A 267,664-nucleotide genomic window follows, 5' to 3' on the forward strand; every position below is an offset into this window, starting at 1 on the left:
AAATTGTGATAAATGACTACTCATCTCCCTAGAGAACCCACTGCTTTAGAAAAAAAGAAATTGAGTCCCAGAGAGGTATGCTTTATCAAAAACCACAAAGCTAATGTAGAACTGGGAGTACCTACCCACATGTTCTGATTCCAAATTCAGAACTCTATAAATTTCCTTCATTCTTCTTGGAATATGATCAATCTGTTGTGAAATTTAGAGACAACATGCTATGATCCTTTGTATCTCTTCATTTCAGGGCCTAGCTGAACTCCTTATAGGTGGTATGAACTGACTAACTGTTAATTGAAACCACAGATATGAAGTTTCTTCAAATGTTAAGATTTTATATGCACAAATCATCAATGGCTTCCCTCAGTGGGATTTGTACAAGTATCTCATTTGACATATTATGAGAGGGTTACCTATGTACAAGTGGGTTTCTTAAAAACAGCATATAGTTGGATCTTCTTTTAAATGCAATCTGAAAACCTCTACCTTATAACTGGAATGATTAGACTATTTAAATTTTATGTAATAATCAATATGGTTGGGCTACCTATTTTGTGCTTCCTATTTTGTTTCTTTTTTCCTCTCTTCCTGCCTTTGTTGGGGAACAAGGAGATTAGTGAAGTAATTTACATGTAATTCTATTTTTCTCCACTCATTTTATTAGCTGTGTCTCTTTGTTATCATTGTTGTTATTGCTTTTTAGTGGTTACTCTAGGGCTTACAGTAGACATTGTTATTATTTTGCTTTAGGTATCAGTTATCTTTTAAAGCAAAATATTTAGTTAGAAAAAAGTATTTTCTTTTTACCCATATATTTTACAGTTCTAGTGCTTTTTATTCACTTATGTAGATTCAGACTTCCATCTGATATCATTTTTCTTCTACCTGAAGGACTTCCTGTAATATTGCTTATAGTATAGGCAATGGAGTGCTGAAGCTGACTCACATAAGCTTACAAGAGCCAATTATGTGCATGTCTTCCCCACTCTGTGTTCAGAGATGACTGGTTGATAGCTTGAAATTGGCCATAGTAGGATTATTTACATCATGGAAATCAGAAAACACAACACATCTTGTTTTCCTGGCAAGATATTTGTTAAATATTTGCAGTCATACACTTTAGTGCAGGCCTAGTTTGCAATAAACTCTCCCAGCTTTTATATGTCTGAAAATGTCTTTATTTCCTCTTAATTTTTTGCAAGAAGCTCATAACCCCAAAAAGGATAAATATAAATAAAATAACATTACAGTATATCATATCCAAGTTACTAAAAACTAGTGATAAGAGAAAATCTTAAGGACTCCCAAAGAAAATAAGACGCATGTACAGAGGAGCAAATGTAAGAATGACAGCAGACTTCTCATCAGAAACGTTGCAAGCCAGAAGAAAATGGGGTGACATCTTTAAATTACTGAAAGAAATAAACTATCAATCTAGAGTTCTATACCTAGAAAATTTCTTTCAGACAATGAAGTGAAATTAAGACGTTTCAGATTTAAAGCTGAAAAAACATGTTAGTACAGATTTATCCAGCAGTAAAATTCAGTGACAGTGGGTGCAGGGACAGTACCAGTGTAAGTACAGTGATTGTACAGTACTTAGGTTTTGCACAGGGTCCAGTGCCCATGGGATTCATATCTGAGGCCAGTGATGAAGACACACACCTGGCTTCAATTGAAAACTGAAAAGTATGTTTTCCTAAAAGTTAAATGAGATTTTTGGCAGTAATCAACACTGTTGGCACTCTTTTAAAAGAATATAGCACCAGAAATGTTGAGAGATATTTTGTCCAGATTCACCCCCATTTGGTAATGGTTTAGATTTTTTTATGAGCATGGATGAGACCCATCTGGAAGTCCCACAAAATATTAAAAGTGTCTTTGCTGGGGCTGAAATCCTGCATTAGCTGAGGGGAAAGAGCAGGTAAAAACATTTTATTTGTTATGAACTTTTGTCATGGATGTGACCTGTATCTTTTAAATTTTCTTTCTATTATTTGAGTATTTTCCTTATTGTGTCCCATGTCCCTAGGGTAGAAGTCAGAAACTCTTTCCTAGTGTTTTTTTTTTTTTTTTTTGCATATTTAGTTCCTTTTTTACTACTGAGATAAAATTCACATAACATGAAAATCACCATTTTAACTATTTTAAAGTGTACAATTCAGTGGCATTTAGTACACCAAAATGTTGTGCAACTACTGACTCCATGTGGTTCCAGACATTTTCATCACTTCCTTTCATAAAGGAAGCTCTGTACCCAGTTAGGCAGTCACGCCTCACTCTCCCTCTCCACCCCTGGCAACCATTATCATTTGTTTCCTGTGTGTACAAATTTTCCTTTTCTGGGTTTTTCGTATACAATGAATCATACAGTGTGGCCTTTTGAGACTGGCTTCTTTCACTTACCATCTTGTTTCCAAGGTTCCTCCATGTTGTAGCCTGTATAACTACTTCATTCCTTTTTATGGCTAAATAACATCTCATTGTACAGACAGACTGCAATTTGTTTATCCATTCATCAGTTGATGGACATCTGGGTTGTTTCCAGCTTTTGGCTCTTTTGTATTGTGCAGTTATCAACATTTATGTACATGTTTTTATTTGAATACCTGTTTTCAATTCTTTTAGGTATATAAGTAGATGTGGAATTTCTGGGTCATGTGGTAGTTCTGTGTTTAACTTTTTGAGGAACAGCCAAACTGTTTTCCACAGTGGCTGCATCATTTTACATTCCCACTAGCAAGTGTTTAAGCATTCAAATTTCTCCACGTCCTTAACAACACTTGTTATTTTCAGTTTATTATTATTACTATTAATATGCTAGTTGATGTGAAGTCATATTGTGGTTTTGATTTACATTTTCTAATGACTAATAATACTGAACATCTTTACGTGTGTTTTGGGCCTTGGTATATCCGACTTCGAGAAATGTCTATTCAAGTCCTTTGCTCATTTTTTAATTGAGTTTTTTTTGTTATTGAGTTAGAAGTGTTCTTTATGTATTCTGGATTTATCATGTATATGATTTGCAAATAGTTTTCTCCCATTCTGTGAGTTGTTTTTTCTTTTTTTTTTTGAATTTTATTATTTTTTTTAATACAGCAGGTTCTTATTAGTTATCTATTTTATACATATTAGTATATATATGTCAATCCCAACCTCCCAATTCATCCCACCACCACCACCACTCCTCATCCTGCATTCCCCCCTTGGTGTCCATATGTTTGTCCTCTACATCTGTGTCTCTATTTCTGCCTTGCAAACCAGTTCATCTGTACCATTTTTCTAGGTTCCACATATATGTGTTAATATATGATATTTGTTTTTCTCTTTCTGACTTCACTCTGTATGACAGTCTCTAGGTCCATCCACATCTCTACAAATGACCCAATTTCTTTCCTTTTTATGGCTGAGTAATATTCCACTGTATATATGTACCACATCTTCTTTATCCATTTGTCTGTCGATGGGCATTTAGGTTGCTTCCATGACCTGGTTATTGTAAATAGTGCTGCAATGAACATTGTGGTACATGACTCTTTTTGGATTATGGTTTTCTCAAGGTATATGCCCAGTAGTGGGATTGCTGGGTCATATGGTAGTTCTATTTTTAGTTTTTTAAGGAACCTCCATAGTGTTCACCATAGTGGCTGTATCAATTTACATTCCCACCAACAATGCAAGAGGGTTCCCTTTTCTCCACACCCTCTCCAGCATTTGTTGTTTGTAGATTTTTTGATGATGGCCATTCTGACTGCTGTGAGGTGATACCTCATTGTAGTTTTGATTTGCATTTCTCTGATAATTAGTGATGTTGAGCAGCTTTTCATGTGCCTCTTGGCCATCTGTATGTCTTCTTTGAAGAAATGTCTATTTAGGTCTTCTGCCCATTTTTGGATTGGGTTTTTTTTTTTGTTAACGTGGAGCTTCATGAGCTGTTTATATATTTTGGAGATTAATTCTTTGTCCGTTGATTCATTTGCAAATACTTTCTCCCATTCTGAGGGTTGTCTTTTCGTCTTATTTATAGTTTCCTTTGCTGTGCAAAAGCTCTTAAGCTTCATTAGGTCCCATTTGTTTATTTTTGTTTTTATTTCCATTTCTCTAGGAGGTGGGTCAAAAAAGATCTTGCTGTGATTTATGTCAAAGAGTGTTCTTCCTATATTTTCCTCTAAGAGTTTTATCGTGTCTGGCCTTACATTTAGGTCTTTAATCCATTTTGAGTTTATTTTTGTGTATGGTGTTAGGAAGTGTTCTAATTTCATTCTTTTACGTGTAGCTGTCCAGTTTTCCCAGCACCACTTATTGAAGAGACTGTCTTTTCTCCATTGTATATCCTTGCCTCCTTTGTCATAGCTTAGTTGTCCATAGGTGCGTGAGTTTATTTCTGGGCTTTCTATCCTGTTCCATTCATCTATATTTCTGTTTTTGTGCCAGTACCCCATTGTCTTGATTACTGTAGCTTTGTGGTATAGTCTGAAGTCAGGGAGTCTCATTCCTCCAGCTCTGTTTTTCATTCTCAGGATTGCTTTGGCTATTTGGGGTCTCTTGTGTCTTCATACAAATTTTAAGACTTTTTGTTCTAGTTCTGTAAAAATTCCTTTTGCGAGTTTGATAGGGATTGCATTGAATCTGTAGATTGCTTTGGGTAGTATAGTCATTTTCACAATATTGATTCTTCCAATCCAAGAACATGGTATGTCTCTTCATCTATTTGTGTCATCTTTGATTTCTTTCATAAGTGTCTTATAGTTTTCTGCATACAGGTCTTTTGTCTCCCTAGGTAGGTTTATTCCTAGGTATTTTATTCTTTTTGTTGCAAGGGTGAATGGGATTGTTTCCTTAATTTCACTTTCAGATTTTTCATCATTAGTGCATAGGAATGCAAGAGACTTCTGTGCATTAATTTTGTATCCTGCTACTTTACCAAATTCATTGATTAGCTCCAGTAGTTTATTGGTGGCATCTTTAGGATTATCTATGTATAGTATCATGTCATCTGCAAACAGTGACAGTTTTACTTCTTCTTTTCCAATTTGTATTCCTTTTATTTCTTTTTTCCTTCTCTGATTGCCATAGCTAGGACTTCCAAATCTATGTTCAATAATAGTGGTGAGAGTGGACATCCTTGTCTTGTTCCTGATCTTAGAGGAAATGCTTTCAGTTTTTCACCGTTGAGAATGCTGTTTGCTGTGGGTTTGTCATATGTGGCCTTTATTATGTTGAGGTAGGTTCCCTCTATGCCCACTTTCTGGAGAGTTTTTATCATAAATGGGTGTTAAATTTTGTCAGAAGCTTTTTCTGCATCTATTGAGATGAGCATATGGTTTTTCTCCTTCAATTTGTTAATATGGTGTATCACATTGATTGATTTGCGTATATTGAAGAATCCTTGCATCCCTGGGATAAATCCCACTTGATCATGGTGTGTGATCCTTTTAGTGTGTTGTTGGATTCTGTTTGCTAGTATTTTGTTGAGGATTTTTGCGTCTATATTCATCAGTGATATTGGTCTGTAATATTCTTTTTTTGTAGTATCTTTGTCTTATTTTGGTATCAGGGTGATGGTGGCCTCATAGAATGAGTTTGGGAGTGTTCCTCCCTCCGCAATTTTTTGCAAGAGTTTGAGAAAGGTGGGTGTTAGCTCTTCTCTAAATGTTTGATAGAATTTGCCTGTGAAGCCATCTGGTCCTGGGCTTTTGTTTGTTGGAAGATTTTTAATCACAGTTTCAATTTCATTACTGGTGATTGGTCTGTTCGTATTTTCTGCTTCTTCCTGGTTCAGTCTTGGAAGGTTATACCTTTCTAAGAATTTGTCCATTTCTCCCAGGTTGTCCATTTTATTGGCATAGAGTTGCTTGTAGTAGTCTCTTAGGATGCTTTGTATTTCTGCAGTGTCTGTTGTAACTTCTCCTTTTTCATTTCTAACTTAATGATTTGAGTCCTCTCCCTCTTTTTCTTGATGAGTCTGGCTAATGGTTAATCAATTTTGTTTATCTTCTCAAAGAACCAGCTTTTCTTTTTATTGATCTTTGCTATTGTTTTCTTTGTTTCTATTTCATTTATTTCTGCTCTGATCTTTATGATTTCTTTCCTTCTGCTAACTTTGGGTTTTGTTTGTTCTTCTTTCTCTAGTTCCTTCAGGTGTAAGGTTAGATTGTTTATTTGAGATTTTTCTTGTTTCTTGAGGTAGGCTTGTATAGCTATAAACTTCCCTCTTAGAACTGCTTTTGCTGAATCCCATAGGTTTTGGATCATTGTGTTTTCCTTGTCATTTGTCTCTAGGTATTTTTTGATTTCCTCTTTGATTTCTTCAGTGATCTCTTGGTTATTTAGTAACGTATTGTTTAGCCTCCATGTGTTTGTGTTTTTTACGTTTTTTTCCTTGTAATTGGTTTCTAATCTCATAGCGTTGTGGTCAGAAAAGATGCTTGATATGATTTCAATTTTTTTAAATTTACTGAGACTTGATTTGTGACCCAAGATGTGATCTCTCCTGGGGAATGTTCCTTGTGCACTTGAGAAGAAAGTGTAATCTGCTGTTTTTGGATGGACTGTCCTATAAATATCAATTAAATCTATCTGTTCGGTTGTGTCATTTTAAAGCTTCTGTCTGTTTATTTTCATTTTGGATGATCTGTCCATTGGCATAAGTGAGGTGTTATAGTCCCCCACTATTACTGTGTTACTGTCGATTTCCTCTTTTATAGCTGTTAGCAGTTGCCTTATGTATTGAGGTGCTCCTATGTTGGGTGCATATATATTTATAATTGTTATATCTTCTTCTTGGATTGATCCCCTGATCATTAGGTAGTGTCCTTCCTTGTCTCTTGTAACATTCTTTATTTTAAAGTCTATTTTATCTGATATGAGTATAGCTACTCCAGCTTTCTTTTGATTTCCATTTGCATGGAATATCTTTTTCCATCCCCTCTCTTTCAATCTGAATGTGTCCCTAGGTCTGAAGTGGGTCTCTTGTAGACAGCATATATATGGGTCTTGTTTTTGTATCCATTCAGCAAGCCTGTGTCTTTTGGTTGGAGCATTTAATCCATTCACGTTTAAGGTAATTACCAATATGTATGTTCCTATTACCATTTTCTTAATTGTTTTGGGGTTTTTTGGTAGGTCCTTTTCTTCTCTTGTGTTTCCCATTTAGAGAAGTTCCTTTAGCATTTGTTGCAGAGCTGGTTTGGTGGTGCTGAATTCTCTTAGCTTTTGCTTGTCTGTAAAGCTTTTGATTTCTCCATGGAATCTGAATGAGATCCTTGCCTGGTAGAGTAATCTTGGTTGTAGGTTCTTCCCTTTTATCAGTTTAAGTATATCATGCCACTCCCTTCTGGCTTGTAGAGTTTCTGCTGAGAAATCAGCTGTTAACCTTATGGGAGTTCCCTTGTATGTTATTTGTCGTTTTTCCCTTGCTGCTTTTAATAATTTTTCTTTTTCTTTGATGTTTGCCAATTTGATTACTATGTGTCTCGGCCTGTTTCTCCTTGGGTTTATCCTGTATGGGACTCGCTGTGCTTCCTGGACTCGGGTGGCTATTTCCTTTCCCATGTTAGGGAAGTTTTCGACTATAATCTCTTCAAATATTTTTTCTGGTCGTTTCTCTCTCTCTTTTCCTTCTGGGACCCCTATAAAGCGAATGTTGTTGCATTTAATGTTGTCCCAGAGGTCTCTTAGGCTGTCTTCATTTCTTTTCATTCTTTTTTCTTTATTCTGTTTCGTAGCAGTGAATTCCACCATTCTGTCTTCCAGGTCACTTATCCGTTCTTCTGCCTCAGTTATTCTGCTATTGATTCCTTCTAGTGTAGTTTTCATTTCAGTTATTGTATCGTTCATCTCTGTTTGTTTGTTCTTTATTTCTTCTAGGTCTTTGTTAAAGATTTCTTCCATCTTGTCCATCTTTGCCTCCATTCTTTTTCCGAGGTCTTGGATCATCTTCACTATCATTATTCTGAATTCTTCTTCTGGAAGGTTGCCTATCTCCATTTCATTTAGTTGTTTTTCTGGGGTTTTATCTTGTTCCTTCATCTGGTACATATTCCTCTGCCTTTTCATCTTGTCTGTCTTTCTGTGAATGTGGTTTTTGTTCCACAGGCTGCAGGATTGTAATTCTTGCTTCTGTTGTCTGCCCTCTGGTGGATGAGGCTATCTAAGAGGATTATGCAAGTTTCCTGATAGGAGAGACTGGTGGTAGGTAGAGCTGACTGTTGCTCTGGTGGGTGGAGCTCAGTAAAACTTTAATCTGCTTGACTACTGATGGGTGGGGCTGGGTTCCCTCCCAGTTGGTTGTTTGGCCTGAGGCAACCCAACACTGGAGCCTACCTGGGCTCTTTGGTGGGGCTAATGGTGGACTCTGGGAGGGTTCACGCCAAGGAGTACTTCCCAGAACTTCCACTGCCAGTGTCCTTGTCCCCACGGTGAGCCACAGCCACCTCCGCCTCTGCAGGAGACCCTCCAACACAGACAGGTAGGTCTGGTTCAGTGTCTCCTGGGGTCACTGTTCCTTCCCCTGGGTCTCGATGCGCACAGTACTTTGTGTGTGCCCTCCAGGCGTGGAGTCTCTGTTTCTCCCAGTTCTGTCGAAGTCCTGCAATCAAATCCCAGTAGCCTTCAAAGTCTGATTCTCTAGGAATTCCTCCTCCCATTGCTGGACCCCCAGGTTGGGAAGACTGACGTGGGGCTCAGAACCTTCACTCCAGTGGGTGGACTTCTGTGGTATTAGTGTTCTCCAGTCTGTGAGTCACCCACCCAGCAGTTATGGAATTTGATTTTACTGTGATTGTGCCCCTCCTACCATCTCATTGTGGCTTCTCCTTTGTCTTTGGATGTGGGGTATCTTTTTTGGTGTGTTCCAGTGTCTTCCTGTCGATGATTGTCTAGCAGCTAATTGTGATTCTAGTGTTCTTGCAAGAGGGAGTGAGAGCACGCCCTGCTACTCCACCATCTTGGTTCCAAATCTCCTCCTTCATAAGCATTCTAGTAGCTCTCATCGGTCAGTGGAACACTCAGTGGTCAAGATGGCTCACCAAAAAGCTCAGGAGCATGGCCTTTTCACCCATCCTGACTCTGGATTTGGAATAACAATTATTTACATTTGTTACATTATCTGATAGTTTATAAACAATTGCATTTCCAGCAGTTTTGGGAGGATAGCAGGAGAGGAAGTATTCCTACTTTGTAGGTGGGTCTCAGAGTTAATAGACTTACCCAGGTTACACAACTAGGAACTCTGGAGAAGGGACTCGAACTGATTATAAATCTAGCATTCTTTCTGCCACACCCCTCTCTCTGTCATGCATCTCCTCTGGAGGGGACACACACACATACACGTGCACGCACACACACACACACACACACACACACACACACTATAAGAGGTTGATAAATACTGACTGAACTAGCCTTTGTACAAAGAATATGTTTATAAGGAGCCACAGAAGCGTCAGGATGTGTTAGTAAGGCAACAAAACTTTCACTAGGTAGGGAAGGATCCAACCCTTCATCCCACAAATATGTGTTGCATAACTACTGTGTGCTAGGCACTGGACTGGGGGCTGGGATACAACAGTGCATAAGGTTGATAGGGTCCTAGCCCTCCTGGAGCTAATCTAACCATTGAGAGAATGAGAACAGTTAAGCATTTTAGCAGCTAAGGTTTAAGCTCATGGTTGATTATGACTGGAGCTGACTGCTTCATCCATCACATTCTGCCTTATGCTGTAATTTTCTTATTAAAAGTCTCTTCTGTTGCTGACTGTAAATCCTAGAGGGCAAAGATCACACATTTTTATAACCACCATGTCACAACTCAAGGGAGGACAAGGCAGGACATTGTGTGAAAAATTCCAGAGAGAGCTCTCTGTAAAAGGAGTCAATGGCCATCTGCTGCATTCGTTAGTTTTGACCCCCTAAATCACTCCACTAGGTCCCACTGGGATCATGTTTTCTTTATATAAAAAGATCTACCCACAGAAATTTTGGGAAGGTTGTACATTCAAAATGTGTTTGGGTCCATCACAATTGCGTGGAAATGTTTTTATGTTTGAGTTACTCATTCTGTGTAGGCAGAGACACAGTACCTGGCAACTACTACCTCAAGATACCTGTATGCTGTCCTGTGGCCATGCATGGTGTAAACAACTGCATGTGCATTGCAGCTTTTATTTCTCTGAAAGCAGGAAAGAGCAAACAGCCTCCAGATGCACAATGTGAGGAAGGGCTAGCTGGCCTTCTGCATCTTTCTTTCTACCCTGTTTCCAGCATCTGTCATATCCATATCCTATAATGAAACAGGAAATAATTTGATAGGAGTATTTTACACTTCAGTATTTAAATTCAGCAAACATTTATGCATATCTACTATGTACCAGCAGCCATAATACTGACTGTGTTTCATAAAGAGCTTCTAATCTATAAGAGAGGTATGAGACCTACACAGAAAGGTATAGTTTATAAGTTACTAACAAAGTGGCATAGAGGCACATAGGAAATGGATAAAAAGGATGTTAGAGGCAGGTAAATCAAGTAATTCATAGATAATTAATTTATTTGTTATCCAATATATATTTAATCCCACATTTTAGTACTTTGGTAGTTGCTGGAGATACAGAAGAAAATAAAACAGGTTAAGTCCTTGCCCTGATGAAATGTAAATTCTAGTGGGAGAAATAGGCAATAAAGAAATTAATTAGGGCTTCCCTGGTGGCGCAGTGGTTGAGGGTCTGCCTGCTAATGCAGGGGACACGGGTTCGAGCCCTGGTCTGGGAGGATCCTGCATGCCGCGGAGCAGCTGGGCCCGTGAGCCACAACTGCTGGGCCTGCGCGTCTGGAGCCTGTGCTCCGCAACAAGAGAGCCCGCGATAGTGAGAGGCCCGCGCACCGCGATGAAGAGTGGCCCCCGCTCGCCACAACTAGAGAAAGCCCTCACACAGAAACGAAGACCCAACACAGCCAAAAGTGAATAAATAAATTTTTTTAAAAAAAGGTATAAAATTTTTTTAAAAGAAATTAATTAATTAATTAATTAATTAATTGAAAAATATCTTATTTCCCAGCCACCCTTCACATGTTTTCTATGTTGCATCCTTCCTGAACTACCAGCTATTCTATATCTGAGCCATTTTCATTCATATCTCTCAGATGTTTTTAACTTGCTTACAAAAATTTCCTCCACTTTCTGGTCTGATTTATAAGATTCCCTCCCATCCTTCAAGGCTCAGCTTAAAAACTTGCTCCCCCTCCAAGCTTTTCCTGCTAATCCCAGGAAATGTTAACACTGTCCCCTCTGGGTTGCCATAACACTCTATACACGGGCCTCGTTTTCTGTAGGTATAACCATGAAGTGCAATTAAATGTTTATCTGGTTTTTCACCCGTTAGATAAGGAATTTCTCAAGAGAAGACACCATGGCTGATCTATTCCTTTCATGCCCTGTGCCTAGGAGACATGGAGCTATAATAATATTATCAACCCCAGTGATAACAGTGACACAAGTTAATAGTACCAACAATGCTCCAGGTACTCGGCTAAGTGAGTTAATTCCAAATAATCCTTTAACTTACATATTTTATTATTATTTCCATTTTAAAAATGAAAAAAACTGAGACCCATAGCATTTACATGATTTACTCAAAGTCGGAAATCTAGTAAGGGATAAATATCTGATGAATAAATAAATACACTGATTTTTATTTTATTATAACAAAGAACTCTGTGCACAGAGACTCATCCTTAAAAATTAGATATTCATAAGGCGTAAGCATCTGCTCAGACTTTTTTGAAAATTGAGAAATATTGATCATTATCATCATCATAAGTCATAGCAGCAAAATCTGGTTACATATCAAGTTTCATGGTCCTGAATGCTGTACTGTATATGATTTTTAAAGTAAAGAATAAATGATCTGCATGAAGGAACTCTGTTGCATACAATTCCCAGAGGAACATTTGAAAGCCTTGGCCTTTATTTTCTCTTGGACACATATTGTCTCCAATTTTAAAGACAGCTGTTAGAAGGAAATGAGGCAAGGGATTTAGGGGCAGTCATGAGACTTAAAAATAGAAATGGCATTTTGTTTCCATCATGTAATATCTCTTTTCCTTCCATAGCACAGTTCACCACGCCTGTGACCACATAGCTGATACCCATCAGCTCTTGGAAAATCATCATGGACACAGTAGCTCACTTCCATAGTTAAGACAGAAAAGTTGGATCAAAAATATTCACCTTTGGATGACTTAACCAATTTGTCTATATTACGAAATCTCAGGATTCCCCAGCTTATCGTGCACTCTTTTGCTTATTGAGCTTGAATGGGGAAAAGCAAAATCTGAACATGTTAATTCCTATTGTCTGCAATACTATGATACTAAATTTATCTGTAAAAATCTTTGAGTCTCATGTAGTGAAGATGTCACCAAAAGGTAGAACACTGCTGCATTTCTGTTTAACAAAGTCTTCCTGGTATCCATTTTTTTTTTGCAATAAAATTATCTTTCTTGATATAGAAGGAGGAAATAAAGCAGATTTTGCCCATTCTATCTAAGGTCATTTTAATCAGCCTACTGCCTTAGCATTCATGATACCAACGGTATTCATTTTGAAAAGTTCCTTTCAGTCATTCTAAATAAATGAACCATTAGAAATCTAATCAATGACGATGAGCTTGGGTATTATAAACAGTCATGCTTTGAATCTTGATATTTTTTAAAATATTCATATTATCAGACTAGAAAAAAAATGTTACTAGCAACATTACGGTGGCTATAATTTAAAATCCATATAACTTTGCCTGTCAGCTAAAGACATGAGAAATAGGTACTCAGGCATCTCTCAGCGTAGAAGGGGGCTGGCCAGGAATTCACTACCTCTGGTCAACCTTAAAATTAGTAAGAAAGCCTTTAGAGAAAAAAAGATTAATCGAAGGGGTGTTTAGTGAACCCCTTCTTCAAGTAAATTAAAGCCCTGAAGAATCCTATTTCTTGTTTGAGAAGGATCTAAGAACTCTGAGTCAAGGACCATGACTGTTAAGATTTTGCAACCCTCTGAAATGTTTGTAAAATCTCTATGTTGGTTACATTTGTTATCCTCTGTTTGTTTTTTGTTCTGAATTGTAGTAAAACCCTTAAAACTAGGTGGGAGGCATAAAGGAAAGTGGAGGGTTATAGAAAAGCCTCAAAGAGAGAGCAAGTGGTGGCAGCTACTATGATGGTGAGGAGGGAACATAAACCAAACTCCATAAGGCAGGCTATTAAGAAGCGCTGACTGAAAACTCTTAAGCAGGGGCTGATGCTGCTTCCACAGGCAGGATTTCTTCTTCCTCAGGAAGCTTCAATTCTGCTCTTTTTTTTTTTTTTTAACATCTTTATTGGAGTATAATTGCTTTACAATGGTGTGTTAGTTTCTCCTGTACAACAAAGTGAATCAGCCATACATATACATATATCCCCATTTCTCCTCCCTCTTGCGTCTCCCTCCCACCCTCCCTATCCCACGCCTCTAGGTGGTCCAAAGCACTGAGCTGATTTCCCTGTGCTATGTGGCTTCTTCCCACAAGCTATCTATTTTACATTTGGTAGTGTATATATGTCCATGCCACTCTCTCACTTCGTCCCAGCTTACCCTTCCCCCTCCCCGTGGCCTAAAGTCCATTCTCTACGTCTGCATCTTTATTCCTGTCCTGCCCCTAGGTTCTTCAGAACCATTTTTTTTTTTTTTTTTTTTAGATTCCATATATATGTGTTAGCATACGGTATTTGTTTTTCTCTTTCTGACTTACTTCACTCTGTATGACAGACTCTAGGTCCATCCACCTCACTACAAATAACTCAATTTCGTTTCTTTTTATGGCTGAGTAATATTCCATTGTATATGTTTGCCACATCTTCTTTATCCGTTCATCTGTCGATGGACACTTAGGTTGCTTCCATGTCCTGGCTATTGTAAATAGAGCTGCAATGAACATTGTAGTACATGACTCTTTTTGAATTACAGTTTTCTCAGGGTATATGCCCAGTAGTGGGATTTCTGGGTCGTATGTTTTTTTTTTTTTGGTTGTTTTTTTGTTTTGTTTTGTTTTTAACATCTTTATTGGAGTATAATTGCTTTACAATGGTGTGTTAGTTTCTAGTTTATAACAAAGTGAATCAGTTATACATATACATATGTTCCCATACCTCTTCCCCCTTGCATCTACCTCCCTCCCACCCTCCCTATCCCACCCCTCTAGGTGGTCACAGAGCACAGAGCTGATCTCCCTGTACTATGCGGTTGCTTCCCACTAGCTATCTATTTTACATTTGGTAGTGTATATATGTCCATGCCACTCTCTCACTTCGTCCCAGCTTACCCTTCCCCCTCCCCATATCCTCAAGTGCATTCTCTAGTAGGTCTGTGTCTTTATTCCCGTCTTGGCACTAGGTTCTTCATGACCTTTTTTTATTTTCCCTTAGATTCCATATATATGTGTTAGCATACTGTATTTGTTTTTCTCTTTCTGACTTACTTCACTCTGTATGACAGACTCTAGGTCCATCCACCTCACTACAAATAACTCAATTTCGTTTCTTTTTATGGCTGAGTAATATTCCATTGTATATATGTGCCACATCTTCTTTATCCATTCATCTGTCGATGGACACTTAGGTTGCTTCCATGTCCTGGCTATTGTAAATAGAGCTGCAATGAACATCGTGGTACAAGACTCTTTTTGAATTACGGTTTTCTCAGGGTATATGCCCAGTAGTGGGATTGCTGGGTCGTATGTTTTTTAAGGAACCTCCATACTGTTGTCCATAGTGGCTGTATCAATTTACATACCCACCAACAGTGCAAGAGGGTTCCCTTTTCTCCACACCCTCTCCAGCATTTATTGTTTGTAGATTTTTTGATGATGGCCATTCTGACTGGTGTAAGGTGATACCTCATTGTGGTTGTGATTTGCATTTCTCTAATGATTAGTGATGTTGAGCATTCTTTCATGTGTTTGTTGGCCATCTGTATATCTTCTTTGGAGAAATGTCTATTTAGGTCTTCTGCCCATTTTTGGATTGGGTTGTTTGTTTTTTTGATATTGAGCTGCATGAGCTGCTTGTAAATTTTGGAGATTAATCCTGACAAAGTTGCTTCATTTGCAAATATTTTCTCCCATTCTGAGGGTTGTCTTTTGGTCTGTTTATGGTTTCCTTTGCTGTGCAAAAGCTTTGAAGTTTCATTAGGTCCCATTTGTTTATTTTTGTTTTTATTTCCATTTCTCTAGGAGGTGGGTCCAAAAGGATCTTGCTGTGATTGATGTCATAGTGTTCTGCCTATGTTTTCCTCTAAGAGTTTTACAGTGTCTGGCCTTACATTTAGGTCTTTAATCCATTTTGAGTTTATTTTTGTGTATGGTGTTAGAGAGTGTTCTAATTTCATTCTTGTACATGTAGCTGTACAGTTTTCCCAGTATCACTTATTGAAGAGGCTGTCTTTTCGCCATTGTATATTCTTGCCGCCTTTATCAAAAATAAGATGACCATATGTGTGTGGGTTTATCTCTGGGCTTTCTATCCTGTTCCATTGGTCTATGGATTAGATTACAGTAGCTTTGTAGTATAGTCTGAAGTCTGGGAGTCTGATTCCTCCAGCTCTGTTTTTCTTTCTCAAAATTGCTTTGGCTATTCAGGGTCTTTTGTGTTTCCATACAAATTGTGAAATTTTTTGTTTAGTTCTGTGAAAAATGCCATTGGCAGATTTTTTTTTTTTTGGCTGTGTTGGGTCTTTGTTGCTGTGTGTGGGCTTTCTCTAGTTGCAGCGTGTGGGGACTACTCTTTGTTGCGGTGTGCGGGCTTCTCATTGCAGTGGCTTCTCGTGTTGCAGAGCATGGGCTCTAGGCACATGGGCTTCAGTAGTTGTGGCACGCGGGCTCAGTAGTTGTGGCTCGTGAGCTCTAGAGCACAGGCTCAGTAGTTGTGGCTCACGAGCTCTAGAGCACAGGCTCAGTAGTTGTGGCGCATGGGCTTAGTTGCTCCGTGACATGTGGGATCTTCCTGGACCAGGGCTCGAACCCGTGTCCCCTGCATTGGCAGGCGGATTCTTAACCACTGCACCACCAGGGAAGCCCCCATTGGTAGTTTGATAGGGATTGCATTGAATCTTTAGATTGGTTTGGGTAGTAGAGTCATTTTCACAATGTTGATTCTTCCAACCCAAGAACATGGTATATCTCTCCATCTGTTTGTATCATCTTTAATTTCTTTCATCAGTGTCTTATAGTTTTCTGCCTACAGGTCTTTTGTCTCCTTAGGTAGGTTTATTCCTAGGTTTTTTATTCTTTTTGTTGCAATGGTAAATGGGAGTGTTTCCTTAATTTCTCTTTCCGATTTTTCATCATTAGTGTATAGGAATGCAGGAGATTTCTGTGCATTAATTTTGTATCCTGCTACTTTACCAAATTCATTGATTAGCTCTAGTAGTTTTCTGGTAACATCTTTAGGATTCTCTATGTATAATATCATGTCATCTGCAAACAGTGACAGCTTTACTTCTTTCAATTCTGCTCTTAAGGCAACTGATTGGATCAGGCCCACCTAAATTTTGGAGGATAACCTCCCTTATTTAAAGTCAGTTGATTGTACATGTTAATCACATCTACAGAAACCCACAAGGTTTTTGAAACCATTGTATAAGCAGAAGCATGGCCAGCTTGTAATGAAGGTGATGGAGACAGGATAAGATAAAAGTGGGCTCTTGGATTTCCACAATTCCACACTTAGGAAATGAGCTGATAGAGCTACTAAGGTGCAGGCATGTGCTACCATTCAAGAAAAAGGAGAAGTGACTCCAAGGATAGTAGCATGGGTGCAGAGGCAAAGGCAGAGGCCAGAGGCTCAGAGTCAGAGACAAGAGCTGTAGGCAGATGTGCACAGAGCTACAGTGGGCCCAGAGCTGCCTTGAGCCACAGAAACTCAATGGAATTTGCTCTGCTGGATTTTGAACTTGTTTGGGCTGGTTATTCTTTTATTCCTTTCCTTTTCTCCCTTTTGGAATGTGACTGTCTATCCTATGCCTATCCCATCACTGTCTTTTGGAAGCAGATAACTTGTGTTCTAGTCTCTTAGGTCTACAGATGGAGAGGCATTTTGTCTCAGGATCAGTAATATCCAGAGTCCCACACATAACTGATTGGGTTGATTATAGATTATAAGATGTGGAACTTTATGAGCTAATGATAATTAGATGAAAATTTTAACTTAGACTTGATGCTGTAATTGATTGAGGTATTGGTGGGTGTTGGGATGGGGTGAATGTATTTCACACATAGGACAGATGTGAATTTTGGGAAGCCAGGGAGTGGACTGCAGTGGATTGAATGGTGGCCCACCAAAAGATATGCTCAGATCCTAATACCTGGAACCTGTGAGTGTGACCTTATTTGGAAAAAGCATCTATGTAGATATAACTAAGGACTTCGAGATTAGATCATCCTGGATTATCCTAAATTCATTGACAAGCATCCTTATAAAATGCACACATAGGACAGACACACAGAAAAGAGAAGGGCATGTGAAGATGGAGACAGAGTGATACAGTCACAAGGCCAGGAATGCTAATAGCCACCAGAACCATGAAAAGGCAAGAAATGGAATTTTCCCTAGAGCCTCTAGAGGGATCACAGCCCTGCTGACGCTTTGATTTTAGAATTCTACAACTGTGAGAGAATAAATTGTTGTTGTCTTAAGCCTCCAAGTCTGTGGTAATTTGCTACAGCAGCCTTAGGAAATGAATACAGTCACCAAGCAGTACAAAATGTATATGGGGTTCCCTGATGCACTTTTTCAGTAATGTGCCAGAATGTGCACTTAAGAGTGATGTCCTCTTTGTAAAAGTCACCTTCGATCTCAAAAACATTATGCTAAGTAAAAGAATCCAGACTCACTCATGACAAACTATATAATTCCATTCATATAACATTATAATTTACCCTAGAGAAAGCTGGCAAAACTATAATGCCAGGAAACTGATGAGTGGTTGTCAGGGACTTGGAGTGGAGATAGAGGATTCTCTAATGGGGCACAGGGAACTATTGAGTGTGATGGATGTAATCAATATCTTGATTACTGTGGTAGTTACACAACTGTATAAGTTTCTCAAAACTTGACCTATACACCTAAAAAGGGTATATTTTACTGTATGTATATTATACCTCAATAACCTTGACTTCTGGTGCTATAGGTTTATATAACTCTGCTTTAAAATGTTTAGAGCAAGTATTTTGAAACGATGTGAAGATCAGTCTCACACTGATATTTATCTACAGCTGCAACTGACTTGGTTTTCCTTGAATTTTTATCTGTTTTCTGATATCAATTCATTCTCAAAGAACAATTATTTTCCACCACTGAAGATATACAAAACAAACAAACCACTACATGTTCTGCCTTTAGTTCCTAAAGAAGAGTTGAAAAAGTGTTTTGCTTATTGAAATAAATATATAATATCCAAAAGTGACTATTTAGCTTAGTTTTAACTTAATAAATATTTAGTATCTTATGTGGAAGACATATGCTAAGTGCATGGCTGGAACTAGGAGGGGTTACAGGGATAATTAAGAAACAATTCTTCTATAGTTAGAAGTATAAAATAGGAAGCAAGTAACTCTAATACAAAACAGATTCGAACCAAATTCTTTGGGGTCTTAGAAGAGGAAGCAGTTATACCCAAATGGGAGGACCTCTTTCAAGTACATGAGATGGAATTGAAAATAGAAAATGGACGATTGTGAATTTCAACAAAAGGAGGAATCCCAGGTGGAAGAAACTGCATGGGTGAAGGCACATGCTATGGACTAAATGTTTGTGTCCCTGCCCCACCTCCAATTCACATGTTGAGGCCGACTCCTCAATGTGATGATATTTGAAGAAGGGGCCTTTGGAAGGTAATTAGGTCATGAGAGTGGAACCCTCATGAGTGGGATTATTTCCCTTGTAAGAGAAGGAGACAGGAAATTTCCCTCTCTGCTCTCCACCATGTGAGACTACAATGAGAGGACCACTGTCTGCAAACCAGAAAGTTATCTTACCAGACAGCTGGCTCTACTTGTCCCTTGGTCTTGGACTTCCCAGCCTTCAAAACTGTGAGAAATAAATGTTTGTTGTGTAAGCCACCAGTCTTTGCTATAGCAGCCCAAACTGACTAAGACAGTACAGAAGTAGGAACAAATTCAGGGAACAGTCAGTAGTCTCTGACTAGTTAGAATATGTGCAGAGGAGTGGGAGAAAAACTAGAAAGGGGATTTAGGATAGTTTTCTGTATGTCTTAAATGCCAAGTTGGGGGATTTGTACTTAATTCAGTGGTCAGTGGGCAGCTGTTAATGTTGTGCTTGAGAATTTTGAGAATCTTGTGAAAGTTACAAATGCATTGCTCCAGAAAAGTGCACAAGTGTACAAAGTGCTATGTACCATCTCAGGACTTTCACAGACACCTAGAGCTCCTCCAGGGCCTTCCTTCCCTGGGAACCCCCGGATTAAAGAAGTTTTGAGAAAGAGCCTGACATCAAGGGAATTATCATTTCATGTCATTTTAGTTAATTCCTCCATACATGATCAGAATGAAGAATTACATTGATACAACTTATGAGCTAAAGTTGGTTTTCTTAAAGTGTGATCTATATTAGAATCACCTGCAGGGCTTATCACACATCCATGTTCCTAAATCCTACCCAGATATACTCAGGGTCTCTAATAGTGGGGCCAGCTGAGATACACTTTCTTAAAATTTTTATTGGAGTATAGTTGGTTTACAATGTTATGTTAGTTTCAGGTGTACAGCAAAGTGAATCAGTTATACATATACATATAGCTACTCATTTTTTAGATTCTTTTCCCATATAGGTCATTACAGAATATTGAGTAGAGGTTCCTGTGCTATTCAGTAGGTCCTTATTAGTTATCTATTTTATATATAGTAGTTTGTATATGTCATTCCCAATCTCCCAATTTATCCCTCCCCCCCTTTTTAACCAGCACCAAGCTGATGCTGTTGCCCACTTAGCTTAGAGAACAGCTTAACTAGTGATGAAGAGGGTACAGTCATTCCTCAGTCTCAGCGGTGGGAGAGGATTGGTTCCGGGCCCCCCCTCAGATACCAAAATATACAGATGCTCAAGTCCCTTGTATAAAATGATGCAGCAGAGTCGGCCCTCCATATCCACAGGTGCCACGTCCTTGGATGCAGAGAGCCGGAGAGCTGACAGTATCGTGGTAGACATTTCCTTTTGACTTCCCAGCAAAGCATGTAAGAGACAGAAAGAACTCAAGGGAAAAAATTATATAAAAGATTTTTTTTCAACTCCACCAATTCTCAAGACACTCTCTGCAGTCAGTACCAATTTAAACTAAGCATAGGAGCATCTTCAGCTACAGTGTGTTAGGACAGCATTTATCCTGGGGAAAACTGGCTCCTTTACATTAGCCAGAACATTTACGAGGAACATTAGCATCACATAGTCATACTGTTGGAAGCTACTGATGGGTCCCGTGGATGAAGATAAACAGTGATCATCCTTAACCTTAAAATGATTAACTGCCATAGCAGCTAGAGTAGTTTCTGTTCTGTCTTGACCTGAAGAGATCCAAGGTTTCACTATGTATCAGTCAATCTTTCCAAGAAGGATTTTGCAAAATGACAGTAATTGGCAAGGTTCTGGAATTGGTAGGATCTGTTGCTTATCAGAATTGTATGGTTTTCTGACATCTTTTTCTTTTTTTGTAAAACAATCACCAGGACTGTATTCTAAAAAAAAAAAAAATGCTGTTGATCCCAAATTTGTTTCTTGATTCAGACATTCCACACATTCATTCCTAGTTAGGGACACAACATTTTATGATTTAATATTAAACTACCAAATCAACGTATTTCACTTCCTGATTATTTTTTAATGAAGGAACAAAAAGGAGAGTGAATCATAGGTTGATTGAGGAGTTAGCTGTTAAATGAAGCTATTAATTTCATTTTCCTGACATCCCAAACATGTTTGTGGAATTTTTACATAGCAACCACACATACTACTATCTGTGCTCGTGTTCAGTTCATCCAAGAATAAAGACTCATAGTGGGACTTCCCTGGTGGTCCAGTGGTAAAGAATCTGCCTTCCAATGCAGGGGAGGCAGGTTTGATCCCTGGTCGGGGAACTGAGATCCCACATGCCGCGGGGCAACTAACACTGTGTGCCACAAACTACAGAGCCCACGTGCTCTGGACCCCATGCGCCACAACTACAGAGCCCACACGCCCTGGAGCCTGCACCCCACAACTAGAGAGAAGCCTGCATGCCACAACGAAGAGCCCATGCCGGAACAAAAGATCCTGCACGCCTCAACAAAGACCCTGCACGTCACAACTAAGACCCAACGCAGCCAAAAATAAAAATAAAAATAAAATAAATAAATAAATGCAATTTTTTAAAAAGCTGATGCTTGAAATTAAAAAAAAAAAGACTCATAGTACTTGCATAAATAGCCATTTTTATTCTTCCTTAGGTATGGTAGTATGTATCTAATTGTTTTTGACTTCCCAGCACTTCTTTTCCTCTTCTTCTGGTTACAGCAACCCCTCTTCTTTTGAACAGCTCTTCCTTCCCTGCTCTAGTCATGAGGTTTGCTTGGAAGCTGTCAATCAGAGTACTCCACTGCCATCCCAAGCTGGACCAATCACATTACCTCACCTCATCAAGGGGCCCCCTGATTGTCCTGGAAATGGGCACAGTCAGAGTTCTTTCCAAAGATTTTTTTGACCTACAGTTGGGGTAGTTAGGAGAATAGTAGTAGGGAAGTGAAAAGGAGTTCTCTCCTCTCTGATGATGAAGTTTTGAGTGCATGAAACCAGGGAGGCTGATAGCCATGTACCCTGGCACACTGAGAAACCAGATCAGAAGCAAACAGCAATGAAGCCATCATACCAAAGGAGAGATGGTTTTAAGCAATTCCTTGGACGCAAAGAGCCACCCTAATGTGCTTCAGTGCTATGCTATCTAATGTTGGTGGCCACTGACCACATGTGGCTATTGAGCACTGGAAACGTGGTTAGTCCAAATTGAATTGTTCCGTATGTTTAAAATAACACTGGATTTTGAAGACTTGGCATGGGTAAAAAAAGACTATAAAATATCTCAGTAATGATTTTTTATAATGAATACATGTGAAATTATAATATATTGAATATTTGTCTAAATAAATTAGATTTTTTAATTAATTTCATTTATTTCTTCTTATTTTTTTAATGTGGCTTCTAGAAATGTTTATATTACATATGAGCCTCAAGTTATGTTGCTATTGAAATAGAACTGCTCTCTAGTGAATCTGTGTTTTTGGTTTGTTTAGCTACTTAGGGCAGGGTTTGTACCATTGGCAACCTATGGAGCCCTAACTGATGCTGAAATCAGTAACTGGAACAGAGGCAGTGAGAGGGATAGATCCAAAATGTGGAACTGGCTACATTCAGGTGCAGAGCGGGCAGGGAGGTTTTCTCCATCCTGAGTTAGGAAACTCAGTAGCAAAGCCGTTAGTTAATTGTTACAAGTTATTTAGATGATGTGCCTATCCTCCCTGAGCTCCAGCTTTACAGGGAAAAAAATTGGAGATTTTGAAGGGTTGGTTACTTCTTGCAACCTTCAATAAGGTGCTGCAAGAGGGAAAAAAATGTGGTCTAAGCAGAGCCTTCTGCAAGTGGAGCAGGAGTAGCAACCTGGCACAGCTGCGTAAAGAGGCCATTCTGCCACTGGGCACGCTCTGGATTTCAAAAGGTCCCCACAGCACTGAAATCCAGCCAGTGTGCTGCCAGAATGAAGACGTCAGATCTCCTAAATGTCCACAAAGCACTGCTACCTGACTAAGGCAATTCCCCTGGCCCCAGGTTACAAAGGAGATTGGGAGCCCCTGGGACAGAAGGACATTTAGCCCTGTGCCATCACTGCAGCCCACCATACAGAGACAGAGACCAAAGTGAGACGCACTAAGATGAGGCCCAGAAGGATGGGCAGTGTCTGCTGAAGAGTCACCAAGAAGTGAAGCTGTGAAATGGGAGCGGATCCAGATTCAAATATCTTGACTGGCAAGATTACTGGCTTTAGTTACTAGCAAACAGAGTTCCTACCAGGCAGTCTCCTAGGGTTTAAGGAGGTTCTGTTGTCACCACCACCATTCCCAAACAAGAAAGAAAGAAAACACAAAAACAAGGAATCTACGACTGCCCACTGCCTGGGGCCATTCTTCATGCTCTGTGAGCAGGAAATGCATGGCTGAGGAGGTATAGCCCAACGGCAAAGATAACCCAGCTCTCCCCAAGATATTTTTTCCCCTTCATCAGGTACCCACCTAGATTCCCTTACAAGTGAGTTGTAGTTCTTTGACTAAATTATCTGTAATGGCATATGAGAGGAAGCGATGTCTCCCTCTTTCAGCCCTGGCTCATAAAAAATCCTCCTACATGTGCATCTCCCTGCTCTTTCCCCCTTCTACCAGACAGAGGTGGAGAAAACCACCAGGACAACTTTGGAAACCATGTGTTGAAGAAGGCAAAACTGGAGCTTTCCTGGACTATTACATAAGCAAGATATAAACTTCTAACTTGTTGAGCCTTTACATGTTTGGTTCTATTTGCTATCACAGCCTAACTGAATACATCTCCCAATAGAAAGATCTTCCCAAATGTCCCTGATAACCAAAACCACATAGAACACTGGGCAAATCAAATCTCTCTGGTACATAGCAGTCAGACCAGCCAAACTGACTAACTTGGTAGATTATCCATTGCCATAAAGGAAAGTCTCCCAACAGAAGTAACCTGCTTTCTAATACAACAAGGCAAGGATAGTGCCGTTGCGTGCTGCTTCCCCGCCCCCTGCTCCTATGCAATAATCTTTTTTAAATGGAAGCTTTTGTTAAGCAATATTTCTTCTGTTTGTATATTGGATGTGTTAGGGGTGGTTAAATTTCTCATTCGGAACATAGTAGCAGGGATTACAAGGAGCCATATCAAGACCTGATTGAGAAAAATGGACATTAGACGGACATCATGGACTCAGAGATGGCTGTAATAACTGGGAAGAAGTATGGCTTGTGTCCTACTGGAATATATGTGGAATTGTAGGTGTAATCATTGCAATAAGTTAGAAGAGGGAATTTAGAGAATTATTTATAATTGTAGAGGAGTGCATTTGTGTATTAGACACTAAGCTACAAGAGTCCAAGCTTAGTAGTAGCATTTGGGTCAAGACCTACATAAAAATTGCTAGGCATCATCAAGAAACTAGACTTAAAAACCATGAAAGAAATAATCAATATTGAAGATAAATATTTTAATCTAACATCCTTTTTTTAATGACTTGAGTATAACCTAATGATGCTATTTGTCTAGCTATATTACAATATGTCACAGCACGTGATAAGTTAGTACTAAGTAAAACAAAAGGAGCTGCACTGCCCCTCTCAAACTAGCCTCTTCAAGGTATCATGACATAGTTGGTGAATACAGTGAGGAAAATCATATTGTCATTAAATTGACGGGGGATCATTGTAGACATCAACCTTTATTTGTGTAATAACAGTATCTTTTGCTTGGGTATCGTATTGAATTTTTTTAAAAAGAGAAATGCATATTGTTTCAATTTTAAAACTTTGTTTTAGCAGAATTATCATCAGAGATAGTAAAAGAAAACATCCATCTTATGAAAAATTATTAGACCAAAGACTTCCAAATTATATTTGGAACTTGAGTTTCAACAAAAATAAGTCTTTCCTACTCTTGAAATAAAGCCAGCAGCTTTCCCTGATTGGTATTTTAGGATCAAAGGCAATTTCTGCAAATCTAATTCTACTTTTCTCAAGTTCTTAAAGTCTTGAATACAATTATCAAGACTGCTAAACTAATAAACTCCTCTTTTTGAGAGTAGCAGACTAAATTAAAAGGCTATACTTTTGTGGTCAAGCATCTCCAAGACACTTTACTGAATGAACGTTCAATTAGCAATAGAGCAAAGAAGCCAATGAAGATCTGTAAAATCAATGTTATGAAACTCCAATTGTTCCCCCATTGTCCAGCCCCCTCAACTTAACTTACCCAGATTCTGCTATAGGATGCAATTTCTTTCTGGCCTTCCTGGATGCAATATGGTAGAGAAGAAAGAGAACTGAATAATCATTTTAATTCTACCTCATACTTACTTTGGTCAAGTTAAGTAAACTTCTCTGAGCCCATTTATTCCTTTCTAATGTAGAGACAATAAGTTTTGCCCTGAATTCCTCATAAAGTTATTGGGTTGAACATGAAAGTTACTTATAAACTGCAGGTTGTTTTACAAATATGAAATATTTTTATTATATAAAGAAACTTCTAGAGATCTTTTACTACTTGACATGATAAACAGAAAACACATAAAAATAGGAAGCAGTATAACATGAAATAAAGAACATGAGCTCTATTTCTGGCAGTTTGACAGAATAGATACCCTGCACAGGCATCCCAACTCAAATAACTAAAATTTTTGATAAACTATAAATAAGAAACATCCTTTAAATGCATCTCTGAGCTGACACAAAAAGAAAAATTTTGAAGAGGACAAAACTGAATTGAAAGCAGTAATGCTGGGAGGGAAACAGGAACATAAATGCAAAAATTCTTAGCAAAAGATTAGTGTATCAAATCTAGCAATATGTATGTATAGATAGGTAGATAGATACGACATACATATTTTATATATTGATATATGTATATCAAGGATAATATATAATGGCCAATTGCTGTTTATTCTAGGAACATGAGGTTAGTTTAACATTCAGAAATCAATGAATGTGGCAAACTTCCAGTTCTAGTCAATAGGAGTAAGAACACTGCAGCTTATGTCTCCTATTGATTACATGTAAAAACTGAAAAATGTACAAAAAGAAACTACTTAGGACTTAGAATATTAAATAGTAGTTGGAATATTGGGAAGTCAGAACTTGAAAAACGACCAGTATGGTAGTAGTGAGTTTCTGAGATTTTTTTTCTCCCTCCTTTAGCTTTTCTTTTTGATCCAAGGGTGGATTGAATCAGGAAACTGCAAAATCAGCACAGTCAGCAAAAATTCAAAGAGGAGCCCATTTTTTAGCCATAGAGGGAGAACAAAAGACCTCTGCAAATTATAAAGTGAGGAAAGAAGCCTCTCTCTGTCCCTCCCTCTCTCTCCCTCTCCCTCTCACTCTCTCCCTCTCACTCTCTCCCTTTCCCTCTCTCCCTCTCTCTCTCTCTCTCTCTCCCTCTCCTTCTCCCTTCCTCCTCCCCAGCCCTCTGTATACACTACAGAAATTTACATTGTCATAGATTGAAAGTCTTACAGTTATAGATTCTGAGACCCACATCTCAATGAGAATGATTGCATTGGAAAAAATGAAAAATGAAGTTTCTGTTCACTGCAGCTTCTCTTTCTGATATTACTGTATGAAGAATTAACTTTTAGAACATTATTCACATAAGAATTCATTTATACAAAAACTGTTTAGATTGGTTGATGATGTAGAAGTGGGACCTCATTGCTCTCTGATAAGGGCAGATCTGTGTAGACTTTAGCTTCTTAGAACATGGTTTAGTCTCTGAAATAAAAATGACAGTAGACTCGATGGGGAGAAAGGTTTGAAACAATTAAATACAGCAAAATAATCTAGAAAGTGGGGCTATAGAATAAAATTCCAAATATTTTGCTTATATTAGGCCTCCTTCAAATTATTCCTAATACTAGTCAAGGACATAGCAGAAAACAGAATTTAATTCCAAATAGTTCAAATGAAGAGACTTTAAGGAAAGGGCTCCTTACAGAAATGCAAGCAAGACTAAAGGAACAAATATGATTTAGTGAAGCATCCAAAGCTGCCCTTCCCAGCCATCTGAGGAGAATGGGGAGGAAAAGGTGTTGCCTGACCTGAGCCGCATGAGAACGGGGGCCACGGTGAGGGGCTGCCTGCCAGAAGCTGCTGTCACAGAGGGGCGTGGCTCCAGCCACAGGCTCAGGGCCAAAGCAGGAAGGACTGCGGAATAAAATACCCCCGCTCTCTCCTCCCACCCTCCCATCTTCTGCTGGTGCCTCCCATTGACTGAACCCAAACTGAAAGTAGACAGCAAGAGGAAGGCAGAGATTGGAGTGGGATGGGGGTGGCAAATAGAAAATGACAGGTATACGCCCTACCGCATCACCCTGTTTCAGGACAGCTCTTTTTCAACCTGTAATTGCCTTATAGTTGTGTTTGTCTTTTGTGCATTAATCATCTCTCCTTCAATCCTATGGAATCTAGAGTTGGGATATAAGGGTTTGGAAACTTCTGCCTCCAGTCCTAGGACAGAGATAAAGTAAACAAGATGTGCACAGGTTTCTGCTATATATTGGTATTTCCCTGTCCTGAAATATCAGTAAAGGGGGCAAACAGGAGGAAATTTTAGCTTGATTCTCCCCATCCCTGCTTCTGCATTATATATATTACCGAGAGGAAGCACAATTGCCCTCTCCCTCTTTCTCTGTCTCTGTCTCTCTCTCTCTCTCTGTCTCTGCCCCCCCCCCACACACATGAATACAAATACACTGAAGGTCAACATGTGTCCTTTAAAGACAGTATTAGATGCGTGCCACAGGTTTACGTACAAATTATTTTTTAATGATACCAAAAAGCCATAAGAAGAGAGTTTCATTTTCTTTTATATCACTGAAAACTTGGGGACAAAGACTAACTGGTAATGAATGATTGTAAAGATGAGGAAGCTATTTGTAGACTATGGGATCAATTATTTGGAATAGCCACAAGCCTTTCACCTCAGTATTGGAGCCAATTATTAGAATTCAACATCTAGATTCAGTTTTCCTTTTTATTTCTAGTAAAACAGAGATCCACACCTTGAGGCAGAAGACATCAGGGAGAAGAGACACATCATCGTTTTTGCAAACATTTCTTGAGTAGTTAGCAAGTGCCAGGTCTGTGCTATGTATGTACTTTATGTGCAGGCTTAGAAAGGTTTAAGAACCGTGCACACAGCTAGGAAGTGGCAGAGTGCGCTACCAACTCAAACACTCTGTGGCTGTAGATTTCTCTACCATTCCATATCCATCTGAAAGCAGCAATAACAACTACCTTAAAACAGGCTTGCCATTTTTTAAAATAAAGCAGAACTTTAATAAAGAGCCATGAAATTGAAATTTGTGTGTAGGGCTCTGATTTTCCTTGTTTCTAATGTTTTTAGAGAAAAAAAATCACAATTTATCAGTTTGGACAATAAAACTGTTGTGCGAAACTTTGCTTGTTGGTTTCAATGCAAAGATTTATAGCACCTTTTTTGCATTATCTATATTTGAGTCTGGATCTCAATCCTCCCAGCTAAGATTGCAATTCCAAATTGTATGAACACAGTTCCATAGCTGCCAAAAGTTTTTCTGAGCCTTCACAGTTTGATGCCACAAATTGCCAGACAGCCTACTTCTAAAGTTTAAATAGATCACCTCCTTTTGAACTCTTATCACATCCAGTTAAACAGCGGGGCTATAGCTAGGTAGCACAAAAATAATCTTGATAGGACTAAAATGCTATCAGTCTCCATCATTTATCTACATTCTGCTAATCATCTAGGTATTTCCAAATATCTGGGTTGATAACATTTGTAAGGAATATATCTGGATACTTTAAAGCAGGTGTCAACTAACTACGGTCCATGGGCCAATTCTGGCCCACCACTTGCTTTTGTAAATAAAGTTTATTAAAACACAGTCACACCCATCCATTTACATCTTGCCCAGGGCTGCTTTCACATTATAACAGCAGAGTTAAATAGGACAGAGACCACAAAGCCAACATCCAAAATATTTACCATCTTATCCTTTAAAAAAACAGTTTGCCAGTGCTGCTTTACCTGAAATTTCTCCATTTTCTTGAGTTTGGTTTTGTTTTGCTATTTCTCAATAATATGATCAGGAAGTAAAAAAGTTCCTCCTTATTCCCTTTATTTTCTTTGGAGAATTTAACCACTCTGAGCCAGTTATTACATCTCACAAACCAGAATCAGTACCACTAGCTATAAACCTGCCTACTTTATAAAGTATGTGTAAAGGGTCATCTAATAATAATAGGATATGTGCAATTCTTGTTAAGCAGAGTGTGAGGTGGTTCAAAGGGAGATGGAATAATTTTCCATCTCACAAATTTCAACCATGCTTTGGATGAGGTGGGCCACAAAGTGTTATAAGCAAGGTTTTGGAATCACACCTGGGTTCAAGCCCTGGCTTTACCAATTATGAGCTGTGTGACTCCCCTGCCTATGTCAGTTTCCTCCTCTGTTACATGGAGATGATAATAGTAGTATCCATCTCACTGGGCTGTTAAGAGGATTATATTGGATTAAAATGACTGTGCTTGTCTAGTGCTGGCACATAGTAAATTCGCATACCCTGCCATTGGTGACTTAAGAAAGGAATTGAAAAGACAAAGAAGGGAATGAATGAAGAAGGAAAGAAAAAAGAATTAAAACCACCAAAAGAATGAGGGCGTTTTTCTGCTATTTTGCCTTACACTCCAATTTCTAGAGTTAAGAAATAGTTCTCTCTTTAGAGACAAGAGCAAATGCTTCAAATGTGATATGGCTTCATAACTCAAATTATTCAGAAACTTAAGGGTTTGCTTGTTAACTTGAACAAGCAGAATTTGTGAAACCTACAGATGTCGTGCTCACTCTCAGGGCTCATTTCAAACCTCATGGATCCTGAATGAGATGTGAATTCATCCTCAGTGCATGTGTACACATAAGCAATAGCTGATTTCATAAGCTTGAGAAGCATACTTACTTTCAGCAAGAAATGAGCTCTTGCTTGGAAAATTGGCCTAAAAACCCATTACTGCAGTGGATTCATTTTCATTTATTTCCCAACAGGTAATGGAGTTTATTTGGAGTATTGAGAGAGAGTGCTTCACTGAGGCTGGGTATTGTCTCATTTACATGCAAATATTTTTATCTTCATCTTAGATAGAAATATAATCATGCTCTATAAGGCTTGTCATGCACCCAGAGTTTAATTAATGACGTGTCTGCACAGAGTCAAGATAAAAAGTTGAAATGGGAAAAGTTTGGCATCACATAGCTTCAGAGTCCTTGGCTGTTTTTGTAATTTCACTCATTTATTCATTCAGTTATTAATTGATTTAACAAATATTTATTGGGCTCCTACTATGTGTTAGACACTTGTATGTGCAAATACGTAGATGGAAACACATAACCTTGCCTCCAGGAAGGTTACAATCTAAAAGGGAGACAGAGGCAAACAGAAAGGATCCTTCTGGTTATAATAAAATAAGGTCTAAGTACATTGGAAACATATGATTTCAAGGGGAAAAAAAAGATAGCTTTGCATAAAGGCAGTGTCTGACTGAGCCCTGAAAACTGGGCAGACAAATGTGCGGGGCATGCCAGGCAAGAAGCAGCATGCCTCAAGCGTTAGTGGAAACTAAAAGTGGCTCGTTACTTCCAGAATGTAAAGTGTTAAGAGAGAAGAGGGGCTGAAGGTGTGAGACAGGTAGGAGTGGAGGTTGGACAGGGTCCTAATCATGGAAGACTTTGTCAAGCAAAACTCCAGATTTTATCTGAAGGCAACCAGAAGCCACAGAAGAATTTTCAGCTGTAGAGGCAGGGATCCGATTTGCACACTAGAAATGTCACTTCAGTAGCTTTTGTGAAGGATAGTGAGGTAAGGCTGTAAGTGGGGCAATCAGAAAGTGACCTATAATGACAAATGGGCAAGGTCATGAACTATACAGGTGCCCATGGTGATAGAGATGGGAGCCTAAAATGAGAATTATTTAGGAGGCAGGATCAACAGAATATAGGGATTGACAAGATATGAGCTTTAAAGGAGAAATAGTGATGTGAGATGATACCCTGATCTCTGGCTTGGACAGCTAAGTTAAGAAAGTGTCATTTATAGGATAAATTCAGGAGAGGCATCATGGGGGTAAGGTGTAGGATCATTGTAGAAGATGATGGATTCTGTTTGGGATGCCATCGCTATGGCATTTCTAAGCAGAGATGCTTGATAGGCATATAGAAATGAAATTTGGGGACTCAAAAAAGAGGTCTGGAACAGACCTATAAATATGGGAGTCATGGACATTTAGGTGATATTTTATGTTGTGATCGTTAATTTTGTGTCAACTTAACTGGGCTAAGGGATCCCACCTAGCCTGTAAAACATTATTTCTGGGTGTGTCTGTGAGGGCGTCTCTGGAACAGATTAGCATTTGAATCCGTACTCTGAGTAAAGTAGGTCTGAGAAGAAAGATCACTCTCAACAAGGTGAATGGGCATCACTCAATCATGAGGGGCCTGGAGAGAATACAAAGGCAGAGGAAGGGTGAATTCCCTCACTCTGACTGAGCTGAGACATCCATTGCCTCCTCCTCTTAAACACTGGCACTCCTGGTTATGGGGCTTTTGGACTCAGACCGGGACTTACATCATTGCCAGACCCTCACCCCACCCGCCCACCAACCGGGTTCTCAGGACTTCAGACTCAGACTGAATTACACACCATCTTTCTTGCCCTCCAGCTTGCAAATGGCAGATCATGGGACTTCTTGGTCTCCATAACCATGTGAGCCAATTCCAATAATAAATCTCCTCAAAGGACTTCCCTGGTGGTGCAGTGGTTAGGAATCTGCCTGCCAATGCAGGGGACATGGGTTTGAGCCCTGGCCCGGGAAGATCCCACATGCTGCGGAGCAGCTAAGCCCGTGCGCCACAACTACCGAGCCTGCGCTCTAGAGCCCACGAGCCACAACTACTGAGCCCACGTGCCACAACTACTGAAGCCCACGTGCCACAACTACTGAAGCCCACACGCCTAGAGCCCGTGCTCTGCAACAAGAGAAGCCACCACAATGAGAAGCCCACGCACCACAAGGAAGAGAAGCCCCCGCTCACCGCAACTAGAGAAAGCCCGCGTGCAGCAACGAAGACCAACGCAGCCAAAAGTAAATAAATTAAAAAAAAAAAAAATCTCCTCATATTATCTATATGTATATATCCTGTTGGTTTTTTTCTCTAGAGAACCCTAATACAGATGTTGTGGGTATGAATGAAAACACACAAGAAAATGTAGTCTAAGGAGAGAAGAGGAACTAAAATGGAACCCTGAAATGCTTCAGGAAAAAAACAAATAAGGAGATTGAAAATTACCCAAAGGAGAGCATCTTGGAGACCATTGTTGACTTTCCAGATAAAGGTTTTAATGGAGGTAAGTCAGAAAGTGGGAGGTGGGGAGTGGTTGCAGGATGGAGTGGGGAGAGCAAGAAGCTTGACTAATGAGAAGATCAAAGGGGACAAAGAACGAGCAGAGGACTGTTTTGGAAGGGAGAGAAAAGGCCAGTGAAGAGGGAGAGGTCGAAAGATTAGAAAAAGTAAATAGCTGTTTATTAGGTCAAGAAGTATACATTTTATTTAATGTTTTAAAGAAACAGATAAGTCCAAGTTTAAAATGAACAATTTCATGGAAAAATGATTTCATGATTCCACTTGACATAATCATACTGAATATATTCTCACTTTTAACTGGAAGTTTTTCCTCATATAAGTAGGCTTTCAGTTTTTGTGTGATGAGAATGAGAGTTGGTTTGCCAAACACAAGGAGCATCTGAATGGTAGAGTCTCTCCGAGTTGAGACGGAAGCAGCTGTGTTCTTTCTGGAGCTCATAAACACTTTTTATGTAACACAAGATCCATCATAACCTTGTCAATGCATGAAGAACTTGCTTTTGAGTAATGAGTTGCCCTTTAATGAAGCCTGTTGTTCAGCATGTGGGGGATGTTCAGCCAACACTGGAGGCAAGGTCTTCAGTGAGCAGCGCTATAAGGCTCAGGACGAAGAGAAAAGATGCTCAGGGAGCCCAGTTTCTCAGATCCACTCCTGCTGCTGCTCTGACCAGCTCAGCACTGATCTCATTCCCCGAGCAGAGGTGCTGATAGTTCAGAGGCAGGACAGAGAGCCCTGGCCAGGGCCTCCCCAGTGGAGTTTTAAGTTCCTGAGGCAAGTGTAACCAGCACTGAATGGGCTCTGGTAGGTGCTAGAAGAAGAAGAGTGGGACAATAGAGAGAGGAAAAAAACTAGGATTCCTAGAGATCAGGAAGAGGATGGAGGCTGGAGCTGAAAGACAGGGGAAGATGAGAAAGCACACAGCGCCTGTGACAAGAATATGAAAAATCCTTAGATATTAAAGCTGGGTCCCAAGCAATACAAGAATCAAATTTATACTCCAGTTCTGTGTTTTTGGAGGGCAGATAGCATATATTATTTCAGGGCTAGAAATGCAGAAGCCAAAAAATTGGCAACTGAGGTTTCCTAGTCCTAGAATGTGAATTGTCCACCTATTTTTCTGAAAGCTGGCTCATGAAAAGAGAAAAAAATATAAAAGGTCTTTGCTATCTACTTCTGAATGTTCTGTGCTGCTGCAATAAATCATATCATTAAATCATTTTCTCTTATTTATACCCTGACAATTTGAGCATGTGGAGAAAATCACTCTAATTAATGAGAAAACTCAGAAAGTCACAATAATATTAAGGGTAAAGATGTAGGTTACATATGCTTCTGTCTTTTCACAGATTTATCTGACTGAGAAGACAAAATGAAAAATATTCAATTAGAGCTATGTGTAGCATTTTAATTCTCATCAAAGGTCACTCAACCAATTTATAATGTCAGCATGTCTTGTTTGCTAGATTACCTGTGTGTATTACTAGTATGTTCAACAGCTTTCCTGTTCAACTCAGAGTGTGTTGAATGGATAACTGCACTTGCCTCATTTTTTCTTGACGTGGATGTTTGCTCTTTTCCCAAACACACATGGATGCGTCCCTCCCTCTACAGCACATGGGCTAACAGTATATTCCAGGTCTAACATTAGAGAAGCTCCCTTATTGGAGATCAGGGTTCAAAAGCAAGGGATCCATCCAAAGTACATTAGTTCGAGCTGGTACACGGACTAAAGCACTTTATCTGATTGAATGTGACCAATTGTAAGTTTCTGTTGGTCTTGGAAAGAGAAAGAGCTGAATCAAAAAAAGGGAGAGAGGGGAAAATAGCAAGCAGAAAAAAAAAAATGGGAATAAGAGAACAAATAAATTAAGACAAGAGGAAGGTCATGCTCACAGAACAGCAATACCTAAAAATATTAAAAGTAAATTTGTAGCATGCATACCTGCAGGTATCATTACACAGCACAAAACATTTTGAATTAATGTGTTACTCATGCCATGCACCATATTTTGTGCTACATTTAAATAATGACTAGTGAAAAATTACATGGTTGCCTTAGTCTAAGAGAAATTAGCTTGCACATGAGGAAAATAGCCCTTTTATAGACAGAAATGCCTAACTCTGATTATGATAGGAAGACACCAGCTCAACTTCAACCAACCCTCCTCCTTGGTCAGCTGTCCAAAATAGTCCCATAGTTTTTAAACCTTGTAACTCTTTCAAGTAGGTACTTTTTTTTTTTTTCATTGTATATAATGCAAGTCTGCACTATTACATTATTACCAGTCAGTTAAAAATAATATTAACAAGTTGGTTTCTAATGACACCAATAATTGACAAGATATCTAAACCTCTTTTGCAAAGAGGTTACATTTAAACAGAACAAATAAATTGGAGGAGTGTAAGGCCAATGCACTGATTTTGTTTTTTCCCATTATTAGTATTGACAGATTACATTTTTGTAGCATTTCACAGCTTACAGAGTAATTCCCTATGAATGACCTCCCTTGTGCCTTACAGCAGGGGGTTCCCAGGCGGCAGACCCGGTACCTGTCCGAGGCCTGTTAAAGAGTCAGGCGGCACAGCAGGAGGTGAGCAGCGGACAAGCGAGCGAAGCTTCACGTGCCGCTCCCCATCGCTCTCATTACTGCCGGAACCAGACCCCCACCCCCCCATGGAAAAATGTCTTCCATGAAGCTGGTCCCTGGTGCCAAAAAGGTTGGGGACCTCTGCCTTTATGCCCATTTTCCTTATGCGGACACCGAGGTTCAGAAGGGCATGCAAGCTGCCCAAGTTCATGGAATTAGTAAGTGGAAAAACCTAAGCACGCATCTTTTGCTTCCCAATTTCATTCTCAGCCCCTCCTCCCTCCCGGCAGAGCCGGCTCCTCCGAAGGCTGAAGCCAGATAACGAGAAGAGGCTTGGGCATGGGCCACGTGAGTCCTTGAAGTCACAGGAGCATGCTCTACTTACTTCAGGGACCCTCAATGTCTTAACATTGAGGTATTGAAATTATAATAACCGTATCGTTGCATACCTTTAAATTGGAAAGTCTACACCTAGATATCTTTCCACTTTCCCAAAAGGCCATTTTCCTCTGGGTCCCTCATTGTGGTGTTTTCCTGCTCCATTGAGCCAGTTCACGATGGAGGCTGGAGGCAAAATTTCCCCCATGGGACACTTCTCAGACCTCCCTTGGACTTGTCCTGGTTGTTCAGGGCTGTTGTTCTTTGTGGGCAGCTCTGCAGCTCGGAAAACACTCAGCGGGGGCAGGATGGGGTAGGAGTAAAAGACACGTGAGACGTAGGACATCACGATGCAGTGATGTGGTCCTCCTTCTCCACAGAGCAACATGTGTAAAGCAATGGGGGCGGCGGGGGATGCACCGCAGGGTGGAGCAGGGAGCTGGGATATGCATCACATCAAGGGGGATGCTTTATGGTTTCTAACACTCTGTACCGTGTATTGTTCCTGCATGGTTGCATGAACAAAGTGAGTGCCTCCAGGATTCCTGACTCCCGACGTGATAACAAAAGCACCAACAGCCACTAGGGGGCCCATTTTTTCTTAATGTATATCATTTAACTTTTGAGTAGATGCCATAAAGGAATTCTCAAAAACGTGAGTGGGAGCTGTGAATGCTGGAAACTAAAGAGTCAGCTCGCACACTTAACAATTCTATTCTAAACAACCAAGAAGGTGTTTGGAAAGGAACACATAGCTCTGCTTTTAAATTGCCCAATTTTCTATAAACATACAATTTTATTAATAGTCCACATGGCTGTACTGTTCTAGCAACAATGCCAACCACACTGGTTCTGACTTTCTCCCCTAAATGCACTGCACTCACTGGTCACAGGACTCAGGGAAGAAGGGGAAAAAAAGACTTCGCTGTGACTAAGAAATCTCTAGAAATCTTTTATCCTTTCCAGGAGCCCCTTAGGGACACAACCTGCAAAATCATCCCAAGACTCCTCATCTTTTACCAGGGAGTATGGCAAAAACTCTGAGCTACAGGAAAAGAACTAATATATGCAATGCAAAATAAAAGCCCTTCTGGTAATCAGTGCCTTTCTAACAAAAGTTGTCAATCAAATATCAGAAAATTTATGCACGCACTCCTGTGTGTGTGGGTGTCCGCGTGCATGCACACGTGCACCAAAAGAACTTACTCTTATAGAGAAGCCGTAGATAATCTTTTGTTAATACAGCACAAAGTCCCATTTTTCTGTTTTGAAAACTCCTATCAGTCCAAATATCTCTCTTTTATTCTTCAATAGCAAAATACATTTGTGACTCTGTATTACCATTTTATAGATAGTAAACCTGAAGGACAAAAAGGTTACCTGCCTTAACTTTAGCTACATACTAGCAACCACAGATCTTAATTTTGTTGTCACACGAGGAATTGGTAGGAGCTATTTGGGCCTTGCTCCTGTGCTTTCGGTCCCACCAATATGACTTCTGAGTCACAATTGAAGTAGTGACTAAGAAGGACATGGATATTTTCTTCCCTTTGGTGGATCTTCTCTCTCCTATAAACCAGGACGGTCAGCTCCCCTTCCACGCTGGCCCTTCAAATTTCAGAACATGATGAGGCAGCTTCATAGAGGGGTCATGTGCGAACGCTCTGGAATCAAATAGTCCAGGATAAAAACTTGGCTGTAGCACTTGGAAGCTGTGTAACCTCGAGCTGTTTGTACTTTACTAAGCCTCGTTTCTTAAACTTAAAAATGAGACAAATAACAGCAGCTACTTTATCTGGTTGTTGTGAGGATCGAAGGAAGTTATCCATGTGGTCCTGATACGGCCCACCAGACCCTCCACACCTCACCCAGCCTGCTGCTACCCGTCTGATCTTTTTTTTTTTTTTTTTAATTTTATTTATTTATTTTTATTTATGGCTGTGTTGGGTCTTCGTTTCTGTGCGAGGGCTTTCTCTACTTGCAGCAAGTGGGGGCCACTCTTCATCGCGGCGCGCAGGCCTCTCACTATCGCGGCCTCTCTTGTTGCGGAGCACAGGCTCCAGACGCGCAGGCTCAGTAGTTGTGGCTCATGGGCCTAGTTGCTCCGCAGCATGTGGGATCTTCCCAGACCAGGGCTCGAACCCGTGTCCCCTGCATTGGCAGGCAGATTCTCAACCACTGCGCCACCAGGGAAGCCCTGATCTTTTCTCTTACCATGATTCCTCTCTCTCTCTCTGCTCAGGCACACTGGGCTCCTTCCCAGTCCTAAAGCAGGCCGCACCCACGCCCTCCACAGGGCCTTTGCATTGCTGCTCCCAGTGCCGGGAACCCTCATTTCCTGATATCTACAAGGCTCTCCTGCACCTTTTGGGGGGGTTGTTGCTTAAATGCCACCTTATCAGAGAATACTACGGTCATAGGGAGAATAACGCGCCCGCCCCACGCAAAGAGGTTGACTTCCTAATTCTTGGAACATGCGAATATGTTACCTTACATGGCCAAATAGACTACAGCTGTGATTAAGTTAAGGCTGTTGAGATGAGGCAATTATCCAAGGCAATCTGGGTGGGCCCAATAGAAACATGGGGTCCTCATAAGAAGGAGGGTGAGTGGAGGAAGGGGAGGAGATCTGAAGATGTTCTCCTGCTGGCTTTCAGTATGGAGGAGTGGACCATGAACTGAGGGATGCAGGCAGCCTCTAGAAGCTGAAAAAGGTAAGGAAATGGATTCCCCCCAGAGCATCTAGAAGGAATGAAGCCCTGCCAATCCATTTTAGACTTTTCACCTCCAGAGCTGTAAGGTAATAAATTTGTATTGATATACACTATTAAGTTTGTGGTAACTTGTTACAGCAGCAATAGGAAACTAATAGATATTCTCTCACTATTACATAAACTTGCCCCCATCTCTGCATCCACACCATCACTTTCTCTTCTGCTTAACCCGCTGGATTTACTTTCCTAGCACTTGATTAGCACCTGACATAGGTTTATTTGTCTGCTTTTGGTCTCACTTACTAGAATGTAACCTTCATGAGAGAGAGGTCTTTGTTTTATTCCCTGTTTTGTTCCTTGATTTGAAAAGTGCCTGGCACACAGCAGGTGCTCAATAAATATTTCTTGGATAAATAAAAAGCCTAGCATGAAGTCATCCTTCCATGATCGTTGGTAATTGATAACACATCCGCAAGTACGGAACTTCTAAACGGTGAGCTTCAGCCTAATTGCTACTTAGCAGAAGAGTTCCAGGTGTGCCTAACATACTGCTGTCCTGGACCCTTGAGTGGGCAGGCGGAGCAACCATGTCTCTTTAACCAAGTGTGCCATGCAAATAATTATCACGTTCCGTGTGTGGCATAATGGAAAAGGATGTCGTAAGGCATATTTGAGGGCATCAACAATGACTACTCTGAAAAAAAATCAGGGCTTTTTTTTCGAGAGCCAAGAATTCCAGAATGCAGTTGTATAGTGAGCGTAAAGCAGGTTTTAGTTCGAAGGTGACATGAACAGATAGCCCTCTTTTCATGTGGAATCCTTTTTCAGGTTGGAAGTGACTTCCTATGGTAGAAGGCTTACTACTGAATAGTAAACATGAACTCAAGTGACAGGAGTTCCTCTATGGCTTCCATTGGGCTTTTCGGGCTCACTTTAAACGGTTAGACTGGGCTCCCATACCTCTGCTATCTCCTCACTGGACACCCACTTTTCTTGGCTTGCAGGGCCCTCTGTTTGATCTATACTGACCAACTATTTCAAACAGATTCCCTATCACTGATATATGGATTTTTCTTCTTTGACTTTTTTCTTATTACCTGAAGTGTTGCAGGGTTATTGCTCATTAGCCGTTTCATTTGTTCTAGTCTTACTACTGTCACAGGAAGAGCTGACTGCTCTAATAATCAGGGCTGTTCAGTCCTGGAGTTTACTGATCCAAATGTCTATGCTGATGGTGAGCATACTACTGGAGAAACAGAGCTCATGAGATTAAAGCCATTTAGTTCTGGCCTCCTATATTGATTCACTTATTCATTCATTGATCTATTAATTCAATAGTTATTAAGCATCTACTACATGTTAGTCCCAGGGGATAATTAGAAAAGATAGACACTCTCCCTGCTGTAATAAACATTACAGCCCAGAAAGAAGTTAGATGTTGACAACTAATGACAAGCATGTTGAGTGTACAAAGAAGAAAGCCAAGGTTCTAGATGAACACATAACCTATTCACTATTCAACAGATGTTTAATAAGTGACTACTATGCATGAAGGATATTTATTAAGGATACTTATTAAGTGCTGCAGTGAATAAGACTGGCAAAATCTCTGGCCTGGTGGAATTTACAATCTAGTAGGGGAAAAAGAAAGAACAAACAGAAATAATATAATGTCAGGGAATGATATATCCTGTGAAAAAAAGGTAAGAAAGAAGGCTAAAGGAAATGGTGAGTGGATAGTTGTAGAAAGCCATTCTGAGATTATATCTGAGTCGGTCTCTTTCTTCTAGAACCAGCATCATCTTATCAGGCTTCCTGGGAAGCAGCCTTAGGAGCAGGAGGAACATTCGGAGATGTCCCCAAATCTTCAGGTTGGTTTGCAGTGCCAGTGCCATCATCATGTAAAGGTAGGTCTTTTGCACAACCTGGAAATGCTATTCATGTTCCCATTAATGCTCTGTAGAAGCTTGTTGCATCTTTTATGCACACACAGTACCCACACAGTAATCCCATAGTAATTCAACTTCTAAGAAGAGCTTTGGAATATCTTTTTTTTTTTTTTTTTTTAAATCAGCACCTGTCAGAAAAGGCTAGGAAAGTTAATTCTGAGGAAAAAGAATCGGAGTGAGAGGTGCTTAAATGAGGTGCAAAATGTTACTCTATTGGCAAACCTCTAGTGTAGGCAAAATTTTCTCATGCTCATTTGGGGATAATACTGAGTGTGTGAAATCATTGGCAAGAGAGCTTTATGGTGAATGTGCTGTGGACTTAAGGTTGACCAAAGAATAGATATTTATTGAGCATCTACTATGTGCATGGCTATAAGCTTGGCAACTAGAAACTGAAACCAGGAGGATTTTTCTCCTGTTGATTTTCTCTACCTGGAATGAACTTTTAAACCTTATACTCCTGGTTATCCAAGATGGATAACATCTCTCACATATGCCCTTCTCTGGGCAATGCCTCCCCTACTAAAAAAGATTTGTTACTCCCACCTGTACACTCCATTCCAGGCATCTACACACTTGTAAGTTTGTTCTTGCCACCATGAATTATAACAATTTGCTTACATGTCTCCTTGGGGGCAGAGGCTGTGTCTTGTTTCTCTCTGTATCCCTATGCCTAACCCAGTTTTTCCCAAAGTTCCCTGATGATAAGGCTTAGCTGGGAGCACTTGTTAAATTATCTGGATTGTCTAGCCTCTCCCTGGAAATTCTGATTGAGTAGTTCTGGGTTAGGGCCTAGGAATCTGTTGTTCTAACAAGCATTCCAGGTGATCCCTATCATCAGGCGAGATTGGGAAATACTGGCCCAGCCTGTAGTAACACTAAGAAAATGTAACTGAGTGGATTAAAAACTACAGATAAGCAGAACTTTCTTTTGTCTTTTTAGATTAGATAATCATCAAATAAATATAGTATTCTAAAAATACTTGTAAGGTTTGGCTCCTAATTTTGATGAACTTGGGAAAAGGCAAATATGATGAATTGTTCCACCTCCCTGAACATGAGTAAATTTAAATTAATAAATTAACATATAAATTGACAGTTGCTGCTGATAATATAGCTATTTATCAGTAATCCATTCACAACTTTGTACATTAAGCAGTGCTTCTCACCCAGGTGATCCTACCTCCCAGGGAATACTCGGCCATGTCCGGAGACATTTAGTTGTCACAACTGGAGAGGTGCTACTAACATCTGGATGGTAGAGGCCGGAGGTGCTGCTAAACATCCTACAAAGCATAGGATGGCCCTCCTCACCAGAGAATAATCCTCAAATGTCAATAGTATTTAGGTTGAGAAATCCTGCATTAGACTCAACAGGAAGCTTTAAAAAATCCGTATGCCCAGGCCACTCCCTAGACTAGTTACCTCTGAATGTCTGAAGGTGGGACCCAGGCATCATCATTGAGCTCTTCCAGTAATTTCAATATACAACCAAGGCTGAGAACCATTGCATTAAGTCCAAAGTTTGCCATCTATCAGTGGGGAAATTAGGCACGGAACCTCCCAGTTTCTGTTTCTTCATCTGTAAAATAATAACACCTACATCAGAGGGTTCTTCTAAGGATTAAAGAGATAACACATGCGGCGGTGCCCTGTAACTAAATATACAAAAGTAAGGTATCATTACTGCTTCCTGTTTGGGCAGCAATCTAAGTGGCAGAACGGGGTAAGTTACTTGCTTAACACCATGAATATATTCTTGCATGCAAATCCATTCTTATATTTTTGCCTAAAATATGTTGTACACATGCCAAAGAATTTAGAAAATTCATATGCTTAGGTGAGTTTTTTATTGTTATGAAGTCTTCTCCCACTCTCTCTACTTGTTCTCTTTGATATGTTTGAATCTATATCAGGTTTTAATAAAGCAATCCCTCTGTTGTTTGAAGATAATACAATTGGACCTGCGGTCCACCAGCTACCTACCTACATTTAGCGACAGAGCACATCTGGGAAGGCCACCACTAATCTTGTTTAGCTAAGGTTGGGGCTAAGATCAGGAGAGGCTATAGAAATGCAGAGACCCCACATGATTAAGGAGAATGAAGGTTACATACTTTGGAGCATGGGTTAAGATTGATGAGTTAAGGCTAAGAGTCCGCTGGTACCATGTTACTTCATGATTGATGAGTTAAGGCTAAGAGTCCGCTGGTACCATGTTACTTCACGGTGTGGTCCATAGACCAGCAGCAGCCACACCAACTGGGTGATTGCTAGAAATGCAGCCTCTCAGGACCCATCCAGATGTAGTGAATCAACATAGGTAGTTTAATAAGCTCCCCAGGTGATATGTAGGCACATTAAGACTATAGAATCATTACTCTAGAAAATCCTACATGAGAAATTAGACAACTCAGTTCTCCCAAACAGCAAGCATGCAATAGTCTTCTGTGAATCCGTGTCTATTTTGGTTCCTTCCATGTCTCAAATGGATTCCGACTGCTGCTGACTGCATGCACAGGAATGTTCCAATTGGTGTACTCACATCCTTTGCCACCTCTGAGTTTTTAGCAGCCACTCCAGGTTATTAGGTAATGATCTTAGATCTTATTAGGTAATAAACTTAGCTTAGGTTTAGCTAGAAGATAATCACCATGTATTTTTGCCAGCCTATCACTTGAAACATGTTATTTCTTTGTTTTCATTATCCTGAAAAATAGTTTACCTGGCAATAGAAGGGTTAATTCAGGAGCTGCAGAACTGGTTTCTTTTGTGCGGAGAGAGCAAGCTGGCTCATCCTTCTTGCTGAGAGAGGCAGTTAATCAGTATATAAAGACCTGTGACTGATGTGGCATAACTTCCAAAGGTGCATGGTTTATTTCTCAGTGCAAAACCCTCCTACTCCCTGAGAAGCCAAGGGTCGGCCACATCCTCAAATCTCTTCCTATGGCCCGCCTACTTCTTTTAACATCACATCATCTGTACCCTATGGTCCTATGGCTTCTCCTACTTCAGATTCTCAGTATCCTCTTAAGAGCATGTTTGTGTTGAAGGGGACCTTATTCTAAAATGACATTGGTACCCAATACTTAGATTTAAATCAGTTATGAATTCCCTCCATTAATTCCTATTTCACCTCTTTTCAAAAGTGTTCATACATCTGCAGTCACGTCCGTTATTATTATAAACTTTATGCAGTCATTCAAATCTCTACCTGGGAAATTAAAACAGTTTCCAGGTTATCTGGTAGTTTGTTTGGAGAAAGAATGATTCCGATGTGAGGAAAAGACAAATATTTCACATGATAGAGCAAATCTAAAACCATTTAGTTCAGAAAGGAAAACACAAAGCCCTCAAGAAGAGTGGGGGGAAAAGACAAGATTTACGTTTTGAGGAATCAAGTGCTACAAAACAGGGTAGAGCTTTTTAAAAGTTGCTTAGGGGGCCAAGTAGAGAGTTTTTAAAAAAGTTCTAATCTCTTGAGTTACTTAAGAACCCAACCCCCCACTTAAATTCCTGCCTAATCCACATTTGTAGAAAGTATCAGTAAGCTCGACTCCTATGTGTTATACATGAATTAGAGTTCCTACTCACAGTTCAGTAAGCAAAGTAATCAGCCTCCAAATAGTCAAAAAATAATTTTAATGATGTAAAAATACATTGCATTTTAAAATTAGTATCTTTCTCATATTAACAATGTTAAATGTATCAATATGTGTAAGATGTAACCTTAAAGTCACACTTCTATTGATTTAAGGGCTCAGTCTCATTATTGTAAAGTCAATTCATGTCACAGTTTTTTTTTTGGGGGGGGGGTCATATGTCTAGAGATCAAAGGAGCATCCTCTGGCACCAGTGCTAAGCCCCTTGTAGGATTGCTTCTTTTTTTTTTTTTTTTTTTAACATCTTTATTGGAGTATAATTGCTTTATAATGCTGTGTTAGCTTCTGCTGTATAACAAAGTGAATCAGCTATACGTATACATATATCCCCATATCCCCTCCCTCTTGCGTCTCCCTCCCACCCTCCCTATCCCACCCCTCTAGGTGGTCACAAAGCACCGAGCTGATCTCCCTGTGCTATGTGGCTGCTTCCCACTAGCTACCTATTTTATGTTTGGTAGTGTATATATGTCCATGCCACTCTCTTACTTCGTCCCAGCTTACCCTTCCCCCTCCCCTGGTCCTCAAGTCCATTCTCTACATCTGCGTCTTTATTCCTGTCCTGCCCCTAGGTTCTTCAGAACCATTTTTTTTTCAATTTTGTTTTAAAAGACACATTCGTTGATTAATAAAACTGCAGGAGGAAAAAAGTGAAAATTTATATCTAAATGACACAGCAAGAACTTTATGGAGTGATAGAAAATAAGAATGTTTTGGAAGGGCTAGTTAGATTACACAGAGCAGAAGAGTCTATTTGGTACCATGGGCTTTCAGAAGCCATTGAATATTATCAAAGGGGAGAGAAAATACAAGAGCTACTTATTGGAAATCTTACCAATAAACAGATTACTCTGACAATGTGCAAGATAATTTGGAAGAAGAATTAAAAGCAACACAGCCATATATTGAAGATGAACCTCGTATATGGTAAAATTTAGACTACTTTTTACTCTTCTCATTCAGAATGTGAGATAACCAGACCAGGTGTTGTGATTTCCCATCCTATGCATGTGTCTTAGTTCAGGCTGCTATAACAAAGTACCATAGACTGGGTGACTTATAAAGAACAGAAGTGTATTTCTCACAGTTCTGGAGGCCCAGGATCAGGGAGTGAGCATGGTCAGGTTCTTGGTGAGTGCCCTCTTTCTGATTTATGGATGGCTATCTTCTCTCTGTGTTCTCCTACGGCAGAGAGTTAGCTAGCTCTCCAACCTCTTCTTGAAATTTTAGGAGCACTAATATCATTCACGAGGTTCCACTCATATGACTTAATCCCCTCCCAAAGGCCTCACCTCCAAATATCATATTGGGATAAGAATTTCAACATATGAATTTGAAGGTAACACAAACATTCAGTCCACTGGAGGTATAGGTTCTAAAGCCAGGGTTGAGATGAAAATTGCATGTAGTTAAAACTGCCATGGAGAATCCACTAGGATTCAAAGGACAAAATTTTTGTGTATGTTTTTGCATTTTTGCTGTGGTTTTCCTTTCCCTAGTGTACTGCTCAGTAAACTTTTTCTGTAAAGGGCCAGAGAGTAAAGATTTTAGGCTTTGCAGACCGTACAGTCTCCATTGCAACTACTCATTTCAGCTGCTATGAGCAAAAGCAGCCATAGACAGTACATAAATTAATGATTGTGGCTGTGTTCCACTAAAAGTTTATTTGTAAAAAGAGGCAGCAGGCTAGATTTAGGCTGCAAGTCATAATTTGATGACCCCTGACCTAGTGCATTGGAAACTAGTATTCGTTAAAGTGGAGAAAGGCCACGAAGTAAATTAAGAGTGGAGGCTATATAGTCTAATTTACATAATATAAATGTATATGAAACTCTACTGTTTACACTGTAAATGGTTTTATGTATTTTCTGTAATTTTTAGGGTCTTACTGATGAATAAAATTAATTTTATCTAGGATCAGTAACTTTTTAAATCAAAAGGACTTAAATCTTAACCCATTAAATTCAATCTCACCTTCTCAAAATTTATTGTTCATATAATTTTTTATGCAGTCTAAGAGGTCATTTGCCTCATTTACCTAGGGATAATGAACTATGTTATAAATGTCACAAAACTGTATTTCTTTTAAAATGTTTTCTAATTCAAACCTGTAATTGTATTTTATTTTTATATTTTTCCCAGTAACTTAAATATCAAATTCATTATATACTTTTTTTTTTTTTTCAATTTCCTTACTTGTCAAGATAGGCTAGGTGAAACTGGTAATAAATTCCTGCCCACACCTGAGTGGTGTAACACAGTGAGCATTTTTCTCAGTCCCAGCAGCTCTCATCCAAGTGGTGACTTGAGAACACACCTTGTAGCTATGTCAGGTGGAACTGTTGACTTCTGAATCCCTGAGTAAGAGAAAAGAGATCACAGCTGTTCTCTATACTTTGGCTTGGAAGTTATATGTGTCAATTCTGTTTATGGCTAAGTTACCAGAAATAGTCACTCTACCCCAATGGAACTACCTGTCAGGCTGAGAATGCCATCTTCCTGTGGGATCAAATGGGACTTAGAGAACACATAGCAGTGCCACATTCTGTTGTATAAAAGGCCATCCAAGAACCAATTCATAGTGATTTGGTTGAGGTTTGAAATTTATGGAGGCTAAATATCCAACATAACATATAACAGCACATGGAGACATAATGTAAACCCTGTAAAAAGTCAAAGGTTATTACCAGGTTTTAGTCCCCAGTTTAGATAGCTAAGTTATAATACTTCCATGAGTCATCAAAAGAATTAGTTAAGAATTAGGGAACCTGTACTGTAGAAGAAGAAATTCTATTCAGATGTCATGATACTTGACAACCACAAATGTTATATGTGGGGTATTGATATTTTATCCAGTTCCTTCCTTTTAAGGATTTAATGATCATTCTTAGCCAGGCATAGTTAAGAGAATACCCTTTGCTCTAGGCCATCGTTTTGTTTTACCCCTCAATTCCATTAATCCATTATTGTTTCCACTGATCTGCACTGTGGTGCAGTTATGAGAGCCCTTATTGCTATTTGTTGGGTATCTTAAGGCTTTGATTATGCACATACTCTGAGATCACTTTAAGCATCAAGTCTTTGTCAGTAGGGGTGCTAAGGATGCTTTACTTCCCTCTAATGAACTATGTAAAATTGGCTGCCTGCTTTGTGTATGATTCCAAAAGTAGCAGAATGTTACCATAATCTGATCTCTCAAATCTGAGCCTTCTCACTCTGTAAATTTACCCTGGATTTTCTGCCAGGGTTGGAGCTATATTCAGTTCCTTTAGGCACAGTGATTCTCACCAGGCAAGCATGGATTTCTGGGTTTGGAGATGGGAATTAGTATCTCTAGAGTTATGAGCAGTGTGTGTGGTAAGAAAAGGCTTATTTAGCAAAACAATGCAATTTCATATTTTGAAAAACAATTGTTTTTATGATTTAAACTCCTGAAACTAAAATTTAACCATCTTCCTGGCTGCTGGAAATACACAAATGTTGGTGACTTTCAGCTGTTGAGAGGATGCATTTCTGAATCAGCAGGGAATTGGATTTTTACATTTATTAAAAGGCACATTGGGTTTAAACATGAGGTTTTTTATGATGGAAAACTCAGAGTAGATACTTCACTGTGCAGAGAAAAGGAAAACCATGACATGATTGGAAGATCTGAGGGCAAGAGGTTCAAAAGGTAAGTATTCAGAGCAGTTGGTAAGGGAATAACAGGAGACTGAAAATACCTCTAGGAAATCCTTAGCAATGCAAAGGTGGAGGGCACAGGACATACCTGAGTTGTGTGGGATGAGAGCTCACTTTATTTCATTTGGATGTTAACAGAAGGCTGATAAAGTTGTGATCACTAGGAGTGCATATATGCTTGAAGCATAACCTGTAACCTCTTGTATGGCTAAAATCACAAGCCCATCTGGGCCTTGGTTTCGTCTACAAAGTGAGTGGGTGGATGACAGCCAAGGTCTCTTCCATTAAATGATTCTGTCATTTTCTGAGTCTACTCCCCTTCCCCCAACACACAAAATCAAACAGCCAACAGTCAATGAACAAACATTCATCAAGCCCACATAATGATCCAAACATTGTTGGCCAAAGTCCTACAGGTGTTGCAAAACAGGATATAGACTTTCCTGTCTGCAGGGAACTTATGATCCATTTGGGAAGACAAGGTAAAATTGTAAATAATGCAAAAAGTACATAATTTTCTATTAGAATGGGGTAAGCAAAATACAGCTTGCAGGACAACTCTGGCCCAATAGCTATAGCTGCTCTCACATTGCATACGGCAGAGATGAGTTGTTGCCACAATGTATGGCCCACGAGCCTAAAATATTTACTGCTTGGCAAAAAGTTTGCCAACACTTATATTAGAATAATCAAATAATGTCACAAGGCAAAATGAGAGAGATTCCAAGTGGTAACAGAGAGGACAGAGCTATTGGAGATGAGATAAGGCCCAGCCTGCGAAAGCGTCAAGGGGTCCCAGCAATCAGAGAGGAGAGAGCAAGGAACCTCCATTTTCTGTAGAAAAAAGGACATGGGGAGCAGGGATCTTTATAATTAGTAAGACAATGATGAATGTAACCATGTATTATATTTATTACATACTTTTCTAGTCGTTTTTACTATGCTGGCCCTCAAAATAATTTATTTGGAAAAATCTAAGCCTTTTAAATATCCTTCACAATGTTGCTCCAAAATCAACATTGATTAAAAATTCACCACCCCTCACCTGAGAAGCAGGAAATGTTGCTGCATTGATACTTCTAATAAATGAAAATTTGTGATTCACTCTAAAGATAATTAGAGGAATATACAAATGAATTTCAAGGGATATTAACATAGGAAAATCTGGAGTTTGAAATAATATCAGTATTTATTGTATTTTGATTGAGATATTTCTATTACTATCTGTCCTTAATTCATAGATGTATTTTATTAACCACCATAATTTTGACAAATGAAAATACATGAAGCTAAATGGTAACTACAGCAGATTCTGGGCCAAATTATTTTCCACCGTGTCAAACTTTGCTATCATGGTAAACAGTTGATTTTGATGCCTTTAAATATTTCTCAGTGCCCCTGAGCCCTTTAGATGCTATGGGGACACACACTGAAGCCCACTCACCCAGAGCTGCCCAACCCAGAAAATGTTCCATGTTCCAGAATTTTCCTTGCTCTTCTTTCCTGCCCCAATACAAATTTGTTTTCCTGAATTTACTTGGTATCTTGTATCTTGGGGGCCTTGCTAGCTACTTGAAGAGAATTAGATGAAACTGGTTAATACAGCTTTTAGTAAAAATCTATTATTATGAGTGTTATGAATCAGCCCTAGGATGTGGAGGAATTCATTCACTCCTGAAACTTCCCATGCTTGGTAGTATGCTAGGCCCAGGGGACACAAAGATGGATGTTAGCTTGCGAGTAGCTTCCTGTCTTCAGCAGTGTGCTCCAAAAGGTGGTCCCTGGGTGATCTCCACATGCATCTCCTGGTCTGCTGATTAAAATATGCAGCTGTTTAGCCTCAAAAAGGGGCTTATTTGGTGAGAATACCTGGGGAGGACATGCGGAATGCACATTTTTACCATTTACCATGCTTCTATTTTTCTGTATTTTTAGGCTAAGGGGAGATGATTCCTGGATTCAGGGCACTCATCAATCAGAACACTGGCAAACATGGCCAGATCTGATTTGCAGATGTGTTTTTAAAATTGGGAAATTTCACATAAACACTTGGTTTCTTCCTTCTCCTGAAAAATTAGAAGCTCTGACATCACTAGATTTGTGTTTCTTGACTGAATTCAAGGAATTTTTCCCCCGTTATAGGTGGACAGAGCCTCTGTGTTCCTGTTGGTTCAAATCCCTATCATTCTCTCCTGTGTTACACACCTGGCCACCCTTATTCAGATATCCTCCATCCCTGGCCCTTGTAATCATTTGATTGAATGACCTCTGACCTATTGATAGAGTCAAGTGGATAATTACAAATTAAAAATTTTTTTTTAAAACTCTGTTAAAGTTATCCCTGTTTATCTGTGTCTCAGGTAAGGCTGGGACTTAATTCTATGCAAAAACTTTGAAAGGCCTTAGGAAGTGGGAGTTCTAGGTTCTAGAGCAGAGAATGGTCAAAATATTTGGGGCAGGTGGTCACTTTCAGTCATCTGGCCAGCACGGATTTGGTTTAGACTGTTGAACACAGGTAGCAGGTAACAGAATTGAGATCACCTTATTTCTTTCTAAATCTAGCATTCCTATAGCAATTGTCACCATGGTATCTTGATGTGTTCTGACAGGGGAAATTTCGCTTATTAAAAAATGTGGTAATGAGGGAAAGAGAAACTCCTTCCATGCTTTAACCCTGGAGGCATTTCCTCAATGAAGAGCTCAGAAATGTGAGCATACATAGGATGGAAGTTCCACCATGATCTGACCCAACCAAGGGCTGGTGATGTTTTTTTTGTTTTTTTTGTTTTAAAAAATATTTATTTATTTATTTGGCTGCACCGGGTCTTTGTTTTGGCATGCGGGATCTTTAGTTGTGGCATGCGAACTCTTAGTGGCAGCATGTGGGATCTAGTTCCCTGACCAGGGATCGAACCCGGGCCCCCTGCATTGGGAGCGTGGGGTCTCAGCCACTGGACCACCAGGGAAGTCCCCTGGTGGTATTCCTTAATGATGAGGCTGCAGATATTCAGCTGAAAGAATCCTTGAACCTGAGGGCCGGCAGCTAACTCAAGGTTGTAATACTCCTTACGTGCCTCCTTTCAGCATTTGAGGCACTTGTGCGTGTTAATCTCATCTAATCCTTACAACCACCCCGTGAAGTAAGTGATGAAATGCTCATTCCCAGTTTATAGCGTCAAAAAGAGATTCACTGAAGATTAGTCACCTGCTTCAGGTCAAACAGCTCTTCTAATAACAACTCCCCTGAATTTTAAATTACAACCAGTGTTTTAAAATCTTATTCAGCGTTCACAGCTTCTGTGGAGCATGGGACTTCTATTTACATAGACCACCCAATGAGTGGAGCCCCTAGTTGTGTGGTGTGGGCAGTTCTGAGTCCTGGCACATTGATGGGAAAAGTTTGCATGTGGGTTGCACTGCAGGCATAAATAAGATGTGTGATAAGCTTTGTGCAGTTCTTAGTGGGCTAGCCAGACTCATGAAAGCATATTCAAAATAAAGTGAATGAGATGATATAGAAATGACCTTGAATCTGATATCATTTTCAGTACCAAAAAAAAAAAAAAGAAAAAAGGAAAAAAGCAAACTTTAGTACTGTGCCTATTGTTAGGGACGAATTGCTTGTGACAAACTTCAGGATTGCAGGTAACAAGCAACACTTGAACTGAGAAGCACTGATGCACCCCACACTGCCTCAAGTCTGTCCATATCTCCTTACTCTAGAGATGTGAGCTTACCCTAGAGGTGAGCTGGTTGATGTAAAAGTCACTTGTGGGAGAGCAGGGGAAGAATGAGTCCATTCAGAACAGATGCTAGATTAATTTGCTTAGACTGCCATAACAAAAGACCGCAGGCTAGGTGGCTTCAACAGAAATTTATTTTCTCACAATTTTGGAGGTTAGAATTCCAAGATCAAGGTGTCAGCAGGGTTGGTTTCTTCTGAAGCCTTTCCCCTTAGTTTGTAGATGGGCTCTCTCCTTGGTTTATGGATTGGTTTCTTCGGAGGCCTCTTCTCCTCTTCACTCTTCCCTCTGTGTCTGTAGCCTAATCTCTTCTTATAAGGACGCCAGTCATATTAGATTAGGGCCCACTCTACTGACTTCATTTTCCCTTAATTACCTCTGTAAAGACTATTTCTAAACATAGCCACATTCAAAGGTACTAGGGGTTAGGACTTCAACAAATGAATTTTGAGGAGGACATAATTCAGCCCATAACAGATGCTTATATTAACCTTTTTCAGAGGATTTATGAATTGTTAGCATGCTTTTTGATGGTGGATAGCAAGGTACTCACATCACCAGGTCTTAGAGATGTTTTTAAGTCCAGGTTTCCTCTACCACCTTTTTTACTGAAATAAATAAAATGCATAAAATCTTATTGGGATCACACAAACGAATACAATGTTTTGCCTTAAGGATCATGAAGTTAAAACTCTATCGAAAGCTAGTGGGAAGCAACTGCATAGCACAGGGAGATCAGCTCGGTGCTCTGTGACCACCTAGAGGGGTGGGATAGGGAGAGTGGGAGGGAGATGCAAGAGGGAGGGGATATGGTGATATATGTATATGTATAACTGATTCACTTTGTTATAAAGCAGAAACTAACACACCATTGTAAAGCAATTATACTCCAATAAAGATGTTAAAAAAACCCACAAAACTATCGAAGACAAGCAAGAAAGGAAGTAAAGTAAAATAAAACAGGTGGAGATTCTAGACAGCTGGCTGGTGAGCACATTCCTCAGGCTCAAAGGTACTCAGTGTGAGCCCAGTGATTTCAGATCTTCTGAGTCTTTGAGAGGTTGGAAAACTGCATTTTTATATAAAGTTCCCCAATTTTTAAATGCTGGCAATGTATTCCTTTTTCAAAAAAGAGAACATTGTATGAGTCAAACAAAACATGTCTGCTTACTGGATTTAACCCATTGCATTGGGTTAGGCTGGTTTGGCTCTAATGGCCTATACTAGATCAGAGTTTTTGACCCCAGCTCTACATGAACCCTAGGGATATTTTTGAACCATTACTATGTAGTATTTAATTAAAACATTTCCTCATTGGACAAAACAGTCCATGCTTTAAAAGGGAGGAGATATGGGGATATATGCATATGTATAGCTGATTCACCTTGTTATAAAGCAGAAACTAACACACCATTGTAAAGCAATTATATTCCAATAAAGATGTTAAAAAAAAAAAAAAATTCAAGGACCAAATTTAAAAAAAAAAGAGTCCATGCTTTAAATCTAGCAATAATCAATTTGGCCAGAACTGACGTATAGGACCCATCCCACATTTCTCTAATTATGACTTTTGCAAGCACTTATGGAGAGTTTTTACTATTTAATCTAAAATCTTAGAATACTTGGTTTAAAAATTTAAAACTTATACAAATAGCCTTGTTAGGACTATTGTGTAGTTACAGAATCATTTTATTAAATTCAATAAATTATTTCTTTCTGAAATTCCGTGTATATTAGGCTGACTATTCATTGTGTAATATTTATATGCAGAACATGAAAATAGTAATGACTTACTAGGAGTTTTCTGGGGGCCAGACACTGTTCTAAGTACTTTAAAAGAATTAATCCATTTAATCCTCTCAACAACCCTGTAGAGGTGAGATCCATTATGACTGCCACTTAACTGATGGATAACTGAGGGAAGCCCTTGCCCAAGGTCACAGAAAGAGTTTCTTAATCATGTAACCCTGCACTTAACTACTACTCTAGGGTATGTGACCCGAGTTGTTTTGCTTTGTTTTCGGGGGGGGGGCGCATTTGGGAGTCTTTAACTTCTCTCCTCAGAATACCCTATTCGTCCTATCATACCTAAATTTCAATCTTCCCCACCCCTCCCCCCAAAAGATCTCATTAAATGTCTCAAACTGGGCAGAAATTTCATTTTAAGAAGTATGCCTAATAGGTACAACGTGAGCTTCTTAAACCATAGTGTTTGTGGATAGAATCCCATAGGATGAACATAAAAATTAAAATTTAAAAATTGTGTTTTCATGTTCACCAACCTCTCACCGACAGTATTTACTTCAATTATGAATTTAGGCAAAAGACCACAACAGGCCTGGCCGTACCTGTGACTTTGTCACAATAGAAATTAGAGATAATTTAAAATCTCAATACATAAAACTGTTGTAGAATTTTCAAAATATTATTTACATTCATGGAAACTCCAAAATTACATTAATTATGGGTCTACCACTATATCATCTTATTTACTATGGAAGAAAGAAACACGTCTATTTCTGCATTACAAATTCGTTTTGTAGATGCAGAATTTTTATCATTGGACTTGAACATAACTGGTTTTCTTTATGATCCTATTTTGTTGCTGTTGTTTTTTGGCCTATGTTTTGTTTTATGCGTTAAAAAATTTTTTTCTGAGAAGGAATCAATAAGTTTTACTGCAATGCCAAAGGGACCAATCACGTGAAAGAGTAAGAAAGTTACATTTACTTCATCCATTTATTCATCTGTCTTTCCATCTATCCACCCATTGGTTCCATTGAATTAATTCGATTAAATATGACTGACTGCTCATCATGCGTTGGACTCAGTGATAGGTATTGCAGACTTAGAGTAATGTTCTTACATACCCACCACCAATCTTCATTTGATTTTGAAGTCTGGAAAATCTGCCGAAGGCTCCCAGAATGTACTGGAATCTTCACATTTGAAATACCTTTGTTTTTTGAAAGACATCCGATTTGCATCAGTCTCTTAGCTGAGGGAAACCCAAGGCCACCCCTCACTCTATTCTTCCTCTTCCCTTTCAATCTCTAATTTTTCTCTTATTTGCTGAAACCCACGCAGGCATGCTACTCACTAGAAATAAGAGGAACATTGATACATTTTAAAGACTGGTAATATAGTTTGTACATCATGATATTAGTTCTACTGCTGCAGTGTCATCCTTTATTGCCAACATAGTTTTTCATGTTTGACTATAGATGAGGTAGCAGATATCAGTACCTGGATTCTGTTTGTCAGTGGCAACTGGAGAGTGTAACCTCGTTTCACCCCAATCCCTAGGATGAGAAAACAAACAATACGGTCCTGGATCAAAACAGTTAGGCAAGGGAACATCAGAAAGTTTTGTTAATTATAAATAGTCTTTCTAAAAGTAAGCACATGTGGTTTTCAGTTCCAGTCCTGACAGGGTACCTAGTATTGGGCCAACCCTCCAACTGAAAATTAAACCAGTGAAACAGCATATATGAAACAACTGTTAGAAGGCATTGGCAAGTAGTGAATGCAGGCAGGACTTGAGGAGCAATGATTCTTGAGCGAAGGGCTAGGAATGGGGTAGAGGTCAGCTGGGGAATAAAGATGAGTTTTATTTGGGGATTGCCAAAGTGTCTGGGATTTGAAGGACAAAGCCCCAGAGGGGAAGAAGCTTAAGAGAAAGAGTCCAAAAGATCTGTATACAATTTCCTCTTAAATTTTAGGCTGAATTCTAAGCAGGGCATGTGCAGGATGAGACTTCAAGAAACCAACAGAAAACAGCATCTGGGAGGGGAAGGAGCTGAGCAAAGATTTAATAAACAGGACACAAAACGCTAATCATAAAGGCAAAAAATTGATAAATTAATTGCATTGAAAGTAAGGACTTAAGTTCTGATTTACAGTTTATGAAGCTATTTTCCTTTTAGAAGCTTTATTGCTTTACCTCTCCCATTTGAATTTATGATTATGTTTTTGTTTGGTTCTATGGCTCTAACAATGATTCTGTAGCGGAAACAGAACCATACAATGTGGTATTTGTAAATGGGGTGCCTTTACCCGCTGCTAACGCTCAGGGGTTTTGAGCAGATTCGGTTCAACTCCTCATATTTTAAATTTTGGGAACGGGGTTCCCCACCGCTATTCCAATGGGTATCTATGGCCACATTGGGTGAGGGTGGAGGCCTGATCAAAGCAGAAAATGTCAAGCAAACGTGTCTTGTGACCCAGATAGCATCATGCCTTTTGGATAGTCAATGGTCAGCAGTTGGAGGCTGAAAGCTGACAATGTGAGGTCCTTAACAGATACTGAAGGGAAGACAAGTAGTAGTAAAATACATCCCAACTGAATTGATTCTTAACAAAGAAGATGTTAATGCTGAAAGTAATAACTCATGAAAATTAAGTGATGATGTAATAATAAAGGGATGTTGACTCTGATAGTAATGGCCAGTAGATGGCTATTTCTGTTTTCCATAAGGAAAAAACTATTGTATTGCTAACATAAAACTGCCTCAGTGGTTAAGTGTTTCTTTAATTGTCAGAATAAAATTCCAGACTACTTAAACCTTAATGCTGGTTTTTCAGAAGTATTTCTCTTTATTACTCTACAGGTGACTTCACTTTCCCTAGGATGAAAATAGCAACACCAATGCTTTTTTTCTTTAAATTCTTGAATCATAAATGTAACTAAGCCTTCAAGTCTAGCTATGACATTGTTTTATTCATGTTATGAATTAAATTTTATTTTGTATTTGTTGGTTAATCGAATAACATCTGCTACTTATATTCAGAGTATGTCTTTTCAAATAATGACATCACATTTCCAGTCAATTTTAAATAAGTCCAACTGATTTGAAACAATCAAAAAATGTAGACCAAAAAACTATTGTCATCAAGTGAGATTTTAGACAGTATAAGGTAGAATTTATGTCTCAAAAATTCCAAAGGTATTTGAAACTCCATTAACTTGGTATATGGCTACAGATTATAATTGTCTGGGAAATGTTGATGTATCATTTATTTCACAACTTTACATTGACGAGCTATTCATTTATGGCTTTTCTCTTGCATTTTGTATCACAAGTAAATCATCACTAAGTCAATCATAAATGCCATCTACATATTTGTCAGAATTTAAGGTCATCATCTTTAGTTTCCTTATCAATTCTTCAAATGTTACATTTCCCTTTGAACTGAATAACACATAGCCCACAGTGAAAAGAAAATCTCAGCTCTGATTTTATAGCTAGTTCTACACTCCTCATCAGAGGAGAAAAGGGTCTGATCTCACAACCTATTTATATAGATTTTAAACTTTCTAAGAAAAATAAAGTTCTCTATAATTAATGCCTAGTGGTATAAACATCCCTGCTTTAGTGGTTGCCTGGTAACTACATACTGCAGGCTTGTGGGGTTGCTAAAGAGGCTGAATAAACGGAAATACTTAGAGTATTTCCAATTCAGGTGGATGAGGGGCAGCAGCGGCCTAGATTTCTTTGTTAAAATTGTTTTTCCGTGATGGTTTTGCACTAAAACATCCTTCTGCAGTAAAACTTACTCTTGTAAATGACTTCTGCAGATAAGAGTCCAATCAGCAAGTAATGGTTTAAGATTTTAAAAACATTAAATAGAACTGAACCAACACTGCTTCATTGTCCTGTATTAGCCCTAGTTTCTGTTCTTTGAGTGACCAAACTGGGGAATAATGTTCTTACTGAACCTTTAACTCTTCAAAAATATTTTATATTTGGACATTCCTTTAGCATTGAATGACCAAATGCAATTACCAGCTAGAGGTGGTGGTAAAAGGGGCTGGGAGTGATTATAGTAATATATTTATGTTTAGCTTTGGCTTGCTTCTACCTGGCAGATTTAATTTTCTAATTATGTTTTGCTTTCGTTTAGGTAAAATTAGCTTGCATTCCCTTGGCACACACCAACTGCAGTTGGTCCAGGAGGCCTTCCAAAACCATAGGCTGTTGACAAGAGTGGCTAACTAGATTAGGATTAAATTTACTGAGTGAAATCCACAAAGAGCCTAAGCACATGCAGATAATGACAAGTTGACTAAGAGGGAATGTAGTTAGGTCATATAAAAACTCATTTCTGGCAATGTCTTGGTTTCAAAAACATGTGATAGATACAGGGCACTCAAAGCTCATCTGTGCTCTTTTGTTAGAGTTCCTTATGTCAAGATTTGGGGCTTCCCAGGTTGGTCACTGCGGTGTAGACAGGGATAAGCATGGTCTGGAATATTTAAATTGTATAACTATAGCCTTGTGGATAGAGTCAGAAATGATTTGCTACTCAGTAATTTTGTCATTTGGCAATACTTAGGCATGATAACATATGGTTTGCTCTTTGGAGTTAACATAAATGTTGTCATTGACTGAAATAAAGAATTCTCTTATTCTACCAGGGAAACTGTTTTAGGATATGTGTAAGTTCCTTCATCTTTTCACATGGAAGGAAGCATCCCATTGCATCATTGTGTATAACTCTTTGGGTTTTTGGTTTAGCGGGTTGGAGGATGTGGCTAGTGAGGTCGAGGCCATGGTTTAATCAGAAAACCACTTGGCTCCCCAAGCTAAGTCTGCATTTCTAGCTGCAGAAACCCATTTCATTGGTCTTAAAAGAGAATCTCGAAGAGTGGGCTATGGCTCAGCACAAATACCTCTATTCCAGGATTCAGAAAATAATGAAACCAATAGTTTTCTCTGTTTGTAAAATATTCAGTATCTCTCCTTCCATTTTTTTTTTTTGGCCACACCGTGCAGCATGTGGGATCTTAGTTCCCCGACCAGGGATCGAACCCATTCCCCCTACAGTGGAAGCGCTGAGTCTTAACCACTGGATCACCAGGGAAAGCCGTCTCTCCTTCCATTTAAATGATGAAAGAAATTTACTGATTAACAATCATGATTCATTTTGTTATATATATTAGTTTCTTTTCTTCCTGTGTATACTTCCATCTCTCTTCTTTTCCCCACCTTCCAGAAATTTTCACTCTAACCCTGGGATGTCTTTTTTTTTTTTTTTTTTTTTTTTAGCTGTTTATGAAGCTTCAAAAGATTTAATTTCTAGAGCCATCAGTCACTACCCTTTCAGATCTATTTTGGTTTGATGCTAATAGAACCTGTCTTTGTGCAAAGGAAGTCTTTCAGAAAGAGTTAATTTGCAATCTCAACAGAGGCTAATTCTCAGGAGAGTAAAAAAAAAACCAAAAAACCCAGCAAGTGTCCTCCAGGTGGAGAAGCAGCCTGGGCCAGGCAGCTGGTGAGGGAGTTAACTCCTCGTGTTCTACTTCTGTGCAGTAGGGTGGGATATTCCTTCAGCCCTCAGCAGTGGGCAGTGGCAGCTTTAAGGTAGAGACAAAATGCTGTTTGTTTTCCTTCCCAGGTCCTAGATTTTGGCAGTTAGAAAATGTGCTGTACTGTTTTTTCCTCCTTTTTTTTTTTTTTAACCTGTTTATTTTTCATTAAAAAAAAAAAAAAAGGTGAGAGGGAAGAAACCACTCAGGGATTGATTCCTTTGTGATGTGATTCTGCTTTAATTTTATTTAGACTAATAGAAGCTATTTCTTCCCAATGGCCATTTTTTAAAATTGAGCTGCATGTATAAATTGAATGGGATTTGCTTCCCAGAAATACTGTCATGTCATATTCCCAGTTCTTAACTCCCAAGTGAAGTTTATTCTTTTATTCTTTTTTATTTCTCCCCCCCTAGAAGTGGGCTGGTTAATTTCTTGGGTAGTAATGCAACATCAGTATCAAGTATCAGTATCAAGAAAATGTATTACCTTGTGATGTGAAAATGCATTTTGAAAAGAACAAGGAATGCTTTAGGTTTCAACTTAAAATTTTTACTATCAGTTCAGCACCTAAGTTTTACTCTCAAATGCTTTTCTTTCATCTTATAAGGAATCTAGTTAGTCTAATATTGAGCAATTTCAGAGAGAATATTTGATAAAAGAAAGTGGTACAATGAACAGGGATGGAAAACATAGGGCTAAGAGAGGGAGTAGCTATCAGAGTGAAGTCAAAGAAAAATAAATGAGCACCTCTGGTTATACGATACCCTGGAGGTGATTTCTAAACCTTTGACCCTTAACCCCCGGGTTCCAGGTGAAACTTCTTTCTTGATGTAGACCTTTTCTGGAAGGGAACTTTTTACAATGTATTGATCCCCCTCCCCCCCTTCAGGGCCTTTGCAGAAAAGATTTTTCTCTGCCCCGTTTTGTGTCATATTTAGATCCAATTTGGAAAGTGAAGCAATTAAAGTGCCGAGACCTTTCATTAGGAGTCTGCCATTTTAAAGAATGAACTCTGATCTGTAACCCTCAGACTAAACATTCATCTTCCAGAAATTCAAGTCCAGGATTTGGTTATGGTTTGCTTTTACTTCTTTGAGACACAGCTTGAATGCCTCCATTTGATTTTGTGCTTTCAACACATTTTTGGGATCTGGTGATTTGGGAAGGCATGTACCATACGGTCTTGATAAGGTGATAGATTTTCACATCCTAGGAATTGGCAGGAAAGGGTAGGAACTGAATCCGATGTGGGAAGGGAAAATTAAGAGCTTGAGCCTAACTCACTCATCTCATGAAATACCTTCTGAGACCTATAATTCCCATAAAATCAATTTTTAGGCAAGTTTTTGTTTTCTTTTTGTTTTTTGGTGTGTGTGTCCCCACCACATGGGAGTAATTCTTTTAAATTCTCTTAAAAGTAGAGAGCTTTCTTTTACAAGCGATGACACTTAACACTTCTCGGTTAGCCCTTCAGAAAATCACTCAGCTTTGCGGTAAAGAACAAAAAAGTGCCTTGCTTCACCTTTCTTGAAAAGAGATTGTATAGAAAGGTAGGGCTGAGGGGCCGGGTGTAACGTAATAAAGGGTAGCAGCACGCATTTTGATCTGAAAGTTGATGGTTTTGGGAGAAGGAGAATCAAACAAAGGCAGGCATATACACCAAATGGGTAAAAACGCCCTGGCGGCAGTGTTGGATGTAAAAAAAAAAATGTTTTTGTTTTTTTTTTTTTAAAAGCAAAGGGTGCCTTCTGTGTTTTCTAGAGGTGGGCTAGAGAGGGGGCTGAAGTGAAGGACTTTCCTGGCTCTAACAGAGAATTCGGATTCGGGAGGCCGGACATTTAATCGGTCCGTCGTTGCACCGCCGGCCCGGTGGGGCCGTGTCAGGCGAATCAGCTCTTAGGCGCCTTCTTTCCTTCGCCTCGCCCTGGAGCTTTGATTCTCGCCTCTGCGCTCCGGGCCTTAACCCGGCCTGGGCACGTGCCCAGTTCTCTCACCTCAAGGAGCCGGCTGATGGCTGGCAGCCCGGGGCGGGGACCAGGCGGCGGCTGGCGGCGCACCGGCGCGCAGCGGGTTAAGGCGGCGGGGGTGGCGGCGAGGGGGCGGAGGGAGCGCGGCGGCGGCGGCGGCGGCGGCCCGGCTGCGAGCGGCCGCGTCCCCGGACCGCCGCGGGTTAAGCGCCGCCCGCCGCCGGGAGGGCTGAACCCGGAGTTACCGCTCCGAGCTCGCATTCGGATCCGCTAGAGCAGGAAGATGGCGACGGACGGCGCGAGCTGCGAGCCCGACTTCTCCCGCGCCGCAGAGGAGGCGGCGAGGGCCCCGGCGGAGGCGGCGGTAACCGAGGTCCCAGGGTGGGCGCGGGGTTCCGGGGTGGGAGCCCCCGGGGCGCTCTGCCAGACCGGGCTCTTCCGGGTGCGCTCTCCTCGGGGTGCCCCCTCCTCGGGGTGCCTCATCCCCCGAGGCCGGGACGAGGCGGCCGCCTGGGTTGGGGATCCCGCCTGTCCTTTCCGAGCCTCGCGGGAAGCAGCCCCGGTCCGCCCGGTTCTCGGGGCTCCCCGCGTGTGGCCTCTGCACCCACCCCCTCCGCTTCGGTCGGGTTTGGCCAGGGGTGAGGGCTGGGGTGTGTTTCCTGCCGAACTGGACCCCCCCCCCCATTGTTCGCCTCTCGCTGCGCGCGTGGCTGTGGGTGCGTGTCTCGGGGGTGCCTGGCACCTCTCAGCGGACCCAGAGAGCAGCGAGGGGGAGGCGGGTTGGCGCCGAGCAGGTGTGGGGATGCCCATTGTGTGTGTGAGTGTATTCATTCGTGTGCCCGAGACCCCTTGGGAGAGGCCCCATGCCCAACTGTAGGCGCTGCTGCCGCTGAGCGCCGGCGCTTTGGGTCCCAGCTGCCTGCTACCCCATCTCTTGGTGATGGGGATTGGGGTTGGGGCGGGGGAGGTGTCCTCGTTCTTCCCGAGACGATGCCCGTGCGAGGTGGAGGTTCAACACCTGGTATCAACACAGTGTGTTTCTTCCCTGGGGTCTAGAAGCCAAATGAGCCTCCATCCATCGCTGGTCCCTACTTTCACCCCCAGAATCTCCCCGTGCACACAGGCTCAACGGTTGGTTTCCAGCCCGTACTTTAGGGGAAGGCTGGTCCCACATTTCCTGCGTGGAAATGTTTTTGGGGTTTGGGAAGCAGCTTGGCAGGAGCTGCAAGAATCTGCAAAGAAAGGCAGCTCTGGGAGCGCCTCCCACCCTTGGCGCGATTCTGCTGCTCCCCCAGGAGATTCCGGGTAGGATGGAGTGAGCCGAGCGTGGACGCCCCTCCGTTTTTCCCACTCATGACCTGACCGGCGTCGGTGAAGGAGCAGCTGAGGGCAGGGCCAGGTGTGAATAGCCAGGGCTGCTTGAACTTCCTCCCCTTCCGTTTGGAGGTAGGGCTTTCTGGAGAGGTAGAGGAGAGATGTGGAGGAAAGCTACTTGGGCATGAGAGGAGCTGAGCCTGGGAAGGAAAGAGAGAAACAGGGAGAGAAGGAAACACGGAGGCGGAGGGCTGCTGATTTCCACTTGTGAAACTGACAAGTTTTGATTTGAAACTTTTAGGAAAATAGATTTTTCATTCTTTACGTAGAAAATGTGATCTTAAGATTTCGTATGAAACCTGTCTACTTGTGATGCAGGAAATCAGTTCACCTATGTGAAGTAAAATAAAGAAGCTAGCTATTAAGACAACAAACCTCTCCGAGAAGTTGAAGTGATTGGGTACCTTCATCCCCAAGAGATGGTAAGGGGAGGGGAGTGAGAGAAAAAAGAAAGAGGGGTGTGTTTCTTGTTTCCCAGGAAGGTTGAATTTGTTTGCTTAATTGACTTAAAATGGGTTTTTCTATTACCCTCAGTATTTTAATCACCTGACAGTTAAACCAAACAAAAACAGCTGAGTTATGCTCTGTAGCTGACCTATAGTTTTATTTGGTTAGATTATAAACAGAGCCTTAGACACTAGGCAGATTTTTGTGTTAACAAGTTCAGTGTTCCCTTTCTGCTGTTTAAAATTTGCAGGAGCCTGATTTTTAACTGCTTATAGGTAGAAGTTTGATCATTTCACCCTGGTTGATTTGAATAGCCATGAAAAAACTGTGAAAGTGAAACCCCTTTTCTATTTCCATAAAATCCTATAGGGTCCTGAGGAGATGCAATAAGAATTCTTAATCTAGTATTTAAAAAATGTTTGGTACTTTAGTGAAATTTTAATGATGGCTTCTTATGCAGTAAACTGGACATTTAACTTTTCACTTAATAAAGTACGGTCCGCCTATGTCAGCCACTTGACCTATAGACTGATTTTTTAATGAAAGAAAAGCTAGGTTGAAGAATATTTGTCATTATAACTGCCTCTTATCTAATGATTAAAATTTAAAGGCATGTTGACGCATTTGAGTTTATGGCAGCTGAGGACTTAATTTTTTAGTGGATAATTCTTTTTTGAATTTTAGAAATCTATTTCATTTCAAGTTGGTTTACTTATTATGCATTTTATATGTGTATTTGGTAGTAATGAGTCAATGGAGACCCAAAGCAGTAGACTATTTTTGAAAGTGAATGTTTTCACTAAGTTTTGACTATTTAGATTGTTGCTTAGAGACAAGTTTAATTTATAGTTTTCAGCTTAATATGATTTTCAGTGTAGTGTTTTAAATTTAGTTTGTGGTCCTTGTTCTTAGCTGCTTAAATCCTGAAAGCATCCCAAGTATAAGGCTAAGGTAACAGCTACATTATTCAGTAGGGTCATATTAATAGTCTTTGCTGTGAACCATGCTGGAGACCTGGGTTATTTTCAGCACCTTAGCCAAATGTGATGACTCTTAGACTATATTGCTATTTCTACTCTGAAAATAACTCCTAATGGACAAGGCACTATGGAAAACAGAAATCTTCCAGCTTTTTATTGTCACCAAAGAATTTAAGAGTGAAAGGAAAATGTAGATCTTTTTAGAACTATGTTTGGGAAGCTGACCAACATTCTTGTCATTCTGGGCTTTTCTGGAGCAACTAATATATAAAAAGTAGATATAAATTTTGTGGTCATGGTGATAGTGACAAGAAAAAACTTGGACAATTTTTTTGTTAAAAATGCACAATAGTGATGTTAAACAAATTAGCAGCTGGCACCTTGAAAATTGTGTTTCCAGGTGACAGTACTCAACGTAAATGCAAAAAAAAAGAAACGTTTTAGCCAATTTTGCTAAGCTTTCTTTAAAAAATTAAATTACAGTTATGTGGCAGCTCTAGAGTATTGAAAGTTTCACAGTATGATTTAGGTAAGAAATATTGTAGATTTAACACACATTACCAAATACATACTGAAGTGGAGACATTGTAACATCTTTGCTGTCCTAAAGTAAAACATTTCAGTGCTAGAACCTCACATGCACCAAGGAATCAAATCAAAGACCATGGTGTCATGAGAGGCACAAAAAATTTGCATTAGTAATCTGGAGAAGAAGAGTCACAGGCAGGATTCCTAGTGGAAAGATCTGGAAACATTCCACAGAAGGATGGAGGACTTGGGCAGGGAGACTGCAGGTAGCTGTGTACAAGTGCGGCGGGTTTCTAGGGTTCCCTGAGAGGGGGCCTGGGGCAAAGATGAGCATAGAAGTTTCAGTCTCAAGTATGTGCTTTAGAAAAACTGCTTAACCATTGAAGAAATACACAAAAATATTCCCCAAAGATCAGAATATAACTGAGTTTATCATGATGCTTCTTACTTTGTTTATTCTTAAATAGGTTATATATTTCTGTTTGCATCTGTTTTTTGGACTGTGTTATTGTTGCTATCACTGTTATATTTCCCACAGGAGCAATTTTGTTTAGAGAAAAATATTTGTCCTCTTCTATGATTGAATACATGCCTAGGCTAGACTGCCAGTTGGTTTTATCCTCTTGTGTTTCACATAACTTTATGAGGTGAGAAAATGGTTCACAGACTTAGTACTTAGCCATTTACAAATATCTGCTGTTGATCATATGCACAGCAAGGCCCTGGCTGGGACAGAGCAGCCTCTTCTTTCAAGAAGAGCAGTGTGGGTTTCATTTGTAAAAGCTAAGGTTTCTTAGCACAGTTCCAGGCACACTGTAGATGTTCCACCAATATTTATTGAATGAAGAAAATGAACACTCACCGAGAGGCTGTGTCATAATTCTTAATGTTGATTGGCTAACTAGAAATTTTACTTCACGTGTTACTAGGTTGTGATGAAACTGTTGGCCTGCCGTTTGTAGTAATTAACATTATAGATGTTAGAGGGCTCTTCTTGTTTGAGAACAATGACCCTGATTCTTATGGTTTTGGGTTTTCATTTTTATATTGTCCCCTTCTAAGCTGCTTTTCTCAATGATATTTCAGATACTTCACAGATTTTTTTTTTTTTTTAATTTAATTTCCAACATGGTTAGTTTTCCCTTTAAATTTTCCCACTTCAAAACAATGGTTGAGGCTGGGGATGCTTGGTGGAGGGATGGAAATTGCACCTCTCCCATCCCGAATTCTTCTAACAATAGAGTCAAGGCCAAATCACCCACTAGGGTGTGGAGGAGGGGATGGTTGAGAGGGGATCAAGAGGGAGATGCAGGGAAGTTTGGAAACAGGAAAAGGAAGTAGAAGGAAAGATTGGGCAGGGAGGAGGTTTGCAATAGTCTGCACATGTCTAGAAATGTGGGACTAGAATTCAGCTTTGAAGGTGCCCAGGAAGGATGGACAGTTTCTCTCCCTTCTGCGCCTGCATACTTTACCACCTAAGCACCGTCTAAGTATTGCTTTAGAAGGAGACTTTATTTGAATGCACTTGATTGTATTCTTCTCTGTTGGAGCTCCTTTGCGGGACTAATATAACATGGAAAAGGAAACTTGTCTTTGATGGTTAGGTAAAGAAATGGAGAACAGTTACAAGAGAGATGATGATAATGATGACATTGAAAGCAGAGGATTTTAAAAATTTTACTTTAATTTGTTAAAATAACTTGCACAAAATAATAAGACCATATTATTAATGCTGCGCACAGTGTGGTGCCATCCATGTAGAAATCCTGGTTTTAGAAAAAAAAATTGCTGTCTTGGAATAAATTGTTAGTAAATAACCAAATAGGTTGAACATGGATTTAAAATGTTATTATAGTAAGTGTAGTAGAGCCAACATTGTTATGTGGAATGGACACTTGTTTGCAAATGATTTGGTTTTGACATTTTTATATTTCATTGAAAAGGCAACAAGGTAATGCCAAAGGCCTGAGTTCTGCTACAGAAGGGCCTTGTAACTGTAAGAAGATCATTTAGTCACTCATGTCTCAGGTCTTCACTTGAAAATCAGCGTGCTGACCTTTGCCACCTGCAGATAATTGAAGTGATAGTCTTTAATGCATTCTAAGCTCCTTAAAGGACAATTACTGGATCTGGGTGCCAGCTCACACGTGAAAATGATCCATGTCCCACATAGGGGTGTTGTTAACATTGAAAAACTGAGTTAGATGGAAATAGACATTTGCTTTATCTGAGATGTGGTCCTTTTCTTTTTCCAAAGGAAAATTGGAGGCTGAGAGGAGATCTAAAGGGAGGAAAAGGGAGGTAGCTGCACTTAATTACCAGAGGCTGCCGCCCCTAACTGAGCCACGTTTGTGCTTTTCATTCCCATTTTCTCAAACTTGAAATTAATTACATCCATTACCAGGTTTCCTTCCTGACAGTCTGTTTACTTGTTGGTTTTACTTCCTTCTAATACACTGAGTTGCTTGTCTTGCATGACAGACCCCGGGTGGCATGGCTGATTTGAGGTGCATGGCCATGGAGAGTTGATCCCGAGTTCTCAGCATGTGGCTTTAAAGGCACACGCCAAGTTGCCCTACTTTAGGTTACTGTAAATGGTTTTTGAAAAATGAATGAAAATGATTGATCAGTTACTTAGTTGCCCCTAGAGTGGGCCATAACATTGTATCTTAGTAAGACTAGTATATCCGTTTACACATCATATACATGGTTTGTGTTATACTGAGAGAAAGAGGCATTTTCACACCAAAAGCGGGAGGCATATATGTTAGGTAAAACCATGTAAAGATGTAATACTCTTGCTGTCCTGACACTTCTAGTAGAGGTGAGAAAATAGAGTAAATATGGATAAGTAAGTTTAATATAGTGAGGAAAGACACAAAGCAGGGCATGATTAATTGTAAATAAACGAATAGAACCGACTCTAAGACTGAATTGAGAAAATGAGAGATTTATGTGTCTGGAAAGACATAAGGAAGTGGGATTCGAGCTGTGTCCTGAAGAAAATGGGATTCAGATGAATTAGAGGAGAAAGGAGGATTAGGAAGAACGAAATTAGAGGTGTGCAGCCCTGGTCAGGAAAACTCTTACCTCCCTGTGGAGAGAAATCAGGAGGAATAATCTCAAAGCAAGACATAACTGCAGAGATTTGAAATAGTTTTAGACCATGGAAACACATGCTTTTCATCGTGAAAATCCTTATAACTGGCCAAATTCACATCTTAAAAATACTGTAAGTGTTCTTTTTAATTTTTTCATGTTAATGATAGTGTTCAAATTTTGCTTTTTCTGCTTAATCTCAAGATGAGTTTCATTGCTTTTCCCTTCCCTACAGCCTTTTTTATTCATTCCCAAAGCGTAAACCTTGCTTACACAGAAAGTTCTAAATGCATTATTAATTATTAGTACCCACTATTAAACTGGGAGGAAAATACATTTCTGTTACTTCTGAGTAAAGAGGCAAAATCAATTTTCTTCAAATATTTCTCAAAGGCTTCAACGCATGACCTAAATTTCCTCAGTCCAGTAATCCAGTTACTCTGATGGTATGTGAAATCAGGACATTTGGTGTCTGGAAGAGATTTTAAAGATCACTTAGTACAGCGTTCTCATTTTACCGCTGAGAAACCTGAGATCCAAAGAGATGAAATAAGGTTCTTTCAGTCCATCTGCTTTCTTAGGTACCCCTCCTCCCTCCCTTGTAAATTCATTGATCAAATGTAGGCACAACCCACTAGATTTGAAACTGGAGGAGATGCTCTTGGTGTCTGTGGGAGAAGCCAGAGCACATGTTTGGCTTTGTGTCTGGTCACTAGATTTTCACCATAGCTGATGTGTTTGGGTAAAGATCTGAGGGACACTTCTGCCACTGTGACTCATAATAACTCCTGAAGGCTTTTATGGTACCCATCAATGTGCTCACCCCATTAATTCCTAAAGGATACAGGTAAGGGTCTTCTGGCCCTTTTTGGCTGTGACTGTTGAATTCCCTACATAAACCAAGTATTTTAGATTTGTTTCTTTCAGGAAGAGGTCGGGGGAGAGTGATAGTGGAGGAAACTTGGTATTGGCCTATGTTCAGTTCTGGCAATTTAAGATGACAGTTCAGCCAGGTTCTATTTTGTCATCTTACTCCCTTTCCCTCCCTCTCTCCGAGCCTATAGGAGAATATCCAGAAGAATGCCATCCCCACACCTGCCCCACATAATTCAGAGCTGTTGCAAACCGCTGTGTTGAACAGGAAGAGTTTGAGGTTGTGTCTCCTCTTTCATGTATATATGCCCCAAAGAAGTTTTTCTATCTGATGGCCAGACTCTGGATTAGTTTAAGCTGCCTGTGCCAGATTTTTAAAACTAGGTGTTAAGAAGTGCTTTTCCTAGAGTACTTTTCCTGGCAGACATCAAACATGACAGGCAGGGGAGTGGCCTGTGGAGCTGAAATCTACCAGTTTCTTTTTTTCCCTTTACTTTCTGAGTGCCTTGCCATCACTAAAAAATGAGATTTGGATTTTTCTCTGTTAATTAGGAAAAGCTGTTGCAGTAGTAATAAAGCTTAGTCTCTGTACATGTTTGCTTTGTTTTTTTGGGGGGTGGGGGGCATGGGTATCATGTTTGCTTAGGTGCCTTTATGGAGATCCTAATTTTTTATGTGAGTGTGGCATTTAGATCTATCCAGTCTTGTCTCTTCTTTTGAAAATTAGGTTTTCTAGTTAGTCTTTTAAAATATTACATGATTTATCACAAAAATGAGAGGATGAGAGGAAACTTTTGTAGGTGATGGATTAGTTTATGGCATAGATTGTGGTGAAGCTTTCCTGATTATATACTTATCTTCAAACTCATCAAATTGTATACATTAAATATGTACAGCATTTTTATATCAATTTTACCTCGAAGTGGTTTAAAAATTATACAAGTTAGAATAATTATTTTGCTCTTAAACCAAGAAACTTTAGTAATTGCTTTTTCTATATCTAAGTACTTTTGTACTATAAGGCTGTCAGGTCAGATAAATGACACTTAATATGAAACAATAATAGAGTTTTTTTAATGGGATTTTTGCTTCTGAGCTTCTTTATTTTTCTAAAAATACCAAAATGCTTTGAATTTATTTGTAAAATACTGAGAGTCCTAAGACCTGTAACATAATTCATGTACTTTCTTTTATCCTGTTTTGCCAGAATAGGGGATGAAAACATCAAGTATTGGAGAATGACCCTTTGAAAATATTCTTATAATATTTTTATGATTGAAGGCCAGGATTAGAAGTGTATTTAGTGAGGAAGTGGGGGTGAGACGTAGGGGAGAGAGAAGCAGGCAGACAGATGCACTCTATGTTTAAAATAATACATCACTTAATATATTTTGATGGGAGACAGATTTTTTTTTTAACATTCTCTGTAACATAATTTATGGTTTAGCAAGAATCCTTGTAACAGTGTTTCTTTAATGAATTTTCCTTTTTATTGACGATGATATATTAAAAAATAGAAGTGTTGGTTGCAGGTCACATGTTGTGATGTTGATGATGGAACCAGGGCAAGCTCTCCTGACTCTAATGTGAATCAGAATCTTGGCAATGTCTTTCATAATTTATTAGTTTTTAAAGTGAAGTGCTTTGCTTATGAAGCTTCAGGGAAACAAGGACAATAAAATGTACAATTAATTAAAATCTTTAGAACCACCAGCAGCAGCATTAATAAAACGTTACCATCTAAAGCACATAAGAATTGCGGCTAACTCTCCCATCTCAGTGGGAAAAACCAGGATAAAAGAGTCTTTCATCATAGTCAATAAACTGAGTTTATTGGACTTGGGCTGATAGATTTTCAAAGAAATAGGCTCATAGCCAATAGCCCTCCTCCCTACATAAAACATCTGGGTGCTGTCAGCTTTAATAATAACAGTCACCTGCCTTTATTTAGCACTTCATTGACATGTTCTTTTTTTTTAATCGAAGTATAGTTGATTTACAGTGTTATGTTAATTTCTACTATACAACAAAGTGATTCAAAGTGAATGTATATGTATATACATTCTTTTTTTATATTCTTTTCCATTATGGTTTTTCATAAGATACTGAATATAGTTCTCTGAGCTATACATATACAGTAGGATCTTGTTGTTTATTCATTCTATATATAATAGCTTACATCTGCTAATCCCAAAATCCCACTCCATCCCTCCCCCGACCCCCTCGCCCTTGGCAACCTCAAGTCTGTTCTCTGTGTCCCTGAGTCTGTTTCTGTTTCGTAGATAGGTTCATTTGTGTCATATTTTAGATTCCACATATAAGTGATATCATATTGCCTTTCCCTTTCTGATTTACTTCACTTAGTATGATGATCTCTAGTTGCATCCATGTTGCTGCAGATGGCATTATTTCATTCTTTTTTATGGCTGAGTAGCTGTCCATTGTATATATGTACCACATCTTTATCCATTCATCTGTCGATGGACATTTAGGTTGTTTCCATGTCTTGGCTATTGTGAATAGTGCTGCTGTGAACATGGAGGTGCATGTCATTGATAAGTTCTTGTTTAATCCTCACAAGAACTTTGTGGGATAGATGTTGGGGTTTCTTTTATATAGATGAGAAAACAGACTCAGATACGTTACAGAATGCTTCTCCAAGTATCGTCTTTGGACCAGAACCACCAACAGCAGCAGGAACACACAGAAAGGCAGATTCACAGCCCCACCTCAGAATCAAACTTCAAGGAGGGAGCCCAGCAATCTGTGTTAACAGATTGTTAATCTCCAGCTGATTCTTATGCCTGAATTTGAAAAGAACTGGGTTATAAGACTTAGGTGAAACAACTATGAATGGGAGCAGAATTTAAGCCCTAGTATATTGGACTTTACTATTCACAGGAACATCCATAAGTTAACCTTCCAAACAGGGGTCTCCCAGAACTATCCATCCTGTAGGCTTGCTATAGGTTTTTTTCTTTTTTTCCATCCTTAGCCCCTGCCTTTACAAACAACTGCTCTGTTGAATGTATGTGCAAAAAGAAACAGTTTTAAGAGGAAGATCCTTTTAAAATCTTTCTTCAGAGAGCCAGCTAGCTCTGGTCTCTTTCCCCTTTATACCACCATCTTCTTCCAGAAGGTTCTTTGGAAACTGAGAAGTGACCAGTTCTGGCCACACCTGTTTGGAAGTCCCTGGAATCATTTATAGGCTTTGTTATGTTTACTTCTGTGTCATCACAATGATAGTACGTTGTCAGATACATAGGTGCTGAACTAGTTCTCACTGGATCATTGATAGAATAGCACTGTTTTCATCTCTAGAATGTTGTTGGCACCATGCTGACAAAGTGTGCAGACAAATCACAGTACTTGGTTGCAGTTTTGCCATTGCCTGGTTGTGTGACCTGCGTGCATTATCCGACTCCTGAGTTGTGGTTTCCTAATCCGAAAAATAGAGGGGATGGTATCTATCTTATTAGATTAGATTTGGTTCTTTGAGAGTTCTTTGGAAACCACTGGGTGCTAGGCAGATGCGAAGGCATGTTCGGAAACGTCCTGAAGACTGGCTTCTGAGGTCGGGTGTCCTGAGACGTTTGGGGATGAACCTGTGTTCCCCTCCCTCTGATGGTGACTGGGTTTGTCAAATGAGTCTCCGCGGAAGGGAGAAGTGGGCTGTGTGCTGTAGGGGAAGCTGGGGCTGGGGACTCACCCAGGCCCGGCTGTGAGCACGCTAACGCGTCATCTCTCAGCTCCATCTATGAGATGGCTATCAGGAGACCTGCTTGTAGAAGTTGTTGTGAGGAAAGAGGGCAGAGTTGGAGACAAGAGAGTTGGGAACCAGACTTGCCTGACCACAGGCCCAGATGACTACATGTGGGTGGCAGGCCAGGTCTCTTACAAGCACACTACATGTGCGTGTGTGTGTTCGGTTGCGGGTAGCACAGAGCGTGCTTCTTCTAAAGGGGCAGCAGCTACTTGGCTCTACGGATTATTACCCTGTGGGAATGTGAATCTGGGGTTACCCGGTCATCTGAGTTTTGAGGGGAAGCCAGCGATCTGGATTTTTGGGTGACATCTTTAGATTTTCTTAGCACTGACTGAATAAAACAAAACACTTTGTGGCCCAAGTAACACACATCTGTGGGCCAGATTTGGCTGTAGGCTGCTAGCTGCTGGCCTCTGCTGCAGAGTGTTCTATAAACATGACCCGTTATTATTGGAAGTCCTGGAATTTATAATAACCTCACAGGAGCCTTTATGTTGGGGCCCTTCGAGCAATACGTTCGTGCTCTCTTTGCTACCCTCGCAACTTCTCCCCAACACACACTGGGCCTGTTTTGATACAAACTCCAGGGACTTTAAATTTATATTGCACAGTATAATTTGAAGAGATCCTGAAGCCAGGTGGGTAGGCAGGCTGGGAAAATAGATCTCCTTAGTGGAGAGATTTGGGATATTGGCACTGTGGTTTTTACCTCTCCTCCTAGAAGGTCAGACCGTGGATTGCTGCCCAACGGGGCCCCTCGAGTTTGCTGAGCCACTGGGATAAAAATGGTCCATTGCATACCTTTAGGAAGTTTTTTCATTTTTTAAAATTTGTGTTACAGAAGAAAGACTTTGATGTGGACAACCTCAGTAAATCAGAGCTTCGGATGCTCTTCAGCGTGATGGAAGGGGAGCTGGAGGCCAGAGACCTCGTCATCGAGGCCCTGCGGGTAAGAACCTTCTAGGGCCGAGTCCCATTTCTGTATCATTTTCTTTTCTCAAATGGCCAGTGGCAAAGCTGCTGCTTCTTAATTTTTGAGTCATATAGATTTTAAATGTTACATCAGGTTAAAATGCGCCCCTTACCCCAAATACCAACCCATAACCTTGATAAGCCCAAACACACACTGAGGTCAGATGGTCATTGAAAGGAGGGGGAATGATTCTAAACCGTTTAATTTGGGGAACTCGAGAATTAAGCTGTATGGCTTCTGAAATCCTTTTATGTTTCCCATATGTATTTGGTTAAAGACATAAGTTCTCAGAAAATTGGTAGCTTGGTATCCTAAACATATGTGAGGCCAGTGAGGAAAAACTAAGAGAATCATTTATAAAAGAAATTGCTGATAATAGAGGTTTTTTCCTTCCTGTATAAATTATGATTTCTTATTTTCAGAGACTCTTGAGTTAAAAACTAAACATTTATATGTACATATGTATCTTCGAATAGTTTTATTACTTTTTTCATCTGATCTTACAGTAATTTTTAACTTTCCATAATTTGCAAAGAATTATCTTCCAGTAAATTAGAATATCTCAGTAGAGTTTTGTTTCCTTAAAAATTATGTTAGAAAATCCTACATCAAGAAAGCTTAACTGGTCACTCCCAAGATTGCGCTTGTTTTGGTACGTGAGCCAAACTTAAGGTTTTATTTTTCTCTTTTATATTTAATACTTTGTATGTAATCAGGTGTTTCCTGGCTCTTGGTCATTTGACCGAGAGGGATATATTTATTACGCAGGAAGTACGGATTTATTTTTTTCACCAGGGAATATTTCCTCAAACTTTGTCTTAGGGAGTTTATTTTAACAAGTGAAACTCTGAGGAATGGATCGATAAAAACAAGGTTACCCCCATGGGTGCTAATATGGTGGGGAAAGAGATAACAGCGGTGGACGGTCAGACATAATGGAGATGGTGGACATGCTGAGAATCCAGTGGGGCAAGGGGCAACGGTTCCTGAAATAATGAGTTAAGTACATTTTCACAACCTGGAAATTGGTATAGTGGGGATAATAATTATTCTTCAATCTGTTGACAGAGAATGATGGCCTCAGAAAAAGTGGAGTGTGGTTATACCACCTCCACGCCAGTGATGAATTGAGGGTGTTGCTTTTTGAAGGACAAGAATTGCTAAGTAGACTTGTGCACGGTTTGATAGTGAGAGGTATTCTTCCTGTTCCACTTTCGAGACATTTGCACTGTTTGCCAGTGTGTATTTTCTTGAATGAACTTTGGGGGAGACAGGCTAAGGCAGTGCATCACTCAGATCTGTGACCCTCAGCCCAAGGAGAGAACAAGGCAACAGTCACCTGTGAGGCCAGTAGTGTAGCTTCTTGAGACCAAAGAGATGTGAGGGCTTCAGTTCTCCCTTAGGTATTTCTCTGTCCCTCTCTATTCACCTGTAAAAGGCATCAGCACTGTGGCATTTCCCTCTGCTCACACAAATGTTGGAGCATTTAGCAGAGTCTGTGTTTTTATGTAGCACCTTAGCAACCACATGTATTTCTCATTTTTACTTAATTGCGATACTTTCAAACTTGAGCAGAGGTAAAGGCTTGCTAATGATCAGGGCTTGCCGAACTGAAAGTTTTTCATAGAATCAAAGCATGTTGGAGCTGCCAGGAGCCTTAGGTGATATTCTAGGTCAGGATTTGCATATCTATCAGACCTAGTTTTTCATTTTCATAAAATACTTTGTATTACCCTTTTACTATGCTGAAATGAAATGTATGGAAAATTGCATATGTAAGTAGGCTATGTTAAAAATAACCAATACATTGCCCTAATTGTGATACAAAGTAACAGGAGAGTAATTTATAATAAAATATTAGGTGTTTCAGGCATGAAACTGCCTGAATAACTGCTCAGCAGTATAACTGCTCAGGCATGACTATAGTGGAAGACATGATAAAATAGATGGCTGTTCCCACCTATTCTTATAACATTGACATGAGTGCAATCATTGCAAAAGAATCCTGATCCACACATGCCATGTCATTGACTTAGGTACAGGGAGCAGATTTACTATTGGTGAGGTGATTTTTCTGAAATGGTGAATGACACTTGGTAAAGTTCCCAACAAAAGCAGACATTTACATGAGAGTTGAATGGCTGAAAAATTTAGTGTTCGTTAGAACTGAATTAAAACAACTTGTTTATGTGTGAAAAGAAGTTACTCTTTAGGCTCAGATAGTCATACTGAAGGTTCTAATGAAAGGAATGAGCAGACGGACATTTGAAAATTCTGGGGACTTCGGACAGTTCCTGACTGTGTAGCAAACCCCTAGCCCTGCTCCCTAAGTGCCAATCACTGTGAAAACTAATTGTTCTTGCTTATTTCCAAGACATCTAGGGTACTGCCCCTGTGGAGGACCACTGGCTGATACCAGTCTCTTTTATTTATAGACTGAAATCAAACAAACAATAAGGAAGCCCAAAGAGATTGAGACTTCTCAGGTTGAAAATGTGGCATTCCAGAACTTGGCATGTTTGGAGATTCTTAAAGCCTTTCGTCCCTTTTTAAAATTGAGAATTGTGATTGATTTGTTTAGATCATTGCATTTTTAGGAGTGGGTAATAATGTCATTTTCATATACCTGTCGTAGCTGTGGTAGACTCACTGTGGTGATTTACTGATTGACTATTCCCTTGGGGGCATTAGTTGGAACTGGTGAAACTAGTGAAATATTTACTTGGGTCCAGATGTGTCCTTTAGTTACCTTTTCCTTTAACAGTAGAATATAATTTAGTGACTGGCTAGTGCCCCAGAAAGAAATTGGGAAGGAGAGAGAATGTGAAACTTTTATTTTTACTTCATATTATAAGATAAACTTATTCCTAAATTAAAAGTCAAAATCTAAATTAGTAAACAGTATTCAGTTGGGAGAAATACATTTTGTTTAAAGAAAAAGTCAAAAGTACTTTCTCAGTATAGTAAAGATTTTTGAATTTAATATGTAAATTGTGATTTTTTTTTTTTGAGATACAAGATGCCTAATTTGTGCCCTGAATTTTATTAAAATTTAGAAATGATTTCTGTTGTGAGGCATTCAAATTCTTTAGAATTTTAGAAACTTTAGAAAGGTATTTGAGACCAAGCTATTTTACTTTTTTAATCATGTTATCCTGATGCTCTTGATTGTCAGCTTACCATGAAAAGTTGCATAGATCCTTGGATTAATGGCCATAGACTTGTCAGGGCAATCTATAAATATGATTTTGGGGGAAGGGTGTTAGGAAATTACAATATATATTTTGGTATTTTTACTGTTTTCAGATGTTTAAGGTAAAAATATTTCTCAGTATGCTTATGACTTTATAACAGATATAATATTCAAGACATTAATTTTTATTGGGAAATTATATTTTAAAAAGAGCAATTTAGTGGAAAATCTGAATTGCATAAAGCTGCTTAAATGTAATATGTTTTAATTTTATCGCATAAGAAATATTTTGTTTCTCAATGATTTCCCCCTCATTCACATAAAGTAGGAATAAATTGTTGAATGAATATATTCTATATCAAATAAAATCTAGAAAATACTTTGGAGTTTAATAAAGAATGTGTGCAACAAGAAGCAGCTGTATTTTCTGAAAACCAAGATAGACACACAGCCTTTTTTTTTTTTTTTTAACTTTTTGGGTTTATTTATTTATTTATGACTGTGTTGGGTCTTTGTTTCTGTGCGAGGGCTTTCTCCAGTTGCGGCAAGCGGGGGCCACTCTTCATCGCGGTGCGCGGGCCTCTCACTATCGCGGCCTCTCTTGTTGCGGAGCACAGGCTCCAGACGCGCAGGCTCAGTAGTTGTGGCTCATGGGCCTAGTTGCTCCGCGGCATGTGGGATCTTCCCAGACCAGGGCTCGAACCCGTGTCCCCTGCATTGGCAGGCGGATTCTCAACCACTGCGCCACCAGGGAAGCCCCAGACACACAGCCTTTTGAATCAAATGTAATTGAATGTTCAAGGTATGAATATCCAACTTAATCCAGAAATCATTATTTCAATGCTCAGTGTTTAGTTTGTGGAATCCTCTGGCCCTCACTCCCTTTTCCCTCTTGCTACTAGTATTTTTACCAGCATCTTACTCAAAGGGGAGACAAAGGCAGGAAGATGAAAATGCTGTAATTATAAAATTTTAAGAGTTAAAATTGTTTTAGCCTCCATTTTTACAGGGTCTAGCTTTCTATCCTTAGCATGAGTTTATGTAAATATTATATCATTGAAACAATGAATTCCTTGGGCAGGTAGCTCCAGATTTGCCTTCTTTTTCCATTTGGATTAGATAAATGAGAATTAACACTATTAACAGACATGGCAGTTCTTCATCCTAACCAATAGTCACTATAGAGTGACCGTATAATCCAGATTTTCAAGTCTTATTCGCACTGAAACTTTAAGAAGTTAGCCAGTTTCACATTTCCTCAGATAGAAAGCATTTGTAGCCCTTGTATCATAGGGGATATCAGATTATAGAATTGACTTGTGCAAGCAGCTGCAACAAAGAGACCCAAAGTATAAAAGATTAAATAAGTAGTTCATTTCTCACATACCATTCTGGAGGTGATTGATCTCTGCTGGAGGGGCAGCTCTGTGCCAAGTGGTCGTTCAGCTACTCAGGTGGCTTATTGCTCTCCATAGGGAATTAGCGTCCTCTGTACGGTTGAAACTTGGTCAATGCCACCTCCACATCCCAACCTACGGTGAAGGGTGGGGGCAAGGGAGGAAATGAAGGAGAAGCAACTTCCTGTAAGCAGCGCACACATGTGCATTGGTGAGAACTTTTGTGGACACTCCTAGCTGCATAGGAAACTGGGGAATGTCACCCTCTGGCTGGCTACATGCTAGTGCTGTGGGGGAAGGGAGGAGCTTAGAGGACCCCTAACAACCTAATACAGCCCATTATCTTGGTGTAATGTTACCGTATACAGTGTCCTGGGATATGGCACAAGAAGATCCTTCTTCCTCCTTCCCTCAGTAAATATTTGTTAAGTGCCTACTTTGTACCAGGCACAGAAAGTTTGAATGTCAGTGGAGCTTTATTACAATGCCAAGATCGTTCCCATTTAGAAAATTCTTCTATCTTGACTTTATATATTTAAAATTAATTGTTCTGAGTAGTGTCATTTGGGCCGAAGTTATACTTTCTCAGGCGGTGACTCAGTATGTATTTTGCCTAGAATATGTTCCTTTTTGAAAACCTGACCTTTCCATTGGGTTCAAAACTCAATTAAAAAAATTTTTTTTAAAGGTTTTGTTTTAAAGCAGGGTTTCTCGCCCTCAGCACGATTGACACTTGGGGCCAGGTGTTTGCTGCTGCTGCTGTTGCAGGGAAGGGGCTGTCTTCTGCACTGCAGGACGCGTTGTAGCCTCCCTGGCCTCTGTTTGCTCACTGGATGCCAGCAGCACCTCCCTAGTTGTGACAGCCAAAAAGGTCTCCAAATCACCCCCATTTGGGAAACACTGCTGTAAAGTAATACTGGTTAAGGAAATGCTACTTTCAAAACTATATTTGCTGAAATAAATGTAAGAACTTTAATGATTCAAATATATTTTATGATCCAGTGATTTTCCTGTGAAATATTTTTTCTCAGAGCTAAAAATTAATCTGAAAATGCCCATTTTAACAAATTTCATGACTGTTTCAAAACACGCCACAGATTTAAAATTGCATTACAGTTTCTTAGGCAGAACTTAAATGTTTTATTTTTAAAATTCAAAAACCTTTATGGCTGTATGGCTCAGTGCTGGAAACTTTACATAGAACAAAGTCAATCTTTTTAAATAAAATGGAAGCATTAAATAGAATAATGTTTCCACTCGTTTTGAAAGCAGCTGCGAGTATACTACAGAGTACTGTGAGGGTTTTCCTCATATGACTTGTCTGCTAAATAATGATAAAAGAATAACATTCTGGTTTCAGCTAAGTAAAACAGGCAGCCTTTTGTATTTCAAAATTCTCCTATGATTGCAGGCAATTGATTGACCAAAACGTACCCTTTTTTGTGCTGTTTATTTTAATTAACGAATGAATTTGCTGAGCAGAGCTGAATTCGTGAAACATAAATTGTTTTCTTCCCCGTCTGCTGAGATAACGCCTTTGTTCTATGTCTAGAAAAAGGAAGAGAGTTGACCAGACGTTGTGTTTTTTCTGCAAGCAAATGAGTTTTTCATAATATACAATAGCTGATGATTTTTAAATAGCATTGTATTTGGTCTAGTAGGGCAAACAGGAAATATTAATTTTGATTTTTCGGAGAGACTTTATTTGCCCTGTTGAACATTTGCTATTAGTGAAGGAAAAAAATAGAAGACTATCAGGCAAAATACTGCTTTCTTTTTAATATTAGGGATAGGGGATGAAGAGATACAAACTATTAGGTATAAAATAAGCTACAAGGATACATTGTACAACACAACAGGGGATATAGTCAATATTTTGTAATAACTATAAATGGAGTATAACCTTTAAAAATTGTGAATCACTGTATCGTACTTATAGAATATTGTACAGCAATGGTACTTCAATAAAAAAAATATATAAATGGAATCATATGGTAAAAAAAAATGAAGGTAATGATGCCACGAAAGCGAAGTGTTTATCACTACCATTTAATACGCAACTGATGTCACTCAAGTAACATTTTCTTCCTGATTATTAATAAATTAGCGGGATATCTGTGAGAACAAACTAAAGATGAAGCTTTCCCAGCTCAGTGATGTACCATTTGATCCACACTGGGTGCAGGATAGGTTCAGGGTTACAAATGGTATGAAACCAGGAATGTACTTTTGTACACTTTGAAGATTATCATAATTTGTGGGACTGTCAGTTCAATTAACTGTTACTTTAGAATTAGTTCCTTGTGATCTGAAAATAAAAGGTGTTCGTTCCTTTGATGCATTCTGATAATATTTCAGCCATCTCATCTTAACCCTCAGTGGCTAAGCTACGAGTCATGGGTTCTTGTGGGAATTTCCTTTGCCACGTATATGACTAATTCTATCTTGATTATAAGAAGAAACAAGGGTCTAAAGCAGTACCCAAAGTTCTACCCTCCTTCTCTTTGGTTGTGGTTACTTTGGGAAGAAAAGAGGTTTCAGGTTCTGCTTTTCAGTTTTCTGAGTCAAAATATAAATAGTTGTTGAACAAATAAGAAAGGAAAGGCTATATCCCATATTTCAAATGTAGTTGGACAAGGTGGGGAAAGGTGAGGGGATCCAGCATCCGTTTCTTCAGCAGATGTTTATTGTCTTCAGGCATGTCCTGGGCTTCGAGGGTCGTGACCAAGGGGTATGCTTTCTTTCTCATGGATCTTAGAGTCTAGTAGGAGAGATTGACATTAAACCAATAAACACAATATCTAAGTACAAATTATGATTATGAAAGAAAAGGAAAGAATGTTAACGAGATTAAGGGTAGCTTATATTGGGTCAGAAAAGACTTCCTTGTGGAAGTGATGTTCCCTGAGACTTGAAGGAGGGATATCCTGAGCCCAGTTGGAAGAAGGGTGTTCAGGCAAAGGGAGTGGCACATTCAAAGGCCCTTGGAGAGGAAGGAGCTTGATACTTGATAGGAACTGCAGGAAATCAGAGAGCAAGCAAGAGTGGCACAAGATCAGATGCAGATGGCGGCTGGGGCCAGACCATGCTGGAGGGCGAAGGCCGTGGAAAGGCTGGATTTCATCCTACCTGAGGTGGTCAGCTGTTGATGTGTTTAAGCTGGAGAATCCCAGTGATTTGATGTGCTGTTAAAGTCATCTTTTAAGAAAATGCAAAATTATAGTGTATTCTATTTTTTTGTATCAGAAGTTTAATTTATTAAATGTAAATATTTTTAGCTTATCACCACTTTCAAGGGAAAGATGACAAAGAACACCCTAACTGTTGGGCAGACAAAAGTTTGTAGGAGAGCCATAGTAAAGAGGTAGAATGTCATAATGGTTGTCTTAGAAATGTGAATATCTCAGATGCTTCCAAATATTGCCCTTGAAGAGGGCATGGAAAATGTGCTTCCTCGTTACTTTTGTCTCTTAGCAATGAACAGTGTTTTCCTTCAAACAGTTAAGATGAGCTGATTATGGTTTTTAGTTAAGGTCTTGTGCACCTGAGATAAGATTGATAAGGTAAATCCTCCACATGAAATTTTTTAAAAGGCAAAATTCTATCTTCAGTTGTATTTTTTTTCCCCCAATCCAGTTCTCCTCAGTTCAGCTTAGATTTTTAAATTAAATGAGTTTTTTGGTTAAAAGACCTCTTCTTTCATAACTTAAGATTACTGTAAATATCTAAAGACCTATCTGTTATAAAATCAAATTCCTTTTCAGCTTTTTCACAGAGGGTTGGGAAAAGTAGCAGAAGATTGCTTCACATAGTGCTAAAGATGACCTGGCAAGAATGTAAAATACATTTCAACGCGGTCGGAATTTGTTCTCCTCCAGGACATCTATGTTGGCCTATTTTAAGTGGACCATTACAGGGCTTATGCTCACATAGTTACCCCTTACAAAAATAAAATGCTAAAGCCGACAAGCTCTCCAGCAGCCCCGACCCCTTCTCATGACATTCTTCCATGGAAAACAGACCGTGGACAGAGTCTTCTCTTGGTGTCAGGCACTGCACTAGGCACCTTACCTGTATTAAAGTGGAGTTGCATCTCCTATGGGCATTAGGTTTTAATGGTTAAAATAATGCAGATAGTAAGCCCTTGGGAAGCTCTTAACTTACCAGTAAAGTACATGAGACATAGTTTTGTATATACAAGCCTGAGTAGTAATTTTTATGCACAGCATAGGTTGATTCTCACCAAGTTAGAAGGAAAGGACCATCTGTGTGCTGGTGTCTGGGCATTGCAGCTCTTCTGCCTTTAAGGAAGACTTTAAATCCCTAGGTAAATGGGGCTGGGTGGGTGCTTTCGTAGCACATCTCTCTGGCCTTAATGCAAAGTCATAGGTTTGTCTGAATTCTAAGGATTAAACAAGGTAATATGCTACAGCACCTAGCAAAGGATCTGGCACATAATAGGTGCTTGAAAAAAGTATTTGCATTTGAATCTCAGTCTGTGTTGGTAGAAAATATTTCCCCCTGCACTTTCTCCTCCTCCTCACACTTTGAAAGTTATAGGACAGACCTTGGTCACCTGCTTCCTATCTAATAAAGTGGGCATTGCTTCTTATTTCTTAGGGTAGAACTCTCACTCCTCAAGTCAGAATTGGCCAGATGGAAACTAAAGCTAATCTAGGCTACTAATTTATCCTTGCAGCCCCTAAGGCAGGCAGGAAAATAAGCAGTGGTAGGAAATCAGATGGAAATTTTGAACAATCAGACCACAGGCTGAAAAGAGGTAGAGTCAGCAGCATTTCTGGGGGCTCCTGGGGTGGCTGTACGGGTCCTGAGTGGAGAGAAATGACTTGTCAGGTATCGTCCAGACAACGTTTTCTAAAGTAAAATTATCCCCCGCCAAAAGAGGGCTTAGCAATTTTGGAAATTTCTAAAGTGTTTTGGGAATAGGATAATACGTACTGTTAATTATTTTTAAAAGTGACGTTTTAAGTGTATAGAAATGGTGGGATAACAGTTAGACCTATGAACCGTTATAAATACTTATCCTACAGCTTGTCAGTCTGTTTCCCACATCTTCATATTTAGGCAGCATACTCTTTTTTATGCTAAATCTTTGATTTTCGGTGGCATTGCTTTAAACTTGGCATGAATAATTCTGTTTACAGCCACCTTTGTTCCTGGCCATCTAAAAGTGAAGAGGAGGGAGGTGGTTCAATCCTTTCAAACTATCATATGATATCACTTATAGGTGGAATCTAAAAATGGATACAAATGAACTAATTTACAAAACAGAAACAGAATCACAGATTTAGAAAACAAATTTATGGCTACCAAAGGGGAAAGGTGGGAGGAGGTGAGGCATAAACCAGGAGGTGGAAATTTGCAGGCATACCCTTCCGTAGAGAAAATAGGTAATCGATAAGGAACAACTGTATAGCACATAGAACTCGACTCAACACACTGTAATCACCGGAAGAGAATACATAAGACTGGTAAGAGTCTGAAAAAGAATATGTAGACGTCTCTCTCTGTAAGTGAATCAAGGGAATGTACACCAGAAAGAAACACAGCATTGTAAATCAGCTATACTCCACTATAAAAATAAAGATAAATTACAGAAAAAAAAAATCCTTTCAAACTAAAACAATTTCTTTTCTACAACCTCCTTCCTTCACCCCATGATTGTGGTCTAGGCAGTAGGCAAACTGAAATCAAGAAAAGGGTCAGTTCCATTTGACTCATGCTTCCAAGGAATCCTGAGGTTTGCTGCAGTTTCCAGCAAGCAGAATTTGGAGCAGGACGTGGGGATGGAATGGGACTTAACATTACTGAGTTTTTATTATGTGCTGGGCACTTCACATACATTATCTCCTGTCATCTGTATGAAATCTCTTGATCAGTTATAGTTGCCCACTTTAGGAATAGAGAAACAGCCTCTGAGAATCAATAAGCCATTTTCTCTCTGACTCCTAACCTTGGCTCTCACCATGCCTCTGCTTCAAAGGAAACATTAATGACACTAATCATTTTCCTGGAGCTGGAAGCTGTCATTCATGGAATCTTTATCTTACTTTAAATGCTGTGAATTCCCAGAACATTTCCCACACACCTGTAGTCAATTGTAAATATCAAAAGCTGCACAGAAATTGAAACTACACAGAAATTGTTGTTGGAAAGTCTTCTGTTTAATCATGTGCTGTTCCCTCCCAATTGACTGCAGGTAATTATAAACAGAAGTAAATCCGGCAAGACTTCTAAGATCTTATTGAATGGCAATTATGAAAATATAGAAGAGCATCATTGATTTTTTTTTGAAATGTTTTCTTCTTCTCAATAATTATCACACCAAGTACAGAAAAGTTCTGTAATAAGGATATTCTCATCTTCTGGATGAGAACCTTCTGGAGCATGTGTGAATGCTGCATGACCCAAATTTCCATTAAGGAAATGGAGATTTCTGAAACAGACAAGGATGAGGTACCTAAGGAACTGCTAATTCTATCCTGATCATCTTCCCACGTTTCAGTCATTGTTAAATCTCTCTTGTAGTTACATTTCATTTTTTGATATTTTTTTCTCTATTTGATCAACTTGTTTTTCTTCTTTCATTTGCATCTGAAAAAAATGGCAGGAGGTAAATTGAGCCTTTAAATAGGAATTTAGTTTGGTTTCCATGAAAGGCTGTTGTACTGATTTCCTTGAGTTATATAATCCTTTGATTTTTTTTTCTTTTTTTCCAATTAATAGAAGTTGCAGGGAATTCATGAGAATGGATTATGCAGCCAGGTATTGATGATAGGTTCGCTACCAGTGAAGAGTGTAATATTCTTAATAACTAATATATTAAAATGCAGATGTATCATTGTCCTCATTAAAAAGTTTAGATTTCCTTTCACAAAGGCTAAATCAACAGAATCTAATAGTTTTAGATTTATTTTAAATAAACCTCTAAATAATCCCTAAAAATTAGAGTTGACAATGATTTTCTATTAATGTGTCTCTCTCCATGAGTGCCTGGGGGTAAATCTTTCATAGACATTCTGAAAAGTGCATTGGGCTTCCTTCTGTAGTGTCTTGACAAAATAGTGAGACCTTACCGGTGGAGTTCAGAAGAAACCTTCCATCATCTCTGCTTGGTTAGATCCATGCATTTTGTGCCTGTTTGGGGAATGGTAATATGATGGGAGTTTGGTTTGAAGGAATGGTGGGTCAGACAATTAATGGAAGAACTTCAGAAACCCTTAACGGGAATTGTTAATATGTTAACTTCTTAATAAGTTTAAATGTCAAACAGTTGCCTATTGAGATTAATTGTAGGCTCTGAGGTAGGAAAGGATATGATAAAAGCAGTGTTTAAGGGACATTATGTTAACCACTTTTGGAAGTAGATTGACAGAAAAAGGGAGAGACGTTATCTGAGGAAGCAATTACAATTGATATTTATTAAAGTATGGGTTCTGTAAAACTCTGAATTCTAGGTTATAGCTCTAAATGTAGCTGAAATGCTGTTGAGTATTAAAGGGACTCGAATAGATGGAGAAGAGATTGTGAATAAAAAGAACTCTTCCAGCATAATAGAGCATTCTCTAACTTGTGACAGCAACCAGTTATTTCTAAAACAATTTCAGTGTCAGGGTATAAACTTTTTTTTTTTTTTTTAATTTTAATAAGGATATTGTGTTTATGCCCCATGTGAATCATGCTTAAGTAATTCAGACATCAACTCCAGTTCTCCCAGTAGCCTTTTTAGTGCTAGTCTTTCAACATTCATCCAACAAATATTTATTGAGTGTATTCTATTATGCCTTGTGCTGGACACTGGAAAGAGTGTAAACTAGCCAGTTCCTGTACTCATGGAATTTATTGTCTAGGAAAGGAGAGTAACCGTGATTAACAAGTCCCGTTTGTGGTTAAGTATAGCAAAGGAGAGGTACTGGGCACTGATTATGTACCATAACTGTTATTTTTCTAAGACCCGTTATAGAAGGTCATGTAAAAATAGGGTCAGAGTAAGAGTACTAATAACTTAGCAAAATATTAACATCTGTAATATATTAAATAAAAGGAAAATAACCATGTTTCTCTGGTTTGGTCCCTATCTACTATGTGTCCCTAGACTTTGTGCAACTCCCCACGAAAAGTTGTTTCGCTTTGTGTGTCAGCTGCTATGCTCTGTCTCCTTCTCCTCTTTCCTTAGATGCAGATGGTGACCTCATGAATTTCTTGCTTTTCAAAGTGGATATTAGTCTCCCCTATATAGCATTCATTGGGTTACTTGAGATTACAAAGCAGTACTGCTACTTGTACCGCTGACTTTATAGAGGTGTTTTTTTTTTTTTAAAGCTCCTTTTATATTTATTGAAGCCTCAGTTCCTTAGGGTTCTGCCACAACTTTAGTGGGGGTTAGGGGAGATGAGGACTAAAGTTGTGTTTTTCTTAGGTTAAATTGAATTCTTTCCTGGGGGGTTCTGTGTTGACTCACAAAGAGAGGTCCCTTGGGAGGATTTTCCCTCTAGAAGTGTCTGAATCTTGTGATCAACACTCTAGAAGGTCCTAACCTATGATCCTCTCTGCTGGAGAGGAGAAAGGATGCAAAGATAATAACACGTTCCTGCTTTGTCATCTCTTGCTGTGTTACAAACCACCCGGAGACGTAATGGTTTTAAAGAACAACAGTCATTTATTTTGCTCACATGTCTGCAGTTGAGGCTGGGCTTTGTAGGGCCAGCTCACCATCTGCACCTCATGTGGCAATGGGAGTAGGGTAGGGGGGCGGTTGGAGGAGCTACTTCAAGATGCCTCCCTCATGTTCTCGCTGCCTGCTGGGAGATCAGTGGAGACTATGGGCTGGGGGCTTGGGTTCCTCTCCATGGGCTGCTTGGGCTTTCTCGTCACAAGGTGGCTAGGATCCATCAGTGAACATCCTAGGAGACAGGAAATAGAATCTTCTAGTGCCTTAAAGTTTGGGTCACAAAGTCACTTTCCATTATGTTCTGTCAAGCAGTCACAGGAATCAGATTCAAGGGGAAGAGACATAGAACTGACCACCTGGGAGGAGTGTCAAAGAATTTGGGGATAATGTTTCAGAAACTCCAGAAAAGTGATACTTACTGAGCCCTATGTGCCAGGATTACTATTTAGGACTTTATGGAGCTTATCTCATCTATCCTCAGCAGTCTCCCTTGAAGGAGATGTAGTGTTATCTCACTTGAAGGCTCGTGGTTAAGAAATGTGTTCTGTGTCACACAGCTGATAAGTGTGGAGCCAAAACTTGGACCCAGGCCTTTCTGACTCTAAGTGCATCTTCCTAACCACTCTCCTGTACAATGTAGTGGAAGAGAGCTGTGCAATGGCTACTAATTATAATGCAAGGCAGGCTTGTATATTGGAGTAAAGCATAAATGAAAGAGTTTTAATGAAGATGGATGGCTTCTGGGAAGAGGTGGCATTCCAGGAGTCCTTTGAAGAATGATTAATTTCTAGAGCAATTAATAATTAGAGCAATGAGAAGTGGGTATGAGTCAGAAAGACAGCATGAGCACAGGATGTGTGTGTGCTCTGGGCAGAGTGAGGAGGTAAGGGGGCCTGGAGCACAGGCTATGGACTGATGTAGTAGGAGCTGGGACAGGCTCTGTCAAGGAGGTTTTGAAGGCCAAGCTGAAACATCTGTGTGACTAATAGGATAGACAGGGCAGAGTCCCTAAAGATTTTTAAGCAGGGAAATGGACTGACCCTGAGGCATTGGTTTTCTTTTTTTTAAAAAATACATTTATTTATTTATTTTTGGCTGCGTTGGGTCTTTGTTGCTGCACGCAGGCTTTCTCTAGTTGTGGCGAGCGGGGGCTACTCTTCATTGTGGTGCGCGGGCTTCTCATTGTGGTGGCTTCTCTTGTTGTGGAGCACGGGCTCTAGGCACGCAGGCTTCAGTAGTTGTGACACGCGGGCTCAGTAGTTGTGGCTCACGGGCTCTAGAGTGCTGGCTCAGTAGTTGTGGCACACGGGCTTTGTTGCTCCGCGGCATGTGGGAATCTTCCCAGACCAGGGCTCGAACCCATGTCCCCTGCATTGGCAGGTGGATTCTTAACCACTGCACCACCAGGGAAGCCCCCAAGGCATTGGTTTTCAAAGTGTGGTTTCCAGGCCAGCAGCATCTGCATCACCTAGGAACTTGTTAGAAAAGTTACTGTGTTAATTGAAAAAGTCAGACAGAGAAAGACAAATACCAAATGATTTCACTCATATGTGGAATCTAAAACAAATGAGCAAACAAAAGAAAAACCTCATAGATACAGAGACCAGGTTGGTGGTTACCAGAGGGGAAGAGGAAGGGCATTGGTGGGTGGGCAAAATGGGTGAAGGGGGTCAACTATATGTTGGTGGGTAACAACTAGATTTGTGGTGGTGATCACACTGTAACGTAGACAGATGTTGAATTATAATGCTGTACACCTGAAGCTTATGTAAGAAAGACATGCAAATATTTAGCCCTGCACTATAGACCAACTGACTTAGAAACTTTGGGGGTGGAACAAGGTATATTCTCTGATCTCACAAGCTCTTCGGGTGATTGATTAGTGCTCAAGTTTTAGAACCACTGATCTAAGGGGTGGGTGGACACTCACTGTAAAGCAGGTATGTTTTATGTAACATAAAATCAGGGTGCACTTAAATCCCTGGTGCTGATTAATATCCCTGAAAGCTGGAAAGGCTTTCTGCTCAGTAAGCAGAATGGCCAGCAAATTGGTGGCTATTGCTGATTCTAGTTGTAAAGAGACTTTGATGAGAAAAAGACAGCCAATGGCTGGTCTCAGGACAGCTTCTCCAAAAGCCGCCATCAAGTGACTCAGCCCAGACATGTTTTCAAAGAAGCTGTGGGAATCATGCTAAAGGAGCTTTTGTGAATTGTTGGACTAAAGTAAAACACATTATCAAGACATTAAGAACTGTGTGTAAAAAATGGATATTCTGTTACAGTCAATGTGATTGTTTTATTTACTTCTTACACCCCTGATTGTTCCACAGATGATGTGAGGTGGCTTACAAGAATAAAAACAGCAAGATGGAAAAATATAAGTACGCAAAAATCAAGATTAGGAGTTAAAACAGGGGCACACAAGCCTTGTAGTTATAAGACCCTTTCCTCTAATGAAATCTTTCTTGGGGGCCCAGTACATAAAACAGAAGCTGAGCCGCTGAGTTGAAGCAGAAGTTGGGGTTCTGTGCTGCCTGATGGGAAAAATAAAACAGTAATGGGCAAGTTACATGATTTGTGTTGTTCATAAGGAAAACTGCCATGGCGGTCACTTCCTCAGGGAAGGCAGACTCTTGGTTACTGCGGTTGAAAATTTCTGTAGTGCCTCTTCAGATAGGAGGTGTTTTCAACAGTGTCCACATAAAATGTGATAGCTGGATGTAAATGACTGCTTTTGCCTACCATCCAGAGACGTAAGTGAGAGGCAGGATGCTTAGGTGAGGTAGCCAGGGTGGAAGTGAAGGGGGTTGGGTGGTGGGAGTGGGGCAGGGCAGCAGTGGGTTAATGCACAGCTTCCCTGGGGGTTTGCTGTGAAGGAGGCAGTCAGTAGACCCTCTAAATAAGCAGATGGGCTGTGTCACCTTCACACCATTTGCCAGTGTGATCTCATATCGTTTGCTGCTGTTCCTTGTTTAATCAGTTCGTGTACACGTTTTTCAGACTGAACAAGTCATTTATATTCAAATATGGTTAGGCAAAGCAGTAGCTCTAAAAATTTGAACATGGGACAAAAAAGTGTGAAAATGGTTTATATCGGTGTTTCCAAAAGAAAAGGAGAATTAATGTTAAATAATTATGGCTTATAACATTTTCTAAGAATGTCTGATGACTGCCTGTAACGAACATTTTTGTGTCACAAATTTATGAATGTCCTTTGTAGTTTAAGTACTGTTAGTTGACATTAAGCACTTGTATGTACCACATTATAGCACTGTAATAATTTCGCTAAATATTTCCTCTAATCAACTGACTTCAGTTTGGAAGTTCATAAGTTTGAAAGCTTATCAGTTTTCCACATGCTTGGTTTTGGACTTTGCAGTTCCCTTTATTGTACTTTTCATGCTTTGAAGACCAGTTTGTGCCACATTTTTTTCCGGCACACCTCAAATGGTTTAAAATGTTACAAGCACTTTGGTAACCCTGCAGTCTAGAATTTCGTTACTCATTTCTTTTCTTCCTGCCAGTGGATTGTGTATGGATTTTTATAGGGCCTTGTTGCTACTCTCTGCTGTGTCTCTAAATGGATAGTATGTTTTCAAATTGAACTAACCAGGTATAACTTGGTAAATATTCACTATCATTTTTGCTTCATAGCAAGTTAGGCTACATTACCTGAACTAAGCTAACTACTGTACCCTGACTAAAAATGAGAGTATTTTTAGTGAGACAAACAAGCTAGCTTTTAAATCTTGACATTTTTAACCAAAGAGTGAAGATTCCCCAATAGGAATAATAATGGAGAAGCTTTTAAACATTTTTATTAGTAAAAATTATTAGAATTGGAAGTTTATACCAGCTTTGTAAAATGTAACAATTTACAGGCTATTCAAATGTCTCTTCATTAATCATTGTCCTAACTGTATAGATAACATTATATGATATTTTAAAGCCACAGTTTTTGTTTTGTTTTTGTTTTGTTTTTGTTTTGTGTATGATCTATAGGACCCATATGGGATTAGTCTTTCTCTATGACAGTTTTCCTCACTAATAAGTGAGTTTTAATTCTTCATGTACTAGAAAGTTATACTACTTTTTCTTAATAGAAGCATATATCATTTGATAAATTCTGACTTTAAAATTCATCCATAATCTTATCCCCATAACATAGCTGTAACTAGGTTATTCAACACAGTTTTTTTTTTAACACAGTTTTATATTCTCCATTTTTATCAAACATTTTCAATATTTTTAGTGGGCCTAGTGCTTATCATTTATAGCCTTTTTAACTGTACTGTATTTCATAGGCTTGAAGAAGTAAAACCTAATTATTCCTCTATATTCTCTCATCTGCAGCTTTTCTTTTAGTGGTGGGCAGGGACGATTTTCAAAATGTTTAATAACACTACACAGGCACCAGTGAATCAAGAATGCCTAACTAATTAGGACACATGACAATCGTTACACCATCTTATGCATACTGGCTGGACAAGAGCCTTCTTGATGGGTGTCTTTTGGAAATGTTTTAGCTTGGAAAGGCTTCCACGGAGATGTGTAGTCCAATCAAATGCATTTGCTGTAAAACTCTGTCATCGTAATGCGTCTTGGTAACACCTGTTAATGATTTTAGGTTGACCTATTCGTATAAACTAAAACCTGTAATTTAATTAGGTGCACTTTTAAATGACGTAATTTACAAAGAATTTTAAGTTATGCTATTTAAAATAGCATGTATATTTTCCGAATAATTAAAGCAATACATGTTCTTTGTAGAATACCTTTAAAAGGCACAAAAAAGGAAACTTTATCATCATTCAGAAGTAACCAGTTTTCTCTGCATTAATGAGCCTACATAGTATATTTCTCTCAAAATGGGATCATGCTCTACATAATAATTTGTTTAACCTGTTTGTTTTCTCAGTATACTGTGAACATGTCACTAGATATTTATCAACATTGTGATTTTTAACCACGGTATATTTGATGAAACCTCAGTTGCTGGAAAGCTCCGTACCCATTTTAGATTACGGGAGGTATCATCGCAATTCCTCCTCTCCAGATCCCCCCAGTTCCCTCCTCTCAGTTTGCCCCATTCACTTGGCAAAAAAACCCCAATGCTTGCTAAGTTCAACTCTCTGCCTACCTCCTGTTCACACCCATAGGGTAGTACAGGCTGGAGAAAGACCATCCCACCTTGCTGACTTGACTCGCTTTAAATTCATGACCATATGTGCCTCTCGTTGGCCCTTGGTTCTGGTTGGCAGTGATAGCACATTTCTTAGTGCTTTACTCGCCTGTTCCCCTAGATTCTTTTACACTTTCTTCTCCTTCTGAGACCTTTCTTCAGCACCGCCTCCCTTTGCTTCATTCTCAGCTGCTTTCAATTTCACTGAGAGCGTAGAAGCAATCAGAAGGAACTTTCATCCTCTTTCACCGTCACATCGACCAACTCACAGGCATCTGTACCCACATACTCATTTTTCCTCCTCTCACTGTGGAAAGACTACCCATGTTCCTGGCTCAGGCTCAGCTGGCCCATGTGCACCCAGTTCTGTGCCTTCTCAAATATTCAGGGACACCTCTTCAGCAGTTATCCCCATCCTTCTGTGTCATCAGATCTTTCCTCAGATTGGCCCTGCCTCCCACTGTTGCTTCATTGCTTTCTGCCATGTTACAGCAAAACTCCTTGACGTAGTTGTGTACCAGCTGGTGACATTACTTTTCTTCTACTCTCCCTTGGACCTACTCTCATCAGGCTTTTCCTAGCGTTATCCCTTCCAAAAGTCAACCCCATTTTGTAGTTGTCGGGAAACAAAAAAAAGAAATCAAAACAAACCAAAAAACAACTTTGGAGTAAGACTTGGTTCCTCTTTTTCTTTCACACTTTCCGTATCCAGTCTTTGTAAATCTTGTTGGCACTAACTGTAAGATATACGTACAACCTAACTGTTTCTCCCATCTCCACCGACACTTCTCTGTATTAGTTTCCAAGCCAGAGTGCTCCTATTAAAACAGGAGTCAGATCATGTCACCCTTCAGTTCACATCCGTTTAGTGGCCACCTTCCCTCTGAGTCAAAGGCCAAGGCCTTTCAGTGGCCTCAAGACTGCGTGATGCGCAGCCCCCCGCCCCAATCTCATAGTCCCTTTTCCCCCCTCCTCTGCAGCTCTGCCGGCCCCCTTGCCTGTTCCGCCTTGGAGCTTCTGCATTTGTTTTCTCTGCCTAGAAAGCTCTTCTGAACGGACCTGTGGCCTCCTTCCCTTGCCTTTGAAGGTCTTTGCTGAAATGTCATCCATCCTGTTTATATTGCCACCCTGTCGACATCGCAAGTGGTCCCCTTCCTCCTCTCTTGCTTTATTTAGGTCCATTACACATATTACCATTTGAGATGCTATATATTTTTACATGTTTAAAATACTTACTTGTTTGTTTTCATTTTCCCACTAGAACACAAGCTCCTTGAGGGCAGGGATTTTGTTTTGTTTCACTGCTTTATGGCGCCTGGCTCGATAAATATTTGTTGAATGAATTGATTTAGATGGACTCCAAATTTCCCCTGTGAAATAAACATGTACTTTTATATCAGAGAGGTTAGATTAATGAATATTGTATAGAAATAGACGTATCCTGTTTTTACTTTTTTCATGTCATACCAGAAATACTCATTTTTGATTTTAGGTTTATACATTTTTTTGCTCTTTTCTTTTTCCATAGGTGATAGAGCCATTGGGGAGGACAGTTTTTTTGTATTGCTTTGTTCTGGGGTGTTACTTGAGTCTGCATTTCTCGGGAGCCTGGAGTACTTTCCTATATTTCATGGTGCCTTCTCCCCACCCCCTCTTCACTCTGTGGTATATAGAGATTAGTTAGTGGTTAGTGTGGTACCATGAAGCCTGCAAGAGCACTTGAGAAACTGTGCTCTGATCAGGTGTCCCTTTTCCCCTGTTCACCAAGCCAGGGGAGCTGTTGGTTCTTTTATTTATTCTCTGCATGTAGCATTCCTGCCATTTGCTGTTCTGGTTGTGATTCTAATGGCAGCTATTTCTAAATTGTTACTGTTGTGCTTTTTTCTCTTTTATGCCTTGATTTTCTATTCTTCTGTACTCCATCATTTTTCAACCATCATGCCGGAAAAAGTGATCTTTTATCTGACCACACCAGTTAGAATCTGTATGTGGCATATAATCTTGTATTCATCAAGCCTGTTTTTTGTTTTTTGTGTTCTTGAGCACGTCATTTCTGGTGGAAAGAAGGGGTTCCACAGAAAGTCTGTCTTCTTGTATTTGAGACTTAATTTATCCTTGGAGAGGTATGGGACAGACTATTCTAGGCTCCTGAGGCTACCACCACATTGCCATTTGATGTTTGGAAGTTGCTGTTCTCTCATTAATTTTCTGGCACAAGTGTCTATAGAGTGTTCTTCATTCTCTGTAGCTAAGCTGGTACAAGTCTGAAATGTTCCAAAGACTTAATGAAAGGGTGAGGATGAAAGGGAAATAAAGACAGAGTAGTAGAGTCTGAACGAGCAGCTCTCAAGGTGTGGTCTAGTTTCCCTAGAATCCACAAGACCCTTCTAAGTAGTTCAGGAGATAGCAACAATTTTCTTAATAATAGGAGACATTTTCTTTTTTTTTTTTTCACTCTCATCCTGTCATGAGTATACATTAAGAGTTTTCCAGAGGCTTTATGACATATGATTTTGTAACAGATCAAATGAAGAAGCAGATATGAAAATCGGGCTGTTTTCTATTAAGCCAGACATTAAAGAAATTTGCAGAAATATAAAACAATGCCATTTTTCTTTGTTTGATTTGGAAAATACAGTGATTTTTTTCCCGTAAAAATTTGTTTATGTTGACATTCAGTGGCTTTATTATTGTCTCAAAATAAATTAATGAATAGATGGTAATTTTGTGTCTTAATTTTTTTTAAGATAAATAGCAAAAGCTACAACCTGCATAAACAAAAGCTCTTTGGGTCTTTACTAATTTTTAAGAGTATACAGGAGTCCTGAGATCAAGACCTTATAAAACCACTGGTCAGATAATTTGGGCTCGTTCATGTTCAGCTGTGTCCTCCCTAGACCCATTCTTCCTGCGAAGCCCATGCTGAGAAGTCTCTCTTGATTACTTAGGGTTTGCCCTCACAACTGAAATTTCCTTCTGGAAAACTTAGCTTTGTCCAATGATACTAGAAATAATTGCCTACAGGAGAAACCCAGACTCCTTTCCAAAGAGAGCGAGCCATACTCTTTGCAGCTGCAGGAAGCTATAACTGTAGAAGATGCCGGTGCAGGATCCCTGGCATGTGCTTTTAAGTGATGCACCTGTGTGATGATAATTGACATGTGTGGGGAGGGCGTGGGAAGAGGGCAGGGGAAGAATTTTTTTTTTTTTGATCTTGTGATGTGCCTGACCTCAACTTGACACTTGGGATACTGACAGGAATCAGAAATATCTCCTCCCCTTGGGTCTTTGACAGAGGTTGGGTCTTGCCAAATGTTCCGCTTTTCACAAAAGAAAAAAATTTTCCCCTTCTAGCCTATTTCTGGAACTAGAAATGTTTCGAAAGCCTATGGGTTCAGTAAAGCTGTGATGCTTAGTTGTGGTTTTGTACTTTTCAGTCTTCAAAAACCTTTAAAATATGCCCTAAATATTTATGGAATGTATGAACAGGTGTTTTTGTGTGTATGTGTATATACTTGTCCGTATATATACATATGTGTATAAACATATGTGTTTATTAATTTTTATACTCCACATAAATTGGGAGGAGTGACTCAGTTGGGAGAATAATTTGAGTCATAACTTTAGAAGTTTAGACTAATCGGATTTGATTACTTGGTAATTTATTATTATTATTATATAGTAATTAATGGTCATAAAATATTTTATAGATAAAGCCTGTTTTTAAAACCATTTTAGGGTAATTTTGTAGAAGTAAAGATGGGGTACTCTGTGGAACACTGAGGTAATAGTGCTCTAGGTGATAAAGCTGAGGTGTAGGGAGATGCGGCCACGTGACCAGGGTCCTGCAGGGTTTGGCAGGACTGGTACCGAGCGTAGAACCAAGACCAGGCTCTAGGTTCTTGCCCATCTATCATGTGGCTCCTAAAGTCAGAGGTTTGATCTTACTTCTTTTTTAGATAGAAGTAGCATTTTTATTAAATTAACCATGTCGCTGACATGCTCACAAGAAGACATTAACAAGAGTCAAGTGCTTGGATCCCATTAAAGTGAGTACTTTAGTAGCATAATGAATATAATGATTTGTCATATTATGTGTGTTGAAGTTTTTCACTTACTGTGATACCTTTAGCTGTTACTAGAGGATTTTACTAAACTACAAGATGCATTATTAAGGCAGTTGCGGGGTATTAATGCAGACTTTGCCTTTATTAGCTGTGTGACTTTAGGAAATTTATTCCCATGCCTTCAGTCTCAGTTTACCACTCTGACAAATGGGGTATAAAATAGCTCTCTTAATGTGGTTGTCAGGATTTAATGAGGCTATGTATATAAACTCTAACAGTAATAGACCTTATGATGTGCCAGACAGGGAGATGGGGTGAGGGGAACAAACTGGGGGGAAAAATTACTAATTGTGACCAGATTTTGTATTAAGAGAATAATAGGCAGGTTCTTATTTTAGATAGGGTGGTTAGAAAAGGCCTGAAAATGAATTTTAATGTTTCTCTGGGAAATGACCATGACCTTGTGGAAATTGCATTTTGGAGGATTTTTTTTTTTAAACTCCCATTTGGAACATTAGTATACATTATATAACAAGAATGTGGAAAACACTTTAAAAAAATGAAGAGATTCTAAATAATAAAATGGTACAGTGGTTCCCAGATGCTTCTTAAATGCTTATTATTAAAAAGATTTATATAAACAAGCCTAGAGAAACTATAGTAAGTCCTGAAATCTTTATTCTAGTGCAGTTTCTTTCAATATTTTATATGCCACTGTTCTCATTAACATTTTGGTAAAAGCAGAATCAAAGGTGATATATAAAAGTTGAACCCCATAAATGAAATAGTAGATTTTGGAGAATCTCTGCATCACATCTTCCAAGCTGGATCACTTGTTAAGTACCTGGCCATTTGTTTAAAAAAAGTCTGAATTCGGGTATATAAATCCTTTTAGTAGCTAGGATAGTTTTCAAAGATTGGGCCTGTGATTAATGCAGAGTTAATACATGTTAATGAATTTTTAAAATTCTTCTTTCTATTCTTTTTGTAATGATTGAATCGTGTCTAAAGGGAACAATTGCCTGTAGTCTAAGTTGCACCCCCAAACAAGGTGTCAGATACAACATTAAGCTCTTTAATAATATTAGCATTAGAGACCATGCTCCTGTTTTGTGCTATGTATTCTTTATAACATTCCCACATACTAGATGGGAAACTGCAGCTCAGCGGGTCAACTGTCTGCTGATCGTAGTGGCAGATCTCTGATCTTTGGGCTCAGAGTCTACTTTTTGTACATTTCACCATGGTGGTAGCTCACACCAAAGGTGGACTCTGGTGCTTAAGAGGGTTCGTAGAAAGCAGTAAACTGCTGAGTGTTTGTAGAAAGCATTAAACTAAGAATCTTGTTACCTGGTGCTTACCTTTAGGTAGAGTCTATGTATCTCCCCTCAGGAGACTGTGTCCCTTAGACCCATATTACAGTTATCTCTTGCTACATAACACACTTTGCCAAAATTTTGTGATTTTAAACACTGATTGGTTCTTGTCATGATCTCTGTGGGTTGGCTGGGTTCAACTGGGCTAGTGTGAGGGATAGGGCAGTAAGAGGTGAGGCTGGGAAGGCAGACAGACGTCAGATGATGAGGGACACTGTGGGCCACAGATTCAGGTGGATGTCCCTTTCTAGGTCTTTTAGGCCATCCTTTTTATACAGGTAGTTGGCATTTCTATAACTGGGAGAGACTGGTTAGAGCCATTGACAGGAAGAGTATAAGAGCAAAGAAGGTAGCCAGGGTATACCAAGACAAGAGAAGTAGAAATCAGAAAGAATCTGGAAAAGATGCTGTCAGAGAGGATTCATGGTGATGAGAAAAGTTTGTGAGGCTAGCAGATATTAAAAAAGAACATTTTGTTGGTGGTAGCAGGGTGGGTGTTACCAAAGTGTGGAGTTCAGTGCCTTGTTAATGAGAAATTTTTTTGGTTGCAAGTGAGAGAAACCAAATAACTCCCAAGAAATAGATGGGCTCATGTAATTGAAGAATTACAGGAGTAAGTCTAGCTTGGCTAGACCCAAGGACTCAAATGATGTCAATCAGAATGCAGTCTCACTCTCTCCATTTCTCAACTATGATTTATTTCTTCAGGTTAACTCTACTCAGGAGAAGACTGGCTCTGGTTTCTCTGAAAACTACGACATTGGCTGAATTGGAGGATTAGGGTGTCTTCTACAAGAGTTACATTTATTAACCTTCCCAGCTGTGTTCTTAAAGATCATCCTCTTCAGTTTTAATACAAAGAGAAACATAAGGGGGAAAACACCCCATGAAATGATAAAAATTTAGCAGCATTACACACCTATTAGAATGGCCAAAATCCAAACACTGGCGATACCAAATGCTGGTGAGGATGTGGAACAACAGGAATTCTCATTTATTGGTAATAAGACTACAAAATGGTACAGTCGCTTTTGGTACTCCAGTTTGGAGGTTTCTTACAAAAATAAACATATGTGGACCATACAGTCCAGGAATTGTGCTCCTTGGTATTTACCCAAAGGAAAACTTATGTTCACACAGATATTTACAGAAGTTTTATTCATAATTTTGAAAACTTGGCAGCAACCAAGATGCCCTTCAATAGGTGAATGGATAAATAAACTGGGGGATATTTATGGAATATTATTCAGTACTGAAAAGAAATGAGCTGTCAGGCCATAAAAAGACATGGAGGAACCTTAAGTGCAGATTACTAAGCGAAAGAAGCCAATCTGATTCCAAGTACACGAGATTCTGGAAAAGGCAAAACAGAGGCAGTCAAAAGATCAGTGGTTGCGGCAGGGTTGAGGAGAGAGAGATGAACAGCTGGAGCACAGGGGAATTTTAGGGCAGCCAGCCTACTCTGTATGATGCTGTAATGGTGGGTTTATGCCGTACATTTGTCCAAACCCATAAAATGCGCAAGACCAAGAGTGACCCCTTGGGTAAACTGTGTACACTCCTTGAGGATGTGTCAATATAAGGTTATTAGTTGTACCAGATACACAACTATGGTGGGGTTTGTTGCTAATGGGGGAAGCTGTGCCTGTGTGGGGGGCAGAAGGTAGATGGGGAATCTCTGTACCTTCCTCTCCATTTTGCTGTGAATCTAAAACTGCTCTAAAAAAAGAGTCTTTTTCAAAAAAAAAAGTTAGCAGGTTTTAGCTTGCTAATGCAAGAACATGGCTTGTGTTTAAAACCTGAAGTAGCAGGAAGAAGTAGAAGCATCACCTTGGTAATGAAGCCTCCTGTGACCATCTCTCTGACCCAGACTTAGCCTGGGTAGTTTATAAGTGGTATATAAATTATCCTCTTTTACTAAGAGCTACAGAACTGCACACTTGTCATTGTGTCAGGCAACATGCTATGCACCACACATTAATTATCTCTTTAAACCTTACAACAGTCCTATGACTTAGGTATTATCTCCATTTAACACATGAGAAACTGAGGCTTAGCGTGGTTAGCAACTTGGGAGAAGTCACAGAACTAGGAAATTTTAGAGCCCAAATTCAAATCCAGGCAGCTGGAAACCAGAGCCTCTATCCTGGACTGAATTATGTGGCTTTGCCTCCCTAGAATCTTCAATTTCTTTCCAGATGCTCAGGCAGACCCTCTAGCTCTAAGCAAGGAGAGCCGTGTGAGTTACTGTGCCCATTTTCTTGAGGACAAGGTACCCTGATAACTCACTGTGGTGTCCCTGGGGCTCAGAGGGAGGTTCGCTCCTACAAGCACCATTCAAATGCAACTTCAGCCGTCCCTTGTGGGAGGCTGGACGATTAGGGCATCCATCCACGCATGGCAGCTGGCCCTCTTGGGTTCAGAATTCCACCTGAGGATGTGAGCATCGTAAGCTGTTTTTCCTTTTATTGATGCTGGCAATTACCTGAAGAGAGGAGGAAAATTGGAACACTGTTGTATAACTCTGAAGCATTCCCAGGAGGCAACTCTGAATAAGTAAAACCTGAACCTTTTGCTTGTGTAGCTTTTAAAGGGCCAGAATTATTTGGTTCTGAGAAGATAAGTAAACCCAACCTAATACCTTCCACGTGGACCAAAGAATTAACGCTTCTGTGTTGAAAAGAAAATAGAACAAATTATAAAATCTCATCACTTCTTGAAAGCGACAGACTTGAATGCTGTAAATGATTTTTCTCCAAATGTTAAGATGGAGAAATTTATGACCAACACTTTAGAAAGTAATGCTTGTTCATTTTAAATGTTAATTTTATACAGTACTTCTTTACTAAGTTGACATAAGTAAATATTCTTTCCCTTAAACTGTGTACTTACCTTACATTCTTACAACTTAGCATTGATACTTTAAATTGCTTCTCATGCGGAAGAAAAGAGAGATCAGCTTTATATCTTTTCCTAACTGGAGTGGATCATAAGAATCTTGGGTAGGGAGATAAAAAGGAAATTAGCATAAGTTCCTGTTAGTTCAGAATCAGATTGTCGTCTCTGTTTTTTGGAGGTATTGTATTTTGGATTCTTAAGTTATATCACATACTCTTAGCCAAGTATATGTACGAGATACATTCTAAAGACAATATATTTGATTGAGCCACCATTAAGATGTCATTTCCCTTCCTCCCTTCCTCCCTCCCTCTCTACCTCTTTGAATACTTTCAATGGCTGAGAGTAAGCTGTGTGCAAGGTTGTTACTGATTAGCTTTTTTTTTTCCAGTTGGAAATTCTTAATCAGAAAGCTTTATTTCAAAGTAGCAAAGCTAGTCATTAGCACTATTCAATACTAACACTATTGTTGTACATTTAAATTAATTCATAAAGAATTCATTGTTTATTGTGTACTAAGCTCAGTACTCATGATAACCAAGAGTAGGGCCCAGTCTCTACCTTGTAGTTTACAGCCTAGCCTAGGAGGAGAGAGAGGAGAGAAGGACTTTCAAGCAATCAACTGTGTTGTGTTGGAATCGCAAATGTTCAGCGAAGACCTATATACAAAATATGGTGGTGGCACAGAGAGAAAGGGTTCAGCATTGGAGGATCAGGAAAGGCTTTACAGAGAAAGACAAACTAGAACTCAGTCTCATTGGAAAAATACAGCTTACCAGCTCTACATACAGTGGCATGAAACAGCATGGTGAATTAAAGGCCTGTAAATAGTTTTGTAGTTGAAACTTGTTTTAAAATGTACCCAGGATTTGTTTTAATCAGATATGGTAAGACACAGACATGGCAATGACGGAAGAAGTTTTTATACTCAGATCCTGAGAAATAGAAGGCACGGCGTTGCCACACAGGGCCATGTGGGGAATCACCAGGGTCGGTCTGGAGGCAGAAGGAGCAAGGAGAAGGGATGGGCAGAAAGCCTTTTATTACGGTTTCTGTGGGAAGGGATGGGTAAGGTGACTAGTTTGAATAATTTCAAAAAGCTCCAGGAGGTAGGAACTGCCCCTTGTTGGCTGATGCCTGTCCCTGGAGTGATTAGGACAGGGGATAGTGGGTTTAATGAGGGAGAGTTTGATAAAGGAGGTGATAAAGGCAGGGGAGGGGTGGGGCATGGGCTTCAGGTTGGTTGGTTTGCATATGAAAGGCACATTTGCAGAAGAGTAATTTGCTATCTCTACAAATTGGCTAGCCCTGAAAGGGACTGTCTTCCCCTCGTCAGTGAGGCCTCAGATGCTAGAACAGCAAGAATACGGAAAATAAGAAAATATAGTTAATAAAAAGCTTAGGAGATGAAGAGGAGGAGGGTGGGTGGTAGTATGTAAAAAAAAACAAAAAACAAAAAGAAAACACGAGAGGAGAGACAATAAGGGGTCAGCTCATGGAAGACCTTGATGAGGGTTTGTGCTTCACTGTTACATAATAAAGAGCTCTTGACAGCTTTTGAGCAATGCAGTAATACCTTCGACCTGCATTTCGGGGTAGTTCTTCTGGTCAGCAAAGAGAGATTGATTGGAGAGGTATCAGGCCTGGAGATGCGGAAACCAAGCAGGATACTGTTGCAAGTGTTAGTGAGAAAGATGACAAGCAGCTAGAGTAAGGCAGTGGTGCCTGGGATGGAGAGGAGGTGATAAATGTGAACAGTATTTAGAATGTGGCAATGATAAGTCTCGACTGATACGCTGTGGGAACGAGAGTGGTGAAAGTGGCATCTGCCTACACTCAGGTTTCAGGCGAGTTGTGGTGATGCCACAACCAAGGCAGAGAGTGTGTGAGGTGAGAGGTGTTTGGTGGAGAAGATGAAGACTTGTTTGGTACCTACTGATTTTTCTGGGCTGGAAAGACCCAGGGTAAGTTATTTAGCGGCAGTTGAATTTAAGGGTCTGTAAGAAGTAGTTTTGATCACAGAGTACTGTTTGTGGCAGCTTAGAGATAAAAGGAATTAGAGAGGGAAAGCAAAGCATAGATAGAATACATAACCTTAGAGAGGGGCAAAGAAATGGTTTCCTTTGAAAAAGGTCATAAGGGAGGGAACAGAATTTTGAGAGTGCTGTGGGAAAAAATGATCACCAGCATGAAGAGGAAAGCAAGGCTTGAGTGCCATGAGGGGAATATGGATGGATTAGGAGCACAGAGAAGGTTTGGAATGTTCATCATGGAACCAGAGACACATGGTGAATAGGCCTCCTCCGAGCCAATATCATTCACTGAACCTGTAGTAGCCTTGGCTCCTTGGGCCAAGGTGAGTTTGGAGACTTCAAATGTGTATTGGCTTTAAAATAAGCTGTTGGGTGTTTCAGCACAGTTCAGTCTCCTGAGAGACACAGATGGCAGATTCTAGGTGGAACCAAGCTGATGGTACTGAGAAATAATGGCTTGAAAAAAAGAAGCATCTGGACAAACATGAACTCTACACTGCAAGGAGAGAAAAAGTGGTTGGGGAGTGGGAGGTGAGCTGAGGGAGAAGGAAGGCTCTGAGATCTTGGCATGGTTACAATGAAGTCCGAGGACATGAGGATGTCGAGGGAGGGTTCTGGTGAAGGCTGCTGGAGCCAAGGATATTAGGAAATTGTGAGCTCCCATCCTCCTGCTCATCCACACAATTCACGGCCTCCTGGATGATGGCAGAGTTCTCAGTGACCAGGGGGCACTAAAGTCGTAGAGAAACCATTTTATCTTTTATCTTTCTCTAAGTGTTGGAATTTAAAATGCAAGTGTCCTAACTGGCACATATTTCATCCACAGTTAGAATTATACCTTACCTTACCCTAAGGTTCATTACTTATAAAAAAAAAAACAAAAACTTACATGTGGAAACATCATTAGCCTTTTCCTAGCCAATAGGATTCTTGGACTATTTGGTAATCTAGGCTGTTCATTCCCAAAGAGTAGTTCAAATACAAGTTCCTATTATCTTGTTGTGAAAGAAAAACAATGATTACTTTTTCAATTCATTCAGACAGAGAGGTGTTTATTTCCTGGGAGGAGCAGGCAGCCTCCAGGCCATCGAGCCAGCAAAGAGTGGTGCTGATGCTGCCTGTGGGGCTTTGTGATGAAGGAAGAATGAGCCAGTACTGTTGGAAAACCATCAGCAGTTCAGTGACTTTTTTAAAAAATATTTATTTATTTATTTTTGGCTGAGTTGGGTCTTCGTTTCTGTGCGAGGGCTTTCTCTAGTTGCGGCAAGTGGGGGCCACTCTTCATCACGGTGCGAGGGCCTCTCACTATCGTGGCCTCTCTTGTTGCGGAGCACAGGCTCCAGACGCGCAGGCTCAGTAATTGTGGCTCACGGGCCTAGTTGCTCCGTGTCATGTGGGATCTTCCCAGACCAGGGCTCGAACCCGTGTGCCCTGCATTGGCAGGCAGATTCTCAACCACTGCGCCACCAGGGAAGCCCCAGTTCAGTGACCCTCCCTGGGCCCCTCTCCCTCTCCTTCCAAATAACGCATCAGCTCTGAGGACAGCATTCCTCCCAGTGGCTGTATGTTTTGAGTTCCAATTCTTTACTCTTATTTTCAGATCTGGTTCTTGACTCTTGAAGAAGAGGAATAACAGATGCAGAGTGTGTTTTGCTGTGTCTCTGTCCTTTCACTCAGACGTGGGCACACAGGTTTATTAATCCTAGGGTAGATTCTTAATGTGTCATAGTGCTGATGATTGACCTTAGAAGATATCCACCGAGCACTTGCTCGTGGCCTCCTAGTGTGACTTTGACTCAATAGAATCGTAGCAAAAGCACTGTAATGTAGATCACCTATAGAAGTGCATTTATTCCATTATTATCCTCCTGGACATAAAGAGAATTTGATTGCCTTTTGTACACTCCATATGTGTTGTGTGTGTGTTTAAAAATAATCTGTTGTCTGCTGGGGTCATTTTAGCATTGAGAAATAGTAATAAAATTAAGATGGTACTAAATCAACTTCAAAAAGAACTGTTTTGGAAATGGGCTATTAAGATTTTTCCTTGCATAAATTGATTTTTTGGTCATTTTGGTGGACTTTTCTGTTGATGCTGTTACTTATATGTAATGGAGTAGGAGTTGTTTCTGTGGATGCCAGGCTTGATCTCAAGTGCACGTTATCCTTTACTTCTCAAACACAGCTGTGAGTATCCATGTGCCTGGTACCAATATTTAAAAAGAGACTACACAGGCAAAGCCGTGTGTCCGTCCACTGGCAAGCATGATGTTGTTCTAGAGGCATCTCCTAAATGCACAGCTGTATCAAGTCAGCTCAGACAACTATCATGATGCCTCAGCTGGACTCTTGACAACTCCTCTTTTATAAGTTCTGGTGCGCAGTAAGGTCAGTCAGTTCGAGGGTGGGGCTACTGTGAACCAGGGCTGTGGATGTGATTCCTATTTGGGGCATTTACTCTGGAGGCAGTTAAAGTATACCCACATCCTTTCCTGCTGGCTAGCCAAATGGGGAGACAGCCGCTTGCAACAGTGGTTGAATGAGCGCGTGTGGATGCCCATTCCTCGTCCTATAGCTCCTAGGGATGTGTGTCTTCCAGGAGTTTGATAGCATCATCTGATCTTGTATTCATCATCAGATGAGAATGACTGTCTTTAGTATGAATGATAGTGTTGTCTACTCTGGCTGAGAGACTGTGACCACGGGCTTTAGTTCTACTTAAACAACACTCTGTCTAACCGACCAGAGTTTAAGAACTGACATGTTTTTGGCAGAGGGGGACAACCTTAGTCCCATCCTAACTTTGTTATTTTTGCTGTTCTTATGTTCTCCGGGAATACTAATGGGAGACTAAGGGTATTAAAGGACAGAAACAGATGCCTTCAGTAGCTGCTCCAGGATAGAGGGGGTGGGAATGGCAGGGTCCTGACCTCCTTCCTGCAGCAACCTCCAGCGAGCGCTGTCATGCACCACCTACACAGAAGAGTGGTGTCATCTAGTCTGAGCCCACAGAGGCTTTCAGACCCGTGCTCACTTTCACTAAGAAAGTGGGTGGCATAGCTTGGAGAAGAGAAAATGGATTTTTACAAGAATAGGCTTTAAAAATAGAGTTCAGGTTTACTCTTTTCAGAAATTGATCATAGCCAGTCATAAATCTTGTTGGAGACTCTGGAAATGATTATCATTCATCTTGGCCTAAACTCCTTTGGAGGAGATGCCACATTTTAACTGTTTCATAATGTGTAGCACATGCTTACAGTATTCTATAATTTATTCTGTATTACAGACTATTTAAGATACACTACCCCCTCCCCATCCTGCCCACAAAGCAGAATAAAGAAGACAAAGGCAGCTGATTGCTACAGAAAAATGGCCCATGCACAGACGTTGCCTGATGAATTCTCATTGAATAAATGATGTAAAGCAAAAAGAAAAGTCTAGCAGAAACATAAATAGTTGAGCATTTTCACCAATGTGAACCAACACAAACCTCTGATAAATGACCTAGTCGATTTTATATTAGTAATACCAAACAACCTATGCACCACAGTTAATCGTGTATAAAGTATTTTCACAGCTGTTGTTGCATCAAATGCAATGAAGGAAGACAAAATTGCATGGTCTGAAATGGATTCTTACCCTCTTCCTGCAAATGACACTTGTCCTGCTGAGATCTGCCACTCCCTTGAATAAGATCAGCTCTTCCCCCTCACCTTTTCCTTGCTAGGTCCCTGACTCTGACTTGAGAGGAGCTAGGAGTGTCCGACCTGAGGTTTGCACATCTGCCACTATCTGTGGGGCACACACACCGTCTTTTATTGCTGGCATGTGATGAAGTTACCCTCCAAGGACGCTGCTTTCTCCCAGGGCTGCCCAGTGATCTGTGTAGTGAGTGAGCCTTTTCTCGCAGCTGCGGTGGTTTTCTGGTTTGCTGCGAGGAGTACAGGAGGTACATTCTTTTAGGGACTGGGGAACATTTAATGGTGGTCAAATTACTGACGGGGTTTGAATAAAGACTGCTTTCAAACTGTCGACATTCCATTTCCCTTGATGGTTGTTGATACGGAGTGAGTCATCTTCAGCTGGTAGACGGTGAGAATGTTGAGATCTTTCTGTTTATGTTTTCCAGATGCTCAGCAGGCCTTGTGATTGGTGAGTTCCTCTCAATGACCAGGGCTAGTTCTGTAGGGAGGTGGGAGGGGATGCAGCACTGAGAGCAAATCGTCACCACCATTCTCTCTCTATGTCCTGGGGAATTTTATTTTTAACTGAGTCAACTTATGTTTCCTGCAGCTCTTAAGAGGGACCATATTTAAAATTTTTAATCACAACCTCTGCTCGCAGAAATTATCTATTATATTGTCCCCAGGAGACAACACTGCCTTTCTTTGTTTTTCACTTTTTAAATTTTTCACGTGGGGATGTTTATGTTAACACTGTTCCCACACCCACTACTGTTTCCACATTTCTTTGCTTGAGTCACAGATAAGTAAGCATTTCCGGAATTATCATATTGGTGAACTGCATTATTCCCAAAATACTGAAATCTTTCAAGGAAGCTACCTTGCTTTCTCTTGAGGTTCTCTTTGTTTGTTTGTTTGGATACCTACTTGTATGTTCATCTTAGACAAGGCTTTTAATGCTGGTTTTGTTTTTCTTGCTTTGAGTCAAAAGTTCTAGGTGATTAAAGCCAAATCAGAAAATGCTTCTGTGTAGCCATGATAATGTGAATAACATGCAAACGGGGGGAAAACCTGTTTGAGAATTTTCAGAACAGGAATTTGGTCCAGCAAACATGAAGAGTGTACCTGCCAAATCCCTGCCAGTGTGCTTGGTACGTGAATATTCAGTACCCAGAAGTGGTAATTGCTTCCCTGGATAGTATCAGACCACTCAACAGAAGCCTTATTTTTCAAACACTTGTTTTAAAATCAATGGTTGAGTAAAATTTTACTTTCTTTTTAATCATCAGAAGCATATCTTCTTTTTTTAAATTTTTATTGGAGTATAGTTGATTTACAATGTTGTTAGTTTGTGCTGTACAGAAAGTGAATCATTTATACATATACATATATCCACTCTTTTAGATTCTGTTCCCATATAGGTCATTAAAGAGTACTGATTAGAGTTCCCTGTGCTATACATTAGGTTCTTATTAGTTATCTGTTTTATATATAGTAGCGTGTATATGTCAATCCCAATCTCCCAGTTTATCCCTCTCCTCCCCTTCACCCTTGGTAACTATAAGTTTGTTTTCTACATCTGTGACTCTATTTCTGTTTTGTAAATAGGTTTGTTTGTACCATTTTCTTAGATTCCACATATAAGCGATATCATATGATATTTGTCTTTCTCTGTCTGACTTATGTCACTCAGTATGACAATCTTTAGGTCCATCCATGTCGCTGCAAATGGCATTATTTTGTTCTTTTTTATGGCTGAGTAGTATTCCATTGTACATATGTACCACATCTTCTTTATCCATTCTTCCATTGATGGACATTTAGGTTGCTTCTATGTCTTGGCTATTGTAAATAGTGCTGCAATGAACATTAGGGTATATGTATCTTTTCTCCAGATATATGCCCAGGAGTGGGATTGCTGGATAATATGATAGCTCTATTTTTAGTTTTTTAAGGAACCTCCATACTGTTCTCCATAGTGGCTGTATCGGTTTACATTCCCACCAATAGTGTAGGAGGATTCCCTTTTCTCCACACCCTCTCCAGCATTTATTGTTGTAGAGTTTTGGATGATGGCCATTCTGACCTCTGTGAGGTGATACCTCACTGTAATTTTGATTTGCATCAGAAGCATATTTTCTTACAGATGTTCTAAGTAGTCTGTTTACCAGAAGCTACTCTTTCGCTAGTTTACTATAATGCAACAAACTTTGATAGGTTTTTTGATGGTTATATATTTTGTTGGAAAAATTCTACCAATTTATTCAGTATCTAGAAATTTTAGAAAACAATATGATTTAGAGCTTCAGCAAATGAGTGGCTAGTGTACATTTGTTATTTTAAGGCTACAAATAGAATATTTACATGTTGACATCTGAATTTACCCTGAGAGCTGAAAAACACATCCATTAATAAGGCAAAGCTTATAAAGTTAATGGCACAACAGTATCTCCTTTCTGTAAATGTGCTGTTTGAGAACACATCATTGGACTTACGTTAGAACTGATTTCATGTATCAAAGAGTGGTATTGAAATAAGATTCTATTGTATTTTGTTCTAGGTCTTTGTATTTTGCTTTGTAATCCTTTAAAAAAATCTCTCAAAGGACTTTATATCTTCTCTATCCCTGGGCTGTCATATTCATGTGCATTTCTGTAAGTGTCGGATGATGAGTTCATTTCCATCCACGGGCATGTTGATTCTATTTTACTGCACATGTAGCATCTCATGAGCGCACCCTCAGTGCTTGACCTTCCACTGCACTGAGGGGTGTCTAGAATAATGGACCATTAGGAGCACAGGGCTTTTCCCTTAAGGAGTATGATGCAACCGAAGAGGCAGGATAGTTCTAAGTGTGTGAATGCACACATGAACACAATCACCCAGCATGCTAGAAGCTTGATAAACTTCTCCTGGGAGCTCTAAATAACATGGTGACTTTGGCACTGGCCTCCCAGCTTCTCATTTCTCTGATGAGATAGGCTAAAGGATATAAAAATAAGCAAAAACTTACAAGCTAGAAAGAATTTCATCATTAGTAAAATGGTAGCTATCGTTTATTTTTTTATTTTATTTATTTATTTTTTTAAAGGATTATTTATTTATTTATTTATTTATTTATTTTTGGCTGTGTTGGGTCTTCATTTCATGCGAGGGCTTTCTCTAGTTGCGGCAAGCGGAGGCCACTCTTCATCGCGGTGCGCGGGCCTTTCACTATCGTGGCCTCTCTTGTTGCGGGGCACAGGCTCCAGACACGCAGGTTCAGTAGTTGTGGCTCACGGGCCTAGTTGCTCCGCGGCATGTGGGATCTTCCCAGACCAGGGCTCGAACCCGTGTGCCCTGCATTGGCAGGCAGATTCTCAACCACTGCGCCACCAGGGAAGCCCGTAGCTATCGTTTATTACACTTGCAGTATTGTCCAGGCACCCAGCTAAGTGCCTTACGTGCATTATTTCATTAATCCTTCAAAACAACAGCGACAACTCTCTGGGTTAGGTACTCTGTTAACTTCATATAACTGGAGAAGACCCAGGGGAGTAAAGTAACCAGCCCGAGTGTACATACCTTGGAAGTGGCAGAGTCACTACTCACATCCTTTTTGTCTGATCTCTGAGCCCACTCTCTCAACTGTTGTACTTCCCATGTCCTGAAAAATAAAGGAATATCTTCTAGGTAGAATGTTTGTGTGACCAGACAGAGGGATGAATGAGGACCGACCGACTCACTTCCTGGGTCCCTGTGATGCTCTCTCAGGAGGTGGACCTGTGATGTGCAAAGAGCCAGCCAACTCCTACCTCCTAGGATTTGGAGAGGCGAGGGCAGGCTAAGGGATAGGTAGGGAGTTGCCACTTGAAATCCCTCTCTATGACTGTGAAGGAGAAGCATCAGAAAGAAAGGTTGCTGCAACAACCAGAGAGCTGTCTGGGCAATGGGGCCACTACCTAACATTCTGTCAGGACAGAGGATGCCGCAGACATGCGCTCATGCCTAGTGGGCAGGTTCAGCCAAAGAGGCTTCTCATCCTTAACACACAGGCTGGGGGGCACCTAACAGGAGCCCATATCTCTCGCGGGGGCTGTGGCTCTGACTTCCTGTCACTCTTCTCAGCTGAAAGCAGCCTTGCGATGTAAATTTGCACCGGTCTGCTCACTGCTCCCGATATTAGAGGAGCATTTTAATGGCAACTGGCTGGAGAGTCAAGATATTCAGGGAGCTTCTACCTTCCCTGCTTATGGATAAACACCAGATCTGGGTTGACTCCTACTGACCCAAAGATGGAGTAAACAGAAAAAAAGAAAAGAAAGAGAGAAACCCATAGGGCCTATGAAAGATTTTGCAGCGTAGAACAAGGAAGGTAACACTTAAAATGCAAAGGAACAACCTACATCTGACAAAAATTATTATGAGAAACGAGTAAATTTTAGAAAGTAATTTTTAGATAGCATCTGCTTTGCGTCTTAAAATTCAAGGAAACATAGGCTCTGAAGTGAGACGAAATGGTGGGTGAGCCAGATTGTGATGGAGAGCTGACTGGCTGCACAGCTGAGGGGAAGAAAGCAGAGGATGGGGCGTGGATCTTGGAGGCAGATGGCTGGAGTGAGTCCTGGCGGCACCCCTTGTAGCTACACAGCCGTAGACAAGCCCCTTGCCCTCTCTGCTGCAGTGCTCTTACCTGTAATGTGAGGACAGCGGTACCTACCTAATGTGGTCATTACGAGACTTTAAAGTGCACTAGGAGAATTAAAGTATCTATTAGAAGTAAGAGTGAAGAAAATCAGCACTATGAAAACATTGAATCCATGACAAATTTAAGATATCCCAGAACCCAGAGGAAGGGATTAAAGTGACAAATTAGAAATGAAGATACATGTGTGTAGAACATAGAGAATGGAGATCCACTGGGAGAAAAATTGGTGCTCCTCAGAGAGACTAGGACGAGTGAAATGGTTGCTGTAACCAAGGCGTAGCAGAGTCTTTAGATGAAAAAGCTACATGCCAGGAAAATACCAGCCAACACCAGGAATAATCTTAAATGTTATTTATTAATTTTAAGGTTAGAAAATTGATTTAATCAGACAGAAAAGCAGGCGGCTTACCTGAAAGGGAGCAAAATCCACCTGGCCGTGGACTTGTTCCTGTGCACTGTTGGATACAGGAGTCTTGGGATACCCCCTAAGAATGTTTTTACCCAGACAAAGTGAATGTTAGAAGGAAATAGAAGTCATCTTCAGATGAGCAAAGATAGAAAATATTCCCATCCGAAAGCTGCTTGAAAAGTAAATGACCTAAAGATTTATCTAGTTGGGAATAAGCATAAAGATATTAAGAGTGGAAATAATGGTAGAAAAGTGTACAGAGAAGCAGGAAATTGGTTATTCGTATCTTTGGCTGAGGCATCAAAGTGCTTAGGAGAATCTTTATAGACTTACTGATTGTGTTGGGCCAGAGCTGTGTTTGAAGAGTTACATAGATGATTCTGATGAGCAGCTAGGATTGAGAACTACTGCTTCAGCAATTTTAGTCAAGATAAAGTATGTACTGTACACAGATAATTAGGGAAGTGAGGATATTAACAAAGATTTGTAATAAGTATCCCTTTATTCTCAAATTTATGGTAATTGATTTGAAAATAGAAAACTATAATATATAAAAGCAAATTTTAATAAAAGATTATTTTCCAATGGCAAGAGTTAATTTTATGAAAAAGTTCCCTTTCCTCAAATGTGTTTCTAATTTATATATAATTTCAATCAGAGGTATCATTGCTTAAATTTTTAGAAGTTGTAAGCCTAAATTTCATCTAGAAGAATAACCTGGTAGCATAGCAAAGAAATTCTTAGAAACTGATATTGTGAAGGAGGCTTGTCCTTTTGGTGGATAGCATTTAATAATACAAATGAAAACATTTGTACTGGAGAATTATGAATAGGAAGATAAACGAAACAGAATAAAAGATATAAAAAAGACCCAGTATTATAGAAGTAAGACAATTCATAATAATAAAAGGATACTTCTTCACAAAGACATATTATAAATGTGTATGCAACTAATAACAGATCTCAAAATATCTGAAGCAAAAATTGATAGAATTGAAGGGAGAAATACGCAATTTCATAATCATAGTAGATTTTAATATCTCTCTCAGTAGTTGATAGAACAATTAGTAGTTGATAGGGAAAAAGAACATAGATAATATGAACAACACTATCAACCACTTTAATTGACATTTGTATTCAGTGACCTCAATAGAATTAAATGAGAAATCAGTAACAATAAGCTATTTGGGAAAATTCCAAATATCTGGAATTTTTTGGGGGAAAAAAAAAAAAAACTTCAATGTGACAAAGACAGAATCTCAAATTTAGAAAATGAATGGCAGCAAAATACATCAAAATATTTGAAATACAGCTAAAACAATGTTGAGAGGGAAATTGAGAGATTTAAATGCTTATATTAAAAAGAAGAAAGATCTAAAAATCAATGACCTAAGATTCTACAGTAAGAAACTACAAGGAGGAGAACAAAGTAAACACTAAGTAGAAGGAGATTTTGTTGTTGTTGTTAAAGATCAGCAATTAAGAAAATACAAAATAGACAATACAGAAAATTAATGAAGCCAAAAGCTGGCTATTGAAAAAAAATCAACAAAATTGACATATTCCTGGCTAAAATGAGCAAGAACAAAAGAACACAAATCACCAATATTAGGAATGAAAAAAAGGATTATCACTACAGATCCTACAGATAGTAAAGTGATATTAAGTGAATACTGTGAACAACTTCAACACCCTAGCGGAAGTATTCACATTTCTTGAAAAATACAACTTACAAAATTGATACAAGAAGAAATAAAAAATCCAAATGGCTCTGTATCTATTTTAAAAATTCATTATTAAAAACCTTCCCCTAAAGAAAACTTCAGACCGAAATGGTTTCACTGGTAAATTCTATCAAACATTCAAAAAATAAATAATACTAATATACACAAAACTTTTCAGAAAATACAGGAGGGGGCATCATGGCCCAACTCATTTTTTGAGGTTGGCGGTATCCTAATCTCCAAACTGACAAAGATTTTTTTAAAATACAGAAGAAAATTATGGACCAATCTCCCTCATAACTATAGATGCAAAAACACTACTGCTGGTGGGAATAAAATTGGCAAACACCCTCTGACGAGGAATTTGGTAATGTATTTCAAAAGTCTTCATTATGGTGAGGTATGTTCCCTCAATGCCCACTTTCTGGAGAGTTTTTTTGTTTTTTAATCGCAAATGGATGTTGGATTTTGTCAAAAGCTTTTTCTGCATCTATTGAGATGATCATATGGTTTTTATTCAATCTGTTAACGAGGTGTATCACACTGATTGATTTGTGGATACTGAAAAACCCTTTCATACCAAAATGTTTTTATTTTTTAACCCAGTAATACTACCTCAGTGAATTTTATAAATATTCCCACAGGTTTACCTCCAGGTATGTTAGAACAATTGAAAGCGAAATAAGTGATAAACAATGAGCTTTTTTAGTATGTAAGGGTTCATTTATGGAATACTATTAAAATATTGATATAGATCATTGAAATGGGAACTGTTTAGCAAACTAAATGAGAAAGTTTGCTTAAAACATATTCCCTTAAGTCCTTGATAGCTATTTTTAGTACGTGCTTGGAAAAAATAAGTTGTAGAGTACCAGGCAAACTTAATAGTAACTACTTTCTGATGATTGAATCATGAATTTTTTTTCTTCTTTTTCCCTTTTATCATATTTTCCCAAGTTCAGCAAACATGTATTATTTTAAATAAAAAAATAGTTCAAATATGCTTATAGATGTGGATAAACACACTTCTTTAGTTTTTTATTAATGTTGAGTAATAGTGCCTCTTTTATGAAATTTAATATTATTGATTTTTGATATGAAAAGTTTGTTTCTAATTAAGGGTCATTGAGAATGACTAATCCCAGTAATAGAAGCTATTACTTCTATCAGCCTTAAATAAGTAATTGGTACATGTGGTGTATTGTACTGGTAGTACAGAGACATAAAAGGCATGGTTTTAACTGTCTAGTAGAGGTAAAGATATAGCTAATTGTAGCAATTAACTGCCCAGGGCAGAGTTGGCAGGTCGTTCATCTGTGCTCCAGTTCTGATTGATGGGTGGTGACTGCCTGGAGAGATGTATTAAGACAAATTGGGGAGGCCATTCCTGGATTCGGCTTAAAGTGTACTGATAGTTTAGTAAATGTCTACTCCGAGCAAGAGAGCAGAACAGTGAGTCATAGTGTACGATTCTTGACCTAGTTAGGCAATAAAGGTAATCTTATTTTTACAGATGAGCGTGGGCCACTGAGATGAGCACCGATGGGTGTGTGCAAGGTGGTAAGTTGCAGGCAAGGTAGTGTAAAGGATTAGGAGATTACTTCTGGCTCTGGCTTCTATGAAATGAAGCCATTTCATAGATTCTGTTAGAATGGTCTACATTTCTGTGAGAAAATTGGTGGTTTATTGAAGTATGACTTCGAGATTTTAGCCTCAGGAACCAGATAAATCTAAGTCAGTCTTGATACATGATTCACGATATTCATTATGTAAATGTATTCCTGGCATGACAGTTTCCGCACATCCAGATTATTTTGTCCATGAGCAGGTAGGATGTTATGGCCGCAAGGTTGGGGCATAAGAGTGGGAGGGGAGAGAGCAGGGAAAACCTGCCTCTTCTCTGACATACTCCTCCTGCATTGCAGGAAAGGTCACATGATGCCATGACATGCCTTCATTTCTGTGTCTCGTGTATGTCTTGCCACATATAAGCAATGTCTGAAATGTGTTCACTCAACTGAACTATTTAGACTTTTGGACATTTTATTCTTATTCCAGGAAGTTATATCTTGTTCCTGGCTAGTGAATTTCTAAGCCTTTGTGATCATCCAAGGGCAGTGACTATCCTTCTCCAAAAGACTGTGTAACTTTCACATAGCTGTTCCCATCCTCTGGGCTCTACTTAACCACTGTGTGTGTGTGTATGTGTGTGTGTGTGTGTGTGTGTGTTGTATATGAATGTGTAAACCGGCTCCTAGAATATTTCACCCCTCTTAGAGTGAGATTTATTTGCAAGTAGGATTTTTTCCCCTTACTTCTTAGAAGAGCTCTTAATTTTAGTTTCAAAAAAATTTTGGGTCTACTGGAACTTCTTACCACTAAGACAGAGATTTAGAACTAGATAGATGAATTTTTATGTTGGCTTCTTGGAAATATATGTATTTTTCCATGCTTCTTGATTTAGAAGCCAACGGCCTTCCTGATTTTTGAGATCCTTGCTCCCCATTTCTACCATTTCAGCCGATGTTTGAAACACAGCCAGAGGCAGATTTCACTCCAGTCCAGTGCAGCCTATTGTATCTTTTTTTTTTTTTTAATTTATTTCTTTTTTCTTTTTTTTTGGCTGTGTTGGGTCTTCGTTGCTGTGTGCGGGCTTTCTCTAGTCGAGGCGAGTGGGGGCTACTCTTCCTTGAGGTGCGCGGGCTTCTCATTGCGGTGGCTTCTCCTGTTGCGGAGCATGGGCTCTAGGCACACAGGCTTCAGTAGTGACTCGTGGGCTCTAGAGCGCAGGCTCAGCAGCTGTGGCTCACGGGCTTAGTTGCTCCGCGGCATGTGGGATCTTCCCGGACCAGGGCTCGAACCCGTGTCCCCTGCATTGGCAGGCGGATTCTTAACCACTGCGCCACCAGGGAAGCCCCCAGCCTGTTGTATCTTTGGAACAGCTTTGACCCTTAAACATTCCTTATTATAATGGTGATAATTCTGTTCCTTGGGAATCAGGTAAATAGTTAAATACCTCTTTAAACATGAAATGACTCCAGATATTGAAAGAATGCTATCGTGCTGCTCTAAGTCTTTTAAGCATTCCTATTTTCTTTTTATATTCAGTTCTGTTTTCAGGTCCTTTTTCTGTTTATCATTCTTTAAATAGTTCACCCAGAAGTGAGCTCAGTAGTCCAGGGATTGTCTAGTTCTGACAGCTATTTTCTATTAATTAATGAAGCCTGATGTGGAGTCCTGGTTTGAGGTGTGGTGGAGGAACAGTGTTCATTTCATGGTTCAATCCTTGAATGTAGTATTGATTGCAGCCCCTAAGTGATTTTCATACTTGCCTCTGTGTTTCTACTCAAGAACGGACTCATATTTATTCCTGTGAAAGTCCATCTTGTCAGATTGGGCTCATCATTTCGACCATCCCTCCCTTGCAGTTTTGTATCATTGGCATCCACGACAGTGGCCACTGTGTTGAGTAGGCTGGAGCTGAGGACAGAGTTCATCTGCAGTTTTCTTGCAGTTAGATCTGTATTAATGCTAGTGGGTTTTGGGTTTGGTTTTTTAATTTTTAGGTAGTCAGTGCTTTTTGATAATATGCTTTTGGGGAAAAGCATATTTAGAAACCATTTTTCTTATTGAACTGTATTTTGCACTTGCATAAAATCTCTGAAGAATCTTGGGGAAAAAACACTTAAGTTTGATTACATTATGTTAGTATATGGTCAGTAACAATGAAAGTACATATAGAGCATATGGAAAGCTGTTAACTACTTAGAATATTGTCATATTTTTGTCTTTCAAACTTTATTTCTTTGTATCGGTTTGAATAGTGTTGTAAACAATACTTATTTTTGAAGCCTTTTCTAGTGTTCCAAAATACTCTAGTCATAATTACAAAATACTTCATTGAGTAGGCTTTGGAGAAAGACTGCCTAGGTTGAATACCAGCTCCTGTTGAAATGACCTTGGGAGAGTAAGTTAATCTTTCTGAGCCTCAGTCTGCTTGTCTATAAAATGAGAATGTAAAAAGTGGCTATCTTCTGGACTTAGGTTTAGGAGAAAGTGAGTATGAAAACCTAGCAATAAAAAATATGCTCTCAGTAAAAGTTATCTTTTATAAGTATTGATATTTTTTAATGTTACAAAATCATTCCAGCTTTTCATAAGACAAAATAATTTTAGCTACAAGTTTGTCAATATGTTTTAAAATTAATCGGTGATATGTTTTAATTGTGACTTACAATCCAAGTTGTAGGGTTTTTTTCCTAAGAGGATTACATGCTATAGAAAAAGTTGAATAGCTAAATACTTTTCCTTTTATTATTACTGGTCGGGTCCAACCTACTTCAGTTGATCTTACAAAACAATGAAAGCCAAAAGTAGGAACTCTGTATCGGTCAAATCCTCCTTAATAATGGCCATGTTTTTATTTCTTGCTTGTGATTTTCTCAAGATTCTATAAAGCTTCACATTCTGATGAAATTATATTTTTACTTATCAGTGTAGCTGGTTTTAAGAATTTGAGTCTGTTTTCATACTTATAGTTAGCCTGTGTCTTCAAATGACTCATTGCCCTGAAATGCATTTCATTCTCAAGTAATTCTGATGCATAAACCAAGAAGTTATCTGCACATTCAGCTCTTCCTTTTTTTTAAGGAACGGCCTCTTCAAACGCAGTATGATACACATTTGAAGTCCTTTTTTATTACAGTCTCCTTAAATATTAATACTTGTATATATTGTTGATCTGCCCTTTTAAAAAGTAATGTGGTACATTCAAAATTAAGCACTCTGTTACAAAGAAAGATATGCTAAGAAAGGTATACTTCTTACAAGAATGTTATAAGAAATAAACATTAATAGTTGAAAAATGAGAACCCCTGCTTCTAACTTTAAGACAAGGATATAAAAAATGCATGTTGAATATACGTATAAACATGTATAAATAAATTCCTATATGGCTATAGAGTAGAATTATTACCTGGCATCTCTTAAAGCAGGGGTCGCCAACCCCCAGGCTGCACAGCAGGAGGTGAGCGAGGGTGAGCGAGTGAAGCTTCCTCTGCCACTCCGCATCGCTCCCATTACTGCCTGAACCATCCATTTCCCCCGCCACCCCCCAGTCCGTGGAAAAATTGTCTTCCACAAAGCCAGTCCCTGGTGCCAAAGAGGTTGGGGACCACTGTCTTAAAGCAATAAACATGGGACCAGGGGTCAGTTTAATGGAATGCATAAAATCTTCCCATTCGTTTTACCTGAGGTTTCCAGGCTTTTAGGAACTTTAAAAGAAAATGAAATCATATTTGTTGTGTATACTCTAGGGGTCTTGGAGACAAATGAGGCTGTTTCATTGATCTTGTTTTGAAAATGAAAGATACCAGGGACAAAGTTGCGTAGCTTGTTAGCCCTACTTCTTCCCTTAAAAGAAGCTAATGTATGTGTCTTGAACTTCGTCATAAAGGTTAAGCGTCAGTCTATATTGGCAAAGCAAACCAGTTGGCAGTTTTATGTTTATGATCCTGTAGACATATAATTATACAACATTTCCAGCAGAAAAAAAAATTGCCCATACTTGACAATGCCACAGTTAAAGCTAGTAATTTTAAAATAAAGCAAAAATACAACAAAAAATACACGCAAAACTTTCACAGTAGTAAAAAAAAAAAAAAGAAAAAAAAGGTATTAAAATTTTTCAGGGGACTTCCCTGGTGGCACAGTGGTTAAAAATCCGCCTGCCAATGCAGGGGACACAGGTTCAATCCCTAGTCCAGGAGGATCCCACATGCCGCGGAGCAACTAAGCCCGTGCGCCACAACTACTGAGCTTGTGCTCTACAGCCCACGAGCCACAACTACTGAGCCTAAGTGCCACAACTACTGAGCCCACACACCTAGAGCCCGTGCTCCGCAACAAGAGAAGCCACTGCAATGAGAAGCCCGTGCACCACAACAATGAGTAACCCCCGCTCGCCGCAACTAGAGAAAGCCTGCGTGCAGCAACGAAGACCCAGTGCAGCCAAAAATAAATAAATAAATTAATTAAAAAAATTTTTTCAGACCATAAAATCTGTTTAAACTGGAAATAGTCTATGATATATGTATTTACCTCTTATATAAAAGTTAATTTTAACCCGTTTATCAAAAGTTCACTCTGATTTAATAATAACGTGTGTGGTTAAGAAATGGCTTGAGTTAGTGTTACAGATATTGTACATCATAAAATATGTTGGATGTGTAAGTAGACATCAGGTAATTTTAACCGGTTTTTAAAATGTAAGTTTCAGCAGGGGACCCATAGTGATAAATATTAGTTACTAAAATGAGGTCCAAGATGCAAAATTTTCAGAAGACAGTTTGAAATCCAGCTTTGACTTTTAAATTCCTTACCCACGTTAAGGGTATAAAAAAACCTAATTGTTGGAGATTAAAGAGAGAAAGGTTTTTATGAAAGCATTTCTCTGGAGAGAATGCTGTGCACCCCCCCATTTAGTTGCTTTTCCCTTCACCTCAAGAGGAAGGCGCTTCAGCCAGACTATTTAATGGCTTACTAGGTTTCTCCTTATTAGGTCTTGGTGCTCTGAGTGGAGGTGGGGCTGAAAAAGCAGGCATTGTGTGGAAATGACAGAAAGATGGTTGTAGTGGTCATCTTGCCCTCCCAGATTTTCTTTAAATGAAGATTCAGGAGTGTTTCCCATAGACTAGGTTGGGCCATAGGCATCAAAGAGTAGGAATGAGATTGATTCAGATCCTGTTCAGTAGAGAAGTCTGGAGAACATGGGACCTCAGCCAACAAAAAACTGGATTCTAGATGCTACAGAAGATGTGTATGCAAGGCTGGCTTCATGGGTGGTCACAAAGGGCCATGCACTTAGAAGGACCCTAGACTTGGTTAAAGGATATGCTGTTACCATCTTGAAATTCTTAATAACTTTTAGCAAAGAGCCCATGTTTTCATTTTGTAGTGGGCTCTGCAGGTTATGTAGTCTGTCCTAAATTTATGATTTATATTGGGGAAACTGTAGATGAAGGGTCCCCAGCAGTGAGAACGGGGGTGTGGCTTTCTCAAGCCACCAAGCACTTCATGGGAAAAGAGTAGGCTTTAAGTATTTGCCACACCCAGTTGGTAAGGCTAGTTTCTCGACTAAACCAGTCAGGTAGAATGCTCCTGTTCCTCTCACCTCCATCTTCATCATCCTCTATCTCTGGTCCCTTCCAACCTAGAGAGGACTAAAACAGCTAAGAAAGAGGGGCAGAAGATTGGATAAAAGAGAGGTTTTCTTAAACACTTCCTTCCCAGGTGGTGCAGATCTTAGCTGGGGAAGGGAAGCCATCATACCACTGAAGTTGGATATTCTAATAACCGAATTGAGACTTTTATATTTTAAAGTGACTATAGGAATTGTATTAGATAAAAGTAATTAGAAAAACCATGGGGGCTACCCCAAGTTTTCATCCAGAGGTGGGGGGATGAACTACTACATTGAATAAAAATTAATAGAAAAGTGAAGGACAAAATGAAATTGCTTTTGTAATTGCATCCCTGAAGTTATACTTATTCAGCTTACTGATTACATAATTGAATTTGAAGAATCTAGAAATACGAAATGCTTTTTGATTCATAAACCACTTTGACTTTTAAGTCTAAAATGATCCTCTGAAAGCTAGCTTAAATTTATGGTGAAATTGGACTTTTCTTAAATTGTATTTCCTAATCTAGTTTGGTAATAGGAAAAAAAAACATTAGATTTTCCCATATTGTACTTGTGTTTATCTACTTTTTGGCTTGCTGATAGTGGTCTTAAAATGGAAAAGTTGAGTTAATCAACGCAGTTGCCTTTAAATTAAGGAAATGTATGTAATATTTCTTTAGAAAGCATGTTTAACATTTTGGACAATTAAGCTTGATTTATTGTAATTTAGTTTTTCCACTGGCAGTGACATAGAATAATTTTTTCTGGTAGCTATTCCAAATGACCTGAGTTAGGAAAATGTTGCTTGTTTTCAATATATCTCTACTGCTATTTTCCATTTTATGCAAAGGCCATTCACTGTAGGCTAATTATAGAAAATTGCATTTAGTGCCAAGTGGATGTGAAATTTACTTTAACGCTGATGGACTGACATTTAAAGTAAAATGAGGTTACGTTCTTTCCTGGTACTCTGAACTATATTTTAATGTCCTTCAATGATGAGAAGACTTTTACATCTTCCTAATTTTCTGGAGGTTTTTTTTGTAGTTGGTCACACTTCACAAAATGTGAATGTTGTGATTTTTGACATAAAAAAATTCATGAAATATTTTCTTCAAATATTTATAAAATTCTTTCTGTACAAAACTTGGAGATTTATATTTTGTGACTTAACGTGACGAGGATTATGTGTAATGTAAGTTCTATAAGCATATTATTTTGTTTTTGAAATTTTCGCTGAAAGTTATTTTAATTGTTGTTGATATTTTTTATTTTACTCTAAATGAGAAAAGACTGTACCTAAAATTCAGATCCTTGAAGGAGTAGGCGTCATGGGAAAAAAAACTATATTTGCGGCTTTTGTAATTTAAAAGACAATATTCCAAAGGAAGAAAATTTGAAAGTAGACTGAGTGGCATGGCAGGCTGGTCAGGGTTTGGGGTCCCCTTACCTCTCACTCACCACCTGACATCACACGTAAGCTATTACTCATGACAGTTGTGAATACCATTTGGAGCAGTAATCACAGAACCTTCATATAAATAGCCTTCTGTATATTTTCATTTCTTTCTTGAATACATTCCTCTGATTTTGTTCTAGGCTCGCAGGAAGGAGGTATTTATCCAGGAACGGTATGGGAGATTTAATTTAAATGACCCATTCCTGGCACTGCAGAGAGACTATGAAGCAGGTGCTGGTGATAAAGAGAAGAAGCCAGTTTGTACCAACCCCCTCTCCATCCTGGAAGCAGTCATGGCCCACTGCAGAAAAATGCAAGAAAGGATGTCCACACAACTGGCTGCTGCTGAGAGCAGACAAAAGAAGGTATTGAGACTTTCAAACAATTCTTTTTCCCATAACACAGTGTAGAATGAAAAGACCATCTCTGAGGTTGTTGTTTTGTTCTTAAATATTTTCAAGAAGAGTTGGGATAAGGACTTAAAAATTCAAACTACCGACAAATTCTGGTGGCCCTTCTCAGATGTAACTCAAATAAATATAACACTAAATCATAAAAGAAGTATGACAAATTATGTTTCCCATAATGTTTACTGTGATGCTTTCATTAAAATAATGGATTTTTGGGGGGGGGGGGATTTCCCTTTCCTAGTGCCCTAAACATGCTTAACTGTTAGATGAGTGATCCAGTAATGCAACCAGGACTGATCATATGGTGGCATCCCCAACTTACTTTAAGCAGCTTTTGTCCCCAGTATTTCTTTGCAACTAGAAATTATTTATTTATTTTTGAAAATGAAAAGAGTATGAGAAGAGAATGAAAGTTTGCATAGGATATGCAATCTCACAACATGTCATCTTGAAGTTCTGGTTCATCTCAGACTCACCTCTGGGGTCTGATGATGTGTCTGCTGTAGACCTCCAGGCTCCTATTCACATGTGTTTCATTTAAACCAGCCTCCTCCCCCCTCCTCACCTCCCGCACCACACACATACATATTATTGCACATGAGCACATGCTTCAAAGATTCCTAAGTGATAAAAGCTTACTGCGATCAGTCATAAGGAAATAGAAGTTTAAATTTTGTCCTTCCGATATGCTGCTGAGACTACTGATTCCCTTTATTAGAAAAGAGAGTGAGGAAGTCACAGAAGGTAATGATGTCTAATTACTAGAATTAAAAGTAACATGTTCTTCCAACCATTATTAAAGCATAAATTAAAATGTTTCTTCTGTTTGTCCTTTTCAGAGAACTTATTATAGCTCACATTTAGCACCTGGTTAACAATTAACCTGAATGCACTATACTGTATAAATGTCTATGATACTGTCATTGAATGTGTAGGCTTTCTCCCTGTAATTGTATCCTTGCATTAACGTATATATGCCAGCATTCTGGTATAGGTGTTGAATAAAAGCACACCTTTTGCTCAGTATGCCACAGGGTAGAAAACTAAAGCACTGGGTAAAATAGTAAAGAATAGAAGGCCTTCCCTGCATGGGAGACCGAATCACACAATTTTACACTGGACTCTGCACACCCTCTACAAAGCCCTGCAGACAACCACTGAGGTCTCTGGAGCTTTTCAAAAATTCCCACAAACCGCATAAGCAAGAGCCAGTGTGTTTCTGCTGATGTCACTAAAGCTCATTTGTATGTCTTGGATGAGACACATTTCAATTATGTTCTTAATGTGTCAAATGAGCTATTTCATAATAAAGTACATCTGCTGGATTTTATGCTGTGTTATCAAAAATCAAGAAAATATTTTTTTTTTATTGTAGTTTTCATTCAATACATAAAATGCATGCTTTCCTAAATTTTACTTCTGTTTTGCATTTTATCTATCATTCCTCTTACAAGAGAGAAAAAAAGAAATTCATTTCGAGTTGAATCAAAGATTTTATTATCTAGTTGATTTTTTTTTAATCAGCTTACATCCTGTTTATTTCTGAATGACTGGGTCATTTCCAACCTGGCTGGAAGTGAAAGGAAATTGTTTCTGTCCTAGGGGTCCTGAGAGGCTAGTATGAAATGAGCCAGTGATCTGACTCCTGCCTATAATGGGGATACAGGGGTCCTTTATGGCCAAATTCACTGGCTGTGCAGTCTCAGTGAAGGGTCTGTCCGAGAGGCAGTGCTACCCTTTGTCCCTAAAGGATATTCTATTACGGTGGATTGTAACATGTGAGAAGAGTTACAGTTTGTACTCTTATCCCAAATCTTTATTTATAAAGAAAATATTAGAGCAGCTAATAAGGCCAGGAACAACAAAGTCATTTTAGCAACAAAATTACCTGTCACGTTTACTCTTGAAAGTAAATATATTAACCAAACATCTTCAGTTCTCTTGCATGTAGAATAAATTGGAGCTTTAGAAATCTGAAAGCGTTAAGACACAAAAATCCATTATTTTAAATGAGTCCAGGTCTTTAAATCACTGTCACAGCAAAAGTCAGGGAAAGCAAAGTTCCCATTATCTACAATTCAAGTATTTATTATCTGACACTGGGCATAGCTCTGTGGTGATTCTAAGACATTTGGCCTGAACGCTGCTCTGGTTGCCCTCTCAAGGCGGGAGAAGAGACTTTGTGCTCATTCATGCGTTGGTTCCTGCTGAGACTACTAATAGGAGGGTTAACTGTTTGGTAATTTGTGTGCCAGGAAAATTTGGGCAAGAGTCAATTTGGCAAATGGCCTGAGCCTCAAGCCACTTTGAATAAGCTAATGAGTAATCATCATGGGGAACTTTGCCTCTGGTAATATACTCCCCCGTTTAGAACCAGTAACCTAGGGTGCTTGTTATTTGGGTTTTTATTATTTATCTTATGCATCATCTGTTAATACAGCTTCTTTTCTAATTTATTTTCAGTCATTTTATTCATACATAGTATAATTTCTAGCCCTGAAATAGGAAAGATCTTTTAATTTGATCAGAGCCTTTAAAAGAAAGAAGCCAAAATAACAACTAGGAAATTCAGAAGGGGACAGTGTTTTTCACCAGAGGAAAAACTAAATGTAGCTCTGTGTATTAGACAGAGCTCCTTCTAGGCGGCCGCTCAGTATGATGTGGTCAGTTGCATGCTGATAGCTGCGTCAGGCAGAATTTGTAGTTGCGAGCAAGTGAATCCAGTATTCTTGAGTTAAGCAGAAACGGCATTTATTTGTTCGCTTACAGCATGGTAGAGCATGGCTGGGAGAACTAGGGGACAAGCTCTTACCAGCCAGCATCACTGACAAATGCTCACCGTAGATCTAGTCTGCCGTGGCTGATCCTTCTGCCGAGAGCTAGATACTGAAGCTTGTTGACACCAGACAGTACCACTGCCATCACTGCTCTGGGTCTTGAGTGGTACCTCCCCCGGCCCTGCTTCTTTGCGTTACTCATTTCCTAGTTGAAGCCTAAGAGCAGGTGAATTTGATTGGCCAACCTTAAGCCCCATGCCCTCTCCTTAGCTACAAGACTGGGAAAGCAACTATTGGCCATATTTAACTACTATAGGAGAGAACCAGAGGTGGAGAATTCTCCTGACATTGGAAGGAGTTTCAGGTGCTAGACAACCAAAGAAATGACAAGTGGACGAGAAAAGAGCAATCAAAATATGTGTTCTGTTTATTTCATATGCCTTTTTCTTCCCATTATAAATAATTGTAATTTGTTTTGCCGTTTGTATTCACTGTTTTCTACTTCATTATATAATGGTTATAACATACAAATATAATTTAATTTTAAATTGTTTTCATGATTTTCATTCAAGGATAACATGGTAGAGAAACAGCTAAAATAACATTTTTAGGAAGAATGTTTAGGATGCTTTGTACATGAATGATTGTATTTAGCTCCTTCCTGAGTCTTTTTTGTATAACTCATTATTACGTTTCAAGATGCATTTGGACTCCCCAGGAGCACTGCAGAGTGAGCATTAAGGGGAGCTGGAGACTGAGGTCTGCAGCTCTGAGCAGGGATTTAGAGGAGAGAACAGCTTGCCTCATCCATGTCTTCCATTCTCTCTTTTGAAACTAGATCAAGAAGAAGGGGTACTTCGTCCCAGCTTACCCTTCCCGCTCCCCGTGTCCTCAAGTCCATTCTCTATGTCTGCGCCTTTATTCTTGTCTGGCCCCTAGGTTCATGAGAACCACTTTTTTAGAGGGGTGGGATAGGGAGGGTGGGAGGGAGATGCAAGAGGGAGGGGATATGGGGATATATGTATACGTATAGCTGACTCACTTTGTTATACAGCAGAAACTAACACACTATTGTAAAGCAATTGTACTCCGATAAAGATGTTAAAAAAAAAGAGGAAGGGGCAGATGAGAACTACAGAGCCCAACTGCTGACTGGTAGCTCTGGCCCCTATAAAGAAGAAAATCTCAATATATCTCATCATTATGTATTTGTTTACCAGGATTGGGCAGGTGCCAGTGAGGGTGACCGTGTGGAAAAGAGGACAAGGGTGCAGTGAGTGTTAAAAGACGTGAGAGAGTAATAAAGAATATAATAAAATGTCATAAGAGTATTTTGTGGTTGTGACAGACATGCAGTCTGCTTTCTCATTTTACAAATGACCATAATTGCTTGCCTCTCTCTTTTACACTTTGATTGAGAACTGATCGCCTTTACATTGCTGCTCTGCTCCACCTACAGAGCTTTTCCTTTCATTCTGGAAAAACAGTTGTTTGGAGCTCCCTTCATTCAGAGCTCCCAGTCTGGGTGCTATTCTTGGGGGCAACCACCCACTTCCTCACTACCAGTGAAGTTGTGTTAGTTCTTCTAAGCTCTTCCACATAATCCGCTGCTTTTTGCAAACGGCTTTGGTAATACTGCTCCACGCAAAATTTCCCTTCAGCCATTACTTGGAAGTGGTTGTGAGTAGATATAAATTGGACAGTAGTAGAACAGAGTCAGCTGGAACTCGGTAGTCTTTATACACAAGAGGCTGTGGTTCCTTTATAATCTCCGCAGTGTGCAGTTTACTTGGGGTTGTCTGTTCCTACCCCTACCCATCAGGTCCACAGTCCCTGGATCACTGCTCAAAATTGTCCGAAATTTGGCCAGTGAGAGCCCTTTCAAGCTACTCCTTTTGATATATTCCCATCATCCTTTGAGCACTTCCTTATTTTCTTTCTTTTCTTTTTTTTTTTAATAAATTTATTTATTTATTTATTTATTTTTGCCTGTGTTGGGTCTTCGTTTCTGTGCGAGGGCTTTCTCTAGTTGCGGCGAGCGGGGGCCACTCTTCATCGCGATGCGCGGGCCTCTCACTGTCGCGGCCTCTCTTGTTGCGGAGCACAAGCTCCAGATGCGCAGGCTCAGTAGTTGTGGCTCACGGGCCCAGTTGCTCCGCGGCATGTGGGATCTTCCCAGACCAGGGCTCGAACCCATGTCCCCTGCATTGGCAGGCAGATTCTCAACCCCTGCGCCACCAGGGAAGCCCCTTATTTTCTTACAGCAAGGTATTTTTTTTCTTGCAGGCTCATTGTACACTTTTCTTTTCCCAACCCCTGCAATTAGCTCTTACTCCCAGAAGCTGTTAACTTCCATTCCTTTTTAATGGAAAATGGTGTTTAGAAATGAAACTAAAGCTAGGAAATTATGTATAATTATCATATTTATATACACACAAATCTATATTTTATTTATTTATAGTTCTGTCTGTATGAAACCATGAGTTCATACTTATATTGACACCTCTGATTCTAATCCAAAACCATAGGGGGTACATTCGTGTTCTTTCTCTATTTAAAACTAACTTCTCCAACACTGAGAAAGCTGGAACCCATTATACTTCAATATATTACTCATGTACTCCAGCCTAGAACACACAGAGAGTAGTTTCAGAATTGTTAATCCATAGCACTATAAAAAGCAAACATGCAAACCTGGAATTCACTATTGTTTATAGCTTTTAAAGAGAGATTTACATTAAAGTGAAATTCACATCTTAAGCACACAAATTGATGTTTTAAAAATGCATATACTTGTGTAAACTGTACCCCTTACAAGATAGAAAATGTTTCCATTACCACAGAGAGTTTCCTGGAGTGTCTTCTCCATAAATCCCTCCCCCACTTCAGGCAGCCACTGAACACTCTTCTGATTTTCTCATCATGGATTAGTCTTACCTCTGTACTACAACTTCAGGTAAATGATGACTGTAGTTAAATAATAAGCCTTAAATGTACAAACCTCAAGTCTTTCAACTTTGTTATTTTATTTTATTTTATTTTAATTTATTTATTTATGGCTGTGTTGGTCTTCGTTTCTGTGCTAGGGCTTTCTCCAGTTGCAGCGAGCGGGGGCCACTCTCAGTCGCGGTGCGCGGGCCTCTCACTGTCGCGGCCTCTCTTGTTGCGGAGCACAGGCTCCAGACGCGCAGGCTCAGTAGTTGTGGCTCACGGGCCTAACCGCTCCGTGGCATGTGGGATCTTCCCAGACCAGGGCTCGAACCCGTGTCCCCTGCATTGGCAGGCAGACTCTCAACCACTGCGCCACCAGGGAAGCCCAACTTTGTTATTATTTATAAAAATTGTTCTGGCTGTTCTAGATCGTTTGCATTTCCATAAAAATTTAAAATCAGTTTGTTGGTTTCTCTGAGAGTTTTCAGGGATTGAAGTTTCATTGACCCTTTAATATGTTGAGAACTGACATCTTTAACAAAATTGAGTCTTCCAACCCATGATTATAGTATTTTTCTTCATTTTTTTCAGGTCTTCATGGTTTCTTTTAGCAGTGTTTTACTGTTTTTAGTTTAGTAGTCTTAAATGTCTTTTGTTGGGTTTCTTTCTAAATATTTGATGCTATTATAAACACAATTAAGTTTTTGCCAAACATTTGTTGCTAGTATACAGGTATTCAATTGATTTTTTGTATGTTGACATTGTATCCTGTGATCTTGCTAATCTTGCTTATTAGTTTTAGCAGTTGTTTTGTATGTTTTATATGATTTTGTAGGTAAACAAGCATGTTACCTATGAACAGAACCCATTTGACTTTTTCCTTTCCAAATTGCCTGCCTTCCTCTTTTCCTTTTTTTCCCCAATCATTGCGCTGACTAGAACCTCCAATACAATGTTGAACAGAAATAGTGAGAGCAGACTTCAGAGGCTTTTCCTTTACTTAGGGAGAAAACAGTCTGTTTCATGGTTAAGTATGATGTTAGCTGTACTTTGTTATAGATGCCCTTTATCTCATTAAGGTTTCATTCTACTCTTTGTTGAGTGGTTTTTATCATGATTGAGTTTTGAATTTTGCAAAATGGTTTATCTGCATCTATTGCTGTGGCCATGGTTTTGAGCTTTATTCTTTTAATATGATGAATCACACTAATTGATTTTCAAATATTAAACCAACTTGGATTCCTGAGGTGAACTTCAGTGGGTCACCTTTTATTACTCTTTTTAAATATTGCTGGATTCAGTTTGCCTATATTTTGCTAAGGAGTTTTGTGTGTGTGTTCATGAGTGATAATTTTTCTGTAAATTTTAAAACAATACTTGACTGGTTTTGATATGAAAGTAATCCTGGATTCATAAAGGAAAATGGAAGCATTTTCTTCTTTATTTTCTGAAAGGGCATGTATAAATTTGGCTTTCTTTAATGTTTGGTAGAAGTCACTAGTAAATCCATATGAGTTAGAGGTTTTCTTTAGGGGAAAATTTTTATTTGTGAATTCAGTTTCTCATAATGATATAAAGCTATTTCAATCTTTTATTCCATTTTATGTCAATTCTGAAAGTTGTGTGTTTCAGAGGAATTTGATTTGTTGAATTTATTGGCACAAGGTTTTCATTATTATCCTTTTAATATTCATTCCATAGTGGTACCCCATGCTTTATTCCTTTTATTTGTAATTTGTGCTTTTCTGTATTTCTTAATCTGTTCTTTAAATGTTTAACAATATTAATGATATTTTATTTGAAAAACAACTTTTGGCCGTGTTAATTTCTCTATCATTTGTCTCTTGTATTTCATTGATTTTTACCTTTGTTATTTCTTTCCTTTTACTTTGTCTTTCATTCACCTAACTTTTCCTCGCTTCTTAAGGTAACACTTAGATGATTGATTTGAGACAACTCTTGTTTTCTAAAAAATTTTATTTAAGTGTAGTTGATTTACAATGTTGTGTTTTATTTCTTCTGTACAGCAAAGTGACTCAGTTATACATTTATATATTCTTTTCCATTATGGCTTATCACAGGATATTGACTATAGTTCCCTGTGATATACAGTAGGACCTTGTTGTTTATCCATCCTGTATATAATAGTTTGCATCTGCTAATTCCAAACTCCAGTCCTCCACCCCCACCCGCTTCCCCACCCCCAGCAAAAACAAGTCTGTTTTCTATATCTGTGAGTCTGTTTTTGTTTTGTAGACAGGTTCATTTGTGTCGTATTTTAGATTGCACATGTAAGTGATATCATATGGTATTTATCTTTCTCTTTCTGACTTACTTCACTTAGTATGATAATCTCTAGGTCCATCCATGTTGTTGCAAGTAGCATTATTTCATTCTTTTTAATGGCTGAGTAATATTCCATTGTGTGTATGTATGTATGTATGTATATATATATATACACACACACACACACACACACACACCCCACATCTTCTTTATCTATTCGTCTGTCGATGGATCTTCTTTATCTATTCATCTGTCGATGGACATTTAGGTTGCTTCCATGTCTTGGTTATTGTAAATAGTGCTGCTGTGAACATAGGGGTGCATGTATCTTTTCAAAATATAGTTTTGTCTGGGTATATGCCCAGGAGTGGGATTGCTGGGTCATATGGCAACTCTCTTTTTAGTTTTTTGAGGAACCTCCATACTGTTCTCCATATTGGCTGCACCAATTTACATCCCCACCAACAGTGCACGAGGGTTCCCTTTTTTCCACACGCTCTTCAGCATTTATTATTTGTAGACTTTTTAATGATATCCATTCTGACTGGTGTGAGGTGGTACCTCATTATTGTTTTGATTTGCATTTCTCTAATTAGTGGTGATGAGCATCTTTTCATGTGCCTATTGGCCATCTGTATGTCTTCTTTGGGAGAAAACTCTTCTGATGTAAGCAATTAAAGATATGTTTGTCTGTATCCTCTGCTTTATCTGCCTTTAAATACTCCTCTTTCTCTGCATCCCACAAATTTTGATATTTTTTATTTTCAATCAGCCCAAAATATATTCTAACTTCCTTTGTGATTTCTTCTTAAACTTTTGTACTATTTAGAACTATGTTTTATTTTTGAATTTTGGGGTATTATTAATATCTTATTGTGATTTATTTACAATTTAATTCTGCTGTGGTCAGAGAACATATTCTGTAACATTTTAGTCTTTTGTAATTTTTTGGTGGTTTTTAATAGCTCAGCAAGGGCATCTGGAAAGACTGCATCATCTGTAGTCCTAGGGTAATCTGTTCCATAGTGTCATTTAGGCCAGGTGATTTTCTTAGTGTTATTTGGAGCTACTGTATTCTTGCTGATTTTTTAATCTAGATGAGAGAAAATTGTTATTATTTATGAGAGAAAATTGTTATAGATTTGTCTTTCTCCCTTCTGTCAGTTCTCGCTTCACGTATTTTGGAGATAATAATTCAGCCATCATTTATATTGTAGTTTCTCTGTATGTAATGTGTCTTTTTCTCTGGCTGCTTTCAATATCATTTCTTATCTTTGTTTTCATCAGTTTTACTATGATGTGCCTAGGTATGATTTTCTTTATATTTATCCTGTTTTGGGATTTCCGAGCTTCGTGGATATGTAAGTTTGTTTTCTACCAAATTTTTGAATTTTGGGGCCATTTTTTTCTTTTAATATATTTTTCTCCCCCATTCTCTCTTTCTTCACCCTTTGGAAATCCAGTTATGTGGAATTTAGACCACTTTATATTGTCCTACAGGTTACTGAAGTGCTCTTCACTTTTTCCGTCCTTCTTTTCTGTGTTCCGCAAATTGGATACTTTCTTTTGCTCTATTTTCAAATTCATTGTTTTTTCTTTTCTTTTTAAGTTTTCCTCTCTCAAATCTTCTATTAAGCTCATTCAGTCAACTTTTTTTTTTTCATTTTAGATATTATGCTTTTCAGTTTTAGACTTTCCATTTGTTTCTAGTTTGCATTTCTATGCTAAGACTCCTATCCTGTTCAGTCACTGTGACTATATTTTCTTAGAAAATGGCTGCTTTAAGATTCTTGTCTGCTAATTCCAGTATAGATCATCTTAAGATCAGTTTCTGTTTGAGTACATTTCTCTTGACAATGGATCACCTAAAATACGTTTTTTGCATGCCCAGTAATTTTTTATTGCATACTAGACATTATGGATGATGTGGTACAGAGACTGTGGATTCTGTTATCTTCTGAAGACTGTATTTCTAGTAAGTGGTTAACCTGGTTAGATTAATACTCCGAACTCTGGCTTTTTGCAGTTGGCAATAGCTGAAGTATTTGCTCAGTTCTCCTTTCAGCAGCCACCTCTGTCATTCAGTATGGAATCTCTCCTACGAATGTGTAATTCAAGAGTTAACCAGTGATGCTGGTGAGGTTAGATGCAGTGGCTCCAGTTTCATCCTCTGGCTCCTCAGGCCACTGTAAGGGGTGCTTTTTGCTTGAGCTCCTGCTGCCAGAGCTGTCAGCACAGGGAATAGCCCTCACTTGAAAAGCTATACAAGGGGAAATCTCATCCAGTGTTGTTGACTTCTTCCTGATGGGAAGGTGTACTCCTCTCCTATTTTTATCACTTTTATTGCTCTCCAGAGCCTTCAAATAGTTATTTTCTTAATATGTTTTCAAATGTTTATCGTTATTATCTGCAGGAGAAGATAGTCTAATAAAAGTTGTTTCACCGTTACTGGTAGTGGAACTTTCTCTGATGTACTTTGTATTGTTATATTATAATTGCTATCAAACTTATAAAAACATCATCTGTATGTTTAATATGGTCAACTCTCTAGATCTTTGTTTGCCTGTAAATGTGTTTTCAGAGGAAAATCACTGTGTAAAACTGACATTTTTAAATAGCACGAATAGTTATTATGTTATGAAATGAAAACTTAACATTCTTTAGTGCCAGGCACAACGGTAAATACTTTACATGTGTTTGCCTCATTTAATCCTATAATGTAATGACTATCATTGCTCTATTGTGCAGATAAGAGAACCAAACAGAACTGATCTTTAGAGGGAAAACTTATCAAAGTGACACGGCCAAGAAGTTGGGATTAGAACTTAGTACTATAGTTCTTACTCTTTCAAGGACAAGAACTTTGTCTCTGGGCCAGAATAGTCAAGGAATTTTTTTTAATATAAAAATTATGTTTTAAGTATGGGAATATGTTTATATACTGATTGGAAGGAGCTGATACAGAGGAAGACGTTTAATATTTATAAAGAGCAGTGTGATCACTGATGGAGCAAGTCAGAGGTGACAGGGAGTAATGAAGTTAATTGTTGAAGAAAGTCTGACCTTCAGCAGATGGAAACCTCTCTCCCTTAGAGTGAAGGGAAGGACATATGGATTGGAGTGGCTATAAAAAAGCTTAAGGGACGAGACAGGATGTAGAGGGAGTGAGTTAGTCTGAATTTTCTTGATAAAAGAGTCTATTAGGGTAGACTGAGAGTCTCTTGAGTTGTCATTGGGTGAAGTATTGGGGAGAGTAGCAGAGGTTTAAATATTCCCTGACATAGTAAATGGTAGAGGAGGCTAAACAGAGTTAGGTAGAGTGATTGATGATTGGGGCTCAGAGCTCAATTGAGTTTGGAACCATGTGTTGTAGGTGCATCAGTTATGTGGTTTCCTCTGTGCTATGCTATCTGTAATGAGATTAAAAAGACTCATGTTCCTCCAAGATAGGATTTATAAGGCACGAATGATGGAAGGACAAAGATGCAGAAGAATTATGGGTGCTTTTATAGGAGTATAGTTTTCTGTATAAATATCTGAGATTAGTTGAGTTGATCTCCTGTTGGAAGTCTTTAATTTGATTCTAAAATGTAAGATGAAAGTTATTTCAAAAGTAAAGTGTGATGACCCATAGTATAGAAATACCATGGGCAGCATGTGTGATGTGGTGGGAAAAACTTGAGACAGTAGGAGACCTGAATGAGTGCCGGGATCCTGACACGGAATAACTGGATGACATCAGGGAAATCGCCAATTTGGCCGCTAGTTAGTTGTTTTATAAAGTGCAGGTAGCCCTTAAATTCTACAAGAAAACTTTTTTTTCCACCTTCAGAGATAAATTAGGAAAATCATATTTTAAAAATAAGCTGAAAATTGACCTGATATGTGCTTTTTCCTATGTTGCTATAAGAATTTGGAAGGGGAGGGGGTAATACAAAACATATTTAATATTTTCTTTACAGCTCTAATTTTCTGTATGCCTTCCATAGCAACCTATTGCTTGATGCATTTAGAAGAGTTAAAAGTGCTTTAGCTATTAATAAGTCCAATTTTCTGTGAGGCACCCAGATGAATAAAATATACATATACATCTAGTATAGGACAGAACTATTGTTTCCCAAATCTTACGTAATCTATTTATGAAGTCACCCCCAAATTTCGTATATTAGAATAGAGTGTATGTGTATGGCCAGTTGTCTCTAATTATTCTTGGGGAATTATCTGTATTCCTGAACACCTCTTTATAGGACCCATTGCATTGCTATTCGCCGACTTCCTCAAAGCAGGAAGAATCCCAAAGTAGATGAATAATACCTCTGACTGCTCGTTGGGCAGGGAGCCGTTCTCTGCTTTTGGTCTCGTGCGTGACTGAGGGGGATGGGTAATGGATTTCATGGTGAGGAGCAGGAGCACATTCTCAATTGATGGATCATGCGAGCGTCTCCTTCCTCTGTTACTGATACCTTGGAACTGGCTTGAATAATTCCTGTCTCTCTTGAGAGTATATTTGTGTTTAACATCTGGGGGTTGGGGGAGTCCTTTCCATGTCTTTAGTCAGGTAGATCTACTTTAACCTTAAACTGTAAGTCCCTTTATGGACCACCAAGGGAAAGTTTCTCTAGTTGAGAAGGTAAGGCATGTGGACCGGGCTGACTACTACAGCCCAGCTTGGGATGTATCCCTCACAAGCACCTCATGGCAGATGTTTCCTGGAGAGAAGTGAGAAACCTGGGCGAACATGTTAGAATAGTGCATCTGTAAGGCCTTCGTATCCAAAAAGTCCATCAGCCTTTGGAAGTTTGATGTCTTTGTGAACTGTGTTAATTTCATTCATTCAATCAATAATTTATTAAGCACCACTGTGTGCCAGAGACTGTTCTAGGTCTTGGGGACACAGCAGCAAAGAAGACACAGTCCCTGCCCTCGTGGAGTCCTGTTCTAGTCGAGGTAGGCAGGTGCTAACCAAAGAGTGATAAGTACAAGGGTGGGAAGGACTGTTGTCTTCCACAGGATGGTGAGGGCAGCCTCACTGTGAAGGTGACAGTTGAGCAGAGTCCTGAAGGAAGTAAAAGAGCCAGGCTTTTGTGCCGTTGGGTGTTCTTATGCATATTAGAAAACCCCACCTGGAGGTTTAAAAGTTTTTAAAAGCTTCTTCTCTATGTTGATCAGTTAAGCAAATGTTGCTTTGGAAAGCCTAAATCCTAGGGACTTGTGGCTCAGTGAGCAGACAGAGCCTTTTCCTAAAGGAAAACGCGCCCTTCTTTCCAGGCAGATACAAGCCCAGGCCTGGGCAGATGCGTGGTGAGAAGGCAGAGCTGGATTTCGGTCCCTCTCACCCCTGCAGCCGGTCACCCTTGTGCAGTGCAGACTCCTCAGTGCAGGCGCCCTGTGTGATGGGTTGTGGTGGAATTTCTCGGCAGGGAGAGCAGCAAGATCAGAGATGCTGAGGCAGGATGATGTTCAAGAAACATCGGGGAGACCAGTGTCATGGGAGCCAAGTGGGCAAAGTGGGATTGAAGGAGATGAGGTCAGACTTGGGGTTCACTGATACTGATTGTATTTCTAATAAGATATTTCTTATATATTAGTTCAAAGAACTTTCATATATGATTTTACATGATTTTTACAGCAACCTATCATAAGCTCAAAGAAGTTTACAAAAAACTAAGTAATATGATTAGCAAGTATAGGAGTTTAGAAATTAACTGAAGTCCTCTGTTTTCAGCACTTTTTATTATACAGTGCCTCAAAGATTAGTAATTTTAAGGCATTAAACCTTAAAAAAAAAAAAACAGTTCCCTAACAGAGTTCTGTTTTTACAAAAGCAGACCTTGCTGAATTCTGTGTTGTGATTTGAAGCATCAGGTAACTGTTCTCCTTTTCTACAGTTAACTTTAATACATTAAAATTTTTTTTTCTGTTGCTGTAATTTAGATGTTCTTTGTAAAACCGTTTACATTTATTTTCTCATTTTAATGAGTCTCTAAAATATTATCTGTCATCTCACAACACATCTCAGAAATGTGGCACTTTGACCCAAACCATGTAATTGTTACAAAATTAATAAAAATCTCTCCACTTCTTTGGCTGAAAGAATCCTCTGCCTATTAATCAGGGCTGTCCTGTGCATTTCTTTCAGCTGGAGATGGAAAAGCTTCAGCTCCAAGCCCTTGAGCAAGAACACAAGAAGCTGGCCACCCGCCTGGAGGAGGAGCGAGGCAAGAACAAGCACGTGGTCCTGATGCTGGTCAAGGAGTGCAAGCAGCTCTCGGGCAAAGTCCTAGAGGAGGCCCAGAAGCTAGAAGAGGTGATGGCCAAACTGGAAGAGGAGAAGAAAAAGACGAGCGCGTTAGAAGAGGAACTCGCCGCTGAGAAACGAAGAAGCACAGAAATGGAAGCTCAGATGGAAAAGCAGCTCTCAGAGTTTGACACAGAGCGGGAACAGCTTCGTGCCAAGCTGCACCGAGAAGAAGCACACACCACTGACCTCAAAGAGGAGATAGACAAGATGAAGAAGATGATCGAGCAACTGAAAAGGGGAAATGACAGCAAACCCAGCCTCTCTCTCCCCCGGAAGACAAAAGATAGACGTTTGGTCTCTATATCTGTGGGAACAGAGGGACCGATGACAAGATCTGTTGCGTGCCAGACAGACCTAGTGATAGAGAGCACTGACCCCGTGAAGAAGTCACCTTTGACCGTGCCTGTAAAGCCTGCCATGGGGAGCCCCCTAGTTTCCGCCAATGCGAAGGGGAATGCGTGTGCCAGTGCCGACTTGGTCAGGCCAGGTATCGACAGGCAGGCTTCCCACGGTGACTTGACTGGCTCCTCTCTGCCCACTGTCCCACCTCCAAGCGCAAACAGAATTGAGGAGAATGGACCGAGCAGCGGCTCAACACCAGATTTAACCAGTAGCGCATCCCCACTTCCCAGCACCGCCGCCCCGGCCGCCGGGCCCACACCCGCCCCACCTCCTCACAGTTTACATTCACCGTGTGCCAACGCGCCTCTGCATCCAGGCCTGAACCCGCGAATCCAAGCGGCTCGGTTTCGATTTCAGGGCAATGCTAATGACCCAGACCAAAACGGAAACACCCCCCAAAGTCCTCCATCCAGAGATGTATCTCCTACAAGTCGTGACAACCTAGTGGCCAAACAGCTAGCTCGGAATACTGTGACCCAAGCACTGTCAAGATTTACGAGCCCTCCAGCGGGAACGCCCCCGAGACCTGGAGTGCCCCCCGCGGGGGACGTTGGCACCTACCCCCCGGTCGGTCGGACCAGTTTAAAGACTCCCGGTGCCGCACGAGTTGACAGAGGAAACCCTCCTCCCATCCCTCCCAAAAAGCCAGGGCTCTCCCACACTCCTTCTCCGCCGCACCCGCAGCTCAAGGTTGTCATGGATAGCAGCAGGGCCTCCAGTGCAGGGGCCAAAGTTGATAACAAAACTGTGGCTTCGCCTCCTTCCAGTTTGCCACAAGGGAACAGGGTAATAAGTGAGGAGAATCTCCTTAAGTCTTCCTCCCCTCAGCTGCCACCAAAACCATCCATAGATTTAACTGTGGCCCCTGCAGGCTGTGCCGTTTCAGCCCTGGCCACGTCTCAGGTGGGTGCCTGGCCTGCTGAAACCCCTGGACTGAACCAACCTGCATGTTCAGAAAGTTCCCTTGTCATTCCCACCACCATTGCCTTTCGCTCTTCCATAAACCCTGTTAGTGCCTCATCCTGTAGAGCAGGTGCCTCAGACAGCCTCCTGGTAACAGCATCAGGTAAAGGGATTGGAATGTTATACCCTTCTTTAAGAATGTGGCCTGTCCTCTCACTTGCCTTTGTTTCCTTCACATTGCCTTGAAACTTTTTCTTAAATTTGATACTTTTTTTTTTTTTTCCTATTTCTTTCCTCTCTTTTTTTTTTTTTTTTTTTTTGTTTTTCTCTAAAGGCTCCGGGGTATGGTGATTCATCTTGCTATATGAATTGTGGTTTTGTTATGCTAAGTGTTGTCTTCTTTTAAAAATAACTTGAAAGTAGTGGTTTGGAGCACACAGAGACCATTAATTTAGAGAGACTGAAGCATTTCCATGGGAGGAAGGGCTCGTCCTTCTTATTAAATATCTATCTCAGAAGACTTCACTATCAGTGAGCCATCGCCAGACAGTATGTGTTCAGTTCTGTCCCTTCTGAGATGACATTTGAAAGAATGCTTTCAAGTAGTTATTAACACTACAGTCAACCTTGGATTATCAAATTGATTAGAGGTGTCCTGTAATTGGTATATCCTAAGTTTTAATATCAGTTTGGTGTTTACTTTTTTTAACCTCAAAAATAGTGTGTATATTTGTAAATCTCTGTTCTAAGTTTAGTTTATTTCAGAAGTATTTAGAGCCGTCATCTTCTAACACTTGAGCACAGATGGATAACATAGCATGTGGGCTATATTAGAGAAGGTTTCCATTGCAGATGTGGTTTATGAAGTCACCGAATCTGGGACTCTTGAACAAAGAATCGATAAAGAACTGGATTTTTCCCTTTCATTATATAGTGCTAGAGGAAGCATTGCTTTTTATTGGCATTCATCTTTCACTGAGTAAATGTGGCTCTAAAATTATATTACGGTGTCACCGTTCTGTTGAAACTTTGCAGGGTCTCTTCTACCCCAGGATCTTAGTGGTTAGTAGAGACTATTGGTTCTAATGAGAGAGAACTTTAAGAGTTAAAGGAAGATTTGAGCTGTGTTATATTTAAAATTTAGGGAGAAGCATGGGAATAGGAAAAACAGTACTGTACTTGCTAATTATCAGGTAATTAGAGCAGTATAACGGGACTTATTTATCCAATTATAAGCTGTCTCCTTGAAATTAAGCTCTTTGAGAGGCTGGATTCATATTTTAAGGGGCAAAATTGGGAATTGGAAACAGCATGGACTTTGATGTCAGTCAGATCTGCCTTGGAATCTAGGCCCTGCCATTTACAGCTGTGTGTTTTGGGGGATTTTTCTTGAACTGAGCAACTTTTCTCATCCTTAACGTCGAGCTTATGCTGCTTATATTGGGGAGGGTGGCTGTTAGGAGGATTTAATATCATAACGTACAAAGAGCATGGTATTGAGCTTAGAGCAGCATGAGTGATGAACAAAAAGAGGTGATATTACTGCTTCAATTTACTGTTGCTGAAAGCATTTTTGAAAATTTGCTTTAGAATTGACTCTGGTATTGCTTTGGGATGTCTTTCCAGGCATTGAGCATTCCATATTTTTTTTTAATCTAAAATGGTATTACTGAGCTGGATGGCCTTTCTCATGGCCTAAAATGATGTTAGCTGTTTCCCACAGGTTAAATCCACCCTCAAAAGAGGAATTTTTGCTACCATTCAGGAGCATCAGAGAATGTGCTGTAAGGACTTAAGGTAGTTGCAAAACACAAGTTCCAAAAATGTTTGGGGACGTGGCAGTGCTGTTGACCTAAATGCATAGACTATAAAACAGAAAACACTTCCTGGGATATATGAATTTTGCCAGTTTTTTAAAAAATACAAAGCTATCTTTGCTTTATACCCCAATGCTTTGCCAGTAGTTGCCTTGGTCATTACTGTGCTCCAGGGTTCAGCTCCAAATGCCCTTTGTTTTCCATGGAAAAGCTTTAAAATCAGGATCCGTGACTGAAGAACTTTTGACAGCAGGATTTTAAGTTAACCTTTAAAGTCAGAGAATTCCTAGTCCATTATTTATTCACTAAAATGCCCTGCCTAGGATACAGTGGGATTTTGGATAAAGGAACCATAACTCCTCTGAAAAAACGCCTTTGCTTGTGTCTAGAGAGCAAAAGAGGATAAATAGTGGACCCAAAGAAATAGCAGTCACTGAAGATCCGTGAAACTCGTTCCTCATTTTCTGTTCTCTGATTTTGCAGTTTGGCCAAAATATTCTTAGAACTGCAGGATTGCATTTGGTGCAGTAACAGGCTTCTTTGTCGTTTGATTATAAGATATAGTTTATTAGGAGAAAATGGAGGCAGTGGAAGTTGTTAGTCATCAGCAAGAATTTACTGAACATCCGTTCTATTGGGGGGATAGAAATGTTATTGCAGTTACATAGTTGGGGTGTATAACTCAACCGTGGATGTAGGTCAACCTAAACTTTCCAAATGAGATATAGGATTTCGACTGTTTTCCATTTAGATGCCCCTATTTTTGCTGCTGTGCCCGCTGCAACTAGGAAGCACCCTCCATCCTCCTTGACCTACCTGTGCCTGGGTGAGCATGTGCCTCGCCAAAGCATCGGCTCAGTGAAGGGTATTCATCTTGTAAATAGCCACTCATGTCATTGTGATTGGTAAGAGCAGGACATGGGGACAGAGCATGTCTATCAAATACCTGGTTGATGTGTTTTCCAATGTCGGTGGTGAAAAGAGCACTGGACTGAGTATAAAAAGGCAGCGTTAGTCCATTTCTGCTCCTTGCCATGTATTACCCTAAAGAGCAAATTCTCTCTGAGCTATGAGTTTTTCCATCTAAAAATGAAAGCACTGAACCAAAAAAGTAATAATAGTTCCAAACCAAAAAGATGTGTTAAACTTGCCTGTTGAATTTTTCAAATAGCAGTTCACTACCTCTCCCTCTTTGGAAATCTAGATCCCATGATCTTTCAAACTCTAAAAATCTGTTTCTATGTCAGCTTATATGTATGATAAACAATTATGGTTAAATTAAAGCACTGAGGAGAATTACAATGACGAAAGATACCACTTTAATGAATTATGTTGTAAATTACTCTAACTCGATTAGCAGTTTTATAGCCAAATGTTAAATTTTTAAATAACCTTTAAAATTCTAAACAAATTAGAATTTCTTGCTGCTGCTGACCCTGTCAAATGAACACATTTTAATTGTTAGGTGAACAGGAGCCTAAACCAGAAATCACCCCAGGCAACTGAGTTTCCATACCCTTGCAAATGTTTTTTCTGTTTTTTTTAAAAATTATTAATTGATACATTTTATTTAATTTGGTTCAGATTTTTTTCCTTAGGTAAACATATATTTAAAAAATTATCCTCCGTGTTTAATTGGCTTAAAGGCTAAGTCAGAAAACGAGATTGATCTGAGCTATGAATGAGATTAACCTTCTCCACACTCTGAAGCTGATGCCAGAAGCTGTTCTCCGCTCCTCTGCCATTGCATGTTCTGTCTGTTCCCTTCATCACTGCACGTTCTGCCAGATGCTCACTTTTACTAATGTTTACACATGATACTGCAAAGCTGAATGACCTTTTTCTAACATCATTAAAGTAGCTGTATGACTGCAGGTCTGTACTATCATTACTTAACCAGTCAACTAAATATTATCACTTTTATCATTGTCGGGAATTTCAAATGAACAATAAAGTCTCATGGTGAAGTTTTATTTTTCCCATCTTTATAGCAGGATTTATTATAATAACTTAAGCTTGCCTGTGCTGGGGAAAATTGAAAATGATAGTGGAGATAAAAAATGTAGTTAAACTTTAAGAATACTTGGTATTTATAAAGCATTTTTCACTTTTAAAAGATTACTAAGTGTATTTAAAATAAAATAAAATTGATATATATTCTTCTGGAGTTTTGTATAACAGAACTGTAAGACTCTTGAGTGGTCTAGAGATTGAGAAAATTTTTGAATAAAATATTTTGTCTTAAGATAGCTTAACATTAGAAATGGAGTTTCCCAGGAAATTATCTCCATAATGGAATATTTCCATTAAAAAAGTTAAAATATATTTATATTTTAATTGTCCCCCAAGCCTAGAATTGTATTAAAAAAAAAAAATGAAAACAAAACCCAAAAGAATAGCAAACCATTTAATATATACCAGTTGATGTTCTTAAAAGGGTATCAAGAACTGAGACCCCTGGGGTGAGGTAGAGGGATTGAGAGAGACAGACAGAGGGAGAGACAGAGAAAGGGGACTGGGGTCAAGGTCGGGAGGGAGGAAAGGGAGAGAGACAGACAGACAGACTGACTGAGCATGACCCACAGTCCCTCCTATTCCACAGAGGACCATAGTGCCAATGCATTCGAATTGCTTTTGTGTTTGCTTTGCAGTCAAGGTTTCATACCTTGGTGTTTATAATTTCTCTGTTCATCATCTATTTCTAATAAGTACTGATTTAATTTTTGTGGGCTTGTTTTTTTGTTTGTTTTTAAGAAAATACAAAAGGTAAAATGTACCAGAGAGGAGCCTTCTTGTAAGTATGAAGTAAAAAATCTTACTTTTGTAAGAAGAGCTAATGAATATCAATGGGAAAATATCGTAACGTTTAGATAAATATTTAATTTTGTGAGCATTGAATTTTATGTTATTGCAGTCTAATAGGGTAAAAGCAATAAATTACTCAGAGACCCAAATAATTGATTCTGAAGATATAATATCCAGTTTTTAATGAGCAGTTTCATTTGTAGAAACTGCTTTGTTTTTTTTCCCCAAAGAATCTTTAAAATACTGAGAAATACTTTGATATGCACTTTTTTTTTTTTAATACTTAGTGAAATAATTTAAGGACAATAATTCAAGATCCAATTATAAGAGTTTATTACATATTAATATAACACCCACGTACTTAGAATATTATCCTGTTACCAAGGTGCAGGGAATATAAAAGCTCCACTATTGTATCTTACTACAGAGAATGTTACCAGACAGAAGTAGAAAGTGTACCCCAGGAGTGAATATGTGTACATATGCCCCATATACACACCAACTTTCAGGTTTTTGGGGCTCCATAAGGAAGAAATAAAAATGACTTATTTTGAAAGTAATTGTATTTAAGCCTAAAATACACTAAATACCTATATATCATGTTAAATAAACATTTTTACTTTACTATTTTTACAGCCTTTTGATCGAGGAAGAATTCAGAGAATTTTCCATGCTATATGCAGCCGACTTCACATACTTAACAGATTCTCTTCTAAAGCTGCTAAATACTGATGAGAAATCTCTAACTATGATAACTCTTAATGACTTTCGTTAAAACTATATGGTGGAGTGTTCTGTTTTGTTGGCTGATTAAAAGTTTTTGGTACAAAATGTGAAGATGGCCAGATGACATAGTCTCCAAAATTGTGTATTGAATATTTGTGCTGGTATAGTCTATATATGTTGTGCTTCTATTAGCTCTTGACACTGAATAGAAGTTGGCTGCCCATTATTTTTCTTCCCAAATAAGGGAATTCAAGGAATGTAAATAGATTCCTTGACAGTATTTGATCCATTTCAGTGGTTTATGTAAAATTTATAATTAAGTACCTTGGAAACATTGTAGAAAAAGGAAAATTTCTATTTTTTTAGAATTATCTCTATCTTATACCTAAAGATATCAGTTGATACCCAAAATTGAGGAAATCTGTACATAATTTTAAAATTCACATTGTTTTGAAACCCTGAGGAAGAGTTTGAACTTTCAAATCGAGACAGCCTTCTTAGTTTCCTAAAACCAATCACCACTTTAACACTTATCTGTGCAAGACTGACGACTAAAATTAATGTGTCACCATGTATGTTAATTTAACTAGCAGCAGATATAAGATTGAAATAACAGTACAGATTTACGCTAAAGTAAATATTAACAGATTGATAATGTTAGAAACCACATAATCCTCTACGGGTACATGTTCATGTGGCTGTGTGTGTGTACTTCAGAAAGGAGTGGGTAATATCTGTCTCTTGACCTTGCTCCTACTGTCTAACTAGGGTCACTTTAACCCACAGGCTGGTCACCCTCCCTAACCCCTTTGCTAATGAGTGGTGGTCCTGCCCCCCTGGCTGGCAGGCCCACCCTTCTTCAGCAAGCTGCTGCCCAGGGAAATGTCACTTTATTATCAATGCTGCTTAATGAAGAAGGACTGGACATTAATTACTCCTGTGAAGATGGCCATTCTGCCTTGTATTCTGCTGCTAAGAATGGACATACAGGTAAGATGGTGCCATCTTACCTCACTGTATCACCCTCTTGCAAAAGGATGCAGAATCAAAAGCACCTGTAACCACTGTTATGCGCAAAAGGTGAATTTAGGTTTCAAATTTTCTCTTTCAGGTAGAATAAATAACTTTTTTACATGATTTAAAGATTTTATAAGCATTTTAAAAATCCAAATTGGACAGTTCCGTAATAATCTAAACTTTTACTGCAGCTAGCAAAAAGTTATCTCTGTTTTATGCACAATGAAATGTATTCGGTTTGTAGAAATTTGGGGTCTAGTAACTGTAAAGCACATTTTCGAATAAAGCCCCCCCATCTGTTATCGCTTTGGCCAGGACAAAATAGCTCTAATTTGTCTGTTAGAAATAGCTGGTGTCTGTGAAAGCAAAGCCTTAGGGCTTTAGCACATGCTGCAGTGAGGGAAAGTTTTAGTAGTTAGGAAAGGGCATGGGTCTGAAATTGTTCTGTAGTTGGAACAATTTATAGTTATTTGGATTTTTTAAGAGAACGGAGAGGTTGTACAATTATAAACGACATATCGATGAAGTCGGGGAATTAATCTTGTTCCTTAAAAAGCAAATCTTATAGTCAAATATACTAAAACATACAGTAGTGCAGATAAAGAGATGATTCGATGGCAAACGCAAAGTCAAATAGTATTGCATATGTAAGCCATGTGATCCTCGTATAATTCACATAATGTGGCTTCCTTGGAAGTTTTCAGAGCTTCACTGTGTTCAAGTGGACTACATGCAAGATTCTAGTGAACTACAAGATGATAGCTCATTATTTTAAAAGTATTTTGGAGTACTTCTTCAAAAGTACTGTGGGAATTTTCTCCAATGTAAAGAAATTCAGTCTAGTTAATAACATGTGGAATGTGAGGTCTAGGTGATATTTTTGCCTGAGTCTGATGACTTTGTGTGGGTTCTCCTTGATCTTCATTCAGGGAGTTAAGTATAAGATGACCACAACATGAAAGCATTTTAAAGATTAAATTAAACATCATAAATTAAGAATTTAACTATTTAAATACAAAGAATGGTATATCAATTTGGTGAATGGATTTTGTTCTCCATCGAGTAATACTATTTTTGGGGATTGGCTGATGGGAAAATCTGGTAAAACATTTTCCGACATATGACAGTCCTTTCACTCATCAGTCCCACCAAAAAAAAAGAAAGAAATCATGTCTTGGTGAGTCTGGGGTATTACAATCCTGGGGGAAAGGGGCTGCTTTCCCTTTATAATAGTCTGTGGAGTCTCACAGCGGCCCTGAAAAAATTGTCAGAGGAGCTGTGCATGAGAGAGGTCCCTTGGGGTTAGTGTTTGTCTACAGCTCGTAATGAATTTGGTTCATCATGACTCTGAGTGGGGAATTAAAATGGCTTTCTATTAAAATCCATAGACTGTGTGAGATTGCTGCTGAATGCAGAAGCCCAAGTCAATGCTGCTGATAAAAATGGCTTCACACCCTTGTGTGCTGCAGCTGCTCAGGGACATTTCAAGTAAGTGATGCTCTTAATTCTTTTTTTTTTCCCCTATGAAAAGAGCCTCTTTATAATTTGCACACATATTTTAGTTCTGGCTGAATGTGTAAACTAGTGCTTAAGATCCGTTGGCAAATAAATTCAACTAAACATATTTGAGAATTTAAAAGCAAAGTAGGATCCTAAATTTGCTCTTCTTTTTTGTTGTTGTTGTTGTTTGTTTTTTATACAGCAGGTTCTTATTAGTCATCAGTTTTATACACATCAGTGTATACATGTCAATCCCAATCACCCAATTCATCCCACCACCACCCCCATCCCCCCGCCGCTTTCCCCGCTTGGTGTCCATACGTTTGTTCTCTACATCTGTGTCTCAACTTCTGCCCTGCAAACCGGTTCATCTGTACCATTTTTCTAGGTTCCACATACATGCGTTAATATACGATATTTGTTTTTCTGTTTCTGACTTACTTCACTCTGTATGACAGTCTCTAGATCCATCCACGTCTCAACAAATAACTCAATTTCGTTCCTTTTTATGGCTGAGTAATATTCCATTGTATATATGTACCACATCTTCTTTATCCATTTGTCGTCACTGGGCATTTAGGCTGCTTCCATGACCTGGTTATTGTAAATACTGCTGCAGTGAACATTGGGGTGCATGTATCTTTTTGAATTATGGTTTTCTCTGGGTATATGCCCAGTAGTGGGATTGCTGGATCATATGGTAATTCTATTTTTAGTTTTTTAAAGAACCTCCATACTGTTCTCCATAGTGGCTGTATCAATTTACATTCCCACCAACAATGCAAGAGGGTTCCCTTTTCTCCACACCCTCTCCAGCATTTGTTGTTTGTAGATTTTCTGATGATGCCCATTCTAACTGGTGTGAGATGATACCTCATTGTAGTTTTGATTTTCATTTCTCTAATAATTAGTGATGTTCAGCAGCTTTTCATGTGCTTCTTGGCCATCTGTATGTCTTCTTTGGAGAAATGTCTATTTAGGTCTTCTGCCCGTTTTTGGATTGGGTTGTTTGTTTCTTTAATATTGAGCTGCATGAGCTGTTTATATATTTTGGAGATTAATCCTTTGTTGATTCGTTTGCAAATATTTTCTCCCATTCTGAGGGTTGTCTTTTTGTCTTGTTTATGGTTTCCTTTGCTGTGCAAAAGCTTTGAAGTTTCATTAGGTCCCATTTGTTTATTTTTGTTTTTCTTTCCATTACTCTAGGAGGTGGATCAAAAAAGATCTTGCTGTGATTTATGTCAAAGAGTGTTCTTCCTATGTTTTCCTCTAAGAGTTTTATAGTATCCAGTCTTACATTTAGGTCTCTAATCCATTTTGAGTTTATTTTTGTGTACGGTGTTAGGGAGTATTCTAATTTCATTCTTTTACATGTAGCTGTCCAGTTTCCCCAGCACAACTTATTGAAGAGGCTGTCTTTTCTGCATTGTATATCTTTGCCTCCTTTGTCATAGATTAGTTGACCATAGGTGCGTGGGTTTATCTCTGGGCTTTCTATCTTGTTCCATTGATCTATGTTTCTGTTTTTGTGCCAGTACCATATTGTCTTGATTACTGTAGCTTTGTAGTATAGTCTGAAGTCAGGGAGTCTGATTCCTCCAGCTCTGTTTTCTTCCTTCAAGATTGCTTTGGCTATTCGGGGTCTTTTGTGTCTCCATACAAATTTTAAGATTATTTGTTCTAGTGCTGTAAAAAATGCCATTGAAGTTTGATAGGGATTGCATTGAATCTGTAGATTATTTTGGGTAGTATAGTCATTTTCACAATATTGATTCTTCCAATCCAAGAACATGGTCTATCTCTCCATCTGTTGGTATCATCTTTAATTTCTTTCATCAGTGTCCTATAGTTTTCTGCATACAGGTCTTTTGTCTCCCTAGGTAGGTTTATTCCTAGGTATTTTATTCTTTTTGTTGCAATGGTAAATGGGAGTGTTTCCTTAATTTCTCTTTCAGATTTTTCATCATTAGTGTATAGGAATGCAAGAGATTTCTGTGCATTAATTTTGTATCCTGCAACTTTACCAAATTGATTGATTAGCTCTAGTAGTTTTCTGGTGGCATTTTTAGGATTCTCTATGTATAGTATCATGTCATCTGCAAACAGTGACAGTTTTACTTCTTCTTTTCCAATTTGTATTCCTTTTATTTCTTTTTCTTCTCTGATTGCCATGGCTAGGACTTCCAAAACTATGTTGAATAATAGTGGTGAGAGTGGACATCCTTGTCTTGTTCCTGATCTTAGTGGAAATGCTTTCAGTTTTTCACCACTGAGAATGATGTTTGCTGTGGGTTTGTCATATATGGCCTTTATTATGTTGAGGTAGGTTCCCTCTATGCCCACTTTCTGGAGAGTTTTTATCAGAAATGGGTGTTGAATTTTGTCAAAAGCTTTTTCTGCATCTATTGAGATGATCATATGGTTTTTATTCTTCAATTTGTTAATATGGTGTATCACATTGATTTATTTACGTATGTTGAAGAATCCTTGCATCCCTGGGATAAATCCCACTTGATCATGGTGTGTGATCCTATTAATGTGTTGTTGGATTCTGTTTGTTAGTATTTTGTTGAGGAATTTTGCATCTATATTCATCAGTGATATTGGTCTGTAATTTTCTTTTTTTTGTAGTATCTTTGTCTGGTTTTGGTATCAGGGTGATGGTGGCCTCATAGAATGAATTTGGGAGTGTTCCTTCCTCTGCAGTTTTTTGGAAGAGTTTGAGAAGGATGGGTGTTAGCTCTTCTCTAAATGTTTGATAGAATTCACCTGTGAAGCCATCTGGTCCTGGACTTTTGTTTGTTGGAAGATTTTTAATCACAGTTTCAATTTCATTATTGTGATTGGTCTGTTCATATTTTCTATTTCTTCCTGGTTCAGTCTTGGAAGGTTATACCTTTCTGAGAATTTGTCCATTTCTTCCAGGTTGTCCATTTTATTGGCATAGAGTTGCTTGTAGTAGTCTCTTAGGATGCTTTGTATTTCTGCGGTGTCTGTTGTAACTTCTCCGTTTTCATTTCCGATTTTATTTATTTGAGTCCTCTTCCTCCTTTTCTTGATGAGTCTGGCTAATGGTTTATCAATTTTGTTTATCTTCTCAAAGAATCAGCTTTTAGTTTTATTGATCTTTGCTATTGTTTTCTTTGTTTCTATTTCATTTATTTCTCCTCTGATCTTTATGATTTCTTTCCTTCTGCTAACTTTGGGTTTTGTTTGTTCTTCTTTCTCCAGTTCCTTCAGGTGTAAGTTTAGATTGTTTATTTGAGATTTTTCTTGTTTCTTGAGGTAGGTTTGTATAGCTATAAACTTCCCTCTTAGAACTGCTTTTGCTGCATCCATGGGTTTTGGGTCGTCGTGTTTTCATTGTCATTTGTCTCTAGGTATTTTTTGATTTCCTCTTTAATTTCTTCAGTGATCTCTTGGTTATTTAGTAACGTATTGTTTAGCCTCCATGTGTTTGTGTTTTTTACGTTTTTTTCCTTGTAATTGGTTTCTAATCTCATAGCGTTGTGGTCAGAAAAGATGCTTGATATGATTTCAGTTTTCTTAAATTTACTGAGGCTTGATTTGTGACCCAGGATGTGATCTATCCTGGAGAATGTTCCATGCGCACTTGGAAGAAAGTGTAATCTGCTGTTTTTGGATGGAATGGCCTATAAATATCAATTAAATCTATCTGGTCTGTTGTGTCATTTAAAGCTTCTGTTTCATTATTTATTTTCATTTTGGATGATGTGTCCATTGGTGTAAGTGAAGTGTTAAAGTCCCCCACTATTATTGTGTTACTGTCGATTTCCTCTTTTAGAGCTGTTAGCAGTTGCCTTATGTATTGAGGTGCTCCTATGTTCTGTGCATATATATTTATAATTGTTATATCTTCTTCTTGGATTGACTCCTTGATCATTATGTAGTGTCCTTCTTTGTCTCTTATAATAGTCTTTATTTTAAAGTCTATTTTGTCTGATATGAGAATTGCTACTCCAGCTTTCGTTTGATTTCCATTTGCATGGAATATCTTTTTCCATCCCCTCACTTTCAGTCTGTATGTGTCCCTAGGTCTGAAGTGGGTCTCTTGTAGACAGCATATATATGGGTCTTGTTTTTGTATCCATTCAGCAAGCCTGTGTCTTTTGGTTGGAGCATTTAATCCATTTTCATTTAAGGTAATTATCAATATGTATGTTCCTATGACCATTTTCTTAATTGTTTTGGGTTTGTTTTTGTAGGTCCCTTTCTTCTCGTGTTTCCCACTTAGAGAAGTTCCTTTAGCATTTGTTGTAAAGCTGGTTTGGTGGTGCTGAATTCTCTTAGCTTTTGTTTGTCTGTAAAGCTTTTGATTTCTCCATCAAATCTGAATGAGATCCTTGCCGGGTAGAGTAATCTTGGTTGTAGGTTCTTCCCTTTCATCACTTTAAGTATATCATGCCACTCCCTTCTGGCTTGTTGAGTTTCTGCTGAGAAATCAGCTGTTAACCTTATGGGAGTTCCCTTGTATGTTATTTGTTGTTTTTCCCTTGCTGCTTTTAATAATTTTTCTGTGTCTTTAATTTTTGCCAATTTGGTTACTATGTGTCTCGGCGTTTTTCTTCTTGGATTTATCCTGTATGGGACTCGCTGCGCTTCCTGGACTTGGGTTGCTATTTCCTTCCCATGTTAGGGAAGTTTTCGACTATAGTCTCTTCAAATATTTTCTCTGGTCCTTACTCTCTCTCTTCTCCTTCTGGGACCCCTATAATGCGAATGTTGTTGCGTTTATTGTTGTCCCAGAGGTCTCTTAGGCTGTCTTCATTTCTTTTCATTCTTTTTTCTTTAGTCTGTTCCGCAGCAGTGAATTCCACCATTCTGTCTTCCAGGTCACTTATCCGTTCTTCTGCCTCAGTTATTCTGCTGTTGATTCCTTCTAGTGTAGTTTTCATTTCAGTTATTGTATTGTTCATCTCTGTTTGTTTGTTCTTTAATTCTTCTAGGTCTTTGTTAAATATTTCTTGCATCTTCTCGATCTTTGCCTCCATTCTTTTTCCAAGGTCCTAGATCATCTTTGCTATCATTATTCGGAATTCTTTTTCTGGAAGGTTGCCTATCTCCACTTCATTTAGTTGTTTTTCTGGGGTTTTATCTTTTTCCTTCATCTGGTACATAGCCCTCTGCCTTTTCATCTTGTCTGTCTTCCTGTGGATGTGGTTTTTGTTCCACAGGCTGCAGGACTGTAGTTCTCCTTGCTTTTGCTGTCTGCCCTCTGGTGGATGAGGCTATCTAAGAGGCTTGTGTATGTTCCCTAAATTTGCTCTTCTTAATAATAGATGGTTGTATATGAGGGAAATGAAAAAGAGGAATATGCTGTTTCCAAACTTCATGTGAATGAACTTGGTTCCGAAGAAGAAGATTATTTTTAGCATATCAGCATAAAGTCATCCCTCCTGTCTATGGGGGATTGGTTCCAGGACCTCCTACAGATACCAAAATCGAGGATGCTCTAAGTCCATTATATAAAATGGTGCAGTATTTGCATATAACCCACGCACGTCCTCCCGTATACTTTAAACCATCTTTAGGTTACTTATAATACCTAATACAATGTAAATGCTATGTAAATAGCTGCGAGCATGTGGTAAGTTCAAGTTTTGCTTTTTGCAACTTCCTAGGATTTTTTTCTAAGTATTTTCCATCTGGGGTTGGTTGAATCCACAGATGTGAAACCTGCAGATATGGATGGCCGACTGTGTATGTGGTTATATAACGGATTGTTAAACAGTTTGCTGTTCACTATTTTCCACCATGCAACCCCAAAACCTTTTTTATGTGCGATGGCATTAAAAGTAAAACAGAATTATATTAATTGTGATACTCTTAACTTCCTACTGGCAGTTTATTCAGTATTAAATCCCAGTTATTCGCTTTGCTTTATCATTAAAAAAAATATTGAAGCAAAACTTACATACTGAAAGAAATGAGAGCACAAAACCAAAAAGAGCCTATCAAGTAAAATATATGTAAGTTTAGCAGTGATTTCTTCAGTAGCTTAATAAGTCAGTTGACCATAGATATAACTTTCTAAAATCAAGTCATATTTTAATAATAGAATATAGCTAAATTGCTTTATTTGCCTGTGATGAAATGGCAGGCTCTGGAGAATGAAAGCTGTGTTGAACTTTTTAATTTTACCATCCCGATAGAAATGTTTCCTTTAACAAATCTCAGAATTCTTGAAATACGGGTTTTACATTTTACACTAATGTTACTAGTCATAAAGGTAAATTTTTTAAAATTCAAAATGCATCCATAAAGTGCAGTATTTTTTTTTTTTCTGCGTGTCTAACATATCTCATCACCCTGAGTTTATTGTTGAGGATCAGAGCTACTGATTTTGCTGGTACTTTTTGCATGTATCCTAAGTCCTCCAAGAGAGATTCTTCTTCTGGGCTATACTTTTACCTTTACTGCCAGCAGGCAATCTGTAGGGCCACTTGCTTGGATAGTATAACAGTCATGGGAACAGAGGCATGGATGGGTTTGCAAAAAGGGAGAACCCTGGGGAAATGCAGGGGCTTGATTAATTTAAATGTGTATTAGATACACATCAGTATGTAACTTATTTTAAAAATATGCATAAACAAACCAAATGTTGCCAAGGGAAGCCAAGAAAAAACATGCATCTGAGCAAAGAAACAAAGATGTGAGTTCCTTCTTAATTTGATGATTTATCACTCTTTTTTAAGTTTATTCTCATCTAATTTTGCAAACTGAAGTTAGTTCCTAAGTGCCATGAAGTCTTGAATTTACCTCATTGCTTTCCTTCTTGATTCTCAGGGCAATGTGTTTCTGCTTAGCTGTGTCTTTTTCCTCATAAACTAGCCCCTCTTCAGGAGACAGGACAGCCTCTGCTGTCTTTTCTCCCCAAGATGGCCCTTTTCTGTCTCCGTACTGCCTTTTATAGTGGAGGCAAATGGTGCCCTGCTGTCTGTGCTATTTATAATTATTTTCTCAAGTGGAAATCTCAGAATGACTCAGCCGCCTGACTTTTTTCAAGGTTCAAACTATTTTGAGCCACAAATAATATATATGTCAAGCACAGTTAAACATATTCCAAGGACTCTACTTTCACAATTTGGTTGCAGAGAACTGTCATAAACCACGTATTCACACTTGATCAAAGCTGCTATTTTAAATTTTCATGGGAGTAGTTAAAATACATCTTCCAGCCTTGTTAAAAGCAGTATCTATATAATAAGACCAGGAATAATTGATACCTATATTTAATAATTCATGTAAATAAAGATGCAGAATTGCTCTAGCATTATTTTCTCTATTTAATATCTTGGTCAGGTGGTACTTCAGAAGTCAAACCCAGTTTGTATGTAATTAATCATAATCTTGCATTTAGGTGTGTAGAATTATTAATTGCATATGATGCTAATATTAATCATGCTGCTGATGGAGGACAGACACCTCTATACCTGGCCTGTAAAAATGGAAATAAAGAATGTATTCAACTCTTGTTGGAAGCTGGAACTGACCGAAGTGTAAAAACCAGAGTGAGTACCTGTATGTTGGGTTTTGTCCTGTAATTTACAATATGTCTGCAAACTCTACAGCTCGAAAAGTAAAATCGGTTAAAATACAGGTTGCTTTGTTTTGTTTTGCTTTGAGGATATTGGATAAGGACATTGTCTTATCTGTTTGAGCATCTGATTATTAGATGCTTGTTCATTAGCCTTTCTTTTTAAAGGTAGTTGGTGTAGTGCCTGGGAATTGTAAGCAATGGACAAAGGTCAGCTGTCATCGAGGTCGTCGTCACCATCCACAGTAGTGCTCATTTGTAGTATGTGTAAACAGGAGGGAGTTTGTGGCAAGACAGTGCCCATTGCCAGCACTTAGGGGAAGGTTATTTGTGCTCACTGTTCCTCCCACGACTGATGTTTGTTGTTGCTAAGATTATGCAACACCTCACAGAGTTCAAGGTCATTGTCTAATTTGAGTCAGAACTTGAAGCACTGTGTGTGGAAACCCACTATGGAGCCCAGCAGGCTGAGGTAGCTGTTGACTCCGTCCCACACAGATCTGATATCTCCTGTACAGGGTGCACAGGTGAAGTCAGGGATTTAGAAACCGAAGAAATTTGGAGTCTGATCCACAGAAGAGTCCTTGGATAATACTTCTGGCTCAGCCACACAGAAGTGCATTTGAAACAAACTTCTCAATTCAGCTTCCCAAACTGGTCTTCATCAACCTATCATGATAGATTTAAAGACCAAGAAATCAGCCTTCTTACACTGACGTGCATTTCTCCAGTGGAGGCCCATCTACGGACTGGTGGGTTTAATGGAGCCCATTCTTCACTGGGATCAGGAATTTTTTTTTTTTTTTTTTTTTTGCAGCTTCCCAGAATGTGAAAAGTGTAATAATCACCACCCTCCAGGATATTCCTGATGAAAGACAAGTGTAGACATCTTAATCTCCAAAGGTTATCTGAACCTTGGATCTCTTCTGTTTAAATAGAGAATTGACTATACTCTGCATCCATTTCATAGGAAACACCCTTAAAATTTTCTAGGATAAAAAGGTGCATTACCTACTTTAAGGTCACTCTTAGATCTTGGATTTTCTTAATTTCTCAAAAGGAAACAAACAATGGTATAACCAGAGATATAAGCTAGGTATAGACATTTTCCATTGAGTCCTATTGCAAGGGCTTTTTTTCTTTAATTTCCTTTCTATTTATTTTTTGAAAATCTGAGAAAATTGTCCAGATTCATGTTGTTTTATATATTTTATTTAAGAAATCTGTGGTATTACACATATTCATTATAAAATTCTACCTTGCATATGAAAAAGGAATGAATTTTACATCATTATCTGAATGAAAAATAAGTAGTTCAACATAAAAAGTCACATCCTATATGTTAGAGAACACAGAAATCCATGCTCTCAAGCTAGTTGTTGATAAACTGAATGAAATCGTTAGAAGTACAGAGGCTCCAAAGTACAGAGGTAAATAGCATAATTGATAAAGGACCTTAAGGGAATAATTATTTCTCATGACTTTTAATAAGAAATCAAAGGAGAATGAAAGATTTTAAGTTTTTCAGAAATAACTGCCTGGCCTTTGTAATATAAATTAAGGAAGGTCAAGAGCACTAACACTCTGGTGCCTAATCAAGGCTGATACCCATGTAAAGGTACCTACAGCCCAACAAAGAACAAGCCAGGAAACACTTTATTTGCCTGGGGTACAGCGGAGGACTATATGGTATTCCGGCGACTGCCCAGCCATGGTCTGCTGTTAGCCCAAGTCGATTCCCTTGATAGGAAGTACAGAACCAGAGAAAAAGCCACATCATTCAATGAGAGCTTTAGCAAATGATCAGATGACTCAGTCTAAATGTAGATGGTTACCATTTATTGTCTGTTTTTCTCCCTGTCTTCTACCCCATTATTTTTTTTTTAAGTGTACTGTAACTCACTGAAAAAATATTTAGTGTAGCTGTATGAAATACCAAATGAAAGAAATAGGCCAAAGGGAAAATAAAATGAAGCCAAAATATGTATCACCGAAATAATTCTCAATTCTTTTATGAAAGTCTTAAAAATCTAATGAAGGTGGATACCTGAGTAGAAGGCAGACCTATCTTTATATAACAATGAGAGACTACAGAGGGGAGCAGGATTTTCCCTAGAATAGTGTTTGTCAAACTTTAGTGCAGCAGAGTTGCCCAGAGGGCTGTTAAAATGGATTGCGGGGCCCCAACCTTGAGGTTTCTGATTCAGTAGGTCTGGGATGAGGCTCAACAATTTACATTTCTAACAAGTTCACAGGTGGTGCTTATGCTGCTGGTCAGGGGACCACACTTGGAGAACCACTATCCCAGAAAAGAGTTGTGAGTCTGCTCTAGCAACCAGCTAAGTGGACGGTTGAGGCTTCAAAGTATTATAATATGTTCTCGAGAATGGGCCCAAGCATTTTAGTTGGAATATTTTCTAAGCTTGCATTTATCAATATCCAGCTGCAGTCACAGAGAGCTCCATAGAGGCTGATAGGTATCTCATGAAGTTACTTGACTTTGTTTTTCCTTTATGTCTGCCGTTTCCCTGGTATCTAGAATCTTTCCTTCTGAAATCAGTGGCATAAAATTTTAAGATACCTAGAATTAGGACTCTTCCCTGTAAGTTAAACTGGCTTATAACAGCATTCATTTAGTACAGTACTGATAACTTTATACTTGCATATACATTTTAAAAAAATCTTTATGCTAAAGTTCATTCTCTTTCATAATATTAAATTGAGATTTTGTTTAATCATATATAATGCTTAGTTACCATCCTGGGCAGTACCTGTTCACTCCAAATGGTCAACTGTTAAGAGGAAATTCTTACCAAATAGCAAACATGAGTCATAGCAATGGAAAATACACTAATTGGCAGTGGTCTGAGAACTTAGCTCATCTATGATATTCAGGATCGGAAGCCTGCTTTTCCCAGCTCAGTGGTCCATGCCCAAGAACATTTAGAGGTGAACTTTAAATAACGCAGTTCTCAACATTGATGTTGTAATCAACCCTTTCTCCCTGGTCGTTTTATTTTCAGGATGGCTGGACACCAGTTCATGCAGCTGTGGACACTGGTAATGTGGACAGCCTCAAGCTTCTTATGTACCATAGGGCCCTAGCTCATGGAAACTCGTTGCATGAGGAGCCCGAGTCGGGCGTCTTTGACTTGGACGGAGGAGAAGAGAGTCGTGAGGGCACATCCAAGCCTGTTGTTCCTGCAGACCTCATCAACCACGCCGACAGCAAAGGCTGGACTGCTGCCCATATTGCTGCTTCAAAAGGTTTTAAGGTGTGTCTGGTAGCAGCTGGCCTCATTACACAGTTGCAATTTGATGAGTGGCGAAGTTGTCTGCTATTGACTGAGTGTGTTTCACCTGAATAATTGGGGACTGAGCAGTACCATTGCAGGAGATGATCCGCTTCCAATAAGAACCAACTTTTTTTGTCCAGCAGATATTTACGGTCAAGCGTATATGAAACTTAATCACAAAAATGAGTTTGGAGTTTGTTAACAAATGTGGGAGTAATTCCAGACATTTTGTCTCATGTCAGATTAGAGGAAAAGTTGGATATTGATTGAGTCCACAGGGTTATTTGATTCCGTACCAAGACCATGCCATGAGTTGGAGGGCCAGGATTCAAGTACACATGCCCTGTACTCTGAACTCCCTCACTAGCCCTACCTGTGCTGTCTTATGATACATAAGAGGGCATTCTAGATTTCACTCATCAGTTAGAAGAGAGAAAGATTCTGATTATTAAGGAAATAACATGAAATAGTAAGCCATCCATTCATACTTCTTTTTCTATTTAAATCACTTTAGCAATAATACTGCTTTAACAATGAAAATCTATCAGGAAGCTCCTGACTGCAAGGCATTGTGTAAGCTAACATTTGCAGGAATCATTTATGCGATTAGTTAACTCCTAGTTCAGGGGCAAGGGTGCAAGATACAAGACAAGTGTAGGATAAGAGAAGCTCAAAAAATTTAAAACAAGGGTAATAGACACGTGGTTGGAACAGTACAAAAATGCAAATTTTTATTTTTTGGAAGAGAGAATGCACGTATTTCAGAGAGCAGAGTTGCGAAATATTAGGCTAGGGAAGGGCTCATTCTGGAGGAGATGGAAACGATTTTGGCCTTGCAGGGTGGGTTAAATTTGTCACCCATCACTGGAGAGGAGAGTAGTTCAGATGGAGAGAGCAGTAGGAACAGACCAGAAGTAGGGAGGTGGGTAACAGCTCCAATTGAGCTAATGAAGAGCAGTGAGAAGTTTCACAGTATGGCACCGGCCTTCAGTGATGTATTAAGAAGTTTGAGCTTTATTTACTAGTCAGAGTAAAACCATTGAAAGGTTTTGTACAAAGGAGCAAAAGAATCAGCTCTGTAGTTTAGATTGATTGACTTAGCAATAACATTTAGAAGACTGGGGATTATGAAAACATTGGTGGCAGGGGAGAGACTAGGTGAAAGATGATGGGAGTGGTAGAAATAATAAGAGAGATCACAGAGTACACATGTCCAAGAACTGAAGACAGATTAGATACAGGAAATGAGCGAGCTAAATAGAAGGATCATAGTGACATTCCCAGAAAGAGGAAAGGAGAGGCGTCATTGTGATGTGATCAAGGAGATAGAATGTGGATTTAAGCATGCTGAATTTAATTCTGGGATATGTTCAACCAGATGGAGATATCTGGAAATAGCTAGAAATGTGCATTTGGAGCTCTCGGTTGGGTAACTTCCTGTTGTTGTGATCTAGAGCAGAAGCTGTTCATTTTGGACTTTGGGTTTTTTTTAAAACTAGTGAGAAAAAGGCATGATTCAGTTCAACGTGGAGGTATTGCTTGCTAGTAGTAGTTTACTCCTAGTTTATCCTTAAAAAAAATACCTACAGAAATTCTGTGAACTTGATATATATATATTGGTTTGAATGGAAGGCAGTGACATTTGACATAAAAGTGTTTGGAAGACAAAGATGGAAAATATGAAAGCTTAAATTTGAAAGTGCATAGTTAATCTAAGACAGTGAATCTCATTTGATGGAGGAAAGGTGCATGGAAGGAGTAGTTCTCAACTTACCTCCCCCTTCAGGCAAATCTGAGGATAATGCAAGAGGTTACTGACAGTGGTAGGTTGTTCATGCACTCAACCTGAAGGCAAAAAAAAAAAAGGCAAAACAAAAAACAAAACCTGAGCATCACTGATCTAGAATGTTCAGCCACTGAGCCTCTGATGCTAGGCAGAGAGAGTAGCCCACGCTCCAGGGCGAGTTACCCTGCAGGGTGGGGGGCTTGTGTTGCCACTCAGCTCCTTCGTTATGAACTCCTCATTAAGTCCTGGTGTTTTCATAGCCGAGGATGGCGTCTTCATGGCTTCCCAGGCCCCTGGCAACGTGGATGCTCTGTCATCGTTGAGTAAAGGGAAATAGGATTTCTTTCTCACATGTAATATGACTCCCTTTGTATTCTCTCATGTTAAGAAGCTTAAGATAAATTTTGAACAAGAAGAGAGAGATTTTAGAAAGTGAGCGTGACTGACAACATCCACACACTGCAAAGAAAAATAATAAAATAATAGATTTTTTTTTTTGCCCTGGAGTAGATATGTCATCTTCCAGGCTAACCTCTTCATTTTATGGTTAGGACATTTAAACCCTGGAGGGATTAATAGATAGAAGTTGGAAATGAAGCCCAGAATGCCTGGTTTCATTCCTTGTGCGGCCTGCCTTCCTAGTCAGTCGTGGGTATTGGAAAATATTTTTCCTCCTTTGCCTGATACAGTGTTTACATCCTGGCTGACTCCACAGAGGTAATCCATTCACAACTAAGTTGCTAAGACCAGTTTTCTGAAAAAATAAATTGCAATTCTGAGTTAATCATTGTGTGGGTGAAGAGGTTCTACACTGACCACAAGTAGAGTTTAAAAGGTGTATGTTTTTTTCTCTTTGCAGTAGCATATATGTGTCCAATCCACATAAGGTAGTAGTACCATTGTTACCCAAGAAGATGACTTCAGTTTCCACGTGTTTTTCAATGTAAAAAAAAAAAGTGGGATTTCAGAGCTTGAAGACATGTAGCTCATCTAGTCCAGCTGCCTTGCCTTGCAGATGAAAAAATTACGTTTTGGGAAATAGTGTAACTAACTCCCCAAGGTCAATTCATAGAAGACCAGATTCCCAAATCAGTCCTTTTTCCACTTAGTTCTTGGTCATTTTCCCAATGTTTAAGCAATTTATGCAAATCACCATTTAGTGTTTGGTAACAAGAGTAGCTCTCTCTAAAGCTGGTCTGTGACTGCTCCGAAGCTGAACTCGTCACTGAGGATAAACTTGTTTTCATCACTTAGGGTGAGTGGATAGAAGAGTTTCTTAGTGAAACTCTGTGTTCTGTCATGAGAACTCTGACATGTCAAGTTCCTGCCGCAGAAATAGATTAGGGAGAGTGTCTGGATTTGAGCCGCTAGTTGTTGAAGCTCTCGTACAAACAGATTCTTTATTTGGGGGATTATGTGTTTTGAGTAGATGATAATTCTAGCTTACGTATTGCCCAAGCCAGTGGCTTCCTGTCACTCATGCTCTTACTCAGCCTTTCTGGGTTGTTTAACATGTTGACTCTAATGCAGACTCCTCCTCAGCTTCTAGAACACTGCTCCTTCCTCGCTTCCCTTCTGAATTTGTTGACCAGGCTTTCTCCTTGTCTTTCTGGTTTTTCTCTTCTGTTTTTTAACCCTCAGCAACTCCCATGCTCCTTCCTAGCTGCCTAGTCCTATTTTTAAGAGTTTATCCAGTCTTTCAACTTTAACTGTGGCTTCTACAGTAACTCTTCCCAAACCCAGATCTCACACCTGGCTTTTTACCTGTCTTCCAGCCATTTATTTCCACCATCCTAGAGGTCATCTCTAGGCAGGCCCACAGTCCTCTGGTCAGGCAGTGGCCTTCTTGTTGCCATCTTTACGCCATCCTCACAGTGTGTAGGGACTGTGGACTGACGGATGCATTTTTAGCTCTTAGCCAGGCGAGTGTCAGGCATTCCCTCCCACACTCCAGCATCCACCTGACTGGATAGTCTGCATGCGGTATGTGTCTTAAGCACAGAGGCCGACATGGAGCCCCAAGATTTAGATTTCCTCTCCCTAGGTTATGGCTGCAAAGAGAAAAAAAATGATGGGAGTCCCTAAGTTTCTTCCTTGTCACAGAGTTGGGTAGCTGGCTAGGAGAAGACACAGACAGGATAACCTGTGAGGTTGGACCAAGTCTTTGGGACTAGATGATAAATAGAAATCTGTGCTTTTGATTCTCTGTGATAATTTTTTCCCCTTAATTTTTGTAAAATTATTTTTGAAAAAGTCAGACTGTGTGTAGATAAAGGGAAGGCTATTTTTTAAAACTCTCATTCCAGAATGTTCAGTGCAGAGTATTGCATCCTTGCTTAATTTGAACAGCAATGACTCACAGAATCCTAAAGGATTCTCACATAAACTTGGCCAACCAGAGCCTTGCTTCACCCCTCACCCAAGACATACACTTTCTGGTGTTTTCTGCTAACACCTTTCATGGGTCTGGTTTTGACCCTTTTTCTCCTCTCGCTCTCTACTTTCCCCCTTGAATGATCTTTTTGGTCTCCAGAATATAATCTATAGAGATTCCAAAATCTTCTCTCTAGCCCACCTAACCATGTCCTGAGTCCATTCAGGAAGGTCTTATCCAGGACGCCCACGGTTTTACAGGGCATCTCCTTGATAACCCAGTTGGCCCAGTACAGTCCTTGTTTATGCCCGTCATCCCAATGTAACCATTAACAGTGCCCCTTTTTACTCTTAAAAGTGTCCCAGTTTAGCCAATCGTATGGTAACCCTATTGATGACCATATTCATGTTTACTTCCACCGAACAGCTCCATGAGGGTGCATGCCTGGGCTCCCGGGTTTAGGCTGCATCTCTTGTTCCTCCTCTCTTAATCCACTAACATCACCTGACATTTCTGTTTATTGCTCCATCTTCCTAAGATAATGAATTCAAATGATTGATAAAACTCTAGATTTTATTCCCTTATAAATGAATGTGTAAACAAAGGGAAGGCTATTTTTTTAAATGTCCCCTGGGGAGCCCTCATCACAGGCTGTCTGGACTTGTGTAGACCCTGCTATGATCTCCTCATCTCCAGTCTCTCCAGCACCTTTACACTGGCTTGAGAGGGGCCTTCCTAACAGGAAGTAAGTCATGTAATTTACCTTTCGTCTTTACAAGGATAAGTGACCTTTCTGTCGCTTCAAGGATAAGTGCCAGATCTTTACATGACAGACAAGTCCCGCCCAGATCTGGCCTCAGCCTCTCTCCACAAGCACACTTGTCTCCTTTCCTCATGCACTCTCTGCTCTAACCCTGCACCGCTGGCTACTGTGCAGACATCCTGTGCTGTCTCTTCTCTCCCTGCCTTTGCATCTGCTCGTCTCATTACCTCAAATGGCCTCTTCTTTCCTGACCCCTCCCTGCCTGGGAAACAGCTCAGCTTAAGTCTTGGCTTCCAGGAGTTCATTGGTCCCCAGAGCACCTCTTCACACTTCACTTAGGGAGCTTGTTCTTTACTGTGATTATTTGTATGCCTCCCTCCCTTTCCACCTCCTCCAAAAAATCACTTTTCATCATTGTGTATATTGTGCTCAGCAGTCTCTGGCCCACAGGTACTAAATGTTTGTTGAATCAGTGAGTGAATGGGCTATTTTATGAGCGTTCTCTCTTAACTGGTCTCCTTTCTGTCACTCTCTTTTTCTGTATGTCTTCCAAATGCACCAGTTGGTTTTCAGAACTGAGCTGATCATGGCACTTCCTACCCGAACATATCCTCATGCCTCCAGAAAGACATCCAAGCTCCCTAGCACTCAGCCCTGCACGGCTGACTCTAGCTGTCTTCATCTCATCCCTGAGTCTCCCTGCTTCCTCATGCTGTTATTTCCCATGGTGATAGCCTCCATCTCCCCTGCCCTGCAAAACAGTGAGCACACCCACACCCCAAGTTGTTCCCAGCATGTGTGCCAGACCCCACCGGTGCATTTGCAGACCGCTTTCCCTCCCACGCCCTCTGCCCGACGTCAGACCCTCAGCTCCCTGACCTGACTAGGATCTTATCTCTAGCTCTTTGGACTTGGGGTTTCAACTTAGTCTCCCTGGCACTGGTACCTTGCTTCTCAGCTCTTAAAGGCCCCTGGCAGAGGTGGTTCATTGTCCCTCAACATCTTTTCTACCCTCCTCTACAATAACGGACCTCTCAGCTGGGCTCATGACCACCCAAAATAAAGACTACGTTCTCCAGCCTCCGTAGCAGGTGACCATGGACACCTACCTAAGTTCTGGAGATTGGGATGTGAGTGGAAGCAAGAAGCTGAAGCCTAAGCCACTGCTTTTTGAAGTCTCTGCTCCAGGGAATTCCCTGGTGGTCCAGCGGTTAGGGCTTCACGGTTTCACTGCTGAGGGCCCGGGTTCGATCCCTGGTCGGGGAACTTAGATCCCTCAGCTGTGCGGCGTGACCAAAAATAATAATAAATTTAAAAATAAAGTCTCTGCTCTAGCACATGTATCTGTATCATAGTTAAAAGCACTTTGATTTAGACTCATTCATCTAGACCTCTTGCTCTGCATCACTTGGAACAGCCGGCCCACTTTAGGTCCCCTGAGAATCCATTTCCAGAAGAAGCAACTAGCATCACAGCATTTGTTCTCTTCACTCGAATCCCACCCTTCAAGGAGAGAGCTTAGACTCTTTTCTCTACCTTTCCCACCTCCTCCTCCTCCACTTAGTAAAACTTTGCTCCTCACTTCAACAGCCCCCTTTTCTGGGCACATTTTCCCCGTGGCTCTTGACTATACTTTGCGTTTCTGCCAGAGAAGCAGAAACTGTTACCGTATTCGTCGTCACAACCCTGGGCTCTAACACAGCGCCTGGCACAGAGGTGCTTAGTATCTCTTTCATAAAGTTGTGAGGATGTGTGAGCACTAAATATTTGTGCTGTGGTGGAACAGTGCCTAGAGCTTAGTATGTGCTCCAGTAGTTATTGTAGCTGCTGCTGTTAAGTGTCAGTTGGGTAAAGTTTTCATTTTCTTTGTGTTCCCCATGGAGCCCAGCATAGTGCTGTGGAACTCACAGCTGTGACCCTGTTTGGATACGCGTTATCCTGCTATCTTTGCAACATTTCTTGCTTCCTTGTAGAGAAAGCTACAGCTTATGTTATTGCCTACTGACCTACCTGAGTGTAATAAAAATTATATACAACCCACTTTATAGGTCAGACTTAAAAGAATCTTGCAGATTTTGGTTGCATCTTTTATCATTTCTGTTTGTAATTTGAAGTACCATCACCTAGAATTATGACATTTGCTGATGTGCTGTAATTCCTCACCACTTACCTGAATATTTGGGCTGTTTTCTAACTGGTGATGATTATGTTGATTATAACAAAAACAGCAGCTAATAAATATTGAGAACGTTTTACGTGCCAAGAATGTAAAAGCTTTTTACCCATCTTTTCATTTAAGTCATGTAACAGCCCTATGAAATACAGATATTTGAGACACAGATATGGAAACTGAGCAGGAAAAGGTTAAATGATTTACTAAAATTCATGGATAAAATCATTTATATTGGCAGGCTTAGACCTCCCCCACCCCCTGGTCTGTTTTGGCTCTTACCTGCGTTTGCTGCAAGTACTAACTTGTGTAATAAATGTATTATTTTTATCTCTTACCATCTGGGAATTGATAAAGTTTAGTGCTCAGATTGCATTCTACTTAAATCTTTCATTAGAGTTAATTTTATTAAATATCTTATACATTTACTGATTTTGTACAAATTAGTAATAACAATTGGATAAAAAATTTATGTATTTGACTTAGTTTTCAGTTCATTTCTTGACTTAGTGATTTTTTTAAACCTGAACCCCAGACCCATGAAAGCTAGACTTTGATTACAATTGTTAGAGAAGATCCCTTGCGACTTGAGCAGGAGCAGTGAGAAGCCAACGTCCAAGTCAGTCCCTTTGCAGAAGACAGATTTTCTTGATTCAAAGGTCCTCTGGCTCGGCGGCTCCATTGTGCAGGTACCAAGGCCTAGTTTCCCATCCCCCCAGCATCCGAAAAGATTCCCTATATTGGCTTTGTCCTCAAACCAGCACTGGCTTCCTGTTCAAATTTCACTTAACTGGCGGTCTCAGCTTACTCTTTGTTTTTCTTTCTGACCCTTAGGGATTTCCTGTATTTCCTTGTGAACTCATGATTTAAAGTATATTTTGGGGCCAATATGAAGCAACTGGAACTCAAGTATACTCCTGGTGGGAGTAGAAATTGGTATAGCCACTTTTGAAAGCTCTTTGCAGTCTATACTAATACAGAACATGTGCATACCCCGTGACCCAGAACACCAACTCTGTACATATACCCAACAGAGATATGTACATGTGTCCGCCAAAGGACACGTACCAGAATGTCCATAGTAGAACCCAAATGTCCACCAATAAGAAAATAGATGAATAAATTGTGGTATGTCCATATGATAGAATACCACCCTGTAATTTTAAAAAAGAATGAATTGAATTATAACTGTTCCTAACACATGGATGAATTTTACAGACATTACGTTGAATGAAAAGAAGCCAAATATAAAAGTGTATCTGTAATATGGTTCCATTTATATAAAATTCATAAATAGGCTAAGCCAATCTCTGATCTTAGAAATCATAGTAGTAGCTACCTTTGGGGGGAGAAGGGGAGGGGATAGCGATTGAGATGGAACGTTCAGGAGGCTTCCAGAGTGCTCCTTACACAAGTATGTTCACTTTGTGATAATTCTTCAAGCTGCACACTTATTTGTGTACTTTTCTATATGGATATTATACATCAGTAAGAAAAACATATGTTTTACAAAACAGAAAATAAGTGTTTTACAGCACGATTAGAGAAAGCTGTTCAGACTGAGTAGTTTACTATGTTGTCAGAAGTGGAAGTCAGCCCAGAGCCTGTGTGTGTGTGTGTGTGTGTGTGTGTGTGTAGGGGAGCGAAGAGAAGGACAGTGCTTGTTTTGGTTGTTAGTTCCTTTTCATGGTTTCTGGTTTATTCAGTTTTGTGCTTACTGTGGTGGGAAATCAGACAAATCATGAAGTGGTAGAAGTTGAAATAGCAGAGTTCCTTGATAAATATCCTGATGTAATATCCTGCCATGCAGTTCCTTATTTGAAAATGTTTGCATATAAATTGTCTACCACTTTGAATTGAAAATTTTTTGAAAACTACGACCTTTCAGTTCATAGGTTAGTGATATTTTTTAAATGGAGATTTCCTGGAGCTACACAAGAAAAAACTGAATAAGAGAGGGCACCTAACTTCAATATCTATTGAGAATGTTTTTCTAAAACCTCAGTCAACATGATGTTCACACATATTTCTCAAATAAAAAAAGTAAGACAGTGTAAGATCTCAAATATATATGTGCTTACAAGGACTCTGGGACAGACTTGTTACAATTGGAGCCCAGCACTTGCATGACCAGGAAAGCAGTGCCTGATCTAGAAGATAGCAAGGTGCATCTGGTTGTAGCAGAAGTCTTTTTGCTTTATATTTCCAAATTACAGTAAAAGGATACTGTCTGCTGAAGTCTTTTTTCCTTAATTTCACTCTGCAAACTGAGTGCTTAGTAAGCTAATTTTTTTCTCTTGAAACCTAAGAGGCTGTTCTGTGGAGCAGTGTTTTGATCCTGTGAATCATATGTCAATGAAGCACTGCTTGCTTTTCATTTGGAGACAGTGTTTAGATTAATCTGTGTATTTGGGTTGCTGGGAAAGAAAGAAGCTTTCTGGCTGAGAATTCCTGATTTGCTTGCTACAGGCAACTGAATTTTCCCTTGGAGTTTTCGCTTGAGTTTATTCACTTGGACGTGAAGTAATGGATTTCGTGTCTTTACAGAACTGCCTACAAGTCTTGTGTAGGCATGGAGGGCTGGAGCCGGAAAAAAGAGATAAGTGTAATCGGACTGCACACGATGTCGCCACTGATGACTGCAAGCACCTGCTGGAGAATCTGAGTGAGTGCCCTTCGCAGCTGCATTGCTCATCCTGCATCCACACTGCTGGGGCCTCTGGGACTGTGGGAAAGATATTAATGCAACTACAGTTTTCTCACTCTCTTCTTAACCTTCTTTGAACCCTAGCTGCTACAAAAACACTTAATTGGTTATAAATGGGGTAATTATATTTTTCTACATAGAATGGCTTTTTACAGAATTAGTTGTTATTGAAATAATGCTAGGTCTTCCTTGTATTTGACTGACCTTGGGCAGCTTTTAAATAATTATTGCTCTTTTCTTCTGACTTAGGTTGTCTTTCTAGACATGAGACTAGGAAGCTATGAGAAATCATGGCCGTCTAGTGTGCTATTAGCTGATCATATGAATGTAGGCAGGCAGGTCAGTTTATCTCTCAATGTCTGGTTGCCTACCTGTCTAGGAAGATAATTGATGATCTTTTGGGTCCCTTCCATCTTTAAGAGTATATACTTCTCAACATGTATGAAAAGTTCACTTGTGGGTTTATGAATAGGGAGTGCTAGATCAGATGAAATATTGTGACCTCTTATATCAGGATTATCACTCAGTCCATCCAGTCAGCCAGCTGTATCAGTAGTTGGATTTGAGCTAACATTCTAACATTGAGTCAGAAAATGAACAATAAACATAAGCAATAATTCATTGTATGGTATGTGAGATGGTAATACGTGCTATGGAAAAGACTAAGAGGGATGGGGAGTGAGAGGGTGGGTTTCAGTTTTTAAAACGATAGACAGGGCAGCCTCACTGATGAGACATCTGAGCAAACACTTGGAGGGGAGGAAGGGGCAGCTCTGTAGATCTCTCAGGTAAGAACTTTCCAGGCAGAGCATCAAGTGGACAGAGGCCCTAACAGGTAGCAGCATATCTGTTGTGTCTGAGGAACCGCAAGCAGGGCAGAGTGACTGGGTTATAATGAGTGAGGGGAGAAAAGTAGGAAAACAGGTCAGAGAAGTTGCAAGAGGGGATGGGGATTGAGCCTGATCTTACTGGAATTTGTAGGCCATTGTTGGGACTTAAGGTAAGCATTTCAGTGCTTGAGCTTACCAGTGACGGGACCTGGTGTACATTTTTTTTTAAAGAATTTTTGTCATTTTTAAATTCAGGAACATTGTAAGTATTCCTACCCTGTTTTAAAAAAAAAAAAAAAGACATTTGTTAGCTATCATTTTATTTTATTTTATTTTTTATTTTTATTTTTTTTAGCTATCTCATTTTAAATTTTGCTTTTATCAACTTAGTAAACATAAGTGAGCTTCTAAATAACACAACATTGTAAATCAACTATATGCCAATAAAAAGTTTTTTAAAATAACTATTAAGAAAAGATAAAATCAAAGATATCTCATACTAATTGTAAAAGGCCAACCCTGGCAATGTTCCTAATTAAGAATGGTGTACGTTTTAATGGTATCTCTGGCTGCTTTGTCAAAAAGAAAAAAACTAGGAAGTCACAGGCCTAATGTTAGGCCATTAATGTAGTGTTCCAGGTGAGAGCCAGTAATGGCAGCTCAGTTCAGGATTGTAGTAAATGAGGACATTTCGGTTCTGGATATAGCCAAAGATGAGCCAACAGACCTTTCTGATGGGTTGGGTGTGAGGTACAAGAGAGGGGATTCATGGATAATTCCAAGGTTTTCAGTCTGAACAACTGGCAGGATGGCAACAGCTGGCAGGATGGCATTGCCATCAGCTGTCTAGGGGAAGGCTGTGGGTGAAGCAGATTTTGCTAACGAAGATCAGGAGTTATGTTTTGAATTATGAATTTGAGATGTCTGTTAGGGCATCTATGTAGGAGATGTCAAGTCAGCAAGAATTCTGGAGTGAGTATGAGCTGGATTTATAAATCTGAGAGTCAGCAGTCTAGAGATGGTATTTAAAGTCATGAGACTGTATGAGGTCTCAAAGGCAGTGAACGCAGATAGAAAAACTAAGAGAAACAAGCCTTGCAAGACTCTGTCATTAAGAAATCTAGAAGAAGGGGAGGGGCCAGCAAAGGAACAACATTAGAGGGTGACCAGTGAGGTGTGAGGAAATCCAGGAGGAGTGTATCAGAGAGCAGAGAGATTAGCTGTGTCACAAGCTGCTAAGTAACATGAAGACCAAAAATAAAATCTAGTTAGGTGATCAGTTAATGGAAAAAAGTCAGTTTAAGAAGAGGATCATAAAAATAACATATTTTTAAACATTTCATTTTGATTTAAAACACACCAAGTAATTTTTTCTTCAACTTTTAGGTGAAGCTCTTTATATTGATATGGTTCTGCTGATTGAAGTGCCATGTATTCTTATTTGAACAAACCACATCTTTAATGCTTTGTCTGTGGTTTCTGTTGTTTGAGGACTTAAACATATTTATGAAGCAAACCAAAGGCAGTATCTGTCTAGAGATAATTAAATTTTTTTCTAATTTTATGTAGTTGTCTCATCCATATCTCACTAAAAACTTGTTTATAGCAACTCCTCTGTTCAGTCTCAAAAGTGTTCTAATTTTCATAGGAATAGTAACTCATTTCATCAGTATCTGGAATATTTAATTTACTAATTATAGTAATGAGTTCAACGGACATAGAAGATTTGGGATTAAACACAAGTGGCTCTTGGTAAGCATATAGTTCAGTTCATGAAAACAAGTACATGGGGAGCTATCCACCTGGGAGGGGGCCCTAGTCAGCTGGTGTCACAGAGAGATTGGAAAGATAATTTTAAAAGCTTCTACTGCACTGTTCACCAGTTATCAAGTACTTACTAGTTCTTGTGAGATAGTGTGTTAACAGATAATGTGTTAAACAAATAGTGTGTTAAATCCCTTCCAAACATGAGTTCATTTATTCTTCATAGCAACTCAGTTGTACGTTCCTTCCATTTTATGGAAGAAATTGGGGCATAGAGAGATCAAGGCCATCTACCAAGTACACATGGCTAGTAGAAAGCTGACCCTGAGGCCCAGCCCAAGGTCTGTATGAGTCTGAAACCACTGTCCTAAACACACTGACCTACGCAGCTGTAACCTGCCTTCTTCATGATGTTAACAATGAAGGTGAGGAGAAAAGGTGATATAGAGAGGTCAAGAGAGGGCTCTAGTTTTCTCAGATGCTTTTTGAAAGAATTTGAGAACCTTGCTGAAGGGAAAGAATCAAGGAAGTAGAACTGGCCAAAGAGACAAGGAAAGATAAACAGTTCAAGCAACATGGTTCCAAAGAAACTGTGAAGAGATGGGGAGACCAAAATTTACTCCAGTAGACGAATATTCAATTGATGATATTTAAAAAAAAAATAGGATAGCTGCCCTTTGCTTTGTTTTTAAAATGTTTATATCTGTTTGTTTTATGTGAGATTTTTGCTGGGTTTTTTCCTGTCAGGATTTTTTTCCCCTAATTCTTTCATTCTTCCAACAGATGCTCTTAAAATACCCTTAAGGATTTCAGTGGGTGAGATTCAATCAGGCAACTACGGTGCCGATGATTTTGAATGTGAAAACACAATATGTGCTTTAAATATTCGCAAACAGACATCATGGGATGATTTTTCAAAAGCAGTGAGTCAAGCTCTGACAAATCATTTCCAAGCAATCTCTTCTGATGGATGGTGGAGTCTGGAAGACGTGACGTTTAATAGCACCACTGACTCTAGCATTGGCCTCGGTGCAAGCAGCGTGCGATCCATCACGTTAGGTATCAGCAGTCCTGCAATGAAGGGAAAGTTAAATTTCTGGGTTTATTTATGTTCATGGGCTCCCTAACCTGATACGTAGTTCACTGATTAAATACATTCAAAGCTCACTTGTGGCAGCTGCTGGTGCTGAAAAACTTGAGTATTCATAACGCAACCATTACGTAATGTTGCCTGTTGGTATAAAAATGCTTTTATGCCTCAAATAATACCCAGAGAGTAAAGAACATGAAAGCCCTTGATGAGGCTTTGTGATTGCACTTGCTATTTTGATAAATGCAAGAAACTAACCACATTGCAGCTGCTTGCTAATATACAAGCTCTGAACACAGCTCGAAGTTTGTACTTGGGCTATGCCAGTGATGCAGTAGTGTATGAACACCTTACCTTAGGATGGGAGTCCTAATAAAGTCTAGAGTTAGAAGAAGCACTTGAATGAAGATACAGTCAAAGCTCCCACTTGGGATGAGTCAGGGTGATACCTGCTTGTTTCTGTTTGATAGGACTCCAAAGAACTTAAAAAGATAAGATTTGCTTTCTGGTAAACATAGTAAGTGTACTATAAATGTTAGTTGTCCCTGGTTAGTTTCTCTCCTGTCGAACTAAGAGAACTGACATCTTTGGGGAACCTCCCGTGATGTCAGGACTGTGCTGGGAGCTTTATTTATATACAGACCTTAGTGAGTCCTTACAGCAGGCTCATTTACACATAACTAGTTACAGGTTAACTTGCCTGAGGTCACACAGGACTCAAATTCCAGTCTGTCTGATAGGAAAGCCTGTGTATTTTCAATAGCACCAGGTTGCAAAAGAATAGTCAAGATTGAGGGAAGGGCAATTTTCCCCATGCGATTAATGTATCAGCTTATTATATTAGAAAGTATTTTATTTTGTTCACAAATAATATGCTAAATCACTTTCAAAACATATATTACCAATAGCTTTTAAAGCAAATTATTCGCAACTTAATTTTATGGATCATTGTTATAATCATAAAATAATTATTACAGAAGAATTATTATATAATTTTAGAAGTGCATTAAAAAAATGTCATAAATGATTCTCAGGAACACATTTGCCCAGAAAATGCAGTATTATTTAAGGTGTGGTTCTGCCCAGGGGTCTAATAAACGAAGTCCTCACGGCTATGTTTTGAAGGAAATGGCCCTCCACCCTCAGCCCTCATCCAGCTAATCTGGAAACTGGGGAAGGCAAATGGGTATTCACCAGCATCAGATCCGGGTACTTCCGTGAGCAGTGGCTGCTAAGGCCTGACCGTTCCGGTGTTCATTCTTGTCCCCGAGGTGCGGGGCACCCAAGTAGCATTTCGGATCTAAAAATCATTGAGTTTTGTGGGTAAAGGCTTTCGTTTAGTACCTGGCTGTGGCCAGTTGATAACTGGTAGTTACAGGCATACCTCAGGGATATTGCGGGTTCAGTTCCAGACCACCGCAATAAACAGAATACCCCAGTAAAGCGAGTCACATGTATTGGTTTCTCAGTGCATATAAAAATTATTTATAATGTATTGCAGTCTATTAAGTGTACAATAGCATTGTCTAAAAAAAACTATGTACATACCTGAATTAAAAAACTTTTTTTGCTAAAAAATGCTATCATCTGAGCCTTCGGCAAGTCATAATCTTTTTGCAATAGTAACATCAAAGATCACTGATCACAGATCACCATAACAAATATAATAAGAATGAAAACGTTTGAAATATTGTGAGAATTACCAAAATGTTACACAGGCACAGAGTGAGCAAATGCTGTTGGAAAAATGGCGCTGATAGACTTGGTCCATGCAGGGTCAAGAGCTTTCAGTTTGTAAATAACACAAGCTCTGCAATGGGCAATAAAGCAAAGCACAATAAAAGGAGGTATGCCTGCATACCATTGTTATTATGTATGTATGTAAGTAACTTTATTGATAACCTCAACTGGATTAAAGGGACCAAGGGCAACAGAGAAGCAGTGAGTTACAGGTAGGGTATGCATGTGTGTTGGAGGTGTGCTGAGAATAGGTATTTGAGAATTGATCTGTGGAAGGAAGAGATGGAAACAAGTACTGAGGACTGATACCTCCCCAGAGTGGACACTTACGAAGTGGGACCCTTTTTTGAGCAAGAGTGAGCAGGGGGCACAGACTGTGAAAAGGTTTGCTTTATTCTGAGCCCCTGAAGTTCACTCTTTTTATTAGAATCCAAAAATTTGGTGGAAAGTGGGGCAGGGACCAGATCATAAAGGACCTGTTATCTCATCCAAAGTGCTCGGGCTTTGAGAAGCAGGCACTGCAAGAACCATGAAAGGTTATGATCTGCTTTGTTCTTGAAAACTTCACCCTGGGCATGTTTGGTTGTATTTTCACTCTCCAGGTTTCTTTCAATCCCTTGTAAGAAAAGCTTTGGAGAAGGCTGTAGCTTGAAGGCCTCCTCTTGACCATCCACAAAAATTGGGAGTTAACCCTTTGTGTGACTCTTTCCATAGTCTGTCTGTGTCTCTGACAGCCTAAGCTCTGGAGTCCTTTAGGGTCTCACACAGGAGATCATTCATTGACTCTTATAAGAAGAATTACTTTTAAGCTTCTCTTGATATTTCATTTTATCTTTTTTGAACTAGGAAATGTGCCGTGGTCAGCAGGTCAGAGCTTCACCCAGTCCCCGTGGGACTTTATGAGAACGAATAAAGCAGAGCAGGTCACTGCACTTTTGTCAGGTAAGGGTATTCCAGACTGAGGTGAGGTTGAGAGACTTTGCATCATGAGTGTTTCACAGCACAGGCTCTGAATCTGCATGATTTTGTCCTGTGTCCTCAGGCCATGCATGTGTGACTCCCACTACTAAGTAATTAGATGTTTTTTGAAATGTTTAAGAAGAGGAAAAATCAAAAGTCATGTTTCTTATGCCTGTGGTGACGTCTGTCCTGATCATTGATTGCTGAGATTCTGATTGCATTTCTCTTTAGGAACAAACTGATGTGCTTATAAGAGAGTGACAGATACCATGTTAAGAGCACTGTCTTTCTTTTATTGCTGTCAAGTCCATGTATGACCAATGTGATTATTAGGGTACAGGCTAATTTCAGTGAGCATCTACTCTGTGCTAGGCTCTGTCGTTTACAGCGCAATACAAGTATAAATTCATGTAATCCTTACAACAGCCCAATTAAGATAGGTATTTATTTTATCCTCATTTTACATACAAGGAAATTGAGGCTCAGAGAGATTGATTTTCTTGTCTGAGTACATAAAGCTAGTAAGTAGTATAGAAATTCTCAATTTCTCAGCCTTTAACTCTAAAAGGCTACTGATTTCATCATGCATTTCCCAGATTTGGGAATGGAGCATTTAAAAATTCAGTTTGAACTAATAAAGTTTTATTTTATTGCTTGAATGATACTTAAGTTTAAAAAAAGTGTGAGACCATTCCAGAAAATTCCTTCAGGCTGAAACACCATATTGAGAGAGTGGCTGAACACGGAAGGGGGTCGGGGGCAGGGGACAGAGTTTGGGAATGCACCCGTACATTAATGCTGGCAAGGCTAGAACTTTCTGAGGATTGGGATTATCTCTGATGACATTTGCTTATAAACAGTAAAATATTGAATCCAGCAATCAGAGCAAATACAAGCTATAGTTTTGGAGCCTGGATCTGAATGCCCTGGTAGTGATTGACAGGGGATGGGTGGGCTCCGGGGGAAGGTAGGGGCAGCTGGGAGCTATTGGGAGGCCAGCGACAGGGGCTCTCAGTAAATACAAAGTGTTACAGTATTTTCACGATGGTAAAGGCACACTGGTGCCTCTTGGCCAAATGTCAGCTCTGCCTACATAAGTCAATAAACATATTGTATCTTTTATGATAGGCTCTTTTATGTTTTGATCATTTATACAGTTCACAAGAAGAGCCCATTTTTCCTTCCGTTTGCTTCTTTCTCACAGGGCCGCAGGAAGGCTGCCTCAGTAGCGTGACCTATGCCTCTATGATCCCTCTGCAGATGCTACAGAACTACCTCAGGCTGGTAGGTGGACCTGCCAAGTGGGGTCTTACACTGCCAGCCCTGACACACACCCTGTGCTCTGACCTCATGACCTTCCTGAACAGCCCCCTCCCTGGACAACTGCTGGTACCTTCCTTCTGGATTTCTGTCACAGTCATCCAGGTGTCCATTGCCAGGACCCAGACACTACCTGTGACCTGCCAAGTGTTTTAATTTGGGCAGGAGGAGGGTGTCTTCCCCTAACAAGGACTTGACATCAAGTAATTGATCATCAATATGGAAGAGAATGACTATAGATTTCAAGATGCCTGGCTGTGAACTTTTATAATTTAAAATTGAGTAAAGATGCTAGCATGAGTTAGTGTATTAATTTGGCCACTTCAACAGAAACAATTGTAGCTTAAACAGTATAGAAGTTTATTTTTTCTCAAACACAGAAGTCCCAGCAGATGAGGGGCCCAGGGAGGAGGAAGGCGCAGGGTGAGCCCTGCGGGTCTTAGCACCTTCCCTCTCCAGGGCTGCTACCCCTGGGCGTCATGTGTGTGGGCTTGGTCCGACAGTCACCACTCCTGCTCTCAGGTTCCAGCCTGAGGGAGGAGAGCGAGGAGGGCAAGTTCCTTCCTTTCAGAGGAGCCGTACACACCTTTACTGCCCACATCCCATTGACCAGAATTTAGACACTTGTCCACGCCTAGTGGGAGTGTGGTCTTGCTGGGCAACTATGCACCAAGCTAAAAGCCGTAGTTCTGTTATGAAAAGGAAGGAGGAGAATATGATTATCAGGAGAGAGTAGTAAATTCTAGATACAAAATGGATAAATTCAATGCTTTGCATTTGTCCAGTACTTATTACATGGCAGGCAATATGAGGTAGAAAACACCATCCATTTTATAGATGAGGAACTTGAAGCAGAGAGGTAAGATAACATGCTCAAGGCCACAGAGCCAGTGAGCGATAAAGCCAGGATTGTGCAAGTCCCTGACACGCATGTGTGTCTCTGTGTGTGAGACACATCTAAAACTAATATTGAAGGTATAAAACATTAAGTAAACAATCATTTTGCCTTAATTTGGAAAGCTTTTTAAAAAATGAATGGGTTTGACCTTTTACAAAAGTTGTTTCTATTAACTGTGAATTGATGTCTTTGTTCCTGATATAAAGAAGTTTTCAAAATTATTCAGTTGATCTCGGGAGGCTCACCATTGGGAATGACCTTTGTACAAGCAGCCACAGTAGCATATAAACGTTCAGAGGCTTTGCAGTTTAGGAAAGATGGTGTCTTCTAAATCTGATACATTCACTCTTTTTTTTGCTTTTGCAATTTGCTTCCTTCGTCTTGAAGCATCACAGTAAGCCTGAGTGTTACACAGAAATGGGAAGGAGAGCTGTCATTTCTTCGCTTCAGTGAAGGTTGAAGTTATGTGACCAACTGGTTTTCAGGAATGTGAGCCTAGGCTTTCAGTAGGATCAGCTGGTAGAATCAGGGCTTTTCACTTACCTGTTTAGATGATAAAATGACTAGAAAGGTGATGCAGCTGATTATAACTGCACCTTAGCCTTGACTGAGTAGGTCTGTCAAATGAAACGTCTGCCAGTCACGCTATATACGGCACATTCCGAGTACATTTATGTGTGTGCCTCCTAAGGCAGAAAACATAGTTTAGCTTCTGATGACCAGCAAACCAGAGGCTAAATTACTCAGCTGGGAGTTCTATTGTCAATTTATTGAGTATACACAAAGGGCTTTTTTAAATCCAACAATTAACCCTTGGATGCAGATAATGAAAATTTGTCACTCATTAGCAATCACGTTAAAGTGATTCAGGCAATAATAACACAGAATCGTTGTGACTGTTTCTTCTTCCATACAAGATTATAAACCCCTCATGGAGATCAACCATGTGTGATGCATTTTTGTATTCGGTTTAGTTATTTAATTCAGTTGTTTGACACCTGTTTGTTGAGAGCCTCCTAAATGCAAGCAATGTTTTAGAAACTTACAGGATATAGCTATGTATACATACGATGCATTCCCTGACCTCATGGAGCTTACATTCTAGTGGGGGGAGACAGATAAAAAACAAATGAATAAATACCTCTGTAATGTGATACCCAGTACTAATTATAAATATAAAGAGAAATAAAGCAGATAAGGAGGTAAAGAGCTAATGGAAGGGGTGGCAGAAAGCTTTTGAATGGAGTTGTTAGGAAAAACCTTCCTATAATGATATGTAAACAGAAAGCTAGATGAAGTGAAGGTTGTAGCCTTGGGGAGGGTGTTTGAAGCAGAGGGAACAGCTGGTACAAAAGTGTCTAGACTGGCAGTGAGGTCTGAGAGGTGACCAGAAGCCAGATCATGCAGGACCAAGGTGGGGACTTTGAATTGTATTCCAGTTATGATAGGAAGCCACTGGTAGAACTTGAGCTAGAGTGACATATCCACCCGGTGCCACAGTAACTATAGTCATACTGATGTGTCTTTGAATTGTTGAAAATCTATATGATAGATATGCAAACCTAGTAATACCTGACTTTTATTGAGTATTTATTGCAGGCATACCTCATTTTATTGCACTTCACTTTATCACACTTCATAGGCACTGCATTTTTTTTTTTTTTTTTAACAAATTGAAAGTTTGTTGGCAGTTCTGTGTAGAGCAAATCTGTTGGTGCCATTTTTTCCACCAGCATTTGCTCACTTCGTGTCTCTGTGTCATATTTTGGTAATTCTCCCAATATTTCAAACTTTTTCATTATTATTATATTTGTTGTGGTCATCGATCTGTGGTCAGTGACCATTGATATTACTACTACCACTCACTGAAGGCTCAGATAATGGTTAGCATTTTTTAGCAATAAACTATTTTTTAATTAAGGTATGTACATTGTTTTTTAAACAGTGCTATAGCACACTTAATAGACTACAGTATAGTATAAACATAAACTTTAAATGCACTGGAAACCAGAATAGTCATGTGACTCACTTTATAGCGATACTCACTTTATCGCACTGGTCTGGAAGCAGACCTGCAGTGTCTCCGAGATATGCCTGTATATGCCAAGCTCTCTTCTAAGTATATAGATTGTCTCATTTAAACCTGCTATGAGGTAGCTACTTATACCAGTTACTCCCATTTTACAGGTGAATAAACCAAGACTCAAAGTAATTTGCCCAAGGTCCTCAGCAAGAAAGTGGTAGGATCTAAGGAATTGAACCTAGGCTGTCTTCTATTCTCATGCGTGTTATCAGAGTTTATACTAGTTATTAACCTATTGGTTAAGGCCTAATTGTAGTAAACAGTTTTTACTATGTGTGTAAATGTGCTAAATAAAATGTATGTATTAAAGCCCTTATGCAGGAAACCAAACGCAGTGAAACCTTTAAATCAGGCTTTTTGGTTTTGTTTAAATGATGTTAATTTTAAATACTTTCATTGAATAGTTACATAATACCAAGTGAATTTTAAGTCTCCATCCTTGAGTTAATAGGAGACATTTAACTTAATTGAGTTTGAATCACTAATAACATTATAATAGTTGAACTTTTTATTAACTCAAACTTTTCTCTTAGCCAGTTTGCAACTTTTATTAGTTTATTAATAACCCTGTAAGTTAATAATTCAATGAATGTGAATAATTATTATATTTAGAAAAATACATGAGTAGATCACCCTGATCTGAGCCCTATTTTTTTTTATTCTTTTTTTTTAAACATCTTTACTGGAATATATTTGCTTTACAATGGTGTGTTACTTTCTGCTTTATAACAAACTGAATCAGCTATACATATACATATATCACCATATCTCCTCCCTCTTCCATCTCCCTCCCACCCTCCCTATCCCACCCCTCTAGGTGAACACATAGCACTGAGCTGATCTCCCTGTGCTATGCGGCTGCTTCCCACTAGCTATCTATTTTACATTTCGTAGTATATATATGTCCATGCCACTCTCTCACTTCATCCCAGCTTACCTTTCCCCCTCCCCATGTCCTCAGGTCCATTCTCTATGTCTGCGTCTTTATTCCTGTCCTGCCCATAGGTTCCTCAGAACCATTTTTTTTTCTTTTTTTAAGATTGCATATATATGTGTTAGCATACGGTATTTGTTTTTCTCTTTCTGACTTTCTTCACTCTGTATAACAGACTCTAGGTCTATCCACCTCACTACAAATAACTCAATTTCATTTCTTTTTATGGCTGAGTAATATTCCGTTGTGTACATGTGCCACATCTTTAACTATTCATCTGTCGATGGACACTTAGGTTGCTTCCATGTCCTGGCTATTGTAAATAGAGCTGCAGTGAACATTGTGGTACATGACTTTTTGAATTATGGTTTTCTCAGCGTATGTGTCCAGTAGTGGGATTGCTGGATCATGTGGTAGTTCTATTTTTAGTTTTTTAAGGAACCTCCATACAGTCCTCCATAGTGGCTGTATCAATTTACATTCCCACCAACAGTGCAAGAGGGTTCCTCTTTCTCCACACCCTCTCCAGCATTTATTGTTTGTAGATTTTTTGATGATGGCCATTCTGACTGGTGTGATGTGTAAGACCTCACTGTAGTTTTGATTTGCATTTCTCTAATGATTAGTGATGTTGAACATTCTTTCATGTGTTTGTTGGCAATCTGTATATCTTCTTTGGAGAATGTCTATTTAGGTCTTCTGCCCAATTTTGGATTGGGTTGTTTGCTTTTTTGATATTGAGCTGCATGAGCTGCTTGTAAATTTTGGAGATTAATCCTTTGTCAGTTGCTTCATTTGCAAATATATTCTCCCAGTCTGAGGGCTGTCTTTTTGTCTTGTTTATGGTTTCCTTTGCTGTGCAAAAGCTTTGAAGTTTCATTAGGTCCCATTTGTTTGTTCTTGTTTTTATTTCCATTTCTCTAGGAGGTGGGTCCAAAAGGATCTTGCTGTGATTTATGTCATAGAGTGTTCTGCCTATGTTTTCCTCTAAGACTTTTATAGTCTCTGGCCTTACATTTAGGTTTTTAATCCATTTTGAGTGTATTTTTGTGTATGGTGTTAGGGAGTGTTCTAATTTCATTCTTTTACATGTAGCTGTCCAGTTTTCCCAGCACCACTTATTGAAAAGGCTGTCGTTCTCCACTGTATATTCTTAGTGCCTTTATCAAAGATAAGGTGACCATATGTGCATGGGTTTACCTCTGGGCTTTCTATCCTATTCCATTGATCTATATTTCTGTTTTTGCGCCAGTACCATAGTGTCTTGATTACTGTAGCTTTGTAGTATAGTCTGAAGTCTGGGAGCCTGATTCCTCCAGCTCCATTTTTCTTTCTCAAGATTGCTTTGGCACTTCAGGCTCTTTTGTGTCTCCATACAAATTGTGAAATTTTTTGTTCTAGTTCTGTGAAAAATGCCATTGGTAGTTTGATAGGGATTGCACTGAATATGTAGATTGCTTTGGGTAGTATAATCATTTTCACAATGTTGATTCTTCCATTCCAAGAACATGGTATATCTCTCCATCTGTTTATATCATCTTTAATTTCTTTCATCAGTGTCCTATAGTTTTCTGCATACAGGTCTTTTGTCTCCCTAGGTAGGTTTATTCCTAGGTATTTTATTCTTTTTGTTGCAATGGTAAATGAGAGTGTTTTCTTAACTTCACTTTCAGATTTTTCATCATTAGTATATAGGAATGCAAGAGATTTCTGGGCATTAATTTTGTATCGTGCTACTTTACCAAATTCATTGATTAGCTCTAGTAGTTTTCTGGTGGCATCTTTAGGAATCTCTATGTATAGTATCATGTCATCTGCAAACAGTGACAGTTTCACTTCTTTTGCAATTTGGATTCCTGTTATTTCTTTTTCTTCTCTGCTTGCTGTGGCTAAAACTTCCAAAACTATGTTGAATAATAGTGGTGAGAGTGGACAACCTCGTCTTGTTCCTGACCTTAGAGCAAATGGTTTCAGTTTTTCACCCTTGAGAACAATGTTGGCTGTGGGTTTGTCATATATGGCCTTATTTGTTGAGGTAAGTTCCCTCTATGCCTACTTTCTAGAGGGTTTTTATCATAAATGGGTGTTGAATTATGTCAAAAGCTTTTTCTGCATCTATTGAGATGATCATATGATTTTTCTCTTTCAGTTTGTTAATACGGTGTATCACATTGATTGATTTGCAGATATTGAAGAATCCATGCATCTCTGGGATAAACCTCACTTGATCATGGTGTATGATCCTTTTGGTGTGCTGTTGGATTCTGTTTGCTAGTATCTTTTTTTTTTTTTTTTTTTTCACACACACACACTGTATTTTATTTTTACAAGAGATAAATCGACTGACACCAAGCATTGTACATGGATGACCACAACAAAAGCAACAATGATTGCAATTACCAAACATGAAACACACTCATACTATGTCATAGTATTGACATTCAGTCCAGTAATCCTCCACTGTAACAGCTCCTTTACTTTGCAGTGAAAATTGATTTGTATATTCTTTGCCTCTGAGTCCTTGTGGAATTTTTTTTTTTTTTTTTTTTTTAAATTCAGACAGAAAGTCACAAAAATTATACTCATCCTCATCAGTTCACTCAGTCCCATGTAATTAATTTTTTTTTTCATCTTGATCTTTTGTTAGCACTTTCATGAGTTCATCAGTTTTTCATTAGAGTTCTGAAAATGCTTATTCATTCAGTTCAGCAGTACAGTCCGTTACCAGAAACCTGTACTTGTCAGAGTCTTTTCCATGTATTTCTTGAAGATGAAACCCTTTTATAGGAACATATTTGCAAAATCATCAGAGTACACCCAGAACTGTCTGTAAATGACAAAAGACTTAAAAATGACCACGGTTAAAGATTTGATGACAGTTCATAATAATGCAGTTGACAAGAAAATTAGTTATTTCTGAGATATACATTTTAAAGTAATAACTAGGATTATTACTTATAACATTATACCAGAACATATAAGATTTTTAGAAATTTCATGTAATGTCTGAAACATTTATATTAACATATTTCCATACATATTTCCATACAAGTACAAATATAAGATTTTTAGAAATTTCATGTAATGTCTGAAACATTTATATTAACATATTTCCATACATATTTCCATACAAATACAAATATGATTTTTAGAAATTTCATGTAATGTCTGAAACATTTATATTAACATATTTCCATACATATTTCCATACAAATACAAATATAAGATTTTTAGAAATTTCATGTAATGTCTGAAACATTTATATTAACATGTTTCTTCCATACAAATAACCCAATGAAAGTTTAGTATTAGTTGTTTTGTTTGTTTTTTTATACTGCAGGTTCTTATTAGGCATCAGTTTTATACACATCAGTGTATACATGTCAATCCCAATCGCCCAATTCAGCACACCACCATCCCCACCCCACCGCAGTTTTCCCCCCTTGGTGTCCATATGTCCATTCTCTACATCTGTGTCTCAACTTCTGCCCTGCAAACTGGCTCATCTGTACCATTTTTCTAGGTTCCGCATACATGCATTAATATACGATATTTGTTTTTCTCTTTCTGACTTACTTCACTCTGTATGACAGTCTCTAGATCCATCCACGTCTCAACAAATGACTCAATTTCGTTCCTTTTTATGGCTGAGTAATATTCCATTGTATATATGTACCACATCTTCTTTATCCATTCGTCTGTCGATGGGCATTTAGGTTGCTTCCATGACCTGGCTATTGTAAATAGTGCTGCAATGAACATTCGGGTGCATGTGTCTTTTTGAATTACGGTTTTCTCTGGGTATATGCCCAGTAGTGGGATTGCTGGGTCATATGGTAATTCTATTTTTAGTTTTTTAAGGAACCTCCATATTGTTCTCCATAGTGGCTGTATCAATTTACATTCCCACCAACAGTGCAAGAGGGTTCCCTTTTCTCCACACCCTCTCCAGCATTTGTTGTTTGTAGATTTTCTGATGATGCCCATTCTAACAGGAGTGAGGTGATACCTCATTGTAGTTTTGATTTGCATTTCTCTAATAATTAGTGATGTTGAGCATCTTTTCATGTGCTTTGTGGCCGTCTGTATGTCTTTGGAGAAATGTCTATTTAGGTCTTCTGCCCATTTTTGGATTGGGGTGTTTGTTTCTTTGATATTGAGCTGAATGAGCTGTTTATATATTTTGGAGATTAATCCTTTGTCCGTTGATTCATTTGCAAATATTTTCTCCCATTCTGAGGGTTGTCTTTTCGTCTTGTTTATGGTTTCCTTTGCTGTGCAAAAGCTTTGAAGTTTCATTAGGTCCCACTTGTTTATTTTTGTTTTTATTTCCATTACTCTAGGAGGTGGATCAAAAAAGATCTTGCTGTGATTTATGTCAAAGAGTGTTCTTCCTATGTTTTCCTCTAAGAGTTTTATAGTGTCCAGTCTTATATTTAGGTCTCTAATCCATTTTGAGTTTATTTTTGTGTATGGTGTTAGGGAGTATTCTAATTTCATTCTTTTACATGTAGCTGTCCAGTTTTCCCAGCACCACTTATTGAAGAGACTGTCTTTTCTCCATTGTATATCTTTGCCTCCTTTGTCATAGATTAGTTGACCATAGGTGCGTGGGTTAATGTCTGGGCTTTCTATCTTGTTCCATTGATCTATGTTTCTGTTTTTGTGCCAGTACCATATTGTCTTAATTACTGTAGCTTTGTAGTATAGTCTGAAGTCAGGGAGTCTGATTCCTCCAGCTCCATTTTTTTGCCTCAAGACTGCTTTGGCTATTCGGGGTCTTTTGTGTCTCCATACAAATTTTAACATGATTTGTTCTAGCTCCGTAAAAAATGCCATTGGTAATTTGATAGGGATTGCATTGAATCTGTAGATTGCTTTGGGTAGTATACTCATTTTCACAATGTTGATTCTTCCAATCCAAGAACATGGTCTATCTCTCCATCTGTTGGTATCATCTTTAATTTCTTTCATCAGTGTCTTATAGTTTTCTGCATACAGGTCTTTTGTCTCCCTAGGTAGGTTTATTCCTAGGTATTTTATTCTTTTTGTTGCAATGGTAAATGGGAGTGTTTCCATAATTTCTCTTTCAGATTTTTCATCATTAGTGTATAGGAATGCAAGAGATTTCTGTGCATTAATTTTGTATCCTGCAACTTTACCATATTCATTAATTAGCTCTAGCAGTTTTCTGGTGGCAGTTTTAGGATTCTCTATGTATAGTATCATGTCATCTGCAAACAGTGACAGTTTTACTTCTTCTTTTCCAATTTGTATTCCTTTTATTTCTTTTTCTTCTCTGATTGCCGTGGCTAGGACTTCCAAAACTATGTTGAATAATAGTGGTGAGAGTGGACATCCTTGTCTCGTTCCTGATCTTAGAGGAAATGCTTTCAGTTTTTCACCATTGAGAATGATGTTTGCTGTGGGTTTGTCATATATGGCCTTTATTATGTTGAGGTAGGTTCCCTCTATGCCCACTTTCTGGAGAGTTTTTATCAGAAATGGGTGTTGAATTTTGTCAAAAGCTTTTTCTGCATCTATTGAGATGATCATATGGTTTTTATTCTTCAATTTGTTAATATGGTGTATCACATTGATTGATTTGCGTATATTGAAGAATCCTTGCATCCCTGGGATAAATCCCACTTGATCGTGGTGTATGATCCTTTTAATGTGTTGTTGGATCCTGTTTGCTAGTATTTTGTTGAGGATTTTTGCATCTATATTCATCAGTGATATTGGTCTGTAATTTTCTTTTTTTGTAGTGTCTTTGTCTGGTTTTGGTATCAGGGTGATGGTGGCCTCATAGAATGAGTTTGGGAGTGTTCCTTCCTCTGCAATTTTTTGGAAGAGTTTGAGAAGGATGGGTGTTAGGTCTTCTCTAAATGTTTGATAGAATTCACCTGTGAAGCCATCTGGTCCTGGACTTTTGTTTGTTGGAAGATTTTTAATCACAGTTTCAATTTCATTAGTTGTGATTGGTCTGTTCATATTTTCTATTTCTTCCTGGTTCAGTCTTGGAAGGTTATACCTTTCTGAGAATTTGTCCATTTCTTCCAGGTTGTCCATTTTATTGGCATAAAGTTGCTTGTAGTAGTCTCTTAGGATGCTTTGTATTTCTGCAGTGTCTGTTGTAACTTCTCCTTTTTCATTTCTGATTTTATTGATTTGAGTCCTCTCCCTCTTTTTCTTGATGAGTCTGGCTAATGGCTTATCAATTTTGTTTATCTTCTCAAAGAACCAACTTTTAGTTTTATTGATCTTTGCTATTGTTTTCTTTGTTTCTATTTCATTTATTTCTGCTCTGATCTTTATGATTTCTTTCCTTCTGCTAACTTTGGGTTTTGTTTGTTCTTCTTTCTCTAGTTTCTTTAAGTGTAAGGTTAGATTGTTTACTTGAGCTTTTTCTTGTTTCTTGAGGTAGGCTTGTATAGCTATAAACTTCCCTCTTAGAACTGCTTTTGCTGCATCCCATAGGTTTTGGGTCGTCGTGTTTTCATTGTCATTTGTCTCTAGGTATTTTTTGATTTCCTCTTTGATTTCTTCAGTGATCTCTTGGTTATTTAGTAACGTATTGTTTAGCCTCCATGTGTTTGTCCTTTTTACGTTTTTTTCCCTGTAATTCATTTCTAATCTCATAGCGTTGTGGTCAGATAAGATGCTTGATATGATTTCAATTTTCTTAAATTTACTGAGGCTTGATTTGTGACCCAAGATGTGATCTATCTTGGAGAATGTTCCGTGCGCACTTGAGAAGAACGTGTAATCTGCTGTTTTTGGATGGAATGTCCGATATATATCAATTAAATCTATCTGGTCTATTGTGTCATTTAAAGCTTCTGTTTCCTTATTTATTTTCATTTTGGATGATCTGTCCATTGGTGTAAGTGAGGTGTTAAAGTCCCCCACTATTATTGTGTTACTGTCGATTTCCTCTTTTATAGCTGTTAGCAGTTGCCTTATGTATTGAGGTGCTCCTATGTTGGGTGCATATATATTTATAATTGTTATATCTTCTTCTTGGATTGATCCCTGGATCATTATGTAGTGTCCTTCCTTGTCTCTTGTAACATTCTTTATTTTAAAGTCTATTTTATCTGATATGAGTATAGCTACTCCAGCTTTCTTTTGATTTCCATTTGCATGGAATATCTTTTTCCATCCCCTCACTTTCAGTCTGTATGTGTCCCTAGGTCTAAAGTGGGTCTCTTGTAGACAGCATATATATGGGTCTTGTTTTTGTATCCATTCAGCCAGTCTATGTCTTTTGGTTGGGGCATTTAATCCATTCACGTTTAAGGTAATAATCGATATGTATGTTCCTATGACCATTTTCTTAATTGTTTTGGGTTTGTTTTTGTAGGTCCTTTTCTTCTCTTGTGTTTCCCACTTAGAGAAGTTCCTTTAGCATTTGTTGTAGAGCTGGTTTGGTGGTGCTGAATTCTCTTAGCTTTTGCTTGTCTGTAAAGCTTTTGATTTCTCCATCAAATCTAAATGAGATCCTTGCCAGGTAGAGTAATCTTGGTTGTAGGTTCTTCCCTTTCATCACTTTAAGTATATCATGCCACTCCCTTCTGGCTTGCAGAGTTTCTGCTGAGAAATCAGCTGTTAACCTTATGGGAGTTCCCTTGTATGTTATTTGTCGTTTTTCCCTTGCTGCTTTCAATAATTTTTCTTTGTCTTTAATTTTTGCCACTTTGATTACTATGTGTCTCGGCGTGTTTCTCCTTGGGTTTATCCTGTATGGGACTCTCTGCGCTTCCTGGACTTGGGTGGCTATTTCCTTTCCCATGTTAGGGAAGTTTTCGACTATAATCTCTTCAAATATTTTCTCTGGTCCTTTCTCTCTCTCTTCTCCTTCTGGGACCCCTATAATGCGAATGTTGTTGCGTTTAATGTTGTCCCAGAGGTCTCTTAGGCTGTCTTCATTTCTTTTCATTCTTTTTTCTTTAGTCTGTTCCGCAGCAGTGAATTCCATCATTCTGTCTTCCAGGTCACTTATCCGTTCTTCTGCCTCAGTTATTCTGCTATTGATTCCTTCTAGTGTAGTTTTCATTTCAGTTATTGTATTGGTCATCTCTGTTTGTTTGTTCTTTAATTCTTCTAGGTCTTTGTTAATCATTTCTTGCATCTTCTCAATCTTTGCCTCCATTCTTATTCCAAGGTCCTGGATCATCTTCACTATCATTATTCTGAATTCTTTTTCTGGAAGGTTGCCTATCTCCACTTCATTTAGTTGTTTTTCTGGGGTTTTTTCTTGTTCCTTCATCTGGTACATAGCCCTCTGCCTTTTCATCTTCTCTATCTTTCTGTAACTGTTGTTTGCTAGTATCTTGTTGAGCACTTTTGCATCTGTGTTCATCAGTGATATTGGCCTGTAGTTTTCTTTTTTTGTGGCATCTTTGTCTGCTTTTGGTATCAGGGTTATTATGGCCTCGTAGAATGAGTTCGGGAGTGTTCCTCCCTTTGCTATATTTTGGAAGAGTTTGAGAAGGATAGGTGTTAGCTCTTCTCTAAATGTTTGATAGAATTCGCCTGTGAAGCCATCTGGTCCTGGGCTTTTGTTTGTTGGAAGATTTTTAATCACAGTTTCAATTTCAGTGCTTGTGATTGGTCTCTTCATGTTTTCTGTTTCTTCCTGGTTCAGTCTCGGAAGGTTGTGCTTTCCTAAGAATTTATCCATTTCTTCCAGGTTGTCCATTTTATTGGCATATAGTCGCTTGTAGTAATCCCTCATGATTCTTTGTATTTCTGCAGTGTCAGTTGTTACTTCTCCTTTTTCATTTCTAATTCTGTTTATTTGAGTCTTCTCCATTTATTTCTTGATGAGTCTGGCTAGTGGTTTATCAAGTTTGTTTATCCTCTCAAAGAAGCAGCTTTTAGTTTTATTGATCTTTGCTATCATTTCCTTCATTTCTTTTTCATTTATTTCTGATCTGATCTTTATGATTTCCTTCCTTCTGCTAACTTAGGGGTTTTTTTGTTCTTCTTTCTCTAATTGCTTTAGGTGTAAGGTTAGGTTGTTTATTTGAGATGTTTCTTGTTTGTTAAGGTAGGATTGTATTGCTATAAACTTCCCTCCTAGAACTGCTTTTGCTGCATCCCATAGGTTTTGGGTCGTCACGTTTTCATTGTCATTTGTTTCCAGGTATTTTTTGATTTCCTCTGATGTCTTCAGTGATCTCTTGGTTATTCAGTAGTGTATTGTTTAGCCTCCGTGTGTTTGTATTTTTTACAGATTTTTTCCTGTAATTGATATCTAGTCTCATAGTGTTGTGGTCGGAAAGGATACTTGATACGATTTCAGTTTTCTTAAATTTACCAAGGTTTTATTTGTGACCCAAGGTATGATCTATCCTGGAGAATGTTCCATGAGCCCTTGAGAAGAAAGTGTATTCTGTTGTTTTTGTATAGAATGTCCTATAAATCCCAATTAAGTCCATCTTGTTTAATGTATCATTTAAAGCTTGTTTTTCCTTATTTATTTTCATTTTGGCTGATCTGTCCATTGGTGATAGTGGGGTGTTAAAGTCCCCTACTGTGACTGTGTTACTGTTGACTTCCCCCTTTTATGGCTGTCAGCATTTGCCTTATGTATTGAGGTGCTCCTGTGTTGGGTGCATAAATATTTACAATATTATATATTCTTCTTGGTTTGATCCCTTGATCATTATGTAGTTTCCTTCTTTGTCTCTTGTAATAGTCTTTGTTTTAAAGTCTATTTTGTCTGATATGAGAATTGCTTCTCCAGGTTTTTTTTTATTTCTATTTGCCCCGAATATCTGTTTCCATCCCCTCACTTTCAGTCTGTATGTGTCCCTAGGTCTGAAGTGGGTCTCTTGTAGACAGCATATATACGGGTCTTGTTTTTGTATCCATTCAGCCAGTGTATGTCTTTTGGTTGGAGCATTTAATCCATTTACATTTAAGGTAATTATCGATATGTATGTTCCTATTACCATTTTCTTAATTGTTTTGGGTTTGTTACTGTAGGTCTTTTCCTTCTCTTGTGTTTCCTGCCTAAAGAAGTTCCTTTAGCATTTTTTGTAAAGCTGGTTTGGTGGTGCTGAATTCTCTTAGCTTTTGATTGTCTGTAAAAGTTTTAATTTCTCCATCGAATCTGAATGAGATCCTTGCCTGGTAGAGTAATCTTGGTTGTAGGTTTTTCCCTTTCATCACTTTAAATATGTCCTGCCCCTTCCTTCTGGCTTGCAGAGATCTGCTGTTAACCTTATGGGGATTCCCTTGTATGTTATTTGTTGCTTTTCCCTTGCTGCTCTTAATAGTTTTTCTTTTTATTTAATTTTTGATAGTTTGATTAACATGTGTGTTGGCATATTTCTCCTTGTATTTATCCTGTATGGGACTCTGCGCTTCCTGGACTTGATTGACTCTTTCCTTTCCCATATTAGGGAAGTTTTCAACTATAATCTCTTCAAATATTTTCTCAGTCCCTTTCTTTTCCTCTTCTTCTTCTGGGACCCCTATAATTTGAATGTTGATGTGTTTAATGTTGTCCCAGAGGTCTCTAAGACTGTCCTCAATTCTTTTCCTTCTTTTTTTTATTCTGCGCTGTGGTAGTTATTTCTACTATTTTATCTTCCAGGTCACTTATCCTTTCTTCTGCCTCAGTTATTCTGCTATTGATTCCTTCTAGAGAATTTTTAGTTTCATTTATTGTGTTGTTCATCATTATTTGTTTGCTCTTTAGTTCTTCTAGGTCCTTTTTAAACGTTTCTTGTATTTTCTGCATTCTATTTTCAAGATTTTGGATCATGTTTACTATCATTATTCTGAATTCTTTTTCAGGTAGACTGCCTATTTCCTCTTCATTTGTTTGGTCTGGTGGGTTTTTACCTTGCTCTTTCATCTGCTGCATATTTCTGTGTCTTCTAATTTTGCTTAACTTACTGTGTTTGGGGCTCCTTTTCGCAGGCTGCAGGTTCGTAGTTCCCATTGATTTTGGTGTCTGCCCCCAGTGGCTAAGGTTGGTTCAGTGGGTTTTGTAGGTTTCCTGGTGGAGGGGACTAATGCCTGTGTTCTGGTGGATGAGGCTGGATCTTGTCTTTCTGGTGGGCAGGACCGCATCCGGTGGTGTGTTTTGGGGTGTCTGTGACCTTACTATGTTTTTAGCCAGCCTCTCTGCTAATGGGTGGGGTTGTGTTCCTGTCTTGCTAGTTGTTTGGCGTAGGGTGTCCAGCACTGTAGGTTGCTGGTCGTTCAGTGGAGCTGGGTCTTAGCATTTTGACGGAGATCTCTGGGAGAGCTTTCACCGTTTGATATTACGTGTATCTGGGAGGTCTCTGGTGGACCAATATCCTGAACTTGGCTCTCCCAACTCAGAGGCTCAGGCCTGACACCCAGCTGGATCACCAAGACCCTGTCAGCCACACGGCCAGGTACATGGGCAGTTTCTTGCCTTTTGGGAAGTCTGAGGTCTTCTGCCAGCATTCAGTAGATGTCCTGTAGGAGTTGTTCCACATGTAGATGTATTTCTGATGTATTTGTGGGGAGGAAGGTGATCTCCAAGTCTTACTCCTCCTCCATCTGGAAGGTCCCTCGAGCCCTATTATTAAATGTAGAACTCTGAATCCCCATGGACAGAATTCTTGAGAAGTATATTGGCTGTCCACTCAAATATGTGCAATGCTCATCATGAAGAATCATCACTAGGAGATTCTACTTAGCTTCTTACATTCCCAAAATAAGTTTGCTATGTTCCCATAGAAGTAATGTTGTAAATGATGGTTGCGTATCTAAGACGGCCCACAAAAGCTTATCAACCCCTTTAGCAAATGACCCAGTTTAGCCTGACCTTATTCAGAGCATGGAGGGGCAATGGTGGGAAAGGTCCTAGTGGAAGAAGGAAGCCAGTTCCCTGTTATGAGGAAGAGGTGATTCCAACACCAGTGGATCCTTGGCTTCCCTGGCTACAGTGCAAGAAGATTCTGGCCAGTAGGGCAAGTGTCAGCCCAGAGGAGGTCTGGAGCAGGAAGAGTTCATGAGTGCCAGAGGTGAGGTGACAAGGGGGAAATTATATCCAAGAATTATATCTTATAGTTTTACTTTTTAAATAGTTATAACACCAAAGTTACTACTTCTCTGTTAATAAGTGAGGGCCTATCTTTATTTGAAGTTAGTAACCAAGTCTGATCTTGGCTTTTATGGTTTCACTAAGCTAATTTTAAAAAGCATATAGTATGGGTGTCCCTCTGTGTGTGAACTTAATTTCTCTTGAATTCCATTATTCTCTTACACCTATTCTATAAAGAGGGACCTCAGCAAATGCCTAAAACCCCTAACATGAAAGACTCTGGTTTTGTGTATCCCTGATGCTGGATGTGCCAATATTGTTTGGGGGGATTTTACATGAATAAGTTGACAGTAACTGTATTGTATGTGGCTCTAAAGTCATATATAAATCAGTTCTTTAAAAATTAAGTCCCAGAAGAGGTTGGAATGAACATCTTAGCTATAAAGCATGTCCCTTTATTCTATAACCATTCCAATTTTATTAGCTTGGTAAAGACCTTTTATTTTTCATTCTTTTTTGAGTTCAGCATCTCAACACAACTTGGCCTAAAACCGTCTCAGGGTAGTAGAAGCTTTTCCTCAGACTCTGACAAGTGAAACTCCAAACAAAAGTTGAAGTTTATTGCTTTAAAATAATGCCACAAGTCTGAAAACACATTGCAGGTGCTACATTGACCCTAGTGGAGACTATAGCTCCTCTGCTAAACTCCTTTCTGCAGAAAAACACTGTGGAGGGAAAAAAATAAAGGGATGGATGGGATTTTGTGGAGGTCATTGTTTCCATTTAATCCAGAATTCATTTGCCTCACAAAGCACTAATTGACTTGTGATAAGAGCTTCCTGAATAGGCTGTGAGGACACAAGAATAAAAGGGATTGGTACCAACTGTGATAAAAAAGCCCAGTGTCTGTTTCCTAATGAGCAGAAATGTCACACTGTAAGCATGCACTTAGAAGATAATTCTGGTGACTACAATTCACATTTTAGAAGTTGAATTTGTTTTTCAAAAAATAGATCTCCTTTCAACAGAATTCAAATATTTACCTCCTCCTCCCCCCCAAAAATCTGTCTGCCTTCCTGTCTGTCCATCTATAATACCTACCTACCTGTCTATCTTTAGAGCCCTCTGCTGGAGGCATGGAGCATGTATATTTATTATACCTCAGATCTTGCTATTTGGAGAAATAATATGGTAGCACTAGAACAGATAAATATGTTTTCCTGGCATAGCTTTGCATGTTTGCACCAGTCTCAGTAGAGCAAAAGGCTTCCATAATTAATTTTTTGTTCAGATCTTAAATGGTAACCAACACAACTGTATCATTTGATGAGGTAGAACAAAATACCATTAACAAAAAATTGATAATGCCTGAAATGAGGAGAAACCTACTAATAGGATGCATGCATTAGAATGTCTGAATGATCGGGAAGTCTTTTACCGTGATTTACTTATTGAATACATTTATTTATATTTTACCTTATTCCAGAAAGGATAATAGAGTGTGTGAACAGACATGCTTACTGCTAGTGAATGGCCTTTCAATGAAATTTTAAATGGAATGTTTAAAATTCCTGTCTTTCCTGAGAACCGACAATCTGAGAAAAAATGAGGTGTTGGAATTGAAGACAGCTTATCTATGAAGTTGGGTCTCTTGCTGTTATATGATTTCAAAATCAATCTTAAGAAAATGTAGGCAGTTTGACACGATGGCTATAAAGAGCACTCGTGTTTTCAAAAGTGAGACAGGACTAAATAGCAATGCTAGTTGAAAATCTCAGGGCTGGAATATTCAGTAAATCTTGAAAAGCTGTATCCTGTTCCACTGGTGTGAAACAATCCATTCCTTGTGAGAGAATTTCTACACTGTAAGTCATGGCAGTTTGGGATTAATTTGGAGAGCTCAAGATTTCTGGTTTAAAATTGTACCTGGCAAGTACCTAACACACAAGTTCCCACTAAAGTACTTTTTAAAAGTGATAAAACTTCACAATAACAGAAAACTAGAACTGAGGTCTTCCTTTGTCAAGAATCTAGAAAAAAATTTCACTAACTTTAGGGGCAAGAGAGTGTTGGGTTTACTTTATTTGAGGCCTACCTGAGATTTAGTAGGAAAACACTTTTATCTTTCTCTTACCATCTTACCAATGATTCAAAGAAGCAAGATTTACAGCAGTTAGAAAATTGGGCATGTATCCTTTACTGCCTCTGCTTTTTGCTGCACCATGATATTATCCTCAACCCCCTGTCAACACAGGTCCTTCCACAGCCATTCAGAGTTTGGATCCAAGAAATCCCTGAGCAGGAAGTCGGCGGGCTTTGGTGAGACCGTGCTGCATCCAGGAAGTATATTATATCAGCACTCTCGGTGGGACGGGTACCAGAGCATCCTGCTTCCGGTACTGCAGTTCATCTCATGCATTTGTCCACCAAGGCGGACAGCGGGAGTTCCGTCCACTGCAGCCAGTGCTGGATCCTGGAGTTTAACTAGAAATTATAGACACCAGCCCGCCATTTGTCCAGTGACCTAAGGCAGGAATTCAGCTGGAAAATCAGTGGACAGCGAGTAAAATCAGTGATGGTCCACGCATCCTGCTTTACTGCAGAATTCTTCCTGTGGTTTCAAAGGATATGAATACCAATGGCAAGTTAACATTATACCTATGGAAGAATACTGCAGAACAGAACAGAGTTATCCTTCTGAAAACTCAGAAGAACACAGGTTAAAAATAACTTAAAGAGCAAAGAAGTTTGGAAAATTATGTTCATTCTCTAGAGAATGCAAGGAGATAGACTATGAAAGCAGGGCAAGAAAGCCATGATAGAGTGCAGGCTAAGCTTAAAAGGAAGAGTGTTGGAAAGGAGACGGATGAAGCAAGGAACTATAAGAACAACTAAAAATGCAATGGCATCATTAAAATTGTCCTTAAGATCATAGAGAGCAAAAGTGAGATGGTAAATGAATGTTCCATTCAGGGTTATGAAAGACTAACGTGAGGAGTTCACTCCCAGAATGCAGAAGAGAAGGACAGAGAGAGAGAAATGAAGAGATAAGGGGACAGATGTCCTTACAGAGAACAGCAAGGGAACTTAAGCCTTGTAGGTGTTCCTTAGAATTAGAACTAGAAGAGGAGAAATTAACAAAAACATAACGGAAGAAAAATTTCCCAAGCCAAAAAAAGTTTGTGCATATCAAAAGGATTTACCATATTGCATTTAAAATTGGGAGAAAGAGGCCCTAACTAGATAAATCTGGGCAACATTTTTTAATGAAAAGTATAATCTGTGTATCCCCAAGCTTCCCCATCACATAGGTACAAATGAGAACATATTATTCTTTAATAATTCTTCTTTAATAATAACTTAGCCCTGAAGTCTTATGGCTCTATGGCCTCACTGTCTAAGAAGTAGAACCTCAACTGAACTTTTTAGGATACTATCTCTCCCATGTCTCTGGAAGAGGCCGTGTCCCAGTCTTGGTCCTGGCCGGCATCTCTACCGTTGCTTGGCTCACAGATTCTCAGTACCACGGAAAACAGCCCAGACCAGCCACTGCTGAGTTCATCCTGTGGCTTTAGGATCCTGACGTTCCTCAGGCAGCTACAGCCACTGTCATGTGTCTTCCAGCCATGACTCTCCGTGTTGCTGCCCTACCCCCAGTGTGAATCCAGCTCTTACCTTTTTCATTGAAGGCTTAGCAATGGTGGAATAATATTTAAACTCAGAGAAAATCACTGGTGGCTACCAGATAAGTTGTCTTTCAGAGCCTAAAACCCAGTCCCAAGTGCAACATCAAGGGACCCCTTTAAGAATCACTTCCCTCCTTAGCTCATTTTCAGACACCCAGTGGTCAAGACTAGTTTTCTTCCACTTTCTAGGAGTTCCTCTAAGTTTATGTCATAGTCTCCTGGGCGGCCAAAGCTCAGGTCTTAAAGTCCCCAGGTAAGGAAGCAGTTCCCTCTTCCTTCCATGCTAAGGGCTTTCCCTCAAGCCTTCCTTTCATATCTCAGAACCTGCCTTTTCCTGTAAGGAGCCAGGGGCATAGTCACTGTCTTCGTAGAAGTCTACTCCGGCTACCCTCAAGGATGTGCCCTTCCCCTGTTATGTAAAAGGGACAAACCCATCAGAGCACAGCAGAGAAACAACAGGACAAAGATATACATGTTCTTACATTGTCCCATTCCAAATTATAAAGAGGGAACAGACCCTGTTGTGTCTAACACTTCTCTAAGTATGGGTGGCTCAATCCTCATATATGAGCTTCGTCAACTGTACTCGTTAGGTAGGTGCTACACCTGCACAGGTGCTTTTCTGCAAGACCTTTCCAAGAAGAAACCTTCTCCCCAGCATGTGGGCTGGGAGTGGGAACTCAGCCCTGGGATCATGGAGGTGGGAGGCTGACCTCCCCTCCACATTTTACTCCAAACGTCACAGCCCTTGACATACATAAAAGGGCATGGCTTTCTGTCCCAGCACCCACTACATCTCCACATGTTCTTAGGCGAGATATCCTTATACATGAGGATAAAGATTTTTTTAAAACCCTATAGGCTTCCAGGCAAGAGATTTTCATTTTCACAAAGTAAAAGTATCAGTCAGTCTCTACCTAGATTTCTGGAATTCAGTGCTTCCAGAAGAATGGGATCACATAGTTGATACAAGAATTGAATACTCATGAAGATGTCTGTTATGCAAAAAGTCAACACAAAGATATCCTCTGATATACAATAGCTGTAAGAAGATTACACCCCTGTATCCTTCTTAAAAACCAAATACAGGCGCCTGGGCTTTGAGCGGCGGCGGCGAAGAGCGCTCGGGCGGACCACTCTGCTTTCCTGCGCGGCGCCGCCTCGTGTTCGGCCCCGCCGGCTTCTCCTCCCCAGACTGCCCTCAGCCTGTGCGCCAGCCGGCTCCGTTATGGCAACCCGCAGCCCTCGCGTCGTGATTAATGATGATGAACCAGGTTATGACCTAGATGTATGTTGTATACCTAATCATTTATGCTGAGGATCTGGAAAAGGTGTTTATTCCTCATGGACTAATTATGGACAGGACTGAACGGCTGGCTTGAGATGTGATGAAGGAGATGGGAGGCCATCACATCGTGGCCCTCTGTGTGCTCAAGGGGGGCTATAAATTCTTTGCTGACCTGCTGGATTACGTCAAAGCACTGAAGAGAAATAGTGACAGATCTGTACCTATGACTGTAGATTTTATTAGACTGAAGAGCTACTGTAATGACCAGTCAACAGGTGACATAAAAGTAATTGGTGGAGATGATCTCTCAACTTTAACTGGAAAGAATGTCTTGATTGTTGAAGATATAATTGACACTGGCAAAACAATGCAAACCTCGCTTTCCTTGGTCAAGCAGAATAATCCAAAGATGCTCAAGGTTACAAGCTTGCCTGTTAAAAGGACCCCTCAGAGTGTTGCATATAGACCAGACTTTGTTGGATTTGAAATTCCAGACAAGTTTGTTGTAGGATATGCCCTTGACTATAATGACTACTTCAAGGATTTGAATCATGTTTGTGTCATTAGCGAAACTGGAAAAGCAAAATACAAAGCCTAAGATGAGGGTTCAAGTTGAGTTTGGAAACATCTGGAGTCCCAGTGAATCACCAGGAAAATTATCAGATGTTCTAGTTCTGTGGCCAGCTGCTTAGTAGAGCTCGTTACATGTATCTTCTAAGAATTTCATCCGTTTTGTATTTTAGAAAGGTCAGTTGCTGCATTCCCGAACTCTTTATTTGCACTATGAGCCTATAGACTATCAGTTCCCTTTGGGTAGATTGTTGTTTGACTTGTGAATGAAAAATCTCTTAAACCACACCACTATTGAATGAAAATATTGAAATTGTATCTGTAAGAAACATTGAAAGAGAAAAATATATTAGTTTTTTAATTGGTATTTTAATTTTTATATATTCAGGAAAAAACAGAAGTGATTGAATATTGTTAATTATACCACTGTGTGTTTAGAAAAGAAGCAGTCAGTTTCATATCAGTGACACCATTTAGAGGTATCGTTATGTCGGATAAACCATATGTCCTGGAGTTATTTTAGTAGGTTTCAGAAGTATTAACTGTATTTTCCCGCTTGTTCAGATTATTTCTGGCGAATCTTTGTCAACAGTTCCTTTTAAATACAGGTCAATAAGTTCTAAAAACCTACCACTTTTTGAAGTCTTCAATGTAAAAATCCTTAAAATAAAGGCTGTCTCTTTAAAAGAAAAAAAAAAAAACCAAATACACACACATCAACTATGCAGAGAAAAAAGCTGGAAAGAAACATAAAAATATTTACAGTGGTTGCTTCAGTGATTTCTATTCTGCTTCTTTATTTTTCTTTGTATTTTCCAAAATTTCCTGAAAAACATTCATTGCTATTTTAACCTCTGAAAAGTAAAATATGCATTGGGAAAATTCAAATTAAAGAGCATCTGTAAGGGATAATAAAGAAAAAAATTATGGAACATCTGCAAGGGACAAAAACATGCTAGGAATTGTGTTCCCAGCTAATATACTGAACCTCAGTGTAGAAAATGGAGGGGGAAGGAGTATGCTCTTTAAAACAATGCCATCTCTTGCTATAAATATGTAAGTACTATATAAAATGTAAAATACTATATAAATAATATGTTTGCCAGTGTTTCACCTTAAAATGAAAGACTTCACATGCCCAATGAATGAAGCTAACCCCTAAAATAATATTTTTAATCTTTTGAAAGGCTGGTGACAATCAGAAAGGAAATTCTACACTTGTGTACCACTTTTTTCCCTTCATAGCATTTTTACCTAAGGTTTCTTCTTGTTTTGTTAATAGGTCGAGCAATATCATAATGTCATTTTCCACGGCCCAGAAGGAAGCTTGCAAGACTACATAGCCCATCAGCTTGCACTCTGCATGAAGGTAGGGGTCACTCACGTACCCTCTCCTTTTCTTTGAAAACACAAAAGCGTATAGAACTAATCACTCTCTTATCACAGCACAGACAAATGGCTGCAGGAGTCCCCTGTGAAATAGTGAGAGCTGAAGTGGATACTGGTTTCTCCAAGGACCAGCTAGTAGATCTGTTCATCAGTAGCGGTAAGACCATCTCAGCAAACTGAATTGTGATAACCGAAAGGCATGCCCTTCAAGTAAGCCGTTATACGGAAATAAATGTTGTTGCTTGGGGATAAATTTAAGTTGACTTTTCAGTTATGGAGCAGCTGCGGGATGAAAACTGGGAACCCAGGTGAGCACTTGCAAAAAATTATTTTCATGTACATACCATTGCATCTATTGCACATCCTATATTTTTCTTCTTTTGTTTATAAATTATCTGTTGGGAGCATACTACGTAACTGGCACTAGAGGATACCAAGGGAGGGGGTGGTGGGAGCAGTCCACCTTAGCAGAACTAAGCATTGCGTTATTGGTGCAGTTAAAAATTGCACAGTGATAATAAGGAGATAGGTTTTTGTTTTTTTTGTTTTTTTTTTAAATTATTTATTTATTTATTTATTTATTTATTTATTTATGGCTGTGTTGGGTCTTCATTTCTGTGCGAGGGCTTTCTCTAGTTGCGGCGAGCGGGGGCCACTCTTCATCGCGGTGCGCGGGCCTCTCATTATCGCGGCCTCTCTTGTTGCGGAGCACAGGCTCCAGACGCGCAGGCTCAGTAGTTGTGGCTCACGGGCCTAGTTGCTCCGCGGCATGTGGGATCTTCCCAGACCAGGGCTCGAACCCGCGTCCCCTGCACTGGCAGGCAGACTCCCAACCACTGCGCCACCAGGGAAGCCCCAGGAGATAGGTTTTTAGTAAATATTATTATTATTCATAGATTCTGTACAGCGAAAGCACCCCTATTGCTGCACCTGGGGTGCACTGCTTTCTCCACGTCATTCTTAGTATGCCATTGACTGGCACCTTGCTAAACACATGACATGCATTAATTAACTCATTTAATCTCCACAACAGCCCTATGCAAGTTGGTATTATCTCCATTTCAAAGGTGAGGAAACAGGCATAGATAGTTTCAGTAACTTACCACAACTACGTAGTGGCAGAACCGTGATTAAACATGTTTACTAATATAAAGTTTTCATAAATTTTCTATCTTAGGCTCCAGAGCATAACACCCCAAGCTTCAGCACAGGTGGAGTTAGTGTAATTCTGCATAGTATATAGCATGACTAGTGAAATAAAACTGAAATGGACCAACCTCTGGTCTCCAGAGGCTCCAAACCACCGGGACCCTGGGGAGCGGGTGAAGGAGGGAGCTGTGAGCTGGGTGAAGGGTGAGTTGAAATGTGAATTCAGGTCTCTTTTTTAGGGAGAGGGGTGATTCTTATCTCTGGAGCTGTGATCAAGGGAGATACCTTGTGGCTGGGACAGCTGGTGACCAGGTTGAGGAAGAGGGAAATTACCAGGAGTTCCTAAGTCAAGAAATAAACTTAGGAGGCAGATTTAGAGGGGAACTGAGGAATCCACAAGCCTAGAAGCACATTTTGGGGACAAGAAAATCCCACCAGAATCTGAATGTTGCTCTAGTACTCAGGCCAGTCTTTGGCCAGAAACTAGTGAGAGTAAGCTACAGAGAAAAGCTGTTTTCTCTGATGATGATACTAACAATAGCTAATGTTTATTAAGCTTTGACTCTGTAAACACCCTGATTTATAAACCTTTGAGACAAGAGGTTAAGTACCCTGCAGTGAGGACGCAGCAGAGTAGGACTCAAACTAGGCATTCCGGCTCCTCAGCCTGACCCGACTCACTGCCCACCGCTGCTCCTCAAAAACTCACCTGCCAAAATTTTTTTTTCTCCCCTTAGTTTTATAACAAAAGCCCCCTATGGTTTTCTACGTTCAGTCTTGCTTCATTTCAAAGTAAGAAGTTAAAATATTGTGCTCTCACCCTATCAGAGTAGATTAGCAATTAGACTGAATTCTGCTCTAAACTTAGAGAGCTAGAAAAAAAAAATCTGAGAACAGTGAATTAGGTCAAGAAGGATGCGAAGGTGACCAACTCAGCATTTCTGAATCCTTGGGGAGCATCTTCTTAGAAAGAACTCTTCTTCCTAATTTCTCAGTTTGGTGAGTCTCTTGGCACCCCACACTTGGAACTCAGGTCTCCCTGGCAGACTTGAAAACCTAAACGCCCACGGGTGCCAAAAAGCCACCTTAAGGGGTGAAGCAGGCTGGTTGGGGCTGGAGGAGGGGAAGCCTCTCTCCGTCGCCATGAGGGCAGCAGCTCCCAGCTGCGAGCAGCTGAGTGTAGACTCAGTGACGTGCGGTCCTGTGACTTGGAAGAAGAAGCCAGACATCCTGGTTTTTAAGTGAACATTTGGGAGGTTGTTCTTTCAATGTTTCAATGTTTTCAACTGTCTTAATTTTTAAGCCATGTTAGGACCATCTAGAACCCCCAGGTCCTCTGAGTCATGGACCCCTCACTCCTGTCCCACAGCCAGTCCATGGTCATGTCCTGCCAAATGGATCTCAGTGTGCCTTTTTCATCCATCCCCATTGGTACCATCCCACTTTATGCCTCCTTTTACTATATTTTGTCTACTTTCCTGTAAGTGGCTGCTCTGCCTACCTCTTGCGCTCCCTGAACATCCTTCACAGACCACCAGAGCCCTGATTAAAAGCGCTCTGTGATTCTTGACTCCCATATGCCCCAGTCACCCACTGAACTACGTCAGTCCCATTCAGGGTCTTCCATTCTAGGACATTGATCCACTTAATTTGCTTATCGGACCCTTTTTAATTTAATTGAATTTAATTTAATTTTTTGAGATATAATTGAGATACAACATAGAGTAAGTTCAAGGTATACAATTCGTTGATTTGATACACTTCTATATTGCAAAATGATTACCACTGTAGCATTAGCTAACATCTCCATCACGTCACATAATTACCATTCCTTTCTTACAGTGAGAACATTTAATATTTACTCTTAGCAACTTTCAAGTATACAATAGATACAGTATTAACCGCTGAAACTTATTCGACTTACAGCTGAAAGTTTGTACCCTGTGAATGACATCTCATTTCCCTCACCCTCCAGCCCCTGACAACCACCATTCTACTCTGTTTCATCAGTTTGGCCTTTTTAGATTCTACATAAAAGTGATATCACGCAGTATTTGTCCTTCTCTGTCTGACTTATCTCACTTAACATAATGCCCTCAAGGTCCATCCATGTTGTTGCAAATGGCAGGATTTCCTTTTTTCTCATGGCTGAATGACATTACATTGTATATGTATGCCACATTTTCTTTATCCATTCATCTCTTGATGGATAGTTAGATTGTTTCCGTATTTTGGCTCTTGTGAATTATGTTGCAATGAACACAGGTGTGGGGATAATCTCTTTAAGATCCTGATTTCATTTGCTTGGGATATATACCCAGAAGTGGGATTGCTGGATCATATGGTAGTTCTATTTTTTGTTTTTTGAGGACCCTCCATACTGTTTTTCTTAGTGGCTGCACCAATTTATATTCCCACCAACATTGTGAAAGGGTTCCCTTTCCTACACATTCCCACCAACATTTGTTAACTCTTATTGATGATAGCCATTCTAACAGTTATGAAGTGATATTTCATTGTGGTTTTGATTTGCATTTTGCTGATCGTTAGTGATGTTGAACCTGTTTTCCTGTACCTGTTGGTCATTTGTATATCTTCTTTGGAATATCTGACCCTTTTTAAAAATAGGTATCTAAGCTCCAGCAGAATACAGTCTTTCTTCCTCACATGTCCTTTGCTTTCCCACTCTCTATGTCTTTGTTTATGCTGCAGCTTTCATCTAGAATTACTCTAAAATTTCACCTAGAATAAGCACACAAACTGCCCCCCCCCCCATAACTACTGCATGGCAGGTACTATGTAAAGTACTGTGTTGTACAGGACTGGTTAAAACAGACATGGAAGCCCCTGTTTAAATACTCTGAGGACACCCCCAAATGAAGGCTTGTCTGATCCCTCCAGGTATGCCAGCTACCTCTAATGAACAGCAGTAGGCTTTGTTTACCTCTGTGCCCCACCTAACTATAGTTCAAGGCGGTGAGGGTATCATTTGGGCTTTTGTGTTGGCCCACACACGTTATGAGCTCCTTGAAGGCTAGTAATGTAGCTTATTCTTCCATTTCACCTTGTACACTGATTGCCAATAATTACTTGTTGAATGAGTGGATGAACCTGATACAAGAAGTAACATGCACAAAGAAAAAGGGAATGTTAATCATATTTAGTTGTCAGCAAGTGGAAGAACTTGCTTACAGTGGAGGTAGGAAGAAGTAAGATTAGAGAGTGCAGAAGTTGTTGAGACAGTAGTTGATGATAGGGCATAAAAATAGAGTGAATTGGATTTGAAAAAGGAAGTTTTCAAATGACAGACTGAGGCCAAAAAATCTCCACTCTACTCTCTTATGTAAGAAATAGTGTAGCATCTCCAAATATTAAAGGATTTTTATTCTGTATTTGGCTCAGTAATTTATATGTGTGAAATCCCTCTTTCTTTTTTTAATAACAAAAGTAAGACATAAACACAAGATTCACCTGCTAAGACCTTGAGTGCAGTTACCCAAGTTAGCAAGTGGAGCTTATCATAGATCCCTCATTTGGCTTATTCCCCATGTCTGGTCAGTCCTGAGTTCTTTTGAATCTGCTTCCTATATCTCATCTCCACCTCCTGCTCTCCAGTCCCCCTACCACCTATCATTTCTTGTTCAAGGGCCTATGGGGGCCTCATCACTAATCCTTCTTATTTCCTCTGCTCTCGCTCCTTCCCAAGCCCTCTGCAGGTTTCCAGAGGGCTCACCCTAGAATAAAAAACTGCTCATGACAATTTCCTGCTGTTATACTCCAGTGGCTCCAGAATAAACGCTGAAGGTCTCTGAATGTTATGTCAGGAACATTACCGTCTGGCTTTGGACCTTTCCCTTGCTGCTGTCCATCCTCATCTTCTAAAACTCCATCCACCGTCACCATCATTTTCATAGCAGTAGGCCCCACTGCTGCTGACTGGTGGCCAATGAAGAGATCATGGAGAACGGAGAACGTACACTTTGAGTAGATAGGGACACCAGAAGCTTCTGAGCAGTGCCAGGGAATCACAAGTGAGCCAGAGGGAAGGATCTAGGGATGGTGTGGTGTCACTTCTTTTGTAGTGCAGAAAGCCCCTAGCAGGGAATTTTCTTTTGGTCAAAGGGTGATGGAAAAGGACAGAATGTAGAGAAGGCTGAGATCTGGATCAGAGAAAAGGAGTTTCTAGGCTGTTCCACTTAAGCTTTTAGAATAATTAGAGGACAGGAATTATGTATCAGCTACTGTCTTGCTTTTTTTTTTTTTTTACGAAGAAAGTAAACTGATCAAATCATATGACTACCAAGTGAGGAATATACTGATTCATAAGGTGTTCTAAACTTATTCCTGGTTTCTAACTTTATTTTCTCAAAAAAAAAAAAAAAAAAGAGATTTAAACTACTTACATTCAGCGGGAGGTTAGAATGTTGAACTTTCATCTTCCAGTGGGCGTAGCACATACATTACCTTATATGTTCCTTTCTACAACTCTGTAGAAGAAAGCCAGTGAAAAGAGACACAGAGAATGAATAAAAGAAGTGTATGAGTGAAAAAATACAAGAAGGAAGAGTAGCAGATTTTTTTTTAAATAATCAGCTTCAAGAATCGAAAACTTATATGGAGACTAAAATGGTGCCAGTGAAGAAAAGAATGTAGAACAGAAGATCAGTTCAAAAAGAATGGCGTAGCACTTATGCAAGCAATGGGTATTTTGTGTTTATTTTAAAATAACATCTTCCTTCTCATATTGACTTTTGAGAGAGACCATCACATCACATGGCTCCATTATTTGGTAAGGAGGGTCTGAACGTGTATTAGAATTGGGTCATATTTCTCCTCAGTATAAGGTATTGAGTTAGGTTAGCAAGACAGATACTTTTTAAAATTACATGTGACAGTGGTAGTAAAAAAAAAAAAAAAAAAATTAAACACTAGATTGGTATTTTAAAATAATACTTAGGATTCCTGAGAGGACTTTCTACTTCAGAAGTAATAAAGATAGAATTACTGTAATAATATGTAATTGACGTCTACATAAATGAGTTTCCTCCTTGGACCCTGCGTTACTGGAGGCTCTTTGGAGGTCTGTCCCTTGCTTCTCATCTGGACTCAGAGCGTCATCCCTGCAGAGCCTTGTTTTAAGTGGACAATGTAAAAGATGGGCTGCTTCCATCCCCAAAGAGGAGATTATGGACTTGGGGTCACCTTAGACATAAAGGAGTTTGGATTTAACTATAAATGTGATATGTTCATTATTTTTAAGCCAATGAGTCTTGCTCTAGAACTAGCTATCCAGAACTTTTAATACAAGGGTATGCAAAACTGGACTATGGCCCTGAGCCTAGCCAAGCGGGTGTCTGGTTAAGATTACTAACCTCTGGAGAGGGGCAGAGCTGACATACCTATAAAGCTGGAAGCAGGGAAAAATAAGGGTAGATTAGTTTCAGAAATAGGGCTTTGAATTAGCATGGGGCAAAGGGAATCCAAATGGCTGACTTTCCAACAATAGGCCGAAAGGAATCTCCAGCTATAACATGGGGTGAGAGGCCATCTTATGTCTCCACGAACCCTGATCAGAGGCTGAATAATCCTTCAAACCCAAAGGTGTAATGAGTTTCTGTTTCTACGGTTGGTTAATATTTTAGAATTGAAACCATGTTAAATAACTTGAACTAGACGTGCTATTTCACAACTAAAATGAAATTTACATTTGGACCAACTTGCTTTAGGATGTTGAACTTAAGTGGTCAGATGGAGAAGCAGATGTTACTGAAAAAACTGAACATATGAGGCCAGCAGCGTTGAAGACAAAGCTTTTCACCAAAAAAACCCAGTCTGTTTGACCCTTGATTGGTGCCTCAGAAGAGACCAAGATGAACAAAGATGAGGTGGAAACCCAACCCAACTGTTATGAACAGCACCCCACACCCCTTTTGTCTAGGGCACAAGCTGTCCATTAAATGTAGGATTAATTAAGTCACTGACAATACAGTCCTTGCTTGTGGACTCAGGAGAATGAGTTTGTGTCTCTTTCCAAGAGACCTCCTGCAATCCTATAAACTCGTTTATTTCCAGCCTGAATCCTCCCTTGCTGCCTCCATCCTTTCGTCCCAGCGCCTGCCGGGCATCTCAAGAGCGATGCCTCACTCATCACCCAGGCCTGAAGCATAACCCGTCACCACCTCCCCTGCCTCAAGTGTGCTCCTGCTCATGTGCTCTCCGTCTCCATTCACTGCATGGCCTCTTCTCCGGTGGGAACTTCTGAGTCGTCTCTGCTATTCCCTCTCCGCCCCTCTCTCAAGACATCAGCCACTGAGCTTTGCTCACTCCATCTCAGACTGGCCTTTTGTTCTGTGCCTGGGCCCTGGATGAGCCTCCTGTTACCTCTTGTCCCCACCTCAGCAGTAAGAGCCCGTAGATGTGTCTTCTTGTTTCTTCGCTCTCCTGCCAATTCCTCACACCAGAGTGAGATCTCAAAGCAGGAGTCAAATCCTGTTTATCCCCTCCTTAAAGACTTCCACTGATCCCCAGAGCTGGTAGTTACTCCCTTCTGACATGACATCCTGGGCCTTCCACTTTTCATTTGTGGCTGGGTTCTGAGACTTCATATCAGCAAGTCTTACCCTGGCTGCACATAAAATGCCAATGCCCCAGGCCCAGCACTGACCAACTACATCACAACCTCTGGGGTTGGATCCCTGGTGACTGTAATGTGTAGCCCAGAGTGAGGACACAGCCTGCTGCCCTACTGCCCACAGATGGGGCTCCTGGCTTCCATTCCACTGATGTGGCTCTGTACCCAAGCTCCCAGCCTGTGCTGACTAGACACATGTATCAGCTTTGAGCTGTCTGTCATGCCACTCTTGCAACTAGTCTCACCTTGGTTTGAAGCCCTGGTCCCTTCTAGGACTGAGCTCTGCCTGGCCTCCATTCTTCTGCCTATGCCATTTCTTAAACCTAGAAAGCCTTCTTCTGATCTGTCAAGATGCCATTCCGTGTAACGGGTCCAGTTTAAAATGCCACATCCCCCCAGTTGGAATCAGTCACCTCCAGCATGCCGTAGTGCTTAGCATTGTATGTACAGCAAGGGGGCACTGGAAAACATTTGTTGAGATGCAATTACATGTTCCTGCAGACACGTTCTAGCTGGAACTAGACATACACTTAACACAAATCAAGGCAAAACTGGAGACCTTCAGTCCTTAGTTACAGAAAAGCAGATACATAGACCAGCCTGGTCTGGTTTTGTTGTTGTTGCTGGGTTTTGTTTTGTTTTTTTAAATCACTGGGTATAAAAGATTTGTTAGTTTATCATTGTTGTTTTAAAAAACTAGGTTTATCATACTTCATAACAAACATATTTTTGAAATAACACTTGAACCTGAGAAGCATAGAACTGTAGCACTCTTTACTAAATAGCTCTGTGGAAGGGGACGCAGCACACGCCAGACACTAGTGTAATAGCCCCAACAAATACAACTCAGTGGAGAGGTGGCTGGCTTTGTTTCCTGTCTTCTAGTTTTTAAAGCTTTATAGCATCCAGAAGAGCTATTTCAATCTCAGAAGAGATTCATTTACAGGGACTTCTTTTGAAAGTGAAAATGTATTTGTGTCTATAGTAACTAGGAGGTGGAATAGAGTATAATGTACTATCATAAGTGTTTGTGAAAAGTGGAATACTTGACAAAATCACTCTCAAGTATTTTAATCTTTTTTGCAAGGTTAACTTAGCTAAGACTAGGGCATCTTAGAATCCTCTAAAATATTAAAAAGTGATTTTAATTTTTTATTCATTGGTATATAGGAAGTATTATTTATAAATAAATAAATATATATATATATATGTGTGTGTGTGTGTGTGTGTGTGTGTGTGTATATATATTTCAACTACAATATTAACAACATTTGACTGCTTTCCAGGTGCCCAGGCACTGTTTCGGTTACATTTTATCCACTGACTTGTCTTCTACATATAATAGCAATCTTCCATTTACTTTCCATCTTTCACTTTGGGTTGACATGCAGTTCAGCCCCCCGTCTTTAGTGTGAGGACCCCTAAAATAAGACTCACAAGTCCAAGATCGCGGTCCTTCCTTAACACTATTTCTGAAACCTGAGTCAAATCTCTTTAACCTCTCTGAGATCTGTAAAATGGAAGGAGGGATCTGCTGGCCCCTGAGGTCCTGTCTCCATAATTTTATGAATATTTTACATATGTGTAATTTAAAGATCATTTAAGGATTTTAACATTTTGTATTCTGAAATATCCATCTATAAAATACATACTGCCTATTTTTACAGATCAATGAATAATTTAAAATAAAATTGTCATTTAACCACTGACCGGGTCACAAAATAGAACATTCCCAGCTTCCAGAATGGGCCCATGTGCCCCACCCCTGTTCACAAACCCTTCCTTCTGGAGGTAACCACTAGTCTATCTTCTGTGATAATCATTTCTTTGCTTTTTAAAAATAGTTTTACTATCTATGAATCCCTAAATTATAAGGTTAGTGTTGCCCCTTTTTGAACTTCAAATGATGGCATCATATTGTGTGTAGCCTTTTGTGATTTGTTTCTTAATATATTGTTTGTGACAAGTCTTCATGCGGTTGCTTGTAGCTGTAATTTGTTCACTTTCATATCCGTTGTATGAATATACTCCTATCTAGTCTATTGTTGGTAGAGATTTGAGTTGATTCCATTTGGAATCTGTTGTGGAACTAACGTTGGATCATTGTGTGTGTGTATCTTCAACTGTATTCAGTAATGCCAAACTGTTTTCCAGAATCCTATACTCTCCCAGCAATGTCAGAGCATTGTGTCATGTTTTTGCTAACACTTAAATCTTTGCCAGTTTGTATAGGTTTTTGTAAAATCTTTAATCACTGAATTTCCTTTTTGACCACAGCATGTCTGATCCCAGTGAAGCAATCTCCTGCTAACAAGAAAATCATCATCATCTTAGAGAATTTGGAAAAATCTTCATTGTCTGAGTTACTGGGGGACTTTTTGGGACCTCTGGAAAATCGCAGCACTGAAAGCCCCTGTAGTTTCCAAAAAGGTAAAGATGGTGGAGAGACCATGCTGAGAAGCAGACTGCTTTGAGATCCTTCTCATCTTTCTGTTTCACAGAGCACATGTTATGCTTCATGGTCGTCTTTCTTTCACTTATTTGAACTTGTCCCCTATTGTGGCTTGCTGAGGTTGGACTGCTGCTTTTGGTTTATTTCAGGAAACGGAACGTCTGAATGTTATTACTTCCACGAGAACTGCTTTTTGTTGGGAACCATTGCCAAGGCCTGTCTCCAAGGCTCCGACTTGCTGGTGCAACAGCATTTCCGCTGGGTCCAGCTGCGGTGGGATGGCGAGCCCATGCAGGGGCTGCTGCAGAGGTTCCTAAGGAGGAAAGTCGTGAATAAGGTAACAAACCACAGGCACAGCCTATTGCTGGGAGAGGGGCCTTTAGTGTCAGGCGACCCAGGCTTGAGCTGTACCACTTACTGTGTGGCTTCCAGCAAGTAAAATTTGGGGATATGCAAGGGTTAAATAGGATAATGCATGTAAAACCCATAGCAGTTTCTGGACTACATTAAGTATTTTAAAAAGCAAATAGGTTTTACTTTTTTTATGAACTATTCTCGAGGAGTCTCTCCAAGTTCTAAATGCTGTGGGAAACAAGATTAGAAAATTAATCACTCTTCTTAAGGAAAAGCTACTGCTTCCTTGGAGCCTTCAGTATCCATCACTCAAGCCAGTTTTAATATTTGTTACAGTGCGCTATTAAAAAGTCACATGGAAAAAATTAGAAATCTCTATCTGTTGACAGATTTTCAAGAATAATAATCACTTCTAGTGATTTTTCAGAATAATAAAATATTCTGTATTCTATCAAGATAACAAAATTAATTCAGTGCTGACCAACTGGAGTATATCACTATTTAATATTCATAAATTGGGCCAGTAGCTGAGTGTCTGGGTGGACTTGAAATAAAAGAGCTCGATTTAGCAAGATTTTATCATTTAATCCTGCACAGTTGGGCCACACTTGGAGGACAGGATCTTCATTGTATCAGCACAGGATTTTAAGCTGTAGGTAACACAACACCCCACTGCTAGCTGCTTCACACACACACAAAAAGGCTTTTTTCCCTTGTATAACCAGATGCCTTGCAGTAGGTGTTGATGATGTCCATTCACACCTTTGTGACGTCAGGTCCCAGGTCTGGGTGAGTCTCTTGGCCTCGCTTCAGGATTGCAGGCCTTTGGGCATCACGCCCTCACACAAACTTGTTCATAGGCAGGAAGCAGGATGTTGTGCAGAGAGGGAACTTCGGCTTCCTTTGTCTCCTCCTTATCAGGGGGAAAGAATCTTTTTCTGAAACTCCCAGAAAGAAGATTTCCCCGTAATGGTTCATTAACCAGACTGGTTTCATGCACACCTCTCCGCCAGAGACCTTGGCTAGAATTACCTTCCCAAGGCCAAAGCTCTCCACCAAGTTCCTGAACAAAATTCAGTGTCTGTTATGTTGGAGTGTGTGAACGTACATGCATTTGTGGAGTTGGGGCCGTGGGAGGCGGGTGGAGGGAGAAGTGTGGGATGGGAATGCCTTTGGTAATTCAGTCAACAGTGCCTGCTAGTGGTGATTTGCATTAGTATCTGAAATTCCTAACTGAATCAGAAATCCTCTGTCCCAAGCTCTGCTAAAGTCAGTTGCCTGGTCGTAAATATATTCTTTTGACCAAAGCACGTCTATTATATGACCTCAACCAGTAGGAAGAAAGGTGAGGCAAAGACAGTCATAGGTATACAGCTTTTCAGATTATTGATACTTCCATTAACTTCATCACTATTAATATTTAAATCTTATTGCCAAAAAATTCACCTAAATAATTGCAAAAGATACCAGTTTTTTTTCTTAAAGACGTCATTATTTTTAGAGCAGTTTTAGGTTTACAATAAAATTGAAAGGAGGGTACAGAGATTTCCCATCTACTACCTCTTGCTCCCCACACATGCATAGTCTCCTCCATTATCACCAGAACGGTGCCTTTTCTTATCAAGGAGGAACCTACACTGACACATCAAAATCCCTGGTTTACCCAAGAGAAAAACATGGAACGCTTCACGAATTTGCGTGTCTTTCTTGCGCAGGGGCCATGCTAATTTTCCTTGAAAGGTACATCTTACCTGGTAAAGTGTACCTCCTTTTCCCTCCTCTGGCTCTCTGGTAAACATAGTTTGAAAAGGATTGATTTTACTTATTTTGAAAGGAAAGTTCCAAGCTTCAGGCTCTACACTTTCCTCCATTGTATTTGTGAATGGGCAAGTGGGGTGTGCTGTGAAGAATAGAAAGGGGAGGGGAGGTAATGCCTTTCATTTACCAGGAATCACTTCAAGTAGGTTAATAAAATGGATTCCTGGGGTTAGGGGTACAATGGGAATGAATGACTCCTGCAAAACGCCAGAAATCTTGTAACTGCAGGATGGAACCAAATATTTGGGGGCGCTTAGAAGCACACTGGCACGTGATCAAAATTTCTTCTTCCAGCTCCTTACAGGGATATAAGTAAGCAGACCTTTTTTGGACAATACCAGGCTTCTAGTATTTAATAAAAAATAATTATACTTTCTTTAGTAGGAAATTAATATTCAGCTATTAATTGTAGCACATGATCTCATTCTCGCTGGAAGAGGATCAGAGAAAGTGGGAGAAATATGATTGTTCCTCTTTTGATGAAAAGGGAAACTATGATAACAGATCCCAAAGCCTCATGTAACACAGTGATGTTACTTTAACGGAGCTGCTAGAATCACTGAACCACTCTTTCATTTTTTCTAGGCCGAATTCTCTCCCCTCATGTAGGACATAAAAACATTCATGTATTATCCTCAGTCTTAATATCATAATTCCTTGGTAAAGTAGAGATTTATGTGAATCTGCTTTTTTATGAAATACAGAGTCAATTGCTGTATCTGACTTCTAAATATTTGAGAGGTTTCTCCTCATAGTAAATAAATCTTTGTCCTTTTGTGACCCCCTCTGTACTACCAAAAAGGGACCTTTTATAAGATATAATTCAACTATCCAACTATAAGATATAATACTCCCATTCAACTGTATGTTATACAGTATTACTTAAAATTTGCACATTTTAAAATTTGAAAACATACTTCTTTATGCTGTCAGAGCATTTTGATGAAGTTAGCATTTTATCTGAGCCTTCCTTCTAGGGAAATTAGAAGTAATACAAGATGAACATGCCACAGATCCAGGTATGCCATCTTATAACTTACCCAAGATATTAAAATATTTAATGTAATTTTAATTTCATTTATTCAGAATCCTTTTTTGAACACCTACTATTTGCAAGACCTTGTGAGGGATTCTATACACGTGTGAAAAATGATTTCTTCCCGAATTGATGTTTAAGAATTCATCCAAGTAAGACACCTCATCCAAGGTGTCTTACTGCGCTATCGTGTCTGAATCCTTTCATTGCATGTAATAAGCTACAGATCTGTATCTCGTGCTAACACACGTCAGAGAGTATGTTATTACCTAGCCCTCTTCCAGCCACCCCAAGTGAAGGTAAAATCAGATTTGGCTACAGTTTTGTTTTACAGTTTGAATTTTTATATTCTTAGTTTTGGAGTGTTCGAAACAAAAGGACAAGAAGCACCGTTGTAAACCAAGCCCCCGTCTTCCCCCTCCCTGTCTCTAGTTCAGGGGTCAGGTGCCCTCTCCCTGCGACCCCGTGTGCAAGACGGTCGACTGGGCCCTGGCTGTCTGGCGCCAGCTCAACTCGTGCCTGGCCCGCTTGGGCACACCGGAAGCACTTCTTGGGCCAAAGTATTTCCTGTCTTGTCCTGTGATCCCAGGGCACGCCCAAGCGACAGTGAAGTAAGTGTCATTGATCCTTCTTTGCCTATTTAAAGTAGAGCCCTGGCTGATTGGGAATGTTTGGGGGTGCGAAAGCTGAAGGGGCCACCTTGTGCCACCTCTTGTGATGAACATGGAAAGCCAGTGCCCTGTGCTCCTGTCAGAGGACGACCGTGACTCGTGTGGTGGGTACTTCCTAAGGAAACTATTTTTGCTAAGACTAGATAGGTCCCAATTCCCCTCTGTTTGCAAAACCTTCATCAGACTCATGTGCGACTTGCTGGGCAGTGTCTCCTGGGGAAGGCCCACATGAGACATTCGGTCAAGTATCCTGTAACCATCCCCCCACCCCACCCCCCAAAAAACCCACTTACATTCTGTTGATGAATTGAAAAGCTTCCTCTTTTATTAATGAGACTTATGTACTTACTGTGTTTTAGAGCAGCTTATGAAAACAGACGTATATACAGTAAGGTTAATGAAATAGAAAATTAGAAGGAAACTGAAAGGAGGAAAAAATTTGTCACCATCCAGCTTACTTAGGAAGGGTTCTGTGATTCGCTGTTAGATTTGATTCTGTACTTTCTGGCATCCTGGACAGAAATCTATTTTGAAAAGCAGGGTATGCAGATAATATGCCCTCTCTATTGTAAGACAAACTATCAATTTAATAACAGTTAATTGAGGGAACACAAGAAGTGCTATATTAAAAAGTATACAGCAATTTCTTGTTAAAAAGCAGAAACATTTATTCATATAATTACCCCTTTAGCAGTTTCATGAGTAAATGTAAGCCTTTTTTTTTTTTTTTTTTCTTTTTTTAACATCCAGAGCCTCAAGATTCTTAGGAACCAGTTTTGGCCTTTCCTGTCTGCTGCATGGTCATTGTCAAGAGCTAGAGGCTCTGAGATTTTTACCTTATCTGCAAGCTGACAAGTTAGCCTGCCACATTCAGGATGTGGCCTCTGACCCAGCACTTCATCACTCAGAGCACAGCCACAGCCTAGGCTTCATATTTGCATAGGTTTCCCCACCTCCTCAGGTCCTACGGGGTGATGCATAGTGGCCCAGGTGGATGCTGGCCTTGCATCAAAGCTGTGGAACTGTGAGCTTGGGAATCACCCAGTTTTCTAACGGGGATGCTGGCAAATCTGCCCACCCTTTGCCCAGGAAGGAAATATAACTTTCATTATCGTCAGGAAACAAATCTGCCCTCTGCTCCAGAAGGAGACACTGCCTCTGTTTTTCCAAGTCGGTTTACGATACTAAAGCAGCCTTGAAAAGATCATCCAGAGCAACAGCTGACACAAGAGGTACAGAAATGCCATGGAGAGTTATCTCCCAACAGCCATATTAAGGAACTGCCTTTTTTTAAAAAATTATATATTGTTTTAGCCAAAGCTTATATCATCTTTACCCCTTCAGCACCTTTAGGAGTAACTGTGTACTTTTTTTTCCTGAATTATGTGTCGTCACTAGACATTAACAAAGCAGCTGACAGTAGATGCTTGATACTGAGTAAATAGTTTTAACGGTCTTGAAAGGCTTATGTCAGTATCTAATAACTTTGAAAACTTTCCTATTCTGGGAGATGGAGTTTTGTCTACAGCCTTTAACTGTATTAACTGTTTGTTAATGCTGCAACAAGTATAATCTTTTTTGAAGGAATTTTGATTGGCACTGAGTGCTCCACATTTGGGCTGAAGTCCCACAGCAGCTACAGCTATTAATGCAAAGAATCCACCTGAGGCCGTGGCTGGTTGATCCCATCCCCTCTCCACAGGGCTAACCCACCACACGTAGACGCTGAGCCCCTGCCTTGGGGCAGGCAGATTTAATTTGCCAGGGATCATAAAATGTATCCCAATTGCAGAAATACTAAAATACTGTATATGCGTCTTATTAAGGAAAATGGCAAATAAGTTTAAGCTGTTTAGACACAGACTTTCACGAAATCTTTTTCCAGACTTCTTTAGTCTATAAAGTTTTCCATGTATTTTTTCCCTTTCCATATATTTAGTTTTATTTGTGCATTCATTTATTCAACACTCCAGCTCTCCAGGATCTTATAGAGAAAAAAGGTGAGGGACATGTTAGCAGTTTCATTTGAAATGCATTGTATTTTTAAGGCAAATTCAAACTACTTTGGTGTTGGATAATTTCACGTATTCCAAAATGACCTGGGAAAGGTAGCCTGTCCATAGAAACGCTTAGGTTTTGTTTCGCAGTCTTCCAACCTGTTCCCCGTAGAGTCGTGTGTGATTCCTGAGAGGCTTGGTCCTAACTGTGAAACCCACCCCTCTCTCGGAAGGTGGATGTCTAAGCTGTGGAATGCTGTCATTGCACCCAGAGTTCAAGAAGCAATATTGTCAAGAGCCTCTGTGAAAAGACAACCCAGCCTTGGGCAAACAACTAAAAACCCCAGCCAGGGGCAGCAGGCTGTGGTTAGAGCTGCTCTCAGCATCTTGCTTAATAAAGCTGTTCTGCATGGCTGTCCCCTCCAGAGAGCAGGTATGTGGGTTCCTGCTGGGAGGAGAGGACATTCACACTCTTATGCAATGCTTGCTTGAATTTGTTTTTAGGGCGCTCTATTTTCTCTCTTTGTAATGAGAGAAGTTATCTCCATGTAATGGATGTTGCACAACACAGCTTTAGAACTCTCTCTTTTTTCATTACTGGCTCATGTTTAAATACCAGACTTCAAAGTAAAGTTTGCTGGTTGACAAAACGCCTGCTTGGGTATTACGAGCCTGTGATTTTGAAGAGGCTATTTAAGTATTGGCAATGTTGGATTTTGCTTGACTCTGTGAAACTGCATTATTGCTTCTGTCCTTTTGACAGAACATGGTTTATGTTATTTCAGAGCTAGACCAGCACACAGCTGATTTCAAAGGAGGAAGTTTCCCTTTATCCATAGTTTCAAGTTACAACAGTTGCAGCAAGAAGAAAGAGAGTGGTGCCTGGAGAAAGGTGAGCACCAGTCCTCGCAAGAAGTCTGGCCGGTTCTCTTCACCCACCTGGAACAAGCCGGACCTGAGTGAGGAAGGTAAGGCGGGCAGGCATGTCACCCACACGTATGTGGGCACCCATGAGGTGGCTTCTGAATGCAAACGTGCTTTATTTTTATCACTCTGCATTCAACAAAGCAAAATTCTGAGTATTTCAGATGCATATTTTCATGGAATAAAACACGTGGTAGTTAGTTACACTCCAAAAATATTTGAGAGCCCCCTACCTGAAAAAATAATCTTTCATACTAGAATTCTGAAATTAAATTTAATCTTTACCATGTTAATGGTCATCTGCTTTTTATTAATTTGATTTTCTTGGGATGCACACAATTATATTTATGTAATACAAATTGACACATAAAAGGAAAGAAATATGCCAACATGCATTCCTAAGCCAACCTTAAATTTTTAGAAGTATGTGTTATAGACGTATTTGATTATAGGCATATTTGATACCAGTTTAAGGTCTTTACAAGTGAGTCAGCTTTACACATTTTTTTCATACATGGGATGTACTGTGTACCAAGTTTTATTCTAAGCACTGGAAATACAGCAGTGAAAACAGGAGATAAAAATACCTCCCCTCATAAAGTTTACATTCTAATAAATTATTAGACCTCTTCCTTTTGGCTTTGATAATAGCATAATCAATTGTACAAATTTTAAATGTCCTCCCTAAAGGCAGTCATATTTGAAAAGATGTTCCAACCTCACATGCATTGTGGATTTCTGTTACGTGTAATTTAGGTCTTCAAGAGCCCCCTTGCACCCCAAAATGTTCTGTTTTATGTAATTTTATGGCAAGTTGACAGCAGTGGGGTTGCTAAGTAAAAGAATATGATGCCTAAAATCTTATCTTTCTTAAAACAGAAAAAGTTGCTTTTGTTACTCTATTTTTATATTGAAGCTTGTATTGATTTTTTTTAAATTTGATATGGTTTTAACCATATCAGTACATGCCAGAGTTTTATAATTACCCCAAGTATGTGATAATAAATTGTGAGCACTTTTTTAAATGACTGAATGGACAGTCACTGAAAAAAAATATAAACTCTCATTGTAAATATAAGTTTTATGTATTTATAATAGGATACATTCTGATCCCAAAGACTTGCCCTTACTTCCTAAAGTTAGAGTGTTCGACTCAGGGAATAAAATCATGAGACTCTAGCCCCCCCAGTAGAGCAAAGAGCCTCCCTCAGATGACTTTCTGTAACAAGGATTATACCTTTTACCTGTTTATCCCTTGAGAGTATCCAAAAGAGCTCTACGATGAGGATTATCATTTCCATTTACAGAGAGCAAAACTGAGGCTCAGAAACCCTTGGTTACCTGCTCCAAATCACTTCTACAAACAGGGGGTTCTGCAGTCCATGTTTTCGTTCCTTGCGAGTCCAATGCTGTTTTCTTCAGTCTGTGCCACTCATAATAATCCATGGCACTCAAAGAAGGGCACCCATGCAGGCTCTTCACTGTATCATTTCCAAGTTCATTAGAATTCCTATAGGGTTCAGGACCAGCTGCTTTCCTGAACAATAAGGCATTGTCAATATATATCAATACTTAGAGTTGACAAACAAAAATCCATAAAGTGAATATGAACTTAATATTATGGAAATAAGTCTAACTTGGCAGACTGTATCATGCAAAATTGAGTTATAAATTATTTTAAATTCATTTAAATAATTATTAGTTGTACAACTATTGGATATATCAAATATTCTTTGAAACATGAAAACTTAGATGAATAAAATTGTGTGCAACCATAGTTTACACTGACTTCAATGCAGAGATTTATAAAATGCATTGGGCAGTGTTTAGGTGCATGAACCACTGATTGGTTAAGGACCAAAGGTGGACATGCCTCTAGTTTTTAATTTTTTTTATAATAGTAACTTTTTCTGATAATTACATTTGATATAAAAATTATTACAACAATGTTTGGGTTGATTTTTGATTTTTTGACATCATTGGTTTAAAAAAAAAAAATAGAAACCTTTTGCATTCCATTCAGACCACTACGGAAACTCATAAAATTTAATAAAGACACAGCCTTTTTCTTTCCTGACCTAAACCAAGACTGAGGGGTTGGGTCACAGGCTTCCGGAGAGCAGGGCCCAAGGCTGTGCACTTACATGGTAATTAGGGGAAACCTACTAGTCATTGCTTTCTAACAATAATGATGAAAGTATGGATGAGGAAACATACAGAGATTCTTTGCTGATCTGCTTTTAATCAGGATATATCAAATTCGACTTATTTTTCAAAATCATTCTTTAGAGATTAATCTGTGCTAGCACCATTCGTACAATTTTAGAATTCCCTCAGAAGCAACTGTGTTAATGAACTTATAAAATTTAGAGTGTGTATTATAGAAACAGACATTTTGAGTCTAAAATGGTTTAGTGTTTCTCAAAGCCTGACCAGTACACACAAAAAAACCTATGCATTTGCATGTATCTATAACTGATACAAATTTATATATTTACTTCAACCTGTACAATCTGATATTTCCTATTCTGTTTTTTTTAAATGGGTTGAAATATGCAGTTTGAAGAACATTGCTATGATATGCAGTATTTGTTTTAATGCTGTGACTTTTTGTATACTGTTCCTATTTTGTTTTCTGTAAAATGCAAAGCAATTAAAAGTTAAATTTCTACACGACTAAGGCCACCCGCACTGTAATATATCATGGGGCCCAGACATCAAAAACTGCTCCAGATCTACATAGTCAGTAACGTCGGAAGGCAAACAAAGGGAGAGAAAGGGAAATTACCATCATCAAAAGGCATGTATTAACCCCTTTTTAGGTACTTTGAGAACAAAGACCTAAGGATGTGGGGACTTGACTGGTTAGAATAGGGTCCATTGATGAAAGCAGAGCTGAAGATTCCTGAATTGAGCCTCAGGTGGTGTGAGTTGTACTGTCTTTAGTCATAAAGATATCAATACATGAGGTTGTTGGTCATTCCCTGACCTTCCACAGGACCTCAAGAGATGGATTTAATCCAAAAACAATATGAAAATACAGCAGAGTCCATAGTCTGTTTCTTTTAAATACAGAGTTCAAGATGCACAGGGACATTCTGTTGAAATGATTACATTTTTTTTCTTTAAACAGGTATGAAAAATAAGACTATATTACAGCTGAATTGTAACAGGAATGCTTCTCTGTCAAAACAAAAGTAAGTTTGCCTTGTAGATTTAACTCATAACAAACAATACACATTCTCATTATGAGTCTGTGCAACTATTACACTGTTAATTTTTTAAAAAGCAAGAGGTAATTCAAATGCTAGTATTAAACTGAAATCTAATGAATGAATTTTTAAAAAAAGTTGACAGAAAGCCTATTTTGCTTTTAGTTTGTTAAAAGGTTAGAAATATCATTGGCTTCATTTTGTATCAAATTTGATAGTTATTATTAATGCATTTGACAAAGATATGGTAAAATCCTGCACTTGTGAACTTTTAAACAGACTTTTAGATAACTGTTTTGTTTTTTTTTTTAATGATAGATTTACAGAAACATAGCATGACTTATTTTTTTTCTTATTTTGCTCCTAGGGAATTGTTGATTATACCTCCAAACTTGTAAGCTGAAATAAGGAATTATTTATCATAGAATAAAAATGCTTGGTAGTTTATAAATAGGTCCCCAGTGTAGCCCAGTAAATTGTGTGCTCAATCACTTGGCAGGTAACATTTAGGACCCTGTGCCCTGGTTCACAGAATTACAGAAGGGGGTGAGGGGGGGGGGGGTCACTGAATCTGCATCACATGCTTGTTTCTGCCAGGTCCACTGTTAGAGCTGTTGTATTCAACAGCCTATATAATATTTGTAATAACTCTACGTTGTAGGTATAAGGAATTTGTTAGAGAGAAGGGAACCCAGGAACTGAGTGAGGTGTTGAGGACAAAAAGAACACCTGACCTGTGGTCATATTGCTAATATGTGGTAAATTCATATTTACTCCATTATCACACTGCCCCCTGCACACAGTGTCTTAGCTTTATCTTTGGAGACAGAGAAGAAGAGGGAAATGTTTTAAGTGAAAGTAGATTTCTTTGTGTAATAAAATTTTACCCTATTGAGAATTTTAAGTGGGAGTTTTCAAAATCCAGTGGGAGTGGGTTGTTGCATAAGTGACATTGATGGATGCCTTTAAAGGATGTTAAAAACTTTTTAGGTCTCTAGAGAATGATCTATCATTGACATTGAATTTGGATCAAAGACTCTCTCTGGGTTCGGATGATGAAGCGGACCTTGTCAAGGAACTTCAGAGCATGTGCTCCAGCAAATCTGAATCTGATATAAGCAAGGTAAGCAGGACGCTTGGGGGAGGACATTGAATGGTTCCACCCAGCAGCTGAGAGACTTCTTAGAGCCACATTGTAACTCTCACTCCCTGACAGAAATTCCTTATCAAATAGCATGTTAATGCTCCAAATCAGAACATCCCTTACCTTGCTTAGAAAAGCCCTTTCTTCCAAAATACCCCTTCTACAATAAGGGAGCTCTATTTAGCATAGCTTCTCTGAAAAAACCTGAAGTGAAAATTGCATATGTTAATTGCGTTACCACAAATTACACCAATACATCCTTTTCCTTTTCGTATTCCTAACTTTGGCCCATAAGTCACCGATCAGTAAGAGAGCATTACAGCAGCCTTGTGTTCTGCATAGAACGGCAACTTTCCTTACAAATAAAAAAAATAAGTGGCCTGTGTAATTTGTTGAGTCTGAGTCTTCAAGCTGTGAAATTTGAGATCCAAATATGGAAATCAGTGACCCAAAATCTCGAAGCATTAACAGCATCAAGTTCAACCTGTTTTGGCACCCTGATATCTGCAGCAAATTTGACCAAACTTCCTTGATAAATGCCTTTTACTTGAAAGGGAGCATAAGAAGGTAGTTATAACTTGTGCAGCTTCCACCCAAAGACTCACCTATTGTATTTAGACAGTCATAATCTCTGGACAAAGTAGAACTGACTGACTAGCTTATTTAATGTCGCTGGAAATGAGTCGAAATACTTAACCTCTGGAAAAATAAGGTAACAATGAAAAATCTTGCAAATTTTATATCCTTTCATTTTGTGCCAAGTGATTTTTTTTTTTTTAATAGGGCTCATTTGGTTGTCTTCTGACTTTAAAAGACTTTTTCCTTAGAGGCTATTTCTCATGCATTTGCCGTTAGTTTCACATGAAGACTTCAAGTCTTTATAAAGACTTCAAGTCTTTATATGAACATTATAGGACTTGAAGGTCTGTTCTGTAGAGCTTCTGACAGTAAGAGAAGGATCACACTTCTGTTGTGGGTTTTCCACAGTGACTTGATAAACTGTGTATTTTCCAGATTGCTGATTCCGGGGATGATTTAGGGAGGTTTGATCGTTCAGGAAACAACCCTGCATTTTCAGCAACTGTTAATAATCCAAGAATGCCAGTGTCACAAAAGGTAAGTGTCCCCTTTCCCTCCTAAATGGGACAAAGAAGGATTGTTGTGGAATTTGACTTCACAAATCTTTCAGTGTGCATCACAAAGTTACTTTTAAACCATAGTTGGGAAATAAATAGGATAAAGGCAAAAGTGTTCACTAGGTAATCAAGGTTAGAAAAATTATTGTTTGGATAATAGCTTGAAAGAATCACATAGAAAAGCATTCTTTTTCCTTCGATTTGATGCCTAAAAACTTGATTCCAAAATTTTGGGTGTCTTGTCCATTTGTTTATGCCGAAACTAGAACTAATGTAACTTTCTGTCTTCTTTCCTGTATTTTAAAATGGGATATTGAATTTCATTTGAGCACTATTTTGGAAAATTGGAGTTAATTTTAGCAAAGTGCTGAGTGATAACAAAGATCTACACACAAAAAAAATCTCATTCTGGTTTACTTTAACTTGCCGTATCATGCATATGTTTCAGTGAGAGACTTTCCTTTAAAAACAAATCAGAATGTCAAATAGAAGAGCCAGGATTCCAATAGAGTTCCTTAACCTCTTGAAGTAACTTCTACGATTGGTTACTAAATGCCAAGAGTTGAGATGGCCCAGCATGGTACTCCTGGGTGAACGGAAGCAATAACACTACTTCTCATCCCATAGTGATTTTAGGAGGATGCATATTTTGTAAGAGGCATTTAGCAACGTGTGGTTTGCTCACCAAGCCATGTCGATTGTGGTTCACATCCTGTTCTCATTCCCTCGCATGGCAGCTGACACAGACCTGTTGGGGGGCAGTGCAGAAAGCAGAATTATAAAGTCAGCGTGGTGAGACTGTTACATTATTAACCCTCCTCTGATCACTGGACAGCCTTGGGCTCCCCTGCCCTGCTCTCTCATGGCTTCGTTAGGTTTCAGTCCTGATTAGTTACCCGCGAAGCTCTGTGTGTTGGGGGGAATATTAACAAGGCTGAGTTCTCGTATAAAAAATATATAACATGATGATCTGTGAAGAAGAGCATGACCTGTCTGGCTTACTCGGTATAGTATTTGCTTTTTTTCCCCAATTGGGAACAGTTTAGAAGCACAGCAAAAGCATAGTTTGGAGAGCAGGTAAGGGAGGATGACTAAGGAGGTGACCTGGGGTCCCTGCGGAGAATTCTGGCTGGAAAATATTTGTTCAGGAGCGGTGGTTCAGAACACCTATCTTGGGCCTCCAGGACCCCTCGCGCAGCAATCAGTGGGAAGGGGTGCGATGAGCCACTCTTTGTCCACTACAAAAAGGTTGACCAGTAGTGACGACTGGCAGCTATTGTACTATGGCTAATGAGGACAGTTTTGTACCTCTTTTTCTGTCACAGGACCCTAGTGGGTTGCTACAATAAGGTACTGTCCAGAAAAATAGTACTGAAAGTAGGCTAAGCTTTGTTTTAAAAGGGACCTTTTTAAAAAATGGATCATTTTATACTTTCTGGGCTCTTCAGAAAGAACCATAGAGTTGTTTAAATGTGCGGTTTGATGCAGGTATTAGGACAGCTGCCCCCTATTGCTTTGCCCACTGAACGCATTGTGAGGACTGTTCCCCGTGGCTAGATGTTCTTCTCAGAACCTGCCAGCAGAGGGTGAAGTGTACTCATTTGGCATTTGCCAGCCTCCTGAGAGCGTCACAGGCTCATACCTCTTCTACCGTGACAAACGCAGCGAGCATTTCTTGGTTAGATGCCCAGTCTCTTCTGTTATCAGGAAGTAATTCCCTTTAGAAGTAAGAGCTGTCTGTGAAATCACTTTCTCCTGTGCGGCCAGAGAGGGGCCTATTAATCAGGTAGCATGTCAGCCAGCCTTCTTAAAACAAACAAAAAACCCCATATTTACATAAATACAGATTTAAATCATCAGGAGAGTAGATATTCTTCTCATTAAGATGCAGATTAAACCCCCTAAAGCAGAAGTTCTCATTTTGGTGGCATAATGAAATCCACTTGAGGATTTTTTTTTCCCATCCCCGGTACCTGGACCACATGCCCTAGAGGTTCTGATGTAATTGGTCCAAGGTACAACCTGGATGTTGGGGTTTTTAAAAGCTCCTTGGTGATTCGCATGTGCAGCCAGGGCTTAGACCCACTCTCCAACACATACCTCTGATCTCTCATCCTCCTTATTTTCCACCCCATTTCTTTCCAAATATGTCCTTAAACTTCACATAACTTATTTTTACATGTAATTTACTATTTCAACACCATACCCTACACTTCCCCATGTCCATCTTCACCCTTCCTTCTTCCCATGGAACCCTTTCCTCTTCACCTGTCACACTTCATACTCACTTGAGTTCAGTTCTGCACCTGCCAAATATGAAGTGAGGCTACCCAAGTGAACTCAAGATCAGGGAAAAGGTCTTATCCCAGCATCATCACTCTCACCTATCCAACTCTGGTTCCTCGGGGGCAAAATGAGAGACCTAGACCAGGTGATCAGAAGAGTTCTGAAACACTAGAAAAACAAGAGCATGCAGTTTCCAAGAACGGAAGATCTTGAGCTCCTTAGTCATAGAGAATTGCTATGCAGGAACTTTAATTCACAACAGAAGCTCCATCAGAGCAAGGATGGTGCTCTTTTGCATTCTCTACTGTAAGCCAGGCACCTAGAACAGTGCTTGTCTTGTAAACATTCAAAATATGTGTTGAGTAATAGTCCAATTAGATCTAAAGGCAGAAAAATTAAGTGACATGCTCAAGGTGAAAGAGTTGAATTGTAGAACTGCTTAAAAATGGTTGGAGTAGTCCAGTTTGATTTCCTCAGGCCTAGGACTTCATACAACCCCAGCTGGTGAGGAGACCCCAGATTCTGGCACTTGATTCACTGACTCCTGTACATAGCACTTTTGTGATACTGCAAAGGACCTAATGAAAATCAGCCAGTGGGTTTATAGGACATTAAGCATTGGCTTCTCCCCTCCATTGTCTTTTGTTCGTTTTTTCATGAGAACTTGAGAAACTCCTACATGCTTGTTCAGGGACGGAGAGGAGGAAGTTAGGACTGATCACAGAAGTTGGGAACGATGTCAAATTGACAACCTATTTTGTTTGCCTTTCTTACAGGAGGTCAGTCCTCTCGGCAGCCATCAAGCGACCGAATGCAGCAACAGTAAATCAAAGACTGAGTTGGGTGTTTCAAGAGTTAAATCTTTTCTTCCTGTTCCTAGAAGTAAAGTCACCCAGTGTTCCCAGAACACCAAAAGAAGCAGCAGCAGCAGTAATACAAGGCAAATAGAAATAAACAATTCAAAAGAAGAGATTTGAAACTTACACAACAATGAACAAGTAGAAAAACCTAACAAATAGGCCTGCCTGCAATATTCTCATTCTTCTTCTGTATATTTCACACAGAAACCAAGGACAACAAGATGTAAATACCTTTAAATGAATCAAATGTTTTCACTGCAATATAAAGTGCGGGACCACTATTCAGTTTTTTGTAAAATGTATTTATAATCTACATTTTGGGTTTTTTTTCAATTCTGTAGGATTGAACTGCAATACCAAGAAGTTATACCCACTTTTCAAGTAGTTTTATAATAGAAAAGTCGTAATAGTTTTACTCAAGATGTTCAGGGGTATTAAAACAACTGTCTGTGTACTGTATATCTATATATATGTACATATGTATTTAAGAAACCCTGAATCATTGCATACTACATGTGTGCAGCATTGGCTTAGATAACAGGTACCATTTTAAAGAGATCATAATTTTATGTTCACTTGATGAGAAATGACTAGAATGGGGCAATAACATCATTTCTCAACAGTTACTTTTCTTAAAAGCCATATTAAGTATTTTGCCTGTTAAAATTCTAGTTTCCAGTTTTAAATCTTTTAATGGCTGCATCATGTATATTTATGCTTATGAGTTTGCATTATGACTCCTGTAAAATATGAAATTATATAATGCAATAAAAAGTGTTATCTTTCTTAACAAAAGTTTTATACCTAAGTGGATATTAAAAAAAAATGTAAATGCTTCAATAAATGAGACTTAACTCCTCTTCAATTCTAGTGGCACAATGGATAACATTTTCTAGACGGTTTGTTTCACTAATGAAATGACTTATAACTCAAAAAGTTAATATGCCTTGACACCAAATAAAATATTGAATTAGTGAAATAATTTTGTCATAGTTTCTATCTATTGCTCTTAGTAGTTTATCCATGCAAAAGATATTTGTGTTCAATTTAAGGACATTTATAAAACTGGTCCTCCATGTTGGTATTTCAGTAGCTATTCAGAGAAAGACTCACGCTTGTTAGAAAGTATTAGTTGGTTTAAACTAAAATAAAACAAACATTTCAGTGGAGCTCTAGGAATTAGGTGCTCATTGAAAAAAATGTTTTCATACATACAAAAAAAAGTATAATTATATACCAAGAGTCATTTGCTTATCTGAGAGTACTGAAAGTCCTTTCTTGGCCAGAATGGTTATTTACATTAAAGTATACACATGTGCATTGAAACTATATTACACTTTACAAGTATCTTTAAAAAAATGTATAGTGAAGATTAGGCCACATGGGGTGAAGTAGAGGAAGGATCAGGGAAGAGATCAATTCCAGTACCTGTCAGCCTTCATCTCTGCAATCCTTGGGTGTACAGCGTGGACCTCACGGACAGGGAGATGGAACTAGAGCAAGGGACAGAGGGTAGATGATAGGAGAGAGAGGCTGGAGGAAATAGACTTGAACACAATAATGCCTTTGAGCTGGACTCAAATTCTTGGTACCCTGGTGGTTTTTGATACTCCCAAGTGTTTTCACAGAAAGGCATTAATCTTGGGAACAAAACTCAATGCTCTTGATATCATAGACCAACATACCTAGATTGAGGTGGCTCTAATGTGTTTCCTCCTGCTTACGTACACCTTCTTAGATTGTGTCGTATTTGATTTTTTAGTGATAAGGCATTGTGCTTTATATTAGCAGCTTTTCTGAAGATAAGGATCTCATTAGTGTATTCAAGGACCAAAGAAGAGAAAAACAAAATTTGGAATATAGTATTAAGATGACCTCTAGTAACTGATCCATACAGTTTTGATTCATTAGTAGAATCAACACATATACTTTTTATAATTGGATGGCAGACTGGAAGATGTCTAAAGAAGGCATTTAGATCAGGAGCACAGATAGAGACCTAGTAATTGGTCATTTTATCAATTTAGTGTGTCACAACTACCAGTTTTTTGAAAATAGAATAGGATAGAATAGAAAGTGTCAGAGTACATCATGGTATTACAGTCAATAAATGAACTATTTGTGAAGATTTTATTTCTATTATGTAGGTATACGGATGTAGGCACTGGATTGTGATGTAAAGCATAACTCTGTGGGTCATGGCCAAAAGTCTTTGAAAGTCACTACTGTATAATGGAACCTAGTGGTGAGGGTCGGGGTGCTTTGGGTGTAAAAAGTTCTTTGGTGATAAACAGCCTTGGGACTGAATTAAGCACTAACATTTACTAGCTGTGTGACCTAAGACAAGTTACCTGATCTCTTTGACCCAGGTTTCACAATAGTTAAATAGGACATGACAACCCTACAAGTTATCCATGAGCATTAAAATGAGGTAATATAGTGTTCCTAGTTACCTCCCTCATACATAAAAAGTAGTAAATTATGTCCCAGAACTCTATGACAATCCAACATCTTTTCAAGTTGTAATCAATTCACGAGCAACTACTAACAGCTGTATTATGAGCATCAGATTTTACTACAGTTGTATGAAACACCTAACAGATAGAAATAGCAAATTGGAAATTAATATAAAACATTAGCAAATTTTATTTTCCTTTTATGTTAGTCTATTTAGGAGAACCTCATCATCAAGCTAACACATTTTGCAGTTGCTCATGTAAAAGAAAAACTAGTAGATGTGTCATAAAATCTGATAATGAAAAAAGCCAATTTTGATAGAATTTCATAATATTTTTTTCTTGCAGTAAATACTTAATGCAAATTAAGTTCAGTTGACCTAGCCAACACCTGATTTAGGTACCTGTTCTTAACAACTATGAGCCATTACTCAAAACTTACTCTATGAAGTTATGTGATACTTTCTGAATTCTATCTGACCCCTTTTGTAACATTTTTCTCAGAGAACATCCCTCAGATGTCAAAGGAGTAAGTTAGTGAATAGATAAGCCTGTTAGTTTAGTTTGGTTTTTACTGTGAATAAATAGTTGAGTTGTAGACCAAGATGCCATTGTTAATTTGAAAGAGAGGACTATCGAAATATATGGAGAGAGGATATGAGTTACACACCATATCTATTCTGTCTTTAATAGTGAAGATAACACTTGACTATCAAGAGTCATGAGCTGCAGGTTCTGGCCACAAGGCTAAGACAACATGTAATATCTCTGGGCATCAACGTCTTCATTGGAAGAAAAAATAGAGGATTTTTCTTTTCCCAGAAAGAAAAGTACAATAGGAAAATCAGAAATCCTGATAGTTGTTCCTACACATTCTCATATCTTAATAAGGGAGGACATCAGCTAAACATATCAAAAAAAAAGTTACTTGGATTATATTTTGAGGAAATCAAGAATATGTCAGAAAGAGAAATTAAGAAATCAATCCTATTAACAATTTCATCAAAAAGAATAAAATACCTAGGAATAAACTTAACCAAGGAGGTAAAAGACCTGTACACTGAAAAGTAAGGCATTGGTGAGAGAAATTAAAGAAGGCACAAATAAATGGAGAGAGATTCTGTGCTTACAAATTAGAAAAATTAATACTGTTAAAATGTCCCTAGTACCCAAAGCAATCTACAGATTCAGTGAAATCCCTATCAAAATTCCAATGGCTTTTTTCACAGAAATAGAACACACAATCCTAAAATGTGTATGGCACCACAAAAGACCCCGAATAGACAAAGCAGTCTTGAGAAAGAACAAAGCTGGAAGTGTCATGCTTCCTGATTTCAAACTATATTAGCTATAACAAATCAAAATAGTATAGTGCTGGCATAGAAACAGACACAGATCAATGGAATAGAATAGAGCGCCCAGAAATAAACCCTTGTATATATGGACAATTTCTGATAAAGATGCCAAGAATATACAATGAGGAAAGGACAGTCTCTTTAATAAATGCTGTTGGGAAAACTGGACAGCTACATGCAAAACACACCAAAAGTAAAGGTAAGAAAAACAAAAATCAACAAGGGGGACAACATAAAAATCAAAAACCTTCTGCACTGGAAAGGAAACCAACACAAGGAAAACCCAACCTACACAATAGAAGAAAATATTTGCAAACCATATATATATGATAAGGGAATAATACGCAAAACATATTTTAAAAAACTCATACAACTTAACAGCAAAAAACCAAACAATCCAATTTAAAACAGGCAGAGGATCTAAATAGACATTTTTCCAAAGAAGACATACAGATGGACCAACAGGTCCATGAGAAGGTGCTCAACATCACGAATCATAAGGAAAATGCAAATCAAAACCACAGTGAGATATCACCTTATGCCTGTTAGAATAGCTATCATCAAAAAGACAAGAGATAAGTGTTGGCAAGGATATGGAGAAAAGAGAACCCTTAGGCACTGTTGGTAGGAATGTAAATTGGTGCAGCCACTATGGAAAACAGTATGGAGGTTCCTCAAAAAATAAAAATACTCTCGCAGACTCCAGGAGAGGTCACAAGCCACCTCTGCTCCCACTGTGTGCTCCAGGGGTGTGCGTGAGCCACCACCACTACCGAGAACCCCAGAACCCGGCATCAGCCTCTGCATCTGCTTACCCCCTATCAACTTGAACAGACCAATCACTAGAAGTGAAATAGAATATATAATCAAAAAACTCCCTACAAACAAAAGTCCAGGAGCAGATGGCTTCACAGGCAAATTCTACCAAACATTCAAAGAAGAACTTATACCGATGCTTCTCAAATTCTTCCAAGAGATCGCAGAGGAACACTCCCAAAGACATTCTATGAAGCCACCATCACCCTGATACCAAAACTAGATGATGACACTACTAAAAAGGAAAATCACAGGCCAATATCTTTGATGAATATACATGCAAAAATTCTCAACAAAATATTAGCAAACTGAATCCAACAACACATAAAATAGATCATACACCACGACCAAGTGGAATTCATCCCAAGTTCACAAGGATGGTAATACATACACAAATCCATCAATGTGATACACCATATCAACAAAAGAAAAGACAAAAACCACATGATCTTGACTTCCCAGGTGGCACAGTGGTTAAGACTCTGTGCTCCCAATGCAGGAGGCCCGGGTTTGATCCCTGGTCAGGGAACTAGATCCCACATACATGCCACAACTAAGGAGCCAGCTAGCTGCAACTAAGGAGCCCACGTGCCGCAACTAAGACCCAGGACAACAACAACAACAAAACACATGATCAGCTCAACAGATGCAGAAAATGCATTTGACAAAATTCAACATCCATTCATGATAAAAAAAAACTCTTATCAAAATGGGTATAGAGGGAACACATCTCAACATAATAAAAGCTATCAATGACAAACCCACAGCCAATATAATACTCCAAGGTGAAAGCCTTCCTGCTAAAATCTGGAACAAGACAAGGATGCCCACTCTCACCTCTTCTATTCAACATAGTATTGGAAGTCCTAGCCACAACAATCAGACAAGAAAAAGAAAGAAAAGGTATCCAAGTCGGAAGGGAAGAAGTAAAATTGTCATTATATGCAGATGATATGATACTATATATAGAAAACCCTAAAGACTCCACAAAAAAACTACTAGAATGGATCAATGAATTCAGCAAGGTAGCAGGATACAAGATTAACATACAAAAGCATTTCTTTACACTAACAATGAAATATCAGAAAGGGAATGTAAAAGAATAATACCTTTTAAAATTGCACCCACCCAAAATGAAATACTTAGGAATAAACCTGACCAAGGAGGTGAAAAACTTAAACACCAAGAACTATAAAACATTAATAAAGGAAATTGAAGATGATTCAAAGAAATGGAAAGCTATCCCATGCTCTTGGATTGGAAGAATTAATATTGTTGAAATGGCCATATTACCCAAAGCAATCTACAGATTTAATGTGATCTCTGTCAAATTACCCATGACATTTTTCAATGAAATAGAATAAATAATCCTAAAATCTATATGGAACCATAGAAGACTCAGAATTGCCAAAGCAATCCTGAAGAAAAAGAACAAAGCAGGAGGCATAACCCTCTTAGACTTCAGACAATATCACAAAGCTACAGTAATCAAAACAGCATGGTACTGGCACAAAAACAGATATATGGACCAATAGAACAGAATAGAAAGCCCAGAAATAAACCCACACACCTATGGACAATTAATCTTCAACAATGGGGGCAAGAATATACAATGGGAAAAAGAAAGTCTCTTCAGCAAGTGGTGTTGGGAAAGTTGGACAGCCACATATAAATCAATGATATTAGAACACATCCTCACACGATACATAAAAATAAATTCAAAATGGCTTAAAGACCTAAACATAAGACATGACGCCATAAAACCCCTAGAAGAAAGCATAGGCAAAACATTCTCTGATGTAAATCAAACCAGTGTTTTCTTAGGCCAGTCTCCCAAAACAATAGAAATAAAAGCAAAAATAAACAAATGAGACCTAATCAAAACTTACAAGCTTTGCACAGTAAAGGAACCCATAAACAAAATGAAAAGAAAACCTACAGAATGGGAGAAAATATTTGCAAATGATGTGACCGACAAGGGATTAATTTCCAAAATATACAAACAGCTCATACAACAACAAAGAAACAAAGAACCCAATTGAAAAATGGGCAGAAGACCTAAATAGACATTTCTCCAAAGAAGACACACAAAGGGCCAATAGGCCCATGAAAAGATGCTCAAAATTGCTAATTATTAGAGAAATGCAGATCAAAACTACAATGAGGTACCACCTTACACTGGTCAGAATGGCCATCATTAACAACTCTACAAATAACAAATGCTGGAAAGGGTGTGGAGAAAAGGGAACCCTCCTACACTGTTGGTGGGAATTTAAGTTGGTACAGCCACTATGGAAAACAGTATGGAAGTTCCTCAGAAAACTAAAAATAGAATTACTATATGATCCAGCAATCCCAGTCCTGGGCATATATCTAGACAAAACTCTAATTCAAAAAGATACATGCACCCCCATGTTCATAGCAGCACTATTCACAATAGCCAAGACATGGAAACAACCTAAGTGTCCATCAACAGATGAATGGATAAAGAGGATGTGGTACATATATACAACGGAATATTACTCAGCCATAAAAAAGAATGAAATAATGCCATTTGCAGCAACATGGATGGACCTAGAGATTATCATACTAAGTGAAGTAAGTCAGAAACAGAAAGACAAATACCATATGATATCACTTATATGTAGAATCTAAAATATGACACAAATGAACCTATCTACGAAACATAAACAGACCCACAGACAGAGAGAACAGACTTGTGGTTGCCAAGAGGGAGGAGGTTGGGGGAGGGATGGAATGGGAGGTTGGGGTTAGCAGATGTAAGCTATTATACATAGAATGATAAACCACAAGGTCCTACTGTATAATGCAGAGAACTATATTCAATATCCTACGATAAACCATAATGGGAAAGAATATAAAAAAAGAATGTAGAGGGGCTTCAAAATGCCAGAAGAGTAAGACGTGGCGATCACCTTCCTCCCCACAAATACATCAAAAATACATCTACATGTGGAACAACTCCTACAGAATACCTACTGAACGCTGGCAGAAGACCTCAGACCTCTCAAAAGTCAAGAAACTCCCCACGTACCTGGGTAGGACAAAAGGAAAAAGAAAAAACAGAGACAAAAGAATAGGGACGGGACCTGCACCAGTGGGAGGGAGCCGTGAAGGAGGAAAGGTTTCCACACACTAGGAAGCCCCTTCACGGGAGGAGACTGCGGGTGGCGGAGCGGGGGAGCTTCCGAGCCACGGAGGAGAGAGCAGCAACAGGGGTGTGGAGGGCAAAGTGGAGAGATTCCCTCACAGAGGATCGGTGCAGACCACCACTCACCAGCCCGAGAGCCTTGTCTGCTCACCCGCCGGGGCGGGTGGGGGCTGGGAGCTGAGGCTAGGGCTTCGGAGGTCGGATCCCAGGGAGAGGACTGGGGTTGGCGGCCTGAACACAGCCTGAAGGGGTTAGTGGGCCACAGCTAGCCGGGAGGGAGTCCGGGAAAAAGTCCGGAGCTGCCGAAGAGACAAGAGACTTTTTCTTGCCTCTCTGTTTCCTGGTGCGCGAGGAGAGGGGATTAAGAGCACCACTTAAAGGAGCTCCAGAGACGGGCGTGAGCCGCAGCTATCAGCGCGGACCCCAGAGACAGGCATGAGACGCTAAGGCTGCTGCTGCCGCCACCAAGAAGCCTGTATGCAAGCACAGGTCACTCTCCACACCGCCCCTCCCAGGAGCCTGTGCAGCCCGCCACTGCCAGGCTTCCGTGATCCAGGGACAACTTCCCCGGGAGAACACACTGCGCGCCCCAGGCTGGTGCAACGTCACGCTGGCCTCTGCCGCCGCAGGCTCGCCCCGCATCCGTACCCCGGCCTGAGTGAGCCAGAGCCCCCGAATCAGCTGCTCCTTTAACCCCGTCCTGTCTGAGCGAAGAACAGACGCCCTCAGGCGACCTACACGCAGAGGCGGGTCCAAATCCAAAGCTGAAACCCAGGAGCTGTGCGAACAAAGAAGAGAAAGGGAAATCTCTCCCAGCAGCCTCAGGAGCAGCAGATTAAATCTCCTCAATCAACTTCATGTACCCTGCATCTGTGGAATACCTGAATAGACAACGAATCATCCCAAATTGAGGAGGTGGACTTTGGGAGCAACGATATATATATATATTTTTTTCCCTTTATCTCTTTTTGTGAGTGTGTATGTGTAGGCTACTGTGTGTGATTTTGTCTGTATAGCTTTGTTTTTACCATTTGTCCTAGGCTTCAGTCTGTCTGGGTTTTTTTGTTTTGTTTCGTTTTTAGTATAGTTTTCAGCACTTGTTATCATTGGTGGATTTCTTTTTTGGTTTGGTTGCTCTCTTCTTTCTTTCTTTTTTAATTATTTAAAAAAATTATTTTTAATAATTATTTTTTATTTTATTTTACTTTATTTTATTTATTTTATCTTCTCCTTTTTTTCTTTCTTTTTTTTCCTCCCTTTTATTCTGAACCATGTGGATGACAGGCTCTTGGTGCTCCAGCCAGGCGTCACGGCAGAGCCAAGTTCAAGACATTGGTCCACCAGAGACCTCCCAGCTGCACATAATATCAAACAGCAAAAATCTCCCAGAGACCTCCCTCTCAATGCTACGACCCAGCTCCACTCAGTGACCAGCAAGCTACAGAGCTGGACAGCCTATGCCAAACACCTAGCAAGACAGGAACATAACCCCATCCATTAGCAGAGAGGCTGCCTAAAATCATAATAAGGCAACAGACACCCCAAAACACACCACTAGACGTGGGCCTGCCTACCAGAAAGACAAGATCCAGCCTCATCCACCAGAACACAGGCACCAGTCCCCTCCACCAGGAAGCCTACACAACCCACTGAACCAACCTTAGCCACTGGGGACAGACACCAAAAACAACGGGAACTAAGAACCTGCAGCCTGCAAAAAGGAGACCCCAAACACAGTAAGTTAAGCAAAATGAGAAGACAGAGCAGATGAAGGAGCAAGGTAAAAACCCACCACACCAAACAAATGAAGAGAAAATAGTCAGTCTACATGAAAAATAATTCAGAATAATGATAGTAAAGATGATCCAAAATCTTGGAAATAGAATGGAGAAAATACAAGAAACGTTTAACAAGGACCTAGAAGAACTGAAGAGCAAACAAACAGTGATGAACAACACAATAAATGAAATTAAAAATTCTCTAGAAGGGATGAATAGCAGAATAACTGAGGCAGAAGAACGGATAAGTGACCTGGAAGATAAAACAGTGGAAATAACTACTGCAGAGCAGAATAAAGAAAAAAGAATGAAAAGAACTGAGGACAGTCTCAGACACCTCTGGGATAACATTAAATGCACCAACATTCGAATTGTGGGGGTCCCAGAAGAAGAGAAAAAGAAAGGGACTGAGAAAACATTTGAAGAGATTGTAGTTGAAAACTTCCCTAATATGGGAAAGGAAATAGTTAATCAAGTCCAAGAAGCACAGAGAGTTCCATACAGGATACATCCAAGGAGAAACATGCCAAGACACATATTAATCAAACTATCAAAAATTAAATACAAAGAAAAAATATTAAAAGCAGCAAGGGAAAAACAACAAATAACACACAAGGGAATCCCCATAAGGTTAACAGCTGATCTTTCAGCAGAAACTCTGCCACCCAGAAGGGAGTGGCAGGACATATTTAAAGTGATGAAGTGGAAAAACCTACAGTCAAGATTACTCTACCCAGCAAGAACCTCATTCAGACTGGACGGAGAAATTAAAAGCTTTAGAGACAAGTAAAAGCTGAGAGAATTCAGCACCACCAAACCAGCTTTACAACAAATGCTAAAGGAACTTCTCTAGGCAGGAAACACAAGAGAAGGAAAAGACCTACAATAACAAACCCAAACAATTAAGAAAATGGGAATAGGAACATACATTTTGATAACTACCTTAAATGTAAGTGGATTAAATGCTCCAACCAAGAGACATAGACTGGTTGAATGGATACAGAAACAAGACCCATATATATGCTGTCTACAAGAGACCCACTTATGATCTAGGGACACATACAGACTGAAAGTGAGGGGATGGAAAAAGATATTCCATGCAAATGGAAATCAAAAGAAGGCTGGAGTAGCAATTCTCATATAGGACAAAACAGACTTTAAAACAAAGACTATTACAAGAGATAAAGAAGAACAATACATAATGATCAAGGGATCAATCCAAGAAGAAGATATAACAATTGTAAATATTTATGCACCCAACATAGGAGCATCTCAATACATAAGGCAAATACTAACAGCCATAAAAGGGGAAATCGACAGCAACACAATCATAGTAGGGGACTTTAACACCCCACTTTCACCAATGGACAGATCAGCCAAAATGAAAATAAAGGAAACACAAGCTTTAAATGATAAATTAAACAAGATGAACTTAATTGATATTTATAGGACATTCCATCCAAAAACAACAGAATACACTTTCTTCTCAAGTGCTCATGGAACATTCTCCAGGATAGATCATATCTTGGGTCACAAATCAAGCCTTGGTAAATTTAAGAAAATTGAAATCATATCAAGTATCTTTTCCAACAACAATGCTATGAGACTAGATATCAATTACAGGAAAAAGTCTGTAAGAAATACAAACACACAGAGGCTAAACAATACACTACTTAATAACCAAGAGATCACTGAAGAAATCAGAGGAAATCAAAAATACCTAGAAACAAATGACAATGAAAACACGACGACCCAAAACCTATGGGATGCAACAAAAGCAGTTCTAAGAGGGAAGTTTATAGCAATACAATCCTACCTTAAGAAACAAGAAACATCTCAAATAAACAACCTAACCTTACACCTAAAGCAATTAGAGAAAGAAGAACAAAAAAACCCCAAAGTTAGCAGAAGGAAAGAAATCATAAAGGTCAGATCAGAAATAAATGAAAAAGAAATGAAGGAAACGAGAGCACAGATCAATAATACTAAAAGCTGGTTCTTTGAGAAGATAAACAAAATTGATAAACCATTAGCCAGACTCATCAAGAAAAAAAGGGAGAAGACTCAAATCAATAGAATTAGAAATGAAAAAGGAGAAGTAACCACTGACACTGCAGAAATACAAAGGACCATGAGAGATTACTACAAGCAACTCTATGCCAATAAAATGGACAACCTGGAAGAAATGGACAAATTCTTAGAAAAGCACAACCTTCTGAGACTTAACCAGGAAGAAATAGAAAACATGAAGAGACCAATCACAAGCACTGAAATTGAAACTGTGATTAAAAATCTTCCAGCAGGGGCTTCCCTGGTGGCGCAGTGGTTGAGAATCTGCCTGCCAATTTAGGGGACATGGGTTCGAGCCCTGGTCTGGGAAGATCCCATACGCCACGGAGCAACTAGGCCCGTGAGCCACAATTACTGAGCCTGCGCGTCTGGAGCCTGTGCTCCGCAACAAGAGAGGCCACGATAATGAGAGGCCCGCGCACCGCGATGAAGAGTGGCCCCCACTTGCCAAAACTAGAGAAAGCCCTTGCACAGAAACGAAGACCCAACACAGCCATGAATAATAAATAAATAAATAAAAATTTAAAAAAATAAAAATAGTGGTTCCCTCTGTTTAAAAAAAAAAAAAAAATCTTCCAGCAAACAAAAGTCCAGGACCAGATGGCTTCACAGGCGAATTCTATCAAACATTTAGAGAAGACCTAACACCTATCCTTATCAAACTCTTCCAAAATATAGCAGAGGCAGGAACACTCCCAAACTCATTCTGCATGGCCACCATCACCCTGATACCAAAACCAGACAAAGATGTCACAAAGAAAGAAAACTACAGGCCAATATCATGGATGAACATAGATGCGAAAATCCTCAACAAAATACTAGCAAACAGAATCCAACAGCACATTAAAAGGATCATACACCATGATCAAGTGAGGTTTATCCCAGGAATGCAAGGATTCTTCAATATATGCAAATCAATCAATGTGGTACACCATATTAACAAATCGAAGGAGAAAAACCATAGGATCACCTCAATAGATGCAGAGAAAGCTTTCGACAAATTCAACACCATTTATGATTTAAAAAAACCCTCCAGAAAGTAAGCATAGAGGGAACTTGCCTCAACATAATAAAGGCCATATATGACAAACCCACAGCCACATCGTCCTCAGCAATCAGAAAAGAAAAAGAAAAAAAAGGAATCCAAATTGGAAAAGAAGAAGTAAAGCTGTCACAGTTTGCAGATGACATAATACTATACATAGAGAATCCTAAAGATGCTACCAGAAAACTACTAGAGCTAATCAGTGAATTTGGTAAAGTAGCAGGATACAAAATTAATGCACAGAAATATCTTGCATTCCTATACACTAATGATGAAAAATCTGAAAGTGAAATTAAGAAAACACTCCCATTTACCATTCAACGAAAAGAATAAAATATCTAGGAATAAACCTACCTAAGAAGACAAAAGACCTGTATTGCAGAAAATTCTAAGACACTGCTGAAAGAAATTTAAGATGATACAAATAGATGGAGAGATATACCATGTTCTTGGATTGGAAGAATCAACATTGTGAAAATGACTATACTACCCAAAACAATCAACAGAGTCAATGCAATGCCTATCAAACTACCACTGGCATTTTTCACAGAACTAGAACAAAATTTTTCACAATTTGAATGGAAACACAAAAGGCCCCGAATAGCCAAAGCAATCTTGAGAAAGAAAAACAGAGCTGGAGGAATCAGGCTCCCAGATTTCAGAGTATACGACAAACCTATAGTAATCAAGACAGTATGGTACTGGCACAAAAACAGAAATATAGATCAATGGAACAGGATAGAAAGCCCAGAGGTAAACCCACACACCTATGGTCACCTTATCTTTGATAAAGGAGGCAAGAACATACAATGGCGAAAAGACAGCCTCTTCAATAAGTGGTGCTGGGAAAACAGGACAGCTACATGTAAAAGAATGAAATTAGAACACTCCCTAATACCATACACAAAAATAAACTCAAAATGGATTAAAGACCTAAATGTAAGGCCAGAGACTATCAAAGTCTTAGAGGAAAACATAGGCAGAACACTCTATGACATAAATCACAGCAAGATCCTTTCGGACCCACCTCCTAGAGAAATGGAAATAAAAACAAAAATAAACACATGGGACCTAATGAAACTTCAAAGCTTTTGCACAGCAAAGGAAACCATAAACAAGACCAAAAGACAACCTTCAGAATGGGAGAAAATATTTGCAAACGAAGCAACTGACAAAGGATTAATCTCCAAAATTTATAAGCAGCTCCTGCAGCTCAATATCAAAAAAACAAACAACCCAATCCAAAAATGGGCAGAAGACCTAAATAGACATTTCTCCAAAGAAGATATACAGATTGCCAACAAACAGATGAAAGAATGCTCAACATCATTAATCATTAGAGAAAGGCAAATCAAAACTACAATGAGATATCATCTCACACCAGTCAGAATGGCCATCACCAAAAAATCTACAAACAATAAATGCTGGAGAGGGTGTGGAGAAAAGGGAACCCTCTTGCACTATTGGTGGGAATGTAAATTGATACAGCCACTATGGAGAACAGTATGGAGGTTCCTTAAAAAACTAAAAATAGAACTACCATATGACCCAGTAATCCCACTACTGGGCATATACCCTGAGAAAACCATAATTCAAAAAGAGTCATGTACCACAATGTTCATTGAAGTTCTATTTACAATAGCCAGGACATGGAAGCAATTTAAGTGTCCATCAACAAATGAATGGACAAAGAAGATGCGGCACATATATACAATGGAATATTACTCAGCCATAAAAAGAAACGAAACTGAGTTATTTGTAGTGAGGTGGATGGACCTAGAGTCTGTCGTACAGAGTGAAGTAAGTCAGAAAGAGAAAAACAAATTCCGTGTGCTAACACATATATATGGAATCTAAAAAAAAAAAAAAAAAAAAAAAAGGTCATGAATAACCTAGGGGCAAGACGGAAATAAAGACACAGACCTACTAGAGAACGGACTTGAGGATACGGGGAGGGGGACGCGTAAGCTGGGACAAAGTGAGAGAGTAGCATGGACATATATACAGTACCAAACGTAAAATAGATAGCTAGTGGGAAGCAGCCACATAGCACAGGAGATCCGCTCAGTGCTTTGTGACCACCTAGAGGGGTGGGATAGGGAGGGTAGGAGGGAGGGAGACACAAGAGGAAGAGATATGGGGACATATGTATATGTATGACTGATTCACTTTGTTATAAAGCAGAAACGAACACACCATTGTAAAGCAATTATACTCCAATAAATATGTTAAAAAAAGAAAAAAGGACATTTAATCATAAACTTAAAAAAAAAAAAAAAAGAAGAGATGTTTAAGGACTAGACCTCAAGGGGCCCAGACTCTGCTCTCAAGAAGTAGCCAAAGTGGTGCAGCACTTTGTAAAGGGGTTCCACGAGAAGAGCGTGGGTGCTTAGCACGTTAACAGCCAAAAAAGGACTCTCTGAACTTTCCGAGGAGCCTGTCTACATCACTTTAGTCTGTTTTTTTAATGGGTATTTTGAGCAGTATTTCATGTGAAAGAGTCCTGGTGCTCTACAAGTGTGAAAATCACTGGTCCAATGGAATGGAACCTGAAGAGAAGTCAGTAGATGAATAATTAAATGCTAATCCAGGCATGGTGCCTTTCTGGTTGTGTGACCTCTAAGCCCTTCATATCAGTAAACGCTACTCCTAAATATTTACTCCAGAGAGATGAAAACGTATCTACACAAAGAACTTTACATAAATGTTCACAGCAGCTTTATTCATAATAGCCTCAAAATGGAAACAACCCAAAAGTCCATCAACAGGAGAATGGCTAAGAATGTTACAGTACGTCCATACAATGGGGGGATACCACACAACAATACAAATGACTAGACCACACCAACAACGTGGATCAGCCTCAAAGATAATTACCATGAGTGAAAGAAGCCAGATATAAGAATACAAAAAATATAATTCCACTGATATAAAACCTAAAGAGAACCTTCATCTATGATGACAGGAAGCAGATCAGTGGTTGCCTGGCCCCAGGTGTAAGAATGGAAGATTAAGTGGGAAAGATGGGAATTTGGGGTGCAATAGAAATGTTTTATATCTTGATTATGGTAGTGATTCAATTCTAAACTCACAGCACTGTATACTTAAAATGGGTGCATTTTATTGTATGTGAAAATAAAGTTGAAAAAAACAAAACAAAACAACACAAACAAAAAAACAAAACAAAGCAAAAAAGAATGTATATATATATGTGTATATCTGAATCACTTTGCTGTACAGCAGAAATTAACACAATATTGTAAATCAACTATACTTCAATAAAAATTAATTAATTAATTAAAAATAGAACTACTGTGTGATCCAGCAATTCCACTTCTGGGTATGTATCTGAAGGAAATGAAAACACTAACTCAAAAAGATATCTGCACCTCCATGTTCATTGCAGCATTATTTACAATAGCTGGAAGTAACCTAAGTGCCCATCAATGGGTGAATGGATCAAGAAAATGTGGTATATACAAACAATGGAATATCATTCATCCATAAAAAAGAAAGAAATCTTGCCATTTGTGACAACATAGATGGACCTTGAGGGCATTATGCTAGATGAAATAAGTCAGAGAAGACAAATATTGTACACTGTCATTATATATATGTGGAATCTAAAAAATCAAGCTCACAGAAACAGACAAAAGATTGGTAGTTGCCAGATACAAGGGATGGGGGCTTGGGGAAATGAGTGAAGGGGGTAAAAATGTACAAACTTCCAGTTATAATATAAATAGGCCCTGGGCATGTATTGGGTTGGCCAAAAAGTTCGTTCGGTTAATGAATATGTTGTTAAGTTCTTGGTGAAAATGAAAAATGTGTCTTTTATTTTTACTTAAAACTGAACAAACTTTTTGGCCAACCCAACAATATACAGCACTATATTGTTAACAATAGTTACTAGTTAACTATTAAGTAATAGGTACTATAGTTAACAATACTGTATTGTATATTTGAAAATCACTAAGAGACTAGCAACTTAAAAGTTCTTACACACACACAATGTAACTACGTGAGGTGATGAATACGCTAACTAAACTTACTGTGGTAACTGTTTCACAATACATACATATATCAAATCATTGTGTTGACAATAAACTTATACAATATTGTTTATCAATTATATCTCAAGATAGCTGGAAAAAAATCAACTCAACATTTTTTGAATATAGAAGAAAAATCATAGGATCTTCTTAGTAGATTTAGAAAAGCATCTGAAAAAATTTAACACCCACTCATGACAGAAACTCTCAGGAGACAAGGAATAGAGGGAATTACCTCAACCTGTTAAAGGACATCTAGGAAAAACCTACAGCCAATATCATATTTAATGGTGAAAGACTTCATGTATTCCCCAAAAATCAAGAGAAGGCAAGGATACTCTTACCACTTTTACTGAAAGTAGGCACACACAAAACAAAGGTCTACATATTGGGATGGAAGAAGTTAAACTATCATTATTTGCAGATGACATGATCATATACACAAAAAATCCTAAGGAATCTACAAAAAAGCTTCTAGAACTAATAAGTGAATTTAGTAAGGTCCAAGATATAAGGTCGGTATACAAAAATCAATTGTATTTTTATATTCTACCAATAAACAGTTGGAAAACAATGTCATTTGCCATAGCATCAAATATATGAAATATAGGAATAAATGTAACAAAATAAGTATAAATCCTATGCTGAATAATATAAAATATTGCTAAATAAATGTAGAGACACAGTGTGTTAGTGGCTAGGAGCACTTAAAGTTGAGTCAATTTGTCCCAAATCTACAGATTTAGTGCAATTCTAACAAAAATCCCAGCAAAAAAAAAAAAAAATTTAAGAAGTTGACAAGCTCTTTGAAACAGCATATCTTCCCCTTTAATCTGGAAAGTTCTGGTGTATCTGCTTGGCCCTCTGACCTAGAAACAGCACACAGATATTCAAGTCACTCTGGCTTAGAGCTGAATTCCTTCTACAATAACTGCCATTGATTTGGGGCATTTTCTCCTCTTTAGGAAGGAAAAATAGGCTGATCAAATTCACCTGGCTTCTGGGTCTCTGTGCCAAGGGGCCTAAACAATCAATGTTCTATTTTCTTCCTGACAAATCCTTCAAGGAGTGTTCAAGTCAAAATATAATAATATTTTAGCTAAAGTATTTTTAAAAAGCAAAAGCAGCATGAGTTGGTCTTGTCAAACCAGTTTGTTGTTCAGATATTTCTGACAACTCATTCACTTTAGCCTGGAACTTTCAAGACTGGCCGTGTAATGAAATAGGAACTAGTATAATATGTAGCATTTGTGTGGTATAATTTGAGAGGTGAGGCAAGCTTTGCCTGCCCCACTCTTTCTCTTTCCCATTTCTAAACTGTCGTAAGATGTGATATATATTGTGATGTTTTGTGCTTTGGTCAAGAGAGCACAGGAACTGAAGTAATAAAAAATTTCCTGTTCTACCCTTGAGTGATCTGTGTCATCGACCTTGTGACACTTAACTTTCCTGGGCCTAGGTTTTTGATTTGGAAAGAAAGTACCTTCTAACTCCAGAAATCTTTGCTTCTATAATTTATCAAGTACCTCAAATAACCTCAGGTTAGCTTTTTTTCTTGAATTTCTCTCAGCTGAACACTGAAGGATGGCACCAGAATCCTTGCATTTAGTTAGAAGGAAGCCATCAGATAGGATAAAGGACTTGGGTCCCTCAACATCAAGTGATGCCCCAGGTGCGTGGTGTTGGAAGGGAAACAGTGAAAGACACCGTGCTGGTACAGGAAGGGAGTGAGGAGCAGAAAATCCAAGAGGAAAATATACAGAAGCTAGAAAAGTAGGTAATGAAAAAGAAACACAGGCGGAAGATTGGTGTTTTGGTGGAGAGATATTTCATCCAGCTAGTGCTAGCTGAGTCCAGGAACTCTGAATGAAAATAAAATATTGTGCCAAATATTAACACCAACCAAACACAAGGTTCTCTATCAGCTACTTGGAGGCAAAGGTCATTCATGCCTTCCTCGCTTCTTTTTACCTCTAATACTTAGTACTACCCTACAGTAGAACAATAATAGATATATAAATATTTGACAACAACTGATAAAAATATGATGGTGATATGATGGTAGTGTCCTAGACTAACCAGGAACCCAAGTTCAGTTCAAGTTCCTCTTAAGAAAAGGTCTAAGGGCTTCTCGCCTTTGACCTCACCTCTGCCACCACAGTAGATAACTACATGTCTTTCATTTAGGGTGTTAGAGCTCCTGTGATTGTATGCATTAGATTGATAACAGCAGGGCAAAAACCACAGAATAAGAACTGGCAGGTGGAAAATGTGAACCATCAGCTTGTAAACACCCCATCCATCCAGGTTCCTGAGCATCCAAATGGGACCTCTTGCAGTGGGCTTTTCCCTCTAGCCACTGGCTTCTCTTTCCAACCATGTTTCCTAATGAACACCTAGTTTTTTAGACCCTGGGTTCCCCAACCCCTTCTTTGGTCTTTCTTCACTACTTCCATCATTTCCTGCCCACCCAAGTTCTTTTCCCTTGCAGAAGAGAAGTCCTTAGTTTACTTCACAGAATTTTCATGGCCAATTAGTTTAAACTCAAAAGCTAAAAAGTATCCATCTAAAATGGCAAAAAAAAAAGAAAAGATTATTTATCTACTAAATTAGATAATGTTTATTGATCTAAATATATTTATGCTAGCTACTGTGTTAAGTGTTACCTCATGCATTATCTCACCTAATATATTGAGAAATAGTATCATATTGTTTTGTATCATATAGTTTATCATATGAGTTTTGGCTCTGTAGACAGACTTGAGTTTGAGTAACAGCTCCTTCATTTACTAGCTGAGAATGACCTTGGGGAAATTACATACATTTCTGACTCCAAGTTCCTTATCTGAATAATGGAGATAATATTCGTACTACTTCATAGGGTTTTTATAAAGATGAATTGATGAAAAGTAAATACCACTGAGAACCTATTATATGGTCAACACATTAGAAAGTGTGATCTCTAAAATCTAGACAAATGCAGATGAGCAAAGGTCTGTGGTTAAACAGATAAAATTTTATTTGCACAGATAAAATTTTTAATTATCAAACCTTAAGGGTCAATGGAGAGAACAGGGGATTCATCAGAACTTGAGAGAGATTTCATAGAGGACCTTGATTAATCCTTGGAACAATTAAATCAAGTGTCTAGGGAAGGACAGTAAAAAATTAAAGGACTATATAGATAACATTGAAAGTTTCTTTCAATCCTGACCTACCTAACTCTGTGACTCAAGGCTGTGATTTAAGTTTTTTGATGTTTTTGAAGATGGATATTGTGGACAGATAAAAGCTATTTGGGTGATTTCATGTTTTTAAGTCTTATTTTCTATTTATATATCTAGTACATTTTAATAATCATTTTTATAAGGACCATTAACTAATTTGGGGCCTGTTATAAATTTTTTTTAACATCTTTATTGGAGTATAATTGCTTTACAATGGTGTGTTAGTTTCTGCTGTATAACAAAGTGAATCAGCTATACACATACATATATCCCCATATCTCCTCCCTCTTGCGTCTCCCTCCCACCCTCCCTATCCCACCCCTCTAGGTGGTCACAAAGCGCGGAGCTGATCTCCCTGTGCTATGTGGCTGCTTCCCACTAGCTACCTATTTTACGTTTGGTAGTGTATATATGTCCATGCCACTCTCTCACTTCATCCCAGCTTACCCATCCCCCTCCCCCGTCCTCAAGTCCATTCTCTACGTCTGTGTCTTTATTCCTGTCCTGCCCCTAGGTTCTTCAGAACCTTTTTTTTTTTTTTTAGATTCCATATCTATGTGTTAGCATACGGTATTTGTTTTTCTCTTTCTGACTTACTTCACTCTGTATGACAGACTCTAGGTCCATGTACCTCAGTACAAATAACTCAATTTCGTTTCTTTTTATGACTGAGTAATATCCCACTGTATATATGTGTGGGGCCTGTTATAAATTGGTCATGCACAATTCTTAGGTCCTTTTTGGTAAATACTGATAGCCACCTAAAATTAAAGGTGGGTAAAGGATAATTACTTCCCTCAACTTCACTATCAGGTGATAATGAAAGCAAGAATCTCAGATCAAATTTTGCCTCATATTCACATGTTTTTAAAAACCTTCATTAGAAATTAGACAGCAAGCAGTTCTCATAACTTTTTTTTAAGAAGTTTGATGAAGTCTCGGCTTTCTATCCCTTTCAGATGATCTAACATCTTGCATGAAAAGATGTCAGAATACAAGGATGTGGAACTCACCTCCTGCCACAAATACATCAAAAATACTTTTACAGATGGAGCAATTCTCACAGAACACCTACTGAACACTAGCAGAAGACCTCAAACACCTGAAAGGACAAGAAAGATCTCCATATAACCAGGCTGAAAGAAAAAAAAAAAAGAGGAAGCAGGATAGGACCTGTGTCCCTGGGAGGGAGCTGAAAAACAGGAAAGGTTCCCACACGCTGGGAAGCCCCCTCACTGGCAGGGAGATCAGTTGGGACAGGAAGGGAATTTCAGAGGCTCAGAGGACAGCACAACAACTGGTTTGTGGCAGGCAGAAGAGAGAGAGAGAGAGAGAGAGACCTGCGCAGATGATCCCTGCCACTGCCCTGCGAGCCCCAGCCTGAGACATGCATGTCCACTGGTAGGGGCCAGGCTGGGTGCTGAGATTCATTGTTTAGAGGACAGACCCAGAGAGAGGACTGCTGTTGGATGGGCGGAGACAGCCAGAAGGGGCTGGAGTGTGGTATGGCCACAACCTGGGGTGTTCACAGCAGAAGCCCTGATCCGCCATAGAAGCGAAGAGCCATTGTTAAGTGATGCACAAAGGGAGGGGCGGGGCTGCCATTACAGCCTCTTTCTCCATGCACTGGCTCCCACCTCCGTGGGCTCCAGGAGAACACGCCCCAGCCACCGCCTGGGGGCTCCTGTCTCCATGCTCTTGTGCCCCAGCTGCCACCTCAGCCAGCTCCAGGAGCAGAAGCCAGTGGGCTGCCCACTCACAGAGGTGGGGCTGAAACCACAGCTGAGCCCCAGGGGCCACGTGACTTAGGAAGCAGGGCTGAAATCTCTCCCCATGGCTGCGCAAGCCGCAGACTTCCACTTCCACTAGCAGCTTTGTAGATTCAGCGCCTGCAGGACATCTGAGTGGACAATGGGGGTTCCCACAGCTAGGATGGGTTGGGCCTTAGCAGCTGTGGGCTTTGTGGGCATGTGCACATGGGGGCCGGGCCGGGTCAAAGTCTGAACTGCCTCTATAGCTCTCACAGTGGGTCCAGGTGCACAATTACTACAGTCCTGGGACCTGATTTCAGTGGATCTGTGCTGGTGGACTTGTAAAAACAATGCCTGAGGGACACCAGAGCCAACGTTGGCATTCCCAAGGTTGACAAGGGGCCAAGGGCAGTGTCAACAACAGTGTACTTTGTGTGCCTGCACAATGGGTGACAGGTGACACATCAGAGCACACTCACTGGTGAACAGCTCTGGTAGAGAAATACTCAGTGGCTCCTCTCCCAGTGGAAGTGCTCTAATCCATCTACCTTGCACCACAGCTCAGAAACAGATCTGGGGGCTTCTACTCCAACAGCTAGGGAACAGAGCCAGCCCCTGACAGGGCAGTGGCAACCACAGAGCAAAGAGGAGGTCCTGCTCAATATCCAGTGCAGGCTCTGGTCATCACAACATCAGTCATGCCTCCTATCAAGGGGATACTGGTCAGCATACACTGAGGAAAGAGGCAGCAGGCAAGCACGCTAAAAAACAGCACTCACACCAAAAAACAGTAAACCCTAAACCCACACAGGCTACACAGGGATGCTCCCACATAGAAATAGCCCTCCAAGACCACAGTAGAAAATTGTTTCTCCTAAAGTCATAGAGAAAGAGAGATAAGTAAAATGAAGAAGCAAAGGAACCACTCCCAATTAAAAGATCAAGAGAATTCCCCTGAAAGAACAAACACTGAAACAGACCTCTTCAGTCTAATAGACTAAGAGTTCAAAAAGGAGATAATGAAAATACTGAAGGAACTAAGAAGGCTATCAACAGAAATGCAGATTGCTGTAAAAAGGAACTAGAAACTATAAAGAGAAACCAAGAAAAATTAGAACCTTCACTCACTGAAATGAAAGCTGAGCTAAAAGCAATGACTAGCAGAATGAATAATGCAGAAGAATGAATAAGTGACCTGGAAGATAGAATAATGGAAATCACTCAATTAGAACAGCAGACAGAAAGCCAAATGAAAAAAATGAAAGCAATATAAGAGACCTACGGGATAATATAAAGCATGCCAATCTATGCATAATAGGGATCCCAGAAGGAGAAGAAAGAGAAAAGGGGATTGAAAATGTATTTGAAGAAATTATGGCTGAAAACTTCCCAAACCTACAGAAGGAAACAGATATCCAGGTACAGGAAGCACAGAGGGTCCCAAACAATATAAACCCAAACAGACCTACACCAAGACATATTATAATAAAAATGGCAAAAGTTAAAGATAAAGAGAGGATTCTAAAGGCAGGAAGAGAAAAACAAAGAGTTAATTACCAGGGAACCCCCATAAGGCTATCAGCTGATTTATCTACAGAAACGTTGCAGGCCAGAAGGAGTGGCAAGATATATGCAAAGTCCTGAAAGGAAAAAATCTGCAACCTAGGGTACTCTAACCAGCAAGATTATCATTTAGAGTAGAGAGAGATAAAGAGTTTCTCAGACAAGCAAAAACTAAAAGAATAAAACAATAATAACCTATCCTAAAGGAAATACTGAAAGATTTTCTCTAAATAGAAAATATGTAAGAATCTACAGGAAAGAGAAAAGCACAATTGGAAAGTAATCACTTAAATAAGCCAGTACACAGATTAAAAATAATCAAAAAATTCCTGTGAAAGCAGTGATAACCACAATCAACAGCAAAAGGATGAACATGAAGATATAAAAGAGGACATCAAAATCATAAAATATGGGGGAGGAGAGTAAGAAAATGTAGATTTTTTTTTTTTTCCCTAGCATGTGTTTGAGACTATATGACTACCAGTCTAAGGCAAGTAGATATAGGAAGGGGTTAACATACCTGAGAAACAGGGTAACCACCAATCAAAAACATACAGTAGATTCAAAAAAACCAGAAAGAAGAGAACATAAACATAATACAAAAGAAAATCATCAAACCACAAAAGGAAAAACAAAAAGAAAAAGAAAGGGACAAAAGAAGAAATACAAAATCAACGGGAAAACAAGGTTTAAAATGGCAATAAATAAATATCTATCAATAATTACCTAAATGTCAATGGACTAAATGCTCCAATCAAAAAACATGGAGTGGAAGATTGGATAAAAAAACAAGAGCCTACAATATGCTGCCTAAAAGAGACCCACTTTAGGGCAAAGGAAACACATAGATGGAAAGTGAGGGGATGGAAAAAGATATTTCATGCAAACAGAAATGACAAGAAAGCAGAGGTCACAATACTCATATCAGACAAAACAGACTTTAAAACTAAGGTTATAAAGAAAGATAAAAAAGGACACTATATAATGATAAAAGGATCAATACAAGGAGAGGATATTACACTCGTCAACACATATACACCCAATACAGAAGCACCCAAATACATAAAACAAATACTAACAGACATAAAGGTAGAAATTGACAGGAATACAATAATAGTAGGAGACTTTAACACCCCACTCACATCAATGGACAGATCTTTGAGACAGAAAATCAATAAGGCAACAGAGATACTAAATGATACAGCAGAACAGTTAGACTTAATTGATATTTTCAGGACATTACATCCAAAAATAGCAGAATACACGTTCTTTTCAAGTGCACATGGAACATCCTCTAGGATTGACCACATGCTAGGGCACAAAACAAGCCTCAACAGATTTCAGAGTACAGATATTATTTCAAGCACCTCTTCCGACCACAATGGCATAAAACTAGAAATCAACCACAGAAGAAGAAACAAGAAAAATAAAACAATTACATGGAGACTAAACAACATGCTACTAAAAAACCAATTGGTCAATGATGAAATCAAAGAAGAAATTTTAACATACCTTGAGACAAATAACAATGAAAACACAACCATACAAGATCTATGGGAGGCAGCAAAAGCAGTTCTTAGAGGGAAGTTCATAGTGATACAGGCCTTTTTAAGAAACAAGAAAAATCTCAAATCAATAACCTAACCCACCACCTAAAAGAATTAGAAAAAGAAGAACAAACAAAACCTAAAGTCAAGAGAAGGAAGGAGATAATAAAGATCAGAGAGGAAATAAATAAAATAGAGATTAAAAAACAAGAGAAAAATATCAATAAAACCAAGAGCTGGTTCTTTGAAAGGGTAGACAATATTGACAAACCTCTGGCCAAGCTCACCAGGAAGAAAAGAGAGAAGTCCCAAGTAAAGAAAATAAGAAATGAAAGAGGAGAAATCACTAGATACTGCAGAAATACAAAAAACCATAAGAGAATACTATGAACAATAATATGCCAACAAATTTGACAACCTAGAAGAAATGGACAACTTTCTAGAAACATACAGCCCACGAAAACTGAATCAAAAAGAGATTGATGATTTGAACAGACCAACCACTAAAAGCAAAATAGAATATGTAATTCAAAAACTCCCTACAAACAAAAGTCCAGGACCAGATGGCTTCACAGGCAAATTCTACCAAACATACAAAGAAGAACTTATACCGATGCTTCTCAAACTCTTCCAAAAGATTGAAGAGGAGGGAACACTCCCAAAGATATTCTATGAAGCCACCATCACCCTGATACCAAAACCAGACAACGACACTACCAAAAAAGAAAATTACAGGCCAATATCTTTGATGAATATAGATGCAAAAATTCTCAGCAAAATATTAGCAAACTCGAATCCAACAACACATAAAAAAAGATCATACACCAGGACGAAGTTGGATTCATCCTAGGGTCACAAGGATGGTAATACATACACAAATCAGTCAATGTGATACACCACATCAAAAAAAGAAAACACAAAAACTACATGATCATCTAAATAGATGCAGAAAAACATTCAATAAAATTCAACATCCATTCATGATAAAAACTCTTACCAAAGTGGGTATAGAGGGAACATATCTCAACATAATAAAAGCTATCTATGACAAACCCATGGCCAATGTAATACTCAACAGTGAAAAGCTGAAAACCTTCCCATTAAAATCTGGAACAAGACAAGGATGCCCACTCTTACCACTTCTCTTCAACATAGTATTAGAAGTCCTAGCCACAGCAATCATACAAGAAAAAGAAATAAACGGTATCCAAGTCAGAAGGGAAGATGTAAAATTGTCATTATATGCAGATGACATGATACTATATATAGAAAACCCTAAAGACTCCACAAAAAAATTGCTAAAACTGACAAATGAATTCCGCAAGGTAGCAGGATGCAAGATTAACATACAGAAATCGGTTGCATTTCTTTACTAATAATGAAATATCAGAAAGGGAATGTAAACAAACAATCCTTTTAAAACTGAACCCCCCAAAATAAAATACTTAGGAATAAACCTGACAAAGGAGGTGAAAGACTTATATGCTGAGAACTACAAAACATTAATAAAGGAAACTGAAGATGATTCAAAGAAGTGGAAAGCTAGCCTATGTTCTTGGATTGGAAGAATTAATATTGTTAAAATGTCCATGCTACTCAAAGCAATCTACAGATTTAATGTGATCCCTATAAAATTACCCATGACATCTTTCACTGAAATAGAACAAATAATTCTAAAATTTATATGGAACCATAAAAGACCAAGAATTGCCAAAGCAATCCTGAGGAGAAAGAACAAAGCAGGACGCATAACGCTCCCAGACTTCAGACAATACTACAAAGCTACAGTAATCAAAATAGCATGGTTTGGCACAAAAACAGACATATGGACCAATGGAACAGAATAGAGAGCCCAGAATTAAACCCACACACCTATGGACAATTAATCTTTGACAAACGAAGGAAGAATATACAATGGAGAAAAGACAGTCTCTTCAGCAAGTGGTATTGGGAAATTTGGACAGCCACATGTAAATCAATGACTTTAGAACACACCCTCACACTATACACAAAAATAAACTCAAAATCACTTAAAGACTTAAATATAAGACATGACACTATAAAGCTCCTAGAAGAGACAGTAGGCAAAACATTCTCTGACACAAATCATACCAATATTTTCTTAGGTCGCTCTCCCATGGCAATATAGATAAAAGCAAAAAAATAAACAAATGGGGCCTAATCAAACTCATAAGCTTTTGCACAGCAAAGGAAACCATAAACAAAACAAAAAGACAACCTACAGACTGGGAGAAAATATTTGGAAATGACGTGACCGACAAGGGATTAATTTCCAAAATATACAAACAGCTCATACAACTCAATAACAAAGAAACAAAGAACCCAATCAAAAAATGAGCAGAAGATCTAAGTAGACATTTCTTTAAAGAAGACATACAGATGGCCAACAGGCACATGAAAAGATGCTCATCATCGCTAATTATCAGAGAAATGTAAGTCAAAACTACAGCGAGGTACCACCACACACGGGTTAGAATGGCCATCATTAAAAAGTCTACAACTATCAAATGCTGGAGAGGGTGTGGAGAAGAGGGAACCCTCTTACACTGTTGGTGGGAATGTAAATTGGTGTAGCCATTATGGAAAACAGTATGGAGGTTCCTCAAAAAACTAAAACTAGAATTACCATATGATCCAGCAATCCCACTCCTGGGCATATATCAAGACAAAACTCTAATTCAAAAAGATACATGCACCCCCATGTTCATAGCAGCACTATTCACAATAGCCAAGACATGGAAACAACCTAAGCGTCCATCAACAGATGAATGGATAAAGAGGATGTGGTACATATATACAATGGAATATTACTCAGCCATAAAAAAGACAGAAATAATGCCATTTGCAGCAACATGGATGGACCTAGAGATTATCATACTAAGCGAAGTAAGTCAGAAAGAGAAAGACAAATACCAATATGATATCACTTTTATGTGGAATCTAAAATATGACACAAATGAATATATTTATGAAACAGAAACAGAAACAGACTCACAGACATAGAGAACAGACTTGTTGGGCTGCCAAGCAGGAGTGGAGGTAGGGGAGGGAAGGATTGGGAGTCTGGGATTAGCATATGCAAACTAGTATATATAGGATGAGTAAACACAAGGTCCTACTATATAGCACAGGGAACTATATTCAATATCCTGTGACAAACCATAATGGAAAAAATATGAAAAAGAACATATCAATATATATGTATAACCGAGTCACTTGGCTGCACAGGAGAAATTAACACAGCATTGTAAATCAACTACACTTCAATTTAAAAAAAAGTTTGCTTGAGGCAGACATATTCTTAAGGCAGATTGATTTATGTTATAGTCAGAATTGGTCAACCAGAAAAACCCTTAACCTATGACTGGATCTGGGAGCACTTAAGAAATCAAGCACCGTCTTCGAGGTGCTAGAATTTCCAAGCTGCCTATAATTTATTCTCTGTAAAGAATGTCTCCAAAATATTCTAGCCACGTCATAAAACTTGAATACTCATTTACCCAACAAGATATTTCTAACATTCATTTAGCTAATTGACAAGTCACTAATTTCATCAGTGAAAACTTATTTCAGACATGTATTACACTAACTAGCCAATGATCTAATGTTGATCGATGGTGAAGTTAGAAAAGTGCTTGTAGTATCTGCTTCTGTTGCCTGAGCTTCCTCTTTAGAATGCTGGCCAACCACCCCTGGGGTATAGATTTCTGGTTAGGAAAACAGCCTGAACTAAAGTGATAAAGAGAAAATCTTAAAAGCAGTCAGAGAAAGACAGACTTATTACAGACAAAGATAAGAACTTCCGCAGACTTACCAGAAACTATAAAAGCCAGAAGAAAATCAAACGATATTTCTAAAGCGCTAAAAAAAGTAACACTATCAACCTCTGGTTTCTATATCCAGTGAAAAATATCTTCTGAGGGTTAAAATACAGGAGAAAAAATATTGATATATAACCATTTAAATACAGGCAGAAAAACACATGAGACAAAATTCAACACCCATTCATGATAAGAACTCTCAGCTGACCAGGAAGAGAAGAGAGTTCACCTGAAAAAGGGCATCTACAAAAAACAAAAACAAAACAACATGGAAGCCTTCTAAAATGGTGACACAGGAGGCTCCTGAACTCCCCCCTCTTCCCATGGATGCACTGAATGAACAACTACACATGGAACAATTTCCTCCGAAAGAAATCCAGAAATTGGCTGAGCGATTCCTATACATAGGGCAAACAAGAAGAAAACCCACGTGGAAGTGGTAGAGGAGGAGCACACTCCTGCCATTAACCCCACCTCAGCACAGTGCCGTACAATTGGGAGGGAACCCTCAACTCCCAGCTTCCCCATGAGGAGCAAAGGGTTTGGACCCCAGTCTAGCACTCCAACTTTAAGAATCCCACATGAGGGATGGGCCTCACCTACCTCTGAAACCTAACAAAGCTTGGGTCCACGAGACCCACAAGCCTCTAACGACACAAACATTCACGGACGCTATCACCAGGGTTCGACTCAGAGCAGGCAAAATATGCCCATTTCCCAGTCTTCCCCTGAATAAAATCTATTTGCATCCTTTAAAAGCTACTGCCTCAGGGTCAAAATTGTAATTTAGCATACACCTAGGGGCTGACTGCAATCCTTCCCAGAGATGAGAGAAGCCCGCAGACACCTCACCCACCATCTCCTCCCTGCGTGCCCCCAAGTAGCCAGTATTTCCCTGGAGGGAGCTGGGACACACATCTATACCCCACTTTTGCAGCTGCCACCTAAGAAGTGGGTGCCCAGATTACCTTAGCTCTGATCACCAATGGGGTTTCCATTCAGGAGTCCCACAGGACTGTAGGAAACAAAAACTTAAGTTTTTACTGGTTCACCTTACCCCAGCTATACACCCTGACCCCAGCACAGAGGAAGAAAATAAAAACCACAATGAGATATCACCTCACATCTGTTAGAATGGCTATATTATCAAAAAGTCAAGTAAAAACAAATGTTGGAGAGGGTGTGGAGAAAAGGGAACCCTTGTGCACTGCTGGTGGGAATGTAAATTGGTGCAGCCACTACGGAAAACAGTATGAAGGTTCCTCAAAAAAATTAAAAATAGAATTATCATATGATCCAGCAATTCCACTTTGGGAATCTTAAAAAAACAAATAAAATTCATAGATACAGCAAACAGATTGGTGGTTGCCAGAGGTATGGGGTAGGGCATGGGTGGGTGAAATGGGTGAAGGTGGTCAAGAGGTACAGATTTCCAGTTACAAAATAAGTCAGTCCTGGGGATGTAATCTACAGCACAGTTACTATAATTAATAATACTTCACTATATGTCTGAAATTTACTAATAGAATAGTGCTTAAAACTTCTCACAGAAGGAAAAGAAATCACCATCTCAAAAAGTTATCTGCACTCCCATGTTCATTGAATTATTATTTACAATAGCCAAGCTAGGGAAACAACCTAAGTGACCATCAGTGAATAAATGGATAAAGAAAATGTGGCATAGATACACAATGGCATATTATTCAGCCATAAAAAAGAAGGAAATCTGCCATTTGTGACAACATGGATGGACCTTGAGGGGATTATGCTAAATGAAGTAAGTCATAAAGAAAGACAAATACCGTATGATCTCAGGTATATGTAGGATCGTAAAAAAACCCCGAAACAAAAAACCTCCCATCAATACAGCAAACAGATTGGTGGTTGTCAGAAGCAGGGTAGGGGAGTAAAATGGGTGTAGGTGGTCAAAAGTTGGAAAATTCCAGTTATAAATTAAGCAAGCCCAGGGAATGTAATGTAGAGCATGGTGACTATAATTAATAATACTCTATTATATATTTATAAGTTACTAATACAATAGTTCTTAAAAGTTCTCATCAAAAGAAAAATGGTAATTACATGTGGTGATGGGTGTTACCTAAATTTGTGGTGATCATTTCACAATATACATATACATGTATGGAATCATTATGTTGTACACCTAAAAACTAACACAATATGTCAATTATATTTCAATTTTGAAAAAAAGAAAAGAGAAAAAATCACTAGGAATTTCATACAGTAGCAAATGGAAATTTTAAAAGATACCTTATTTATAATATCAGCAAAATTAAGAAAAAGTTAGAAATACCTTCAGTAAAATAAGTATGTAAGACATGTACACTGAAAACTGTAAAACAATGTGGGAAAAAAAAAGACTCAGAAAAATGGAGAGATATACTGTGCCAGTGGATGAAGAGAGCTAGTATTTTTTAGATATCCATTCTTCCCAAAATGACCCATAGATTCAAAGCAATCCCCATTAAACTCCCTGCACTTTTTTAAGAAATTTACAAGCTGAATCTAAAATTTATATGGAAATAGAAAAGACAAAAAATAGCCAAACCAATTTTGAAAGGAAATTCCATGGGGAAAGGATAATCTTTACAATAAATGGTACTGACACAAGTTTATATCAATATGTAAAAAACAAAAAGAAAAAAAAAAAACCCTCAATCCTTACTTTACATCATATATAAAAATCAACTCAAATGGGGGTATAGACCTAAATAGAAGAGCTAAAAGTATGCAACTTCTAAAAGAAACCATACGCAAAAACCCTTAACTTCAGATTAGGCACAGATTTCTCAGGATGTAAAAAGCACTAACCATTGAATTTGACTGTTGGCTAATTTCAAACTCCACCACTCCCCTTTCCCCTTACCCACATCTGGGCAAGCTGATAAGAAAACTTGGATTCTCCTTCCTTCAGCACTGGTGAGAAGTTCAAATCATATAAGCCTCACCCTTACAAAGGAATCATTACCCTAGCCCTACCGCCTAACCACCATATAATCCCAAGTCCTCCCTGATTGAAGTCCACTTTTGGACTTGTGTGGGAGCCCACCCTGCTTTGTCTAGAAGACCTCATTGTATAAGTAATAAAGCTTTCATACCTTCTTGGTGGGGTGTGTGTGCTCATCAGTTTTGATATCTGAACCAAATATCGGGTGGAGGGTTCCTACTCCCTCTGTGGGGTGACCACAACATCATCTTCTTTCCCTCCCTTTGAGGTGCTAATATTAATTTATACCTCACTTAATCCTGTAAATACTTATAAAGTACTTCACCTTTAAACCTAATACTTACCCAAAGTACTTGAAGAGCATTACTGTACCAACTAATCCTTCATACAAGGTTCATGACTGGGCACTCATGCCAGTCACGGAAATCTTGTGGTACATGTGTATGTACGTATTTCAGTATAAGCCCAACATCTGCCAACTTCCTCATTCACTGGAGCATTTGCATTGCCAAGATGGATCATTATTTTGCTCCTTCTCACACCTTCCTTGACAGATGTACTTCATAACCACTTTAGACTTTTCAAAAACGTGGCCCAGATTCATGGAAGCGTATACTTTGGGGTAGACCTGAGATTGAATGCCTGCTTTTTAATTTCAAATCGAGCTACATTTCCCCCTGGGAATAGTCAACCTCTAAATTGCGGAATCTGACTAGTATAGTGTCTTTAAAGAGACATCAACAGACTTATGCTTCAGGGGACACAATTTACATTGAATTCCATGCGAACGGTGCCTCCTTTGGATGTCCACCTGCCCAGAGTATCTGCCATTCATGTCCAAGCTGAGAAAAAGCCTATCCTAAATTAAAGATGTGTTGCTTTGAAACCCCACATGAGTGACTCATCTATACCAAAGCAAAAGCCAAGATGTATGTTGCCAACATAACAGACAGATGAAACGTATGAGTTTTGTTGGAATTTCTAAAAGTCATAATTCCTGACTTTTAATTGATATCTGAGTCTCAGTCATCTGTGGGGCACTCAAGTATTTGCATTTTTATTGAAAACTTATTTTAAAAAGTCCTTTATCACCCAAAGCTAGAAGCTCTAGTTGAGAAAATTAATTCGTGTGCTACACCCAAGCATGAAGAATTTGTCTTCCCCACACCAAGGTCTTTCCCAGCTGCTCTCAATCACACCCTGAGCTAGCCTAGCTGCCAAGTTGACTATTGGTCTTGGCTCTCATCAAACATCTTAAGACCTTTCTTTTGAGCTTACTCTTTTCTCCAGCTCAATTCTGTAGTTCCTAACTTGTGATGATAGCTCCATTTTTAAAAAAGAGCATATCAGAAGGTTCATTTATGCTAGCAACCTGACTCTACCTTGTTTTTTCTAACTGATCCCTGCTACTTCCAAGAATTCATTCATTCTCTAAGCAACACCACAAGGCTTGATGTAAACATACAGAAAGTACTGGAAGCAACTTGATATCCAGTATGATTTCTTCTAAATCATAAGGGATTAAACTTCTTTAAACAGACTGGAGAGTTCAACAATGAGTTAGAAACCTTGCACTCTTCTAGTTAATATTCAGTATTAAAGACAGCACACAACCTCATGACTCCAGGCAGAACCGTGCTTGCTATAGGATATATTCCATGAAAGTCATTGTACTGATTTTTATCAAAGAAACTCGGGGCTAGTCATGCCTATTTAATACCAAAATATCTAGCCAATTCATCACTGAAATAGAATTTTAAACAGAGATCTTTAAGAACTCCTTATGCAAGTCTGTAATTTTACAAAATTTGGAACGAATGTCTACAGAGTAAGTGATTTGTCTCAGGTAATAAAACTACTTAGTGGCAAATAAGACTAAAACACAGATTTTATCACTCATACTGCAGCAGTCTTTAATCATGATCCTTTCTTTTTACCGGCCCCAAAGCCATCCCTTTGACCGCTTCGTCTGGTAACGCACCCAATTTTCCTTGGGGAACAATTCCTCCCCTTTTCTGTCAAGTGGACCAGACAGAGCTGACTCCCTCTCCAGTGCCAAGAGTTGGCATGTGACCCAGTTCAAGCCAATCAGAGCCAAAGACACTCAAGTCTAGGACTACGTTTCTGGTTCACATAGAGGTATTCTCCCCACCACTAAGGTTGTTGAGAGGATAGATTGTACGTCTGGAGCTGCTGGCAGCCACCTTGCCACCTTAAGGAGCAAGCTTGCCTTAGAATGGAGTCAACCAAGAAAAGCAGAGGGCACAAGACTGAGCCTTGGTGATAGTGTTTGAGCATCTAATCTGGCAGTACCTAAGAACCCTGGGTTCACATGAGCCAATAAATTCCCATTTTGCTTAAGCCAGTGTGAGTCAAACTTCTGTCTCTTGTGATTGGAAATTCTAAATAATATAACTTCCAACTATACCATGCCATACATGACCACATTTTGTAAAAAAGGAAAGAAAGCCTATCTAAAACTAATCAGACATTCTCTAATCATAGCACAGATCTCTTTTCCTTCTCAATGTTATGCTTTGATATTATGTAGAGTGCTAAAAAATATATTTTGTTCTGCCTTAATTTTGAAGTAAATGGTAAGTTTAGTCATGGGTGCTAATCCAACTGGAGTGCAGAGAACAGAACCCAGTGTCTGTTTCTCCACACCAAGGGACTGAAACAGGGAAATCCAAGCCAGAGAATATATTAAAAAACCATTTTTTAAATCTTCTTACAGAACGCTATGTATTTTAAAAAACCAAAAAAACAATAACTGTGAAGAGACAGAGAGTAGATTAGCAGTTGCTTAGGCCTAGGGGAGATAGAGGGGTTGAGGGAGGTGATAGCTAAAGGTGCAGGGTTTCTTTTTGAGGTGATAAAAATATCTCAAATTGATTTTTGTTATGGTTGCATAATTCTGAATACACTAAAAACCATTGAGTTGTAGTGGTTTCAAATGGAAGAATTGTACGATATCCTACCTATATATGAATTATATCTCAGTAAAGTTGTTACCAAAATAAAATAAAATAAAAAGTTGCAGTCTAAGGATTGTACTCTTTCAGGGACCACACGGAATTGTTTTCCTTTTAATGTGGCAATGATATCGTAAAATTTTCTATAGAAAAAAATAGAAAGATAATTCAGTCTTGACTCTAGCAGAGTTTTTCAAACTTTATTTTAATTATTGGTGCTTCTGGCTGTGGGCAGGATGGGCCAGATGGTCATATAGGCTAAGTCACGGTGGTCTGGCTCAGAGAGCAAAGCAGTGACTCATTCAGATTCTTCTCCTTGGGACAAAAACCGGATTTGATCCTGGATGAGGTCTACTGGTCTGGGGTCATCAAAGCTTCTGGATAACAACACTATATCTCTTATCACATGCTGTGGCTATTGTATTATCCTGCAACCACTGAGGAGAATATTTGGAGGTTTGGAATGGGTCAGTATAAGAGAACATCCATGAACTTAAGCTTCACGGTAAATTCCTTTGGCATATTTCTAACCCTAAGCCTGGAACTAGCCATTTACCTAAATTATAAAAGTCTCTAAGAGTGAGTCAGAGGAAGGGGAAAGGAAGAGGACCCAGCTACCAAGGTTTATGTTATGATGAAGTTCAGGGACCACTTGGACATAATCCACCAATGGGCTTCAGTAGTCTATAAATTGGTCATTTTGAGACATTGACCAAGTAATCCTTTTATCACACATTATAGGTGAGAATAAGGTTGTCTAAAGGTAGGATGTCAGCCCAATGTCACAAGTAACCGAGCAGTCACAAGCAAACTTGAGAGGTGGTTGAATATTATGTGAACTTCCTACAACCATGGGTCAATTATCCATGTCTTAGATGTTTGTCAAGGCAGCATGGAAAGTGTTTGGCCTTTCCATGCTTATCTACCTGGCACTTAACACAATGAAAAGGATGGTTATAAGCTGTTTGGAAAATATTTTGAGAAGGATTGTCAAATTCTGGTTCTAGAGGATTATTGGATCAAAGATGCAATCACTTGTTGAAATGGAGCTCTGAATGGCCTTTGTGTGCAGACCCAGACAGCCAGAGACTCTGCAGATTGAAAGCTAAAAAAGTGAGAACCTTAAATCCAAGGAGGGGCAGCTTACCTCCCCAACCCCCAAAGAATAAAGTGCAAAGAAAACACTTAGAGTTAGACCTATGGAGAATTAAAAAAAGAGTTTTCATGTGTGTTGGAGGAGACTCTCACATGGAAGGTTCTACCACATCCAAGATAGAAGAGCAAGCCTCCCTCAGAGTCCTTTTCTCAGCTACTCTAAGGTCCTATCCAACTGCATCTTCCTTTCCTTTATGACATTAAGTTTCCAGCCTTTTCGCCAACACTAACAAACTCCACTTCTTTCTGAAGTAGCAACAGCCCAGCTTGCTACGTGGGAGGAAAATAGATCTTAATAACCTTAAAAGTAGATACTGTTAATACAAAAGGATTATTCAAATAAATCCACTCTGTTCTGTTGACCTTGTCAAAGTTTCCTCAAAGAAGATGTCTTTTCCTCTGAAGGAACAGAACCCTGAGAGACCAATGGTAGCTACATAACAAGCAGAAATTGGAGCTGAAATCTCGGTCCTCAGAGTTTACCTCTAAATAGAGAGCAAAATATTAACCTTCAGAGAAGATGAAAAATCACTAATTATGAAACATCTAAGTACTGGTTATCTGAGTAAACCACCAGAAAAGTCTCTTGGAGGGGCTTATCACATTGGCAAGGGCTCTGACTTTAATTTCATTCATAACTATTTACTGATATTTCTGTATGACATTGTGAAGTCTGGAGTGAATTAATCAAGTGTGAAGAGTCTTAAACATGTTTTCTTGACTGGAGTCTACTGTGTAGCATTAACAGTGAAGATAATGAGGCTGGGCATAGCTAGTTGATGGACTGTATTAAGCTTCATCTGAAGAACTTAGCAATAGCACTGAATAACCTCCATTCTGTACAGTAAGTACATTTCCCTCCATTCTGTAGAGTAAGTACATTCTGTACAGCAATTCATTTTTACCTTATAAGGTTGAGGCCCTGACTATATAATATTATACTTGTATCCTCCAGTAGTTTTTATCCCAAGTTACTGAGAAGACAGAAGAGGCTTATTACTGAGGGGGAAATTTTTTAAATAGTTCCACATATTATGACTAGCTGGAGTCTCAAACGTTTGGAAATGAACAAAAGGGCCCAAGTGAAGAAATGCTATAGACTAAATTTGTGTCTCCTCAAATTCTTACGTTGAAACCTAATCCCCAATGTGATGGTTTTAGGAGGTAGGGACTTAAGGAGGTGATTAGGTCATGAAGGTAGGTTTCTCCTGAATGGGATTAGTGCCCATATAAAAGAGACCACAGAGTGCTCCTTTGCCCCTTCTGCCATGTGAAGACACAGGGGAAAAAACAGTTGTCTATGAACCAGGCCCTCACCAGACATGATTCTGCCAGTGACTTGATCTTGGACTCAGCAGGCTCCAGAACTGTGAGAAATAAATTTCTGTTGTTTATAAACCACCCACTCTATGGTATTTTTGTTTTAGCAGCCCAAACAGACTAATAATCAACATTCAGGGTTAGCTTATTTACTGGTTAAGGTGAATTAGATAATATAGCGGGGCTACCTCCCTCCTTTCCTCTCCAAACCCAGACCTTGACTGATTTACAGACTCACTGGCAGGTAAGATAACTAAGTGAATAACTAAGACCCTGCACCAAGACTACTACGTACCAAGTATATGTAGTTTCCTGCCCACAAAGTTATCACTGCCTAGTAGAGGGAAATACCTTGGTGCAATACGGCATGGTGCAAATGTGCAAAATTTGAAAATGTGCAGGAAGTACAAAATGCAGTAGCATCTGTTAAGCTTGGGAAATAGGGGAGAGATCCCCAAAAGCTTGTGGAGTATATGAACAACAGATTTACCCAACTGTGTTTGAAATTGGGCATATGAGACACTAGATTTAAAGAGTGACTGAGCAGTTGATTAGCAATCTAGACATGAGGTGGTCACCACTTGGCCCGGATCAAGGTCCTGAATTAGAAGATTACAAATGGGGAGAAGGGTCGGCAGCTGGTGCTATTTTTAGACATTGAAGATAATAACCCTGCCACAACTCTATCCACTCTATGAGTCCCAACCCAAAGCCACCTCCACAAAGGCTTTCTTGACCTACCTACCCTCCCTACTATCTGCTGTCCAGGTGGCTCTATACTTCTTCTGAAATCCCGTAGACTTTATTTGTACCTCTCTTACGCCACCTATCATAGCCTCCCTTGTTCAAAGTTACACATTCCTTGAGGGCAGAAAACCATGTTTATATCTCCCTCTGTGCTGTATACATAGCAAGTGCTATATATATACATATATATATATGTATATGTATATATTTGCATTTAAATGAGCGGTAACTTACTAATAACTTAAAAAGTCTCAATGTGAGTCTGCCTTGGAACCAGGGATGGCATTAACAGTAAAGGGATCAGTCACAAGATCGTCTTTCTCTATTCTTACTACGTCCCTCGGGAGGAACGCACATTTGTACCTTGTTAGTACCACTACACATCACGGTCCATTAAGTTTCCATTCTCAGTGATACCTGTGTGACACAAAATCATTTATCATCTCAGTTTCTGCTGTTCCAAACCTTCATCACACAAGTCCCTTCCCCAATCCTGTTATCTCCTTTTTTTTCATTTTAGCCAGATTAAAATGTAAAGCTCCATACTTCAAAGAAAAATGAGGCTACCAGCTGAGACTTCCCTTATCTTCCTGTTCTCATTTCTTGACATCCAAATACAGCCACAGTTGTTATCAACATTTTACCATGAAAATGCACTACCCAGATTTCCCGCTGCAGCAAGCAGAATCCCTGAGGACTCCAGCTGCTGCCCCTAGGGGTCCAGCCCTTCATTGGTTTGAGGCCACACCACTGCCCATATGCTGCCCCTCAGCCAGGGAGTGAGCATGGAAAGGATACTGACCGGCCCATTCCTATGAGACATAGAACTTCTTTAACTAGAGATTTTGACACTCCATAGGCACTCCATAGGCCTGGCCAAAACTTCCTTGGAACTGTGTTAGAGATGAGATACTTCCTGCCTAATCCTCCTTTCTTCCTCTTTCTTTCACAGGTGTCAGATCTCCACCGAAGTCTGAAAACTCTCCCTACTTTCACTTGCTCCCTCTTATCCTTCACAAGTGTTTTCCCCAGTGACTCTTACACATCCAGTCACATCTTGTTGTCTGCTTCTTGGAGAACCCAAACTAACATACTTCTTATCACAAAATGAGGTTTTCCCTTTCACCTGCACAACTGCCCAGGACCTAGCTCCTTCAGTGACCTGTTTGGTCTCCCTTTATCTTCCCTCATTGTAGTTCTTTCCCTTAAGCCCACATGTAAGCTCAAAAAGCCCTCATTAAAAAATGAAAAGGACCACCTCTAGCAAATGACATCTCTTCCCATGTCTTCTCAACCAGACTTTCCCTCCCCTCCTTTATTCTTTAATAACTAAAATGGGCTCTGTGCTCATTCTATTAGTGGAACTAATATCCCTAAAATCACCCATGACCTTCTAACTTCCAGAACCAATGGGCAGTTTTTAAGCCTTGAGTTACTATATTTCCATGCTGTATTTGATACTATTGATCATGCCTCTCCTTCCCCTTCTGCCTCCACCACCACGACAAAGGCTTTCTCCTTCCATGGTCCCCCCAGAACACCAGGCTCTTTCAGTCTTCTTTCTACTCCAGTGGCTGCTTCTCAACTTCCCTCACTGGAACCTCTATCTGTTCAACTCAAAAGTTCAAGCACAACCTCCCTTTGCACTTGTTTTTCTGCTCCCTAAACTTTTCCTGAAGAATCTTATCCACTCCCACGGTGTTAACAACCTATGTGCTAATGATTACCAAAAATTCATATCTGTACTGTGGGTTGTAAATACTTAGATCTGTTTGTGAAACGATGACAATTGCCTTGAAGTTGACATGGCCACATCTGAACCTACTCCTTCTTTACCTTCACATGCTTTTATTCTTGTTCCTTATCTCAGGTGTCAGGAGCATAAAGACACAAACCTGCAAGTCACCCTTACTTTTTCCCTCCAGTTAGAAACAACATGGATGATAGTTTCTAGCATAAAATGCTGAGCAGGAATAGCTAGAGTGTCCTGTATATAAAAGATAGGAAACCCAGAAAGAAGATGACAAGAGCAAAGCAGAAAAATAAAGTTGAACACAATAAAAATTAAAATTGGAAGGGCTACGTGTTCACTTCTCTGCCTTTAGACAAATAGGGAAATAATCTTATCCCCAATTTACCGATGTATAGCTTAGACCCTGAGTGATTAACCCAAGGTCACCCAGCAAGCCTGTTGTAAAAGGGAAACTAAGACCTAGGATTCTGGTGTATTAGTGCAGTGCACCTCATGCTACAAGAAGGCGGCTGAAGGGTGACAGGGAATAAATGTACTGGAGGCCAGGTCTTTCAGCCGAGGCTGCCCTACAACAATGGGACACAGACATCTTTCAGAGAAAGCTCGCTCTCCTCACTCCATGCATCTCTGAACACAGAGCTTAATCTCAAACACTTTCTGGCAGACAATATAGCATCTGTAGAAACAGATCAAAAGGCAACTTCATCTCCTCTACTTGTTACCTGAAAAAGAAATCAGTGTTGTCTCCTGATGATAACCCACCCCACTACCACCAAGTTTGAGAAGCCACTTGGGCAAGTCAGTCTCCTAAAATCCATGGGCATCTGGGAACATCATTTCATCAGAGCAATTTCACTGGCTGCAAGAAAATCATGGTGGAGGGAGTTCTGGCTGCCCTAAACCTGACAAAACAAATTTCAGAGAATTACACACTATCTGACCAAACATGATCATTGACTTCATTGAGATGTTGGAGAACGTGCTGAAGTTATTACAAATTCAATTTTTAAAAGTGTACCAAATCACAATACTGTAGAGTGGGCTCACAGCAGAGTGTAGAATTAGGACTTTTTAATGAACATTTTGCCCAGCCATGCAAATAAGCACATTAAATTCACCAATCCTTAGAAAAAGAACTTTTACACATGGGTAATAATATTGTGTACTGACATTCAACACAGGAGGCCCTGTGAACATTTCACCTGAATTAATCTTCTACAATCCTATGAGGGTTATTACTTTTTTGCATTTGAAGAAAAGAAAGACTGGAATTATAATTCGGGCATTTCTAACCTCAAACATCTTGCTCTTCCACTGTGTTCCAAGACTGGCTATAAAAGAATGATCCTTTGGTCAATGATCCAATCCGAGGCTTACGTTTAATTATAGCTGACCACAACCATATCCTCTTCATCTCTCACCTCCTTACACACGCACACAAAGTGCAGAAGTGACATGGGAGCTACTTTCCTCACTTAGCCAGCCCAAATATTTACCTAGCTCAGCTCTGTTGACAAATTTGTATTGTCACATTAAGACATTTTGGCTAGATAGCAGCTTGAGGCTAAGGCTACTATAGGATTTTAGATTAGGTACAATCCTCTCCAAGTTCATCCCTATGTAAACACTATCTTTATTTTCTTCATTTGCTTACACAAACCTACTCAAATGTAAACAGGTTTTTTAGGGGTGTAATTTTTCAACTTTATTGAGAAATGACTTATGTAAAATGAACTACATTCAAAGTACAATTCCATGAGTTTTAACGGTTGTATATACCCATGAAACCATCACTATAATTAAGACACAAAACATTTCCATCACCACAAAATGGGTTTTTAAAAATCATTTTAGATTGTTATATAGTATTACACTTTCTACTTAAATATTTCTGTAGGCCAGTCTACTACTCAAAAAAATGTATTGTGGACATTTTTCTAAGTCAAATACAGATCCAACACATTCTTTTTAATAGCTGCATAGAAGTCCATCTTATATATGGACCATAATTTATTCATCCATTTCCCTGTTGATGGGCTTTATTCAGATTGTTTTAGGGTTTCTTTTTCCCCCTCACATTAAATCCTGTATTTTATCTCCCGCTGTTTGTACTAAAATCATTGGTAAGATGTGACTTTTTTTTTTTTTTTTTGGCTGCATTGGGTCTTCATTGCTGTGCACGGGCTTTCTCTAGTTGCGGTGAGCGGGGACTACTCTTCATTGCAGCACACGGGTTTCTCATTTCGGTGGCTTCTCTTGGTGTGGAGTGCGGGCTCTAGGCATGCAGGCTTCAGTAGTTGCGGCCGTGGGCTCTAGAGCACAGGCTCAGCAGTTGTGGCACACGGGCTTAGTTGCTCCGCGGCATGTGGGATCTTCCTGGACCAGGGATCAAATCCGTGTCTCCTGCATTGGCAGGAGGATTCTTAACCACTGCACCACCAGGGAAGTCCAAGATGTGACTTCTTTTTCCTTAAAAGACACTTGGGGTTTGAGTCATGGGTGTATTTTCCCCCCACTTACTTTCTTAGGTTGCATACAAGGAAAGCATTATCATTCAATTGTTCATTTAATCATCTAATCCACAATATTACCAGCAATCAGAACAGATTTGTAATTCATGAGCAAAGAAGAGAGATCTCGCTTCACTGAGAAAATAGACAATTTTGTGAAACATTAGCCATTTATCTGTCAAAGTGGGTCATTATACATTGAACCACAGTGAGAAGCCACTATGCAGCTTCAATTCTTTTCATTTGTGCTTTAATAAAGCTTTTTTGTATCAGGTGTAAGTTTGATCCAAATTTTGTTATATTTCAATTTGCTTTTGACAAAACTAAGTATATGAAAATATTAATCAGGAGAATTAGAAGAATGAAGTTAGAATGCACAGTCAGCCCCAATTTTTTTTTTTAATTAAAAAAATCAATAATTGAGAAAACAGTGAAGGAGATTGTTTCAGTTTTTTGAATGTTGTTTCTATTATAATCAACGGCACAGTAAAATCTTTATACTCTGTATTTAAATATTACTAATTTTGTTTCTATAGGACAGATTCCTGGAAATGGTCTTGCTGTGTGAAAGGCATAGATGTTTTAGAGTTAGTTGTAATGCTTTGCAGAGGGACGTCCTCTGAATGATCATATCTCATAAAGTGGTCACTCCTTCCTCTTACATTGAGGAATGCTGTGCCTTACAATGGCAGTGGGAGCCCACGTGCCACAAACAGCGACTTCAGGGGCCAGGGACAGTATCCTATTCCTGGAAGGCAGCCACAGAGCCTCGTGTCCCCTCTGGTACTCTGAAGAAGCTCAGGAAATGAAGACAGGGCCCACAGGGGCCCACCGGGGCCCACCTGACGCTGCCCTGCCTCTTTCCCTTTGATTGCTACGGTGCATCTGATGGCTTCCCAGGCTGGAATCATCAAGGTTCTAGCTGTCCTTTCTTTCCTTCAACACACTGGACTTAAGGCTTTCCAATTTCTGTTCCCTCAAGGTTTTTAGAAGGCCGGCCACTTCTGATCATTCATGTATGAGCTAAGACGTCACCTCCTCAGGGAAACCTTGCCTGGTTACTAGCAGCCTAACAGAATTACCTTCCTGCACACCCATCCTCTCCTTCATGCCAAGTTTACCTCACAGCACTTTTCACTATCTGAATCCCATTGGCTCTGTAGTCAAAATCCCTCCCAAACCTGAGCCCCTTTCCACCCATTACTCACACAATAGCCAAAGGAGGGGGGACTTCCCTGGTGGCGCACTGGTAAAGAATCCGCCTGCCAATGCAGGGGACACGGGTTCAATCCCTGGCCCGGGAAAATCCCACATGCCGCAGAACAACTAAGCCTGTGCACCACAACTACTGAGTCTGCGCTCTCGAGCCCGCGAGCCACAACTACTGAGCCCATGTGCCACAACTACTGAAGCCCACACACCTAGAGCCCAATCTCCGCAACAAGAGAAGCCACGACAATAAGAAGTCCGCGCACCGCAACGAAGAGTAGCCCCCGCTCGCCCCAACTAGAGAAAGCCTGCGCACAGCAACAAAGACCCAACAGAGCCAAAAATAAAAACAAATAAATAAAAAATAAATAAAATAAAAAAAAATAGCCAAGGGGGCTCCCTATCAAATCCAAGTAAATTCAAATTACTCTCCTGCTCAAAACCCTCAGACTGCTTTCCAGAGGTTTAGAGCCATAGTATCTTTTGGTGGTTTACTAGGCTCTATCTGAGCCCCAGGCTACTACTGCTCAATCCCTTTCTTTCCATTCCTTCCTGGTTGACTCCGCAGTGGCCTCCTGCTGTTTCTAAATGTACCAGGAACTTCCTTTACCTCCAGTCCCTCCCACTAGAACACTGAACTTAGACATTCAGGAGACTCATATCCTGGCTTGCTTCAGGCTCAGAACAAAAGAACGCCCTGCACCACTTTGCCCTGCCTTTTATTTCTTCATGGCATTTATCACTAGCTAAAATTATTTTGCTTCCTTAATTTATGAATTGTTTTTCTACCGATGGAAAGTAAGTTCTATGAGGGCATGGACTTCTGCTCTTTCTTCCCCTTCTTCATCCTCAGTGACCAGCACATAGTCAGTTCTCAATATATATTGCCTGTGAGTCCAGTGAAATTATACTTGTATGTGAGCCCAGTGAAATTATACTTGTATATCTCTCCCCCAACTAGAACGTAAGCTCCTTGAAAGCAGGGACCTCGTGTCTCTGGTTCTTCACTGTCTCCCTAGTGCCCACCACTGTCCATGGCGTCTGACAGACTCTCAATAAGTATTTGTTAGATGAATGGAAGTGTGGCACTTGGGAATGTGATGGTGATTATTTCTGTCTAGGTATTTGTTTGAACCACATTTAGTTTAAAAGGATTTAGCATATTTAGAAGAATATCTTCAAGACTACTTGTACTGAGTTGTATAGTGTCTGCCCAAAATTCACTTGAACTTGCGAGTGTGACCTTATTTGGAAATAGGGTCTTGGCAGAAGTGATCACATTAAGTTGAGGACAAAGGTGGTGGCACTTAATCCCGTGCCCGGTGCCCTTATAAGAGGGAAATGTCGATACACAAAGATACGAAGGGAGAACGGCATGTGATAAAGGAGACAGAGACTAGAGTGATGCATTTACAAGCTGAGAACACCAAGGATTGCTGGCACCTACCAGAAGGTAGGAAGAAGCAAGGAAGGTCCTCCCCTAGAGCCTTCAGAAAACATGGCTCTGCCAACACCTTGATCTTGGACTTCTAGAACTTCCAGAACTGTGAGAGTAAGTTTCTGTTGTTTTAATCCACCCAGTTTGTGTTACTTTGTTTTAGCATCCCTAGGAAACTTATAATACACCATCTCTCTTTTAAAAAAAATGTTATTAATCAAAAGATATAATGGTGTCAATATCAAAAACCAGTTAAGAGTTTGATAGTGGTTTAGAAGTTCCTCCATTTTGAATGTTGGAGATTCTATAAAAGACAAGATTGTTCAAGGTGAGAAATTAATGACAAACTGGCTTGGCCTGTTAAACATTTGCCTGAAGAAATGAGAAGCTATTTCCAGGGAAATCAGTGCTCAGTGTAACAGCTGGTGAGGTGAGCAAACACACATTGCTATTAGCTTTACTGACAGAAAGTCAAGAACACAGAAGTAGTTGAGTCATATGAATCTGTCCTGAGGCAGCCTCTAGGAAAGCCAAGATTTATGTAACATGTAACACACCTAGACAGCTACACACTCATTAAACAGCAGCAGTATGTAAGGAATGATGCTTACTTGGCCTATACTCATTGGGTAAAACAATCTTAACTGAAATCATCAGTTGAGGTTATAGATATATATCACTAACAATAGCTGAAGGAGTTCCTTCACCCAAGTCATTAAAAAACATTGAGAAAATTAAATCTATCCTATGGAAAAATAACTTTATATATGTAGAGAAAAACACCCCCATGTCTGTCCCCACACTCCCTCTGCCCCAGCAAACATATGAGGCTTAATTAGGAGAGAAAGTTAAGGCCAATCTGGATGGAGAAGTCTGGATCCCAGGAGAGAGCAGGCATAATATTGAGGTCTCATGGGATACTTCATGATATTTTGTGACACTGCAGAGAAGAGGAAGGAAAAAACAATTCCTAGTCTCTCCTGGGAACAAAGCAAGCTTTACTCCTTACTGGGAATTTCTGCTCAAGCATATGAGAAAGGAAAAAGTGGAAATGGTCACAGTACCTCTTAGAGAAGTTTCTGATTCTCTTGTGTTAAATAATATGAAATTGCTCTTTTTGTCGGGCAAAAATGGTCAATATCAGCAATATCATATGGTTCAACTTAATGCATTCCACCCGGATTTTGGGGGGGGGGGGCGAGGTGCCTTTCTTCTCTGATCCTTTGGGTGGGAGGATTAACTTCCACATTGAAAAGTGAGGATTTTCCCAGGGTGCATCACACTATTAAACAAATCCCCTGATGCAGAGCCTGGGTGTTTAACTCTTTCACCTTTCTATGCCACATTAGTAAAGCTCAATAAGCCTTAATTTCAGGAAAAAGGATGCTTAAGTCAAGCTAGAAGATGGCATTTCTTTATATTTTTTTCCTCTAACTTGTGTATCATTTTTTTTTTTAACGTACATTGCCAATGCATGGTAGTATTTTAATTAAAACAACGGTTTGGGTTTTAAAAGTACATGAAAATAGACTCTATTGTCTCTGAGCTCTTCTCCAACTAAAGCCAAGTCTGAAGAGGTGTCACAGTCTACCTGGGGCTGCACTTCAAAGAGAGGCAGCCTGCCTAGGGACAGCTGATGGTCTCATATGTGCTGTTGGCCATGCTAACCTAATGTAGTGATGCACAGTCACACTGGCCATCACTGTTCATTAGAGGAAATAAAACTGGTCACTGAAATAAGGCTGTTTTTATAGCAAAAAGGCTTGAAAACAATAACCCATTTGTCCTGAGGGAGAGATAGAAGACAACCTCCTAGG

At 39.2% G+C, this 267,664-nt stretch overlaps 1 protein-coding gene, 1 non-coding gene and 1 pseudogene across 6 annotated transcripts; 2 read left to right on the forward strand and 1 right to left on the reverse strand.

The window, feature by feature from the left end:
• Nucleotides 1-60,452: 60,452 nt before the first annotated feature.
• Nucleotides 60,453-222,054, forward strand: CTTNBP2 (cortactin binding protein 2). Of its 5 annotated transcripts, XM_059933528.1 has the most exons (23): nt 60,453-60,654; nt 72,199-72,306; nt 120,454-120,678; nt 134,857-136,486; nt 142,458-142,661; nt 144,077-144,176; nt 151,570-151,720; nt 154,770-155,021; nt 164,683-164,800; nt 168,220-168,495; nt 171,113-171,208; nt 172,431-172,510; nt 195,325-195,411; nt 195,489-195,588; nt 205,489-205,641; nt 205,813-206,000; nt 209,304-209,482; nt 211,773-211,972; nt 212,325-212,507; nt 215,597-215,660; nt 216,666-216,798; nt 217,834-217,935; nt 221,018-222,054. In XM_059933528.1, exons 1-23 carry the CDS (start codon nt 60,574-60,576, stop codon nt 221,216-221,218), a joined length of 4,911 nt encoding a protein of 1,636 aa, XP_059789511.1. In that variant the 5' UTR covers nt 60,453-60,573; the 3' UTR covers nt 221,219-222,054. The 5 variants fall into 5 exon arrangements, with proteins under 5 accessions (XP_059789511.1, XP_059789512.1, XP_059789513.1 ...); XM_059933529.1 differs by lacking the exon at nt 168,220-168,495; XM_059933530.1 differs by lacking the exons at nt 216,666-216,798; nt 217,834-217,935; nt 221,018-222,054 and adding an exon at nt 216,043-216,208.
• Nucleotides 193,413-194,110, forward strand: LOC132371433 (hypoxanthine-guanine phosphoribosyltransferase-like; annotated as a pseudogene).
• Nucleotides 207,688-207,789, reverse strand: LOC132372247 (U6 spliceosomal RNA). The gene has a single exon (XR_009505119.1). It is a non-coding gene; the product is annotated as a U6 spliceosomal RNA (small nuclear RNA).
• Nucleotides 222,055-267,664: the final 45,610 nt, after the last annotated feature.

The sequence above is a fragment of the Balaenoptera ricei genome, chromosome 9 (genome assembly GCF_028023285.1).
Source record: "Balaenoptera ricei isolate mBalRic1 chromosome 9, mBalRic1.hap2, whole genome shotgun sequence".
Taxonomy (NCBI): domain Eukaryota; kingdom Metazoa; phylum Chordata; class Mammalia; order Artiodactyla; family Balaenopteridae; genus Balaenoptera; species Balaenoptera ricei.

Coding starts and splice junctions, on each gene's coding strand:
- CTTNBP2 (XM_059933528.1), top strand. CDS start 60,574: ATGGCGACGGACGGCGCGAGCTGCGAGCCCGACTTCTCCCGCGCCGCA. Junction 172,511..195,324: donor TACAGAACTACCTCAGGCTG/GTAGGTGGACCT, acceptor TTTTGTTAATAG/GTCGAGCAATATCATAATGT. Junction 217,936..221,017: donor GAATGCCAGTGTCACAAAAG/GTAAGTGTCCCC, acceptor CCTTTCTTACAG/GAGGTCAGTCCTCTCGGCAG.